At 41.9% G+C, this 288,358-nt stretch overlaps 2 protein-coding genes and 3 long non-coding RNA genes across 13 annotated transcripts; 3 read left to right on the top strand and 2 right to left on the bottom strand.

The window, feature by feature from the left end:
• Positions 1-46,211: 46,211 nt before the first annotated feature.
• Positions 46,212-223,361, top strand: PIP4K2A (phosphatidylinositol-5-phosphate 4-kinase type 2 alpha). 8 transcript variants are annotated; one of them, XM_015146607.3, is made up of 10 exons: positions 46,212-46,610; positions 151,522-151,619; positions 153,368-153,464; positions 169,723-169,875; positions 187,306-187,452; positions 192,884-192,922; positions 208,526-208,639; positions 216,839-217,082; positions 218,768-218,871; positions 221,122-223,361. In XM_015146607.3, the coding sequence occupies exons 1-10, from the start codon at positions 46,467-46,469 to the stop codon at positions 221,200-221,202; spliced, it is 1,221 nt and encodes a 406-aa protein (XP_015002093.1). In that variant the 5' UTR covers positions 46,212-46,466; the 3' UTR covers positions 221,203-223,361. The 8 variants fall into 8 exon arrangements, with proteins under 8 accessions (XP_015002093.1, XP_077802084.1, XP_015002095.1 ...); XM_077945958.1 differs by lacking the exon at positions 221,122-223,361 and adding an exon at positions 219,713-221,115; XM_077945960.1 differs by lacking the exon at positions 46,212-46,610 and adding an exon at positions 46,689-46,848.
• On the bottom strand, positions 71,411-77,051 carry LOC144331086 (uncharacterized). Of its 2 annotated transcripts, none has more exons than XR_013397966.1 (3): positions 76,996-77,051; positions 72,661-72,743; positions 71,411-71,536 (listed from the first exon to the last, which is right to left on the bottom strand). It is a non-coding gene; the product is annotated as an uncharacterized LOC144331086 (long non-coding RNA). The 2 variants fall into 2 exon arrangements; XR_013397965.1 differs by having other exon boundaries at positions 71,423-71,539.
• Positions 99,336-108,374, bottom strand: LOC144331085 (uncharacterized). The gene is made up of 2 exons (XR_013397964.1): positions 106,677-108,374; positions 99,336-103,091 (listed from the first exon to the last, which is right to left on the bottom strand). It is a non-coding gene; the product is annotated as an uncharacterized LOC144331085 (long non-coding RNA).
• Positions 193,932-206,555, top strand: LOC144331036 (uncharacterized). The gene is given in 5 exon segments (XM_077945632.1): positions 193,932-194,071; positions 194,990-195,083; positions 204,072-204,279; positions 204,282-204,603; positions 204,605-206,555. Coding segments are annotated over 5 exon segments (930 nt in total). The 3' UTR covers positions 204,771-206,555.
• LOC144331087 (uncharacterized) lies at positions 208,646-216,136 on the top strand. The gene is made up of 2 exons (XR_013397967.1): positions 208,646-215,911; positions 215,943-216,136. It is a non-coding gene; the product is annotated as an uncharacterized LOC144331087 (long non-coding RNA).
• Positions 223,362-288,358: the final 64,997 nt, after the last annotated feature.

The following is a 288,358-nucleotide window of genomic DNA, read 5'->3' as shown; positions in this document are numbered from 1 at the left end:
ATTAGATAGTGTTTGGCAGGATTGTCAGATTTCTCCTGTCTTGGAAGCCTGAGTTTCTGTTCCTGGCACCCTAGTTGTTTTGCTTGATTCTTGATCCTTAAATCGGGCTCCTCCCTCCTGGATCATTGAACCCTTTCTCAGGCTTATTTATCTGTGTTGTTATTTTGATATACTCTGTGGGTCATTACTGGGAATAACAGAGCGAGTCATAAATGCCAAAACTTAATTAAACAAAGGACCCTAGGTCCTTTCCTTTCCCTGCCTATCACATCCAGTTTATCACCATGTCCTCTCAATTCTACCTCCTAAGTTCATCTTGCCCTCTGGGCTCCACCCACACCATCCCCTCACCTTAGGACCTAATGGCCTCTTCTGGGAATAGCTGCAATAGGGTCTTTTCTAGCCTTCTTCAAGTTTGCTTCCAAAATGGGAAACCCTCTTCCCAGATCAAGGGTATCACACTAAAACAAAACTATGATCATAGCTATCACACTGCATAGGGTATGGACCCCTTCTCTGGTTCCCCATGGCATTCAGAATGAAGTGAAGGCAGCTTGCTATGCACAAAAGGCCTTTCCCCAGTCAGCTTCTTCCCAGTGTCCCAGCACCACCCCAACCTGCCCCACTGCACAACTGCAGCACACCCCACCCCCAGTGCCATCCCACAGGAACCCTTCACTTCCTAGTCACCCTGCCCAATCATTTATGGAATTGTTGTTCTCCTTCAATGCTCATTCTTTTTCTTTTTCTTTTTTTTTTTTAATGGAGTCTCACTCTGTTGCCCAAGCTAGAGTGCAGTGGGGAGCTCTGGGCTCACTGCAACCTCTGCCTCCCAGGTTCAAGTGATTCTCCTGCCTCAGCCTCCCGAGTAGCTGGGATTACAGGTGTGCGCCACCTTGCCTGGCTAATTTTTGTATTTTTAATAGAGACAGGGTCTCACTATGTTGGCCAGGCTGGTCTTGAACTCCTGACCTCAAGCGATCCACCTGCCTCAGCCTCCCAAAGTGCTGGGATTATAGGTGTGAGCCACTGCCCCTGGCCAACACTCATTCTTTTTCTAAAATATATTTTTATTGAGACATAATAGTATGTATTTATGGGAGATGTGGTATTTTGATACAAGCATACAGTGTGTAATGATCAAATCAGGGTTATTGATCACCTCAAATTGATCACTGCATTTTCTCAATTCTACTTCCTAAGTGCATGTGCCATCTGCCCTCTGGGCTCCATCCTCATTATCTTCTTCCTCTTGGTGCCATGGGAAGCCAAATCACCTCAAACATTTATCATTTCTTTGTGTTTGGGAACGTTTCCAATCTCTTCTAGCTATTTTGAAATTTGCAATAAATACTAGTTAACTAGAGTCACCCTACTGTCTTACAGAATGCTGGAACTTACTCCTTCTGTCTAACTGTATTTTTGTACCCGTTAACCTCCCTGTGCCTTGGGACCCTCCTCCCCTTCATCCAGTTATGCTTCATCAGGGGAGCCCACCAGGCCTCCCCAGGATACAAACCCCAGAGCATGGACCACATTGTGAAACTATTGAAAACTGTTCAAACTTGGGTTATGTGCATAGCTGATAAAACCATTAGAAATTCTGAGGTAAGCAAAGATATCACCATCAAAATCTAATCTGAAAGAGATGACATTATTTAAATCCAGTAAAACAATCTAAGGAAGATTTTTAAAGAACAAGAACTTTTTTTTTTTTTTTTTTTTTTTTTTTTTTTTTTTTTTAAGACACAGGGTCTTGCTCTGTTGCTCAGGCTGGAGTACAGTGGTACAATCATGGCTCACTGCAGCCTCCATTTCCTGGGCTCAAGCGATCCTCCCTTCCTCAGCCTCTTGAGTAGTTGGCACTACAGGTGTGCACCACCACACCCAGCTAACTTTTTCTTTTCTTTTCTTTCTTTTTATTTATTTATTTATTTTTTTGAGATGGAGTCTCACTCTGTCGCCAGGCTGGAGTGCAGTGGCACAATCTTGACTCACTGCAACCTTTGCCTCCCGAGTTCAAGCAATTCTCCTGCCTCAGCCTCCCAAGTAGCTGGGACTACAGGTGGACACCACCTACATCCAGCTAATTTTTGTATTTTTAGTAGAGATGGAGTTTCACCATGTTGGCCAGGATGGTCTCGATCTCTTGACCTCGTGATCCGCCCACCTCGGCCTCCCAAAGTGCTTGATTACAGGTGTGAGCCACCACGTCTGGCCCCAGATAATTTTTTAATTTTTTGTAGAGATAGGGTACTGCTATGTTGCTCAGACTTGTCTCAAGCTCCTGAGCTCAAGCAATCCTCCCACCTTGGCCTCCCAAAGCATTGGAATTACAAGCATGAGCCACTGCACTCAGTCAGACTTTTGACTGGAATTCTACTCTCAAAAATACTTTTATGCTCAAGTGGATGGCTCCTATAATATCTTTCCAGCTGCTTCTTTTTCCCAAAAGCGTCTCTCTATTCCCCTAATGACCACAAGATAACTATGTGTAAGAATTTTTTTTAAATCTTGTCCTCAATTAAAACCTGGGTTTTATGTGCAGAGTTAGGCAACAATCACAGCGTTATGTGGCCAAAATGAATTCTGAATGGACAGCCCTGCTCCCTCAGATACCCACACAATCAATCAGATTAAAGGGCACAAGAAGAGAAAAAGTGTGAATTTCAGTTAGGAGGCGTTCTGAGGAAATGTGCGTTTGACAAGCATGGGATGGCATTTTGGTCTCTCCCCCTCTGAAGGGTGTGATTGCAATTCCTCCTCTGTTCTCATCTCTGTCTCTCTATTTAGAGAGAAACAATGAGGAAATGGAAAGATCAAACAAACAGATCTTTGTGAAACAACAAAGCGGTACAGTGGGGTCCTGGGGCTGATGGAGGGATGGAGACTGCCTCTGGTTTGCATTCCTGGCTCAGGGGGTGAAAGAGAGAGGGGACCAGATGTGGCAGCTCACAGGAGTTGGAGGGGGTTTGCTCACCTCCCCCTCTTCATCCCCTAACTCCAGCTGTGGTGGTGAGCTGCTCTTTGAACACAAGAGCGTTCCACTTAATGTATCTTCTGCTGATGTTGCAGTTGGTGCTGACATATGGGGAAGGAGGGAATGATAGGGAGATGAGTCACACAAAGATCTTGTCCTTTAGTTTTCTTTTACAGATTTGGGGTGAGGTCATGCTTGGTGGCTCGCATCTCTAATCCCGGGACTTTGGGAGGCCAAGGCAGGCAGATTGCTTGAGCTCAGGAGTTTGAGACCAGCCTGGGCAACATGGAGAAACCCCATCTGTAAAAAAATTACAAAAAATAGCTGGGTATGGTTGGGGGCACAGCTGTAGCCCCCACTACTTGGGAGGCTGAGATGGAAGGGTCAATTGAGCCCAGGAAGTCGAGGCTGCATTGAGCCGTGTTCACATCACTGCACTCAAGCCTAGGCAATAGAGTGAGACCCTGTCTCAAACAATAAAAAATGGGGGTGAGAGAGAGAGATACCAATGAAGAAATACTACCACAACCAAGGAAAAGATACCTCGATAAATGAGACACTAGAGCCCAACCCTTATCTGAGTCATTCATGCTAAACATCCCATGAGAAGTCACATTTAGAGGGATTAAGAACACACACTCTGAAGCCAGATGGCCCAGCATGGATCCTGACACTCACACCTACCAGCTTTATGATCCTGGGCAAGTTTCTTAACCTCCCTGCGCCTCAGTTTCATTGTCTTTAGAGTGAGAGTGAAATCATACCAACCTCCCAGTATTGCTTTGAGGGTCATATGAGAAAAGATTAACATAAAGCAGTCAGAAGGTTAAGTCTCAATGCATGTTAGCTATTATTATGGTTAAACAAGTTGTAGAATTATTTTGTGCCTTGGTTTTTCTTTTCTCTCTCTTTTTTTTTTTTTTTTTGGAGATGGAGTCTCGCTGTGTTGCCCAGGCTGGAGTGCAGTGGCGCAATCTCGGTTCGCTGCAAGCTCCGCCTCCCGGGTTCACGCCATTCTCCTGCCTCAGCCTCCCAAGTAGCTGGGACTACAGGTCCCTGCCATTACACCTGGCTAATTTATTTGTATTTTTAGTAGAGACGGGGTTGCACTGTGTTAGCCAGGGTGGTCTCGATCTCCTGACCTCGTGATCCACCCGCCTTGGCCTCTCACAGTGCTGAGATTACAGGCTTGAGCCACCTACCCTGGCCGGTTTTTCAATCTACAACATTGAATTTGTTTTTTAAATCAACTCTACAGTCCTTAGAAAAATTAGGAGAGAATTATGGAAAAGCTTAGAAAATATGACTAGCATGTCAACTTGGAAGACTTACTTAGAAAGGCTTTGCTACTTAGTCACCAAAGTATGTAACAAACAAGAAAGAAAGAACCTTGTCAACACTTTCACGCTCTTCTTTTCAAATACATCCCCCTAGAGCTATCATTAATTCTAACTGCTCTACACATGAGCAGGCTGACAGAAAACAATCATCTGACTTGAGAAGATAAAAATGGTGTTTCCCTACCAACCTTCCAAGTTCCTATGAAAACCAAGTCCAGAAGAGGGGCTGGGTTTCTTTATGTTATTTGGGCATGCTGTCTGAATATTCAGAAGTTAGTAATCAGCTAGAACTTGTTAAGTACATACTATGTGCCAAATAATGTGTTAGATATTTTACATTCCTATTGGTAGGACTCTTAGGAGTAAGAACTATTATTATCCTATTTGACAGAAGAGAAGACTCAGGTATTAAAAGGTCAAGTAAGTGGTCAGGTCTGTCTGACTCCAGATCCTGTTAGCGCAATCACTGCATTATGCAGCTACTTTGGATGCTAAGTATACTGAATAATGTTTTTCACCATATACTTGCAACATTTGATGTTAATAATTTTTTTTTGTTTCAGACAGGGTCTCACTCTGTTACCCCAGCTGGAGTGCAGTGGTACCATCACCGCTCACTGTGGCCTCTACCTCCCAGGCTCAAGTGATCCTCCCACCTCAGCCTCTCGAGTAGCTGGGACTACAGGCACATGCCACCACGCCCACCTAGTCTTTTGTATTTTTTGGAGAGAGAAGATCTCGCCATGTTGCCCAGGCTGGTCATGAACTCCTGGGCTCAAGTGATTAGTCTGCCTTGGCCTCCCAAAGTCCTGGGACTGCAGGTATGAGCCACTGTGCCCAGCCCCAACATTAATAATTTTGAAATATTTTTTAATTGCCAAATCCATATTCTAAGAAACATTTCCAGATATACTAAATGTTCTTTCCTGGAAGACCTGTCATTGTGAAATGAAGTTTTCCTACTTTCGGGGATTAAAATGCCTTTCTGAAAAATGAAATAAAAGTGTTGGCAGATTATATATTTTCCCTCTTTTTTTTTTGAGACAGAGTTTTGCTCTTGTTGTCCAGGCTGGAGTGCAATGGCACGATCCCGGCTCACTGCAACCTCCGCCTCCTGGGTTCAAATGATCCTCCTGCCTCAGCCTCCTGAGTAGCTGGGATTAGAGGCATGTGCCACCATGCCTGGCTAATTTTGTATTTTTAGTAGAGGCAGGGTTTCTCCATGTTGGCCAGGCTGGTCTTGAACTCCCGACCTCAGGTGATCCGCCCCCCTCAGCCTCCCAAGGTGCTGGGATTACAGGCGTGAGCCACTGTACCCGGCCCTATAGTCCCTCTTTTTAAAGAACAAAACAAAACTAAAAAAAAAAAAAAAAAAAAGTATGGATCTTGCCAGTTTTTTCTTTTAATTGATGGACTATGAAATTCACACATCTAAGCATGTTACATCATACTTTGCATAATGGTTTAATGTTTGCAAACAGCCATTAGTTGTTGAGACTGGAGATCTCATCTCTGTATCATTGCTGTTTTCTGGAATCACAGGAACACAGTCAGTCATCTTATTAAAATACATGCTTATAATATGATGTGAAAAAACAGCATGAAGAAAAGGTATTTTGAAAGCAATTAGGGAAATTAATTATGGACTGACTCTTACATGATGCCAAGGAATTATTGTGAATTGATTAGGTATGATGATGGTATTGTTGTTACTTTTTAAAGCCCACATTTTTTAGAGATGGAAATTAAGTCAAAGTAAAATTATACATCTGGCACTTGCTTAAAAAATCTTCAGCAAACTGAAAAAAGTAAAAGAAAAGAGAGATGAAGCAAATGTGTCAGTCTTAATAATTTTTTAATCTGAGTGATGGGAAGAATGAATTACAGTCATCCCTCAGTATTCTCAGGGGATTGGTTCCAGGATCAACCCTTGCCGCCACCCCCTCCCCACGGCCCACTCCCCCATGCCAAAATTCACAGATTCTCAAGTCCCTAACATAAAATGGGATAGTATTTGTATATAACCTGAACACATCTTCCCATATAGTTTTAATCATGTGTAGTTACTTATAATACCTAGAACAATGTAAGTGCTATGTAAATAGTTATTATACTGTATTGTTGAGGGAACAGTGACAAGAAAAAAAGTCTGTATGTGCTCAGTTCAGATGCAACCATCCTTTTAGTTTTCTCAAGTATCTTCAACCAGTGGTTGGTTGGATACAGAGGGCCAACTCTACCACATTTGAAATTATAGTACATGAAATTCTTCTTAATAAAGATATATATAATCATATGTAATATTCGAGTCTTGTCATCAACATTTTTTTCCATTATTAACTCTGTGGACTTGAGCAGTTTTCTCTTCTGTAAATGGGGTGAGGATATCTAATTTGCATATTGTTGGGAGATCATACGAGATGCCTGCCCCAAAAGGTGTTCAATCATTGTTGCTACCTTTCTGCCCAACTTTGCTTCTTTTCTCACATGTTGTAAACAAATTCAGAGTTACAAAATGATATTTAGGCAGTAGCTATTCACATTTTTCCAAATGGGTTACCATAGACTTTTTTTTTTTGAGATGGAGTCTCGCTCTGTCGCCCAGGCTGAAGTGCAGTGGCGCAATCTCGGCTCACTGCAAGCTCCGCCTCCCGGGTTCACGCCATTCTCCTGCCTCAGCCTCCTGAGTGGCTGGGATTACAGGTGCCCAACACCACGCCCGGCTAATTTTTTGTACTTTTAGTAGAGACAGGGTTTCGATGGTTAGCCAGGATGGTCTCGATCTCCTGACCTCGTGATCTGCCCGACTTGGCCCATAGACTCTTTAAAAGAACAAATTTCTCTAGTGCACCTAGATGATTCAGTTTATAACCATAAAACACAAAGGCAACTTTTCAGACACAGAATTTGTGTGAAGTGAGATGTAGTTGGAAGAGGAAATGATAGTCATCAGACACAGTGGTTATAAAAGTGTTGCATGGCAATTAAACTTTTAGAAAATTCTGCATCCTTTCAATGTTCTATTTTAAGTTTTCGATAAGAAGTATATTTCACTAATTACCATGTTTATGCAACTAGAATACAGCTTATATAGCATTAGCAAAGTCCTTCGATTTACATCAGGATTCAATTGCTTACATTTCTCAACTTCATACAATTTTACAGAAATCTTTTGAAATTGTGATGCTGAAAAGTCAGCAACTTTTTTTTAGCCAACAAAAAAAATAGGTTTCTCTATTAGTATAAATAATTATGTAGTAATTTTCATGGGCATATTCACTCTTTTTATTGGTATAATGTGGTACAGTTCTTAATGAATAAGAATGAATTATTTCTAAATTACGGAAAGAATCTTTGAAGAGTTTGATGAATCACAGCTGCAAAGAACACTTTTATAAAAATACTAGTCCAGAAGGCAGATTATTCTAGTTCATTCCTCAGATCACCCTAGTCTTGCTTATTGAGTATCAATGTGGTGCTACACAAGGCACTCATTTTTGAAACTTTTGCAGAAGAGCAAATGCATTCACTATGCTTTGCCACATGGTTATTTCAAAATTTCAATTAAGAACAAACATTCATCATTTTCCCTAGCATGTTCCTATGCCCAGACCGTTTGAAAGGGCAGGAGAACAATTTAATAAGTTAAATTCTGTCAAAAATAACCTATCAAGCAGATGACAAAAGGAACCCTTGCTTTGAAGCTTGAAAAAAAAAATTGCATTTCACTATGAAAAATCACCTGTCTTTAGGATCTGTTTCATGTTTCTTCAAACGATTCATGTCAGCCTTCCCCCAGAGCAAGATTTGAGATGAAGTTGTGTAATTTATTGTCATGCTTTAAACATATTATATTTATTTGTCCCTTTGATACCCTTTTTTCTCTTAGGTCCTTGGAAGCAGTGAGATGACTGTGAATTGACTCTTCCTGTGGTTAATGGAAAAAGTGGCAGGATTTGCTGAAGGTGAGGAAGGTAATGAGTACAAAAGAGGAGATGGAATGAAGAAAAAAAAAGGTAATGTTGCAGAATGAAAGTTTTGTTAGTGTAAGAGTTGAAGGATTTTCATTCTGGACCTAAAAGTAGAAGATCAACCCATAGGTAAATATCACAAATACCAATGGGGTGGAGTCTTTGCGTCTAGTGTAACTTCACCACCAAGTCCAACATTCTGTATTGTGCAAGAGAAGGGAGGAGGTTGGGCAAGGTGGCTCACGCCTGTAATCCCAGCACTTTGGGAGGCTGAGGTGGGAAGATCACCTGAGGTCAAAAGTTTGAGACCAGCCTGGCCAACATGGCGAAACCCCGTCTCTACTAAAAATATAAAAATTAGCTGGGTGTGGTGCTGCACACCTGTAATCCCGGCTACTCAAGAGGCTGAGGCAGGAGAATTGCTTGAACCCAGGAGGCGGAGGTTGCAATGAGCCAAAATCATGCCACTGTACTCCAGCCTGGGCAAAAGCAAGACTCTGTCAAAAAAAGAAAAAAAAAAAAAAGAGAGAGAGAGAAGGCAGGAGAAGTTCTTGGATGTCTCTGAGGTGCCATGAACTGCAGTGGGTAGGCCCTTTACATATTTATCTTGTGTCATCCTCATGACAGCTCCATGAAGTAGATGCCCTTTCCCAATATACAGATCAGGAAACTGAGACTCAATGAAATTACAAAATAGATTGCAAGTAACCTTTGCCACAGAGCTGAACTCTAGTCTGTTAATTCTAAAGCTCACAATTCTGCAACGGAAGTCATCATGTGTTAATATGAAAATCCTGTTCTGTCTGTGGCCAGCCTTTTACTCAGTTATGGTCCCAAATCCATCAACAGCGTATCATGGAATGTGATGTGAGAAGGTCCTGTCAATGGAAGTCTTTTAAGCCATAAATGAAAGAAAATCAATAAGGAAATGCATCCGAAATAGGACACAGACAAATATCAACAACTTCGGTGAGAGAGTTTAAATGACACATTGATCATCCAAATTAATGGTTCAAACTTTGTTTGAATTATGGGACCCTTAGAGCTTCTGATGACAGCTATGAAACTAAACATTTATACAACCTTTCAGAGGGCTGAAGAACCACCACTTCAGTTTATTTAAAAATAATATTATTTAAACTCAATATTATTCTTTTTTTTTTTTTTTTTTTTTTTTTGAGACGGAGTCTCGCTCTCTCGCTCTCTCGCCCAGGCTGGAGTGCAGTGGCCGGATCTCAGCTCACTGCAAGCTCCACCTCCCAGGTTTACGCCATTCTCCTGCCTCAGCCTCCCAAGTAGCTGGGGCTACAGGTGCCCGCCACCTCGCCCGGCTAGTTTTTTGTATTTTTTAGCAGAGACGGGGTTTCACCGTATTAGCCAGGATAGTCTCGATCTTCTGACCTCGTGATCCGCCCGTCTCGGCCTCCCAAAGTGCTGGGACTACAGGCTTGAGCCACCGCGCCCGGCCTAAACTCAATATTATTCAAAGTGCGAAATGTATTTAAACATGAAAATGTTTAGGTAGGGTGGGCACCTGTAATCCCAGCACTTTGGGAGACCAAGGTGGGGAGATCACTTGAGGCCAGGAGTTTGAGACCAGCTTGAGTAACATAGTGAGATCCCATCTTTACAAAAATTACTGAAATTAGCCAGATGTGGTGGAGTTCCAACTACTCAGGAGGCTGAGGCAGGAGGATTTCTTGAGACCAGGAATTCAAGGTTACAGTGAGCTATGATCATACCACTGCACTTCAGCTTGGGTGACAGAGCAAGACACTGACTGTTTATTTTTAAAAACAAGTTATGCATATAAATGAGGACTTTTTAGATACCTTTATATACTCTGCAAACATAAATTATCTGAAGCTTGACCACTGTGATGACACAACTTTTTAAATTTTTATTTAATTCATAATGTTTTTAGAGATGAGGTCTTTCTACATTCCCCAGGCTGCCCTCAAGCTCCTGGGATCAAGCCATCCTCCACCTCAGCCTCCCAAGAACCTTAGTCTACAGGTATGCACCACCACACCTGGCTTATGATGACTTAACGTTTGAATGAACTGCTCAATGTCAAGGGTTACTACTAGGGGCCTTGGATCAGAAATCCATTAAACTTCAAGAAACCACATTAGAAGGGAATCATTTAAGAAGGATGATGCTGGCACGTAAAACCAATAGCGGTAGTCTACTCCTCACAGTTCTAGAGGAATAGAACTGAGCGTGAATGCTAATTCAGTCGTTAATTTCATTTTCACCCATTATATAAAGTTACATCCTATTATTTCATGTAAATTGGTGCATGATGGGGCAGGGCAGGCCCAAGGGCCAGAGCCTGAGAGACCCCACAGCCTGGATGCCCCAGCCAGCCTCCTCCTAAAGGGGAAGGAAGTTGTAAGAGGAATAGGATGGTCTCTCACCACCACTTCCCTTCCCCAAAAAAGTGAGAAGCATGGAGAAAGGCACAGGAGAAAAGTGAGGCAGCAGAGGGAGACAACAACACAGCCCGCACAAGAATGAAGGATGAAGGTGGTGGCGAAGCAGGTAAAGCACTTTAACCAGCTTCCCAAGCATGGCGCACTCTTAGGTTAGAAATGCTCTGCAAGACATAGCATGAAAACACACTCCGGGGAAAATGAAACTGGTAAGTTACATTCCTTTACTTGCCTGCCTCCTTATTACTTAGTTTTCCACATTTTTATACAAAATGTTTATTAGTTAATGTTACAGACTCAGCAAGGGGTTTCTATGGTTGGCTCTGCTGCCAATTTGCTCTGAAAACTCAAGAACTTCTCTCTGGCCCGTGGTTGAGTCCAGAGGAGTGGACTAATGAGACTCTTCCAGTTTTCCTAATGTTCTGAGAGTCTGTAATGCAAATGCAGATGGAAAACTGTCTATTGGTACGACACAGGAAACAGGAAACTTCTGCACCCAGTTAAGACGAAGGGTATTCCTCGTCCTCCCTGCCTGAAGTAAAGGGATAAATAGAAGTTTGTCTTCCTGGGAAAAACAAACGGGACGTTTGAATGGATCATTTTTTCCCCTTCTAAACTAGAAATTAAAACCTTGAAACATGGTGAAATATAGACAATTTATCAAAGTAAGCGGTTTATTCCTTGCACTGCCCTAACTCTCTTGCTGCCCCTCTGTGCCAACTTGGGAGCCTCATGTGATATATCCTTTTCTCCAGTTCTCTCTGCCCCCCACAAAAGCGTGGCTACTACTTGGCAAAGCTCAGCATTCCTTGGCTTTTGAATTGCTTCACATCTCAAAATTCTTCCACAACCCAAGCAAACTTGGCAGCTTTTATTTCTTTTAGGTGCTTTAAGAAAAGCAACTTTATTGAGCCTTACACTAAGATACAAATGACTAATAATTCTTGAACATCCCAAAGACATTTGCACTTTTAATAACACCAACAGAGAGAGCGAGATTTTTAATTGGTAGGAAGTTGAGGAAAATAAAATGAAATTTTAAAAGAAAAAAAAATTCTTTTAGTTTGAGAGAGATCTGAATGCGTGGACAGACCAGGTCTCCTGAATTCAGATTCTTACACTGTTTTTGCACAATTTCTTTCCTTCCTCCTGTTCTGAATCCTGGGAAACTAAATGTTCCTTCCTGACCCCTTCCCACTGGCATGACAGCTTTTATGGAAATGACTGAGACTCTAGCAGTTGAGAGAAGGGATAAACATTTGTAATTGTATCGGTTATTTATAAGTCTGTTATTTATAAGTGAAGAATTGTTTATATTGATAAAATTTTTAAAATCCCACAACTAAAATGTGACAAATAAACTGCTTTCTCAAATATCAAGTGAATGTTTAAAAATCAAATCAGGAAATGGAAAACATCTTTCTTTGAACCATTTTGTTCTTACATTGTTTCTGATCTTCTGAAAAGGCCAAAGGGGGAGGGAAAGAAAATACAAAAAGTAAAAGAGACTCTTAATAGCCATTTACTTAAGAACTGACAAGCACATGATTTGGGAGATTACCACAAACTGCAATGTTTTCATGTTCCTTTGAGCTTTTTAAAATGTGATTTTGAAGAAACTAAAACAAGAACTGCAATTTTCCAAAAATTGCTCAATATTGGAGAAATATATATATACATGCACATACATACACACATAAATATGGAAATTATGTGTATATGAATTTATGTATATACACATGTGTATATGCATGTATACATATGTCTATGTGTGTACATAGGTACACACGTACACATAGTTGGATTTTTTCTAAATTCGTATAGTTTATCATCCAACTTACTCACTCATGATAATTGAGAAGATCATTTTGTAGTCCTTTGCATTAGAATATTAGCATTTTTATACTACTGGTCACAGAAGATCAAAAACAGCAAATATGGTTAGCAATGGCCTGAAACTGAAAGTTACAGCTTTCATCCTGTACCATGCAGTTCTGTTAACACCAAAACTTTTAAACTATTATATAAATAACTGCCAAAAGAAATAAAACATTCAATTACTCTCTCTCATGGCTGAATTTGAGATCTGGATTAACAAAGGTCATTTCTATCATACACCATGGCAACAATAACCAAAATACCAAACACGTATTCTTCCAAATATCTAAAATCATCCTAATCTAAACTATTTTAATAGTTTAGATTAAAAGTTTAGATTAATAGTTTAGATTTAAAGACTCCTTAAGGGTCTTCCTTTACTGGCTCAGCAAAAGGTCACCTAGACAGGATACTGTTTAGGTGGTAGAGACTCCATCAAAGACTTGAAAGAAGACTATATAATCTTTCCTTAATAGTCCATTTTTCTTGCAGGGCCTCCTCCTCACTGTTGGAAGCTACCTTAAGGAGATTTAGGAAATTATTAATAGTAGGCAAAAATCAACAAAAGGGGAAAGGGAAATAGAAACATCCCAATGCTTCCCTTTGCCTAGGAAAAGCTGTACTTCTCCAGTGATGTGACCTTCCCCCTGGCATTGGGCCAGATCACCATTTAGTGAATATGCAGTCTTTTCTCTAACAGAGTCATGTGCTCTGAAACTCTGTCTGTCAGTACCAAGAAGATGTATGTTTTCTCTGTACAATTCAGCCACAGGTTGAATCAAGGGAAGAAGGGTTGGGTAGTAGAAAGAGTCTGGAGTCAGATATCACTTCCAGTCCTACTTTTGCCACTCATTAGGTGTGTGGCCAAGGGTACATTTCTGAGCCTCAGTTTTCTCATCTGTGTAATGGGAATAATAGAGCCTGTCTCATAGGTTGTTGGTGTGTTATTTATGTGATGCACCTAGCATGCAGCAGTAAGGGTGGCTGTGGACCTTACTGGCATGGCCGTAATATAATGACCTGAGAGCTCCAATCTACCCTAGCCTGCTCTTTATAATCTGGAAGGATTTTATGGTTTTGTGCATTAAGACTGTTCTTCTGGGTAACGTGTCATATGACAGAATAACTGAGATGCCTTTTATAGGCTCTTCAGACAAGTAGGATTGTAGAATAGAAATGGGACAATGTAATAATTGAGTTTGAACTTTTACCTAATAAGTTAACATTTTTAAACATTAGCAGAACGATTTGGTGGAAAGAGTATGGAATTTGTTCCCTCTTCATTGTCTCCCATTAAGAGCCCCCGGATTAAGCCCAGTTCCTCCACTTATTAACTACGTGGCCTTGACACAAGTTCACTTACATCTTGAAATTTCAGTTTCCTCATACGTAAAAATATCTTAGTCATCTCTCAGGGCTGTTGTGGGCATTAAAATAAGATAATGCACACAAAAGAGCTGTGTAAGCTCTACAGTTCTAGACAAATATGATCGTATTTGTTATGAAGATTAAAGTCATTCAGCAACAATATTCAAACCTTGCTATAGAATGACTAATCACAGTATTTAAGGCAGATCTTTCTCAGAGTTCAAAGATAATTTACATAATGAAATCTCTCACTGGCTTCACTTTAAGGGAACATGGATATGGATAAAGACTAAAGATTATTATATTATATTATATTATATTATATTATATTATATTATATCAGAAGGCTCCAAGCTTTCATGTTTTCCATGCCTTGGGACAGAAGTCTTTTTCATATTTGTACTTTTAAAACAATTAATACAAGCCCAATAATGAACACACTGAATATGACTGTTAGTTAAAATGATTACCTTTTAAAAAATGCTTGCTTTCTTATTTCAAAAAACCTGCATTTATGTTATGTGTGTGACTCTCACTACGAACCTAAAATGTGAAAGGCCTTTTCATGAGTGACATGGTATTTTAGGTTACAACTTATCTTTTTAATATACTGCATATCAATTTATAGAGAAAAATATCAGCTACAGAACTTGTAAGTGTTATCTAAACTATGTTTCATATCTTTTTCCTTCAATAATATGCCACAAATATTTCCATGTCTTCAAAATGACATTTTAAGAGCTTTCTAATATTCTGTTGAGGACATATCCTATTATTTATTCAACCTAGCCTTTATGTGAGATGGTTTTGTCTCCATTTCTTTCTGTTTTGAACAGACATATCAAGAACATTTTTGCAGCTGTATCTTTCTACATATCCCTGATTATTTCCTTGAATAAACTGCTAAAAGGGAAATTAGTCATTCAAGTGGTAAATGAAATAATAAGAATTCTGATAAGTATTGCTAAATTTCCCTTCATATGATGTGCCAACTGATGCTTACACCAGTATTTTGTTAGTACCTATTTCTTCCTATTATTATCTATTAAATATTTATCTAAGGATGCTTTAGAAACATAAACAAAAAAATTAAAGCCTCCATAATCTCACCATGTGATCAACCATTGTTAACATTTTGTTTCGTTTTTCAGAATATTTATAAATATTTATTTTATAATGTGTATTTTTAAAAATTCTTCGGTGAATTATCTTATTACTTTGTAAAAGTACTTACATGAAACATATGTTGCAATTTTATCCTTTAATTTTTGTTCCTGGGATAATTTGGTGTATGTTATGTTTTTATGTTCATTACTCAAATCTATCCTTTTGAGATTTTTGAAGGGAGGGATAAAAGAGATTTGTTAATGGATACAAAATTGCAGCTAGACAGGAGGAATCAGTTCTTGTGGTCTTGCAGCACGTTAGGGTTACTGTAGTTAACAATAGCATATTGCAGTTTCAAAGAGCTAGAAGGACGTTGAATGGTCCCAGTGTAAAGAAATGATAAATATTTGAGATGATGGGTATGTGAATTACCCTGATGTGATCACTATACATTAGATGTAGTGAAATTTCACTGTGTATTCCATAGATATGTACAATGATTATCTGTCAATTAAAAAATAAAATTTTAAAAAGACCTTCACCTGTTGTATCATGCATGAAAAGGCCTTTCACATTTAATAAAATTTTCATTTTTGCTAATCTCTTTTTACATTTAACTCCTTAATCTTTAGGGCAGTGTTATGATCAGACTGACATTTTAGAAAAAGCGCTCTGGCAGCTGTCTAAAGAATATATTGTGGCTGGGCATGGTAGCTATACTTCCAATACTTTTAGGGGCTGAGTTGGCAGGATCGCTGAGGTCAGGAGTTTGAGACCAGCCTGGGCAATATAGCAAACTCCCATCTCTACAAAAATAAAAAATAAAAAATTAGCCACATGTGATAGAACATATCTGTAGTCCCAGCTACTCAGGAGGCTAAGATGGAAGGAACTCTTGCCCCAAGAATTCTAGGCTGCAGTGAGCTATGATTGCAACACTATACTCCAGCTTGGGTGACAGAGCAAGATTCTGTCTCAAAGAAAAAAAAGTATTGGGGTAAAATAAAACTAGAAGCACAACAAATAAGCAAATGAGGAGACTTTAGAAATAAAATAAGAAAGCTATGATGAGGGAATGGGAGGTATCCAATGAGGTGCAATTGTTAAGATTTATTGCCTGTGGATTGGATATATAAACTGAAGAAGAGGTGATTCCTGAGTTTTGATGTATATCATTGTAAAGGAAAGCACAAAAAAGATTGTTTGGATGTATGCCAGAATTCCACTTAAATGAATGACATTCGATCAGGAGATTACAAAGACCAGCACCCATGTTTATTGTTTCTTTAGGATCAAATAACATGCAAAGAAAAGAGCAGTCTGACATTTTTATTTTTATTTTTTGAAATAGGGTCTTACTCTGTTGCCTAGGCTGGAGCTCAGTGGTTCAATCACGGCTAACTGCAGCTTGGATCTTCTGGGCTCAAGTGATCCTTCTGCCTCAGCCTCCCAAGTAGCTAGAACTACAGGTGTGCACCACCACGCTTGGCTAACTTACTTTTTTTTTTTTCCATAGAGACAGAGTCTCCCTGTGTTTCCCAGGCTGGTCTCAAACTCCTAGGCTCAAGGGATCCTCCTGCCTCAGCTTCCCAAAGTGCTGGGATTACAAGCGTGAACCACCATACCCAGCCCAGACCACCATTTGTCAGAAAGAAGTGATGATGTATGTGCCTCACATTTGGAAATAATTGCTAGGAAGAAAAGAATCAAAATCTCAGTAACCATCTCTAAAGGCATTAGGGACTTTGAACCAATAACCTAAACCCTGGTGAGATTCTCTCTTGAAGATATTGCTTCTGAGCCTTTGGACTCCACATACACAGATGACACAAAAATGTATGTTTCCAATCAGACCTCTTCTCTAAGCTCCAGCCCTATCTAACCAACTGTTCATGTGGATATCTTCTTGGGAATCTCAAAGGTATCTCAATGTCAACACTTTAAAATCCAAACTTCTGATTACTCTCCCCAAACTTGATCTTCTTCCATTGTTCTCTAGCTCAATGACTGGTATCATCCACAAAGAAAGAAACCCAACAGTGACCCTTGAAATTTCCCTTGAAACCTGTTGTTCCCAACATCCCATCAATCACAAAAAAATTGCAATCTTACTTCCTAACTATCTGTTGAATCTGTCCAATTCCCTCCACGCCCAGCAACCAAGGGATGCACCATATCACTCCCCAGATCAGCATTCTCATAAGCGATCACAGAGTGACCCTTATAGAGTTGGGCAAGGTTGTGATCCTGTCACCATCCCCATCCTAGTGACATGATTATTGTTTCTTGCCTGGCTACCGTGAGGGACCCTCAACACTCTCCTTGTTTCTCATCTGGCCCCATTGAATCTGTGCTTCATACTTCAAATGAATTTGCAAACCCAAATGTACCTGTGCATGCTTCCTGACTGAGACCCTTGTGAGATATCCCATTGCCCTTAGAATAAAGACTCAAGTCTTTAACATGTTCCATAAAGACTCAAGTCTTTAACATGTTCCATCAGGCTCTGCAATGTCCTGTCCTTATCTACGTAGACCCAGTGCACATCATTTCCCCAAGATGTTTATGATCCATCTACAGGTGTCTTTTGTCAGTCCCAGAAACCTGCCATGCTCCCTGTTCACACAAAGATTCACACATGCAGACCTCTGTCCATAAAGTCTCTGTCTGGTTAATACCTACTCATTTGTATCAGTTACCTATTGCTACTAATAAACACTTCAAAACTCAGTCTCTTCAAACAACAGACACTGATGGTAGCTCACAGATCTGTGGGTCAACTAGATGGGTCAGTGGCTCTGGGCCAGGCTTGGCTGATAGCTGGGCTTGATCATGAGACTGTACTCACCTAGCAGGGCAGCTGCAGCCTGGCTTGTCTTGGATGGCCTGTCTCACATGTCTGGCAGTTAGGTAGCTGTTAGTGAAGATGTCAGGGGCAACTAGACCAACCATGTGTCTCTTTTTATCCAGCAGACTAGACCAGCTTATTCCCACGGATGGCAGTGTTGGGCTTTTTAAGGAGTGAATGGCCTCACACAAAGCTTCTTAAGGTCTACATTCAGAACTGACTGAACATCACTTCTCCTGCATTTTATTGGCTAAAGTAAGTCACGAAGTCAGCCCAAATGAAAAAGGTCATGAAAAAGATTCTCCTGATGGGAAGAGTTACAGACTCACCTTGTAAAGGGACAGAAAGAGTCAGGACAAGTTTTGCAATAAGTCTACCACATTATCTTTCAGATATTGGCTCAAGATAAGATTCCTCAGGGAAGCCTCTCACAAGCTACTTGCCTAGACTGCATTGCCTCATTATGCCCCTTATGGACTCACTCTATGAACCACTTCTTCATGGCACTTGGCACAGTTGGAATGTCATATGTGTTTCTGTGATTATTTGCCTAAGGTCAAATCCTCCCTTCCATACACCTCTTCCCCTAAGACTTAGAGGTCAACTAAAGGCCAATGTCCTCTTTTCCAGTACCTGGTACAGAGTAGGTAGTAATCCATGAATATTTGTTAAAGAATGATTTCACTTCCCATTGTGTTATTTTGATAATATACTTTCTGTTCCCTGATACAATGCTTTAATTAAAAAAAAAAAAAAAAAGAAAGACCTTTTGCTTTTTGGGAGGAGGCAGTGAGAGGATATTGAGTCCTGTGCACAGCAGAAACCCCAAGGGATGAAGTGATTATCATTGCCTCTTTGGGACCTATGGCAAGGGAAAAACTGCATGGGTTGGCCATTGGGGGCTAGAAAGTAGCTTTAGAACTTAAAATACAGAGACTCATGTGGGGTCTTTTCATGAATTGAGACCCACGAAAGCAAAAAAAAAAAAAAAAAAAAGCAGGTTATTGGAAAAAGATAATGGGTTTCACTGTAGATTTGTTGAGTTTGAGGAACATTCATGAATCTAACACTTGGAAAAGAGCTGGAGATTGGACAAGGTATTAGTCTGTTCTCACATTGCTATAAAGAAATACTTGAGACTGGGTAATTTATAAAGAAAAGAGACTTCATTAGTTCACAGTTCCTCAGGCTGTATAGGAAGCATGGTGGCATCTGCTTGGCTTCTGGGGAGGCTTCAGGAAACTTACAATCATGGGAGAAGGCAAAGGGGTAGTTGGCATGTCTCGTGGCTGGAGCAGAGAAAGCGGGGTGGTGGGAGCTGCTACATAGTACACAACTAGATGTCATGAGAACTCACCCCGTGATCCAATCACTTTTCACCAGGTCGTACTTCCAACATTAGGGATCACAATTCGACATGAGATTTGGATGGCGACACAGATCCAAACCCTATGAAATATCTAGAGTTGGGAGTTCACAGTGTATATACTTAAGAGCAATCTCAACCGTAGAAGTAGATGAGAGTGGGCAGAGTAAGAAAAGAAGGCTAAGGACGGAACCTGAAAGAGAATCACATTTAAGAGGCAAGAGGAGCAAGTAGGTCAAGGGGGCAATGAGGAATACTCAGAGAAACGAAAGCAGAAGTAAGAAAGAGCCAGTCTCAGAATTAGAGGAGGGAAGAATTTCAAGAAGGAGGAAGTGACCCCTAACACCAAACGTAGCTAACAGATCAAAAGATAAGACACAAGAAACACTCAATTCAAAATGACATACGCTGTGAGTGTTATGAATTACTTTTCCTCAAAGGATTATTTGTAATGATGTGCATATCTTAAAATTCTTAAATTTAATATGGCGTAAGTTTCAGGAAGGCAATTTATAAGGCTAAAAATCCAGACACAGTGTCCATTTTGTATCTGAATTTCTACTTTGAACGATTTTTAAGCCCCATTCAGATTCCTATCCTCTTCCCACAATGCCATTTGGCCTCTCATTTCTATGCATATGTGGAATTAGTTATTTTGGTAATTTTTACTGCCACTCATATCAATAAAGAATACCAGTATAGATTAAGTCTAATTAATTCCCATATTCTACTTAACTTAAATGAAATGTTAACCCCAATTTTTTTAAAGGCCAGAATGCTAAATAAATGCTCACTATTGAGCTGATCAACTAAAACATGTTTAGAATTAGCTCTGGGTTCTGTCTTTCAGAGAATTATACGTAAAAGCAATCAAAAGGGAGGAAAAATTAAGCAAGAAAATACTGAATGTACCAAATGTTAAGGATGCCTTTATCTTCCTTTATAGTTTTTTTCTTTTTTTTTTTTTTGTTTTTTGAGATAGAGTCTTGCTCTGTTGCCCAGGCTGGAGTGCAGTGGCACAATCCACTAGGCCATAGCCAGTTGCACTGTGAAGGAGTCAAAGGGAACACTCCCTTAGTTGAGGGAAGATGTTACTACATCTAGAGTGATGAAACTTTAGTTTTCATTGTTCTAAAATTACAATGGGAATATGGACGTTTCTCCTTATGGATATTTTGAATATTTTAGAATCTATATATTCCATTTATCTTTTTATGGAGCTTAATTCTGAGAGACACGTGAAAACCTGAATGTTACTGATTTTCAGGGGTTTTTTTTTCCCTTTTTTTCTTTTTTATTATACTTTAAGTTCTAGGGTACATGTGTACAACGTGCAGGTTTGTTACATATGTATACATGTGCCATGTTGGTGTGCTGCACCCATTAACTTGTCATTTTCATTAGGTATATCTCCTAATGCTATCCCTCCCCATTCCTCCCACCCCACAACAGGCCCCGGTATGTGATGTTCCCTTTCCTGTGTCCAAGTGTTCTCACTGTTCAGTTTCCACACCATCATTCTTAGCAAACTGTCGCAAGAACAGAAAACCAAACACCTCAGATTTTCAGTTATTTTAAAGAAAATAAGCATTATCAAGAAAGTTTAAAATGTAAAGTAACAAGAATGTAATTGCAGGGTATCTATCTGTAGCAATCATACATTCTACTTTGAATGCTTTTGCATGTTGAACTCTCATCCTCTATTGACCACTGAGGGCCATGCAACTGTTAAGTAACAATGCGAAATTCCTGGCTATCTCTGCAATTTAGTTGAACAATCATCTAATATTTATGCAGAATCATTAACTTAACTGGACAAGCAGGTTTCACAATGTTACACACTCCGAGTTGAAGAAAATTGTCCACCTTTGCAATCCTAAAACATTCAACATAGCAATGTATAAGTGTAGGCAAACAGCACTGGGTGAATATAAACTTTGAGGATGGACTAATTTTTTTCCCCATTGGGTACTATATTAACAAACAAGGTGCAATATAGTAGCCACTGAATGAGAAGTCAGATTTAGGGTGAGAGGTCACATTGTATTATGTGGGAGTGATTCCAGAAGTGCATGGAACTCAGAGAAAATGAAAACAAAGAGCAAATGCGTAGGTGTCCTGAGTCAGCCATGAGGGTGATTAATAGGGAGCTGCATTAGGAATAGTCCTCACAACCAAACTCCTTTCTTGTCCTTTTGTTTTGTTTAGCACTGGGCAACACTGTCTTTATTTTATTTATTTATTTATTTGAGATGGAGTCTCACTCTGTCACCCAGGCTGGAGTACAGTGGCACCATCTCAGCTCACTGCAACCTCTGCCTTCCGGGTTCAAGCGATTCTCCTCCCTCAGCCTCCCGAGTAGCTGAGATTACAGTTGCCCACCACCACTCCCAGCTAATTTTCCTATTTTTAGTAGAGACGGGGTTTCACCATGTTGGCCAGGCTGGTCTCAAACTCCTGACCTCAAGTTACCTGCCCGCCTCAGCCTCCCAAAGTGCTGGGATTACAGGAGTGAGCTACCATGCCTGGCCGCCTGGCCAACATTGTCTTTTTTTTTTTTTTTTTTTTTTTGAGACAGAGTCTCACTGTGTCACCCAGGTTGGAGTGCCGTGGTGCAATCTCGGCTCACTGCAACCTCTACCTCCTGGGTTCAAGCTATTCCTGCCTCAGCCTCCCAAGTAGCTGGGATTACAGGCGTGTGCCACCACACCTGGCTAATTTTTGTATTTTTAGTAGAGATGGAGTTTCGCCATGTTGGCCAGGATGGTCTCCAACTCCTGACCTCAAGTGATGCACCAGCCTCGCTCTCCCAAAGTGCTGGGGTTACAGACATGAGTCACCGCACCTGGCCGCTTTGCAGATATTCTTATCACCCTCTTAGAGCATTTATGTAGGTGAAGAGGCCCAGGCTAGCCTCCTTTAAGATGAGAGACAATGTGGAGAGAGAAGCCCAGCTAAGAGTCGGCTCTAATAGCCAGACACATGGTGAGGTTCCAGTCAAGCTGCCATGTGACTGCACCTGAATGAGTGGTCCCAGCAGGACCAGTGGAAGAAACCCCCAGCTGGGCCCAGCCCAAAGAGCTGACTCACTGAAATATTATGCAATATATGGTGGCTGTTTTAAGCCACTGGGGTTTGGAACAATTTCTTATGTAGCAGTATATAACTAGTGAATACAACAAAAGTACATTTGAATGGCAAACAGAAAACAAATCCAGTGTTGCTGTTTGCAAGAGTTCCAAAAAAAATAACAATACAGGTAATTTGAAAATAAAGGGACAACAACATGCTAGCCAGAAAGCAATATTAAAACAGAAAATAAATTGAAAAGGTAAACATTTCGAAAATAAAGAAAGATATTTTATATTGGTGAAATGTACATCTTACCAGAAAGGTACAAAAGTCATAGACCTTTATACACGTAATGATGTAGTTTCAAAACATGTTAAGTAAAAATTGTTTTAATATAGAAGGAAATATGATAAAACAACTTGGAAGTAAATAAATTTAAAAACAAGTAAAAAATATAGAGGGTTACAGTTACACAATTAATAAACCTAATTGGAGAGTTATGTTTTAAGAAAATCTGTGCCAAACATGTAGGAAAATGCATTAAGTATTCTTATTTATCTTCATTTTTATGTATTATTCCCAACATAAAAAATACGGAGAATCATATCACAACATATACCTGCCAATGAGATCTTTTTTAAAGGTTAACTTTTTTGCATGTTTATTTAGATCTTTTGGCTTTTAGAGAATAAAATGCTACAGATACAATAATCTCTACTATCACATTTACCTCTGTCACTCTCTGAAGGGCACAACTATTCTTATTAAAATGATGAATTTCCCACCCTGTTTTTATTTATTTTTTTACATATATGTGTTTCTGTAATTAATACATAGGTTGATTTTTGTTGTTGTTTTTTGGAGACAGGATCTCTGTCACCCAGGCTGGGGTATAGTGGTGTCATCTTCGCTGCAGCCTTGAGCTCCTGGGCTCAAGGGATCCTCCTGCTTCAGCCTCCCTAGTAGCTGGGACTAGAGGCCCTCACTCCCATGCCTGGCTAATTTTTAAATTTTTTGTAGAGACTGGGTCTCACTCTGTTTCCCACGCTGATCTCAAACTCCTGGCCTTGTGTGATCCTCATGCTTTGACCTCCCCAAGTACTGGGATTATAGGTATGGGCCATGATGCTTGGCCTTATTATGTGCATTTTTAGGATTTACATTGTGTAGGGGAAGGAGGAAAGAAACCTTTTTCTCTACCCTCTTAGTTTCAGCATCTGGGGCCCAGAAAATGAAACTAACATAGAGCATCTTAACAAAGAACAATAAATTTGTAGAGAAGTGAAAAGACAAAAGGAAAAAGGGTTTAGGTTCTTAGGAGTGGCAAGCTACAGGAAGATAAGTATATAGGGGAAATTAATGAAGGATGAGGACTGTTTTATAAGGTTTGTCATGCAGATTCCTGTCTGGGCTGATACTTAGAGTCTAGAGTCATCTCTGGTGACTAAGACTCCTGGGGATTAAGAGTGGTTCTCTTCCTGATAAGGGAGAGGGAGACACCTTAACAAATGGGAATTTATGTTCTGCTTTAAGTCAGATAGGGGAGGGCAGAGAGCTTTATTTTCTTATGTCTACTGTCTCTTCACTACCTTTGGCTCAAAATAATTCTTATGCCACAATGGCATATTTTCAGCTGGCATATCCTGATCCCCTACAACATAAAATTTTAAATTTACATAAATATGTATCTTTCTGCAATGTTTTTAAAATTCAAAATAAAATAGCCATGCTGTATTCACTTGCAAGCATATGATGAAGTTCATTCATTTTTTTAGCTGCTGTAAAGTATTTAATTCAGTGGTCCCATCTCCTACTACTGACGGCTTAGGTTGCTTCTAATTTTTTGCCATTATGTAAGTCTGCAGTGTGTACCTTTGTATACACTTTTGTGGATGTATGTAAAAGCATTCCCAGAAAACTGGAATTGCTAGGTCATAGGTAATACAAACCTTGAGCTTTGCTAGATATTGCCAAACTGTGCTAAGAAGTGGCACCAATGTTATCACCCTACAATGTAATTACCAATGTATACTCCAATAGTGGCTGAGAGTTCTGATTTCCCTATATCATGACCACCACTTTGTATTGTTAAACTTTTTAAATCTGCGCCAATTTGTGGAAAGTGAAATGGTATGGTTTAGTTTAGAACTGGCCAGGTGAGTAGCTCATGCCTGTAATCCCAGCACTTCCAGAAGCCAAGGCAGAAAGATGGCTTGAGGCCAGGAGTTTGGGACCACCCTGAGTAGCAGTGAGACTCTCTGTAGAAAAACACTTTTTAAAATAAGCCAAGTGTGGTGGCATGCACCTGTAGTCCCAGCTACTTAGGAGGCTGAGGCGGGAGGATCACTTGAGCCCAGGAGTCTGAGACTGCGATGAGCCATGACTATGCTATTGCACTCCAGTCTGGGTGACAGAGTGAAATTCTCACTCAAAAATATAAATAAATACAATAATAGAAACCTAAGTAATAATGGCATTCCCATTGTCATCTGGCATCTAATGTTGCAAATGATAAATACACTATCAGTTTACCTGTCATTCTTTTTTGGCACCTTATTATTCTGTTTTAATATTTTGTCTTTGTCTTTGTCTTTGTCATTGTGCAGCTTACAGTAACATCATTTTGTGTTTTTTGTTGTTGTTTTTGAGACAGGGTCTCCATCTGTCACCCAGTCTGGAGTGCAGGAGTGTGATCATAGCTCACTGTAGTCTTGAACTCCTGGTCTCAAGTGGTGTCCCGATTCAGCCTCCTGTGTAGCTGGGACTATAGTCATGTAACCACACCCAGCTAACTCTTTAAAAAATTATTTTTGTAGAAACAAGTCCAGGTTAGTCTTGCACTCCTGGTCTCAAGCAGTCCCTCTATCTCAGCCTCCCAAAGTGCTGGGATTATAGGTGGTATTGGTTTTTAAATTAATTCTGTTGCAGACTAAGTATCCTTCCTAAATTATATTCTAAATCATTATCTTTTTAAATGCTGTCTCCTGACTTCTGTTTCCAGCAATTTGGTAAACTTGGTGTGCCCATTCAAGTATAGAACCATTTTTAAATGACAGATAAAAATAGGAAAAACATATATACTTCAAAAAATGTTTTGCAGCTTTCTGGAAAGTAAAGGAAAATAACTACAGGCTGAAAAGCACTAGAAATCATGATTTCATAAGCGCTCAAGCCAGCATGTAACCTGAGGGCATCTGCAGATCCCTGATGGCCCCGCATCTGAGAGTCAAGTAGAGGAAAGGGTCAGAACGAGCTGCCCACAAAAGCCAGGATCTTCCACTGACAATGACATCAGAAGTAGGTGAGTAGAAAAGATACCCACTGAAAAAGACTCTGCCCGTTTTGACCTTGGCTTTGGGTAAATGGAGAGGGGCAAAAAGTCTCTTAATCATTTGTAGCCACAAGTCTGCACTCACCCAGCTTGGGAGACAAATCCACAATATTTGTGAGGCACAAAAAGGCCCAAGCTAAAAATCCTCCCTAGAGGAACTTCCTTTAACCATAGGCCTCAAACAACTCCAACATATAAAGTTCCAAAGAACATATTCTCACAATCAAAAATCTCTACACGCAGGAGGAAACAAGCCACAACGAATGAGAGTTATAAAGAAAGATAAAATGTAAATTCAGACACACAAAGAGTACAGAAATCAAATATAGTGCAGAGGAGAATCCTGAAGAGAAGGTAACATTTGGGTAAAGACATGAAGAAGGTGAGAGAGTGAGCCATCCAAGTATCTCAGAAGAGGTGACCTTAGTGGAGAAATCAGAATTCAAAGGGTCTGAGGCAGGAACATGACTGAATGTTCCAGAAACAGCAAGCAATTTGACCTACACTTCTAAAAATATCTTTCTGGATTCTATGTTGAGAATATAGAGGTGAAGGACAAGAGTAAAACCAGGTAAGCCAGATAGATTATGAATTCATGTGAGATATGATGGGTGAATTAGACCAAGGATGTAAGGGATAAAACTGAAATGTAGACAGATTCTTTTTTTTTTTTTTTTTTTTTTTTTTGAGACGGAGTGTTGCTCTGTCGCCCAGGCTGGAGTGCAGTGGCCGCATCTCAGCTCACTGCAAGCTCCGCCTCCCGGGTCTACGCCATTCTCCTGCCTCAGCCTCCCGAGTAGCTGGGACTACAGGCGCCTGCCACCTCGCCCGGCTAGTTTTTTTTGTATATTTTATTAGAGACGGGGTTTCACCGTATTAGCCAGGCTGGTCTCGATCTCCTGACCTTGTGATCCGCCCGTCTCGGCCTCCCAAAGTGCTGGGATTACAGGCTTGAGCCACCGCGCCCGGCCGACAGATTCTTGAAGGTAGGGTAGACAGGATCCGATGATGGATTGAACGTGGTTGAGAAACAGAGAGAGAAATCAAAATCACTTTTCACCTACAATGGGAAAGAAGAAAGATGAAGCATGATTGGGAGAAGGGTAGGGGCTTTTTTTCTGAACAGGTTGTGCTCAGATCACTAAATTGGGAAGTTAAATAGACAGTTGGATATATGAATATGGACTTCAGAAGAGAGGACTTAACTGAAAGTTTCATTTAGGGGCTGACATAAAGATGAAGCTAATGAAAAAAAATCTCACATTCAAGAAGAGCAATGCATCTCTAGAAGAATTAAAAATAGGATCTGGGACATCAGGTTTCAGCTCCAGTACGTACATGGATTGGAACTCATCACTGCCATATACACAATAAGATAAAAAGGTGAAGAAATGGAAAATCAATGACTTTTTTTTTTTAACTCTTCAGAGAATTGATGTTGCAGAGCAAATGGGCACCCTGAAATCCGGAGAGAAAGACAAATACAAATAATCACAGCCAAGATCAGTTTGCCGGGTTTTTGAAAAGGTAAATAAGATTAACAAATCTTTAGCTAGACTAACTAAAAAAGAAAAAGAGAGAAGACTCAAATAAAAAAAAATTACAAATGAAAGAGGAGACATTCCAACTAATATCACAAAAATACAAAGTATCATAAAGAAGAACCATAAACAGTTATACAGCAATAAATTGGATCACCTACAAAAAATGGATAAATTTCTAGACACATACAACTTACCAATCATGAAGAAATACAAAATTTGAACAGCCCGGGCACGGTGGCTCACACCTGTAATCCCAGCACTTTCAGAGGCCAAGGTGGGCATATCACGAGGTCAGGAGGTCGAGACCATCCTAGCTAACACAGTGAAACCCCATCTCTACTAAAAATACAAAAAATTAGCCGGGCATGGTGGCGGGTGCCTGTAGTCCCAGCTACTCAGGAGGCTGAGGCAGGAGAAGGGCGTGAACCCGGAAGGCAGAGCTTGCAGTGAGCAGAGATTGTGCCACTGCACTCCAGCCAGCGTGCCTGGGTGACAGAACAACACTCCGTCTCACAAAACAAACAAACAAACAACAAAAAAAAACCTGAACAGACCAGTAATGAGTAAGGAGATTGAATCGGTGATTAAAAACCTTCCAACGAGTAAAAGCCCAGGACCCATTAGCTTCACTGGTTATTCTACCAAGCATTTACAGGATTAATGCCAATCCTTCTCAAATTCTTCCAAAAAATTCAAGAGGAGGTAATTCTTCCAAACACATTCCATGAGGTCAGCATTACCCTGATATCAAAGCCAGAAAAATACATGACCAAAAAAAAAAACAAAACAAAACAGAGCAATATTCCTAAATGAACATAGATGCAAAAATCTTCAACAAAATACCAGCAAACCAAACTCAACAACACATTAAGAGGATCACACACCATGATCAAGTGGGATTTATCACTGAGATGAAAGGATGGCTCAAAATACATAAATCAATAAATGTGATAAACTGTATTAATAGAATGAAGGATAAAAATAATATCATCTCAATAGATGCAGAAAAAGCATTTGACAAAATTCAACATCATTTCATGATAAAAAAAAAAAAAAGCTTTCAATAAATTAGGTGTAGAGAGAAGGAACCTCAATACCATAAAGGTAATATATATCAAGCCCACAGCTAACACCATATTCAATGATGAAAAGCTGAAAGCTTTTCTTCTAAGATCAAGAACAAGACAAGAGTACTTCTATTCAATGTAGTATTGGAAATCCTAGTCAGAGCAATTAGGCAAGAAAAAGATATAAAAAGCATTCCTATTGAAAAGGAAGAAGTATAATTATCTCTGTTTGCAGATGACATGATCTTATATACAGAAACTGCTAAAGATTCTACCAAAAAGTTGTTAGAATAAGCCAATTCAGCAAAGTTGTAGGATAAAAAAATCAGCATACAAAAATCAATTGTTTCTGTATACTAACAAATAAATAAATAATAAAAAATAAAATAAATAAAAATAAAAAGAGATTTGTAGAGCTAATTAAAAAAAAAACCTAATTATACACTGCCTTCAAGAAACACAGTTAAGATAGAAAGACATAGATAGGTTAAAAGTAAAGCAAAGGAGAAGGATATTCCATGCTAACATTAAGCAAAGAATGTTGGAGCAGCTATATTAATTTCAGACAAAACAGATTGCAGAACAAGGAAAATTATTAGATAAATACATTCACATAATCTGAATAGGCCTATATCTATTAAAGGAATTGAATCAATAATTAACAACCTAGCATTAAAAAAAAAGCAACAGACTCAGATAGTTTCACTGGTGAGTTCTACCCAGCATTTAAGGAAGAAATGATACTAATTCTCTACAAGCTTTTCCAGATAATAGAAGAGAGAATACTTCTTAACTCATTCTATGAGACCAACTCTATCCTAATATCAAAATCATGTAAACACCACAAGAAAGAAAATTTATAGACTAACATCTCTCATTAATATGGTTGCAAAATTCTCAAAAAAATATGTTAGAAAATTGAATTCAACAAAGCATAAAAATAATCATACACCATGACTAAGTGAGTTATTTCAGATATAGGATGGTTCAGCATTCAAAAATCAGTTAACCTAAAGCACCACATCACCAGGCTAAAGAAAAAAAACCATACAATTGTATCAACTGATATAGCAAAAGCATTTGACAAAGTCCAACACCCTTTCACGTCAAAAACTCTCAACAAACTATGAATAGAGGGGAACTTCCTCAATTCCAAAGAAAGCATTTACCAAAAAACCTACAGCTAACATGATACTTACAGCAAAGAGTTTGCCTCTTATTACTCCCATTCAACATCATACTGGAAGTTGTGGCTGGTGCAATTAAAATAATAGTAATAAAAGGAAACACAAGACATATGATTAGGAAGGAAGAAACCAAACAATCTTTGTTCAAGGCTGGGATCTATTTAGGTAGAAAATCCCAAATACAGAACACTATTAATATGTATAAAAGATATTAATTTACAGGAGAATACAATGTAGAAATTTATATCAATAAAATATGAAAAAGTGGTTACTTTCCTAGAAAAATATATTATCAAAATTGACTCAAGAAGGTGGAAAACTGAACCAATAAATAACCATACCCAGACCCCTGAAATAGACACTATACCTTTAATGAACAGATGACTAATGTTTTATTTAAATAATTCCACAAAGAGAAAAAACATATAATGTTTTCCAACTTATCTGTTACCGAAACTGTGTAAGAGTTATTGATAAGAATATCACTATAAACCAGTCTCACTGGTGAACATAGCTACAATAAAATGCTAGCAATGAAACCCAGCAGATTCATAATATATTTTCTCACTGGAAGAAAAGACATAGTCTATTGACAAAAGTGGGAGGGAGAAGCAAAATACTTGAAACTTAACAAGAAATGTGTATTACCTATGTGAAGAGAACTATAAAGCTTTACTGAAGGTCATAAAAGGAAACTTTAAAAAAAAGACAAATGTATTATGTTCAGAGATAAAAAGTTTGAGTGTAGAAATATCTTAATTTAGTCTGTAAATCTAATGCAATCTCAATAAGACAAGTTCATTCTCATGTTCATAAGAACGGAAACATGCTTCTTAAGTACAATTTTAAAAATTTGAAAAAATTGTGCAGGAAATTTCACCAACCAGAGAGCAAAATATGAAAATACGGTGATTTTTGCATGAGGTATTAAAAAAAGAATAGGCCGGCTGTGGTGGCTCAGGCCTGTAATCCCAGCACTCTGGGAGGCCGAAACGGGCAGATCACCTGAGGTCAGGAGTTTGAGACCAGTGTGGCCAACATAGTGAAATCCTATCTCTACTAAAAATACAAAAAAAAAAAACAAAATTAGCTGGCTGTGGTGGCACACGCCTGTGATCCCAGCTACTCTGGAGGCTGAGGCAGGAGAATCGCTTGAACCCAGGAAGCAGAGGTTGCAGTGAGCCGAGATCGCCACTGCACTCTAGCCTGGAGGAAGAGCAAGACTCCGTCTCCAAAATAGATCACTGGAATTGGAGAGTCAATAAATATTCCATCTAAATTAAAATTTAAAGTATCTTAAGTATGATCTTTTACATCAGTCTATAGAGAATAGTCTATTAAATATATGGTGCTGTGATATTACCTCATACCAGGAACGAAAATTAACTCCAGAGCAATTAAAGAGCTACACATAAAAAAGATAAAAGCATAGAAATAGTCAAAGAAAGCAAAATGTTTTTATAATCTTGGAAAAGGGAGATGGACAATTTTGACCTTATTGTAACAGATCTTTAAAATAAATGACCCTTTAACAAAAAAGGCCAGCAGTAGACTGAGATACAACACAGTATATTTTGCAACATATATAACATACAAAGGATTAATATCCAGAACAAAGTCCCACTACATATCAATAAGGAAACAGAAAGACTATAAACAGGCAATTCACAAATTAATAAATACGGTCAATGTAATACATGCTGTGCTGTGCTCCAGTCCTGAAGGATTTATTCCCCCAGCTGCTGAGGGTGTCCATCCTCTCTGGGAATTGCCGTCAGTAGAAGGGACTCACCTTGCCCAAAGGCATGCCTCCTAGGGCTGCCCTCATTCAATGACTGGGGATGCAGGGCTACGCTGGCCTCACCACCATGTTCTAAGTTGGACAACTGGAAAGCACCATTCTAGCTTCAAAGATCACCAAGAAGACAGCTGAGGCCTTAGTTGTGACCGAATGGAAGCCCAATTTCTTCCTCTGCCCAGTCCTGCTTCTTTCTCTCCCAACTTGAGTGTTAATCAAGAGAGCGGCCGGGCGCGGTGGCTCAAGCCTGTAATCCCAGCACTTTGGGAGGCCGAGACGGGCGGATCACGAGGTCAGGAGATCGAGACCATCCTGGCTAACACGGTGAAACCCCGTCTCTACTAAAAAATACAAAAAACTAGCCGGGCGCGGTGGCGGGCGCCTGTAGTCCCAACTACTCGGGAGGCTGAGGCAGGAGAATGGCGTGAACCCGGGAGGCGGAGCGTGCAGTGAGCTGAGATCCGGCCACTGCACTCCAGCCTGGGCGGCAGAGCGAGACTCCGTCTCAAAAAAAAAAAAAAAAAAAAAAAAAAAAAATCAAGAGAGCACTTCCTCATAACTTCCTGTACCCTAATTTCCATCTCTCCGCCCCCTTTCCGGGACCTGACCTGCAACAGTCAGTGGACATTAAAAGATACCTTGCTGGCCAGGGGTGGTGGCTCACACCTGTAATCCTAGCACTTTGGGAGGCCGAGGTGGGCGGATCACGAGGTCAGCAGTTCAAGACCAGCCTGATCAACATAGTAAAACCCTATCTCTACTAAAAATACAAAAATTAGCCAGGTGTGGTGGCACACTCCTGTAGTCCCAGCTACTCGGGAGACTAAGGCAGGAGAATCGCTTGAACCTGGGAGGCAGAGGTTGTGGTGAGCCGAGATCATGCCACTGCACTTCAGCCTGGGCAACAGAGCCAGACTCCATTTCAAAAAAAAAAAAAGATACTCTGCCCCAGTCCTAATAAAATCAAAGGTTCTATTTTGCTTATTAGATTGGCAACATTTTCAATGGCTGATAATATCCACGGTTAGTGAGGGTGAGAGTAAATGATCATTTTCATACACGGTTAGAAAGTAAATTGGTAAATCATTTTGGAAAGCAATTTTCCATAGCCTCTCAGTTCCACCTTTCAGTACCTATCTACAAGAATTACTGATGCATCTGCATTAAAAGATATATATAAAGCAGTTCATTGAAACTTAATTTTTAATAGAGAAAAACTGCAAACAGTACGCGTGCTGTTTTATCATCTGCTCAACATTTCCTGCTTTGGGGAACCACCTCTTTCCATCTTATTATGAGACGGTGGGACTGTTCATCCCAATAGCTCCTTCCTCCATCTGGGTACAATGGTGAGCACAGAACCCAGCCCTGGCAAATCACAGCATCTCATTTCCCTGGACACAGTGATAGGGCCATGGGTGGGCACCTGATCCCAATAGGGCCAATCTTAGAACTGCTGTAGAACTGACAGACGGATACCGGTGCAGAGAAACTTCCTTTGCAGAGTGGTGAAGCCAGGGACTCTCAGTGACTGTCTTCCCTGGAATGTGAAGAAAACGTGTGTGTGATGTGGAAGCAATGCACACAGTGAGGCTGATCAAGAGCTGGGAACATTGATCTTTAAAGCAATCGTCCAGTCTCTAGATCCAGCAATGTCTGACTCTTCCATTTCAATAAGCCAGCAATTTCCCCAATATTACAAAAACTAGTTTAAAACAAATTTCTAAACCTTGCAACCAAAAGAATATTAATGTGATTTGTTGAACATTAGGGGATTAGTTAAATAACTAATATTACCTGTATACTAGAAGTTGGCTTTTTTTTTTTTCTTCAGGAAAGAGCCAAAGAGTAGTTATTTTAGGGTTTGCAGATCATGTGCTCTATCTCAGCTACTCAGCTCTGCTGCTGAGGTGTGAAAGCAGCTATAGACAATACATAAATGAATGAACGTAACTGTGTTTCTGTAAAACTTTATTTACAAAAGCAGACAGGATTTAACCCTCAGGAAATAGTTTGCTGACATGTCCTAGACAATGAAATCATGAAGAAGCTTAAACATCATGTTCTTTATAAATAAAAATGTAATGAAGTAATATTTTGCAACATAAACCCATGGTTTTTGTTTTGCTTTGTTTGAGAAAGGGTCTTGCTCTGTCACCCAGGTTGGAGTACAGTGGTGTTATCATGGCTTACTGCTCACTGCACAGCTCACTGCTCACTGCACAGCTCACTGCTCACTGCACGGCTCACTGCACAGGGTCATCAGGGCTCACTACAGCCTCAACTTCCTGGGCTCAAGTGATCCTTTTGAGTGGCTGGGGCTACAGGTATGTGCCACCATATCTGGCTAATTATTTTATTTTTTCTAGAAACAGGGTCTCTATATGTTGCCCAGGCTGGTCTTGAACTCTTGGCCTCAAGCAGTCTTCCCACCTCACCCTCCCAAAATGTTAGGATTACAGGTGTGAGCCACCAGACACAGTCAACCCATGGGTTTTCATTCTTAGTGACTCCTTTTAAGCTTTCTGCATCAGAACCTCTGCACTTACAGGTACTTTGCCTGGAATATTCTTCCCACAGGTATCTGCATGACCTGCTGCCTTCCAACTTCATGCCATTACCCAAATGTCTCCTCCTCAAGACTTTTGCTGGTCATGCTATCTAAACACCTTCCTTACTTTATGTTTCTCCGTATTTCCCCCATCAAATATACTACACATTTTTTTACTTTGAAAGTTCCATGAGGACAGGTATTTTAATCTGTTTTATTCACTATCACAGTCCTTAAAACAGAGCCTGGCACATAGCAGATGCTCAATAAACATTTGCTAAATGAATGAGTAAAAAGGGTTACATTTATTGGGCACTTACTATGTGCCAGGCACCATTGAAAGTGCTTTCTATTAATCATAATCCTCACAACACCGTTTATAGCAGGTGCCACTATTATTTCTATTATTTGATGTGTCCCTAGGTAGTGACAATCCCAAGGCCTAATGCCACACAGAAAGGCCAAAGAGCAGAAAATATGAACCCAGAATCCTTGGCTTTTCCATCCAGAATGGGTTCTTGAAACTCACAGTGAAGATAAGGTCTTGGAAGACAAGGTTTTTCCTTGCAAGATCTGACCTTTTAAAAATAAAAATGAACAAAAGCTTTCTGATGAATACTTGCATGGTCAGTGGTGCCTTTTAGAAGGAGAGGTGGGGAACACACTGGGTGCAGTGGGGAGAGTTTCTGAGAGTTGGACAGTGGCAGAACTGGCCCTGGTGTGGGCCAGGAGGTGTCCCACATCAGAGCAGACCTAGGCCTTGATTACTAGGTATGTCCCAGGAGGCTGAGCTCCGCTGAGAAGAACCAGAGCAGGACCAGAGCATGGAATGTTACTGGCTGATTGGGGTTCCAGAGGAAGGGCTGAGGGCAGCCCAAAGTCCTCATGATCTCTCAGGGAGGCAGAGGCGGCTGAGAGGGGAGGGTAGACCCACAGGGAACTGAAGTCAAGCTGAGAAGTTTCCAGAGCACAGGGACCTCGAGAGAAGAGACCATGGTGTGATGGAGGTTACCTGGGGGAATCTGAGGCAATCAACAGGCCAACGACACATCCACAAAGCCACAACACATAAGCCTCCTACCCGCATCTCAGATTGCTCCTAGCGAGAGGGGACTTGACTTTCATTAAGTATTTCCCTAATAGCGGCTTAGGAAAACTCAGAATTTGACCAAGTTTATCTAGAAGATAGTTGATCAAGTCCTCTACTGTTCAGCTAGCAACTGAGCTAATAGTGAAATGAAGTACAGGATGGATGAAGAAAATTATAATTTCGTATAGATGAGATTTGTGATAATGAGATTTGTCACTGATATGGAATATCTCGGAGGCACAGTGTTGAGTAAAAAGGCAGCAAGTTGTAGAACAATATGTACGGTATATTTCTGTTTATACAAAAATCTAACATATGGCGAGGGGTGATTCAGCCTGTCGTCCTTGCACCTTGGGAGGCTGAAGTGGGAGGATCCCTTGAGCCAGCCTGGACAAAATAGTGAAACGCTGTCTCTATAAAAAATGAAAATTAGCCAGATGTGGTGGTACATACCAGCTATTCAGGAGGCTGATGTGGGAGAATCACAACCCAGGGGAAAAAATAGTAAACAAAACAAAAAAAGTAAGCATATATTAGTGTACATATATGTGTAAATACATAGAAATGACGTGACCCACTCAGATATAAACAGAGGGGAAGGGACTGGAGGCAAAGTGAAGGGATCTAGGAAATGGAAAACAGGAGTGGAGGAGAGGGAAGAGAGACTTTCCCTTTTTAGTCTATGATGCCATTCTGTGTTGTTTGAGCATTCTTTTCTTTCTTTTTTTTTTTTTTTTAGACAGGGTCTTGCTCTGTCATATAGGCTGGAGTGGCAGTGGCGTGATCACAGCTAACAGCTCACTGCAGCCTCCAACTCCTGGCTCCAGTGATTCTCCCACCTCAGCCTCCTTAGTAGCTGGAACTATAGGCGCATGCCAGCACACCCAGCTAATTTTTAAATTTTTTTGTAGAGACGGGGTCTCATGATGTTGTCCAGGCTGGTCTCCAATTCTTGGCCATAAGTGATCTTCCAAACTCTACCTTTCAAAGTGTTGAGATTACAGGTGTGATCACCGCACCACATGCTACTCGTATGCTTCTTCCTCCCTCTAAGCACTTACAGCCCTATCTCTATTGTCTTGCTATAGAAGGTACCATATTGCATTAAAGATGGTTGGTTTATGGCTTTATCTTCGCTACTTAATTATGCACCCCTCGAGGGCAAGGGACGAGTCTTACTCATCTTTATGCTCAGAATCTTCTAGGACCTCAACACATATGTGATGAATGAATGAGCAAAAATGGTAATAAACTTACCTCTGATTTCAAGTTAGTCCCTGAGTTCTAGTTTATCAAATTTGTAAATACCAGTACTATGACCTACTTAAAATTTGAATTTGAACACTAAAACGTAAAAAGCCTGAGTTAGTAAAGGAAAAACAGGACTCTTCATTGAAAGTTAGTTGTGAAATCAACTCTCTAAGGAGAAGCCATCCCATAGTTAGGTGACAGCACAAACCAGGGGCATGAATATTGTGAATAATCAAGAGTCCCCTATCTTTAAAATTCAGACCTAGAATTTTATGTAACAAGGATTTCATCTGTAACTTCCTTTTATTGCAACACTCAAATGTTAGCTAGTGCTAAAAGTATGGAAGGGTGTTTTTTTGAAACGGTGTTTTTCAGAGTCTAAAAATCCCTCAAGCCCAACTCCATCTCTTCTGAGATTTTATGAGACTTGCGAAACTGACTAGGGCCACGTCTGAGGGTGACAAGATGAGCATCAGATTATTAATTGAAAGTAACCGGCACTTTATATCAGGTACTCAAATCCAAAACTATGAGAACTCAGGAGGCTGAAGCAGGAGAATCGCTTGAATCCAGGAGGCAGAGGTTGCAGTAAGCCAAGATTGCACCATTGTACTCCAACCAGGGCGACAGAGCGAGACTGTCTCAAAAAAAAAAAGAAAAAAGAAAACTCATGGGGTAGAATTTCATGATGTTTGCACAGGTGACAGGAGAGAGGGTTCCATGGGTTTGCAGACTTCTATGTAACTGGGGTAAAACTGGATAGGCTCCCCAAGTTTGGGAGCACGGGTGTGGGTGACAGATGGATCTAGGAATGCCTTTGCAGTGGGGACCTCCTGAGTGATTGTTCTGGGGCTGCTTCTGCAGGCTACAACCACAAATTTTAGGAACTGAGAATGGTGAGGAGGAAGTGGAAACAGCCTGGGTAGCACCAGGAATCTCTCTGGGACCTCTTGTTCCTCTCACCTACCTCAATTCTTCCTCCTGGGTTGACGAACAGGAACCCCACAGGGTTCACCAGCTCATACCCTCAGCGCTCTGGGAAAGCAAGGCCTTAGTCCCTGGCTAACTCTCAAAACTGTTGTTATGTGTCTTCCATTTGGTTCTCGAGGGCAGTGGAGACCCTGGGAACTGCCCCATCCCTGACCACTGGACACAGCAGCGTGAAGAAGACTGTGATCCTTTTCTTACGTTGATCTCCAGTTACATTTTTTTAGATGCTTTTCAAATATGCACATCAATTATTTTTCTAGGTTTTCTTCAGTGTAGCATCAGTACAGTGTATACTATATTTTAGAATTAAAAACTCCATGAAAGCAGACTTCAGGTGAGATTTCCCTCTAGGTGCCTTCCCATTAAGAGCAGTAGGCACATAAATCAAGAGTGCCCCTTGATTGCAGGAACGTGGAAAGCACAAATAAGGCCAGGTGCGGTGGCTCATCCCTGGAGCGCCAACACTTTGGGAGGCTGAGACAAGAGCATCGCTTGAACCCAGGAGTTCAAGGCTGCAGTGAGCTAAAAAAGGCATAAATGAAGGCATGGCTGAGATCTTCCACTATACACTGCTTTAGGCAGAGAAGCTAGTTTGCATTTTCTCCTTGCTTCCTGCTTCTGGACTTTTCCTTTGCCCAGGACAAAAGCCTCAAGCTAAAATCTTCTGATTCCATTGCTTCTTGGCCTTTTGGCTAAAATCAAGTGTAAAATCTTCGAATTCCTCTGGTCTTGGCATTCAGTGTTGGCTTCAGATCTGAAGGTCACACTAATTTGTCTGGACCTTGCTGATCAACAAAGAATAGAACCTTTCCTCGCCTTAGCCATTTAAAAAACTCTCCTATGGGCTGGGAATTCTTATATTTGGAGGCTGCAACCCTTCAGTGTATCAAACATATGAAAATGCATTCACAGTCCACATTTAATTAAACATTTTTGCTGTAAAATACATTAGAAAAGATTTTTATAATTTTGCTCTAAAAATGTTTAGCTGTGACTTTTTTTTTTTTTTTTATAGATTCAGAATCTTAATCCACCCAGACTAGAGTGCTACTGATCACAGTTCACTGCAGCCTCAATCTCCCAGTCTCAAGTGATCTTCCCACCTCAGCCTCTCAAGTAGTTGGGACCACAGGCACACGCCACCATGCCTGGATTTTATATATATATACAAAATATATATATATAAAATATATAATATAAATATATATCTAATATATATAATATAAATATATATAATATAAATATATATATATATATATTTTTTTTTGTAGAGGCAGGGTCTCCCTATGTTGCCCAGGCTGGTCTCTAACCCCTAGGCTCAAGCAATCCTTTAAAGTGCTAGGATTACAGGCATGAGCCATGCCTGGATAATATATATATATATTTTTTTGTAGAGGCAGTGTCTCCCTATGTTGCCCAGGCTGGTCTCTAACTCCAAGGCTCAAGCAATCCTACCACCTCAGCCTCTTAAAGTGCGGGGATTACAGGCATGAGCCACCATGTCCAGCAAAACATTTAATTTTTGATTGAGTGTATACTATCTTTTTTATCAATAATTATGCACACTTGTAACATAAGAAAAGCTAACTCACAAATTGTTTATATATGTAATGACTTTTTAAATACTAAATTCAAATTTAATTAACTTGGCAGTATTATGTTTTGGCAACATTTAGTCAAATGTTATTATTGCTATCACTTTGGTAGTTTTCTTTTGGAATCAAAACTTTTGTTTTCACATCTCAAATTTTTTCTAGGTCCCCGAAAAACTCATAGGGTCTATGCATTGGGAAGACGATGCCCAATAGATAAACAATTTGTAAACTTCCATTTGCATAAGGACTGTTTGTGAACACCGGAGGTTCCCTTTTACCTACATATAGGAAAATGGTCTGTTTACTATAGGCTTAGTTTGCCATTGCCTCAATCATACAGCGACTATTATAAATGGCAAGGAACAAGTGAAAATGCTTGTCTCTTATTGGAATTGGGTTAGTATGTTAAATGACATTATTGTGTTACTTATTTAACTAGGAAAGACAGTTGCATTAAAAACATTATTATAAAAGTAACACATATGCATCTTACAACATTTGGAAAATGCAGAAATACATTTAAAAAATCGTCCATAACCCTAACTGCACCCCTGATATAGCACTGTCAAAAGTATGCTGTGTTTTCTTTCAGTGTTTTACATGCACACACATTTTATAATATAATTTTTACTTTTTCAAGATTTTTAATCTTTATTTTGTAAAGATAGGGCCTCACTATGTTGCCCAGGCTGGTCTTGAACTCCTGGCCTCAAGAGATCCTTCCACCATGGCCCCCTAAAGTGCGGAGATTATAGGTGTGAGCCACCGTGCCTGGCCTATTGTGTAATATTAAAACCATAGCATATATACAATGTGTATCCTATTTTTTCACTTATATTAATATCATGATTATTTTATGTCATTACACTTTCTGTGAAAATATGTTTATTGGATGCATTATATTCCACCATGTGCTCTCCCAATGTTGAAATTTCCATTTCTATAATAAAGAAACCTTTCATATATATGAAGGTATATATGATCAAGATATAATGTCCTTCACACAGCTTCCTGTCTTCCAGTGGGGGAGGCTAGCTCAAGTTCTCATGCTGCTGCTTGGGGAGTGGAGAAGGTGGGGTGGTCTGGGGAATGGTTAGTCTGTGCATTACCCACTTTTTACTCCATATTCTCCCAGTCCAATCTCCCCAAGTCTGGCTAACCAGATAGGTGCCAACTAACTGGTATATTCCTGGAGTGGCTGCCACTGTGCAGGAAGTCCCAGCCAGCTACAGAAGCCAGAAGAATCATCATCAATATTTAAATTGGAGTGGAAAACCCCAACTGGCCGGCGCCAAACCACAGCCAGTCCAGGAAGGGTTTGGATAGGTTAGCCAGACCCCTGGAACTCCCAGACAGCAAGCTGTGCTGCATCATGTCAAAAACTTCTCCCCCCAAAAGTAACTCACATGTCACAGTTGAATTTTTGGAGCCCATTGATTGCATTTGTGGCTTACTTATTGCCTTTTGGTGAGATTTGACAGTTGATGCACTTTCAGAATGGTCTTTCAACATAATACTTTTGCAAGGCAAAGCTCAGGGTGACATTGTAGAAGACTGAATGGAATTGTCTCACATCTTGCTCTGATCTCTTCATGAAGCAAAGAAAGGCACAAAGCTTCCAAATAGCACTAAGTCAAAAAAGCTACCAGTTTCCTTTTCTCAAGGAAGAACTGGAATTGGAATTATTCAATTGATAGTATTTTTTTTTTATTAAAAAGGGTAATATAAAAAAATCAGAGCATCTACCCTATTCAACCTCTACTTTTGGTCTTGTATACCTTAGACAACATAATATTTACACCATACAGTTTTATGATACTAAATAAGGTTGATTACAGTAAATGTAAGCAAAAACAAAACCACAACAGTAAAAAGCATAAACAAGTCAGTATTGTGGGCTGTGCACAGTGGTTCACGCCTGTAATCCCATCACTTTGGGAGGCCAAGGGCAGGGATCACTTGAGACCAAGAGTTCCAGACCAGCCTGGGCAACATAGCGAGACCTTGTCTCTACAAAAAATACAAACATTATCTGGGCATGTGGTGTGCACCTGTAGTTCCAGCTATTAGGGAGGCCGGAGGCAAGAGGATCGCTTGAGCCCAGGAGATTGAGGTTGCCACGAGCCATGATTATGCCACTGTACTCCAGCCTGGGGCACAGAGTGAGACCCTATCTCAGAAATAAATAAATAAATAAATAAATAAATAATAAATCCAAGTCAGTATTGTGAACCTTTTAAATCCTCTTGATATGTCCTTCTTTCTTCTTAGTGAACTTGGCTGCCGGAGCCTTTCTTCCCTTTGTGATGGGTTTGCTGTCTGGATGAGTAACATCCCATCAGGCCAAATGCAAAAGGGTGTGGCTGTTGAGGAGGGCATGGCATTCTTCTTGACTGACACAACCGCATGCTCTTCTTGAAGTCACACTCCCTTGATCTTCCTTCTCCAGCTATGCCTCTCTTCCAGACCTTTGGCAAATGTGGATGGTTTGGGTTCTTCAACCCTCGATAACGTAAGCAGCTTGAACCAGGTGGGCTGAACCAAGAGCAAGCAGGACGTAACTTTGTCTCATTAGCATGCAAACTCCAAAGGAAAACAGTGATTAAACTGCTAGGTGGCTAAATCTACATGTAGTATCTAGCCCTGGAGTTTAAATATTATGTCCAACCTAATTTCCTAACAAAGTATTTCTGAATGGAACCTTGCACAAAACATTTTCTGGCTATGTAAACTTTTCATGTAACTTTGTTATGAGAGATAAAAAATTCGGTTTTCTTTATTCACCAAAATTTCACCACAGGTGCTATGGGAAAGGGAGTATTCAGGGTTCACTGAGAGGCCCTAGAAGCAGGTACACCACGGTCCTTGCCTTCAAAGTTTCTTATTGCCCAAGAAATTACTTATTACATTTCTCTAGATCTCAATTGCCTATCTAATGCATACAATTTGAGAATTGGATTACACATTTTGAGGTCACTTCGTTCTTCTTTCTTTTTCTTTTATTATTTTTAGACAGTCTCACTTTGTTGCTCAGGCTGGAGTGTAGTGGCACAATCATAGCTCACTGTAACCTCAAACTCCTGGGCTCAAGCAATCCTCCTGCCTTGGCCTGCCAAAGCTCTGGGATGACAGGCATGACCTAAGGTCATTTCTGTGACTCTAGAACTCTTGCATCACACACACCCTCCACAGACCACAAAGCTAATGTGAAAGGTTATTGGCAAAATCATTTAATGAGGTAGGAGATGGCTTGAGGCCAGGAGTTCAAGGCTGCAATGAGCTGTGATCTTGCCACTGCACTCCAGCCTGGGTGTCAGAGTGAAACCCTGTCTCAAAAAATTAAATTAAATAAACGAACAAATCATTTAATGATGTATTTGTGAATGGCATTGTGTTAGATGCCATTCAAAACATGTGAAATCACCAGAAATTCTGTCCTTTGAAAGGACAAGTCTCCTTATAACTATCTGCAAGTCTCCTCATAACTACCTAAAAATACCACACCACGCCGCTATCTGTTCCTCACATGGTGCTATTGGCCTCTGCACCCACCCACAGATTGCTGCTTTCCTAAGGAGGAGCCTCTCCTGACAACAGGTATCCATCTCTTCTTCCTCTAGGCTCATTCAGCACTCCGTCATCACTAAATTCAGTTTTTTGGCAGGTGCAGCAAGCCTGTTGTCTTGCATTATTAATATAAAATTAAGTATAATATAGCCATTATGAAACAAATAAATGCTATGGAAGCACTGAGGTGGAAGGATTAATTTGAATTAGGAGGATCAGGAAAGCATCAGGGAAGAGAGAATTTCTGAGTCTAATTGTTTTCAAGGGCAGGATCCAGTAAAGGAGTTTAGGTTGGGTGGTGGTGAAAAGCAATAATTGATGATGATGGCAAGCCTTCAAGCCTGGTCAATGAAAATTTGTTAAATAAAAGAACTTCCAGCTCGGGTAACTGAGTGATATGAATGCCATTTCCAACATAATACAAGAAATAAAGTAACTTGTGGGATGGGGAAAGATGTCAAACTTGGTTTTAAGTTTTTTTTTTTTTTTTGAGATAGGGTCTTGCTCTGTTGCCCAAGCTGGAGTGCAGTGGTGCAGTCACAGCTCACTGCAGCCTCAGTGATCCTCCTGCCTCAGCCTCCCAAGTAGCTGGAACCACAGGGTGCATATCACCACGTGCAGCTAATTTAATTTTTTTTTTTTTTGTAGAGATTAGATCTCACTATTATATCAAGGCTGCTCTTGAACCCCTAGGCTCAAGTGATTCTCCCACCTTGGTGTCCCAAAAGTGCTAGGATTACAGCCATCAGCCACCACGCCCAGATGGTTTTAGACACTTTTAAAAGATGCCTGTGGACAAATAATGTACAAATGTGCAACCAGGCACTTCTCTGAGGTCAGGGGAGAGTTTATGAGTTACTTGCAAGCACGCTACGTTTTCTATTGTGTTGTCTGGTTTACAAAGGGCTTTCATGGCCATTATCTACCGTTGGTTTTGATTCTAACAAACATCCTATAAAGTAGGTAGGGCAGGATTATATTACCAGGTTCAAAATAGTTCCTAAAGTGACATTTGTGTCTGATGATACCTATCGTTAACATAAAGAACCCGAGGCTGGGAGAGGGTAAGTGATGTGCTCAAGTAAGTGGGAGAGCTACAGCTCAGTCCCGTGTTGTCTCACTAAAAATTTAGGTTTTGGGTTTTTTTTTAAACCACTAAGAGTAGTGATGGTTGATGCTGGAGAAGCAGATATCATTTTGGATGAAAGCAAGCAGGAAATTACTATGAGGGGACTTTGGGGGTAAACTTGTGTTTAAAAAACAGTCAAAGAAAGAATAGGAGCAAATGAAGGTGACTACATGACCTCCCCTTAACCCCTGAGGAGACTCAAGATTCTCAAGGGATAATGGCCTGTCATCCTTCATCTCCCTGATAGGACCAAGCAGTCTGCCAAGGGCACAGAAGGTATCTACTATATTTGAGTGGAGTGATAATGACAACAGACAACATACAGCAGGTCCTCAAATAATGTCATTTTGTTCAACGTTGTTTTGTTATAATGTTGATGAGAAAAGAAATGGATTTCGGGCCAGGACCACTGTTTGTATTTACAGGTTCTCCCCGTGTCTGCAAGAGTTTTCTTTGGGTACCCTAGTTTCCTCTCACATCTTAAAGACATTCATGTTCAGTTCATAGGCTTGTCTACATGGTATCAGTAGTTTTCTTTCTTTCTTTCTTTCTTTCTTTTTTTAAGAGATGGGGTCTCCATCTATCACCCAAGCTAGAGTGTAGTGGCATGATCCCAGCTCACTACACCTCCACTGTAGGTGGACTGCCTGGACTCAAGCAATCCACCTACCTCAGCCTCCTGAATAGCTGAGACTACAGGTGTGTACCACCATGTCTGGTTAATTTTTGTATTTATGGTAGAGATGGGATTTCACCATATTACTCAGGCTGGTCTCCAACTCCTGGGTTCAAGCAGTCCACCTGCCTCATGCCTCCCAAAGTGCTGGGACTACAGGCATGAACCACTGCCCCCTTCCTAAATGGTCCCAGTTTAAGTGAGAATAGGGGTATGTGTGTGGGGGTGGGTGTGTCTTGCAATAGAATGGCATTCTATCCAGGGATGGTTCCCACCTTTTGCCCACGCTGAGCTGCTGGGATAGGCTCCCAGTGTCTGTGACCTTGAACTGGAATAAATGAGTTGGAAAAATGAATAAATTCATGAAACAAATGACTCTAAAATAAAAATATGTAAGTGTACATTAATCATAAAAATGCATGACAATAAACAAGATAGGAGAGCACTCAGCTACCATATTTGTGATTGTTTTTGAATCTGATGGTAGCAGCAGGTCCTCCTGACAACTTTTGCTCTGCAAACACTTATTCCTTGATTTAACCCAGCACCACAGCAACCATCGCTCACTGACTCACCAGAAATTTGGCAAACCATTATCTTGTTTTTATCAATCTTTTAAAAATGTAGGTGGGCCAGGTGCAGTGGCTGGTGCCTGTATTCCCAGCACTTTAGGCTGAGGTGGGCAGATCCCTGAAGCCCAGGAGTTCAAGACCAGCCTGGGCAGCACAGTGAAAACCCATCTCTACCAAAAATACAAAGAGTTTATCCAGGCTCGGTGGTGCACACCTGTAGTCCCAACTACTGGGGAGTCTGAGGTGGCAGAATCACCTGAGTCTGGGGAAGTGGAGCCTGCAGTGAGCTGTGATTGCACCACTGCACCCCCAGCCTGAGTGACACAGCGAGACCCTATCTCAAGGGAAAAAATAAAAATAAAAAAGAGGTATAGCTCACATTTATTTTAATGTTTAATATTAGAAGTGTTTTGAGTATTTACTTCGAAGTTCGGTGATGTTTTTGTGACCAGAAAGAAAGCTCTAGGAAGCTTTCTTTTTTATGTCAGCCTATGGCAAATTTGGTTTTGTTATATGGTGTTTTGCTTAAGGTGACAGTTTCCAAGAACCTATTCAGTGAGGACTGGAGGCCTGTGTCAGAGTAAATACATAGCACAGAATGACGACTGCAGGGACGATATGGGGGCAGCAGGGTTTTAGACATACTTGGAATGGCAGCTTCCTGAGGTAGACCAGGTATTCTCAGCATAATAAGGGCTACATTTAGGTGTATCTGGAGGAAGACGGTGAAGATTTCCATGGACGGTCAGTGCACTGGAAAACAGGCAGGGATGGCAAGGACCATAGTGATGGATCGGAAGAAGGTGCACTTTAGGGCATGATTCTCCTGGTTAAGCCAATGGCTCTCAATGAGGGTCCCAGGGTCCTGCCCCGGGCACGGAGTGGGTTGGCAGTGACAGCCCAGCCTATTAGGTGGGAGTCTCCCTCTTGAATGATTCCAGGAGGCCCATATCGAGGGTCTGAAAGGCCAGACCGTTAATGGCACAAAGGTATTAAGTTCATTTCAGGGACTGACCCGGCAACGTGCCCCGGTCCTTCCCCTCGGTGCTGGGAAGCCCTAGTCTCCCTGTAGCATTTCACACCTGGCTGGGTCTCCTGACTCGTGGCGTGGGTGAGCGCGTGAGCCTTCCTCCTTCAGCTGATCGACACCTGGGGGCTCCTCTGCCCAACCTCCTCACTCTGTCCACCCTGTCCTCTCCCTCCTCGGGGAGCGGCAGGGGACGCCCGGCCGGGGTCCCCAGGTTCCCCGCTCGTAACCCGCGGCCTCCTCCGCGGGCCGGGAGCGAACGCCCGGAGCTCGCCCGCGCACAGGCGGCGGTCCGGCTGCAGCGAAGCCGGGGCGGCAAGGCACAGCCTAACGGTCCAGCTGCCGCGCCCCGCGTCCCGCGCCCCGCACCCAGTGCCCCGCCCGCGGCGCCGCAGCCACCTCCCGCCCGCCCGCCCCCTGCGTCATGACGCCGGCGCCCAACGCGGAAGCCGCTCGCGGCGCGCCGGGTCCAGCCGCGGGCTGAGCGCGGAGCCGCGGCGGGCGCGGGATACGGGCCGGGGCGCGAGCCGAGCGCAGCCTGCCGGGCCGAGCGGGCGGAGCGAGCCGAGCGGGGCCGAGCGCGCCGGCAGCGGCGGCGGGCGGAGCGGAGCGCGGCGCGCCGGGGCCGCCGCCGGGGGGATGCGGCTGCCTCCCCGGGCCGGGGTGTAGAGAGGGCGGGTCCCCGGCCTCGGGAGCGCGGCGGTGGAGGGGACATAGGAGGCGGCCATGGCGACCCCTGGCAACCTAGGGTCCTCCGTCCTGGCGAGCAAGACCAAGACCAAGAAGAAGCACTTCGTAGCGCAGAAAGTGAAGCTGTTTCGGGCCAGCGACCCGCTGCTCAGCGTCCTGATGTGGGGAGTAAACCACTCGGTAAGGGCTCGGCTGCGGCGCGCGGTCCCCTTCCTCCTCCTCCTCCTCTTCCTCCTCGTTCCCCTCCTCCTCCGGCTGCAGCTGCTGCGGGGCGGGGAGCCGGAGCCAGCCCCGGCCCTCCGGCTGTTCGCCTGCCTCGGAGCCCCCAGCCCTCCGGGCCGCCCAGGCACCACTTGCGTCCCCTTTAGATCTAGGGCCAGGTGCGGGACGGGGGTCCCGTGTGCATGTGGATCTCACGGTGGGTGCCAGTGCCGCCCCCAGTCCGCCCGCCTGCGGGTCGGTCCCCGCTGCCTGGGAGGTGGGAAGTTTGTGCGGGGCATGGCGCCGCCTCGGCTGTCAGCCCGGGCGGGAGCTGCTGGGGGCCGGGTCCCGGCGACCGCTGCCGGGTGTGGGGGCGGCGCGGCGCCCGCGTCCTCCGCCGGCGGGCAGGTGTACCTGTCGCGGGCTGGGCGCGTGCGAACCTCCCACTGGGACACTGGGGCGAGGATACCGGAGCGCGAGCAGATTTGGGGCAGCAGCTTTAGTGCTTAGGTCCTTTCTTTTTCCTTTAAAGGCAATATTACTGGGCACAAGTCGGCCTTTTGGCAAAGCAGCAGCCGATGTAAATATGGCTCTGGCGTCGGGCGGCATCCCTGCGCTTCTCCCGCATCGCCCTGCCGCTGTGCGGGCTGGAGAGCCCTTGGCGGGGAGTCTTCCTCCCTTCGTCGCCTCCCCCCACTTTGAGGAGTCGGGCAGAAGTCGCCTACTGCAGAAGGGCGGCCGGGGCAGGGACAGCAGGCGGGGGTCCCGGAGGGCGCGGGCGGAGGGGGTCCCGAGTTGGGCGCAGCCGCTGTGGGGGGTGTGGGAAAGGCTAGAGAAGAACGCGTGGAAAGGTTAGCGTCACGCACAGTCGGGGTTGGAGGATGCGCCGCTGCGGGCTATGCGGACTGCGGTTTGAGGGTCTGAAATAGCCTCCTGCTGATCTGACAGCGAGAAACTCCTGCAGTTTTAATCCACTTAGATAGGATCAGGAAACATGATCGGAGCTGTTGGCTCAGCCAGGAAAGTTTAAATGAGCTGTGAATTTTGACCATGACCTTAGTCACTGCAGTCACTTAGCATCTGGGGAAAAGTGTAAGTCCGCTTTCCCTGCTTTTAATTTCGATGGATGTCTATATGTCCTTTTCAGCGTAGTGGAAATGACAGAAAACCATGCTGGCTTTTTGAAAAAAAACACACTCTCAATGTAGTGAAGTTGTTTAAAATGCCTAAAAGCATCGTTTTTGTATTTTTCTTCCCCAAGCTGCGTAGGGGGAAGGGCGAAACAGTATCAGGATCGATCGTGTTTGCATGGTGTGAGTATTTTTGAAGAAGTTGAGAAGTGATTATTTTTATCCAGCTTAATGACTGATTCACTGAAGTTCATTGTAACTTCCTGACAACTTCTTTAGCTATTTGGGACTGTAAGTTGTTACAAGAGCATGCATTACTGCACCAAAAACTCCTCTCTCAAGTTTTATTACAGAAAATGAAATGCAGTTTTTCCTAGGTAATACGTTTACAATGTAGAGTTACGTATAATTTTGTTAAGCTTTTTTATTCTTTACGTTATTAGTTTTTGGGTCCCTTATTACTAGAATAGAAACTTATAATTTAAAAAAGGACGAATACTGTAGTGCTTACTCATATCATATTACTCATGTGCCTTTATCTCCTTTGGAGTTCTGGTGTTTTGGTCAGGAGAATGTTTCTGTCTCGGGGTTTAATTTAGTAAGGTGGTGTCAACAATATGCTGCCGAAAGAGAGTGTGCTTTCTGGGAACTCGTCTGAATTCCAGTTTGCCTTTAAAAATATTGTACTTGTGTATGTTTTACTGTAAAAACTTATGTTGCTACCTTACATTTATGAATTGCTACATTTGTTTTAGAGTTTCTTGCTAATTGGAAATATTTAACTAAAGTGCTTCGTAGTGTATGACTTGTAAATAGTACATTTGGTGTTATTTTTCTTTTGCTCTCAAGAGAAGTTAGCGATTCTAAGTATCCACAACCAGAGGAGTGAAGTTTCCATTTCATATAAATGTAAGCATGTTACTCACTCAACAGATACATATTGGGCACATACAGTGTTAGCTACTATGGGAAGGATTGCTAAAACACCTCTAATATTTTTGTCCAAATATCTTTATTTTGAGGGCTCTGAGTTGACATAAGAAAGGTCTGTTTCACAGCCTTCTTTTTCAAAATGTCTATTTTCTTTAGTATATTATTTTTGAAAAAAGAATGGAGGTGTAATATAAACATGAAATCTAAGCACTTATGCTGTGTATTTCTGGTTTGATTTCATTTTAGGTGACAGTGTCTGATATTAGGTAAATGTGTTACTAAGGTTTTATATGACCTTCTGTGCACCAAAGTTTATAGTATAATGTGAGAATAAATAACGTCAGCAGTCTTAAGAACAAACAAGCATGGTGTTGTATATGAGCATCTTCTGCGTCCTGTGGTAAAACGTTCATTGGATCTGCGCTTTAAATTTTTCTTAAACTCTAACTGTTGACCTTGGGCATGTTAAGGTCAGGTTTTGGCATCAGTGTTTGCACCTGTGAACTGAGGTTGTTTGGATGATTTCCAAGTCTAACTCAAGAGTCTGTGTTTTCAGTCTACTAGGTGCACAGTGTTATACTAGGATTTGTAGAATACTATATATAAAAGTTGTCTTACTATTATAACCTTCCAAATGCAGCAGCATTCAGGGAATTTTCAAGACCTTGACTAGAGGAGAAGGAAATCTATGGTGATTTTAAGAGACTGTGAACTAAGAGTTTGTTATATTGAATGTAGCTGAACTGCACTGCAGTCTATTAAGCCAAAGTCGATTTGATTGAAACATAACAACTTGCAATTAAGGTGAAAATGTTCAAGTCCATTGAGGTGGTAATGAAAATCTTGATTTGGGCAATGTTCATCGTTGGGAGTAAGCCCGCCATTGTGTGGTTAATTTGATATGTTACTGCTTTCTAACTTAAAATACCCATCAGTGAATGGATCAGTGCCAATTTTTAAGTATTTTAAGCAGAGAATATAACTGAATACATAAAGGAAAAGACTGAAGGCAGTTTTGTCTTGTTACATTTAGAATTAAACTAAAAATGATCAAGCAGTAAGCGTCTTAAGATGATATTTTAATAGTATGGGGAGCATGTTGAATGATATGAGCCAAGACTTATTTCAAATAGATATTCTAAAAGATTTTTATCCACAGTGAAATGTGAGCCTTTTAGAAATTAGTATTTTAAAACCTATTTAAATATCCAAAGGAAAACATTATCCATATAGAAAAATCTTAAAGCACATAAAACTTGTTTAAAATATATACTATTTAGAAGTAGCTAAGTATTGATGTTAGAGGCTTTTGGTTTAAAGCTGTAGAAGTTCAAATGAGCTTTGGCAAAAATGTCAGGTATTGAGGGGTTTGGGGGGCCTATCACAGTAGAAGGAAAGGCTGGTTATGGAACCATGTGAAGAGCTGGGTGCTTGAGTGTGTGGATGTGTGAGTGCGTGGGACTTTTCTGTACCCTTTGGCTCAGTTCTCCTTCATAGCTGGCTGGTTCCTCCACAGAGCAGGGAATGAACGGTTCCTGTATTTCATATTTTGTCATTTCTGCTCTCCAAAAAGGGCTTCCTGTCTCTAATTCAGTTATAAAAATACCATGGAAGGATTCCATTTGGGATTGGTCTGGCTTTGGTCATTTGTGGCCATCCCTTGGACTAAACAGTTATAAAAACATGGCAGCGCTTGCCTGTTGGCGTTGGGGAAAGAACAGTCCCAGAGAGGGGAAAGGGCCTGTCAGGCAGTGTCAGGCAGGTCTCTGTCCTAGTAATAGAGCTGGATGGTTCTGGACATCCGTGGGTCCTTACTGTGGGGATCTGTGAGGGCCAGCCTGAGGAACACCGTGTGCTGTGTTGTGTGTGGACTGGAGAATGCATGGTGTCTTTGGTGGAGCATCAGTGGCTTTGATTGTATTCTCCGCAGGCTCTGGTTTTTGGAATAAAGACCATATTATTGGATGCATCATAATTTTTTTTTTTTTTTTTAGGTTCATGGGTTTTTATTTGGGCACTGAAAGAAGATAAGGAAACTAAGTTTTAAAGTGATGTGAGTGACTGTGAAATGACTTTGACTGAATAGGACATAATAAGGCAATTACATTGAAATTAAAATTAGACATTAGATGAAATTCTTGAGTGGAACTCAGCTACCATTCATTCAAGAACTAGTCTCCTCAGACTATTTTTTTGTTCTTTTTAATCTTCAGAGGAAAGAAACACACCAAGCAGACATACAGAAAGTTTATTAGAGAAGTCATTTTATACTCCCTAAAACTTGGGATTATGACCAGAGAACAGAATACATTTTCCTCTCCATTTGTCAGATACTTTAGAGTGAACTCTAAGTATTTATAGTTAGTACTTAGTGTCACTTAGTACTTAGAGTTACTAAACTTCAGTACTCAGAATGATGCCCATGTCAGGTCAATAATTTCTATTTCCAGGGTATCCTGATCTGCTGTGCCTTTAGAAAGGTTGCCGGCAATAATTATAATAAACCACCAAAATCTTCTTTAAGTTGATTAGAAAATGCAGTCAACCAGAGTAATTAATTCTGCCAGCATAGCCTTCGAAATACAAATTTTGGAATTGAAGGGAATTGGTACAATTTGGCAAAAGTGGTTTGTGGTTGGACAGATGAGGTTCAAATGCTAACTTTGGCATTGATGGGCTTGAGCAGGTGATTTAGTCACTTGAGCCTCAATTTTTACATTCTTAAAATGGAGATAATGATTATGATTCACAGGGTTGAGGGTTAAATGAGATACTGTATTTAAGGCTTAGCACTGTAATTAGCACATCATAAGGATTCGGTAAATGATGCCTAAAAGTAATAAAGTTCAAATGCAGTTTGGATGGTGATATATTAAAAGAACCAGATCCCTGTTCCTCAAAATTTACGGTGCATATCAATCACTTGGGGACTTTAAAAAAAAAAAAAAAAGTCTGCTAAATTAGACTCTGCTGCTGGGCAAGTGGCTCATGCCTGTAATCCTAGCCGTGCATTGGGAGGCTGAGGCAGGAGGATCACTTGAGGCCAAGATTTTGAGACCAGCCTGGGCAGCATAGCAAGACCCTGTCTCTACAAAAAAATGTAAAAACTTAGATGGGCATGGTGGCACACACCTGTAGCCCGAATTCCTCAGGAGGCTGAGGTGGGAGGATCATCTGAGTCCAGGAGGTCCAGGCTGCAGGGAGCCATGTTTGTACAGTGTACTCTAGCTTGGGTGACAGATGGAGGCTCCAACTAAATAAGAAACAATACAAATTAAAATGCAGAGTCTAATTCAGCAGATCCAGTGAGGGTGCTGCCTGAGACTGCATTTATCATACTCTCTGGTGGTGCCGATGCTGCAGGTCCATAGGCTACGTAGCAGTGGAAGGAAGAACTTTGCCACTAAGGATCCCTCCCCCCAGCCCCAACTGTATGTGATGAGCCCTTAGAAGAATGGTGGCCCCATGATAGATTAGAAAATTTGGGAGAAGAAATTGTAGGTTGGAAAGGGAGACAAGCAATTTAGATTCAAGAATGTGGAATTGCAGGTGGTGGTGGGTGGATCCTGCAGTGACACTACCATGTGCGATGCTGGAAAGGTGTGATTGGAGCTTGGGAGCCACTAGGGCTGGGATAGACCATTGAGACCTGCGTGTACAGAATTGGTAAGTCACATCTCCACCAGAGGAGCGGGGACACTGGGGACACTTGGCTTTGAGGGAAGGACCGAGGAAGAAGAAACAGGAAGAGGAAACAGAGGTGGGCAGAATTAGATGCTCCCAAGTGCTTGAGAGTCATGGCTGTGCTTGTGCTAAAGTGATTGGGGTTGGGGGCGGGTGTGAAAGCTTAAAGACTTAAGGAGCGAATGAGTGGAAGTAGAGGCAACTCCTCTTTTTTGGAAAGTAAGTAGAAGGAAGGTGAAAGATGCCATTTTGTTAGGAATACCTGGGTAGTTTCCTTGACTCCTCTCTTCGTTTCCTTCTCACTTCTGTCACTCCTAATCAGATTTGTTTCCCTCTTTCCTCGACTGATATTGAAACCCCCTAGCTTATTTCCCTGTATCTGCCTTTATCCTTATTTCTTTTCGTTTTTGTACCAGGGACTCCTATGGCAGTCCAGTGAAGGCCATAGACTCCTTTTCAGAATGAGGCTTTTAAAGGAATAAATGAAAATACAAAGGATATGTCCTACCAAGTTCAAGGATCCCTTTAATTCTATCCATGGACCACTTGGGAGTTCATGGGACCCCATTAAGAACCCTTCCAAGAATAAGATGGGGATAGTGTGGGGGGAGCACGCAGCAGCCAGGAAGAATACTCTGGGGGGAACACGCATGGGCTGAATTGATTACCGCCTTGGTCACAGTGCCTAGTACTTGAGATTCACAGCTGTTCCCTTAGCCACTGAGCTGTGCTGCCTGGGCCAAGCTCAGGAGTCATTCATTGCTTTGAGTTCTTTTATTTTCTTAATTTTAAGAGCTGTTCTTGGATGGACAGAGTATTAGCTGTTAACACGGGAGAAAACTACTTGAAAAACTATATTTCCCTTTATAGAAAGAAACTCATTGTTAATGTTCAGAGCATGTAGGGTGAGAACCAGTACATAATTTGTTTATGAAAAATGTTGTAGGGAGTTTTAAAACAGTAACTTACCTGCAGCTAAGCTTTGCAATTCTAAATGTTTATCGTTTTTCAGCTTCCTGGGCACAGTGATTAAGAGCTGTGGAGTCAGTGTTCAGTTGGCTATGTGACCTTGAACAAGTTATTTTGCCTCTCAGTTCCTTGTTTATAAAAGAAGGTAATAACAGTACCTACTTTGGAAGTTTGTTATATGGATTAAATAAATTTATACCTGTAAGATGCCTAAATAGTGCTGGCACATGGTAAGTTCTTAATATGCTAGCTGTCATTATTACTATTCTTTAAAATAGAGACAGGGTCTTGTTATGTTGGCCAGGCTGGTCTCAAACTTCTGGCCTCAAGCAATCCTCTCACCTCGGCCTCCCGAAGTGCTGGGATTAGAGGCTTGAGCTACCATGCCTATGCTATTTTTTTTTTAATGTTTTAAATGCTAAGATGTAGCAAATTATCAGATTGTATGCTAAATCAGTGGTTACTTTATCCTGTTTCGTAGAACATCACCATTGTACTTGGCATCCTTGTGTATTTTTGAGTTATGAATTATCATTTTAGAGTTATCCTTGTGCCCTTGCTTTACTTTATCTATTTTGTTATGTTCTTTCTTGTATTTTTCACACTTCCACTAGCGATTAGGTTCTTTGAAGTGTCAGAAATCTAATTCACATTCATTAGTTGCAAGTTGTGTCAGCTATTGGCTTGATATTTCACCTTGTCTTTAAATATGGAGACACTGCAAGATGCTTCAGATGCAAAATGAATATATTGTGGACCTTGCCCTCAAATTGTGCATAACTACAGGGGACACAGACACAAAGTAAATATATGTATAAATAACTACAGTGTCTAGAATGCTGGGGGTGGAGGGTATTGAATAGACTGTGCCGAACATTGAGCAAAGGCATGAAGTCGGTGAAGGGTTTAGACAGGAGGCAATTTGGGAGAAGAGCATTTCAGGCAGAGGGGTCAGCTGGTGCAAAGGCCCTGAGGCTGGTGCTTGCTTGGCCTGTTACAGCAACTGCAGGAAAGCTGGCATGGCTGGAGCACAGCAAGAGGCGGGGATATAGTGGTTGGAGATGGGGCCAAGGTGCTAAGCAGGACTGGATCATGATTACTTCTGCCTGGGGGACTTGGAGAAGCCTTGAGAGGAGGTAACAATGCGGAGGACCTTGAAGATTAAATAGAATCTCCCAGCTGCAGAAGATGGGTGATATGGTTCAGCTGTGTCCCCACTCAAATCTAATCTTGAATTGTACCCATAACCCCCAGGTGTTGTAGGTGGATCAGCTGGAGATAATTGAATCATGGAGCCGGTTTTCCCCATCCTATTCTTGTGATAGTGAGTTCTCATGAGACCTGGTGGCTTTAAATAAGGGGCTTCCCCTTCTGCCATGATTGTAAGTTTCTTGAGGTCTCCCCAGCCCTGCAGAACTGAGTCAGTTAAACCTCTTTCCTTTGTAAAGTACCCAGTCTTAGGAATGTCTTCATAGCAGCGTGAGAACAGACTAATACAGTGGGGAAAGGCGTATGCAGCCGAGGGTCTGACAGCCGGCAAAACCAAGCAGCGTGGAGAATGTAAGTAGTTGGCTTTGGCTGTGGCCACAGTGGCAGTACCCAGGAACATGTTACAGATGCAGAGCTTGGGCCTCTGCAGACCTAGTGGAGCAGAATGTACATTTTAACAAGACACAGTGATTGTCAGCATATTTAAGTCTGAGAAACACCCATCAGGGTAAATCTTTGGTTTCAAGCCCTGAGGTTCCTTAGATGTGCCTCAGGGGCTGGTGGGAGGGGACTGAGCAGGTGAGGGAATTTAGTCCTACCTCAGTTTCCTCCAGAACAGCCTTGTTTTTGTCCTCTCTTTTTTTTTTTTTAACTGGGGCACAGAATATAATATGTAAAGGGGTTAAAAAAGATTCTGCAGCCAAGAAAATTGAAAACCACAGAGGAACATAATGGGAATGTCAGGAGATGGTTGAAAGAGTAGTTTGTTTGAAGCCACCTTTGAAGGACCAAGTGGTTGATGTTTGCCAGAGAAAAGTCAGCAGTTCTGACCAGGGTTACTTTAAAATTTGCCACAAATCTCAAATGACACTCGACCCGGAAGAGTTACTGCCTCCTTTAATATGTTCTGTACTCTCTGAAGTCATTTCTTCCTTGTCCCCTCTCCTTCAACTTCCACCTAGTGTCCTGTCCACCCGTCCTCCCTTCAGCATATAACCTCATTTAGAAAGCATTGATTGAACAAATAGAAGCCATCAGCTTTTGCTCTTCCCACCATCCCATTTAAATTTTGGACAGCTGGGTCTGTCAGTCTACAGCCATGCTGGAGGGGCTGCCCTGCCTGGTTTGGTAGCTGCTAGCCACATATGGCAATTTAAATTTCAGCTAATAAAACTTAAAATTCAGTTTCTCATATCAAGTGCTCACTAGCCACATGTGGTTAGTGGTTGCTGGATTGAATAGTGCAGAGAGAGACGATTCCCACCATTGCAGTACCTTCCACTGACATGGCTCACCGCTCTGGGGCCTCCCATCTTGAAAGCAGAATAAACTACAACAACAGAAGCTCTCCTTCACCCTTAGTCTCGCATTGTAGTGTCTTCTCAGGTTTTCTGTTCCTTTTTTTTTTTTTTCCTTGATAAGGTCTTGCTTTTTGGCCTGGGCTGGAGTGCATGGTGCGGTCACAGCTCACTGCTGCCTCAAACTCCTGGTCTCAAGCAGTCCTGCTTCAGATTACCTAAGTGCTGGGATTACAGGTGTTAGCAACCACACCTGCCCTGTTCCTTTTCATAGCAGGAGTGAAAGGCCTTGTGTACAGGTGAGGTCTCCTGTTTCTGTGCAGACACCCTACCCGCCAACCCTCAACTTACTGCCATGGTCTCCTTAACTTACTCCAATCCAGCTTTCACCTGCAGCACACCAAGGAAACTGCTCAACTCAGCATCGCTGGCGGTGCTCACGTTTTTCAATGCAGGGGGCTCCTTTTTTCTGCTGCTTGTCGTCCTTCTGCTTCACTAGCCACTCCTTAGGCACAGGCTCCTCCTCCTTTGCTCTGTCTGGAAACGCTGGAATGCCCCAGGCCTCTGTCCAGGATCATCTTCTACAATTACATTTACTTTACCTACATGGCTTTTTTTTTTTTTTTTTTTTTTTTTTAAACCATTTTACAGTGATGATTGAGAAATGTTTAACTTCAGCTCTAACTTTCCTCTCGGGCTCTGTATTCAGTTTCTCACCGGGTATCTTCACATGAATACCTAATAGACATCTCAGATGTCCCAGGCAGGCCTCTTGATTTCCTCCCTGCACTCTGCCTCATCCCCCGTCATAACCTAAACTGGCCTCTTCCCATCTCAGAAAATGGACCACCAGGAGCTCCAGCTTAAACGTAGGGACTAACCTTGATTATGCTTTTTCTCCCCACTCCTTCCCCACATCCCATTTTCAAGTCCTGAGTCTGCATGCTTGTGTCTGTTTGAATCCTCTTCTCAGGAGCACTGTGGTAGCCTCGTGTTTGGTCTCCCGGCATTCAGTTTTGCAGTTTCAGTCCGCCTTCTCTGCAGCAGTGGCAGAGGAATCTTGCTGAACTGTAGATAAGTTCATGTCATGTCCTTAGTTAAACCTTCCAAAGGCTTTACATTGCATTTAGAATAAAATCCAAACCTTTTCTGACCTGCATGATTTTACTGGCCTGGGCCCCATTTTCCTCCTTGCCCTCATCCCATGACATCCTCTTCATGATTCCTATGTTCCAGCCACCTTGCGCTTTTTCTGTTCCTAAAGGCAAGCTTAGAGCGGCCACAGTTCTTCAGTCTTCATTTTTCTCTTTGTTGGAATGTTTTTCCCTCTTTTATTTATTTTATTTTTTTGAGACAGGGTCTCGCTCTGTTACCCAGGCTGGAGTGCAGTGGCGCGGCCATAGCTCACTGCAGCCTTGAACTACTGGGCTCCAGCGATCCTCTTGTCTCAGCCTCCGGTATAGCTGGGACTACAGGTGTGCACCACCATGCCTGGATAATTTTTAAACATTTTTCTAAGAGATGGGGGTCTCGCTATGTTGCCCAGACTGGTCCTGAACTCCTGGCCTCAAGTAATCCTCCTGCCTCAGCCTCCCAAGGTGCTGAGATTACAGGCATGAATCACCATGCCTAGCCTTCCCTCAGATCTTTGGAAGGTTAGCTACTATTAGTTATTTTAGTCTCTTAGCTAAGGGGCTGCCTTCTCAGGTGGCCTCTCTGACCTCCTGAGCTAAGGGAGCCCCTCCACTATCATACTGTTATTTTCTCTGTGACACTTAACACTATTTGAAACTGAGTTGTGTACATTTTTATTGCTTATCTCCTTCAACTACAACAGGAAATTTCCTGGCAACTGAGACTTTTCTTATTTACTAGCTGTATCCCTACATCTGAAACAGTGTGTTTAGGTAGTAGGCGCTCAGTACATATTGTTGAATGAATGAGGGGGGCTGGGATTCTAAACCATAGACCATTAGTTCTCAGGTGGTGTACCATGAGGCCTCCCATATTCAATTTTCATCAACGTGTAGAGTACTTTTGTTATAATCAAGCGTAGAGCATTTTAGAGCATTTTGCTGAGCGGGTTGTGCAATGCATTAGAGTGGGGGAAAACTTGCTGCAAATTGGTGATAAGAGGTATGGGGTAACTGCAAGCCAGTGCCAAAGAGGTTATGTTTACAGCAGCATGCAAGAACTGTGTCTTGTGAACATGACAGAGAAGGTTCAGAAAGTAAACAGCTCCTCTCAAACAGTGTCAGATGTTGAAGGGGCGCCAAGTGAATTGCGTGAAGACTATGAATGCATTTCTAAGTAATCTAAGATATTATTATGTAGAAGAGTGTGCTGCAGTGCTGTTACTGACTTGTTCTTTTAATGGCTTCAGACATGCTTCTCAAAATACTAGTATGCAGAAGTGTGCCATAAGTTAAAGATTCCATAAACATTGTAAGAATAGTGATAATGTCAATATCTCAGGCCTTTGTGGGTCTTTTTCTATTGTGTATTGTTTCTGCTGGTTCTTCTTCATGGTGCCTTGTTGCCGTTTATCTTTGGTTCATTTTGGCTCTTAGCTGCTCACTTCCCTTGGATAGTTATTCAGGGAGCATTCTTCAAGTCTTAGGATAAAGACGTATCCTTCCAGAGGAATTGTTTGTTTTTGCCACATGTCTAGGGGTACTGGAGACCAAGACCATTTGAAACTAAATTCACAGCTTGGAATTTTTTGGAACTCATGATGATATAAAATTGAGCTGCAGTCCCTGGGGTGGAATGATTTTATTTTTGGTAGACCCATTGTAGCCTTATGGAGAAAAGGTTTCCTATTAGACTTCATACCTTGGGTGGGCCCTAGGCTTTGTCTTCTGTTCCTGTCAACCCATGAGACCATCAAAGCCTTTAGAGCCAAAGTGGCTTCCATGACTAATTACTCTTCCTGCTTCCAGTTTTCACTAAGATCTTGGCAGGCCAACTTCTCTCCTCCCTCTTCCAACTCTTTGATGCCTTCAAGAAGATGTTTAAGAAAATGTTTTATTCAAGACGTTTACTTATTTTCAGTGCAGAGCTGACCTGAATAACCCTATCAGCAGAAATGCAAATCGACCTCAAAGTTTCAAAAGAGGGAAGCCAACAGTAAGTGAGACAGTGAGAAGCCAAAGCATGGTGGCGCTTCTGCGGCCTTCCAGGGATGGATCTGTGAAGGGAGTCAGTGGGACAGGAGGTGGGACTGCAAGAAGGAAGGATGCCATTGCTGTCTTCCAGAGGTGATGGGAACCTGAGCTTGGGCAGGTAACAGACAACCAATAGACATTGTTGCCTTTTTTGTTTCTAAGGATAACCAGGTATAGATGTGGTAGAAGCTGTGGTGTCTAAGTGGCCCATAGCCTAAAAGGTTTGAAGATACTGCTCTAAACAAGCAGACAAAGGATGTGCTTAGAGATATTTCAGGTAGAATCAGCTGGATTTGGTGACTGTGTTAGGTAACAGATAGGAAGGAATCGACAGTGACTCACGTAGGTCAGTTTCTTACCATTCACGCTCTCCATTACATTACTGTTATTTGGAGGCTGTTAGCTCCTGGCGAGGTACCCCGTCCCCCTTGCCACGACTGGGATTGTACACACAGATACTGTGAGACAGCAGAGGATTAATGAACTGCTCTGGGAGAGTTAGTGGTGGGTTCTTGAAATTCTTCAGGAATTGAGTTAGAGTTAGCGTGATGGATGGAGAAGCTGGAGAAAACACGTTACAGGCAGAGTAATGCATACGGAAGCGTAAAGGGTATGTGGCATTTCCAGGGGACTGCCAAACCCTTCTTCAGGTGCCACTGTACTTCTCTCCTTCTGATTTTATGGTTTTATTTGTGTCCATTCTTATGGAGGTGTTCTTATTTACATTACTTTTGTTTGCGTTAGTTTCTCTAGGCTTGGTCATTTAGGCTTAGAAACATATTTGCAAGTTGCTAGACACACTAATTCAGAGCTTAGTTTATTTGTAGTTGTAATAAATAAGCCTTGCTTTTGTTTTTTCAACTTGGACTTTGAGGAAGGTGTTTGGTATTAGTCAACCCGAGAGTGACCTCTATAGCATTCCACATGACCTGCGCAAAGGCTGCAGGTGGTGGGAGCAGGTGGGGGCTGACATCAGTATTGCCACCTGCACACCATAGCAAGGGGCTGCATTAGCGGGAGACAGGCACCCTTTTTGTGAGTCGTCCGCAGAGGAGGCTCATTTTCTGATGTGCACAGAGGTGCCTGTGTGCTAGCAGCTGCCCCGTTTTGCCCTGCTTTTCTTGGATCATGCATCCAAAATTTCTCATGTCATATTCCCAAGCACTGGTGTCTTTGGAGGAGCTTTCAGGTGGTGTTGAGGCTGGACAGAAGACAAGACAGTGGGGTTTAAAAAGTCCCCTTACACATTTGAATCTGCTTTAGAAAATGTACCACTGTGCAGTCTTTGCTGCTGCTACATACATGCTTCTATAATGCAGATGCACTTGTATGAGATTGGCGTATCGGGAATGTGGCATAGGATGTAGGAATTGGTCCGTATGCAGTTTTCCTTGAGTACGCCACTGCCTCCAAGTATCAGCAGCTAGGTGCAAAGTACACTAATACAGTCCAAGGCAGCAAGCCAGACTGGGAAACAGGACTGTATACCTTGCTGTTGCATCCGTTTTCTTCCTCCTGACTCCAGCAGCCGGCTGCTCGATCTTGGAAGTACTCATTTCAGGGTTCTCTCCCATCTTTGGACATTTTCTCCTAGTCTGTGTGACTTAGAAGCCTGGTTACTCCTTATATTCCTTCCCTAGTGATCCTCACCTTTCTATTTCTAAAGTCCATTATATATCTATTAGAAATTACACTAAAATATTGTTTATTTTTCTATTTTTAGGATTTTTATTTTTAAGCATTCTGGTGATAGAGTTTCATAGTCTTTATGTGGTCTGCCTAAAATCTGGATTTTAGTGTGTATGCAGAACTTAGAAATTTTTCAGAAATACATATATTGCATTACAATAAAAGTGTTTGTATTTACAATGTATTTTGAACAACTATATGCCCAGGCTGGAAGTTCCCCAAAGAAAGGTGTAATCATTGTTGTTTTTTGGTTGGTTGTTTGTTTCCAAGGGTAACCAGGTATAGATATGGAAGAAGCTGTGTTGTCTAAGTGGCCCATAGCCTAAAAGTTTTGAAGATACTGCTCTAAACAAGCAGAACATTAATTTCTTTGTCGGCTCTTTGAGTTTTCTTACTAATCCTCCTCTGGCCTGACCATATGTCCCTCCTAAGTTGCGCACGTTCCCAGGTATCTAGTGTGTTAGGATGTCTCCCTGCGCTACTCAGCAGCTACCTTTTTCAGCATTGGCCTTAGCTTGCTTCTGTGTCCAGGAACAGGAACAGAAGTTTTCTTCTCAGCTGTCCCCTGTCTCTCTCAGACCAAGTCCACATGCTCTTACTACATTAGGCCTTGGAGTACATTTCCTGTAGAATCAAAGGGCCAACTTACAAATGAATGTTTGGAACACAACCCATTCATAAATTAGGTTCTGCCTGCACCCAGATGGAAAGTTAAATGCTTTGGCATCAGAAGAACTGTTGGGAAACAGATATTGTTTCTGAAAGTATGATAAATCCATAAGGCACTTGCTTTTTTGGCACATTGCGCCAAAGTAGGAGGACAGGAGCAAATTTTAGGGACATTAAAAAAAAATAGGTTAGGAGAAGCTAATCTTTTTGTCTAATTCACTTTCTCTTGCAGTTCTGGCATCAGATACTCACAAATTTAACACATGCCAATGAATATTTGAGCCAGGAAATAGCCAATAGTGAATATTTTTATTATGTGTTATATAAAGTTTCTTCTTATGCTTATTTAGGTGAATTCGAAATATGATTTCAGTGGAATTTAAGTTCTAATAAGTACAGATATATAGCATATTTTCTGAAAAACTTGAAACACACACACAAATATAAAAAATTACCATAGCCATTCTATGAAGAAGCAACCAGTGTTAATGTTTTAATGTGTTTCTTTCCAATATCTTTTAAAAAAATCTCATTGAGACTATTCTGTCTATATATTTCATCTTACTATGTATTCACAGTGATTTTAACTTTTTGATCACTGCTTAATAATTAGGTTGATACAAAAGTATGGTTCTTGCCATTACTTTCAGTGGCAAAAATTGCTATTACTTTTGCACCAACCTAAATAGTTTAATAAAGTTTAATAGTCCAAACATTGGTCCCAGTATTTTGCCACCATAAATAATGTTGCTGTCAGCATCTCCCTGTATGAAACTTTCTTATTTGGGATGATTTCCTTAAAACAGATTCTCTTTTTGGGGAATTTACTTGGTCAAAGGGTATGAATATTTTAAGGCTCTTAGTACGTGTTGCCAATTTGCTTTCAAAAAGGGTTATACCAGATTATAACCCTAGCAGTGTGGCTAAGAACTGCTTTCCCACATCTTCTGCTTTCAGGCTTCTAAGTTGAACAGCAAAGATTAGAACAAAAAGATATCCTTTTTTTCCATATCCTTTTAACCCACTGAAATCTCTTTATAGGGATTTTCAGCAGTTTGACCAAAGATGTACGCACACGGGCAGTGTGGGAGTATCAGGTCTGAGGTTGGAGGATGGCTCCCACATAGGCTGCCTGGCCCAAGTCTGCCCTCTCAAAAGAGCTGCTTTCAACTGACCCACTTCTCCCAGCTTTTCTTCATCGAACTCTAGGCAGAGAGTGCCTGGATCCCGGAAGCAGGTCACCGTCCACTGTCTATGGTTGGTTAATTTCTGCTGGCCACAGCCCACATGATTTATATTAAACCCAATCCAATAGCATTTAATGGCAGGCAGAGTTCTCCCCATGTGAGTAGACTAGTCAGGAATTTGCAGTTCGTTATTCAGTCTGCCTGCTTAACGTTAGACTCGACCTATGGATGATTCACATGAACCACTTCAGAAAATATAATGTGACATCTTCTAGAGTCCATAATTACAGTATATGGACAGTATATGTGTGTGTGTTTTTAATTAAAAATTTTTTTGAGATGCAGTTTGCTCTGTTACCCAGGCTGGAGTACAGTGGTGTGAATCATAGCTCACTGCAACCTCGAACTCCTGCGTACAAGTGATTCTCCTGCCTCAGCCTCCTGGAATAGCTGGGACTATAGTTGTGTGCCACTGTGCCCAGCTAATTTTTAAAAACAAATTTTCGTAGAGGTGGGGGTCTTGCTATGTTGCCTAGGATAGTCTCAAACTCCTGGGCTCAAGTGATCTTTCTGCCTTGGCCTCCCAAAGTGTTGGGATTTCAGGCATGAGCCACCACACCCAGCCTTGCTTTTTAAATGTTGGATGTTACCATCCCTCTACTGTGGTCCTATAGTTTGGCTTGAAGCTTGATTCTGTGTGCTGACCACTCTGTCCAGCATTATGTAGTAGAAATAATGCCGGTCACTTGTGCTGACCTCACAAACATTCTGAAGCCTGGCAAGAAAGGTATGGAAGCTCAAAGCTTTGCTGCATAACTGTAAGTACTCAGGCTTCTTTCTGTTTAGATAGCAAGACACTCAGAAAGGAAAAGAAATGCAATTTTAATTTTTAACTCTTTTACTTAACATACAAAGTAGACTTTCTTTTTTTTTTTTTTTTTAAGCTGAAGGAAATGAACTCCAGAGAACACTGAAGAAAAGTGAAGGAAAAAAGCAGGGCTCTTAGAAAGAAAGGAAAGGTCATGCTTATAAACTGTAGCCATCTAGATACACTGTTATTTCCACTTTATGTGGATGTATTTTATTGTGACAGTGCTAACTACAGTTGCCAATTTTCAGGAGGCCTAAATTACTGACTATTTTAGATGAATTCAGGCTTTAAAATTAGCCTTGGGATAATATATTTCTTTTAAAATGGAACCTTAATTGATCCTTATTTTTTAAAGCTTGAATTAAGTAGAAAATTAAGGGTCTTTTGTAAAAGATAATATATATTTAACTTGGATGATTACCTAATAGAGAATTATTCCTTGTTCTAGTATTTTAAAATATTAAATGTTTGACACAAAAACAGACCATTCTGAATAGGCTTTGGGAAGTAGGTGACTTTTCAGTATGAATAAACTATATGTAATTTTTCATTAACTTCAAAATAAGAACTTTACAAATTATGGATATAAATTTTTATGCCCTATTTTAAGAAACTACCCTTTTTTTCTTATGTGAAAAATGTCTGCAAGATTGAAAAAAGCTTCCATATAGAGGAATATATTGAATGAAATAAATTGTGTTCCACTTAACCAGAGTGGCCAAAGGCTATTTCAAAACAAATTTATTCCCATTTCTGAACCTTCAGAACAAGAGACCACTTAAGGATTCATTTCAATTTGGTAATTTATAAGAAGATAAGACTCTTCTGATGGCATGTAGAATGGTCCTAAAGTAATTGGCTCAGCTAGAAACACACTTATAACTGTTGGGCATGTCAGCTGAGGAGAGACCCTTATAACCTGTGTTTCCTACAAAAATCAAACAAACAAACAAAAAAAACAGTTCTTTTGTGAAAGTAAAGAAGTTGATGGGCTAAATAAAATATGTTACCATATGTTGAAATATTCCCTAGTTGTTACATACGTTGGCTGAGATTGTTGTGCTGATCTGGCCACATGACTGATAATGTTGAGTGGGAACATAGCCAGTGTGCCTTTAAAATATTATGTCCCTCTGAGGAGGGATTACAGATGATTTTTTGCTTTCTACTTACACCTTTTTATAGGTTTCTTAAAAAAATATTGAGCATGCAGTCTTCTTATAATTAGGGAAAAAACTCAAGACATGTTCTAAGGTGAGATGGGTGGTGGGAAGAAATCTGTATACAGTCAGCCCTCTGTATCCAAGGCTTCTGAATCTTCAGATTCAACCAACCACAGGTCGAAAATATTAAAGGAAAAAAATAAAAAATATATAAGTAAAAGCACCAATACAGTAAAACAGCTACTTACTGTGACCATTACATTGTATTATGTACTTACACATGGACTAGAGATGATATAGAGTATATGGGAGGATGCATGCAGGTTTTACACAAATAATATTTTGTATTAGGGACTTGAGCATCTACGGAGTTGGTATCCTGGGGGGTCCTGGAACCAATACCCCAAAGATACCAAGAGAAGACTGTATATTGAATTCAGTGAGGCAGAAATGACTTGTACATTTTGGTTTGTGAAATAAAATATTCTCTTGATATAGGGGATTTTTTTTCTCTGTGTAGCCATCCTAGGAAATCCCTTGATTAAAAGAAATATTGATTGTACTGGGAGAAACAAATAATAAATAATTCTAAAAGTTGTCACTTTTGTGAGTTTGGGAAAAACAAGGATAAACTGCAGTGATTACCACTAATTTACCTACAGGTATCCCAGTTTTTGCATCTTAGCAGTGAAAAAATCTGAGCATGTGCTCTCAATATACAATTTTTTTTTTTAAAGTTTTCCTCTGTGTACTACTGAATTATTTTGTCTTATATGCAGAAATTTTAACAGGATGCACTGAAAGTAAATATTAATAACTAAAACTTGTTAAAAATTATTGGTGTCATTAAAAATTATCATTAGTGTGTAGTGGATTTTATTTTTTCAAATGAAGTTTGTGTGGATGAGTTTGTATCACTGGTTTTAAAAATGATGAATATTTTATGATAAAGCAGTTTGAAAGTCTGGTCCTATATTCATTTTGCTATTTGGTTTTAATAGCTCAAAAAGTTACCTACAAAGGTATACTGATCCAGTGCATTGTTGGCTGTGCTTATTAACTGGTGATTCTCATTTTCACATTGTCCGCCAGTTAGATAAAAATTTTGATTAAAATTTTTCTGGCAAATTTCTATTTTTGTGGATAGCACTAAGTTCTCATAAAATGTGTTCCAGTTTATATTAAGGATAAAGAGGGTTGAAAATAAAAAACGTTTTACATTTATTGAAAATTTTAAAACAGATGAGAAGTATTTTCTAAGTTGTTTGTACAAAAGATACAAAAGCACATCTCTTTTCAAAATACTTTCTCTGTAGTCTGAGTTTCTCTTCAAAAAAGCGGTTATTTTCTAGCACTTTTCTTAAAACCTCATTTTTACCTTGAAGGGACTGATTAAGGTCATTGAAAAAACATCTGCCAGGTCTTACTGACAGCCACTTGCGATCAGAGTAGGTCAGGAAATTTGGAGCAAATTGTATTTATGTAAGGGAAAAATGTGTTAATCATTCTTAAAACAATTCTTCTATGTGTTTTGCCCACGAGAGAACTGTAACACCTCTGTATGTTACAAAACATTTTGGGGTCATGCCCCACCTCACTACTGAAAGGTTTTGTTTTTTATACTGCATAGATGGTATCCCTACGTGAATAAATTGAACAGATGACAGAGGGGCCCACTGCCACATCCTGAGTTATTTAAGTGGCATGTGACATCTAACCTATGGACCTAAATAAGGGCTGTCAGTGTTGGTAAAAGCTGCATTTCTTAGCTTTTAAGGTAAAATTAAGTGTAAGTAGACATTCTGACAGTTTCTTCTTGCACTCAGTGGATTGTCTTGCTTACCCCTCCCCCATACACATCACTTAGATTTTCAGGTACAGTAACCCTTCAGTATCCCTGGGGCATTGGTACTAGGATCCTGCAGACACCAAAATCCTCAGATTCTCAAGGCCTGCAGTCACCCCTGTGGCACCCAGGGATATGAAAAGGTAGTCCTCCGTATCCACGGGCTCTGCATCCAGCCAGTACTGTATTTTTGAATTGCCTTTGCTTGAATCCGAGGGCTCCGCATACTCAAATAAGGGGTGTAAATGAAGGAGAGAGTGACTCTGGACTTAACACCTTTTTTATCAGGCTCCCTTCATTTCTTGGCTTCCGTTAAAAAAAAATCATAAAACATCAGAACCAGATGGTAGTTGTGATTTTTTTTTTCCCTAATCCGTTCATGTTGTAGATGAGAAAGCTGAGACAGTGAAAGAAACAGTGCTCAGTGATAGAGCGAGGACCAGAATTATGTCTCCCCACTCAGCACCAGGCTGGGTGTGTGTGTTAAGGTCATCTGTGGGTAGTGTGTTGATGACTAAGCTCCCCAGATGGGAACTAGTGGAGATCTGTTGATATCTAACTTCCTAAAAACTAATTTCTCTCTCAGATCTCTCGGCTCTGTTCTTTTGTTTCCCAAACATATGGCCTTGAAATCATCTTCAGTTTTTGTCTTTTTGCTTTCTACTTCTAGACACATGCTTTGTCTAGCTATTACTGAAACGTGAAGAATACTCATAAATAGATTCTCATTTCCTGAGAAATTGCCTTCTAAGTGAATCAAGATGCCATGTAGAATCACTCTCGGACTGTTTTTAGTGATGAAGGTGAAATCCTTGTATGTGTTACTCTCCAAAAGCCTTAAAAGTTTAAACAAGAATGCATAGGTAAAATAAAGCAAAATGCAGTCAGTTAAAAAAAATCATAATCAAGTTGTAAAGACGAGGAGAGAAAAACACATTTAACCATAAAATTTTTCACGGTCCTGGTTAAGGAAACTGACATTGGAACTTGAAACTTAGGTCTGAATTTCTTAGTAACCATGACAAATCTGTGATCTAACTATCCTGGTCTAATGAGAGGACAAATACTGGTTTATTTTCACTCCCTGATTCTAAGGAAAACTTATGACCCCAATCAATTAAAATAGGACTAAAATTAATGGATATGCAGAACTATTTGTTATTGAGTCTCATGAAAGCCATGGCAAAATGGGACACACACCCAGAGTGAGGTAGCCCAGAGGTACGGCTTTCTCCCAGCCCGGCTGTAAACAGAGATCAGCCTTGAATAGATGATTCCTTCAAGAACATTATCCAGTCCAACTCGGTGAAAAATTGAGATCTCTACTGAGTGCCTAAAGGACATGTTTTCTGCATTGTTGACTGAAAGCAGATTCGTATACCATAGTTACCTTTGCATGTAGGTAGTAAAGACCTGGTACCATAGGGTCAAATGAGAACCTGACTTGTGGTCTTGTAGGAAGGGCTGCTCCATCTCTAAGGGAAGGCCATAGGTGGGGCCTAGATATTTCTGAGAAAACATTTGACGGTAGTACTCTATTGAAGCCCTGAATTCTAAGCTACAGAGCAGAAAAGATGATGTCTAGGAAAAGAGACACCAAGTGCCTACCCCTTTCACGGAAGAATCTAGATGCAGCTACTGTAATATATTTATTTAGAATCACATCCCACCCTGCCCTGGTTCTCAAATAATCTAGTGTGGATTTTAGACAATGTTCTATTATCTAAGACAGGGATCCCCAACTCCTGCTCCACGGATGGACCATTAGTGGTCTGTGGCCTGTTAGGAACTGGGCCACACAGCAGGAGGTGAGCAGCGGGCAAAAAATCAAAGCTTCATCTGTATTTACAGCCGCTCCATTACTCACATTACCGCCTGAGCTCTGCCTCCTGTCAAATCAGTGGCAGCATTAGATTCTCATAGGAGCACAAACCCTATTGTGAACTGCATGCGAACGATCTAGGTTACTCACTCCTTATGAGAATCTAATACCTGATGATCTGTCACTGTCTCCCGTCACCCCCAGGTGGGACCATCTAGTTGCAGGAAAACAAGCTCAGGGCTCCCACTGATTCTATATATTATTGAGTTGTATAATTATCTCATTATATATTACAATGTAATAATAGAAATAAACTGCACAATAAGTGTAATAGTCTTGAATCGTCCCAAAACCATCCCCACACCACCCCAGTCCCTGGAAAAATTGTCTTCTACAAAACCAGTCCCTGGTGCCTGAAAGGTTGGGGACTGATGGTCTATAGGATGGTTTTCTATTACACAGTCCAGACTTACAATGACAAGAAATTTAGAATCTCAACTATTGTTCTGTTTCCAGCAGTTCTTCCTATTCGGTAACGATGAGAAACATATTTTTAAGAAGGCTTATTTTTGGGAAGTTAGAACTGTGTTGTTTAAGGTATGCTCCTGAGAGCTGTTTACTCAAACCCTCATGGGTCAAGCTTTACGCTGAGAGCAGGGTTTCCCTTGTAGTCAGGAGTTTATACCTGGAAACAGCAAATGACACAGTGGGAGAACCACCTCACTGTGGAATCGGGTAGGGTGTACATACAGAAATGAATTTTAAATGTTAAAGTATTTCTATTTTACACAAATGATTGTGTGAGGACTTAGATTTTTATGATAAAAAGTAAGGAATAAAATTTGAAAATGCTTAATAAGAACTTCTGGAAAACAAAAGCAAAAACAAGTCTCCTCTGGTATAAAGATGCATATGCAGTGGAAGGAAAGGTACTAGGGTGGCAGTCGAGCATCCTGGGAAGAGGAGAAGGGGCAAGAGTCAGAATAAACATAGGGCTCTATCATGTGTAGGTCTGAAGAAAAGAGGGCTGGCATATGGATGAGCATTTCAGGCCTTTTAACTACAGAGCTGGAGGATAATGCAGGTTCCCAGGAGGTAGGATGACGAGGACAAAGGAGGGCAGGCCTGATCTCTTCAAGGGATGAGCTGTGGGCTGTTCTGAATCGCAGATGCCATCCTGAATTGCATTTGGATAAAATAGGCTGCAGTGGTTCATGCACACAGTTGCTTCCATTTGGCACACATTGTTTGAACCTCAGGCATTTCTTAAGAATACCGAAACCACTCAGTTTTCTTATGTGTAAAATCAGGATACCACCACCTCTTCTGTCTCCCTTAGGGTGTTACATGGGGGACCAAATCCTTTTTTCTACCCTGGAGCAAGTGCCGGGACAAGGGAGGTGGTAGAAATGTTTGCTCAGGTGCCCACAGCCAGTTGATGCCCCACTGCTCTTGTGTTTGTATTGAATCCCTTTGTTAATTTTTTTCTTGTTTTGAGGAAATACATAGGGTGATTTTGCAATCAATGCAGCATTGCATAATAATTAAAGGGCCAGCCTTGGGGCCAGACTATTTCAGATTCTAACCCTCCCATTTGCCTTGCATGATTACTTATCTCAAGCTCAGTTTTCTCCTCTGTAAAATGGTTATTTCTTGCCATGTTATTAAGAGGACAGAATGAGGTAAGCACTGCCCAAGTGTTCTGAGTTCACTCAGTGAATCTTAGGGTTTTTCCTCCTCTTCTTTGGTATTTGAGCTCTTTGAAGAAAAATCCTCTTGAAAGAGGAGATATGTTGGGTTTTTGTCACTCTCTCCCACAAGAGGAGATATAAAAACCTTTCAAAATTTTAGTATTTCAGCTTGTGGAAAACACATTAAGATGGCAAATAATCTTAAATTAGTGGAGTTAATGATTTCCAAGTAGGAGGAACCCTAATAATTTAAATATGCCCTGATGCTGTGTTAACTTACAGAGCGTAGCATAGTGCCTCAGATTTAGGAGCCTACTGACTGGACTCAGCACTTACTAGCTCTGTTACCTTGGGCAAGCACATTAATCTCTCTGTACCTCAGTTTCATTATTTATACAACAGGGCTAGTATTAGCACCTAGATTGTGGGATTGTTCCCCCAACCCCTACTCCAAAATAGAGTATTTTTGAGATTTAAATGAGTTAATATACATTAACCCTTAGAACCATGCCTGGCCCTGTTTGCTGTTATTTATTATTGTTATGATGCTGCTGCTGTAGTGCGAATAAGGCCAAGAGTAATTTAAGTTTTGAGAAATATTTAATTATAATAAAATGTCTTTGGAAAAGCAGTTATAAGGACTTTTTTTTTTCCCACCCCTTCAGGGCTCAAGTGTTTGAAAAGAGTAAGTACATTCCAGCCTTACTCAGTGATGTCCTCACAGGGATTCTGCTTTTGTGCATCAGGCTTTTGTGACATGAAAATGTTGCTAAAGAAAAACTTGAGCAGTTAGTAGAGACATCGCAAGGTGTTACAGCAACAACCATCAATTTGCAGTGATTATGCTATGGTTGGTTGTTCTCATATGCTTCCACTTTCTTTGCAGTAATACCTGTATGCATTATTTACAATTCCAAGTTGAAGCCATCCATTCCTTTACTGCCATGCATCTTGAAATCTGTGTGCAGTCATCCCTCAGTATCTGTGAGGGATTGGTTTCAGGACCACTCCCCATACCAAAACCCTGAAGATGCTCAAGTCCCTGATACAAAATGGCATGATGTTTGCATTTAGATTGTGCACATCCTCCTGCATGCTTTAAATTCCGTCTCTAGATTACTTACAGTACTTAATACAATGTAAATGCTATGTACGTAGTTGCCCTACTGTATTGTTTAGGGAATAATCACATGAAAAAAAGTCTGTCCGTGTTCAGTATAGCTGTAACCATCATAGGCCTAGTTACATTTTCCATCGGATGCGGAACCTGTGAATATGGAGGACCTACTGTATGGGCTTCATCTAGGGGATTAATGACATTTCAGAGCAGTGTTTTTCTGTTTTTTAAAAATATTTTTTGATGTCCATGCCTTTATTGAGTGCTCAGGAGTAAGCTCAGTGTGTGTCACCAGCGTGGAGAAGGGGAAATGCTCCCAAGGAGAAGAGACGGGGTGAGGGGCAGTGTGGGGAATGAGGAGGAGAGGAAGGACAGGGGGACCAGGGCTAGCCCCCCACCCCAGACACCCTAGCTCCTGAAGGGTTCCACCAGGCCACCCTTGTGCTCCTCGAAGAAAAATCTGCTAAGGAAGAAGAAAAAGATGGGTTAGTGTTTTTAATGTGACAGACAAATGAATCTTTAAGTGATTCCTTGCATGAATCTAATTCTTGATGATAGTCAATTATTTGAGATGTGTGCTAAATTATAACAAGCCCAGACCTTTTACCCTTGGCTGTGGGTATGCATATATGTAAGGAACTTAGTGGTAATAGGAACACCCCGTTATCCAGTCTACTAATAAACCACTAATTGTACCAGATAAAAAATACTATGAAATGAAGACCTAAGATTGAAATGTCACAACTTCTATGAGTAAAACATTTCAGCTGGGCACGGTGGCTCATGCCTATAATCTCAGCACTTTGGGAGGCTGAGGTAGCAGGATCACTTTAGCCCAGGAGTTCAAGACCAGCCTAGGCAACATAGCAAGACCCCCGTCTCTACAAAAAATAAAAAAATTAACCAGGCATGGTGGTGAGTGCCTGTAGTCTCAGCTACTCAGGAGGCTGAGGTGGGAGGATCACTTGAGCCCAGGAGGTCAAGGCTGCAGTGAGCCGAGATGGTATCAGTGTCCTCCAGCCTGCAGAGCAAGACCCTGTCGTAAGCAGTTAATCAGTATTTCATGCTTGTAGATACTCTGTGGCTTTCCCACCAGATACTGTCACTACTACCAAAGAACCACATAAGCAAATTCTGTAAATCGTTCTTAACTTTGTGCCGGACACCTGAGAACGTGCACAGGTTTATTAGCTATAGTGCTTCATCTTGAGTCTGTATAGAATCCTGTCCTCTACTGATACTGTACATAAGTCACTCAGTGTTGCCAGTTTTCTTTTTTCTTCATGCTGCTTTCTTACTGTATTCAGAAAAATTTCTTCTTTAAAAACGTTTCAGATTATTGTCACTTTTGGCCCTTTACTCGTCTCTAGTAAAATGTGAACTGAATACATTTTCAAGTAAGATGTTTCAGTTCATGCTACGGGGTCTCCTGTCTGTGTGAAGATCTGACCTGTGGTGTACTTACTCTTCATTTTTTCCCGTATTTCTTTTTCTGAAATTATTTTTATTCTATATATGTGAGGTTTACAACATGATGCTTTGGGATTCACAGAGATTACAGTGACTATAGTGAAGCAAATTCACCTGTCAATGATCTCGCACAAAGTAGGCCCTTTGTATCTGCATGTTCTGCATTTGCAGATCCCACCAACCACAGATCGAAAATACTTGGGAGAAAAAACAAATAATATAACAATGAGAATAATACAGATTTTTTAAAAATGCAGTGTAACTATTCACATAGCGTTTACATTATATTTGGGATTACAGAAATGATTTAGAGTATCCAGAAGGATGTGTGCAGATTGTATGCAAAGCTGCGTCATTTTATATCCGGGCCTTGATCATTGTGGATTTTGGTATCCTGAGGGATTCCTGCAATCAGTTGCCCGCTGATCTCGAAGGACGACGGTAGTTAATTTGTGTGTGTGTTTGCATGTGTATGCGTTTGTGTGTGTGTGTCTGTGTTTGTAACAAGTAACTAAAACCTACTTATTTAACAAAAATTCCCAATACAGTTTTATGAACTCTAGCCCTCATGTTAATACATGAGGTCTACATTAGACCTCTAAACTTGTTCATCCTCTGTGTCTGCTATTTTGTATCTTTTGACCTCTGTCTCTTCATTTCGTCCGTCCTCCCTCCACCTCAGCCCTGATAACTATTGTTTGATTAAATGCATACCTGACCTTTTTAAAAAAAGAGTTCACATATAAAATCATGCAACATTTTTCTCTCTGTGCCTGGCATATTTCACTTAGCTTAATGTCCTCCAGGTCCCTTCATGTTGTGGCAAATGGCAGAATCTCAGGAACGGTTTCTCTTTCATCTGAGGTCGACATTTCCTTCATCCTTTTTTTTTTTTTTTTTTTAATTTGACTTATTCTTGCCTACTTGAATTGCAGATTAGTAGAGTGTCACATAGCATGCAGCATCAGGATATCAGAATATCACATTTAATGTATAAGAACTTAAACCAGTAAAACAAATAAGGTCTCATCTGCTATTTGAGTGAGCATGTATGTGCTAAGTAACCGGCGCGGGAGACAGAGTGCGTACATTCTTCAGCTGCGGAACACCGCTCATAACAGACGGCCCTAAATGCGCTTCTGGCGTCTCCAGACATGAAAAATTCAAATAGTCTGATTTAGCTGCGTCAACATGAGAAATTTAAAATGTTGAAATGTTACCTACTTTGTACCATACTCTGTTCCTAGATTAAAGAAAAAAATAGAGGCTGGGCACGGTGGCTCACACCCGTAATCCCATTCCTTTGGGAGACGGAGGTGGGAGGGTTGCTAGAAGCCAGGAGTTTGAGACCAGCCTGGGCAACAAAAAAGCAAGACATTGTTTCTACAAAAAATTTTTTTAAAAAATAATCAGTTGGTGTATGTCTGTGGTACCAGTACTCAGGAAGCTGAGGTGGAAGGATAACTTAAGCCCAGGAGTTCAAGGCTACAGTGAGCTATGATTGCAACACTGCAATCCAGTTTGAGCGACAGAGTAAAACCCCATCTCTTAATTAAAAAATGAAAATCCAGTAAGAAGAAAATAGAACTTACTTTCTTCAGTTATTGAGTGACTCCTCAACCTAGTGTAACTAACGGGAAGAAAAGTCTTTTTGATGCCTACTGATGTCACTTATCAGAACCCTGAAAGGAATCCAGGGGTTTCAAGTCCCCTCTCTCAGATGATTTGTGGGGTTTAGTTAAGAGGTAATTTGTGGAATTTATTGGGAGATTAGATTTCCTTTAGGAGAGAAGAACAACTATCTAGGAGTTCAAGTTGTCCAAGGATTTAGCCAACTGCCTTTGGGAATAATGAGTTTCCTCTTCCTGAAATTATACGAAATGTGCCGGTTCAGCATGTTTCCAAGTTGTTTTCCACAGTGATAGACAAGATGGATGAACACTCACAAGCAGCGCAGACTCCCGTGGGCACTGTCGGAAGTTTGTAGCAATCTTGACACACCCTCTATTACTCTATCCCTGCCTCACTTACGGTGAATATTGGAATGAGAGGGAAAGGATGGCATGGCATTGAATCTACTCACATTTATATATAAAAAGTAAATTAGAGAACTGTAATTCTTATTAAATTACAAAGAACAAAATAGATAACTGAGTATTGCAATCACCAGTGTGAGTGACTGGAGGTGTTGTCTGCCGACCTCAGGGCCTGCCATTGCTGAGGGGTATGGCACCAGCCAAGTGATAGGACTAGGTAGCTCCCCCCGCCGCCCTCCGTTTCTTCTCTTCTGTTGTCTCTTCTTTTCTTCCTTTTTTTCTGAGACAGTGTCTGTCACCCAGGCTGGAATGCAGTGGCGGGATCATAGCTTACTGCAGCCTCAATCTCTTGGGCTGAAGGGATCCTCCTGCATCAGCCTCAGCCCTGCCGGGTAGCTGAGACTAAAGGCACATGCCACCACGCCCAGCGAATTTTTAAAGTTTTTTTTTTGTTTTTGTTTTTTTTTTTTTTTTACTGATGGGGTGTCGCTTTGTTGATCAAGCCTGTCTTGAACTCCTGGCATCAAGTGATCCTCCTGCCTCAGCCTCCTTAAGAGCTGGGATCACAGGTGCAAGCCACCATGCCTAACCCTTTTCACTTTCTTAACCCTGAGATTTTGATTCTGTCATGACCAAAATTTCATAAGGAAAATTTTCTTAATGATTTGCCTTCTGAAATTTATTAGTATTCTGGTTCATTAGTAGTATGACTTGATGCTAAACATCAAAAACATTGTTTAAGAAAAAGAAAATTAGTTGAAGGGTATACACTGGGACTGTTAAACTCTTAAAAATTATCTGGATACAATCTCATGCTGTGTAATTATAAGTTGTACTTTTTATCTCATAACTTTACCCTCCAATTCAAGCAGAACCATTTTCAGAATCAAAGTCCTGTTGAAAATGTAAACGTTAGACTTCTTGAAAAAATGTATACATGGCAGATCTGCTATGGTTGAAATTAAATAACGAGTGTCACCAGTAATGAGGTTTCTGTCATTGCACAGGTTCCACAGGTGTAAAAATAACCCTTACTAGCCCCCTGTTTTACTAGCTGGACACTTGCCGAAGTGGCCAAGAACACAAAAGTGAAGCAGCTGTGGATGGGACAGCTGCGGACAAGATGTCCATGAGCAGTGCCATAAGGACACACCAAAGCACAACTTCAGATGACTTGGCAGGGCGGTGACATGCTGGGAAGCAGCAGTCATTGGCTGGGCATTTTCCCAGAAGTATTCAAGGAACTCCAGGGTAATTTACAAATGGCCACTTTGCCATATGCCTGAGACATTGGAAAGATTTTTAGTGGGTGGCATCCTGTAGACCAGGGATCTATAGGAGCTTGAGCTGATACTGGACATTGGAGGGTGTGTTAGGCTTTCTGATAGACAAATTATGTTTCACTAATAAAATGTTTCGTTTGAGGTAGGGAATATTTTTAAGAGGACAAGGCAAGCCAATAGGTATATTTTTTAAAATTATGAACATATATTTATAAGAAACAGTATAATGAAACAAACAAGTGCATTACAAAGAATAATGGTAAAACACATTGAGTGTTAGCTTTTGGTGGAAGGAATATAAGCTTAAAAGTTTTTTAAACAACTTTCTTTGGCAAAAGAAGTAGAGGGAGTAGCTATCAAAGGGAAAAATAAGGGATTGAGACAAAGCGTACCTAGTATTAACTGTTAGTACCACAGATACTAATGCTGGTTTTTAATTAAAAAGACCCAATCACTAACGTCTTTGAGATTGCTTAAATTTACATTTTGCTCTCAAGTATTTTTAAGTCATAAAACAGCAAACCAGTGGGGAAAATAAACTGAAAGATGGTTCGCCACAGGCCTGAAACTGAGAGTGAGGAAGTTGTCATACTAGATTGTAATACAAATAAATGTGAGGTAATGCATTTAAGGGAGAAAAAAAAAAGACTACATTATACACACAAAGTAATGGTCTGCAGACTTCTTGTGAGTATTTCAGATAGGAATCATTCAGTTTCTAATGGGTATTTGGCCGTTGTGGTGCTTATTGTAGCCAGGAACGTTCCGGGCAAGGAAGTGCTGGGCGGTTCCAGGAGAGATATAAAGAAAATATTTCAAGATCTTACTTTGAATCGTGTGTGTGTGTGTGTGTGTGTGTGTGTGTGTGTGTGTGTGTGTGTGAACTGCTTGTTAGGAAAGCTACAAGAGAGACTGGGAAAAGCTAAGGGAGGGGCGACCGAAAGAGATACCAAACCATGAGAAGAAATTACAGTCACGAGGGACCCTTCTGTCTCGAAAGATGAAGCTGTGATTAAAAACCATCACAGACATGGGCTCAACAGACTTCTTTATCAAACCCTGCAGAACGGAACACAAGAGAGCAGTTGCTGCTTAAGGGGGAAAGTTAATGGAAGAAGAAAATAACTTACTTTCAACAGTGGAGAAGCAGTTTCACCTTTGTCATCTCACCTGACCTGTACCCAGCACTGAGGAGAAGGGTGGGGACAAGTCATTATTCACATTTGACAGATGAGCAAACACATCAGACTAAGTGACTCGGCCAAGCCCACATTGTCAGCTCTGCGGTCAGGATCAAACCTGGCTTGCGCTCAGGTCCACTTGCGATTGTCCCACCTCTGGGTTGCGAAAACTTGGGGTCCATACCACAGCATGGAAGACTTAGGATCACTGTGAAAAACGGCAAATGCAAATACTGGTAAAGTCTTAGAGAAAAGCCTTGACTCTGTGGCATGAGCAGAACTCGGGAGAGTTGAGTCAGGTGTCTTCAGCTCAGATAGCTGCCCTTGTTAGAGGCTGCTGGTTGAACAGTAATTTATCAATTTGATCCAACATCAAGTTTCTTCATTTTTATTTATATTGTACTATCATGTGTCAGCTGTTTTTTTTTTGTTGTTCTTTTTTTTGGCTTCAGAGATGGCCTCAGCTACGCAAAAATAAAGAAGGATCTGAAAGATCAGTCTTGTTGTAAAGAAGATGGCAGGTGACATGGTAGATGGCCGCACGTGGTTCATTCCCAAGGTCATGGGTAGTGCCAGGATTTTCAGACGCAAATGATGCGTGTGTAAAGATAACTGGACCATCTGTGTCTCTTCAGATGCCTGTTGAGATTACCAAGTGTTCCCAGCAAGGGTTAATGTGGTGTGTGAACCTGACTAACCTCGGGTTCTAGTTCTCCCTGCCTGAATAGAGAGTCTGGGAGCCAAGTTCAGACTGGCTCAGTCTGGAGGAATTCACAAGTGAGGCAGGTTTCATGGAAGAACAGATACTCTGAGGTTTTGGAGGTCCTGTGATGTGCTTGTCAACAGGTTCCTGCTTCTGCCACCCCCACCATCCAGCACCAACCATATGGTTTGTGCTTTGTGTACTTTGTTAGCTAAACTCTTGAATGTCAAATTGATGGCACTTTTTTTGAGGTTCATGGACAGTGTTATTGTCCAATAATTTGTTAGTCACCAATACTTTGTTTTATCAGTAAAATATAGCACTATATTAGCAATAGCATGATCAGAACAGGGTTGTTTCCTAATTTTTAGATTGCTGGCCTTTTCTAGAAAATAAAGGCAAGGTATGCATACTTGAGGTTTGAGGGTTACAGTTGCCTCCTGGCAGAGGAAATGAGTAGGCCCAACAGTTGCTAGGTTAAAAAGAAACAATAGTTGAAGTACTGAGAAAAGTTTAATGAAAAGTAACATTGGCTCTTAAGTAGAACAGTTTGAGGACCTTGAAAAATTCAGTAGCTAAGGGTTGTATGCTGTCTTTACAGGGATGGTGTGTGGATTTGTGGATAAGGTATGCAACAGAGTACTCCTCGTTGGGCATTTTTATATCTTGACTTAACTATAGCACAGGAGTTGGCAGACTATGGCTTGTGGGCCGGATCTGGCCCGCTGTTTGTTTTTGTGTGGCCAAAGGATAGTTTTTATGTATGTACAAAAAAATGGTTTTTTAAAAAAAGTATTTTATAACGTGAAAATTCTATGAAATTCAAATTTCCGTGTCCGTAGATAAGTTTAATTGGAACACAGCCACACTCATTTGTTTGCCAGTTTATAGCTGCTTTTGCACAAACAGCAGAAGTGAGTTGTGCCAGAGACTGTGACCCACAAAGCCTAGAATAATTTACTGTGTAACCCTTTACAGGGAAAGTGTGTCAGTTCCTGCTACAGTAAAATATTACTGGTAGCTGAGATTAGGAGTTTTCACCTTTTTTCCTGTGGTTTTTTTTTAATTTAATTTTTTCATATTTTTAGAAATAGGGTCTTGGTCTGTCACCCATGCTAGAGTGCAGTGGTGCCATCATGGCTGAATGCAGCCTCTATCCCCAGGCTCAAGGCATCCTCCTACCTCAGCCTCTTGAGTAGGTGTGACCACAGGTGCATGCCACCACTCCTGGCTAATTTTTAAAATTTTTTGAAGAGACAAGGTCTCACTATGTTGCCAAGGCTGTCTCAAACTCCTGAACTTAAGCAGTCCTCCTGCCTGGGCCTCTCAAGGTGGTGGGATTACAGGCATGAGCCTCTGTGCCTGGCTGAGAAGCCAAGTCTTAAGAAGCCAGGTGGCCCAGAAGGCCTAGCTGACAGTGTAGGGGAGACAGAGCTCCCCTCTAAGCCCCCTTTAGCTCTTAGTGGGCTCTTCAGCTGGATCTAGAAGCCAAATTGACATTAGGCAGATTAACAAGAGAAAAGTATACAAATTTTCTTAGCGTTACATGTACCTGGGAATCTCTAAAAGAAAGGGAAATCCGAAGGAATTGGCCAAAGCAAGACACTTTTATGCTGAGAGGAATACATTTGAGAAGAAATGACAAGACAAAATCTGTCTGGGGCAGTACATTTCTAAGGGAGTCACTGGGAGGATACGTGAGGAGTATAAAACAGGTGGAAGATAAGGGTTCCTTCCAGAAATTTCCTTATTCAGGTCAGTTGCAGCTTCTAAACCCCAGTCTCTGGGATAAGGGCTATTTTCTCAATTGAATAGGTAAGGGACCCCTCCCAAAGGAATCTTGGTGGCTTGCTACATGCAGGAAGAGCCAGGTCACCTGGCTTGTTGGGGTCAAGTTGGAATCTACAACTCCTTCAGTGTTTTCAGCTCACACTAATCAATATAAAAATCTGGCGTATTTTGGGATGGCATGTCCTTTACTGTTTCAACAGCATCACCACGACCTCAATACATGTGTAGGGTGACCTTGGATCACCAGCCCTCGCCGAGCTGTTGCAGGAACACTATGTTGAGCCTCCTTGAGTTCTTGACCCATGTCATTATGAGCCAATAAAATGTTAGTGGTTTTAAGCCATGAAGTTTTGGGGTGTTTTTTTACGCAGTGTTAACCTAACCGAAAAGGACTAGGGATGTATGCTAGCCTTTTTATTGTCATTCATGACAGAGGGAAAATATCCTCTTATCCAGGATGTTAGTAAAGACTGTAGTTAAATCCTTCTGCCACTGGATGCTTGAGTTCCTGGTACGTGTGGCTCATCTAAAACATTAAATAGCTGTTTTTATGATTGTAAAAACAATGCATGCCTATTGGAGGAGATTTAGAAAAGGATAGAAAATTCTAAAGCACAATATTTAAATTACTCATAATTCTATCTAAAGATAATCACGATTAGTACCAGCCTTTTCTTTAAAAATATATTCTTGTTTTATAAAATTTATTTATAGTACTCTGCTTTATTCATGGAATAAGCAATTAAATGTATTTCAAAAACATAATTTTTAATGACCACAGCAGCCCTTTTAAGTGGATTTAAAAACCCACATAATTCAAAAGTAGTACATGGTCTTCATTTTCTGTTTCCAGGTTTGCTAGAGTATTTTTTTTAAAGGAATCCTTTTTTAAGACAGCTGTATTGAGATGTAATTCACATATGATATAAAGTGTACAATTCAAATACCATTTAGAGTATGCAATTCATTGCTTTTTAGTATATTCACTAAAATATACATTTTTATATACTATTTAAATATGGGGGTTGTATAACCATTCTCACAATCTAATCTTAGAACATTTTCATCCTCTCTAAAAGAAACCCAAACCTTATTTCTCCCCAACCCCTACCCCCAGCCCTAGGCAACCACTAATCTACTTCCTGTCTCTGTAGATTTGTATGTGGGCTTTTGTGACTGGCTTTGTTCACTTAGCATAAGGTTTCTAGGGTTCATCCACGTTGTATCTTGTAACAATACTTAATTCCTTTTTATGGGGGTCAAGTAATACATATTCTGTTGTGTGGATAGACCACATTTTGTTTATCTTTTCACCCATTAATGGACCTTTGGATTGTGTCCATGTTTTGGCTGTTACAAATAATGCTACTATGAACATTTGTGTAGAAGTTTTTGTGTGGATCCATGTTTTTATTTTTCCTGGGTACATACCTAGTAGTGAAATTGTTGTGTTATATGGTAACTCTGTGTTTAATTTTCTGAGGAACTGCCAAAGCAACTGTATAATTTTACATTCTTACTAGCAATGTATGAAGTTTCTAGTTTCACTACATCCATGTCAATACTTGATATTGTCTGTCCTTCTTACAGCCATCCTAGTAGGTATGAAAGAGTGGTATCTCATTGTGGTTTTGATTCACATGTTCCAAAGGACTGATGATACTGAGTATCTTTTCATATGCTTATTGGCCATTTTTATATCTTTTTTTGAGAAATAGCTGTTCAAATATTTTGCCCATTTTTAAATTATTGAATTGTAAGAGTTCTTTATATATTTTGAATAAAAATTACTTGTCAGATTTGCAAATATTTTCTCTCATTTTATTAGTTTTCTTTTCACTTTGATAGTGTTTGTTTGCAGCATTAGGTGTAAATTTTGATGTCAATTAGGTGTAAATTAGGTGTCAATTCCTCTGTTTTGTTGCTTCTGTCGTTGGTGTCACATCCAAGAAATCATTGCCTAACACAAGTCACAAAGATTTTAGAGGATTTTTTAAAATGTTACTTTATTCATTTATTGTACTCTTTATAGCTCATTCTGCCGTATTTTTAAAAGGCAGATCCTTCAAGGACAATACATATGGAACCCATTCTTTTTCACAGGTGTCTAATACTCTAGGTATAAATAGACCTTAATGTATTCAACCATTTCCTATTGATGGACTTAACCTATTTCCAGTTTTTTGGGTTTTGCCGCAAATAAGACTGCAAAACTGTGTACATTTATTATGTTGTCTTTATTCCTACAGGATACATTACCTAGGGCGGAATGGGAAGCTTCCTTCAGAATCTAAGTATCAAGATTTATCTGACATTAGAACTTGAGCTCTCTAGTTAGCTGGCTAGGCAAAAAAGAATAGGAATCTGCTGGAGAAGAGTTTTCATCACAGCAAACTCATTTCATAAAGCTGGGTTGCCTTCACATTCTGTTGCTCTTTCAACAGCTTATTTTTATTTATTTATTTATTTTTATTTTTTACTGTCTTTAAGGAAGTAAAACAGACTTTTTTCCCATAGAACAACAAAGGAAAGAAATGCAGAAAGGTTTGGGAAATAGCTATTAAGAAAAGTATGCCAGTGTTCATTCTCAGTCTTGTATTTGGAGTGTGTGTGTGTGTGTATGTGTGTTCTTTTTATCATGCACTGCTAAGAAGAATTCAGGGACTACCTGAAGACACGCACCCGTGTGGAGCCGTATCTGCTGATGTATGAACCTAATGGGATCACTGAGAAAGTGGAACCCTGCTGGCTCTGCTCTGGTCCCTGGTATCTCATTTCTCTTGTTGAAAGGGGGATTGGCAGGGGTAACACCGTGAAGGCAATTGGGACAAAATAAAGATTTTTTTTTTTAAAGTCCAGCAGTTAAAATTGAACATAATTTTTATATCTTTCATTCCTCATGGTTTAAAAGTAAAAAATGTACAGGAGCTTTAACTGATGTCTGCCCTGTAAAATCTGTGTTACTGTGATTAATGGTCAGCTATTCATTTAGAGGAGCCAAAGTAGCGGATGAGTGTTTTCGTATTTTTAGATTCTTTTTAAGAGCCCTTAGTGGCCTATGATATCGACTCTTCCTTAGACCACACGCAGCCTCCTTTTAGCAAACCTCTGAATTGTTACCGTCATTTAAACTTTGGCTAGAAGCCCACTTTAGGACCTTACTGACTGATTGCGATGCTAAATTATATTTTAGCTGCATCTTAGAAACATTTTCTGATGGTTTGAAGGATCTGTTATTGCTTGCCATGAACTGAGTAAGCTAAGTGAGTAGTTTGTAGGAAACTGACAAGTAGAAGTGGTTTTGAGGACTTTTTTTTTTCTTTTACCTTTTTATTGAGGGAAACTTAAAACATTCCAAAAGTACAGGGAATATGCATGAACCCGTCACTCAACTTCCACACTCATCCTCTCAGAGCTCATTATATTTCATCATTCTGCAGGATCCCGCATGCAGCCACGAGCCACGAACCACGTGTGGCTGCTGAATACTTGCCTTGTGGCTCTCTGAAGGGAGATGTGCCCCAGTGTAAAATGCAACCTGAGACCATGTTCCCGCAGCCTACTCTCCCTCTGGGGGGCGCCTCATAACTAAACAGACTCTCGCCCCAGCCCTATCTCTGTGTAAGCCCCTCCTTTCCTTCCTTTAAAACACTTTTGTAACTTGTCACATTAAGTCTCAGTCTGATTCCCTGTGATAATACAGTCTCCAGGAGGGGTCAGGCCTGTTGTGGAATCGGTGCCCAGAGCCCACCCAGTGAATGAACACACCCCAGTAGGAATTCTCAACCCCAGCTGGACCCAACACCTCCTTTGCCATGTGATGCAAACATGTACATGCAAAACATGTACATTGTAACCTCCTTTAATATCTTGATGTGAAATTCACAGATGATAGCTTTTCAAAAATGAATAGAATGCCCTAGGTATAACTGGAAAGGGAAATATAAGGAAAGTAATTTGCAATAAAATCATGCTTTTTCATCTCCTATGTCTAGATTGGTGGCATAGATAATGCCAGACTAACCTACCAGCAGGTAACAAATAGTTGTAAGCATCTTAGGCAAACAGCATCTCCCAGTATTCAGCTCTTCCCATCCCTCTGAACTAAGCCTTTCTCCCCTGTAGCACTTAGTACCGAGTGACATTCTGTTTTTTAATTGTCAACTTCCTCCTCTGCTAAGAAGCTCCATGAGGGAAAGGAATGCTTTCTCTTTCATTCAGCACTGTATCCTCAGCACCCAGAACAGTGCCTGGACTATAGCAGTTGCCCAGTTAAACAAATGTAACTTTTATTTCTTGTTCTTTGATTCATCAGCAGGAAGAGCCTAGGAAAGGTCTCCCTTATCAGCCCATCACTGAGCCAGATGTTCCCCCTGGTTAGTCTCTTGCCCTTGTTCCTCTCTGCTGGATGAGATGATGTAACAGATGAAGACTCTCCACCTATAACTCTGTCGTGCCACATTCGGATTTTTAGAATGCCCCTCTTGATCTGGCCATATCTACATTACATGCTGTTTTCTTCAAGTAGTGAGACAAGCCGAGAGATGATAGGTTTAAAGATTGGTTACAAATTCTGATGAAGACTGGTCCTTGAAGTCTTCGCGCTGTTACATGGCCCTTTGGGAGCAATAGGTCATCACTGTGAACAGCTTCTGTAGGTACTGGTTTCCATCTGAAGGGAATACATTTTGATGACTTTAGATGAAGTCTTAACTTTATTTGCTGTTTAATGCAAGTCGGTCAAGGGTCTTATTGAGCAGAAGAAACTCAGGAAATGAAAGTACTGTTACTGGGACCACAGTTTTTGAGCCTCTGCTGTCAGTGGAAACAGACGCTTCAAAAACGCTCTCCACTGAGGCTGAGGAAGAGATGAAAAGACAGGAAAGAAGAGACCAAAGACAGGAAAAGGAGCTCCATGTGCCATTATGGAGCACAGGGACAAACAAGTGGCCAGGAAATGGCAACAGTGTGTGTGTTTCCCTGTTAATGGTTGGTGAGAAGTACTAGCCACAGTTTCCAAAGTATTTAAGGAATAGAAAATGTACAAAAAATTATTTGATTTTTTTGTAGATCGGTTTCCTTCTTCCAAGTCGGGAAATGTCAGAAACACTGTGTTGTTCAAGGATGACAGCCAGGAACTAGTCAGGCTTCAGCACCTCCTGGCGTTGCCCCTCTTCTCTGAGCGTTATGTAGAGTGGACATGAGGGCTCATTCATGGAACGTGTCGGGAGAATTATACTACACTGATCATTTAAGGGAACGATTCTGCTTGTTCGGGAGAGTCTTTTCATTACTTATAATGGCTTGTTTATTGACATTTCTTATTTACTGTTTCTCCTCAACAGTTTTTGTTTTGTTTTGTTTTGTTTTCCTGAGACAGAGCCTTGTTCTGTCGCCCAGGCTGGAGTGCAGTGGTGCAATCCTGGCTCACTGTAACTTCCGCCTCCCAGGTTCAAGGGATTCTCCTGCCTCAGCCTCCTGAGTAGCTGGGATTACAGGCACGCACCACCATGCTCGGCTAATTTTTGTATTTTTAGTAGAGATGGCGTTTCACCATGTTGGTCAGTCTGGTCTCGGACTCCTAACCTCGTGATCCACCTGCGTCAGCCTCCCAAAGTGCTGGGATTACAGGCGTGAGCCACCACGCCCGGATTCTCCTCAACAGTGTTCTAAGAGGTAAAGCAAAGGTATCAGGTAATACTTCATTGTAATGGTACCTAGGATAGAAGAATTTCATTTGCTTGCTGCTATCTCCACTCTTACATGAATACAAATATTCCCAATTTTTAGTCAATGTAGTAATCAACATTGAATGAATCATATGTAAATTATAAGAATGAAGGGTCAGAAAGATGTCACATATCAGTGATGACCGTTCTGAGCTATGTTCTCTTAAAGCAATAAAGTAAGTTCTCTTTAATATTTACGTTGGGTATCTTTTAGCTGCCCATGAAAAATATACTTGGACTTTTTTTTTTTTTAAGACAAGATCCTAGAGTCTTGTTTTGTTGCCCAAGCTGGAGTACAATGGCGTGATGATAGCTCAGTGCAGCCTCAAACTCCGGAGCTTAAGCGATCTTCCTGCCTCAGCCTGCTGAGTAGCTGCGATCGTAGGCACACCACCACTCCTGGCTGTTAATTTTTTTTTTGGTAGAGACTGAGTCTTGCAATGTTGCCCAGACTGGTCCTGAAATCTTGGCCTCAAGCATCCTCCCACGTTGGCCTCCCAAAGTGCTGGGATTACAGGCATGAATCACTGTGCCTGGCTGGAAATTTCTTAGTATGACAAAACTCGTTAGTGGTTCAAATATATTTTCGATGCTGTAAAGAATATAAAATTCCATTTTCAGAAAACATTTCTACCTATTGTCAGCTAAAGCTACGAGTTAAAGAACTACACCTAACATAGTGACTGGCATAAAGTAGACATACAATAAGTATTTGCTGAATGTGTAACTGGATGACTGAAATGAACTTGGAGTAGGAGAAACAGCTGGTCTGGTCTTCCGTTTTTTTTTTAATTCCCAAGTCTCTTCTTGCGTTTCTGTGATCACCACAGCATGGTTCTTAGGAGTCAAAGTGTCTGGTATGTATGGAAACAGTGTTTTTGGAGGCAGAATTCACCAAAAGAAGATGATATAAGCCTGAAGGGGTTATTAGAGGAGAACAGTGTTGATATGAAGGCTAATTAATGCTTTGTGAATATCCGCCATGCACAAGACAGTGTCCGCTGGTTGCTGGAAGTCCAGGATGATCAGTCTGTGTCCCTGTGGCTAAACGTTTGGTTGTTAGTTTCCATGAAATAGATATGACACCAAATTAGAAATAGGAGAAAGCAGCAGAAGAAAAGCAAAGGTTCTGTGTATAACCAAAACAATGGGGTTAAAAAAAAGAAAAAACCTCACATTTCTGAAGAAAGTAAGTTAAGTAAGTTGAGCTTTCATTTGGCGAAATGACTTTTTATTTGGCTATAATATTCCTCTGAGATGACTCTGTGAATTCAGTAAAACAAAGCTAAAGAAAAACCTATTCTGTTTGAGGGACCGTATAATTACCCATAGAAATTAGTGCCATCCAGTATATTACCAAAGAAAAAGGATTAAATAGTGTTATGAATAAAAATAGTATCCCTTCTTATTCTCCCTGGGCTAAAATTATAAGGACTGTCAGTCATTTTGTTAGGGTCATATTATTGGCTGTGTTGGGAACAGTGCCTTCTATCTTCCTATTACATAATAGTCCACAATTACATGAATCTTGGAATTTTTTTTTTCCCCTCTGGTGTTGAGGGGCTGCAGGAGGAGAACAGGGAAGTTATGGTTGTTTTGGAATTGTGTTTGGTGTATGTTTAAATTGTATTAGAATAATTTTTATTCCTTTTAAACTTTCTGGTTATCTCATGCTACTTTGAGTTTAATATACCCTCGGCTTGATGCAAGACCCCTGGGCCAGGGCCAGGGAACCTGGTTCTAGTTCTAGGTCTAGCTTTGACTGCTGTGGTCATTTTAATTAATTTGTGCATACATATTTATTGCATTTTCCTGCACTGAGTCCTGGGCATACAAAAATGAATAAAACCCAATTCCTTTCTGTAAGGAATCAGTTCGTTTAGTTGGAGGATCACAGAGATAAGCATAATTATAATAAAGCTTAGATAGAGATGTGTATGGAGTATTTTGTGACGTAAGGGAAGGAACCCAAACCATCCTTGGCGGGAAGTAATGGGAAAGACTTCCTGGAGGGGGTGATGTCTGAATTAGGTAGAAGTCATCACTGTGGGGATTGGGGCTTGGTAGGGCATTCTGGCTAGAGGCAATCAAATAGCAAGGCAGATAGACCCCAGGTGTGTTCAGATCACTCACCAGTTCAGGAGGTGGCCCTGGACAGGGAGACAGGAAATGAGGCTGCAGGAATGAGAGAGATCACTGGATCTCCGTTTCCTTAGCTGGAAGTGAAGCTCTGTTAATACTAGAAGGCTTCGCAGGAACTCATTTTCTGGAAAGCTTTCATATTGCTGCTTGTTGGAGAATGACATGTTAACCTGCTGCTCACCTTTTTAGGATGTTGAGGGCTGGGTGTTAACTGTCTTGAGTTTGGCAATATTTTGAATAAGGACATCCTAAATTAAGGTTGGTGTGACTTGCATGAGTTATCAGATTTGTATCCGTTGGTCTTTTTCTTTGCATCTGTCTGGTTGTCTAGGCCTTTGTGCTTCTCTACCCCTTCTTAATAGGCCCTTCTGGAATTGATCTCCACATCCATCTCCTCTGGACGTAAATGTTCATTTCTGTTTTCTCTGACCCTTTCCCAGCTCCCATGCCCCTTGTGTGCAGATGCGTCACAGATGTGACTGGATTTTCCCTATCCCTGTATGTATTCACAGGTACACCTGTGACATTCAAGTATTGTAATTACAAAAATCGGCATTAGCAAGAAATATGCACATACACTTCAGAAACTGAAGTGGGCGTGTTCTCCAGATTAAATCACTATAGACAAATTTCTTTATCCATTTTTGTAATTCTTTGGAAGTGGTTATGAAGGTGTGAATAGTTCACTGTTCAAGGACAGTGCATTGGATTCTGTTTTTTAATCTCGTCCACCCCCGACAACACCCTCCCCCCGCCCCTGTCCCCCGACTCAGAGCTGTCAGGGCAGCCAGGGGGAACCTTGTTTTCAGAATGCTGATGCTGATATATTATTCATGATGTAGCGGCATTAAATGTGTTAGATGACTGGCCTCGTTTTATTCCTTTAACAATAACTGCATATTGTACTTTGTAATTCTTATTCTATTACAGAAAAAGACCAAAGAGTCTTTGGAGGAAGAACAGTGCTTCAGATTGTGATATACCTTATATTGTTTTTGTAGTTAGAGGCTATATGTAAAATATAGCTGCATATTTTTCTAATAGCTTTGACTTACACTGAAACATTGGTTGCCAAAAACAAATTATTTCACATTAGCAGATATTATATTATTAGTTATTTTAATGATTTATTCCTCTCAGTGGGTGCTAGTCCAGACATTTTTTGTGTTTCTTGGTGGTGATGGGCCTGTCTGCTTCATGAAAGAACCACAAGCTAGAAAAATATTCTTGGAGGAGAGTCCTAGACCACCTGTGTGTGTGTGTGTGTGTGTGTGTGTGTGTGTGTGTGTGTGTGTGTTGTGTGTGCATGTGTGTGTATGTATGTATTTTCCAAGTAAATCAGAAAATTCAGGCAATTAATAGTGAAAACTGCCTTCTCAGTAACCTTTTCTTCAAGTCTTAACATAAATGACATTTCTTCGAGAGGACCCCCTAGATCTGGTTGTACCCCTCTGCCTCCCAGCATCCTGTGTCCTCTTACGATGCCCGTAATGATTCGCACAGCCTCGGAGCTCCATGTGGCCCATGTGGCAGGAACCAGGTGGGCAGTCTTGTTTATCACGGTGCCAGGCATCAGGCTGCTGCCTTCCAGTGGCCCACCCTAGGAGTGTGGTTCTGAGGATGCAGTGAGACGGTTTAGGCAAACTCCTCAGAGCAATGGCTGACCAGAGCAAGTCATTAATAAGTGCCAGCTCTTAGTAAAAATTCATCAGGTGTACTGTCTCCACCCAGAAGAGACTAGTAGTTAAGGTTTACCAGGTCTTTCTTCCCCCTTCTTTCTCTGCGTTGTTATTTACTCATATTTCTTTCTATAATGGTTTATTGCCAAAGGCATTCAATAGTATGTTGAATTAACCATTTCTATAATATTTTAGACTAATATTAGTGTGTGCGTATATATAAATATGTGTAAAGGTATATATATGTGTGCACGTGGGTGTGTGAATTATATGTATATAATATATGTTTGCTTTCCCTGGCTTTGCACTAAGAAACATGAGGATTTACCACAGTATCTCTTGGGTACTCAGTGAAGGGAAAGGCATTCACATCATAGCCAGTAGTTACTGGATGCCCGATGGGATGATGCCAATATGATGACTGCTTCTCTGCTCTGCTCTTCTCTGAGCCAATTTATTCCAGGAACTTTGTGCTCACTGCAGCTGTGACTATACTTGCAAGCAAATTATAGTTTCTAGTGTCACATTTATATTTGCTGTTTTTTAAAAAAAGCTAGAATTATGTTACTGTCCTTAGCAGGAATTTTTAGTGGAAGGAGATAATCAAGTGTTTGTATTGATTAATATCAATTGGTTGTAATACGTGAAAAGTCCACAGTATTTTTAAATATTTCTAGGGTGTGTGGTGAACTGTTTTTGAATACTATGGAGAAATATAAAAGTGAGTTTTTACTAAATTAGCTTTAAAATTATGTAAACAACATATTATGGAAAATGCAGAAGATATGGGTGAGAAAAAATTTTTGAAATTACTGTTAATTGCACTGTTAGTCCCTGGAATATATTTTGATACTCTGTACATATGCAATAAATAATTGCCGAGTAAGAGGACAAATAAATGAACCCATGTCTTTGTAGTGAACACCCCATAGAAGTAAGGTCACAGCTGTTTACATATGGAAGAAGTTTGTCAGTCAGGTAGACCTTAAAGAGTGTGTTTGCTGTCATACTGTTTTGTTTTTGTTTTTTGCCCAGGCTGGAGTACAGTGATGCCATAACAGCTCACTGCAGCCTCAACTTCCTGGCTCAAGCGATCCTCCTCCCTCAGCCTCGCGGATAGCTGGGACTACAGGGGTGCACCCCACGCCTGACTAATTTTTTTAGTTTTTGTAGAGATGGGATTTCACCATGTTGCCCAGGCAGGTCTCAAACTTCTGGGTTCAAGTGATCCTCCTGCATTGGCCTCCCAAAGTTCTGGGATTACAGGCTTGAGCCACAACACCTGGCCTGTCATACTTAGTTGTCAGAGTGAGTTGTAAATTACATGTGGTATGATTAAGACTGCAGTTAACGGAAGCAGTAAGAAACACAATAGGTCATGGTAGCCCGGGACTCTAATTTATGTATGGATCATGCTGAGGTCCCATAATGTCTAGATGAAGTGCTCTGCTTCTAGTGACTGGCCCAGCCTGGCTTTCTGTATTCATGGTCAGCTTGTGAACTGACAGGTCATAGTCATTCATTTTCACTGAGATTCTGCAAATAAACAAATATGCAGACTAGAAATCAGAAAGCCATTCATATTTTTTGCTAGCAAAAGATGTTTGATAAAAAAGTGATTGCACAAAGTCTTCCAAGCTCTACTGCCCCAGTGACTGCACGTGGAACTTGGCAAGTTGCAGACCATCTGTATCCTGCATCCATGGTGTCCTCTGAGTGTGCATGGCCTCTCCAGTGGGCACGTCCACAATAAACCCAGTGTCCATAGCCTCAACTGCTTTACCTACAGGGTTTGTTGTCTTGACTCAGTGGAGAGGACTTAGTGGGGACGAGTGCTGCTTTTCCTTCTTTCTTTCATAGCTTCGTTTTTGCTTCTGACAGTTGTGTTGTTTTGTGTGTGTGTTTTTGTTTTTTTTTTTCATTTATACATAGTCATGTGTTGCTTAATGATAGGGATGTGTTCTGAGAAATGTGTTGTTAGGCGATTATGTCGTTGCGTGAACATCACAGAGTATATTCACATGAACCTAGGTGGTGTTGCCTGCCACACACCTATAATCTTATCGCACCACTGTCGTGTGTAGGTGGTGTCCTTGACTGCAGTGTCGTTATGCGGCTCATAACTCTACATACCTTTCCTCCTTTCCTTTTTTGATCTTCAGTCTCTCCTAATTTCCTTTTTACTCATTCTCTTTGTGAGCCAAAAATCTCCCCTCATTATAGTTGCAAAGCATATGGCTAGTACTGTCACACTTCCCTATCAAAGGATTTCAGAGCTACATTATTTTTGAAGCAAAGTGAAACTTGAATGTAGTGTTCTTAGTCCCCAGAGCTCTTGAAAGCTCCACAGACATGTTCAAATTATCAACTAGCAACAAAGAGTGTTAAAACCAGGAGTGTTTTATTAAAAATGAAATGTATTAAAACAGAAAATTGAGCCAACAGAAGCAAAACATGAAGAAACATTCCCAAAGTTTACTGTTAAAATATCTTATTTGGTACTTTTTCTTTACAAAAACAGCCCAAACCGTGTTTTGCTTGAAGCATCAGGCTTCAAGAGAAGTTAATGTTTCTTATATGAATTCCCATTTGTGTTTAATGTCTACTGTTGCTAGTAGACTGTGTATTGCAAAGGAACTTATTTTCTAGTATTTTCTGCATTGATCCACATGCATAGTATTTCATTTACATGGTGGGTCACATAGAATTTTGCAGACTAGTTCAGAAAACCAACTTCTATTTATAGCATTGAATTTTCAGGAAAATGCATTCTGAGTTCCAAATAATGAGCTTAGAACTTCACTTTTGAAACACAGCCCAATTGTATGTTGGGAGCTGCCTACCCTGTAAGCCAAAGAAGGGTTTTTACTTTGTATGGTATTTAAATATGATCCAGAAGCATCTAGTTCATCTAGCATACCATTAAAAACAAAAACAAAAAAACACTGTGCTACTTAGCCAAGAGAGGTCTTAGTTTTGCTTTGACTTCAGCCCATTGTCTATTTAGTTGGTGATAATCTGTGATGAAAAGGCCTACTGGGAAACATTGAGAGAATCTTTTAAAATTTTAATGCAGGGAATTTTAAAGACCAATTTTAAAAATACTACTTAGGGTTGGGCGCGGTGGCTCACGCCTGTAATCCTAGCACTTTGGGAGGCCGAGGCAGGCGGATCACGAGGTCAGGAGTTCAAGACCAGCCTGGTCAACATAGTGAAACCCCGTCTCTACTAAAAATACAAAAATTAGCGGGAAGTGGTAGCATGCACCTGTTGTCCCAGCTACTCGGGAGGCTGAGGCAGGTGAATTGCTTGAACCTGGGAGGCGGAGGTTACAGTGAGCCAAGACCATGCCATTGCAGTCCAGCCTGGGTGACAGAGTGAGACTCTGTCTTTGTCTCCCTCTCTGTCTCCCTCTCCCTCTCTCCCCCTCCCTCTCTCTCCCTCCCTCTCCCCCCTCCCTCTCCCCCTCCCCCTCCCTCTCTCCCCCCTCCCCCTCCGTCTCTCCCCCTCCCCCTCCCTCTCTCCCCCTCCCCCTCCCTCTCTCCCCCCTCCCTCTCTCCCCCTCCCCCTCCCTCTCTCCCCCTCCCCCTCCCTCTCTCCCCCTCCCCCTCCCTCTCTCCCCCTCCCCCTCCCTCTCTCCCCCCTCCCCCTCCCTCTCTCCCCCCTCCCCCTCCCTCTCCCTACACACACACACACACACACACACACACACAATTACTTAGAAGTTCACTGAAAACTTCAGGATTTTCTGTGGCTAAGAGTCATTTCAATCATGAAAGTATGATTTCTAAAAATTTTTGGAGGAGTTTTAAAATTGTTACAAAGCTTTTTTTCAAAATCCTCTTTTTACAAATATTAGTTTCTGGGAAAAGCTGGAAGACACATTTTCTAGTTAAAAAATAAAGGCAAAGGATTCATTTTCTAAGATAATTTTAATTTTATAACCTCCCAGATTACTGTCTTGGTGTATAAATGTGTATCTCACGGAATGTGACTTGAGAGGCACGTCATTTGTTAGGTGCTAAATTTGTTTTTAGGATTATCAATTTTATAAGTGATCTTCAGTTTGTTGAAGAATGAGTAAAACCACATAGATGTTACTTTCCCACTTTAATCTTTTGGATGAAAACAACACATTCAAAGCCAAAGGACTCAGAGTAAAATCTTAAGGTATTTGCTACCATAATTCTAATTTGGTATTCATAAAAATTATGTAATATTTCAAAACTAACATGCTCTGTTTGAATATACACATCAAAACTCTGTGGTTGCTTTCTTTTTTCCACTTGAGAAACTAAATTAATTTAAGGCTAGTTAGTGGAATGTAATCGAACACTAGTTATTTTAATTTCCTTGCGACTTGATCAAGGTCTTGCTCGTTTAAGCATCATGTGAAACCATTAGTGCCCACTTTCACCTGGCAAAATAAGGGGTTTTACATGATCATGGCAAATATTCTGAATCTGATGAAGAACTTCTGTGCCAGTCAACACATTATTATTTTTACAAAGTTATAGTCTGAGTTGGAAATGTGGGTATTTTTTTCTTTCCATGTTATTTGGTATAGTTATTAATATTAATTGGAAAGTAATTGTTATTAAGCAAGTAGTGAATAGATTCACCTGCCCTTTTTACATGCGCCTCATAGAATGACACTGTCAATGATTAACTTTCTTGCAGAGATGCGGATGTTGGTTGTTCCGATGCTGTATTGGCATATTATTCCTATCAGTATAGGACTATTAAAAACTTTCTACAAATGTAATGGATGGGAAAATGTACGTTTGGGGAGCAAAGGGGTAGTAGGGCTTATCAAATGCAAGTGACTACTTGGTGAACCCTGTTTCAGATGAGGCCTGCAGGGAAAAAAAAAAATGTAGGTGCCGGAAACAGTGCAGGGAGAACTTAAGAAGAACCGCACTTGGGGTTTGTGCAGGCTGAAGAAAGCATTTGATGATAAGCCAGCTGCAGGATGTTGACACAGGGGCTGTGTTAGCCTGGGTGTTTGGAATTGCCTTCTGAGTAGAATTTTAGAGCTGTTCCTTGGTTCTACTTAAGGATTTGATAATATCTTTTGGGATTGATAATTTTTCAAAGCAGGCTTCCTAAATTAATGCCTTCCTGCTGCATAAAAAGCTGTTCCTTTGGGAAGTTGGGAAAAGAGCATTGAAAGGTCATGGTTTCTCCCGTGACTTTTATATGAAGGTATGTTTTTCTCCCCCTGTGGTTTAGATGGCCAACATAAAAACTGGTTGATAATCAGTGAGTTATACAATATATTTTAAAGTCATCATAACTCTCAACACTTCTCAGATCTTATTTTGAAATTCATGGTGGAAGAATTTGTGTAATGTATTCTTTTCTGTTTCCCTATGTAATATTGGTAAAAGTGTTTTTGGGAAATAAGGAGAGTAATGAAAGTAGCATCAAAACTTATTGGAGTTAGAGGAGAATAATCAAAATGTGTTGTATTAGATTTTTTTCCTCAAGATAGGTGGCAAGGCAACCTTTCCTTGGTCAAGTTTATTAGAAACCTATCTCAGACATTGTAGAAAATGTTTTATGTTTATATAGCATTCCTGGAAAGCCATCTGAAAATAGTAATCAAAATTAATATATATGGCCTTTGATCTACAGTCCCACTTCTGATAATCTATCCCATAGAACTAAAAGCACTGGTTAGTAAACTTGTGTGTGTGTACACGTATATATGTATATGTATGTGTCTGTGTGTGTGTGTGTATATATGTATATGTCTATGTATATAAATATATTTATAGCATCATTGTGTATTGCATCTAAACATTGGAAACAGGCCAGGTGCAGTGGTCTCACACCTGTAATCCCAGCACTTTGGGAGGCCGAGGTGGGAGGATTGCTTGAGCCCAGGAGTTTGAGACCAGTGTGGGTGACATAGTGAGACCCCATTACTTTGTTCTAAAAAAGAAAAAAAAGAGCCAGTGGTGGTGGTGCACCTCTGGAGTCTCAACTACTTGGGAGGCTGAGGCAGGAGGATCTCTTGAGCCCAGGAGGTTGAGGCTGCAGTGAGCCATGATGGTGCCACTGTACTCCAGCACAGGTGACAGAGTGAGACCCTGTCTCAAAAGAAACACTGGAAACAAAGTGAATGACAGTCAGTAGTGGAACAGCTGAATAAATTATAGTGCATTCACTCTCTGAAGTAATATAATTAAAAGCGAGCTAGACCAGTTGTGTAGGAGGGATCTGTATGACATAGTTTAGGAAAAGGCAAGTTCAGAGAAATACATGTAATGGGATTTCATATTTTTAAAATGCAAAGCATTTCTCTTGTTGCCTTGGTTGTCACACATACGAACCAAGCTGCCCACCTTGGCTTGCGAAAGTTTGAAAGTCACAGGATGGTTAGAGGGAAGAAAGTAAAGTGATGAAGACAGATATCATAAAGCCAATTTTTCGTTTATGTAAAAATGTATGTGTGTGTGTGTATATGAATGTATTAAATATATGCATAAACATACGTATACAGAAATCAAAATATTGTGGTTATCTTGGGTATTGCTATTAAAATATGTTTTTTTCCTTATTTTTCTCTACTTGAATTTTTTTCAAGGACCCTATGTTTATGTAATGTAAAAGAAAAATAAAACTTTTCATGGAGTGGGGGACAAAAGAACAATGATGTCCAGTTTTCCATTTTGTGTTATTAGTATTCTAATATAAACCCCAAAGTTTTAATGAAATCTGCAAATTCACCCAAATAGAATTCTCACTTTCAAATGTAATATATTTTAAGACCTAGAAGATATTTGTGGCTCTGTGGTAGTACTTCATACCGAAACCATACAGCTAAATGTTTATTTTGTGTTGAAACTCTAAGACATTATTTATTAGCATTAAAAAACAAAAGTAAAACATTTTGAATTGTAGAATTTTTGTTTAAAAGCATGTACATACCAAATAGAAAACAAAGGGCTTAAAGACTAATAGATTTAACCACATAAGAGTGAAAACGTCTTTTATCAATGCTTATCATAAGTAAAATCAAAAGAAAAAATGGAGAAAAATTGGCAAGCATGAAGGCATACTATTGTGTGCGATCAACAAGAAAAAGTAATTCTGTAGAAAATGGAATTTAAAAAAACCATGAAGAGGAAAAACCACAGATAAAAAATATAAATAGCCAGGAAACATGAAAATATGTTCAGTCACAGTAGTAATCCATGTAAATTAAAACAACAGTAACACATTGCTGATGAGAATATAATTTAATAGTCTTTCTGAACAATAGCTTTGTGTGTGTGTGTGTGTGTGTGTGTGTGTGTATATATATATAGAGAGAGAGAGAGAGAGAGAGAGAGCTTTAGGCATACCCCTGACCTTAGTAATTCTTCCTCTAGGAATTTATTTTGATTTAGCTAATCAGGAACATCATTTTAGAAGAATGTATATACAGTAATATTTATCATGCAACTCTGTTTATAATGGCCAAAATGAGGGGAAAATTGTAAATGCACAACAGTGAGATTAAATGGTGGTGTAGTTACACAGTTGAGTCCTATGTCATTACAAATCATGTGACTGTGTATTTATGTGGAATATAAATGAAGAATTAATTTGCAAAATTGTATAGTATACTTTCCACTTTTATAAAAAATATTTATAGAACATTGTAGAGAAAAATGTCTAGAAGAATATATATCAAAAACATTTATAGTCAGTGATTTTTATTTTTTTCTCTTCATATTCTTTTAGATTTCTGATATAAGCCCTAAACTTTTAATGAAATATGCTACCTACATACATTTCTCAGTTTACAAATATAATATATAATTTGTTCTTTCTACAATGAACATGTGTTACTTTTATAATTAGAAAAAAAGTTGAATTGGCTTTGTTCATTTATTAAGAAAAAGCCAAACAACCAACCATGTGAAAATTATACCCAAAAGATTTCTCCAAAGTTAGAGAGGAAGAGGAGGATCAAGGTAGTGAACGTTTATTTAGGCTCTAATTGTGTGCCAGTTCTTCGCTTACATTATTTCAACTAAGCCTTGATTTACCACCTTAGCAAATATATATCAGATAACTCTTCCTATGTTACAGTCACAACAAAGAGTCCTTCATGCAGAAAAAGAAATAGTCTCAAAGACGTGACCTTTGAGATCACACAGCTAGTTAAGTGGAAAGCCAAGAATTTAAATACAGCTGGAATTGTCAGGATCCTCTCAATTTACTGCTGACACTAAGCTCAAATGACTGATGTACCAGAGGTCACCATACTGTCACTAGGAGTGGCAGAACCCAAAAGAATGTGCATCTAATTCCAGATTTTTTGATTCATTAATTGCCTCCTCTCTCTCCTCACCCTGGGGCAGCGTAGGCCAGACCTTGCAGAGCTGCGTGGGGGCTGCGTTGCTGCATTACCCCATGTAGATGTGTGCTTATCTCTCTCAGCCCAGGCTTAGAGTTTGAGTTAGAGTTTTCTAACTTTCCTCTAGCTTGGCCAGGTGATCAGATTTTGTGGGAAGGGACAATTTATATCATAGTCTTTGGGTGTCTTCACCATTGTGGCGGGGGAGTTTTAATTCCTCGCCCCTGTGGTGTCTCTAAATAAACTGTGCTAGTATGATTTCTCCATTTTCAGGTGAGTGCCCGTGAGTTTTTTCAACCATTCAAGCGGTCATCGGGCTAAAGTTTTCTTTTATATTACTTGACTCAGCAAATAAGCTTTTAAGCTAGCTGAAGAGTATCTTTTTTCTCCCAGATAAACAGTGATGTACCCTGCATATTAAAGGGCAAAGCTGAACACTGAAGGCAAGAACCCATAATTATGTGCAAAGTGTTTTTAATCGAATCTATTTGGCATACGCATAAATACCAAATTTTGATGTTGTCCTTTGGAAACCTCACAGCACAACATTTCAGAAATCTTCAGCGTTCAGCAGAATCTCCCTGAAGTGTTACACCCAAACCAGAGAGAAAACTCTTGTAATCTTACAAAAGTTTCTTGATTCTATGAATTATATTTGGGATAAGGGAAAAGGAGTTGAAAGGAGTGTGGGAAGATAGGTGTAAGTGATGGAAGAATGCAGTCTGGTGGAAGAATGGGGATGCCTAGATTAAACAAATGACGTTTGTAAAAATGAAAATGAAGTGGAATAGGAGTGTACAGAATCTGGCAAATAGTAAGTGATGCAAAATCCTATATCAAAAGTAAAGACAGCTTTTCCCCCTCTACTTCCTGCAGTATAAATGGTGGGTATATTTTTGTTTTCTTCTTGTCATTCATTCCTTGCACCCAACTTCTCAGAGTTGGATTTATAATAAATGATCAAGGGTGTTGTTTTGACTGTTAAGAAATTTTAATTTCCCAAATTGTGAGATCCATTTTGGTATCCAACTAAATTTTACAGAATTCCTTTCATGTCACAGTCTTGTTCCTCATGTTTCACAGTGTTTGTCTTTTGCTTTCCCTACTGAGATTTGTTTTCTAATTTTCAGCCTCTTCTCTCTGGTCCTTCATCCTAGAATTTGCATACAGTGTTAGTAACTTCTGGCTCAGAAACTGTGAAAATAAGATACTCATTTACTGATTGATTCATCCAAACAATAATTGGGTACTCACTACATACCAGGTATCAGGGGAATAAAGAGCAATGAAAAGCAAGTCCCTTGTCCTCAAGGAGCTTAGTTTAACTTAAAAGTGTTCTCCTATTTAAGGCGGGTGAGTGATTCACACCTGTAATCCCAGCACTTTAGGAGGCTGAGGCAGGAGAATCATTTGAGGCCAGGAATTTGAGACCAGCCTGGGCAACAAAGTGAGACAGTGTCTCTACAAAAAAAAATTTTTTTAAACTTAGCCTGGCACAGTGGTGCGTGCCTGTAGTCCAGCTACCCAGAAGACTGAGGCAGGAGGATCGCTTGAGCCCAGGAGTTCGAGGCTACAGTGAGCTATGACTGTGCCACTGCACTCCAGCCCGAGCGACAGAACAAGACCTAATCTCTTTAAAAAAAAAAAAAAAAAAAAAAAGCAGCATCCTCACAGATAGGTATAGACTAGTATATCCAAGTCTGAATTGAAAACAAGATGAATTTGGAGGATAAATGTTGCTTTCATGGGAAAACTCCATCTGATCAATTTTGAGGCACTTGGAGTTAAGTGATTTTTGTCACATTGTGCTTTGCGACTGCAAAGATGAATACATGGTCTAAGTTGAAACATTTGACTCTTTAACAATGTGGATTAACTGAAGGGGTGTTCACTTTTTAAAAATCAGCTTTATTTTTATAACCATTTTAATTTCACAGCAAAACTGAGTGGAAAATATGGAGAGGTTCTGTATAAACTCCCTGTCCCCACAAACACACAACTGCCCTCCTGTTGTCCCACACCAGAGTGACTTGTTTGTTACAATTGATGAACCTACATTGACATGTCGTTATCACCAAGCCTGTAAGTGACCTTAGGGTTTGCTCTTGGTGTTATATGTTCTGCGGGTTTTGACAAATGTTTAATGACAGGTATCCACCATTGTAGTTTCATACACACTTTTTTTTTTTTGCTTTAAAGTACTGTACATATTCTTGCGTTCTAGAAGTACAATGTATTTAATTGTTGATGTCATGAGTTAGGAGGCTGTACAGATTATTAAAGAAAAATGTAAGGAAAGGCTATATTTGAAGTTAAGGTTAGGTTCTTGGAAAATATTAGGAAGCTGAATCAAGGTATAAATCTCTCTTACCTTTCAGGAACACATCTCATCTTTTGTGCAAAGTGAGATAGGGCTGTGCTTGGTATTTGTTTAACGGGATCCTGTGAGTCATAAAGCACATGGATCACCTAGATTCTTGCATCTCCTTTCCTGCCTGCCTTTCAGGGAAAAAAAAAAAAATTAGGATTAAGTAAGCGTTTATTTATTTTTTATTTTTTTGAGATGGAGTCTTTGTCACCCAGGCTGGAGTTCAGTGGCATGACCTCAGCTCACTGCAACCTCTGCCTCCTGGGTTCAAGCAATTCTCCTGCCTCAGCCTCCCAAGTAGCTGGGATTACAGGTGCACACTGCCACACCTGGCTGATCTTTTATATTTTAGTAGAAACGGAGTTTGACCATGATGCCCAGGCTGGTCTCGAACTCCTGAGCTCAGGCAGTCCGCCCACCTTGGTCTCCCAAAGTGCTAGGATTACAGGTGTGAGCAACCATGTCCAGCCTCAGTAAGCATTTATAAACACTGACTATGCTCCAGGCACGGTAGCAAGGAGTAGGTGCTGGGGATATAGGGGCAAATGAGACGGTTTCCATTTCTGCCAGAGGCTCACATCTATCTAGCAAGGCAGAAAGTCCTGGAAACAATCATCAAAGTGTGTGGGGGAGGTTAAGGACACAATGTCTGTACCTTGCAGCCAGGAGGGACCCAGAGCTCTGCTTTGCAAGACAAGTGATAAATGATGTTTAAGCTAAATTAAAGGTAGCCAGCCCTGCCTCAGTCTGAAAACAGCCCTAGGAAGAGATCACTAATAGACCTGCCCTTTAGGCTATTAAATCAAAGCATTTTTTTGTTTTGTTTTGTTTGTTTGTTTGTTTGTTTGGTGGGGAGGAGGCAGGGATGGATAGGGGATGGAGTCTTGCTCTGTCGCCCAGGTTAGAGTGCAGTGGCACAATCTTGGCTCACTGCAACTTCCACCTCCCAGGTTCAAGCGAGTCTCCTGCCTCAGCCTCCGGAGTAGCTGGCATTACAGGGGCCCACCACCATGCCCTGCTAATGTTTTTGTATTTTTAGTAGAGACGGGGTTTCGCCATATTGGCCAGGCTGGTCTCAAACTCCTGCTCAGGTGATCCACCCACCTTGGCCTCCCAAAGTGTTAGGATTACAGGCATGAGCCACTGCGCCCGGCCAAATCAAAGCCTTTTGTCTGTAGTCCTCATGGTGCTTGAATCCTTTTGTGGCCAAAAAGACATGTAGTGGTATGTGCTTAGGAAAAGAAAAAAATCACTGTAGACTGGGTAAAGCTAGTTTTTTCCTATGGAATCCAAATGTTAGCCAGAAGGAACCAGGGCTCATTCAGTCCAGCCTCTTCACATTAGGCAGAGGGACCTGAGGCCAGAGGAGTGGTGGTTTGACAAACCAAGGTTACCAGTCCCAGCCTCGGAGCCAAGGCAGACACAAGTTTCTTGGATTCTGGTGGGGGTACGTTCTGCAGCCTTGAGCTGCCCCAAGGGGCCTGGAGATTTGCTTAGGAACCTATGGAGCCCTTATCAGATGTGAAAAGCTCCAGGCTTTGTCATCTGATAGTCATGGAATTAAATATGACCTTGTGACCTCAGGGGAGTTATGTAACTTTTCTCAACTCAGTTTTTTCTTCTATAAAATGGAGACAAAAATTCATATCCACCAGTGGAATTGCTCTGCAGACTTTTTGAGGTCATATATGTAAAACGCCTGTGACATTCCTGGGCTTAGGATAGCTGCTGGAGAGATGTTCTCATTCTCATTCCTATGGGATCTTTTGCTACATAACGACTATATGATCCCAGTGGATTGATGAAATAGATTCGATAAAGATCTAGTCTAAGAAGCTTTACATTTTTTAAAAAAGCACGTATAGAATAGCTTCTGATTGCAGTTCTTGAATTCACTGTCACCCTGTATTTTGTATGTTTGGTAGTTAAGCCTATTATCCTTCCCGCTTTACTTCTTAATTTATTTGTATCAGTTTAACAGGTAGTATTTTAAGTTCTCAGATTCTTAAAGGTATATAAAACATTAATATACCATGGTCCCTTTCTCCTCCAATACATGTACCTCAAGTGTTAGAGATGGTGGTATTTTGCAAAGTATTTCAATTCTTTCTGGTAATAGCCTTGCTTGTTATCCAAGTATTTCTTCTGTTTCAGTTTATGTCATATTCAACACTTTTACTCTCCTTTTGTAACTGTTAACATTTTCTAGTCAACGGTATTTTTCCAAAATGATTTGTATTGTATGACATTTTGATGCCACATATTCAAAGTAGAGCAAACCTTCAAATGTCTAATTCTGAGAAGATCAACAAAGGAAGTTTTTAGGAAACATTTTCCGTGTGGGGTGAGTAAAGTATTCTTGCATTTTATTCATAGCTGATTGCTTAGAAAAAAATTACACGTTTCTTTTCCTGTCTGTACTTCTGGCGCCACATATTTCTGTAGTAGTGATCTCAGTAGGGTTTCGAGCCTGAAAAAAATAGGTCCTACTTTCTGCATCAAGCTAAAAAATGATTTCACAATAGCATTAGTTTATATCCAGAAAAAGAACTACTAGATTTGAAATTTAGCAGTGGCACCCATATTAAAAATTGATGGAGTGTTTAATAACAATGTTCTTAACTACTGTCTCTCATTCCATGCCTGGGCAAAATGGGTTTTAGTTTTTCAAGTGGGCAGGCCAGCTATACTTCCTGCCTTTCCAAGTAGTCACATGGATAAGGACATATTTCCAAAATTCAAGCTATGACATCAAGTCTTTGTTTTATTTGGTGAAGTATGTTCTTTTAGAAGACATTTATATCAAGGCTAAAGACTCTTTGGTTTACCATTGTAAAATCTAAATTGGTTTTAGCCTATTTTTTTTCTTGTCAAAGCAGTCTGTCTTTCTTTGCTTTGGAATAGGGAGTTGAAAGGCATCCTTTTGGAGATCCTTCAGGTGAAGAGAAAAATCCCAGATTGCTCTAGGAAGACCTGTTACTGACCCACAACAGTCAAAAATAAAATTGAAGTTCCTTGAAAAGACAAATATTAGTCCCTTGAATATGGAGTCCCTTTTGATAAGGGCTGATGGAAGACTGGTGTTTTGTTCCAAAACATCATTCATTGTCTTAAGTGCTTTGAGGTGATTCCCAGCTGTCTCCCGTGGATGTCTGGAGGTGAAGGCATCCCATTGCAGAGGGAGGAAGAAGTCCTGCATTGCCAACAGAGTTGTTTTCACCAGCTGTCTGGGGCGGTTGGTACTTCTGAGAATGTTTTGTTCCAATTGGAGGCCTGAGTTCTACAAAGTAAGACACAGATATTTGATGTGTCAATCACATTATTAGATGTTGGAGCAGATACAAAGCAAAATAAAATATGGCCCTAGAGCCAAAGTGTACATTAAATACTGAACACTGCTCTTGGCCCTGTTGGGAACCGGGAGAGGCTTCTTCAAGCTCAGGGAGTTTAGAATCTAATTGGCAAATCATTTAGGACTCTATTTTGAAAGTCAGTTTTGAAAGTGACATAGAGTAACTCAAACTGACATGATCAGAAAGAGAACTTCAAGTATAAAAAAATCCAGGTGTAGTTCTACCTAGAGTCTCATATAGTTTACCATGGCCTGACTCTTTCTTTTTTCTTTGCTTTTGCTTTTTTTTTTTTTGAGTTGGAGTCTGGCTCTTGTTACCCAGGCTGGAGTGCAGTGGCACGATCTGTGCTCACTGCAACCTCTGCCTCCCGGGTTTAAGCTATTCTCCTGCCTCAGCCTCCTGAGTAGCTGGGATTACAGGTACCCGCCACCACACCCAGCAAATTTGTTTACTTTTAGTAGAGATGGGGTTTTGCCATGTTGGCCTCGAACTCCTGACTTCAGGTGATCCACCCGCCTCAGCCTCCCAAAGTGCCGGGATTCCAGGTGTGACTCACTGCACCTTTATTTGCACCCTTGTAGCAGCAAGATGGTCTCGGCATCTCCAGCCTTATTGTGTTCACCACTGCGTCCAGCAAGACAGTGTCTCTTCCCTTAACAGTGGAATGAAAGTCTTAGGCCTGACTGTCCCTGCCCCAAATTGGGTCATATGTCTGTCCCTGAAGCAGTTGCCATGTCCAGGGAAATGGAAAGTGCTTATTTTTTAGGCACAGTTCCCCTCTCTCACTTCTGGAGCTGGACTGGGAATTCGAGAGGGGCCGGTGCCCCAGGTGGGGACACAGGACCCTAACCAGAAGGAGCCGAGTAGATGCAGAGGAGCGGGAACAGCCAGTGTCCCTCACATGGAGACAGAACTCATCCACAAGGAAACAACATGAGATGAAACACTTAGGAGTAATTCTGTATTATTTCATTAAATGTGCCACAGGCGTTGAGAGGAGGATGGCAGCAAGGTCTGGGGTCTTTGAGGCCTTAATGCTCCATGGAGCAGATCGATAGGAACTTTCCCCTTAAGGGTTGGTGGATTCTTGGTTTGATTCCCCCGGGATGCTAATGGGGGAATGCCTGGAGTCAGAATTGATGCCCACTCCAGCGCTTTGTGCCCGTCCAGTGGAACGATGCAACACTACACAACACACCCAGCTCTTAAGGCTGACACAGGAACCCAGAAACTCCATTCTTGCACAAATCACAGATGTACTAAAAAGCCAGGGTATGCTTCAGCAGCAGTCAATAAGTGAATAAGCAAACGAATTGCGGTACAGATGCACGTCGGAATGTTTTCTAGCCATCCAGTCATATTTACACTTTAATAAATAGTCGTTGAACACCTACTGATTAAAATATTTGGAAGAAGTTTTAAATGAGAAAAGCTGAGCTGCAGAATTGTTTACAGGATGAGTTCAGCCATCTGCAAACAACTTAGAACACAAAAGCCTAGAAGGAAATACATCAAAAAGATATGTGGTTGTCTCTGTTCTTCATACTTACCTGTAATTTTAAGACAAATGAAAAAGACCGCACAGCGGTGAACTGGCTAAATCAAGAGACAGCATTTGAAACATGGGGCGTCAGGCTTGTGCAGAGAAGAAACATAAATTATCATGGTTCTGGAAGGCAGGGCAGCAGTCACAAACAGACCTCCACCTCCTGCCGAGGGCTCCAGCTCTGAAGATCTCATCTCATGCACGGCTACATAGACTGGGATCAGTGCCTGTTACACTGGGCTAAGAGCTTCAGCTTTTCTTAAAAATCTTCAGACCTCTGCCTTAGAGATGGTATTTTGCAAAGTGTTTCAGTTGAGTCAAATTGTTATTTTTCCACCCGGTGGTATCCCAGGGCTTCTATTAGTTTACTTTGTGTATGTCCTGTGTCCCCCCTCTTGAGGCACCATTTCCTTTTTACATTTTTGTTTTTAAATTTTAAATTTTCTTTTTTAGAGACAGAGTCTCACTTTGTTGCCCGGGCTGGTCTCAAACTCCTGGCCCCAAGTGGTCCTCCCTCCTTCGCCTTTGAAGGTAGGGATTACAGGTGTGAGCCATCCTCCTGGTGCACCGTTTTTTCAGTCCGCTCATTTCTGCCCCCTGCTTTTTCCTTGAGTAAAGCCCCAGGCCCACTTTTGCCATAGTCTTTTTTGATTTGCTTTAATTTGAACTTTCACAGGTAAAACCTTTCATAGGTTTCAAAGCAGTCTCACACATCTCATTTACTGCCTTGCAATTTAGCTGAATGATGCCATCATCCCTATTAAAATGTGTGAGGGGAGGGCTCAGAGGTGTTAACTGCCCAGAATTATACAACCCCAGTCTCCCGACTCCAGCTTGCAGGGCTTCCCCACCGTGGCCAGCAGCTGGGCCAGACCCTTCCTTGGGAATGTACACTTGACTCCCCGTGAATCACTGTCAAACTCACCTGGCTCTGAAGACATTGTTTCTCAGAGACAGCTTCACTAGCACTGTTCGGTCTTGTTAACCCCTTTCCCTCCTGTTGCCCTTTTGATCCTGAAATCTTAGTCCATATGAAGAATGCCTTTCGCAGATGTCGTTGTTACTAAGATTCTCCGATTTTTAGCTTTGTGTACTTAAGATTTGGGTCATTTGCCCATTCTAAGTATCTATTTTTACACATCTTTTTTTTTCTCCATACATGGTAAATTCTTGGAAAGTGAGAGCCGTGTTTTCCATTTCCTTAATAGTGGATATTTCTGCTAGGGGGGAGTTTAATCTGAGTGAGTGTCCAGCCGACCTTGAGGAAATAAAATAATTCAACCTTGAACATTTTCATAGCATTTTTAAAAATTGAGATTAGGTTTTCCTAATCTCAAATTTTACGGAAACATCTGTTTTTCAAAATTAAGTTGGAAATATTAATGGCCTTGGGCATCTGTGGCCAGCAAAGTCATTTCCATTCCAGAACCCCTCACTGCAGGGTTTCCTTTTGTCCATTTATTAAATCTAAGCCCCGTAGCGAGGAGAGACACTGCGGCACTCACCAAAAAACCACTGTTTATAAAACGCTCGGGCACTTCAGAGACAGCAGCTGTTTTCTCTCGGCATTAACACTGATCTGCAGATTGCCAGTTGTTGAGAATACAGACCTTTCCCAAATCTCCACTAACTTTATTTATTTATTTATTTTGAGATGGAGTCTCACTCTGTCGCCCAGGCTGGAGTGCAGTGGTGCAATCTCGGCTCACTGCAACCTCCGCCTTTTGGATTCCGGCGATTGTCCTGCTTCAGCCTCCAAGTAGTTGGGATTACAGTAGAGACGGGATTTTGCCTTGTCGGCCAGGCTGGTCTCGAACTCCTGGCCTCAAGTGATCTACCCACCTCAGCCTCCGGAAGTGCTGGTATTACAGGGGTGAGCCACCATGCCTAATCCCAAATCTCCACTAACTTTAGGCGTGTAGGATAGACTGAGCAATTATGGAAATCCCAAAGCACCAGGGCCTACCTCCTTTCTTCTGTCTGCTTCCCCGGCCTTCCCAGCATGCATCTGCTGAATTGAATCATTAAGAGAAAGATTAAGATGGGGGGAAGGTGAACCTTTTGTTGCTGACAGTTCACTTTCCCCAGTGAAACTGTCATGAAGACAAAGGGATGTTGAAGTTTTAGAGTAAGTGGCCCAGTGTCTTAGGGGATCCTGCAGTGTGACGCTGGGTAGAAAGAGGCGGAGGAGAAGGAAGGAAGTGGCCTGGCTTGGCTGTCATGCACTGACTTCCTTCATTTCCTTACCTCCCACGTACTGCCCTCTATCTGAGGCAAGAGGGGAGGAGTTTTCCCCTTTCCGTATATTCTTCTTTATTCTTTGAAACTATTCTTCTTCTTAGAGTTGTCTTTGGTGGAGTGGCCCTTAACTTCACGTACAGTATGATTCATACTCCCGGGGATGATCCTTTCTCAAACACTTCTTTCTTTTTTTTTTGAGACATTCTGTTGCCCAGACTAGAGTGCACTGGCACCATCACAGCTCACTGCAACCTCAAACTTATGGGCTCGACCCATCCTCCCACCTCAGCCCCCTGCATAGCTGAGACTGAAGGTGTGTACCACCACTCCCCGCTTATTTTTGTGGTTTTGTAGATATGGGGGTCTCATGTTGCTCAGCCTGGTCTCAAACTACTGGGCTCAAGAGATCCTCAAGCCTCAGCCTCCCAAAGCTCTGGGCTTATAGGCGTGAGCCACCGTGACAGATCCCTCATAAACATTTCAAGCAGCATTGAATCAGAACAAGGAGCAGCGTTTTCAATTGGGAATTCATTGTGTATTTTTCATTGAGAACATATCATTTTTTAACTTATATGTTTATGTAACCTGAGTTGCAAGATGAATTTATCACACAGTGACAGACTTTTAATTTTTGGTTTTAATACACATTTGCGTATTTTAAAAGCAAATGTACCTTCAGCCCGTGAAATAATACGCTAGATAATTACAGGTACTTAAACTTTGACTTCAGTTATGTCTTAGATTTATTATAACTACAGTGTTGATTACTTTGAAGACATTGCTTTGCAGACAGAGATGTCTCTCGAAATGTCACAGTTCAGTGGTTTATTATCAGACAGTTGCTGAAGTGGATAGTTAAAAATTGAGGCCTGACGTGGTGGCACACACTTGTAATCCCTGCACTTTGGGAGGCTGAAGCAGGCGGATCACTTGAGGTCAGGAGTTCAAGACCAGCCTGGGCAACATAGTGAAACCCCATCTCTATTAAAAATACAAAAAAAAAAAAAAGGCATGGTGGTGTGCACCTGTAGTCCCAGCTACTCAGGAGACTGAGGCAGGAGAATCACTTGGCTTGAACCTAGAAGGCGGAGGTTGCAGTGAGCCAAGACCACGCCACTGCACTCCAGTCTGGGTGACAGAGCAAGAGTCTGTCTCAAAAAAAAAAAAAAAAAAAAAAAAAGGTGTGCAGTTTGTCAGTTATTTCATGACTATTAGTGGTTATTCAACACAAATTAAGCACTGTATCAGTTATAGGGTTCAGTTAGATAATACAGAATCTACAGGAGCTGATTTAGATAGCAAGGCATGTACTAGTGAGTATTAATAGTGGCTCAGTCTCTGCAAATGCTGAAAAAGCAGCTCTGGATAGTGCTAGCAGGTGGGGAATCATGATTTTATATCCAGATCACTAGTAGCAAGGAAATCTGAGAAATTAATTTTTAGTTCCCCAGACAAAGCAGTGCAGGAAGTCGTACAAGCAGTGAGCGGTGGCCCATGCATCTGCCCTTGGCACCCTGCAGCCACAACACAGACCTCAGTAGTTATGGCCCTGCTCTCACCGGTTCCACTGCCGGGGAGACAGATGTCAGATACATCATACAAATACCAGTGATGACAACTGCATGAGGCTAAAAGACAGGTCCACAATGCTTAGAAGTAAATAATAAGGGGACAGAGTCTAAACTGGAGGTGGGGTGGACGCCTAGGAAGTCTGGAGGAAGATGCATCTAAGCTGAGAGCTGGCCAGGAGAAGCAGAGTGAGGGAGTGAGAGAATTCCAGGCAGGAGAGCCGCGTGGGAGGCCCCAGGCTTGCTGGGAGAACAGAGCAAAGACCAGGCTGATCGGAGTGAAAGGCCACAGGGCATAGAGTTGGGGACAGGGTGGGTCAGGTAGGGCTTTGAGGTCACCAAAAGGATTTTTCCTAAGAATAATTGGAAGTCATCTTTTGAGGCTGGGAATAGTGGCAGATGAGTGCTTTTAAACAATCACAGCTGCTGCAATTTGGAGAAAGTCTTGGAGGAGGGACAGAGTGAAAGGCAGGAGACCAGTTAAGGGTCTGCTTGGTGGACAGACTTAGTGAGTCCAGATAGCTGGTGGGGCTTAGGAGGTGGAGAGAAACTAGATAGAGATCCACTCACCCAGACTCAGAGCATGGTTTTCTGGCATAATTAACTTTGTGGTAAGACTGCCTTTTTAGCCCTCTGAGTGGAGATGTTAAGAAAGCCATTGGTTGTGGAAGTCTGGAGCTCAGAGGGTGGGTAGGAGCTAGAGCTACAAATCTGGGAACTGTGACCTCCAGATGAGATTTAAAGCTGGGTGGTGAACCAGGTAGGCTTGAGAGAGGCTGTGGCCTGAGGTGGCTCAAGCCAGACCACTTGGACGTGTAGAAGCAGGCTAGAGCAGGAACAGCCAGCCAGTGAACGGTAGGGGGGGAAAAAAAAACCCAAAAAACAGTAGATTTCCAAAAAGAAGAAACTCTCCATCTAGTTTAGGAAGGAATCTTTTTATGTTTGGAGATAGACCATTTCTACAAAGTTTAGAAGTTGATTCAAGTATCCCATTCTGCTAGCAGCTAGGCTGTGCCTGGAGAAGTTAATTTAAAATGAAGAATGAGTTTCTCTCTGTTGAGAACATTAACTGTCTTGCTATACCATGAATGACACCTAAATGAGACTATATATTGAAGCCAGAAGTCCAGCTTGTTTACAATATCACAGTAAAATTGAGCCCAAATATGTCCTCTTGTTTATAGAGTGCTATGTAGAGTGCTCTGATATTTCATGGTGAACTACATAGGGCAGATACTCCTGTTTCCATTTTATAGTTATGAAAACTGAGGCAGCCTGGGCAACATGGCAACAAAAATTAGCTGGGTGTGGTGGTGTGCCCCTGTAGTCCCAGCTACCCCGGAGGCTGAGGCTGGAGGATCCCTTGAGCCCGGGAAGTCGAGGTTGCTGTGAGCTGTGGCCATGCCACTGTATACTGCAGTCTGGGTGACAAAGTGAGACCCAGTCTCAGAAAAAAAGAAAACTGAGTCTAAAGAGTAAGTGATATGACTGTAAAACCTTCATACCTGCTTGTAAATACCTCTGATAGATCAGAGCCAGGTCACCTGGGAAGTCCCTAAGGGAGTGGCCCACAAGGGAGGCCACTTTTGAATCTGGAATAGCCTAGAAGATTTTTGGACACACACTTAGTTTTATTGGTCAAATGTTTGAGCCAAATCCCATGGATGGGTTCTGGGGAGATACACAGCCCCTGTCCCCAAGGAGTTGATGGACTAATGAGGAAGGCAGATAGAACCATGAACTCTGGGTGTTCCTGCCATTCTCTTGCAGGGATACAGGGGACCTTTTGTGACCCGGTGGGGCAGGAGGGTGATTGATACGAATAACCATAAAGGAAATACTGGTGGTGTCGTTTGCTGAAGAATGAATCTACTTATAAAGTATTTTTCCTGGGGCAGGTCCTTCCACCTGCGTGTGCTGTATAATTTAGTGAGGAGGCTGATGTGGGTATGGCCATCCCTCTTACCGAGTAAATCTGTCCCGTTATGTAGCTGTCCACCCCGTTCCTGGTTGTGCCCCTGAGGGAGCATGCCCTGCCTTGGAGGTGACCTAAGTCAGGATGTTCAGGTTAACCATGAGCCTGCGTTTGCTAATGCTTTCAGACTTCTTCCTTGTGTGTGCAAAGTCACCCGCTAGTTACTTTATTAACTCCTGAAGGACAGGGAGCATGTTTTCTTATCCTGCTCTTGGCCCCTTGCACTGTGCCGGGTGCAACATGGCACTTAGGTGGAAAAGAAACAGCCATTTGACGCATGTTTTGGCTCAGGGGTTTTTCTCAAGTTCAACAGTAACTCTACTCACTCAGCCCTTTTATATGGAAGATGATTCATTTGACAGCCAAGTTAATATTTTAAAAGTGTGAACTTAAAACAATTAAGAAACTTTTTGGGAGCTGGAAAATCTATAGTCAAAGGAGAAAGAAACAGATATCATAGACCCATCTGATTGTGGAATACAGGAACATGTTAAATTATTCATAAGTTGCTTGATAACTGGTGAATAAATGTATGATGAAACATTTAGAATTTGGCAAAGCCTTCTAGAGAATCCATTAAATGCATGCAATAGCAAGAAGTTTTGGATACATTTTTATTTTTATAAAGTGGATGACATATAGCTAAACTCAAATTAGAACTATCAGTGAAAATATTCCAGTGCCCAGATTAGTAAATTATTTTTACTAGTGCTTTCTGGCTCTAAAAACTGGTATTTTATGGGAAATCAGAGGGTTAATTCTTGAAAGTATGATATTGATGTCCTAGAATGTGCTTTCTGCCCTCAAGCAAATGGTATGGCTTTGGGCTATGTTTTGATGATCACAAGTATCTCTGAATTGCTTTCTGTTTCAGGAATGTGTATCCTCTCTCGTCTTCATTGGCCAGATTGATCTCTGAAAGACATTGTGGTCTGGCAAAGCCGCTTCTTGCTCATTAAGCTTGGGAGTATGTTTTAAATAGTTATATTCAATTGTTTCCTTGAAGCGTGTGAAGGAAATGTGCCTGTTTCAGACCACAAGAGCCAGGGAATTTTTTGAATGTTTGATTGTGGTTAATCAGTTTTCTGTTCTTCCTGGAGATAAACTGCGTAAGAAAAGGTCACAAGTTTCAGGCCCCCTCCCGCAAAATCAGAGATAGTATAACATGACAGGAAGAGTATTTTCCAAGAAAATACTTGGAAAACGCAGAATGTTCATTATCTGTAACAAGTGTTTAAAGATTTCAAAGACACTCATAAAAATTGAAGAATAATAATGAAAAGAAGCTGTCCCATGGAAGAAATATTCTTCAGATTACTTTTCCTCGTCTTTGATACTGTAATAACTAGAGGGCTATTTAATGTCAGCTAATAAAGGATTCACAGAATAACTACTAAGCCGACTTAAGGAATTAACTCTCCCCACACCACCCTTAACTGAGTTTTTTCGTTGTCTGAATATTTTCTGTATATATTCTCACTTATTATTTGGCACTTTTTTTTTTCTTTTTACTTAGTAGATTTTAAGATACAACCTTTGCAGGAAAGAAGAGAGAAAACTGTATATTTAAACAGACTGAATTGTGTGTTAACTCTGAAAAGACAGAGACTGGAAGGAAGGTAAGTCAGGGCTTGAATATTCCAGGAAGGCTTTGAGGAGGAAGGAAATAAAGTCTGAACAGCCTTGAAGAATGGGTAGACATATAGACATAGAAAGGATTCAGGAAGGTCTTTAGATAACAAAAGTAGAGATCCACTGCCTGAGATGTTGTCGATATTTTATTTTTACCTTCTTTTTTTGGAAGATCTTGTTTCTTTTCACACATTGTTTTTCTTTTGTTTTCCCCAGCTGTCTGCTTCCAGGGCTAATGGTGAGTTTTCCTGCAACTCACTGGAGATTTTGCTGTGTGAAATCCCAAAAGGTCGCTTGCATGTACTTGTTGCCAGTAGCCTGTTTTCATTGGGTCATTTACTGTGGTTTAATATGCCACTTCCTCAGTGGACCTGATGTGAAGAAAGTCCCCACAATCCCGTCTTCTGTGACCTTTCCGAGGCCTTTCCCTTGTTACTTGGAACAAAGATGTGATAGCTGATTGGGAGGAGGGTGTTCCCTGTCACCTATCACACCCATCACTTTGTTTTTCTATATTGTTGAATGCAGATTGAGTTACTGTTGTGGCCTATGTTATTGTTTTCCACGTTGTGTAGATCCCGTGACTCTCCGATGGTGTTTGAGATGGGATGCCTCCGCTGTGAAATCCCAGGAGAGCTTGTTTTTCTCCACCTCGGTCCTTTCACTTTCTTATCTGCTTCCCTGCCTCCTCTGTCCCAAAAGCCTTTCACAAAATAGTAACACATGTGCTTTAAGACAAAGCTTGAAAACACACGCACGTGTGTGCGCGCACACACACACACACACAAAGTATTTAGAAACGATATTGAATTACCTGACAAGACTTAGAATTTGTTTCTTCTACCCTGTACCGTGCTACCAAAAATGGCACGTGGGCACACATATACACTTTTAATAGGCGACTTAGAGCCCATGAAATAATGAGCAGAGTAATAATAATAGTAGTTACGAAGCCTTGCATTTCCTATTCTGCTTTGGCCAGAGAACAATAAAGCCTCATTTAAAAAGCAGCTTTTCATCTTTCTTTGAAAAAACTTTGTAGTAGAAGTAAACAATTCTTTTTTTTTCAATGAGAGAAAACACCCATGGGTCAGCCAGGTTGACAGCCTAGTCAGCTTGCATCCTGTTTTTGTTTTTGTTTTTGTTTTTGTTTCTTTGTCTTGCAGAGTTTTTGCTGAAGGAAGCCTTGGAGTTCTACTTAATATGCATACAATAGAAAGCAGTAATTAAGGAAAAAGATATATCAGGCAACCTATCTTTTTTTTTTTTTTTTTTTTTTTGAGACGGAGTCTGGCTCTGTCACCCAGGCTAGAGTGCAGTGGCCGGATCTCAGCTCACTGCAAGCTCCGCCTCCCGGGTTTACGCCATTCTCCTGCCTCAGCCTCCGGAGTAGCTGGGACTACAGGCGCCCGCCACCTCGCCCGGCTAGTTTTTTTTTTTTATATTTTTTAGTAGAGACGGGGTTTCACCGTGTTAGCCAGGATGGTCTCGATCTCCTGACCTCGTGATCCGCCCGTCTCGGCCTCCCAAAGTGCTGGGATTACAAGCTTGAGCCACCGCGCCCGGCCCAGGCAACCTATCTTAAGAAGGATCTAACTAAATAACCTTTGTCTTTAAGACAGTCCTAACTCTCAGACTCCACCGGTGGGTGCAAACAACAGTGCTCCCCACTGGAGCTCCTGGGGCCCACTTTGACTTGCCTTGGAAAAGGGAAGACAAAGTGTCCTTCCCAAGTTACAAATGCAGGTTGTGTACTGTGGCTTTTACTCTCTGATAACCAGGTTAGCCGCCTAAACAGCTGTTCTCAGCAGAAGTAAGGGTGGTCTTGATATTTTTTTTTCCATTTGTACTAGTCTGCTTCCTGTCTCTCAGAGCGCAAGGCTGTTTGTAAGAAAAATGTGTGAACTGAAAACCACCACTACCGCCTATTAGATGAGTACAAGATAACCAGAAACAAAATACAAAATGAGTCGTCAGAGCTGTTGATAAGCTCCTTGTATGAAAGGAAAGAATAAAAATGCAGCAAAAGGCCAGATAATTATTTTTAAAAGTAAAACTGTAGACAAAAGTCCGAGGAAATCTCAGTCTCCCTTTCTCTATTCCTCTTGTGTCATTCTCCAGCCAACTTTAGGGACAAGCAATGTCTTCATCGAGAGGCACACCTCGTCCCCCGAAGGTGGGTTCTTGGTGACCAAAGTACCTGCCTACAGAAAGCAGAGAAGCCTGTTTTCTTCCTTGTGTCTGTAGGAAAGTTGTCTTTCAGATATAGTCCTCTTTGTTCATCTGTTACTGTGCACTGCCAGGCTGACCCCTTTTCTCAGGCAGGTTGATCATGAAATTAAAAGTGGTTTACCTGAGTTAATTATATTATTAGGCCGGGCACGGTGGCACTCACCTATAATCCCAGCACTTTGGGAGGCCACAATCAGTGGATCTCTTGAGCTCAGGAGTTCCAGACCAGCCTGGGCAACATAGGGAGACCCCATCTCTACAAAAAAATAAAAGAAAAAAAAGTTAGCTGGTGTGGTGGCTCATACCTGTAGTCCCAACTACTCAGGAGGCTGAGGTGGGAGGATCAACTGAGCCCAAGAGGTCCAGGCTGCAACGAGCCCTGAGGTGAGATCTCACCAGCTTGGAGTGCAGACCCTGTCTGAGTCCCTGAGTGAGACCCTGTCTCAGAAAAAGAAGAAAAAAGTACTATCTTCATTTTTTTTTCCAAGACATTTTCCACTTGTTGCTTAACAAAGTTTACAGTGTTCTACTTGTTTTCATTCCTTCAAAACTAATCTTTTTTTTCCTTTTTTTTTTAATTTTTATTTTAAAGAAACAGAGTCTTTCTCTGTTACCCAGAAAAGGAGCACAATGGTGCAATCATATCTCATTGCAACCTGAAACTCCCAGACTCAAGTGATGCTTCCATCTCAGCCTCCCGAGTAGCAAGGACTACAGGTGCCACCACCATGCCTGGCTAATTTTTAAAATTTTTTGTAGAGGCAGGATCTCCCTATGTTGCTCAAGCTGGTCTTAAACTCCTGGGCTCAGGTAATCCCCTCACCTCTGCCTCCCAGAGTGCTGGGATTATGGGCGTGAGCCATCACGACTGGCCCTAATTCATTTTTAATAACTAACCAGATATACTACTGGTGTTATACATAAGCATTAATTTTTTTTTGTTATCGTCACCCATTTTAAAAAAAAATTATGTTTTCAAAATGAGTTGCTTCAACCTAGTGTGGATAATCAAAATTTTAAAAGATCAAAAGTTTGGTGTTTTAAACGTCAGTTCTGACCAGTTATAGTGATTTGGTTCCACCTGATAGTTTAGTATTTCTTTGCCCTCTTAGTAAGTCCCCAGGTGACCAAAGTACCTGCCTACAGAAAGCAGAGAAGCCTGTTTTCTTCCTTGTGTCTGTAGCGGGAAGGGGGTAGGTAGTAAGTCTTAGAAACCAGCGTCTTGTGACTTTACTGATTCTGATGGATTGGGAATTTCTCGGGATATCTGGAAATTAACCGAAGCAGTTCTTTTTTTTCTCCAGTTAAGGGAAGTTGCCATGAGATAAATAATGGTGACTTGGTTGGTTCATTGAATTCATTTATTTATTGAATATTTATGGCCTGCCCACTAATTATCTGGCACAAGTGTAGGTCCTAGAAGATACACACTAGGGAAAAAATAGACACACAGACTAGATCCCTACTCTCCTGTCTTACATTCTAGGAGGGGAGAGAAAATGTTAAAAATGAACACAGTAAGTTGTCATGTCAGGTGCTACCAAGTGCTAGGGAAGGAGATTAGAGTGGTGGGTGTCATCTGGATCGGGTGGTCGGGGAGCCCCGTCTGCTAAGGTGGCATTTGAGCGGAGACTTGAGGTAAGAGACTGGGAAGTGAGGTGGGGACTGAAACCTGACCAACTAGCCGTGGGCAGACCAGACAGGAGCTTAGCCAAGGTGAGGACTTACAGAAGAGTTGGGCAGGGATGTGAAATAATTAGATTAATGTTCTGCATAGGATGCCCTGGGCTGCAAGGTGTGGAACTGATAAGTCAAGACCTCCCAGGAGGCTTTGCCACCATCTGCAGAATCATGCTGATGGCTTTGAAGAGAGAGGCAGTGGTGGTGAGAAGTGGCTGATTTGGGGCATGTTTTGAATAAAGAACCCACAGATTTGCTGAAGACTTGACTGCAGGGTGAGAGGGGAGTGGAGGTCGACTCCGGGAGTTTGGGCCCAAGCTACTCTGTGCGTGGAGGTGCTGCTCTGCGCATGGTGGTCCCACTGGCTGAGAGAGGGAGGGGTGAGCAGGAGCTGGCTGCAGGCCAGGGGAGAATAGGACTTCACATTTGGATGAGTTGTTTGGTTTTGGGGATGTTTGTTAGAGATCCAACTGAGGATGGTGATTAGCGGGAGTTTAGAATTCAGTGGAGAGATGAGGGCTAGAAATGTTTTAAAAAGTGAGAGCCATTGCACTGCACATGGTGGGGCAGGCTGGGTTCTGGGGGATGATAAACACTCCAAGGGAAGGGGAGGTGGCCAGGAGCCTTCCAAGAGGCAGAGGCATGGTGTAATATGATGGTAGGTGCTTCAGAGGGGATGACCACTTCAGGAAGGAGGAGGGAATTGGGGGTCTGGGATTGGTCAGGAGGAGCACAGGGCCCCTACCCCACCTCCTGGTTCTGTGGTTCCTACGCAGAAGAAAAAATACTTGAGTGGGGCTGCAAGGGAAATGTGGTCCTTGGGGACAATCAGAATTTGGCTGGCATGAAAAGATAAAGATTCAGCGAGAGGTTAATTTTTGCTAATGAGAAATTACGACTCCTGGAGAGCCCCATGGAGGGGTTTGGGGGCCTGGGATGGCAAAGGTCCTGGGTCAGGTTAGGCCATCTTTGGAGAGGAATGGAGCTGGTGGCTGGGATTCTTGTAACATCTGAATTAAACAAGGATGGAAGGCCTGGTAGGATTAATCTGCCTTTCTAAGACAGATCTAAGAGTGAGCAAACTTTTTCTGCAAAAAACATAGTAAGTATTTTAAGCACTGTATTTAGGCCATACAGTTTCTGTCAGTGACTCAAACTTCCGTCACAGCACAACCACAGCCATAGATAACACAAAAATCAATGGGCCTGGCTCTGTTCCAATAAAACTTTGTTTACAAAAGCAGCCAGTGGCCAGATTTGCCCATAAGATGTAGTCTGGCAAACTGTAGGCAAGAGAGTTAGTAGTTGGTGAGAGAGGGATGAGGAGATGGGTGGGAAGAGGGGGCCCCAGACTTGGAGTTGGGAAAAGTGGAGCTCCAGGAGCCAAGTCCTCAGTCTGTCCCCATCCTGATGAGGTGTCCATCACCCACAGGGAGAATTAGGTGTTTCCACACCTCCTCCTTGGTGCTGGAACCTTTTGAAAATTGCTTAATGAAAGAGGCAGGTAATCCCAGGTCTCATATTTAGGAGCGTGATGAGCTTTTCCTCATCTCCACAACAGACAGACTAGAGGAAATAGACTTAAGATGTAATCGGAGGTGTTTACATTGACAAAAGAAAACTTCTTGGAAGGAATGAAAATACATGAATTACTATCTGGGAAGATCTGAAGATTTTTGTAGGTTAGAATGAACAAAACCAATTTCCTTCTCTTACCTGGACCACAGAGACTTTGTTGGTCTTTTCCAAGCTCTAGATTTTTTCATGTGAATGTGTCATTGTCTTAACTCTATGAGAGGCAGATCTGTTTTAAATACCGTTTTGATGTGCTATAAATATACCAATCTATTATATATCTGTTGTGTGTGTGTGTTTATAAACAGATCTGTGTGTGTGTATATATACATACACACAGATCTGTTTATAAATACATGTATAAATATACAGACACACATAATCTGTTTATAAATACGCTGTTATAGATACTCCTAATTTAAGAATATATATTTAAAATTTCTCAATTTGCAAGTGGTAAAGTTGTTTCATTATTTATCTTAATAAATTGAATACCTATTAGTGACATTTTGAGTGACAAGGTTGATTTTGCCAGCCTATCCTAGTATTCTTCTTTGCTGGTATGATTTTATTTGCCAAAATAAATTGGTTTGCCTCAAACCACACACTAGGTATTAAATATATTCAAAGCAAAATTCAGTGAAACTTGAAAGTGCTATAGAACTGTGGTTGTAAGTGACAGAAACCCAATTCAGACTAAGCAGAAAGAGAGCTTTGTCTCCAGGATCCGAGGGTGCGTTCTGGAGGCCCGAGCTAGGATGTGGAGCAAGGGATGTGGCTGAGCCCACAGTGCAGCTGAAACCAAGGATGCAGATGCCGCCAGGACCTCTCTTGTTTCTCACCTCTGCTTCCATCTGCATCTCTGCCTCCTCCAGGCCAAATTTTGGTGAACAGTGACTGTGTCCGTTCTTTATATCTCGTCATTAAGTTGTAGGAAGAGGCCTGTGTGAAAGTCCCAAGGTCAGATCCTGGAAAGAAAACTCGTTGGCCTGCTTGGGCTTGGAGCCAGGCCTGGACAGCCCTGAACAGTTCTGGCTGCAGAGCAGGGAACCCTGTGTTGGCTAGAGAATAGGGTCACAGCCATATAGAATCATCACTCCTGTGGTAACGAGGTAATTTGGGGTTCAGGGAAGGGTGAGATGTGGGTGGTGAGCTGGGCATTCAAAAGAGAAGGTAGGCCGGTCATGGTGGCTCATGGCCTATAGTCCTAGCACTTTGGGAGGCTGAGGTGGGAGGATCACGTGAGGCCCAGAGTTTGAGACCAGCCTGGGCTGATCTCAGACCCCGTCTCTACAAAAATGTTTAAAAACCTAGCTGAGTGTGGTTGCACATACCTGTAGTCCCAGCTACTTGGAACACTGAGGTGGGAGGATCACTTGAGCCCATGAGTTCAAGGCTGCAGTGAGCTTTGATTGTGCCACTGCACTCCAGCCTGGGTGACAGAGCAAGACCCCATCTTTAAAAAAAAAAAAAAAAAGAAAAGAAAAAAGAAAAAAGTCAGGTATACGTTAAATAAACATGAAATCTATATAAGAGAACAAAAATTCACTCATGTCAATGTCAGCCCGTTAATATAGATCCATTTACTGAGACAGACTTTGTAGTGGCAGAGAATGGCCTTGTTAAGCCAGGACCCTGTTGTGCAGGCTGTGGGTAGAAGCTAGGAAGTCCCTGGAGTTTCACCCGGCTTTTCCATGAATGACCTTGGCCTCAGTGTCTTCATTTATAAAATGAGGGGGTTAGATTAGGTGGTCTCCAGAGTACCCTCCGAGTCTAAAACTGCTCTGTCTGCGGCATCATATGTCATAGGATATAATAGACTTTACAATAAGATTTAAGATGACAAATTTTAAAAATACTGCTGCTACACAAGCATATATTGCTATTTGTTGAGTTGATAAGGCTTGATCATGTAATTGGAGGCATTAAATTTCTTTTCAAAATGGAATATGAATAAAATTTTATATTTCTCCCAAATCTTTCTCTCGGTTCTTAGAACTGTTTATTATTTTTTTGCCTGTTAATTTCCCACTAAGTCTCGTTGGGCTCCACATCCTTGCTCTATGTTTATGTAGAATATTAAACATCATTCCCTTTCATCTCACTGCAACTGCTTCTCTGTTTCATCTGCACTTTATTTCTACTTTGCATTAGGGAATACAAAACTGAGCCATGTTTAAGCAATGTAGTGTCAATCACCCAGTTTAGATTCCATTTTCCCAGGCGGAGGAGAAGGTAAATAAATTGGATCCAGTGAGAAGCCTGGATATTAGGATGTGCCCTTCATTGTCTCTTTCAGCAGAACTCCACACAGAGGATAGGCAATCCCCTAGGCTCTGCACGGGTCACTGGGCACACCACCCTGCTACACAGCATCAGCATAATCCACTCCCAGAGCCTTTTGTGGGGCAGTGGGTCTTGGCCAGCCTGTTTTCCCCACAGCTGCTGTCCTTAGACCCCTTCATGCTTCACATGCATTAAAAGGGCCTGGTGTTGATAAACAAGCTGAGGCCCCTGTGGGATGAATCTCCCAATTGGGAGGTGCTCTTCTGTGTGCAGAAAGAGCACCTGATTGTTGCCAAGGTTTCTTTTGGTACCAAAATAGTTCCTGGTGCTACCAAGGGAAATACTGTAGGAGTGAATTTCCCAGATGCAATACCCATCATCCTTCTTTGATGATTTATGAGTCCCTGTTAAGTCAAACATTTTCTTTCAATATTCTAAAATTAACAATTTCAAAAATCTAGTGAACTTCATGTAAAGGATTGTGTTTTAATAAAAGTGATCATTCAGAACACCTGTTTAACTCATGGCTTTCAATTCCAGTCAAAGCTCTGTTAATCCTTTGCTTGGGATGTCTTGATTTTTCTTTTTCTTTCTCCTTAAAAAAAAAAAAAAAAAGACAACGCATCCATGCATCCATTGGATTGATATTTGATTCTTGGTAAAACCGCCAGTTTTAATTAAGTTTGAAAATTGAAATCTGGCTGGAAATTGGATGAAATTCAGCATAGTAATTTCCTTCACGTGTTCTTCGTCTTCTGCAGCAGAGACTGTGAATTTATGTGGCTGAAGACGTTATGTGACTTTAATTACACCTGCTTTTGTGAATTAAATACAACTTTTCAGTTTTGATGGTGTTCATAAAATCCCTTCTATGCTTCTTGAAGGGAAGGGATCAGTAAAAGGATATTCAGTTTTAAGCTGTGGCAACTTCCTTTTATTCACTATAGCAAATAAGTTCACTTAGGGATTTTAGTTAGGAAAGCTTGAGGCATTTTGTGTTGTGAAACAAATGTGCTCTAATTTTAAAGAAATTTCAGGGTATTCTGTGAATTGTGCACACTCTATGTTCTGGACAATTTGTATTCTTGAGTGTATTACCCACTTTTTTTCCGCACTAATTTTTACTCTAGCCATCAATTCTTCCACTTTTTTTTCAAGATTTTTAGTTTCTTTGCGCTGGGTACGTAATTCCTCCTTTAGCTCTGAGAAGTTTGATTGACTGAAGCCTTCTTCTCTCATCTCGTCAAAGTCATTCTCCATCCAGCTTTGATCCATTGCTGGCGATGAGCTGCGTTCCTTTGCAGGGGAAGATGCGCTCTTATTTTTTGAATTTCCAGCTTTTCTGCCCTGCTTTTTCCCCATCTTTGTGGTTTTATCTGCCTCTGGTCTTTGATGATGGTGACGTACTGATGGGGTTTTGGTGTGGGTGTCCTTCCTGTTTGTTAGTTTTCCTTCTAACAGTCAGGACCCTCAGCTGTAGGTCTGTTGGAGATTGCTTGAGGTCCACTCCAGACCCTGTTTGCTTGGGTGTCAGCAGCAGAAGCTGCAGAAGATAGAATATTTCTGAACAGCGAGTGTACCTGTCTGATTCTTGCTTTGGAGGCTTCCTCTCAGGGATGTACTCCACCCTGTGAGGTGTGGGGTGTCAGACTGCCCCTAGTGGGGGATGTCTCCCAGTTAGGCTACTCAGGGGTCAGGGACCCACTTGAGCAGGCAGTCTGTCCCTTCTCAGATCTCAACCTCCATGTTGGGAGATCTACTGCTCTCTTCAAAGCTGTCAAACAGTCGTTTCCGCACTAATTTTTAAGTCAATTTGAACCTAAGAAAAGTTGGACATATTTAAAAAAAAAAAAAAAAAAAAAAAAACCTTAATCCTAACTCTTTAATGGAGAAGTTAGAGAACTACATTTGTTTTATGTCTCTAAGTTAATCAAAATGTTAATTCCTTTTTTTGTTTTTTTTTAGCTTTTTTTGATTTCTCAAGTATAAAGTAAATGGGTGTTTCTGGCAAGCTCAGCTGGTGTTTCTCTGAGCACTTTTGTTACATGCATGGTAAACATGCATGGTAAAGGTTGACAATTACCTAAATGTGCTTTTGGTATTCCTTCTTGGCTTCCTTGGGTATGATTGGCTAATTGATGTGCTTTAAATGATTTTTCTGATGTCTTTGATTTGGTGGATGCTCTTTGTTGAGGATTCTTTCTGCCCCATTTCCTAACCCCCACCACATCTTGACCATGAGTCATTGTTTTTCCTATCAGTGTAATCGAATTAATTTGATTTTGTTGAAAGTATGGGCTAGGGCTTCTGGGTGGCCTTGAGAATATGCCTTCCAGTTTTGCTCTCATGGCGCTGTTAGCCAAGCACATGCTCAGGGCAGTGCTAACAAAAACACTGTCAAAAGAAGACTTTAACCAAGTGCTATAAAGATTTTAACCAAGTAAGAATCGCATTAAGATTGTTATATGGGCATAATACTTTTAATCTTACAGAAGAACTGTAATAGATATTCTAAGACACCGTGATTTTTGGACTTTGTCCTTCACTGAACTTCAAGGTTCCACATACTTCAAAAGGCAAAAAATATGTCAATGAATTTCTTTCCATCAAACACACAATAACAATAGAAAAGTGAGTTTTTTTCCTCCCCCTTTAAAAGTTGATCTCTGTTCACTAAGAGAATAGAAATAATTTCCATTTAAGATACTTATTTTGAAAATTACTTAGATGGGATCCAGAGAAAGTAAGGGGAAAAAGAAGAAAGATGAATGGTTCTGTTGGACTCTTCCTGCTCTTTCCTTTTGGTTACATATTTAGTTTGAATAGGAATACTGTAAGACATACTTAAAAAATAATTTAAGTCAGGAAGGCTAATTCTGGAAAGAGGAGAGGAGAATTATTGAGAGAGGCTGTAAATTGAGGTCAGATTAACCAAAGAGTATGGCTATACATGCAGAAACTTAATATGGAGACAGAAGAGATTGTTCAAAGAAAGGAGAGAGTGTGGCAGAGAAGAGTGGAGTTAATTTGCTATGAAACACTTAATTTTTTATAGGGTATTCCTTTTAATCAAAACCCAATGCTTTCTATATTTATTTTCATTATAAATGTTATTCATTCATTATTAGCAAGTACACTCAACCAGGATGATCAAATCTGTTTCAACATGCAAGTTATTATCCAAAATGCAACCTTCCTGGAGCCCCATTGGGGATCATTAGTGCAAATTCCACTGTGTTCTTTGGTCCCAGGGAACTGTTCAGGAGGTAGGTGATGCCAGAATTAGCCGATCAAATTGCAGCACTCAGGATCTCCAAAGATCAGATTTTTCAGAGATAGTATTCACTTATAGATCCATTACGGAACTGTGTTTATACTTATTTTCAGATTATCCATTCAGAATCATTCTGTGACTCAGAAAAGTCTGTTTCAGAGTATACTTGCTGAGATCCTTTTAAGTAAACAAGTACTTTTTACATTGTGCAGCTTGATGGGCATCAAGACTGTTGAATGAACACGTTTTGTGGGATTTTACACTCTTTGTGGCCGAGTTGCTTTGCTTTGGTGGCATGGGTCTGAGTTCTGGTTTCGTCTGGGCAGCATGTTTGCTGCAGTCTTTTGGCTGGTGCACTTTACGCTCCTTGTCTTGCTCTGTGCTGTTTGCCACCTGGATGATTCCATCCAGCCATTGAGCCTCACTGCACAAAGAAGAAAAGAACAAATAACCCGTGTGCGTTAGGGCATGCAAGAGGCCGGCTTTCTTGAGGACAGCAAATCTGTGTATAGTCTGGATAGGCTAAGTTACGCAGCATGAGTTGTAATGGCTGCGCAGGTTTGCATAGTCCAAGACACATCAGCTGAGCAGTAGCAGGTCTAGCTTCTGGTCTTGATGCTAAAAGTAATTTCTTGAGCTATTTTAGTAATAAGTCACTTATTTGGCTTCAGTTTATTAATCTTTTTGTCATCTTTAGGTCCTTTAAGCTCTTAAACTATGGAATCTGGATCTTAGATCATTATGGATGGGATCAACAGATGAGGATATAACGGTTTGAAAAGAGCCATACTGAGAAAGGTGCTTAGTGCCAGAGACCAACCTAGGTTTCAAATCATGGGGCCATTTTCACTCTTCTGTGGGTTTTAAAATATACACTTCCATTCCAAACCTAAAGCTTCCTTGACATTTGCTCTTCCTTGCCACCCTATGTAGACATATATTGCCTCCATCTTTAAAATGCTCTGTTGTACTGTCTATTGCTATTAATATATAAGTGGCCTAAAACAACAAGCCTTTATTTGCCGGGGATTCTGCAATTTAGGCTGGGTTCTGCTGGGCAGTTCTTCTGGTCTCACTCACGTGGCCACAGTCACCTGGGGAACACTGGGGCTGGGGGTGTTGTAACCACCTTCCAGAAGAACAAGCCCAGGGCTCAGTGCTTGTCAGACTTATGCTTATGGTCTTGTTTGCTGATTTCCCAGTGACCAAAGCCAGCTTCGCGGCCCGCACCAGAGTCACTGTGGGAAGGGGCTGCATAAAGGTGTGAACACCTAGAAGTGTGATTCACTGGAGACCGTTAATATGCAGTCGACCACATATTTACACTCTGAGCTTGTGTTTTGAAAGTCTGTACTACGGACTTGAAGGACATGTCCGTATTCCCTGTCCTACGCTGTAAACTTTGAGAAAGTTTTGCTTGACAGTATCTACGCCCCTACAGCAAATGAGGTGAGTGCATAGCAAGTTTTGAGTGGGTGTGGCAGCTCATGCCTGTAATCCTGCCACTTTGGGGAGGCTGAGGCAGGAAGATCGCTTGAGGCCAGACGTTCAAGACCAGCCTAGAGAACATAGTGCGACCCTGTTCCTACAATTTTTTTTTTTTTTTAATTAGCTAGGTGTGGTGGCACACACTTCCAGTCCCAGCTACTCAAGAGGCTGAGATGGGAGGATCCCTTGAGCCTGGGACATTGAGGCGGCAGTGAGCTGTGGTCACACCACTGCACTCCAGCCTGGGTGACAGAATGAGATGCTGTCTTTAAAAACTAAAAATAAATACATTTGAAAAAAAAATCAGTTGCGATGACAGAGGTGGGTGTCTGTACTTCCCTGAGTATGGCCAGGAGAGAACATTTCCTGTTCCCTCTGGTTCTTCTTTCTCCAGTTCCTTTTAAAGACTCCATTTTAGAGTCCTCTTCCTGAAGATTTTCACCATGTTCTTTTTTCTCCTGAATCCCTTTGTGACATTATCAATTCCTATAGCTACACACTTCCTAAAGCTTTAAATAAAATCTCTTTACCGATTACTTCTAAATGTTTTCAGCCTCAGAACCACATTTGAGGCTGCATGTTAAACATCTCCACATGAATAATCTGTGGACATACCAAATAATGCATCTTCTACGTACCCTAAATGGACTTCTCTTTCTGCATTTCCTGTTTTAGGTAATGGCTTCACCACACTTCTAGTCTCAAAGACTTGAAACCTCTTAAGCTTTCTTAGCGCCCGTTGCTTGGTCCTGCATTGTGATTCTGGCCTCCAGTCCTCATCCTTGCTTCAAGTTATGTTCCACACACTGAGCTCCTTAGAGGGTCCTCATCATAGAACCCCCTGGCTCATAACTTTCCATGCTTCCTCGCTGCCCACAGAATTCAGCCTAGCACTGAAGATCCTCATCAGTTTGGGCCCTTGAAGTTCTTCACTGTCATTTTCTGTGTTTAGTGACATGCTCTCTTTGATAAGAATCCAAATCCAAGTGTTTTCCCTCCTTCAGGGTCTGGCTTCAACATTTCCTCCTCCTCAAACTCAGTGGTTAACAGTGTCTTCCCTCTCAATATTATCAAAGCCTTTCATGCTGTTAGCAACTTTTCTTTTTATTTATTGTAGACTTTATTTTTTTTACAGAAGTTTTAGGTTCACAACAAATTGAGAGAACTGTGCAGAGAGTTCCCACAAAGCCCTTCCAGACACACACATTCAGCCTCCCCACCATTGACATCTCAGTCAGTACCACAGCAGGACGGTTGTTACATTTGATGAACCTGCCTTAACATATCATTGTCAACCACAGTTCACAGTTGACATTAGGGTTTTCTCTGTGTTGTACATGGTGTGGGTTTTGGCAAATATATAATGATACGTACCCACCATTATATTAATAGTACCATACAGAATAGTGTCACTGCCCCCCAAATCTGTCATGTTCCACCTGTGCCTCCCTGCCTCCCCCTAAGTCTGCTGCACTTCCCACACTAACCTCACTGTTTCTATTGCTCACCTATGACTCTCTCCACCCCATCGTAGTCTTCTGTTACTATATAGATCTCTAAAAGATGTAGATTACATCTTCAAAATCCCAGTTAAAGTGCAGTCATTATATCTTAAGGAAGACCCAGGTTTCACACAAATTGGAAATTTTGTTTGGGGACACAAGCCACTAAGGTTAGTGGTTACTTAAGATGAAACTTGACAGGGAAGACGTTTTACAGCCTAGTAAAGGTCAATAAGTATTTGGTGATATTAGGGATGATTTTTGCTTTATGTCATAGTTGTGTGTGCTCCCTCCTAAATGGTTTCTCTATAGATTTAAAAAATCTACGCCTCCTAAAACACTTTTCACCTCTGCTACAGAGAGGGAGAGAGAGAAAGAGAGAAGAATTGGACCTTGGACAGAAATACTTAAGTGGATCCTTTTTTAAGGCAGTCTCCATTTCTAATGTGAATAATCACCTCTTAATCGGTTTTCTAAATTTGGACTTTTAAGAGATTGTGTTGTAATAAACAAGCGAGTAAATGCCAAATAGGTTAACAGTAACATATGCAGAATATGGTATAATATTGCTGCAAAGAACTCAACCAAAACGGATACAGCATTCTAAAGTTGTTTGAACAGCCTTGTCAGCAAGTGTCTAAATGTTCCCTCAAATCTATAACATCTAAAGGAAACAAACTTGAAAATATAAACAAGAAGTACTGTAGGAAAGGAAGGTGATACACCAGAGCAAGACATTACAGTTTCCTATAGCAAAAGGTGTGACACATGGTAGTTTTAGATTTGCCAGTGATAATTAAATAAAACAGTCAAGGCCACTTCTGTTCTGTCCCATCCTCTTTGGCTGGGCTCTTTGGTCTGTGCTGTGATTTGTGGACATAGATTTCACAGGTGCTCAGGGTGGCATTGCCTCTCAGCTGCTCTTTGGAATAGCAGCTGCAGGTTCTCTGTTGAGTTCATGTTCATAATGACTCTAAGTCACATAATCATATTTTGATTTAACCACATTTTGTTTCCAATAAAAGTCAGCAAAGATTTATTAAGCGTCTACTCTGGGGCAGCCCTCTGGGGACAGTGATGACAATGACGGTGAAGTGCCTGAGCCAGGCACTGTTGTGGACTCAGTTTGTCCTCACAGCAGCTCCACGCTCCTAACACTGCATCTGAGATGCCTTGAGAAGCCGACACTCACTTTTCTACCTGTGAATTCGCTTGCTTGGCTTCCCCCTTGCTTATGCCCAGTTGCCTCCATACTGGGGCAAAGATCTGAGAAAACAAAACACACGAGTGTTTAGCATTTATTGTTTCCTTGGTGACCAGCTATGTGAAGCATTTTTGGAACATACTGCAGACAGCTCTGGGTGTGGCAAGAAGGAATGACGGTCCAGGTGAGAAGGACTCAGCACCCGCCATGTCTCCAATCCCTTTGACCTGGGTTTCTTGCCCCAAGGTCCCCTCCCCTGCCTGCACCCTTTGCTCCTGGCTCCAAGGAGCACCCCAAAGTTCCAGCCTATCCTGAATGATGAAGATAATTATATTTTTTACCTCTCTTTACTGGTAGCTGGGACAAAGCTGGGATTTTTTTTTTCCATGAAGGTGTTTTTACTGTAGGTGAGTGGGTAAAATAAAAAAGCAGATGATCGCATAGATTTACAGAAAGTGAGTGTGTTCTACAGAGAGGCTGTGTGTTTGTTTAATCTAGCTCCCATCTACCCCGTAAGCAGCTTTCCCTCCGGCTACTTTAAGTAGTTGAGCAGGTTTTTCTTTTTCTTTTAAAAATTTATGTCCCTTTCATTTATGTATGTGTTTATAAAACAAGAGGCCTTCGAGAGCCATGGCCAAGAGCCCAGGTTCTGGAGCTGTGTTGCCCAGATCTGAATCCCCTGCGCCATGCAGAGGTCTCCATGACCTTCAGCCATCACTTAATTCAGCCCCTGTTTTCCTGCTGTAAAGAGGGGGCTGTGTAATAGTTGTGCCCATTTCACAGGGTTAAGATGATTACATGGGAGGCTGTTAAGGGGATTAGCAGATGCCCGATGTATACTAAGCCTTAAATAAATGTTAGCCTTAGTGATGTGTTGTTATGGGCCATTTTTTGAAATGATGAATGTTGAGAATGAAAAGGGGCCATACAAATAGAAAACCAAAGAATACAGAACAAAGTATAAAACTCAACTGCTTTCCACAAGTAAAACATTTTTTTTCTTTTGATTGGAAATTATCCATCAAATTTGATAATGTAAGACAGTCAAGAATATTTTATGTCCTATTTCCCCCTACCTTTTTTCCCCATAATTTTTCTTTCAAAATAACCTCTAGAGATTCTGAGCTGGTTCAGCAGGTCATGGAGTAAAATAAAAAAAATAACAGTGAGGGGGCATTGAACTAGGTGCCAGGTATATGAGTGTACCTGGTGACCTCCACCGGAGGTCATGCTTCTTGCACATGGAATAGAGCAGATGACTTTGCTTTTACCAGTGGGGTGTGGGAGAAATATTCCAATTAATTGTATGTAAGATGCATTATGTGGCATAAAAACGACAAACTGAGCTAACACCAACTTGTCAACTTCAGTAAGGATGGTGCAGATTATTAGGGAGAGCAACAATGTTGTACATACTATACTAAAACTACCATTTTAATGTTTGTTTTTATTTTCATTTTGAAACAATTTTGGTCATATAAAAATGTTGCAAAAATAATACGAAGAACTCCCAAATGGCCTTCACCTGGATGTTAACATCTTATATAACAAATAGTACAGTTATGAATATGAGGAAACTAACACTGATACAAAATGACTGCATGATAATAGAAAGCTCTTATTTACATTTCCGCACTTGTTCCACTTTTGTTTTCTTTCTGGTCCCTGATCACATGATGCATTTGGTTGTCATGTCTTAGTCTCCTTTCTTCTGGACTATTTCCTGTCTTTGTCTATCATGACCTTTACACTTTTCATGAAGACTGGTTGTTTTGTAGAATGGCTGTCAATGAGAGCTTGCTTCCTAATGATTGCATTCATTATGCAGTTTTCACAAGAATACCAGAGCGTTAGTGTTGCGTCCATCTCAGTGCATGTATCAGAAGGCGCGTGATGCCCACTGATCTCATCACTGAAGCTGTTGACTCTAGTCAGTTGGTTATGGTGATGTCAATGTCAGCTCTCTCCACTGTTAAGTCACTGTTGTTTCCCTTTGTTTTTAAGTATGTTGTGGGAGATACTTAGAGATTGTGTAAATATCCTGTTTCTCACCATACTTTTGCTCACCAAATTGAATATTTATTGCTGATTCTTAATGTGTAACAGTTATTACTGTGGTATTTGCAAATTGCTGACTTTTTATTTTCATTATTCTTTCTACATAGTTGAAATTGTACTATAAGGAAGGGTTTCCTATTCTTCCATAGAACATGAACTCATAGATTCTTATTCTATGGCTACTGTATTAGTCTGCTCAGACCCACTACCAAAATGCCATCAGTTGGATGGCTTAAATAACAGATACTTATTATCTCCCAGTTCTGGAAACTGGAAAGTTCAGGATCAGGGTTCTGGCAGGGTTCAGTTTCTGGTGAGGGGTCTCTTTCTGGCCTGCAGATGACTGCCTTCTGCCCCTGTCCTCACATGGTGGGCCTGGGCTGGGGATGGGGGCAGTGAGCTCTCTGGTGTCTGTACTTCAAAGGACATTAATTCCATCATATCAGGGCCCACCCTGATGACCTGATTTAACCTTAAATACCTCCTAAGGGCCCCATCGCCAAACAGAGTCACACTTGAGGTTAGGGCTCCAACATAGGAATTTAGAGGAGACAAAAACATTGAGCCCATGACAATTATAATCTATTATTATCACTATTTACAAAAAGGTTATTAAAAAAATATTTGGAAGAGGGATTATTGCTAAAGCAAAGAAACTCTGTATTGACCATCAATACAAAGTAAAACTGAACGTCGTATCCTATGGTATGTTAGTGTACTGTGTGTGGCCTGTTGTGCTGCTTTCTGGTCAGGGTACGTGACTTGGCTCCTGATCTCGAGAAGCTGTCCTTTTAGTTCCTACCTACCGTCTTGTCCCTGTTTCCATGCTCCTGTCCATTAATATTTACTTTTGTAAGAAGAATAAGAGAGTTGATGTGATGTGTCAAACCTTGCCTGAGTCTGCTGACTTAATTAGGTTGGATGACAGTGGAAGGTGAGAGGACTCAGAACCCAAGTATGTTGTAATAATTGATAGATGGTGAGTCATCCCTGTAATCTGCATATCCTGTCCCAGCTTTAGAGGACTGTTGGGGATTTTGAAACCAAAACTTAACAGAATATTAATTTCGCTGTTGCTGTTTTTGAGTTTGTTACCCTTTGTGGCTCATTCTGAAGTTTTGCTGATAATCATATATTTGCTAATGTCTAAAAACGGAACAGTTGGGTCACTGCTGTAACACAGATAAATACAGCAGTTCTAGAACCTGCTGACTTGGTGGATTCATATCTACAAGGGAAAGCAGTTTTCATTGTAATAATCCCCGTTTCGTATATAAGAAAGATGATTCCTTCTAGTCATATTTTTTAACAGTCATCTAGTAATTCTGTATTTTAACATCTAAGTGGCTGCTTATATTCTGAATAGCTACAAAGCAGAGCACTTGAAATAATCTTTAAAACATCACAATATATAAGAAACACGGTCAGAACTCTCACTTTTAGTGTTCTGTGCCATAGGGCTAGAGGAAAAAAATGTAAACCACATGATTAAACTGTTAGGGTGATCATCAGGAACAGTGTAAGTCATTATTGAAATTAGGTGGAGGAAATGGCATGGTATCATTACCAGCTTCATATCAAACAAAAGGCTGTTTGATACGAAACCCCAGCCTTCCAAATAACTGGGACTACAGGTCCATGCTACCAAATCTGGCTTTTTTTGTTTTTGTTTTTCCATGCCACCAAATCTGGCTTTTTTTTTTTTTTTTTTTTTTTTTTTTTTGGTAATCATGAGGTCTCCCTATGTTGCACAGGCTGGTCTTAAAACTCCTGACCTTAAGCATCTTCCCTCCTTGGCCTTCCCAGCATGCTGGGATTATAAGCATGAGCTATTTCGCCTGGCCTTGGGTGTGCTTTTGGAGTCAGATGGAAACTGCTTAAGAAATACAGAGAGCATATTGTAGCTAGTCCAGTCAACTGAAGACATTTTTGGAGAACATCTAATACTGCTTCCTTTTGTCATCTAGTGAAAGTAAAATATTTTTTTTTCTTAATCTTGTTTTGAAAGGCATAGAAAGGAGGACTCCCCTGCTCACTCCCTCTTTGGAATTGAACACTTATTATCACATGTATGTACATGGGATAATAAAAACAAAAACTGTAGCAAAGACTGGGTAGTCTTTGGTTGGAACAGGAAATACATTTCCTCTAGAGCGTTGAAAAGGGTAAGAGAAAACTAGTGAAACTGATTTAGCTAGTCAACAAATCAGGAAAATGAGATTTCCTAAAGTTCTGATGGGGTTAGCCCTACCTCCTCAGTGGAAATAGTAAACCACCTGGAATTTTACTTTTAGTGTAGGTCATTATTTGTATTTTAAATTTATCTTCAGTCTTGTTTGTATATTACTTTAAAGTCACTCTTGTTTTTTAAATTATAATACAGAACTTTATTTTCTTTAAAAAGGACGACTTATTTTATAATTAGCATAGATTGCTTTCCTAGAAATAAAAATTGTCATTCCGTTCTGGCATCTTCTGCCAATTGCAGTGTGACTCGAGGTATGACTGCAGTTGTCTTAGAATAATCATAGGTCTAGTGAGAGCTTTAGGCTTCCACATTTTTGAAAAGAATGCAAGTATGGTGGACCTTTAACCACATATAAGTGAAATATTAAATGAAGCATGCTTTTAATAGCTATCCTGTCATTTTTAAGGTCTCAATAGTATGTTTAGAGGCAGTGAATTTAAAAGTATTTGTATATTAAAGTTTAATAATCCTTAAGCATTATTAAGTTTCTAGTAAATTGTTCTGTTTGATGGGCTGTCAACAAATCATATGGAAATAGGAGAGAAAATTGTTGTTTTGCATTTTTTTAGTATAGAGAGTTATGTAAACCAAAAACAAAATTCTAAGGTCCCCAAACCGTCTGAACGGACCCCTCCTGTAGGCCAAGGGCATTCCACAGTTAACCTGAAAAACGTGTTCAGGCCATGATGGAAGAGGGGGTTGGACATGCCTCATTCTACCATTTTCCCTTTTGGAATTCAGGAAAAGCCAACCAGCATTAACCTCAACACAGATTTTAAGTCTGATAAGAAGCATTTACAATCTATTCTTTCTGAAGCTTGCTACCTGAAGGCTTCATCTGCATGATGTAACCTTGGTTTCCAAAACCCCTTATCCTAACCCAGACATTCCTTTCTATGGAATAACTCTTTCAACCAATTGCCAATCGGAAAAGTTTTAAATCTACCTATGACCTGGAAGGCCTGCCCTCCCTTGCTTCAAGATGTCCTGCTCTACCAGATCAAACCAATGTGAATCTTAATGTCTCTGGTTGATGCCTCATGTCTCCCTAAAATGTGTGAAATTAGGCTGTGCCCCAACCGCCTTGGGCACATGTTCTTAAGATTTCCTGAAGGCTCTGTCATGAGCCATTGGTCACTCATATGTGTCTCACAATAAACTTCTTCAAATTACAGAGTTTGACTCTTTGTCGACAGTTACTATTTCCTGAGTATACAGCAACACTTTAAAGCATTTAGGGTACCATTTTTTCTGTGATTTTTGAGACTTTTTATAATGACCAAGATTCATGTTATAAAAAGGACTTAAATAATGGATATGAACATTTTTTAAGTTTGAGATGCTGTGCACATTTACAAAAACAACTTCTTCAAAAATTGTTCAGCTGGTGGGATTAGTCTGTGGAGAATATTTTATTGCATTTATTTTGTGCCAGTAAAATCATCTTTTAGTAAGTCATCTTGTGTTTAATTGGTCTGAACTTTGGTAACTTGGTAAACAGAAACTTAATCATTGGCATTGTAGCTTTTGGGTTTCTGAGAGATCAATATGAATATCAGGATTTTTCTTTGCTAGATATAATAGTAAAGTCACTTTAAAAGTTTATAAGCCAAGGAATGAGTTTAAAATTTGGTCAACAACTATTTCTTGTAGTTGGTTCCTGGGAATGGACCAAGTGTGGAAAAATGAATGTATCTAGTCCCCACCCTTAAGGTAGCTGTAATATTGTAGGGAATAATGACAGCCATAGGCCAACTTTTCTCTCATTGGGAAAAATTGTGTTTTATTCTGTTATGACAGCTAATGCTTATATTCTTAGATTCTCCCTAGACTGTCTTTACATAAGAAATTACTAGAGTCCTCAAATAATATCATGGGGATTCTTAAATTTGACAGTAAAAGGCCTTGCACACAGGCAAAGCCCTCGTATAGTGAGATGCCAGCAATGAAAGCACAACGTGTCATATATCCCAGCAGGTTTGTACAAAGCCGCAGCAAGCAGCTTTCCTTATTCTTTTTTTTTTTTTTTAACATACTAGCTTTTGGTTAAACAATGCAGGTGTATTTTCAGTATTTCTTAGATTTCGCATTCTTGATGAGCAGGGAAAGGCAGTGTATTAGAGTTTATGTAAAAGAGATATTTGTGAGAAAATATTAAAGAAACGAATATGCTATTTAAGATCTGCATTATTCACCTAATAACCTTTGAGAGACCTCTTAGGGCAATCTATGTTGTTCCTAGGAATATGTTTGTGATGATGGGTGGTTTGGTGGGAGAGATGTGAGAGTTAAATACTCACAGTCTGCATTTTATCTTGATGAATACTATTAGCCTCAAATGATTCAGAAGAATTTTTAGAGGTTTTCAGGTTTAAAATGTAGTGAGAACTGCCTGGATTAAATCTGGGTAGATTGCATGCTTGATTCATGTTCATAGCATATGGAGAATGAAAATTAATGTTAATTGATCTAATTAGGAATTAGGATTCTCTGACATCTAATTCTCCGGTTTATTTTGTTCATCTATTTTTATAGTTGATGGAATACATAGAATGCGTGGGAGGAGATGGGGAGAAGAGAGAATTATTTATGCAAAACTCATGTGATGGCAAATGCCCTTTTTCCTAAAGTAATGAAAACAACTAGTAGCATTTTTGTTCTCTTGACAGTTTGTGAATAGGAGTATTTGTGGGTAGGAGATACATATTAATTGGCATGACATATTTTTGAAAATGAATCATGAAACCGTGACAGTTGTTTTTTACTAGGTTAAAAGATAGTACTTGTTATTTTTGTTATTTGTAGAGTTCTTAAGTATTTTTTGTGAGTATACATCTAAATATAGATGAAAATATCCTGTTTCCAGCTATGAAAAAGAAATTGAGCTAATGGTTGTTTTATAAACCACACCCTTATACTTTGCATTAAAATATGAAGTAAATTTATATCTATACTGGGAAGTGATTTTCTACACTTCAATGTGATGATGGAAGTATGGGTTTGCTAAAATCTAAAGTAAAAAATCTTTGTAGCAACTTGCTATACTGGGTAGCTCGTCCTTATTCTCCTCAATTTTCAGAAACATTTTGAGGCACAAAAGAAAATTATGTAAGAAATGTAGTGTGGTATGTCTTATAAACAATATCCTCTTGTTCTGAATACAATAGCTTTGAAATATTATTTGCTAAACAATTATTTCTTTAGACAAAACTTGAGTTGCCTTTTGGCTTTTATTTTTTTAAAAACATGCATTTTTAGAAATAGTCTCTTAGGCTAAAGACTATAACTCACTAGGAAAACATGATTAATTCAGTATATGAGAAAAGCTCTGAACTCAAAAGCAAGTTACTCTTTTTTTTAAGCAGAATATATTTTAGAAATTTGGGTAGGAGACATTAACATAGAAGATTGGGATTTATATATAAAAAATGCTGAGTATCCCATGCAATCATCTGATTTATATTCCCAACTTCATAGTTTTTGCAGGCTCCTGGAATGCAGCCTCCCACCAGGCCATGGAAAGAGAATCAGTGGGACCACGCAGGATGGCTATAATGTCATCTCTGTCCATGTGGCACCCACTTCAAGACTCTAGAGTCCAGCTAGAAAGGATTCTGGAGTCCAGCTAGAAAGGACTCTGGAGTCCAGTGTGTAGATGACATTGGTGTAAGCACAAGCCTTTATCAGAAGTCTGAATCTGACTTTTCTTCTTATAACCCAAGAGATAAGAAAGGGCATTTCCCCTCCCTGCTGAGTTATTTAACTTTATTTCTCTTCTGTTCAGTGAGAATAATCTTATTTCAGTATTGCGAAAACCACGTCTATGTGAAAGGTTTTTTGACAGTGTTTAAAACATGATGTTGCTGTGGCTAAGCGCGAATGCTGTGTCGTGGCCCTGCCTCCTGCCTCTGGCCAGCCTGAGTATAAGAGGGTCACTTTCTTTCTCAGCAGTGCCAACTAAATGCCAGGAGCATGTAGAAGAGGAAAGAATTGTATCACAAATATCTGGGGACTGTTTTGTTTTTTTAATGCCAAAGTCCACCGCCAAACATCCTGTTTCCCCATCCCTGGGGTAATAGATGCATAAAGATAGGTTATTTTGAAAACATCTCCCTTAGAACAATAGACTCCAGATTTTTTTGGATCACATAGCTGTGTGTATGTGAAATCAGGGCATACTAATAACATGTATTGTGATGTATACATTATATTCATATATAAGTATTAATGTTCTATACATTTTAATCCATATTTAAGAACTGAAAAAGGTAAGATTAAATATTTTCAGTAATTTTAACAGTACAAAAAATCTTTTGCTCTCCGTTAGAGATTAATTTTTTCATGAAAGCAGTAAAACTAATTTTTGAATTTTCTGAAAATGTTCTTTTAATTGTGATTTTTTTAAAGCCTAGCTCTAAGTTTAGCATATTTTGATTATCTGTTTTAATGGCTTTCATTTCTGAAAAATACACCCCACAAAGATTTGTAAATACAAATGGAAGAATTATATCACTGGCCATTTTTACTAAGTCATACGAAATTATTACCCTCCTTTTCTCAACACATCCCACCAGATACACAAAGGTTTTTAGTTGACTTTCAGATGGTAAAATTTTATTCTGAAACTTATTGGAAGGTTACTGTATTTTTAAACGCTTAACAAATAGATTCAAAAGCCATTAACAAATGGGTTTGAAACTCTCTGGTAAGATTTCTAATACACTAGAATATTCTATTTTCAAGTTCCTAAGTGTGCTGATATAAAAGTTTTCATAGGTGACACAGTTTCGTTGTTTTTGGCAAAAAGATAACAAAACAGTGGAAATATTTCCAAACATCTGTTTGTATAAAACTCTCAAGCCTTTGGTTTCTCTTGAAAAGCAGTTAATGTTGAGTCTCACCTTTACTTTGAAAGGAAGCGTAAAGTGTGCTGATTTTTTTCCCCCTGATAGGTAACATACTACTGAGAAGCACCTTTGACCCCTGCAAAGGTCCATGAATTTGGGACACATGTTTTGTAAGGGAAAAGTGCATGACTCATCTCCTAAATTCCACAACTTTTTTAAAGTGCTTATGTTATTCTTCCCTCTCAACCACACATAGTAGTTCTTTGAATACAGGAAATAAGTTAGCAAATACCCGAAGCAGAGAAATGTTAGAATCATCTTTACTTTGATGCAATTCTAAAGCAAACTTCGTAGGCTGTGTAATTTATTCTAATCCTGAGTCTTCAAATATTGACTGGTATTTCTGTGCCTCTGCCAACAGTATTTGCTGACAAAGGAATTCATTCAAATTTGATGCCATATTGGTTTTTACATGCTTTAAGCCACTTTTGCCTTGGTAGAAATAGCAAGTGCTTCTCCAGTAATATGTGGTTTTTAGTCTTTTGCTAGCAAAGGAACCCAGGAAGAAGCTTCTACATGTTAATCATTAAATTAGCAAAATTTTGCGAAGTACTCAATTTGTAGTGTAGTACTGCACAATGTTAAACATAGTGAAATAAACTAGAATTGTTTGTCTTCAGGTCCTGAGTGCTTAGATTTTACATGACTTGCCCATTTTGATAGCTCTGTAGTATCATTAGCTGGTGTCTCTAGGCACAGTGTACACTTAGGGAAGCTTTATCATGAACAAAAATGAATGGAAGTCCACATTTTAAATGAGGTCTTCCCAGTCATTTTAATTGTTATGAACTATTCTTGTCATATCTAATGAAATCATCGGTGCTTTGACCTCATCATGTGACTGATAGTGAGAACCCTGGGAGCTCAGGGCTCAGTCTTAGGCCTGCCACGTGGCTTCTTGTTAATTGGTCCTTGTGTGTTTAACATTAGCTTCAGCCCATGTGGTTGTTTTTCAGGCATCCTTTTAAGCACTTGCCTGTTTTGTGAGGGTTGATTTCGCTTAGTTAAAGCCAGATGGTATGATCTGTAAATCCACTTACCTGGGCACATATAACCTACAGTCAGTTGCAGTGCATTTGACCTGAGCAATGCATGGATGTCCCCTGCCAACTGCCAACCTCTAAGCTCCTACTGTTCCGCGGGGTACCTCCCTTCCAGTATACAGCTCATGACGCTCACATCGGACTGAGGAGGGCATTCATCAAACAAGCTTTGTAAAGGCAGCCTTTTAGTATACAGTACATAGAGAAGTTGTGCTGTCTTCTCCCTGGGGAGCACACTGCCCTTGTGGAAGACCCTTGCGACCCTTGCCTTAGAGCTGTGGTCTGCTCCTGAGTTAAATGCTTCGTGAGCACTTTGGTTTTTCTCTCCATCATTACCATGAAAATAACTTGTGATCCAGAATTTAAACAGTACAGAGGCTCACCATTACAGGTGAGCTTCACCCCTCACTGCAGACACCCAAACTCGATCTTTGTGCAAACACATGAATGTGTAACTTTTTTAAAAAAAAAAGTCAGTGGTAGCACATTAAACACATCTCTATCTTGCTTTTCTCACTCCGCACTATTTCTTAGAGAACGTTCCATGTTGGTTTACACAGCTATACATAATTATTTGCCCCGGTGTTTGCTAGGTAATATGCTTGTGCTATTGTTTATGAATTTGTCATGTTAGGCATTTTCTATTGAGCTTCTGCCATGGCAGATGATGCTGGCTGTCTCACACCACCTCTTTTCTCCCCTCATCCTTCTTTTTTTTGAAATAATGCATAGTTTTTTTGGTAAAATAATAGCATTACTTTACTATGACTAAGTTATTTTTAGTACTTTGTGAAGTACTAAATTTGGTGATTTAGTATTGCATGATGTTAAATAGCATTGAAAAAAATTATAGATTTGTTTTAGTCTCCTTCATGCTAAAGGCTTTCCTCCCATGTCCGGTCGTTTGTTGCTGTCCATTCAGGTTTTAGAACAAGGTGCTGGAAGACAGACGGCCTGTCCTGGGTATGTGGAGCGACGGTGCCTGTCCACTCATAGTGGGGAAGAGGACAGCCTTTGTGCTGCCGCCCACTGGTGGAATTATTAATATTTCTGGGGCCTTTCCACCAGAATGGGTATCCTCCAGTGTCCCCACGGGGAGTGACCCAGGCCACAGGTGTGATTGCAGCAGAGCAGGGGACAGCGGCAGAGGGCCCAGGCCTCAGAGCACAGATGGTCACTGGCTCCTCCCATGCTCCGTGACACCCAGCCCAGCCCTGTGTGAGATGGGTTTCCCATGCCCGAAGCCTCTTGGGCTGGGGTCTCTGAGGAGTCAGTCCTGTGCCTTCCATGCGATGGGATGGTGTGGTCAGCAACAGGGAGCGCACCATCCGTCTGCCACCTGAACCCCAGCTGTGGAGCCCCTCAGCATCTGGGAGCACACGGCATCAAGTGGCCACTGGCACAGAGGTAGCAACTTTCTCTCCTCTTCTGTCTGCTAACAATCCTCTACTTCTCTTCTGTCTTTCAAAAATTCTTTGACATTTCTCCTTTTCTATTGTCTGCTCTCCAGTGTTCTTGTCATGTTTGTTGGTGGTGGTTTTGTTTTTCCCCCAATCTCTAACTTCCTTTACTGTCATCTTAGCAGAGCCTCTGGAAGGAAAAGAGATAAAAATGCATGGTCAGGTCATCTCTTAATATGGGAATCCGGGAAAGCAGTGTACACGGCAGCATTGTACCCTTCCTCTCATTGTTCCTTCAGGATGGATGCTGGGCACGAAAGCAGGCGGCCCCTCTGTTCTGGTCATGGAAAGAAAAACACAAGTTCTGGTCTAACAGAATTAGGATTTCATTGCTTCCTTCTGGAATCTTAACGTAGTTCGCAACCATGAAGTCTGCTGAACACATCTCAGTGTGAAATGCTGAACTGTACATGTCATCCCCTTCTCCATTGTCTTACAGGTTTTATTAATGATGTGTTTCAGTGATTGATTTTTCTAAATGCATGGCTGTCACTCATTGCTTACTTTTTCAGCAGATGTGGTTATCTGGGGCACCCAGGGACACCTGTATTACATACACGAACTCCTCCCCATCTTCTCCATGGCTAGCCAGACCCTGCTTCCAAAGGGGCATGAGATTTAGGGCTTCTTGCCAGCTTGGCATCGTCCAGCACCTTCTGGAAGCTTTGCCTTCACAGCTCACTTGGGGAACTCTAGTTTTAGAACATCCTTATCCCAGGATGAATGGGCAGAAAGATAACAGGAAGTATTAAATTGTTTTAGCATATTAAATATCTGACTAAAAGGAAAATGTTTATTTGAAACTTTCAAGATCAGTGTCTTCGAGTGCTGTGTAATTGCTAGTGGTCGTGCCATTTGGATGAGTGAAGTTCTTATTTGACATTCATTAAGTATCTGAGTGTCTTCAATTGCAAGTGGCAGAAATTTACCTTCCACTAGCTTAGGGGATTGATTGGTTTCTGTCTCTGGAAAGGATGTGGGGTTAGGCTGGCCTCAAGATCTCCTGGGTCCAGAGATTTAAATGATGTCATCTGCATGTGGCTCTTGTCTGTCTTATCCCGTCTTTTCCGGGCATCAATGGTGATGCTTACTTTACATGGCTGAAGACATGGTTACAGGCAACTGCAGGCATATTAGCTTCATTTAGCATCTCTTCCCTGTCCCTGTGTCAGTTTCAAAGGAAGACCAGGAACCTGCAATGCCTTTGATTAGAATATTGGAGCTGTGGCTTCTTTTCCAACCTTTGTCCCTGCACTGCCACATCTACCTGAACAAAACATTTGAAGAGGTTGTCTGTGTCTTCCAGGAATTAAGTGGATCTCTGGAAAGTTGTTTTGTGATTCATCTGAATTTGTGGGAATGTCTCCCAATTGCAGGCACCAGAGCCCTATGGTGGCTAAAGCCCTGGAATGGGCCAAGTCATCCAGGCAGGAGACTCCAGGGAGTGGCAGGAACTGTGCCCAACTAGAGGGTGCATCCCCATAGCTACTCAGCACCAGATGAATGATGACGGGCCGGGTGCCAGATCTTCCCATTTTTAAAAGAAGCCAGAAATCCAAATTTGAATGTAAATGTTCTCAAGTCTGAAAAGATTGGTAATTAATTCAAGCATTTTCTAAATCACTATCTGGGCCAAAGCACACATCACTTGTGATCTCTCCTCAAACTCGTTTTTTAAAGTATAAAGCAAGATCAAGAGTGCTGGGGCACTCTGCTCAAGGCCAGAGGGTGGTGACGTGGCTGACCAGGGCTCAGTCAGAGGTCTCCTGACTCCCTGAGCCTGGGGCCCTTTTGAATGGACCACGTTGTAAGCTCTTGTTTTCATTGGCAATGTCTTTGTTTGAATTTTTTTAAAAGCCGTATTACCTCTGTACTAGATTATAAATTTTTGGCCTGAACTCAGTAGTTTTATGTCAGATTCTATGGTTCATGGGAGGTAGAATTTTAACATGACTACATTCTTTTGTGTGAAGTTGACAGTGGGCCAGCCAGCAAGGATGTCCATAAGAGTCTGATTGAGCTTGCAGATACCAAGTTGACAGATGGGAGAGTTTGTGTCTATGTTATAAATTAAAGTAAGATTCTAAGCAAGAGTTTAAATATTTCTGATGACATTTTAATTTTAGTCAAGTAGCCATTAATCAAAAGACTGACTTAATGATTCTTGTTCAACAGAAAAATCTGCTGAAGTGAATTCATTTAGGCTTTTGAGTTTATGGACCCTGGAAAGGAGGACCTTTGTGCTTTTATTCTCATTCCTACTCAGCTTTCACATCAGAACAACTTTATTTGGCTTGTCAAAAAAAAAAACATTTATTTTGTAGATATTGGAAGGTAACTCAGATTTCAGAAGAAAGTTTTAATTAAAATATACTTGGACCTTTGATTTTTGTCTTATCTGGAGATAAAGAAACATCAACTTTTAAAAAATGGTCTTAGAAAATGAGTATTGGCTGGGCGTGTTGGCTCGTGCCTGTAATTCCAGCACTTTGTGAGGCCAAGGCGGGTGGATCACCTGAGGTCAGGAGTTCGAGAGCCTGACCAACATGGTGAAACCCCATCTCTACTAAAAATACAAAAACTAGCCGCACATGGTGGCACCCACCTGTAGTCTCAGCTACTCGGGAGGCTGAGAGAGGAGAATTGCTTGAACCCAGGAGGGGGAGGTTACAGTGAGCTGAGATCGCACCATTGCACTCCAGCCTGGGCAACAGAGTGAGACTTTGTCTCAAAAAAAAAAAGTAAAAGAAAATGAATATTGATGAAGCAGCTGTAGAAAATTGACCTCTTGCCTCAAGACAAATAAAAGTACATTTCCCAGACATTTTCAGCTGCATGGTTTTTCCTACCTCTGTAACTGATACTAATTTGCCCTGCCTGTCCCTCTGAAACCTCAGAGCTTTCAAATTGCTATTTGGTTTGCAGGGCAAGTTGTAATGAGAGCCACAGCATTCCAAGTGTGGGCTACATGCCTGAATCATATTAGAACTTCATTTTTTTAAAGTTCTTAATTGTTTCAACCTATATTCATTGTAATATTATAAAAATTATTTCCAAATGAGAGCTGGTGCTCAAGTTGGTGATTTTTTCCCCTAGTACAAAATTAACAACTACACATGAATATCCGATAGTGAAAATCAGATAAAAATGTTTAGGTAATCCCTCATCCTCCCAAGAAGACACTTAGAAAAAAGTAAGAAAAAATGATGCCTTCATGATGGTCTTTGTGCTAAGTATGTTCTGGTTGCTACCAATACACATCAAAAATACGAACTTTGGTGTATAAATAGTGGTAGTTTCCCCATTTTTCAAACAAATTGGACGCAACTTCCAAGTATTCTGAAGGAGGGGTCGTAGGTATTGCACCTAATGTGGGTAATTCTGTGCCAGCCAGGCAGCCTACTGCTGTGTTCATGAGCATGGTTCTAAAATCGAAGCTGTAATGTCTCTGCGTCTCAGCTCCCAACCAAGCCCTCTGCACCTCTCTAGAAATAAATTGTGCGCAGATAGCTCTGGAGAAGAGCATGGTGTGGAGGGGATTGTGCAACGTGATGGCCTTTTCTAGGTGACGTTATGGAAAATATTTTCTTAGCAGTGCACCTGAGGTCATTTTTTATACCTTTGTGGAGAACAAGCGAAAGTTCTAATCACAACTGCAGGGCCCTTCTGTTTGCCGGACAGGGACATAACAGTTAGAACTTCCAGCCATGAGTTACTTCAGTAGCTCTGGATACCCTCAACTCTTATCTCCTAATAGTCCTAATTTTAGTTCTCTGTTCATTCACTTCTTAAAGCGAATGAACCTCAGGGCAGAAATTGTTCAAAGTCATTTGTTTGGTGGAAGGAATCCTTATGTGCTTTATCAGCCACAGAGTCACAAAGGAATTTTGTTTGCTTAGGATGAGTCCGGTAAGTGGAAAGTATCTATTTTCAGATACTGATAGGAAGGGATGTGGGGAAAGAGAGGAGAGGTTTTTATCTGTAGTGGTGAACTCGTATCACATTTTAGGTCATGAAGCTAGCGAGCATCCATTTGTAGAAGCCAGAAGCAATTGCAACACTTGCAAAGTCTAGGGAATCTGGTATGACATATTTATTGTTTGATTTCCCTATGAAATTAATTAAAGTTAAAATAGTATCCAGAATAATCATATCAAGTTATGCATTACACTTCTTACTGCTGGGCCCTCACTGATCTTGAACGCTTTGTGCTTACCTCGCTCTGGTTACTTTTATTATTGAATTATGTTTTAAAGTAGGCCCTCACATTTCAGTGGTAGAAACGTATTTTGGGAGATAAAGTGAGCCCTTTTTCAATCTGTGTCTTGAGATTTTTGAGAAGGGATGCACGGGCCTTTCAAGATAATTCCTACACCACTGAACATCTCCTGTCTCCCCCAGTGCTCATGCTGCCATGAAATAGTTCCCCCTCCAGGCCCCCTGCCACCTCTGCCAGCCTTTATACCCGACAGGGGCTCCACACGAGGGGTGCTTCCTGTTTCATCTCAATATGTCATAATTTGTAGGGAATTGTCTTCATTATAATCAGATTAAGTATCTCAGTGTCTCCTCTACATGTGAGAGGCTTTTTTGGTTCTTTTTGCGTATTCTTGGCTGAATGAAAACCAATTACTAATTATGTATTAGTCTGAGAACATAGTGTTTAGGGTGAATATATCTGAATTAATTAAGTGTCATTAATAATGCCTCTCAGAATTTATGAGCATATTCTTTGCTTGACTTAAAAATGATATAAATTAGTGAGGTTTATTTTTTAAATGTCACACTGTGAGATGGCTTTGTGGGGACACCTTTCTATGCCTTAATTTCAGAACTGCTATCAGCTGGGTCTCACTTATTTATTCCTTGTCCAGTAGCAATTTAGCATTCCCGTTTCTGCAGCTTAATTGCAACCTCTCTTTTCCTGCCAGCGTGAATTTAGCCTTACATCTACAGGAGTGATGCTCATTGCAGTCAGCCAATCTCACGCAAAAAAACAAACCTGTGTTTCGCAGTGTTGGAGGGAACTTCCATGTGATGTAAATTTCAATGCCTTGCTCAGGAGAGGAATTGAGGTACCTTTTCTGAGTTGGGCTGTATGGTAATTTAAAAGGAAAGGCCCACATAAATGTTACTGTGTTTTGTGTTAATTTTATTTTTCATGAAGGAAACTGAGACAATTGGCTTTAATAAATAATTGCCTTAGAAATAGATTTTACATCCTTCAAGGATACAGTGTATGATTGATTAAGATTTAATGGAGCTTTGAGGAGTATTTTCCCTTTTTTAAAATGACAAGAAATGTTAGATGACAACTTTTCAGTTACACAGTTCTTTCCAGATTTCCACTGTGCTATTGAAACCACAGCTGTTATAATTGTAGTAGCCCATGGTACATATTTAGTTAACTGTGTATTTCATCATCTATCCTAAACATGTACTTAATTATTATTTTTTTTTTAAATAAGGAGTCTTTTAGAAGTTTTTTTAACACAATGAAGACTTAAATTTCAGGCAGATATCTTATGAAGTTGCTGGGAATCTTATCTCACAGGCTGTTAGGAATTTGAAAGTATCTTGGGCTCAGCCAATCCAGCTCCCTAAATTTTATATTCCAGGTAACTCGTGTGAGTTATGTTGGCAGAAGAAGATTTAAGATTGGGCTGAGTTCCAGGTACAGCTCTACTGTTTAATAGCTTGGACCTTTTCTAATCTCACTAAGCCTCAATTTCCTTATCTGTATAATGGGCATGATAATAGCACCTCTACCCCCTTGGGTTGTAAAGATCAGGTAAGATACTGTGTCTGGAGTGCCTCACGTGGATCTTGGCACGTGTGCCCCTAGCATGAACCATAAGGTTAGTGCCAACTATGGCAGTGAGTTAGGGCAAAGCTGAGCCAAGACTGAGGAGCTCTCCTCGGCTTCCTCCCTCCCCTTGCCACATGCCAGCTCCCCCTCTGCCCTCACCCCTGCCCCCACTCTTGAGTCATACCATAATCAGGGACATTTTGGCGCTCTGCACCAGCCCTCTCCACCCCCTTTGACCCTGTTTCTATTGATGTGGACAACAAAGCTGCTTTATTTTTATGTCATCTGTGGAGCCCCAGCATGGGCAGCTTTGCTGCCCAAAGGCCGAGCAACAAGGCAGTGCAGACCCACACCTGCGATTTGGGGGTGACTGGCACGGCATAAACAGGAACAAGAAGTCCCTCCCAGGACGCCTGGGGCCCCAGCCTCCAGCCGCTCTGTGTGGGGTGGGGAATTTCTAATACACTTGTTTTACAGGCCTGCAAGTGTGGCCGGCAGCACAAAGAACTATCCTGTGTTTGCCAAAGCGGATTGACAACCATTAAGTATTTCACAAGGATAAAGTGATATTGCTCTTTTGCTGTGAGAATTTTATTGAATATTTGCAACCCGAAGGAACCTTAAATGTGGCCTCTATGTGATAGTATAACGGGTGCTTTCACTTTGTTCAGCTAACCTAAGAAAATTTTAATAAACTCAAAAATCACTTTCATCTTCATGAATTAAAAACTGTTTGGATTTCACAGTGTATGCTTATTCCTATAAAGGGTGTATGATTCTTTCCTTCAAAATAGTAATGGTTAACACAAATCTTTTTGTTTCCTTTATGAATATTATGTAACATATAGATAGAACTGTGTGTGTGTGTGTGTGTGTGTGTGTGTTCCCAATGTAAGTATCTTAGAAAAGTGTCAATTCTTTGTTTAAAAAATATTGATGAAAGGACAGATACGGTGGTTCATGCCTGTGATTCCAACACTGTGAGAGGCTGAGGCAAGAGGATCTGTTGAGCCCAGGAATTTGGGACCAGCCCAGGCAACATAGCAAGACCTTGTCACCACAAAAAAATTTTTTTAATTAGCCATGCATGGTGGTGTACGCCTGTAGTCCCAGCTCTCAGAGGACTGAGGCCGGAGGACCGTTTGAGCGTGGGAGCTCAAGACTGCAGTTGGCCATGATCATGCCCCTGCACTCCAGCCTGGGCAACCCTATCTTTTAAAAAAATCCTGATAATAAGTGTAAAATAATGATGATAAACCACTGTTAGTTATCAATTTTAGGGTAGATCATATAGAATGGTTGGTCTAGGTAGAATGCCAAACTAATAATTTAAAGTTTTGTGAAACTGGAGACTTTAAAACCCAATAATCTTTATTTTAAAGTCTGAAAGTTTACAGCCCAGAGCCCTATATAAAATATTGAAGTTAACAAATAGGATTAACTCAGCCTTCTTCAAACTGAGAGCTCATTGCCATGACCTGCATTTGCACCAGAATTTGAATTTGAACTGGAGATAAGCAATATATTTTAGTTTGGGTAAGAGCAAAGTAACCAGCTAAAGGAGAGAGTTTTTCAGGAAGTTAAGTGTCTTTTCAGTTATTAAGCAGCTCTGCAAGTAATCCATTTCAGTAAAACTGATGAATGATCACTAAGCCTCATATACAACAAAGTAAAACGTGCTGTATAAAAAATAATATAGGGGCTTATGGGTACACTATTGAAAAACTAGTTTACTAATTAAAAGCTTCTCTTTTAAGTAGTAGATCCTCTGTTTTGTGAAGTGTTTGTTTACAAGTCATTAAATCTAGCTACCACCTACCTGACCAAGAAGTTTTTTGGGGGGAATCTGGAGGGGAAATAAGGCCAAAAGTAATGTTACGCAAGTGTAAAGAATGAAAGGCCACCTGGAAGAAAGATAAAGCAGCCATAAAGTAGCTGTCAGATCTAACTCAGTATCCTGCCCCACTACTCAATTATGAAGGTATAGATACTGCTCTGCCAGGACATACTACAATCTGCAAAATGAGAGGTTAGACTATATGATCTCCGAAATTCTCTTTTAATTTCAGCATCTTATGATTCCACGTAAACCAAGGTATAAGTGTAACTATCTTTGATTTTTCTTCTTGTCTCATTTCTTGTCTTCTTTGATAATGAGGACCAAATATTCTCTACCTCTTGGGGTAGTCTGGTTTTGGAAGATGGGGAATAGCTAAAGGTTTGTGTTTCTCTGACATTTAAATGACACAGTAGTCAGAACTCTCCGTCCCTCAAGGGCCATGTAGGGCTGCACTCCTTCCAAGAAGCCCATCACCCACACCTGTGAGCACGGGCTCCTGCTCTGTGCTTCTGTGGCACTTGTTGTCTGGGTTCAGCATTTCTTCTGTGCTGCTTGGTATTTTACTACATGGTGAAGGTCCTGCTCCATCGACTACAGTAGAAAACTCCTTACGATCAGCGATCTTGTTTTGTACTGACTTTCTGTTTCCAAGTGATCGTCCTGGAACTCCTTTCCCCTTTATGTCACACTCAACCAGCAAACACCTCCATCCGGAAGGACCCCTGTCATCCCCTGTCTCTGCACCGGCACCCTGGGGTCGAGCTCTGCCAGAATGAGGAATGTCACTCCACAAGTTCGCTCTGTTCCTGTATGTGAACCATCACAAACTGTGGATGATGCTCAGTTCTGCCTGGAAGCCCAGCCTGCTGTCTCTCTTTAAACTTGTCCATCCACATTCTTCAGTCCCTTTTTTAAGCTCCCTGTGTTCTCTTTAACCTTTGAAGTCCTCAGCCTGCCTCTCACTCTCAGCAGGTGTCCATGGCCCTACTTCCCAGAGAAAATAGGAGCCAGTGGATGGGAGCCCTGTGTCTTCCCTCTGTCAGTTCTGCCACCTCGCCATGACACCTGTCTCTTTTCCCTCCTGTAAATAGGAAAGTTGCTTCCCTCCTCAGAGCCTCTCCTTCCTGCATGCTTGGATCCCATCCCCTCCCACCTTCTTGAGAAGTGCTACTGAATGTCCCTTCTCTCTCAGGTCCTCCCTCTGTCCCCCATCCCTCTTCATCTCGCTCCTGTCCTTCCGTGCCAGGCTCCTTAGAAATAGCCATGTGCAGTGCCGGCATTTCCTTACCTCAGCTTAGCTCAGTCTGGGTTCCATTGCTACACTCCACCGAAACAATTCTGCCAGGGTTGCCAAGGACCTCCCGTGCTGTTCAATCTGGCTGACATTTCCCAGTCCCTGCCTTCTCAAAAGTGTCATATTCATCCCATAGCATGTTTGATCCCCCTTTTCCCTTCACTCCCATTGGGTGGCCCTGTGCTTTTTCACTTCCTGCCTCAGTAGCAGTTTTCCCCTTTCTCATCCTCTTCTCCAGGCTGTGAAACGTTCCTGTTCTTGAAGACTGCTTCTCCGCCCTCCTCCCTCTCATGCCGTCCCCTCCCCAGGTTACCTCATCCACTCCTCTGGGGAGCTAATGTCTGATGCACGGATACACACATTTTTATCTCCTGCCCCTGCTGCCCCTGGGAACTTCAGACCCACCTGTCCACGGCCTACCTGACATTGACACTTAGATGTCCCAAGAGCGCATGAAATTTAACAAGCTCAAAACTGAACTCTTCTCTTAAAATGCATTGTGCCAGTCAGTGGACTCACCAGCTACCCCGGCATGCATGCAGCACTCCCTCCATCTTTCCCTACATTTCTAGTCTGTCATCAAGCCCCGCAGATTTCAGCACTTGAGCATGCTGGAGTGTCTGCTTCCTTCATCTGTGCTGCCTCCGCCGCCCTCTGCTGAGCTGCTGTCCTCTGTGTGGTGCAATTCTACAGTAGCCACTTCCCGGTGCTCCTGAGCATGCTCTTCATCCCTTTCATGCCATGCGCCTTGTCTGTTTCTGTACTGTTTGCCCATTAACAGTGCCCCCTCGTCTCCAGGACTCGCCTTCTTCCTGGAAGCCCTGTCCACCTGCCCTCTCCTTTCTCCACGAGCCGTTGCTCCCTAGGGAAGCCTCGCATGCCTCCCCCACCTGGCCTGGGCCTTTTCCATACTTGCTTATGGTCCGATGTGCTTCTCCCTCCTGACTCTGTCATTGTTGGAGTTCTACACTTGGGGCAGTTCTTCAGTTAATGTGTCTGCCCCTCTGGACCATAAGCCCCAAGAGGGCAAAGACTGGTGTCCGAGCTGTGCCCAGCACTGAGTGGACTCTTAAAGGTTGTGCTGACGCGAGGATGGGTGGGGAAGGAAAATCAATAAGGAAAATTCTCAGTTTACTCATTCCATGTTGACTGAAGTTTTCGTATTTTCTCCACAAAACATGTTCCAGAGCAGGTACCAAAAAGCAAAAGGATGCAGAAAGTTTCTGGTTTCCTGCTTCCTTTCTGAGAAGACTCTGTTAAGCGATACTGATTTAAGCAGCCTCAAGAGGCATCAAAGCTTTGGAGGATCCGCTGAATGCATCACGTGCATTTAAATAATCAGTGTCCGGTCCCACCTCCATGTTGGGTTTTGCTTTCTCTTGTTCCACAACATATCGAAGTGCTGATTGAGTTGGCATCCAGCTTCATTCGCATTGTGTTTGTTATCACAGGACTTGGATTTCCATTATGATTTTCTTTTTCTGTTATTTTTCAAACTTTGATATTCCTCTGATAGCATAAAGATATATAAACTTTAATTTTTCACAGATATACTCTGGAAATGACTTAGTATCATAAGATGCTTGGGGAAAGTGAACTGGAGAAGCTATATGATGTTAGATTCCTGTTTTCTTTCAGTGGGTTTGAGAAGCTAGCTGTCAGCTGTCACTATCATTCCTCTGTTGTGTTTGCCTTTGCTCTCTGGCCACCATTCCTTTCTTTTTGCATTTGGCCTTCTTTAGTTTAACTACAGCATATCTAGTTGTGCTTTGAATATTCTTACTTATATATTGCTTTGAATAGTCTGCTTTTTTTTGTTTTTTATTTAACAGACATGGCTCCACTCTGTCACCCAGGCTGGAGTGCAGTGGTACAATCACTGCTCACTGCAGCCTCGAAATCCTGGATTCAAGTGATCTTCCTTCCTCACCCCCGCAAGTAGCTGGGACTACAGTTGCACACCCCCACGCCCAGCTAATTTTTGTTATTTTTTTTATTTTTTAGAGACAAAGTCTAGCTGGTCTCAAAATCCTGGGCTCAAGCAGTCCGCCTGCCTCAGCCTCCCAAATTGTTGGGATTACATATATGAGTCACTGTGCCCAACTGTATCTACAGATTTATAACTGTCGTTAGTTGTGGAAAAATCTGAATCATCATTATTTTTTCAAATATAATCATCTTTTGTTTGGCTTAAAAAATTATCTATCTGATCATCTTAGTAACTAAAGTCTTGAGAATATTAATCAGTCGTTGCTATCTCTGTGAGCTCATGTTTGATTGATCTCCATCTGTGGGAAGCCTGGTGGCCTGGCAGGGGGTGCTCTCCTCCAGAGATCATTTGCATTTACTTCTGCCAGGTGTTGGGGCCACTTTCAAAGGCTTCCTTCAAGGATCTCAGGTTAATGTTGAAGCCTTTGGTTGAGCTCCCAGCTTTCCTTTGGCCCAAATAAGTGTTGAAACTGGCAGTTATCCTCAGGGAGTCCCTCCTTTCAGGCTTGCTTAATGGTCCCCACACTCCATGTGGGTTAAACTCACTTTAGGGGAAGAAAGGTCTCTTGGAGATTCCCTCTACTGTCTGTGAACCCAGCAATGTGATTTCAAAAAACAAAAAAAAAACCTCTGCTCTATCAAGCAGCTCATTCTTTTGTTGTTTGCTTGTTTTTGTAACTGAGAATCCTTCAGCGAGCCTGCCTTCTATCCTACTGGAAGCATAAATCTTTGACATGGTTTTTATTGCTAGCAACAAGGAAAGTCAACATGCAAAAATAGTTAACCAAGAGAAAGTTAAGGTTTTTCAAAATCATGTGTCCAAAGCCATCCCTGTCATTCACTGGAACTTGATCTTACCCTTTGTCCTTTGGAAGCACATCTTTGCTTTTGTTCTTGACTCATGTCCAACCCACCTCCTTCTCTTGCAGTCCTGGGGCCACATGTCTTCCTCCTTCCCTGAATGGAGGTTCTTCTTTTGGTTAATTCATGCCCCACCCCAGTCTTTATTTTTAAACTTAGTTCCTGTAAGGGAAGTAAAGAGCACACAGATGAGTGTTGTTCTTGGAGTTCAATATATAAATCATGTCCATTAATCCAACAAATATTTACATGAAAAATTTAAAAGCTTTCTTTCTCAGGTTACATTTTCTTTACAGAGGGAAGTTGTCCTGGACATGTGACCAAAGGGGCTTGGGGATGAGTTTCTGGAGGGAAGGTAGGGAGAGTGGATGGGCAAGAAGCAGGGACAGGCGGCATGAGGATTGAATCTCCTTCACCACTGCCATCCGATGGCCGCCATGGACCCAGCATCAGACAGACGCAAGAAGTGGGAATAAGGAAGGCAGGAAGAGAGATTATGATGGCAGAGGGAAGGAGGATGGGTGGGTGGGTGGGAAGAGAACTTCCTGTGTCCACCATGTTTTTTTTCCCCAAGGTACACATTCAAGTCAAGTCCTCCTCACCTGGATAGTAATAACCCATGCTATTTATTTTATATTTTTCTAGATCAATGAACTGAGCCATGTTCAAATCCCTGTTATGTTGATGCCAGATGACTTCAAAGCCTATTCAAAAATAAAGGTGGACAATCACCTTTTTAACAAGTAAGTGCAAGTATGACCTTTCATAAGACTAGCATGGCTGCTAGGAGTACAAGTTTTGTGAATTTCTGTAATCACATAATTTTTCAATGGGTGGGAGTAAAGTTTTGCTGATGAAGTTAATCCTGTGATAAACATAACCATCTGTCATTTTTAGAGAAGCAACAGCAGGCTCTCTGGGATAATATCCTTTGCCATATGGCATATTGTTCTCTATGAATATCTTATACGTTGAAAGTGATATTCTCATTATAATTCAAATTTTTCAAGCTGTAAATTGCTTGGATTTTTTATCAGTTATGAACCTCTGCTCTTGTACACAGAACTTTGAAAATGATGATTTATGAACAGCAATGACTCCATCATAGAACAATAAAGACCGAAGGTACATTTTCATAAGGCACAATTAGATGCGATGTTGGGCATTGAGAACATTTCTCCTTCATTTGAATGTCGTTTTAGACATCATTATGAAGCACCTATTATATGTTAGGTGGTCCATTGAGAGCTGGAAATGCAATGATATAGAAGACCTGGCCCTGCCCTCAAGGGGCTCAGAGTACGAAAACTGACACATATACAAACTGCTATAGTTCAGTGTGCAAAGTATGATAAGGGAGGGGTGTGTGCATATGTATAATTTATATGCGTGTCTGGTTCCGTGGGAACAAAAAGAGGGAAACAGTTCTGAATGATTAGGGTGAACCTCAAATCACTCCCATGTGAGGATCATTATGAAATTTTTTTTGAGACAGGATCTTGCTCTGTTGCTCAGGCTGGTGTGCAGTGGCGAAATTATATCTCACTGCAGTCTCAAATTCCTGGGCTCTCGCAGTCCTCCTTCCTGAGCCTTCTGAGTAGCTGGGACTACAGGTACAGGTTACCATGCCCAGCTGATTTTTTAAAAAACTTTTTGTGAAGACAGGGGTCTTCACTGCAGTCTCAAATTCCTGGGCTCAAGCAATCCTCCTTCCTGAGCCTTCCAAGTAGCTGGGACTACAGGTGCAGGTTACCATGCCCAGCTGATGTTTTAAAAAACTTTTTGTAAAGACAGGGGTCTCACTATGTTCCCCAAACTGGCCTCAAACTCCCGGTCTCAAGCAATCCTTCCACCTCAGTCTCCCAAAGTGCTGGGACTACAAATGAGCGGTGTAAGCCACCGTGCCAGACTGATTACGAAATTTCTTCAGGGATCCATTGTCCTTATGTGAAGCTGATGTGTTAGTTTTTCTCATAACAGTGTTTAGAGGCTGACTTTGAGGGAATTTTCTGTATGCAAATTTAGAATGTGGCATTTATATAAAATAAGCCTTTTAGGGGGGTGAGGGAGTGGCCCTGCTTTCCTCGGCAGTAGCTGAGAGGGAACCTGGGGGCCGTGCTGGTGGCTTGCTCCGCTACCTCTTCCTAACTCACTGTCCTGCCACTGTGCTTTTCCTTCACTGCTCCTCCTGCCTGGCCCCTTCCTTCCCCACCTCTTGTTTTTTGAGGAATGGCTGCAGTGTGTGGCCAGGATTTAAAGAGGTCACATAGTCCAAGCGTGCCTGTGACAAAGAAGACAGACAGACAGCCGTCTAGCCCCCCATGTCTCCTGGATCTTCCTGCGGGTTGTACCTGGTTCTAGGAAACACATCTGTCCCTTTAATAGACAGTGAACTCCAAACCTTTCTTTAGTTACATGTGGAACTCAGTGGTGACAGATGCAAGTCTGATTGACTGTCTCTGAGCTTTATTCCACGCTGTGACTGTTTCAGAGAAAACATGCCGAGCCATTTCAAGTTTAAGGAATACTGCCCGATGGTCTTCCGTAACCTGCGGGAGAGGTTTGGAATTGATGATCAAGATTTCCAGGTGAGTTGCTTTTGTAACATTTGCTTCCAGTAGGAAATGGGTTTTGCCATGGCTTTTGCTCTATAAATTAGGATCTATTATTTTTGTCAATAAAAGTAATTATATAATAGTAGTTTTCATTTTGTGTAATAAGTTGTTAATGTTCATGCTGAAGTAAAGTGTTCTTCTGATTGGGGACCTCTATACATATGATATTGGTATAAAAGTCAGTAGGAAAATATATTACTGTTCTTTGGAAGGAGACTGAGCATGTGAGGGTTTTATAGAATACTCTCATTTCCAGGTGGAAAGGTTCTGCTAGCAGAGCCGCCTGTTAATTTCTGCTGTCAGACATGTCAGTAGCCTGTGTGAGTATGCATGTTTTCTATCTTTGTAGAGGCTACTTAGGACTCTCAGGAATCTTTATCTTGCTGATTTGCTGCTTTTCAAGTTGGTCAGACTCTTGCCACAGCATTTTTGTCAAAGGGCACCCTTTGTGCACTGCAGTGCTGGACTGTGGAATGACCATAGCACTGTGGTCAGCACCAGGAATCCAGCATCCTGGGCATGTCCTGTGGTACATCTTCCTCTTCATCTTGGTTCCCACCACGTAAAAATGTGTACTGCTGCTCTCCTCCCCACTCTGGCCTGATCCTTCATTCTAACTTTTGAACATCTGTTTTAACTCTTTAAATAACTGTTGAGCCATGATCATTTTTTTCTGAGAAAGGATTTGACATTGGTTACCCAAGTTTCATATAGCGAGCCAGATTCGTAAATGGCTAAGGATTTTTTTTAAAAGCGGAAATCTAAGGGACAGGTTGAACATCCCCATCAGAAAATCTGAAATCCAAAATGCTTCAAAATCGGATATTTTCTGATCAACATGATGCCACAAGTGGAAAATTCCACAGTTAAGTGCTCAACACAGCATTCGTTTCATGTACACAATTATTTAAAATATTGTATAAAATTACCTTCAGGCTATGTGTATAAGGTGTATATGAAATAGATAAATTTTGTGTTTAGATTTGGGTCCCATCCCCTAGATATCTCATTATCTATGCAGATATTCTGAAATCTGAAAAAATCTGAAATACGACCGGCTCCAGGCATTTCAGATAAGGGATGCTCAACATGTACTGACTTAAGTCCCTTCAAATCTAGTCCTAATTTGCCCTCAGTTTAAGATCTGAATTCATCCTGCATTAAGTGACATATTGCCACCCTGGGTGACTACAAATTGAATACTGATACAGCTTACCCTGTGTTTTCCTCCGAAGAATAGGGTCCCTGAGGCAAACTGAGATAGTTAGCACACTTTCTTAAAGATCTGTGCTCCCACTGCCCTCTCTGTACCATTGCCGAAAATTTCCAGGAATTTCTCACATGTTTGCTGAGGCATGAGAGAGGCTGCCATGTTTGGAGAAAGCAGTGCTGACCAGGCTGCCAGTGACACTGTCTCACGATAGCCTGAGGTTGTGGTTTGCATGGAGGTCCAGACCCTGAGCTTGAGGCTCTGTGTACACAGAAGAGCTGAGGGCTGGCTAGTGGGACAGGAAGGATGTGGTTGCTCATTTGCTATTAAAACTGCATGGGAGCCAACACTCATGTTAGGGCATTTCCTTTCTTTTCTTGAGACAATGTCTTGCTCTGTCGCCTAGGCTGGAGTACAGTTGTGTGATCATAACTCACTGCAGTCTCAAACTGCTGGGCTCAAGTGATCCTCCCACCTCAGCCTCCAGAGTAGCTAGGACTCCAGGTGTGCACCACCATGCCCAGCTAAATTTTTTTTTTTTTTTTTTTTGTAGAGATGGAGTCTCACTATGTTACCCAGGCTGCTCTCCAACTCCTGGCCTCAAGCCATCCTCACAGAGCAGGAGCCAGTGCACCTGGCCTTGGGGCTTAATTTTTAAGAGAGAACTTAGATCACAATTATGGACTTGAAGTTTACTGCTGTAAAAATAATTAGCTTTTCACAGATAATTATTAGAATAGTAAAAAGCATTTCTCTGAAATTAAAATTAATAATTCTGTATCATTTTAGAATCATTACTAAATTTAAAGAGGCCACATGAAAATGAACTAGGTGCTTTTTTTTTTTAAAGGAATTAACAGCAGATACCTTCAGTGTCTTAAGAAAATCTCCTCTGCCTTAAGAAAAGCTGAATACCAGTGTATTCCTCCTTCTGTCCACATCCTTTTTTTGTTTGGCTGGGTGTTGCTTTAATAAAACAATTTCACTGGCATTTCACAGAAACTGACTTTTGAGGGCCCATGCATCTTATCTTGTTAGATATCTCAAAGCATTATTGAAATGAAGTCTTTCTATTTCTTGTCATAATCAACTCTGTCAAATGAGATCCAAAATGAACCCATTATGTTCTGAGTTCTGCACTGCAGCAAAGAAAAGTCATTTTTAAAATTTCCTCAAATGACCAATTTAGTTGCTGAAATGCAAAGACATGAAGTGGTTTTTCTTCCCTTTTTTTCACCCTACAAAGAAAACTACGTAAGTTGATATTGAAGTCAGTGCAAATTGCTGAGTACAGACTTTGAAGGGAAATTAGGCAAGTGGAGGATGATTCACAAGTAACTAATTGGCAAGTCCGTTAAACTCTTCACATGAGAGCTCCCTGTTGGGGAGAGTGGTGTGAGTGTGATTAATCATTCGAACACTCCTCCTTTCCTTAGCTCTGCCTGCTGCTTTTGGCATTTAAATTGCTGCTTTCTCTTTGGCAACTGTATTTCTATTTTTAAAAAAACTGTATGCTCCCCTCTATAAAAAAAGAAGAAGAAGAAGAAAAGTGTGTATTCAGTCACTTCAGTACTCCAGAGGTATACTTTTCTTCCCTCCTCAGTCCTGTATTTCTTTCCCAGTGTCTGTACCTCCTAAAATTCTTCAGCAGGGTCAGAGACCCTGAGTTCCAACTGAAAACAGGATCATAAATCTGGGGCTGTATCCCAGTCTATCGCTACTTGGCTTGGAAGAAAGGAGGGCAGTTGTGACAGCTCTGGCTCCAGGGTCACCTTGCAGGCCCCTGCGTACTGCAGGGATTCAGGCAGAAGACGGGCAGGGGCCAGGACCTGGGGCTCCAGCTGCCTGGCACATTGTTACTGCCCAGACAGTTCAATCCTCATGCCCCGTCCAAGTAACAGGTATCATTTGGCACATGTGACACCAAATGACTAAAAACAACCTTGTTTTCCTCTCCCAGAACTTGCTAATGTGCCTTTGCTGAGTAGAGTCTCCCACCGGCCGCCTCTGTCACTCCTGGGTACTGGTTACTGAAGACTGCATACATCAGAAAAAACCAGCTCTTTTTCTGAGCTTATCAGTGTGAGCTGCTTTTTGAAGTACTCTTTCCCAACTGACTTGGAAAGTAGGATCAGTGACCTAGGCTCTCATGGTGTTTTGGAGGACACTGGATAGCAAAAGGAGACCAGGCATTGCCTGCTGTGTTTATTTTTCCAAACTGCTTGCATTTTGGACCAGCGGCTCTAAATCAATGTGGTGATCAGGGGCTCTATCATCTGGTTTATTTCATATTCAGACCTTTCCATTCAGCCGAGTGGGTAAATGGTCCCGACTTGTCTTGTTTGTGTGACCACCTTTTTGCTACACCTGAAAAAAGTAGGTATTGGTCCGCGGAGATCGCTCTGTTTGAAGTAGAACATAGTTAAGTAACCTATGCAATTGACCGCTACTGGTGAACTTAAACTTCTTAAAAAGTTTTTAAGATAAATGAAAAGGATAATGAAATGAAAAATGAAAACATTCCTGCTTTCTCAGTAAACATTTGTATCTTTCCTCTGGTTTTGATTTCTGGAATATCTTTAAAAATGAGTTTTCCTTGTTGTTAAAGACAAATTCAAAGAACAGTTCTAGAATATTCATTGTTAATAGCAGTACCATGTAACATATATATGTAAACCTCTGTGTGTGTGTGTGTGTGTGTGTGTGTGTGCTCATGCACGTGTGTAACCAGTGCTTCTAGATTCAGAACGTTTTCCAATTCATTAGGGCATTTTTAAATTGCATGATTGGTTTGTAATATGCTCAGGGTTGATTCAGTGTTGAATCAGGGTTCTGATCATTGTTTGACCAGCATGATATCCATCGTCATACTTTAAAGGTATGTTTCAGGATGAATGCTGCCTGGGAGGCCTCTTCTGTGACTATAGCTGCAGTTCTATGTCTACCATTACCTCTGCATCCTTAATCCCTGATCACCCTTAGGTCTGGGATTTCATGCATAATTATCAAATCAAAGTATTTATTTGTACCTACCACACGTCAGGCTCTGTGCTAGACGTTTTAGGGAATGCGGAGAGAAGAAAGAAAGGTGAAGCATCACTTTATTTAAAAACGATTATGTACCAGATTCTATATTAGATGCTAACGAGATTTGCAGAAACCCAGCATCTTGATTTGTAGTGTTCTTCATGAAAATCTGCACCCCTCTTTCCAGTCTCTTATGCTTATTTGATTGTCTCTTATGCTCAGACCCAGAGAGACTGGAAACAGAGGGTACAGATTTTCATGAAGAACATTAAACAGCCCTGGGAAGTCAAATAGAGGCTTCAGTTACATTTAGTAGCTGCCAGAGAGGGTTGCCTCCCAGAAACCAAAAAGTTATGCAGGAGGGAGCTGATGCTGTTAAACCTAAATAGACCACACATTTGAAAGTGAGGCCTCTTGTTCACTGTGGAGGATAATATCAGGTTTACTTTTCCCCTACTGTGTCTCCTGAATTAGAATCCCTCATTATTCACATCTGATGCCCTTTCTTCTTTGTGTTTGTAACAGAGAATTCTAATTTTAAAATAATTAATTTTAAGAGCTAACATTTTAAACTTTTGATGTTCTTATTTCAAGTTTAGAAATAAAATTCTAAAGTCTTAAGACCTTCAGTGTATACTAAATTTGAAGTGGGGTAGCAGGAATTCTGCCTTAATCTCTAGAATATCAAGTCTACCCTTTGAAACTTTCACTGGTAGATTTCTCACTTTGACTTTAAACTGCCTGAGGGCAGGAGCAGTGTTTGTGTTTCCTGGCCGCCTGTCCCCGGTTTAGCACAATGCTCAGCTCAGCAGACACTTAAGAAATGTTTGCAGTCGGGGCAGCGGCCACACGTGTAATCCCAGCTACTCAGCTGGCCAATGCAGGAGGATCTCTTGAGCCCAGGAGTTCGAGACCAGCCTGGACAACATAGTGAGACACCATCTCTAAAAATATGAAAAATAAATAAGTAAATACTTCCACTTAGTTGTAGAAGAAAGTGAGTGAGGGCTAATGGAGACTTTGAAGAGAATTTAACCCTCTGGGCCCAAGCAGACGACAGGAGAGCCTATGAAATGTGAAGGTATTTGGATGGTAGCAGAATGGTGGGAAATAAAGCTGTTAAAATAGCCAGAGACACAAAGACACCAGGGACACTGGGCCGATTCTGCTGCCAGTGAGCAGCCCTGTGGGTTTTGCTCGGGGGAATGGCGATGTCGTGAAATCTGTGTTGTCTTTTCTTTTTTCTTTTTCTTTCTTCTTCTTTTTTTTTTTTTTTTTTTTTGAGACAGAGTTTCACTCTGTCGCCCGGGCTGGAGTACAGTGGCACAGTCTCGGCTTACTGCAGCCTCCCAACTCCTGGGCTCAATCGATCCTGCCACTTCAACCCCCTGAGTACCTGGGACTACAGGTAAGTGCCACTATGCCCAGCTAATTTTTGGTTTTTTTTTTTGTTTGTTTGTTTGTTTTTTTTTGGTAGACACAGGGTTTTGCCATTGTTGCCCAGGCTGGTCTCGAACTCCTGGGCTCAAGCGATCCACCCACCTTAGCCTCTCAAAGTACTGGGATTACAGGTGTGAGCCACTGCACCCAGCCAAGGTCTGTATTTTCTAAAGATAACTACGTTGTAATTTATAGAATGCATAGAAGGGAGATAAGAAAATCAGGAGGCTGTGAAATCCCAGTGAGCCAAGCCTCTGTCACCCACTGTGCGAAGCACGGAGCAGCATCAGAAGACAGTGAGAGAAGTCAGCTCACAGCTTCGGTGGCCAGTGGCAAAGGACAAGAGCCACCGACGCATTGGGACCTGAGAGGCTGAGAGAGCAGGGATGCGGGTCCCGGAGGGAGGGAAGTTGGGGGTTGCAGGTGGATAGAAAGGAAGATACAGTTGAGTTTTTGACCTGTTGACTGGCCCTGGTGGTGGGATACCCGGTGAGGCTTGTGGCCTGCATTGGGCATCCTGGCTCACAACTCTGGATGAGGTCAGGAGCAGAGGTCCAGCTGTGGGAGGATTGGCACAGACGTGCTTGTGGGACTCCTCCTTGGTCCAACTCTTAACCCTCAAACTACGCCATCACCCCCGTGCTTTCTCCTCGAATGCCCAGGCACTCTCATTCCTTCGTCACCAGTTGTTGCCTGGTGGGTTTGCTCCGTTTGTCCTCACAGGTTGGCTGCCCTGGAAGGAAACTCCCACTCAAAGATGCACCGAGGCTGAGACCCAAGGGAGGCCCCTCTCTGATTGGACAACCTCTTGATAGACTGGGGGAAGCTCCCTCACAGCCCATCAGGGTCATCAGGCATTTCTTGCACTGTTTCAGGTCCTTTTTATGAGCTGCGCAAATGACTGTTCCTACCACCACCTGCCCCCACCTGGGACCCCAGGCTTCCTGTTAGCCTGTGTTTCCTGCCTCAGACCTGCTTTGGGTTTTGCCTTGTGGCTTTTGACAGACAGCTGACAGCCAGTCATCCTTGCCACTGGGTGCTTCTCTCCAGGTTAAACGCTGTGTTTACCGTGAGCCCTAGGGACAGGTCCCTGGTATTTTAATCACCGTCAAACAGCAACCTGAGGTTTTAAAAGATGATCTCATGGCACTCTGTGAAGTTTCTGCAACTCTGCTGCTTTCTCTGTTGGTCATTGCCTTTCATTTTTATATTCTTTTTTTCTGATAAGTTGTTTCATTATTAATAAGTGTTAAATTGCACTGTGTCTTGCTCCCTTCTATAGTGAAAGCTATTCTTCGCTTGAGATCACAGCTTAGACTTTCTTTGAAATTCCCCAGGAGCTTAACACAGGGCTTTGAACACAGTGGGCATTTAATAAATCCTTGATGATGATGTTCAAGTTCACACGTTGGTCTTTAACTCTCTGGCGAGGTCAGAGGACCATCTGTGCTCGCTCACATATGTCAACCGCAGACCCAGAAAGCAGCCTTCTCCAGGCAAGTTGTTCCTGTCTCCTGGGCTGTGTGATTCGAGGCATGTAATCGTAATCCTGAGCTGTCAGCAGGGCAGTGATTGGTTTCCAGGTTTCAAGTCCATGAAACAGGTAGCCAGGTTGAGGAAAAGAATATTTCCAGGAAGTTAGAAGACCTGGTTGAGTCTTGGATCTTCAGTGACTGATGCTGTGACCGTGAGACACTCACTCACCCCAGGTGGGTCTCAGTTTCCTCATCCGTAATATGAGGAGTGGGACACAGTGCTCTCTGAGGCGCCCTAGCTGTCAGGTCTCTGAATCTATTACTGTGCCACCATGAGGAGATGGCTATCATGTGAGTTCTTCTGCACGGCATTGACATGTTCCCATATACGAGGGTGGCTTTACACATTTGCGCATGGCAAAGTTTAAATGGCCCCTCCTTCAACTAAAAATGAAGACTTTTCATACATAATTTTTAGCAGAATGTATACAAACGACTATCAAAATGGAAAAAAAAAACAAAAATTATACAAGACTTACATGAGTAGTTCAAGAGAATTAAATATGCAAAATGCTTGGTTGTTGAAAAAATACAGGGAAAAGTAACTTATTAAATGAGGACACTTTTATGAGAGAGAGAAAAGATTGGCGGTAAGAATGAGCTAATTAAATTGGCATTTATGTTTCCTTCCCCCTTCTGGGGGCTCCACTAATCCTGGATCTCTGACTGCGGAAATAAACATCTGCAACGCAGACGTTTAGAGGAAGGGGGAAAGGACAGCATCATTAATCCTTTTCTTAAGGGAAAGGACAATAAATTTCCAGTTATAAATATAAAAAGGCATTAAAGAGGGAGCTTCATCTCTCATTACCTTCCTTTATTTGCTGTAGAGAGGACCGAGGTAGCACCAGAGCCTCAAACACAGCTTTTGAGGTTTGAGCTAGGATAGTGTAAGATAGGAAAGGTATTTATTTGGCTATGGGAAAAGTACATTTATTCACCAAGTTGCACAATAGGCAAAAATGAAGTAAATTGTCATCCTCTTACCTGCCCTGCACCACACAGCTTTGCCATAGAACTTGAATGTTTGTCCAACTGTTCGTTTTTATCTAGCTCCCTGACTATGCTAGGAACAAACTTAGAAGCAACATTTATTGGCTGTGATGTGTCCACTGCAATTGTGTATGCGTGCTGGCCTGAGTAGAGAGCACTTGCCAGGTCACCTCACTCATCCAGAGACAGCCCAGGGGCTGCGGCTGGCATAGTGCGTCACCTCAAGGTGGATGACCGTGTCTAGGGTGCTTGCAAGATCAGTGTTGGGACCAATCACAAATACCTGTGTACTGTATGGTTACATCCGTGTGAAATGTCCAGAATGGGCAGATATATAGACACAAAGATCAGAGGCCTCTCTAGGCTGGGGGATAGGGGAAGGAATGGGAGTGATTGCAGATAGGTTCAGCGTTTGTTTTTGGAGTCATGAAAATACTCTAAAAATGATTGTGATCATGGTTGCATGATTTGGTGAAAACATTAAAAACTATTGAATTGTATACTTTAAATAGGTGAGTCATATGGTATGTGAGCCATATCTCAACGAAGAAGAATGCTCAGAGTTTGAAACTAGCTTAATTTATTCAATAAGAGACATTTTTTCCCAAAAGGTTGAAACCAGTCTAATTTATTCAATAAGAGACAGGTTTTCCCAAAGTTGATTTTGGCTGTTCTTCTTTTGGGGTGGGTTATGGTATCAGTATTTTTATTTAGAACAGGTGACTTTAAATCATTTCATAATTTATAATATGAAACTATCAAATGTATAGAAGAAAAGGAATAACCAATGAAGAAAGTGAATTTTTGCAGTTTGTGCATGTTTATTAGATTTTTTCCCATAAACTAATAGTAAATCATTGTCCATTTCCTAAGTCTCTACAAACTGACAGCAGAATAATAATTAGAAGAATGAGCAGGAAGCTTAGAGACCATTAAGTCCAGCTGTCTTTCTTTGCAGATAATCAGATAACAGAGTAAGGGATGTGGGAAGGGTGAGTTGGAGGGAGGACTCAAAGCCCTGACTTCAGCCCATTGCTGTTGAGATGGATCACCCTAACACTCTGAGGCTGCTTCCTGGGTCCATTCTGTTTTGCCGTCATCTATGTCCTTTGCCCACCTCTGGTTTGAGAGGTCACAGGGAAGTGAGCAGGGGCCAGCAATAGAAGGAAGACCTTGTGGGCTGGGAATTTTCAATCTGAAACTTTCTTGTGAAATTTTAAATTCTCCTTTTAACATGTAAGTTACTATTGAAGCCTTTAGGAAATAACTTATTGTCACTTTTGTTAGTGACTGATAGGTGCAGAATCCCCAATTTTGTCTGTTTGTTTTTATTTTTTAACAGAGTCTCTATCAACTAGGCTGGAGTGCAGTGGTGCAGTCATGGCTCACTGCAGCCTTGAACTCCTCAGCTCAAGTGATCCTCCAACCTCAGCCTTCCTTGTAGCTAGAACAACAGGCACACACCACCATATCCGGCTAATTTTTTAATACTATGTAGACACAGAGTCTTACTATGTTGCCCAGGCTGGTCCCAAACTCCTGGCCTCAAGTGATCCTCCCACCTCGGTCTCCCAAAGTGCTAGGATTACAGGCATAAGCCACTGCGCCCAGCCCCCAGTTTTGAATTTAAATAAATTGCAGACCATATAACTCTCCAAGTGTGTCCATGACAAGGAATTTGTTTCTTAATGAGAGGAGATCTCTCCAAAGCCTGGGTGGATTTCATTGGGTAATTTTATCTGGCTGCTTTCTCATGAAGACAGGTAGATAAGGGTAAATGTTCCAGAAAGTGAATATTTTACTTTGGAGATGAAGAGGACTAAACCAACCCTCTAAAGGGTGTTTTTAAGGCCTTAGATAGGATCAGCTTCATCTCAGATTTGTCCTTTTAAATTAGGTGATTGAGAGGACAAATAATTTTTCTAAATGGTGCCTTCTGTTAGGCCTTCTTTTTCCCATGTAGAGCTGGTCTTAACTTGTAAATTTCATCTTAATTTCTTTTTTTCCTGTTCTCTTTTTTTTTTTTAATCCCCCCAGCTTAGTAATATTCAGAGTGCATATAGAGTATAAAGTAACCCAGAATTCAGCACTCCCAGTATAAAAGATTGCTCCTTTCAGCTTTGACATTGTTTGTGAAGAAAATCCATGCAGTTTTAAGCAGAAAGAGTGGATGGGACATTTCTTATAAAGGCAGAAACCAGTGACAGGAGGAAAACAAGAACCTCCAACAATTCTCAGACCACATAAACTAATTTAAATAGACATGATGCAGTGTGCCACATGGTCAGAAATGTGAAGAATTCTTAGGGTTGACATCGTCACCAGTCAACAGGACTCATAGGAAATGCTAAGTGCCGGTCCTCCTTCAGCCCTGTGTTACACTGTGTGAGTGCCTGACTCTGGGTCCAGGGCTCAGCAGCACAGTCCTCCTGTCCCAAATGCTTATTCCACAGACTCATCTGTCTCAGCTCCTGCCGGGAGAGAAGACAGCTCCTACTCTTCCTACTCAGTTAATGTAAAGTAATGAACAGTCCTAGAATGAGTCCAGATAGCTTTGTACACTTGTTAATAAAAGTGTAAATAACAGACTCTGGACTGCATTAGCACTGTGGCTGTTATTGATGATATTTTCTACACACTTTACTTGGCAAAACCGAAAACCTAAAGACAGGTTTGGTTTTGTGCCAGCTGGCTCACACTCTAAATTGGCATTAGAAGGTGTTTGTCACTATGGAAAAATTGACTGTCCCTTCATAATGCCCACCATACTCTAGAGCCCAGGTGAAGAAACAGCATGGCAGGGGGAGATGGAGGCTCTGGGTGGGGCCCCTGCAGGGCCCTCCGTGCTCACCAGCCCACCTGATGTTGGAGAACTGAGTTGGGCAAGTCATTTCTGCTGTCTGGGTCTGTTTTATCTGTACATTGAGTGGTTTGGAGTCATCTCCAAGGTTGCTTCCAACTCTAATGCTCTTTGAGATTTATTTAAACATGGAGGGACCCCTTGAAGGCACCTGAAGGTCACTCCCAAGCTCTCTTTCCATCAAGGGCCTCCCAGCTTGTCCAAGCATCCAACATCATGCTGTGATTCCTTTTTCGTTTGCGACAAAACAAAGCACACTGAGGAGTTTCTTACTCAGTGTCGGTAGATACAGTGTTCGAGGCAGCACAGTGACTGTGTTGAAGATATAAGGCCTCCTCCGCTGAGCTCATGTTCTCGTTCTGGCTGATGTTGTCCTGAATACATCTGGAATCTGTGAAGTGTTATTTTCACTGCATCTTCTCTTTCTTCTCGGCCTGAGTGTCCTAAACCATCATTAGGCCCCTGCCGAGGTGATGGTTATACTGTCCTCTGATCGGACTCTTTCTTGGGACAGGTGTCCTGAGTCACCTTCTGAGGCCCATGTTTTACAGCAGTTCCTAGAGCGAGTCATGTCTTTGAGTAAACCTTTTTTTTTTTTTTTTTTTTTTTTTGAGACGGAGTTTTGCTCTTGTTGCCTAGGCTGGAGTGCAATGGCACCATCTCGGCTCACCGCAGCCTCTGCCTCCCAGGTTCAAGTGATTCTCCTGCCTCAGCCTCCTGAGTAGCTGGGATTATAGGCATGCGCCACCATATCTGGATAATTTTGTAGTTTTAGTAGAGACGGGGTTTCGCCATGCTGGTCAGGCTAGTCTTGAACTCCATGTTGGTCAGGCGAGTCTCAAACTCCTGACCTCAGGTGATCTACCTGCCTTGGCCTCCCAAAGTGCTGGGATTACAGGTGTGAGCCACTACACCCGGCTGAGTAAATCCATTTTTAGAGTCCTAAAAGATCCAAGGTAGAGATCTCATTCAGCCCATTCTCTCCCCGGGCTTATTCTCTATCACTTTATAGAACCGGAAACTGAGGCTCAAAGAGACTAAATGCTATCTACAAGAACTGATGAATGTTCTAGATCCCAAACCAGGGCCCTCACCATTACACAGTACTGCCTTTATTTTTTATTTTTATTTTTTTTTTTTTTGAGACAGAGGCTCACTGTGCCACTTAGGTTGGAGTGCAGTGGTATGATCTCGGCTCACTGCAATCTCTGCCTCCCAGGTTCAAACAATTCTCATGCCTCAGCCTCCCGAGTAGCTGTAATTACAGGCATGCACCACCACCTCTGGCTGATGTTTGTATTTTTAGTGGAGACGGGGTTTCACCATATTGCCCAGGCTGGTCTTGAATTTGTGGTCTCAAGTGATCCACCCACCTCGGCCCCCAAAGTGCTGAGACTACAGGCATGAGCCACCGTGCCCTGCCTGTACTGCTTTTAAAAACACACATCTGCTTCATGCCTTGGAATAGGGCAAGAAAGTAAATAATAATAGTAAAAATACATAAACAGTTTTACTTTATTATAAAGGCTACAAAAAGTCTATGATTATAATGACAGAAGTACAGTCTTGTCTTTGTAAATCACCCTTTTTGGTTAGTTCAGAGAAAACTTTAGATAGGAATCTTAGGCATATTGCTTGGCTCCATTGTATACTAGTTTCTTTATCTTCAGGTGGGAAAAATGGACCTGGCTTTTCCTCTCTCACTGGAATATTGTGAAAATAAATGTGAAATAATGAGTTGGATTTTTCCAGGCCTTAGAATCATTCCAAGGATCAGGTGTTTTGTGTAGAATTGCATTAACTCTTTTGATTTCCTGCTTATCGGATAAGGCTTTTAATACATTTGATTTATGTATTTTTATATTCATGGTGATATGAAAGGTACATTCTGTGTTTTGATACAGTGTTCCTAACTTCATTGGTTATTTGATATTCATGAACCTTAAAAATACTCAGATAGTGTGGGTTGGGGCTACTCATGTGATTATTAAAATGGTGATTTGAGACAGAATCAAGATTCGAATTTTTAAGGTTTTATATACCAGGATGAAGATATGGCTGATATCCTAATCCAATGTCTGCATATGTTATTATAACAATGCCTTTGAAACTGAAAGAAAGGCAAAAAACTGGGGAAGAGTAGTATCTGAGCTAAGGAGTTCCTACATTATTTGCTTTTACATTTCCAGCCCTTTATAAACCCATACATTGGGCTGAGCATGGTGGCTCATCCCTGTAATCCCAGCTCTTTGGGAGGCCAAGGCAGGCAGATAGATCACTTGACGCCAGGAGTTCGAGATCACCCTCGCCAGCATGGCAAAACCCTGTCTCTACTAAAAATACAAAAATTAGCTGGGCGTGGTGTCACACGCCTATAATCCCAGCTACTCAGGAGGCAGAGGCATGAGAATCACTTGAGTCCAGGAGATCAAGGCTGCAGTGAGCCAAGATCGCACCACTGTACTCCGGCCTGGGCAACACAGTGAGACCCTGCCTCAAAAAATAAAAATAAAAAATCCCGTACATTGTATTGGTACTTGTACATAGTATTATTAAACCCTTCTTTAATTAATTAGTAAAGTAAATGCCATGGATTATTATTATGAACTAGAAAGTTTCCCATTTTAATCGAACTAGAGGTGTAGAGAATATAATGGGAAAGGCATGAGTGCCGGTAAGTCTGTAATTATAATGTACTTAATACACTAGACTGTACATGCTGCGTGCCGGCAAAACACAGCATAAACACCATTCTGTAGACCTTGGTTCTCACGTGTGGTCTACAGACCCACTCAAGCAGCAGCATCTACTTCTGAAAATGCCCCACCCCTGACCTGCTGGATCAGAATCTGCATTTTCACACGATCCCTGGGTGATTCAGTTGCTTGTTGAGTTTGAGATGCACTGACTATGCAGCTTTCAATTTTATTTCACCCCATTGGCCCATGAGAGAATGTTATACTGTCCTATCTAATGTGCATAAGGAAACGATCTACGAAACTGAGGCTGCTGGAATTCCATCCTGTGCTGAATACAGTTCTCCTTTACTATTCCCCATCCCCCCAAAAGTTGTTTTACACGTATTGTCAGTTTGACAGAGTTTAAGGTCTGTTCCATTTGGTCTGCTCCACCTGGCTTTCATAAACTTGATTGTTCCCACTTTGATTTTATGCCTGAAGATAATTTGCAGTCTTACAGTTCCTAGAGTTCTTGTTTTATTTGGAAGAAATGCCCTTTTGCAAATTAGTGATTGCAAGAAAAAAGTAAGACCATTAACAAAGAGCAAGAATTGCTTTTTGGGGGCTAGCATTTAAAACCCCACCAGGGGAAATTCGCTTTGATTCTCTTCCTTTTTGTTCTAAGTGGGAAGTAGTATAAAGGAGATCTTGTTCATGTTTTAGGAAAAAAACACTGTAATTAAGAAGGGAACTCTTGTTAATATAGCCATTTTCATCCTGAAAGTCATTTTTATCATTCTCAGGCTATCTAATAAATTTCAGTTGTCTTAAGAATAATTGAACACTGCCAAGTCTTGCTATTTAAAGTCACTGGGGATTATGTAGATTTTTTTTCCTTCTCTCAAGTTTTCTAATAAGCTAAGGAAAGCAGATTCAGTTACTTGGTGGCCTTGACTCTGCATCTGGCAGGTGCGCCTGCTTGCCTTCAGGCCAAGGTGTGCGATTGCAGAATGTGTGATCCACTGCAGGGGATGCCAGGGTGGTGAGGTGAGAATCCTGGAAGCTGAAGATTTGCTCATGGGCCACTTTTCTCTTCAGGCCAGGTAGGGCCTGTGTGAACCTCTGCACTGCTGCAATCTGATTCTACCTCAAGTGGTTCAGTCCTGTTGATTTCATCTAGAAAGGAAGGAAAGGATAAAGAGACTGGAATATACTAGACAGAAAGGCACTCTTTCTTTTGCAAATCCATGGGCAGAGCTAGCTATCACCTGCCTCTCTGAAGATATCCATGTTCCCTTAACCTAACAGCATTTGGCCACTGAGGCCTTTGAATGCCCACTCTAGAGAGGAAGTTAAAAGGAGAAAGCATGTTTGCCTTTGAATCCCACACAGGCCATCCCTAGGCCCAGCCCGCACTGAGAGGCCTCCTTCACCATGGAGTATAAGAGCATGAAGTCCAGCGTTGGACAATCCTGGGCTCAAATCCCCGCCCTGTCACTTACTAACCATGTGTGGGGTTTGCTAGACCCCATGGCCTGGACAGCCATTGTCAGGAGATTGGGACAAGGAGGAGGCTTCTTGGAGGATGTAAGAAAGAGGAGATCTGAACAGAAGTCACATGGGAGGAGAAGGGTAGACCTGCCTAGCCAGTGTCACTAGCATGAACCAGATCCTGGAGTGAATGATGTCAGAAGAGCCCCTACTCAGAGCCCCTCTGTGTCCACCCTCCAGGATATCAGTAGTTCTCAAAAATGGCGGTAGGGAGTGGAGGATGGACCGAATTCAAATTGCCTAAGGAGGAGCTGTTTTAGAAGACACTCTCCCAGGCTCCTGCCCTCTCCTCCTGGGGCACACAGGTAGCATAGTCTGCAAGTTAAGTACTTTACTAGTTGAGTAGTTTACTAGTTGAGAGTTTGGGTTCTAAGCCAGCCACACTGGAGTCAGAATTCTAGCTCTTCCCTTGCTAGCTATGTGCCCTTTGCCCAGATACTAAGCCTCTCTTATCCCCATCTCCTCATCTGTAAAATAATGATGATAGCAATTGTAACAATTGCATGGGAATGTTATCAGAATTGGGGGAAATAATCTGTGCAAAATGCTTGGCATGATACCTGTCATGTAAGGAAATGCTCAGTGACTGTAAAATTTTCTTTTATGACTGGAACCTAATTTTATTCAGGAGAAAACTTTGAGATCTTGTCCAACTCTGAAAAGAACTAAGTGATTAAAGTTACTTTGATTATAATTGTAGACATTAGTCTGCTTTAAGGATATTAGAATCATAGTACAATTCAAGCTGTTTTCATTTCATCTGAAAGGCTTGCAATGTGAGTTATGCCTGTAAAAATGTCATCCTACTTATCAATTTATCCCAGACACAAATGTTTTTGAAAACTTCCAATGATGACAAATTCTCTGGGAATCAGAAAGCCACACCTTTAACTAGTTATCTTCCCCCCTTCCTTCCCCTCTTACCCCACCCGGGAAGAATTCCCTGACCAGGAGTGCACCCCTCCCCAACGACTCCCAGGCCCGCAGTGGAGCTCGTTTTCACACTTCCTACGACAAAAGATACATCATCAAGACCATTACCAGTGAAGACGTGGCCGAAATGCACAACATCCTGAAGAAATACCACCAGGTAATTTTTCTTGATATTTACTTGAAACTCCAAGAAGGTTAATATGCATAGCGATTTCTCACCAAGGCCAAAGATTTAAATATATAGTTAGAGAACAAGAAGAACACATTTCACATAAAAATCTCCTCTAACCCGGTGTTCTAAAATTACAGTGGCCAGATTCCTGGCAGTTAATGTTTAGGCATGCTTATGCTATAAAGGTCATTCATTATTTATATAACACTTTTAACCTAAATACTCTTGTATAATAGATTCAGTTATCACTGCTCTGATTTTGAAATCTTTCAGCTTAAGATTTGGCAACTTGGCAGAAGTTTTTGCCTGTGCCAGAGATTGGGTGTTGACCTCTGAGTTTGTATCCATTTACACCTCCAAATCCCATTTTGCTGTCAGTGGTTCTTCTGTCCTGGCCCCAGCAGGGCCCACCCCATTCCAATCTGCTACGTAGCAAGCTCTCTGATTTTAGAAGGTGAGTGTTGGTCTGCTTCTTGCCCGCTTTTCATCCCCGAGCATAATTCCATTGTAATCACTGGAGGTAAAATCTTGTAATCACTGGAGGTAAAATCGACCATCCTTGGAAGCAGCAATCTGTCTCTCATGGAGTAAATTCCAGCACAAGCTTCCCTGGTATAGCACATGTTCCCAAGGCCCAGCCCACACTGTAAGAGGCCTCCTTCACCATGGAGTATAAGAGCGTGAAGTCCAGCGTTGGACAATCCTGGGCTCAAATCCCAGCCTTGTCACTTACTAACCATGTGACTTCTGGACTTGGTTGTTTTTTTAGAGACAGGGTCTTGCTCTGCTGCCAGGTTGAAGTGCAGTGGCGTGATCACAGCTCACTGCAGCCTCAACCTCTGGGCTCAAGCAATCCTCCCACCCCGGCCTCCCAAGTAGCTGGGACCACAGGTATGCACCACCATGCCTGGCTAATTTTTTTAAATTGTGTTTTTATAGAGGTGGAGTTTTGCTATGTTGCCCAGTCTGGTCTTGAACTCTTGGGCTCAAGCATTTCTCCCATCTTGGCCTCCCAAAGTGCGAAGGTTACAGGTGTGAGTCTCCACACCCTGCCTGGATTTTGAAGCCACAGTTTCTTTGTTTATATAGTCAGGATAATAATAACACCTAATATGGATTCTAAAGATTAAATAGGAAAATGCATGTCATGTACTTAGCACAGTGTCTGTCACACACTAGATACTCAATGTATGATGGTGGCCATAGCATCAATATTATCAAGATAACATCTATGGTATAAAAATGACATAACAACTAAGTCACTTTGAGAAATTGTAGTCATACGATATGAACATGTCTGCTGTTGCAACATCCCAGGAATCATCTTCAGAACTGGTGTTTAAAACACATACACACGTTGATGCTTTTAGGATCTTAGTCAGCTTGAGCTGTCATAAAAAAGCGTAGACTGGGTGGCTTAAATGACAGGAATTTATTTCTTACAGTTATGAAGATTGAAGTCTGAGATCAGGGTGCCAGTATGGTCGGGTTCTTCCTCATTTGCCGACGGCCAGCTTCTCACTGTATCCTCACCTGTGTTGGCAGGAGTAGGGTGATGGGGACAGGATCAAAAGCCCTCTTCTGTCACTTCTAATAAGGGCACTGATCCCATAATGAGGACTTTAACCTCGTGACCTAATTACCTCTCCAAGGCCCCACCTCCTAATACCATCACTTGGGGATTAGGGTTTCACCATGAGCATTTTGGGGGACACAAACTTTCCATTCATAGCAGAGTCACACTGTGTTTTTAATTTAAACAGTTCCCAATCCCCCAAAGGTAAAAATTGGCTGTCACAAAGGGTATTCAAAATAAAGTGCCACAGGCCCTGACTATATTAATAAAACGATTCTCAGGTGTAAACAATCACACTTACTAAGCATCTGCTTTGAAGGCAGCACTGGCCTGGACTTGTGAGTTCCTAGATGTCTGTTTAAACATCCCTTCCAAAGCATTACTTTGGGGTCATGCATGATGCTCTAATATCATGGATTCTTTCTTGGCAGTTGCTTATTCTTCCAATCTTTGCAAGTATGATCAATTACATTTTGCTTGCAGTGAAGTCTATAAAGATCTTTGAGCTATATTCTGTTTTTGAAATGTGGTACTGCCTCTAGTTTGTCTTCTAAAATCAGTCAGTCTCTAAATTCATTTCGTATCTAATAAATCTTTTATAATATCTATTCCTTTTGAAATTTGTTCTACACTGCTTATGTTACTGCCTCTTATTCTAAAGGAAATTTTAAAGTGTCAGGACGGTACCTGTGAGGGGGAAGACATTGAGGCTCTGTTATCTAAATGAATTGAATTACAGGTTGCAGCTTTTAACTCTTCACCTTTTAAACAGTCTACTTTTTCATTTTTTCTCCTCTGGAAATTGATGTTGTACTTATGCATTCTTTTTATACTTTCTTTCAGTTGTCTCAGAACATTCAAAGCAAAGTGATATCTCATGACTGATGAGAACATATTGTTCTGATAGATGGCTAGGATACCATGCTAATAAAATGTGACACACAATTGAAGTATCAACTTCTTGATGACAACTTTGAGTTTAGCATCCTTTGACTTTACAAAAATCACAATTTGTAATGTTTTCTCTGGGGTAGTTATTGTAACCTAACATAGGGATTTGACACATCCCCAGTGTTAAAATAAGTGTGGGATCAAAATAAGTCTATTGACACCTCCCAGGGGCTTTAACAGTGTAAAGACTTCCTTTTGTTCCACTGCTACAAAATTGTTATCTTCTTGGTGTGTTCTTTATTCAGAAAAGTCTCCTTTATCCAACATGTATATTTTTTCTTTTTATAAACAGAATATTTTAAATATAATTTGTAGGGTCTTAATGATTGAGAATCACATTATTAATGTAAATTATTTAGAAGGCACTAAGTTGAAGTCAGGAGACATAGATCCTCACCTGTTAGGAACTGCCTCTTGGGTGATCTCTGAACTCAGCTTCTGCACCTGCATTTCATTCATTCATTCATTCATTTATTCATGTATTCACTCTTGACCTTATTCTAGAAAGGATTTAAGGTGGCCTTCAAAGAAGTTGGAAATACAGGCTAGAATAAATGAAAAAAAGAAAAGGAGGAGGCAGAAAGATAAAGGCACGAAATGGAGCCTGGAATAAGCACAGACATTCACGCCAAGATGACCAGCATGCTTGACACTTTGAGTCTGTTGCCAGGGAGAAATGTAAGTAGTCTTGGTACTACGATCCAGCAGGGTTGACTCTAAGGAGTTCCCCACAGAGCAGACACAAGACACCTGACCTGATAAAACAACATCCTTGCCACAGGCTGAGAAACATACAAGAATATCAGAGAACTTAAAGAAAAAAAAAAAGGTCCATATAGGCTGCTAATTATCAATATAGGCCATGTGTAAATATAGCCACGGTTGCAGCACCATTTGTTTTTGTTTCTGGTTTTGCTAATTTGTCCACTTTTAAATTCCATTTAAACAAAAACAAATTAAGGACAAGGAAATGTGTGGGTGACACAAATGTTGACCATTGAAGATGAACATGCCACTTGTATACAGCTCAGCAAAATCTCACGTAGAAGAGGTTTTTAAAACTACAGCAGCAGTGAAGAGTAACAGTGTTAATTCCGTAATCAGAGAATGCCACAGAAACCTCATAAAACGTTCATCATTCACACAGTTTATTTGATGCTGATCTATTCAGGGTGACCCCTGCTCGGCTCACTGAGGGCAGGGCTGGGACCCTGCTCAGGTTGGCAGGTGTTCATGAAGGAAGATCTGGTCTGCCGAGTCAAACATCACACCCGCAGCAGTTAGCAGAGGCCACACCAACGTGTGGTTTACATTTAGTAAATGCTGTTCTACAGAGAAAGGCCACAATGCACACCGGCTGCCTAGCCCTCTCCCAGTCTGGCTTCTATTTGAATGTTTTTCAGGCTGTTCTTGTATGCCACTTCCAAACAAGATTTTGATGAATATTACTGGGTGTGGGCTCAGCCTGGCATACCCTCGTGTGATTCCATGTGACCGGGCACAGGCCTCTCACTGGTAAACCCAGAGAGGCCTGTCAAGCTTTGCATTTCTCTCCCTGTGGTTTGAGATGCTCAGAGGTATTTGAGGTGTATGTCAGGCCTTCATTCCTACTTTATGTGGGCCTAGAGTACTTTTAGGGTTTGTATCTAAGAAACTTTCTGTCTCCTGCTTCAGTAGTGGTCGTCAGTTCTTCTGTTTCTTCTTGCTTGTTGTTGCTCTTACCTTGGAATTCTCTGGGCTTCTGAACCTTCCAAATCTAGACAAGGAATGCAAATTGTTCAATTGCATATCAGTTGATGAGAGGCTCTCATAGAGGGTTTCTCCCGTGGAGTGAATTGCGTGGACTTTCTGACAACTTTGGTTACCCAACAGCCTTTTTTTTTTCTTTTCCTTTGTTGTTTTCTGTTTTAATGAAATGTAGCCACAGTTGCAATTATATTCTGGAGGGTTAAAATTGCCCCAAGGCCAGCCTCTGGAGAAGTAGAACATTGCTAGTTATTTGAATGTTTGAGTAAATTCTTCCTGGGATTAATTTTCTGACACACTGACCTTCCCAGCTATCTGGTGTGGCAGGTGGTTCAAGAGCAAGGACTTGGAGCCAGCCAGCCACCTTCCGGTCCCAGCCATGCCCCTGGCCAATGGCATGACCTTGGGCAAGTTACCTACACTCTTGATACCTCTTGGTCTATAATATTTGGATAATAGTACCCCCTTCATTTGGGTGTTGTGCTAATTAGGTGAATTCATATTTATAACATGCTCAGAGCAGTGTCTGTTGTATAAGAAGTGCTAAATGGGCTGGGCGTGGTGGCTCACATCTGTAATCCCAGCACTTTGGGAGGCCGAGGTGGGTGAATCACCTGAGGTCAGGAGTTCAAGACCAGCCTGACCAATATGGTAAAACCTCATCTCTACTAAAAATACAAAAACATTAGCCAGGTGTGGTGACGCGTGCCTGTTGTCCTAGCTACTCGGGAGGCTGAGGCATGAGAATCACTTGAACTCAGGAGGTGGAGGTTGCAGTGAGCTAAGATTGCGCCAGTGTACTCCAGCCTGGGCAACAGAGTGAGACTCCGTTTCAAAAAAAAAAGAAAGAAAGAAAAAGAAGTACTAAATGAGTGACTGAATAAGATTTTTAATTAAATACCGTTCTTGTATTTAATTTCCCACACCTCCGTGTTGAAATCATTCTAATGTGGCATTCGGTCCTTAACAGTTTTAATCCACTAGGGGGCCTGGTTTCTGGTAGGCTATGGCACTGAGGCAGAATTATGAAGATTTCAGCCGTAAGGAGTTAGATTTTTTCCCCCAAGTTCCAGTATCTTGCTCTATTCTTCATTTCCTGCCCAAATTGTACCGTAATTTTCACTCTGTGCAAAGAAAGGAAAGCATCATCTCTCAGACCAATGGAGAATTCACGTTAAGCACAGCAAACTTTCATAAATTTCATTTACTTCATTTTATTTTCTCTTACTTGTAGTTGGGAAAGTAATGTTTCGCTGTAAATATCCTTTTCATATTTCTGTTAGGCTATAAGAAACTCAGGTCCTATAAATGATGATTATCAGCTGATTAGCTAAACAATGTTAGAGCATTCAAAAAGGAAAAAAAAAAGGCAAAGAACCCACTTGAATATCTTTTTTTCTTAAATTGACTGACTTTTCCCCCCCACTGATCTGAATTCATTGGGAGCTTTGGTATCATGTAGCTTCAACTTGAATTAAAATTTCAAAGTATTGACTGGACACAGTGGCTCATGCCTGTAACCCCAGTGCTTTGGGAGGCTGAGGTGGATAGATCACTTGAGGCCAGAAGTTCAAGACCAGCCTAACCAACACACTGAAATCCGGTCTCTACTAAAACTACAAAAAATTAGCTGGGGTTGGTGGTGTATGCCTCTAGTCCCAGCTGCTCAGGAGGCTGAGGCATGAGAATCCCTTGAACTTGGGAGGCAGAGGTTGCAGTGAGCCAAGGTGGCATCACTGCATTCCGGCCTGGGTGAGATTCTGTCTCAAAAAAAAAAAAAATTGAGAGGCATTGTCGGTAACATACCTCCCAGAAGTTGTATAGAACTTACATTGTAACCCAAGGGAGGTTGCAGTGTAGGTGATCAAGAAATACCTTATCAAATTATTATTGAGTGTTTTAATAGCTTTTGAAATGGAGCATTTTAATTTACTTTTTTATTTCAAAGTGACTGAATCGATAAATGGGTGAAATTGTTAAAAATGACTTAAATTCCTTTCTTATCCTTTTATTTGGGGAAACAATTAATACCTTTAGTTGAATCCAGAAGGTTTGCCTCCAAATCTGAATTCCCTGTTAAATAGGCTAATTAGCACCTCAAATTTCAAGGATCTGAGGGTGAGCATGTGACTTCCTTGAAATCTCCTGATAGTACATCTGCTTAAGGTCAGGGACGTTGGTGTTACTATTCAAAGGATGAGGCTTCAGTAGAACAAAACTGAGAAAATAGGGACCATAAAAGCTAAAAGCAAAAAAGAGTGGAGAGGGTTGTAGCACCAAAAGAGAAAAGGTTCTACGTTGCATTAGTGCTTCTTAGACTTTCATCAGGGCTCTGACTGGATGGGTCTGGAGGGGCCTCCTTGGATATCCAATATCTACTTGGATATTCTCAGTGCTGTGTAAGTATCAGATTATGAGACTAAACACAAGCTCCCAATAGACCCTCTGCTGCCATTGGAAGCTGCGGACACGTCTTGCTTCTGTTTTAGAAACGGGTGAAAGTATTTGTCATCTTGGGAGTTCCTGTGGCCCAACGAGTGCCCCGAAGCTTGCTGACAGGGGCGTTTGTAGCCCTCTGTTCCCAACGTCCTCAGCCATTTGCTCCTAGTTTCACAGGGAGCTGCCCAGCTCACTCCCCAGCAAGCTTTTCCTGCGGCACTTCTTCCCCAGGGCCTGGAAGTTCCGCGGTCCTTTTCTCTTTCAGCCTCACCTCTCTCCTTCTGTTTCTCCAACAAGTATATCTTTAATGTGCTCATTCTGGCTTCCCCATCTTTAACTTTTCTTTCCCATTTTCCATCTCCAAACATCTCTGCCCAATTCTGGGTAAATTCTTCAAAGTATATCATCCAGTCCTAAGTCTTTCTTCAACTGTTCTAATCCTTTTTTTTTTTTTTAATTTCAACAATTATCTTTTGTATTCTAGAAGTTTTCCAGAAGATTTTTCAAAATCTGACAGTTCATTCCTGATAGTTTATTGTTTTATGCTCATCTGTGAAATTGCATCCTTTGTTTCTTTAGATGTTTTTGCGCATAACTGTTCAAAACTTACTCCTGAGAGTCCCCACCTCTGTAATTCCTGGGGGCCTGAATTTGTCTCAGTCTGCCAACTGTCACACACAGTGACTTGCCCAACCAGATGCTGACACAGTTTGGGGTCAAGATGTTGATCAGGATCAAAACTTATGTAGGGAAGAGGAAAGAAGTGAGATTGGGCAGAGGGAGAAGTCAGACTGCCTTGCTGGCCCAGTCAAGCCTCGGCTAACCTCGTGGGGCACTAGAGGCTCCTGTGTTGGGCCAAAATGACAGGCTGCCCTCGGAAGGCAGACCTAGAAGGAGCTGCCCTTGCAGGCCTTCTGTGGACCGCACACCTTCAGCTGGGCAGCACGGCCTTCCCTGGAGGGAATCTGGGCATCCCATCTCTGTGGCTACACTTGCTTTTTAGTGTCCGAGAGTCTTGCTGAACTCATAGCTTCATCTTCACCTCTGCAATGCTTGGGAAGGCCTCTGCCCCTAATTTAGGGAGGCTCTTTTTCAGAGAGTTTTGTTTCTGCAAAAGAGGAGGGTAGGGATTCCCAGCCCTGGACTCTGTCTGCACCCTTCAAGGGTTTTGCTAGGAGTGGGAGCCCCTGGGCCCACTCCCCCACCATGCTGGTGTCCTCAGTGTCCCTGCACCCATGTGCTTCTGACAGGCTCTGTCTGGCACCTCCAACACTTTGGCTTGGATTCCAGCTCCTCACATGCTCCCTGGACACACCTGCTCTCGGGTGCACCTGCTCAAATGCTCAGTACCCCCAGCCCCAGGCATAGGCCGCTCAGGCCCCAGCTCCCAATTGTGTGTGGGGTACAGGGGCCATTCTGGAACCTTCCTGCGTTTGATACCAGCTAAGCTTCCTGTCTGGGATGGGGCTGTCCAGGAGGCCTTGGGCTTGTCAGAGCTCCCTGCCAGCAGTCATGTGTGGAGCAGCCATTCTGTGCTTTTTGTAACAAATGGCATATGTACATATAATAACGCACTTTATTGTATTTTTTACAAAGTTATTTCATTTTTAATGATGATGTTATTTATGGGTCTTTATTATGGTGTGTCACTAATTGAATTAGGCACATCCATGTGTGCACTTAGGCATTTCTGCATATCTCAGTACGAAGAATTTGTGTAAATACTACAGAAGAATGCTTGTTCCTTTTAAGCTTGATTTTTATCAAGCTTAATTAAGAAAAGCAGTAAAGTTTTATTTGTTATATTATTTGTTACATTTGCTTAAATGTAGTCCTTGGTTTTTTTGTTTTTTTTTTTTTTTTTTTTTTTACTTCAAGACGATTTGAAATCAAAATAAATTATATTAACTGACGCTTACAGACCATTATCCCCGAATATACCAAGACATCCACTCAAAGTTGTGTCATTTGTTTACTTATTTGGCCATTGTACACCAGAGCAATCCATAATTTCAGGCTGCCTGGACTTCTTTCTTTTCTTCCCTTCCCTTCATTTTCCTTCCCTTCCCTTCATTTTCCTTCCCTTCCTTTCCCTTTCCTTTTCTTTCATGTGAAATATGTTGTAGGAATAATCTATAAACATAGCCTGTGGTACAATAAGGATTACAGATAATTTAACCTTTCAAAAACATTAAATGAAACAAGACTTTACATTGAAGTACTAATTGGATGCTATATTAAATTGTCACTTCAAGCTTTTTTAAAAAAATGAGTGAAACACGATAATAACGGCAATTCCCGAAAGCCAGAGCCCAGGTTCACACTATCATGCGGAGTTATAAATATTTATCTGTTGCAGTACATCACTTAGAACCCTCTCTGCTGCAACCTTCAGTCAACTGTGAATCTCTTAATGGCATTTCATTCTCCATGAGAAGAGCAACAGATCGGGGCTTCATAACCCTTGTTATTCTCGGTGAGTGCCTAAGAGCAAAGGAAACCTAGGTCTGGTGGCTGTTAACATTTTATGTTTTTGAAAGCCTAATTCCACGACTCTAATTTATCATTGCATTACGTTTCTAACAAGCCCACAGTAGTACAGGAAAAAGTTCTGAGGGAGAATTAGGAAGGGAGAAACTTGACCTTTGTTGATGACATCATTTATAAGTAGATTTTTTTTTTTTGAGACAGGGTCTTGCTCTGTAGCCCAAGCTGGAGTACAGTGGTGCAAACACGGTTCCCTGCACCCTCAGCCTCCCAGCCTCAAGTGATCCTCCTGCCTCAGCCTCCCAAGTAGCTGGGAATACAGGCATGTGCCACCACACCTGGCTCATTTCTTTTGTTTTTTTTGTAGAGATGGGGCTTTGCCATGTTGCCTAGGCTGGTCTCAAACTCCTGGACTCAAGCGATCCTCCTGCCTCGACCTCCCAAAGTGCTGGGATTACAAGCATGAGCCACCATGCCCAGCTGTAAGCAAATTGTTTTTTAAAAAAAGACAGAAAAAAGTGAAAACTGTTAGTGTTGGAAATGCATGTTACAGATGAAAAAATTAAAAAATAAAGCCATCATATAGGAAAGTTTCTGAGAGCACTCTTAGAATTAGCAGAAGCTATTATGAGGTAAGTAATGAAGGGAAGTGACAAGAGGTGCCCAGCTATGACAGTGCAGAAGTGAACAGTACTTAATAAAAGGAGTATTTCAATTTTTTTTTTTTAAGAGATAGATCTCCCTGTGTTGCCCTGGCTCGTCTTGAACTCCTGAGCTGAAGCACCCCTCCTGCCTCAGCCTCCCAAGTAGCTAGGCAAAAACAATATTGTAAAATGCAAGCATAGGTAACGTAGTGAATTTAACACTGAGAATAGGAAAGCTGACCCCAAGAATAAGTGTGATTGACTTAGCTACATATGGCAAGTGTAAGAAGAATTGGTGATAATCAGGTTCACTTTTATAAAGTTTGAGAGCAGATTTTCAGCACCTATGCATGTGGAAGCTCAGTGCCATGGCTGCATCGCAGACATCTAGAAACCTCCGCTTCAGGTGCCAGGCAGAGCTGCTGTTTGATGTGAGCAGAGGGCTTAGCTACAGGCGACCTGCAGAGTCAGACAGGTGGAAATGACAGGTGAGCATTGTGCCACCAGGAGGAATGCCTCAGGGGAAAAGCCCTATTCGAGGAACTGCTGAAAGGAACAGTCTTCGGTATTGTGTACATGCTGCCTGTGCTCTCCCAGGAGAATAAGCCCACTTATCTGGTGTGTGCTCTTAATTTCTGAGCCACACAGGGACGGCCAGCGTTGTTCAGTGTTTGGTCCATTTGCGGCCTCATCTGCCTTGGGACTTCAAAGTGGCTACAGACAGGAGTTGGCACTCATCCATTCTACAGAGGAGCCTTCCGGGCCATTAGAGCACTGCACCTGTCGAGTCTGTAAAGCGAGACATTACCATCACAGAAAGGGACAACTGTGTTGATGATGTCCTTTTGCCAGTGGGGAAGGATTGCCTTGTAGCCACATCTAGACCATGGGTGCTCGTGGAAGTCTCCCTCCTTCACCCCTTCCTGCCTCTGCCCTCTCCACCCCTCACCCCTTCCTGCCTCTGCCCTCCACCCCTCACCCCTTCCTGCCTCTGCCCTCTCCACCCCTCACCCCTTCCTGCCTCTGCCCTCCACCCCTCACCCCTTCCTGCCTCTGCCCTCTCCACCCTCACCCCAGGGCCTTAGCTGCATCTTGGCCCTGCTTGAGTCATCAGCAGGTCCTGTTTTCCTTATCTCCACATTCATCAGAATGGGATGTCTTTTTTTTTTCTTTTTTCTTTTTTTTTCTCAGGCAGTCTCATTCTGTTATCTAGGCTGGAGTGCAGTGGCGCAGTCTAGGCTCACTGCAGCCTCTCCCTCCTGGGTTCAAGTGATTCTCCTGCCTCAGCCTCCTGAGTAGCTAGGATTACAGGCACCTGCCACCATGCCTGTCTAATTTTTATATTTTTAGTAAAGATGGGATTTCACCATGTTGGCCAGGCCGGTCTCGAACTCCTGACCTCAAGTGATCCACTTGCCCCTGCCTCCCAAAGTGCTGGGATTACATGCATGAGCCACCATGCCCGGCCAGAATGGGGCATCTTAAAGGCAGCAAGCTCCTCTGTTGTTGGTATGGGAGCATCACGTCTAAGCCGTGTTATGCCCAAAGATCCCCTCCCCTCCAAGGGTGAGGATAGAGAGGAGCTGGAGGGGAAGGAGGCAGACGTCCTCTAATTGCTGTGCATGTGATTCTGTGGTTTAAAGAGGACACCATTTATCAACTTCATCAGTGCATACAAACTTTGGGAAGTTAAGATAATTTTAAGTGTGAATTCTGTATAAATCATCGGATGTGATTCTTTACTCTTATTCAGTGACAGATTGATATCAGTAGGGTTATGATTCTGTTCTACCCCCTTCCTCAAAGTTCTATTTCTCCCATGATGCTAGAGAATGAGGATACATCGCGTCGTACAGTTTGCATGTGCAGTAAGAGCCCTAGAACAGATAAACCGTGACCATTTCTGAATTCTCCCCCAAGTTAACCATGTGACTGCCTTTTTTTTTTAAGATTAGCATCCTTAAACAGTTACTTTGTAGTACCCTCTTTTCATCCTTTCATGCCCGACATATGCCTGCTTTTTTCCTACTTCTTGTGTAAAGTTCTTCACTTGTCATGGCCATCATGAGAAAAATCTAGGGCTTCCCTTTCATCATAAATGACAGGTTTTTTTCTGCCTTCAAAATCTAGAATTTTCATATTTACAGCACCTGGAGGTAAGGGTCATGGTGTTAATTATAGAGAGCAGAGAGAGTAGGCATCTGTAGGAAACACCTTGGGTTTTTAAAATTATTTGCTGCATTTATTTATTCAACAGTTGTATATGAAATGTTTTTTACACATGAGGTCCTGCTAAGGGCAGTGCTTGCCATCTTCGTGGAGCTTACATTCGTGGAGCAGAAAGCCATATTACATGAATCCTATATGGATGTGCAACTCAAAGATCATGGACTGGGAATCATAAGTTTGGGAGTTACCGAGACACAGATAGAAGTGAAAACGAAAGGTGTGGATCAGGTAGCCTGTACGCAGTGAAGCAGAGAAGACGAGAGGACATCTAGGTCAGGGCCCTGACAGTTTGCATGTAGAGGAGGAAGAATTGGCCAAAGAGCAGGAAAGGTGGGACAGAGTAGGAAAAGGACTGCCAGGAAAACATAGCGTCTCAGAAGCCAAGGGAGGAAGCCCTGGACAAGAGCGCTGTTTGCTCATCGGATTCAAGAGAGAGAAAGGCGGAGAAGCATCTGTCGAATTTAACCACTCAAGGGTCATTGAGATCTCAGGGGGAGCAGTTGCTCTGAAGGGATAGGAAAGTAAAATCCAGAGCAGGATGAGCTGCAGAATGGATGGGAGTTACAGAGCAATAGAGAATAAGCATAGACAACTCTGCCAAGAAGCCAGTCAGGAGAGAGACCAGAGATGGAGAAAGACATGCAGTCAAAGAATGGTTTGTGTTTCTTTTTACTTTTTATTGTAAAAATGTTCAAACAGACAGAAAATTGGTAGCATATACCCATCACTTGGATTGAACAATTATTAACATTTTATTTTGCATCATTTTATTTTTGCAGAAGTGTTTCAAAAGTAAATCACAGACACATTTCCTCTGTAAATACTTTGATATGCTTCTCTGAAACATAAGGACTTCTCGGTATAAGATAATTGCTGATAAATTCCTTACTATCACCAAATACCTAGTTAGTGGCATAATCAGGTGTCCCCAGTTGCCCTCAAAGTGTGCGTTCAAGCCAGGATCCAGGCAGTGCCAGACCATGCATCTCTGCAATTGAGGGGGTGTTTTGTGTTTTGTTTTTGTTGCTTTCCTGAGAGAAACTTTAGCACATTTAAGCGCTGTTGAGAAGCTGCTAGTGGAGGGAGAGAGGTTGAGGATCCTGGACTGAGGGGGAGGATGCCCAGGAACCTGACAAGACTGCTCCCAGTGTGACTGGAGAGACTGCTCTTCCAAGGGGATCCGCCGTGCAAGCACTGAGTGTCTTCACCTGTTTGTGTTGCCGTGAGGAATACCTGAGGCTGGGTGATATATAAGGAAAAGAGGTTTATTTGGCTTGCAATTCTGCAGGCTGTACAAGAAGCATAGCGTCAGCATCTGTCTCGAGTGAGACCCTCAGGAAGCTTCTACTCATGTTGGAAGGCAGTGGGGAGCTGGCATGGCTTGGTGAGAGGTGGGGAAGGAGACTGGAAAGCCCTTTTCTGTAAGCAGTTCTCCCCATGGCACCAAACCCTTCATGAGGGACCCACCCCCATGACCCACTCACCTCCCACCAGGCCCCACCTCCAACATTGGGGATCACATCGCAGCGTGAGGTTTGGAGGGGACGTATATTCAAACTGTATCACTGGGAGATGGGGCTACCGGAAGACAAGCCATTCCCCTCCCATGGCACCCTTTTCCACCTGAAGTAGGATAACTTGCACACAGACAAGAACCAGGCGTCTCCACTCCGCAATGCAAAGTCAGCACCCTCATGGTACCAGGCATGTGATGGATGCTCAGTACGTATTTTAAGTGAATGTATGAATACATCTTTTTTTTTTTTTTTTTTTTTGAGACAGGAGTTTGCTCTGTCACCCAGGCTGGAGTGCAGTGGTGCGATCTCGGCTCACTACAGCCTCTGCCTCCCAAGTTCAAACGATCCTTCTGCCTCACCCAGCCTCCTGCATAACTGGGACTACAGGCATGCACCACCACACCTGGCTAATTTTTGTATTTTTAGCAGAGACAAGGTTTCGCTGTGTTGGCCAGGCTGGTCTCAAACTCCTGACTTCAAGCTATCTGCCCACCTTGGCCTCCCAAGGTGCTGGGATTACAGGTGTGAGCCACCATACTCGACCTCTATGAATGAATACTGAGAGTGATGAGGGGGTTTTGAGGTTTGATGAAAATGGAAAAGGTTCATAAGGTAGATAACACTTTATACTACTTTTTATGTGCCAGACTCTGTTCTAAAAACTTTATAATTAACTCATTTAATCATTAAGTACTATTATTACCTCCCAGTTTCCAAATGCAGACCAAGAGGTTGAATAACTATCCCAAGGTCACACAGGTAAGGAACACGGAGCTGGATCGGGGGGCTCCTAGCTGTGCATCGTGACTGAGGCTCGTGAGACCCCGGCTAACGCTGTCGCTGTGAATCCACAGTCTCCCTGGTTCAGGGCTGCCCTCCAGCAGCTGCTGTGTGTAGGAATCCTTGGAGTTAGGCCCACTGGTGTTATGAATTTGTGCTCAGCTTTCTCTGGGTCAACTGGGAGAATCCACCAGGATTCTCATTCAGGCCTCTTTGTGTCAACATCTGCCTACAACAGCGCGTCGTGCTAGAGAACAGAGGTCCATAGCCCAGGCATTCACAGACCCAGTGAAATGTTCCTCCACTGAAAATGCAACAGTGTGCCCCTTTCCCAGTGCTTCCCCCCAGAAATTGAGTTAATGGGTATAATTTTCTCTGCTGCAAAATTTTAACCCATTAATGCTTTCTAAACCTTTGATACCACCTGCAGCTTGGCAATACTGCAATCTAATAAACTTTGGTATGACTTGTGGGTTGGTACATATTTATATCCTCAGGAGTTTTAGGTATTCATCAAGGAGCCCCATAGGTGAGCCGTACGTTTGAGAACAACTGCGTGTAGACTTGGTGATAAAGTAAACAGACTTTTTTTTTTTTTTTTTTTTAAAGATGGAGTCTCACTCTGTCACCCAGGCTGGAGTACAGTGGCACGATCTCGGCTCCACCTCCTGGGTTCAAGTGATTCTTCTGCCTCAGCCTCCCGAGTAGCTGGGATTACAGGTGTGCACCACACCTGGCTAATTGTTGTATTTTTAGTAGAGATGGGGTTTCACCATCTTGGCCAGGCTGATTTTGAACTCCTGACCTCGTGATCCACCCACCTTAGCCTCTGAAAGTGCTGGGATTACAGGCGTAAGCCACCGCACCTGGCAAAGTAGACAGATTTGATCTTTTTTCAGTGTAGTAATTTAGCTAATCTTTAAGGTAGGGAAAGTATAGAATGTAATCTGTATGGGTGTTTTTTCCTAAGAGGGGGCAACTAGTCAATGATTTGCTGTATAATATTCAAAAGATTTATTTACCATATTTGTAGCATTGGTTCTTTTCCACTATGAGACATAGCCGTCTGTGGCTCTGTACAGCAACTTGAATCAGAGAGACATGGCAGGATTCTGTAAATGTAGTCCATCATGAGAGCGCAGCGAGGGGTTGAGCATCCAAACCAAAACCGGTGTGTGCCCCGGGGCAGGGACTGTCTTGTGGGCCTCAAAAATAACTGCCTCAGAGTAGACCCCACCCAGTACATGTCTGTATGTCAGTTTGGAGCACAAAACAGGTGTAACATTAAAATTTCTTAACAGTTTTGAATGAAAATAATCATTATCATCTTCAGTGTAGTGTAGTACACAGCATCGTGTGAAGTATTTTGACATACTCTTTTCTGTAACCCTCAAAACAACCTTCAAGGTAGGAATTAGGCTCTTTTTTTGGAAAATGAAGCTAAAATGTGGAGTGATTTGGTAACTTGCCCAAGATCTCACAGCTCATAAATGGAGGCACCAGGACACACACACACGCCTTTCTGGCTCACAAACCTACGTTCTCTCTACTGCACATGGAGACTGGACTTCCTCAGTCTGCATGTTTGAAGGCCCATCCAGCCACCTTTCTACAGAGGCCAAGAACTCCTTTTTATTTCTCTAGATCAGATGTGAGAAATTTTCTTTTCATGCAATGGCTGTTTACTACCTGTTTTGCATTAGCAAAACTCAATTTACTATATTTTGAAAGGAAAGAGAAAATGTTTCACTCATCTAATTTCAAATAACAAGGTGAAACTCTCCTCAGGAATTACGTGAGATTAAAATATATAGCTCAGTTATTGTCAACAAGAAAAAAGAAAGGGAAGACGCAGCTTTAAAACTTGCCAAAACTCTAGATGGCAAAAATCAGAGTCAGGTACCAATGCTGTTTATCTTTAATGATCAAAACTGAAGACTTTCATTCTTAAGGTGGTTTAAGTATTATCAGAATTGATTATTAACAGTATTTACAACTAAAATGTTTGAAAGGACATTCTAATTACTTTTGTATTTTTTATAAAATTCTCATTTAAAAAAAAAAGAAAATGAAAAATTCAAGCAGTATAGAAAAAAAGATCAGAATTCCCTCCAACTGCATCATCAGCATCTCTGAATATGCCCAACATGTATGGTGCTTACAATAATGGAATCTCACCATTTATGCTGTTTATTATCCTGGAGATTTCACACATGTGTCAATGGACATAGAGCTTTTTTGAAATATTCCTTCCCCATGATTTTAAAGGAAGGAAAACCTAAGCCTCCTTTGGGAAGTGCAGAGGGACCCCTGTTTTGTGAAAATCTGCTCTCGGGGAGCAGTGGCTCCATCTTGTGGCCCTCTAGAATGTGGTCATGAGAAACAGCCAAGGTCGTGTTGTGTTTTTGCAACTCTGCTCGGAAATGGTGTCAACCCTGGGCTTGTCCAGTTAACTTGGTGGAAACCAGCGGGAACCAGGCAGTCCCCATCTGCCGGCAGAGCAGGAGTGAGGGTGCTGTGGTCACAGGGGTTGCCCCTTCTGCCCTGCTCTCATGGGAAGCTTAGCTCAGCCCTCCCAGCTTCTAACACTGGGGTCTCCACAATTTCCTCTTTAATCTCGACTTCAACAATGTTAGAGAAGCTGATTTTAGCGGCCAGGTCGCTCTGCCTCAGTCCTGTAGTCAGGGCTTTGGGGTAGAAGGCAAAGGTGCTAGGTGGAGTGTAATATCCCTTGAAAGGAATTTGAGAAAGACAGTCACATGTCCTCTTGCCTTACACTATCATATCCAAGGTTTGACCTTACAAATTCCATTTGGAATGTTGGAAAAAAATTGTTTGGAGATAAAATTGAATTTTCTTTTCTGTGTAGATATGGTGAACAGAGATGTGATTGGTAAGCAGTACAAATGTGGCCATTTTCCGTAAATAGGACCCTAATGACTGGAGGTTTTCACTTTGTATAAACACCATAGGTGTATGTATTTTACATCTAAGGAAGCAATCTTTTGATTGGATTTTTTTTCCTTTTTTTTTCTCTCCTATGCAGTACATAGTGGAATGTCATGGGATCACCCTTCTTCCCCAATTCTTGGGCATGTACCGGCTTAATGTTGATGGAGTTGAAATATATGTGATAGTTACAAGAAATGTGTTCAGCCACCGTTTGTCTGTATATAGGAAATACGACTTAAAGGTGAGATTGATTTTATGAATTTTTGTGAGGTAACTCAAGCTTACTCTTCTACATTGTAAATGTTGTCATTGATCATCAAAAATGCTTTGGAGCCACTCAGCACTTAAAGCTACCAGACAAGTAGCAGTGTATTCCTTCCTCTGAGGCAATAAGTGCTTGCCGGCCTCACCAAAAAACACTGGCACATGTTAAAGATATCGCATCTACTTAAATATTCAAGTACATACCAGGCATTGTTCTAGGTGCTGGAAATAACGGTATGAATAAACCAAACTTGCACTCAGGGAGCTGACATTCTGGTGGCTAAAGACAGGTGGTAAGTAAAAGTAATAAGGTAGTCATAGAGCATACCCAGAAGTGGTAAGTGCTATAGACAGAATTGAAAGAAGGGGGGAGTTTTAAATAGGACTGTCAGGGAAGGTTCCCCTGAGAAAGATGACATTGGAGCAGACTTGAAGGAGATGAGGAAATGAGCTGAGGAAGAATGTTGCTGGTAGAGGGAACTGTAAGTATAGAGACCATTTCAAAGGCTTGGAGAGAAAGGGGGTCCCCTGGAAATTCTGAGAGTAGAGTGACATAATCTGGCTTCTGGTATCACCAACTCAGGGGAGAATGTTCAAATTAGGGGCTGAAAAACTGACTTGCCTGAATGCCAAATCCTACTTGAAGGGCTCTTTTTTTTTTTTTTTTTTTTTTTTTTTTTTGAGACAGAGTCTTCCTCTGTTGCCCAGTCTGGAGTGCAGTGGCACAATCTTGGCTCATGGCAACCTCTGCCCCACTGACTCAAGCAATCCTCCCACCTCAGCCTCCCAAGTAACTGGGACCACAGGCATGCACCACCATGCTCAGCTAATTTTTTGTATTTTTGGGTGGAGACAGGATTTTACCATGTTGCCCAGGCTGGTCTTAAACTCCTGAACTCAAGCAGTCCACCCACCTTGGCCTCCCAAAGTGCTGGGATTATAGGCATGAGCCACGGCGCCTGGCTGGGCCAATTTTATAAATACATTTTTATTGGAATACCGCCATGCCCATTGTTTCTGTGTTGTCTGTTGCTACTTTTGTACTGTAATGGCAGAGTTGGGTAGTTACCACGGAGACCATTTGGGACCACAAAGCCTAAAACATTTACCCTCTGACTCTTTGCAGAAAAAGTTTGCCAAACTCTGGTCTCTGACATTTGGTTCTCAAGTTTTTTGGTCTCAACGCTTTCACACTCTTAAAAGAGGACCCTCAAAAGCGTTTGCAGATGTGAGTTGTGTCTGTGGATATTTACAGTATTAAAAATTAATATAAGAAATATTAGAATATTTAGTTTATTTAAAAATGAGCAAACCATTACATGTTAACATTTTTATGAAAAATAACTATTTTCCAAAAGCAAAAACATTAATGAGACAAGTAGCATTATTTTACATTTTTGCAAATCTCCATAATATCTTGACTTAATGTGAGACAGTTGGAATGTCATATCTGATTCCACTGTCAGTCTGTGCGGTGTTATGCCGCTGAAGTATGTGAAGAAAATCTGAACTCACACAATAATGAAGTTTGGAAAGTTGTTAAAGCATGTTTAACAACTTTTTTGGATAATTGTAGATATTCTTCGTTGATACTATACCATAGCTTGACAAGAGGTAATTTCTCAAAGCTTAGTTACATTATGAAATCTGAAATCACATCAGTGAACTTTCTGAACTCTTCATCAAAATCCATTGGTCTGTTTGCATGCATTGTTCTGAATGTGTGACTTTGTCAAGGCATGCACTTGCCATTTGGAACATATTGGTTCACTGAGTTATGTGCCTCTTCCAAATATTGACACATTTCATTATGCAGTATCAAGCAGTCATAACACTGTCACCACCAATGTCATCAGAAAAGTCTTTTACATATTGGGAAGCTGTCAGACCCAGGGTGGGGAATATAAGTTTTTTAAAAATGGGTTTTTTACTTGGAATCTCACATTTTGTCACTGGCCACAAGCCCTGTCAGTTTTCTGTGAAATGACCGCATGTGGCAAGCACCCCAGCATACAGGCGAGCCTAGCAGCTTCATTCATTTTGTAGCAAACATCAGTCACATGCCCAGATCTGAATAAACATAGACTGTCATTGTTTTTTCAAGTAAAAGTGTTGTTTCATGAAAAAGGTGGCTAGTTCAGCTCATAACTCAAACCATCACGAAAACAGTTAAGAAACCATTCCTTCTTTATAAACAGAAGTGCTTTATGTATACTTCCCGCACAGAATACTGGAAAGACGTGTATTCCTGGGTCTAGATTTGATACATTTAATTTTATGCTTTCATGTGTTTACTAGATGCCTGCTTGTAGGAGACACCATCTTAGCCAGAGGTTCAGCAACTCGTACACAGCTCACAAGTCGTAAAACCAGGATGTGTGGCTTCAGTGGTTTCTGAAATGACGCTGGGTTTCTTTGATGATGATGGTTTTTTTTCATTGGTGTGTTTTTTTAAATCACAGATGCTACTAATACCCATTGGTGCCACTGTTTGACTTACGCTAAACTGCTAGCAGTTCTTCCCACCATTGTTTTTGCAGTATTTATACACATATCAAGATGGTGAAAAAGGCAAATAATGTCTCAGTACTATTATAAAAATAGTTTTGACTTTGTGTAGTTTTGGTTTCGGGACCCCAGGGTCTGAACCATACTTTCAGAAATGCTAGTCTAAGTGAAGGAAATGGTCTAGTTTCCTAACCTCTTGTCCTGGTCTTGTCTCCTAACCTCTGAAGTCCCCACACACTGGATCTACTTCCCAAATACACCCTTGTCCTGTCCTGCCTCAAAGTCTTAGCCCAAACAAGCCATTTTGTGCCCCCGGAATTCCCCCTGGGGAAGTCCCAGCCGCCCTCCAGGGCCCTCGCCAGCACCAGCTCTTTCGTGAAGCCTTGGTGGTACTACTCAGGGCGCACAGGACTCTGTCTGACTTTCCCGGAGAAGAAAGCCAGAGTGACCTCTGAAGTCACATGTTATTCTTTTATGACTTGTTGACCTTGTGTAAGTTGCTGAACCTCTATGACCCTCTGTCTCTTCATCTATTAAAACAGGGATAATTTTACCTACATTTGCAGGGATGTTTTGAGGATTACATAAGATACATATGTGTCGTGTCCAGCATGAGGCATGGCATATGGGAGGTAATGAATCTTGGTTGCCTCATTCATTCTCCTGATGTGTAAGTGCCTCAAGGGCAAGTGTTTTATTCTACTTAACTGTGTGTTTTTGTTTTTGTTTTTGTTTTTTAATCCCCCTGCAATGCCTAAGAGAGCGCCTCGGACAAGTAGGCATCTGGTAAACATATCTTGGAGTAAATTATACTTGGAGATTGAATCTTCTAATTTTAATTTGCCTTGCTTTTCACAATTTCGTCTCCCTTTCTGGCTTGTGGCATAGATAAACTCTGTTCTTGCCAGTGCTCTCAGTTGTGATGGAACCTGTACATCTGGCATCATTTCATGGCTTAAACTCTTGGCCTTCCTTTTCTATTTTTGTTATAATTTTTTTATTGTGAATTAATTTAAACTTGGATGAGTTTTGTGTTTTGTTGTTCCCAAGCTAATGATCAACATTTACATACAGATGAAGCTTCCCTGAGAATCAGAAGCAGGGTGGATGCTATTGTAGGAGGGAGTACACACACACACACACACACCCAACAACTTGGTTAAGAATTCAAAGCAGAATAGTTTCTTCCTGTACCCAGCAGCATAGGCAGTGCTCAAGTATTACAAATGTCCCAATGTTAAAAAAGTATTTGGGAACACTCTTTGTTAAAAATCAGTGTGTAAAGGTAGCTACTTGTGATCCATATTCAGGAATCCCTAAAGGAAGGAAAGTAGACCATGGCGAGTAACAGTTGCTGGGCATGGCTGTGCAGAGGGGCTCGAGCTGTGGTCATAGAATGGGTTCTCAGGTTTGCCTTCATGAATGGTTCACATTATCCATCTCCATCTGATGGGTTAGCTTTGGGCTGCTCTGACTCGCCCCAAGAAACATTAACATTTTCCTGGGCCAGCAGCAGCGTCCCTTGGATCTTCCAGTCCTGAGGACACTGAGCACCAGGGGGATGGAAGATCGGCCCTGGGGAGACCCCCCAGCCTGGTCTTGGCTCTCTTCCCCAATGTGAGGAGTCTCTTCCGTTCAAGTTTCCGTATCTGTGAATTGCAGGAAGCACACATCCTAGTCAGTGCCTGAGCTGCTCGATGAAAGCCAGTAATCAAAACTTTTGATTTCTTTGCAGGTGGCCAATCTAAAAGCCACTTTCACTTTTCCAAAGTCAACTGTAAGTTCATTTAATGAATGGCTAACCCAGGTAACCCAGAGCAATAGATGTCTATTCATCAGGTGGTCGAGAAGCAAGTGGCTTAGCTGACCTCATGGTAGTTAGGGGTGTCCAGTGCAGGAGGGGAAGGGAGCCCAGGAAACTGGCCTGTGATTCATCTCCAGCCATTTATGTAGTAAACACAGGACATCTGCTGTGTACGAGACACTGTGGTTGTCATCCATACTTAGGAATTCACCGGACCATTTGTTTCCCACCTTTTCTTTTGAATTAAAATCTTCCACAAGCCATGGGAAGTTTCTCTGCTTGGACTCTACCCCTAAAGCCTCCCCGTCAGCCTCTGAGGTGGACTCAGGTCATCCTACACAACCCAGAGTTCTAAGGCAGAGTTTTGAACACCACTACAGTAGAGCACAAACTGCTGAGATCAAGGGCCATGTTTTCCTCCACTTTGTACCTCTGCACTCAGCATAGGGCCTGGCACAAAAGAGGTACAAATAACTGTGTGTCTTTGAAGGAAACTCCAAAGTAAATGGGGTCAGAGAGTGGCTGTGGAGGACTGATGTATAGCACGTAAGGAAAGAGTGTTCATCAGTAACTCTTAAGACGGGAGAAAACAATGAGTGTTGCAGAAAAACGTCAGCAGGCGAGGATGTGCCCACATCTGGAAGACGTAATGCAGGGAAAGAGGCACTTAACGCCCTGAGGTCCCACCACAGCCAGCTAGTGGGACTCTTCTTTAAGATAACAAGACTATTTCTGGCAGTTGATACAAGGAAGAAAGTGTGGGGCTGATCCAGTGTTGAGTAAATTATTGCTCAAGTAAGTGGTAGTCAGGTTTTCTAACTTCTAGCAGCTGGACAAGAACCACAGACACACAGGTGAGCATGATAGAGTCAGGGCTGGAGACGCGGCCAGTGGCCAAGAATACCTGCAGAGAGGGGGCATAGGCCGGACAGAGAGCCACGGTCAGGGAGGGGTGAGAAGCCCATTCCAGGTGGGCTGCGAAGCAGAGCAGGTGCTGAGCTGGCTCTTTGCTCCGCCCAGAGCCATTTTCATATTTTCCACGTGTGAAACCCAGTGCCTCCCATGTGCATGTTTTTATTATTTCTTTGTGTTTCAGGGCTCTACAGTGGCTAGAGAAGCTAGTGACAAAGAAAAGGTAAGTACCTTGCTGTATGTCTCCCCGAGTCCTGGGGGCATGATCACACACTCCCAAGTACCTTTACTCTTTCCTTCTAGTCTCCTACCCCTGCCATTGCGATTCTTCCTGTTCCCTTCTGCTGCCACCAGCGAGAAACACTTTATTGACCCAATGAGAGTTCTACTTCATTTCTCTTCATCAAATTGTTGAATAGTGAAATAGTTATTTGTTGCAAGCATGATTGGAAGGAACATTCCACATGGAACTTGCTCTTGAAAAACACAGCCACCATTGCAGTAAACTTACAATCTAAAATGGCACTGACAGCTGAGAGCGCGTTCCTGTGGGTCAGGGAACCAGGACCTAACACCGTTTCACGAATATCAAACCGAATGTGACCCTGAATATGCTTCTTTGCATCTCTGAGTCTGCTTTCTCACCTGTAGAATGTTGGCTTGGATGAGCCTTAAACTCCTTTCCAACTATTAAGACATGATTCAAGTATTTTTTGCCTAAAAAAATAAGGATAAGAAGACTGCATCTCTTTTTCTCTTTTCCTTTTTCTCTTTTCCTGGCTTATTGGACCTTAGGTAGTATTTGAGCCACATTTAGTTTACTGTGCAAGATTATAGACAGAGTCAACTTCAAGGATTGGTTTGAGTAGGAATTTAGAAAGTAGCTTCCTGGATGTAAACCTAAACTAACCCAAGTCAACACATGCTTATGTAAAGGTTACATGTGTATTCTTAATTATGCCTGCCTGTCACCTTGGGAAATGCCTTTTTCTTAACTATTCCATTTGAAAACAGAGCTCAAGGTTATTGTTTCTTTTAGAATGATAGCAGTTTTGAGTTAAATTTTACAGATTTGCAAATCTGCTTTTGTTTATTCATTCAGAGGTGTCTGTGAATATTTTTGTGGCTACTATCCTAGCTTCAGGAGCTAAAATAACAAGACACACAGACAGATCTAGCAGGGGATGCAGACCTTAAATAGGAAATGATGTTATCATGGGGTGAACACTCGGATGGGACACTCAGAGAGCTGCAGAGCACGTAGCAGGGGCCTCTGGCTCAGGCTGGGCAGGGTCAAGGAAGCGCTTCCTGGACCAGGTGATGTCCGGAAACCTGAAGGATCAATAGGAGTTAGTCAGAGGAAGGGCAGCAGGTGCGAGGGCATGAGAGTCAGGGTGGGGAGCATTTGGTGCATTTGCTGCAGGGAGAGAGGAGGCCGCGGAGGGAAGGAAGCCAGACCTGTCAGAGAGACTGATGAAGTAGCCCGGAGAAGATGGCTGGCCTGAGCTGGGATGTGGTGGAAGGGGGTGAATTACAGGGAAGACGAATATACAGAACTGAGGGACTGAGTGCCAGAGGTGCCAGGGAGTGTGCATAGAGGAAAGGGGGTTAAGGAAGACCCCTTAGTTACTGGTTTAGGCAGTTGGGTAGGCAGGTGTTCATTCCACTCCTTAAAATAGCAAACAAGAGCAGGAGGAGGAGTTTGAAATGTCAGTGTGGCGTCAGAACAGATATCCAGTCGGCACAAGAGGCTGCACAGGGGCTTTCAGCTGAAAAAAGAGTGTGGGAATCCTCCCTGGAAGGACGGTCGCAGAGACAGGGAAGTGGGTGAGGTCACCCAGGAGGAATGTGTGGAGAAGAGAAGCATGTCTAGAACAAGCCCAGCAGAGCCAGGAGACACTGGGTCACTCACTCAGATATTGAATGTCTGTGACGAGCACACACTCTGCCAAGCATTTTAAGAAATGCCTCGTGGAACAAGGCTGTTGTAGTCCCCATCCTCGTGAAACTTTCACTCTAGTCATCTCCCAGGAACCAGAGGAAAGGAACTTCCCAGCATTAGATGCTTTCGCGAGGCCAGGTAGGGATAAGAATAGAGAGTTGTCCAGGGACGTATCCACAGGGAAATCACTGGGGACCTGGTCAGTGAGGGTGGGTGGGGACCAAAGCCAGATTGCAGCAGGTGAGGAGAGAAGGAAATGGTGGAGGCTTCTTTGGCCATTTGCCCTTTTACTGTACATCAGTAAATGCACATTTTGAGATTTCAACGTTCGTGTAAACCCCTTCTAAGGCACCGGCTTTGGCCAGAAGAGGCAGAAACAGTGACTGTCGACTTCCATGCTGCCATGAGTGAATGTTTCTTCCAGGTACTGAAGACTGAGCAGGTATTTCAGTTTTAGCCCATGAGAAGCTCAGAGGCTAAATCTGATTGAGGTTTTCTCCTTGGAGGAAATACCAGAGGTGTACAGAGCCACACATGCTCTTCAGCATCGTACGACAGGCCAGCCCCTGAGTCACATGATGCCCCATGTTGGTGGCTCTATTTTTACTTTCTTCCAAAGTTCCTTGGGACTGCCACTAGCAGGATTTTTTCCTTCATTCATTTTGATTTCTTCAGGTTCAGTCAGCAAGGGCTTGGTCTGCTCTGACGTAAACACTGCCAACAAGGACAGTTACAGCTAATGGTGTGGTTGCTGCTGAAGCCTAAATCATAAAACAAGGGCACACAGAAAGGAAAGAAAACCGCATGTGTTTGACTTCCTATAGTTGTAACGGTCCTTGCGAAGCAGGACATTCACTTCCTATCTTCCTTTCCACTGTTCCACCTATAGGACTTAACACGCTTTCCAGAAACCCATGGCATGAACCAGAGTTCACTGCCCTCCTCACCAAAAAATGGTTAGCCCCTTTATTGGTGTAGCTTTCTATGAAAAGAGAATAATAGAATTTGTTTGAACGAGAACTCATCTTTCTAGGACTCTGCTAGCATGTTTTTATCCTGTATCTAATATGAACATGTAGCCATCATTCCTTGAAACATCTCCCTAGGAGGTAGGCTTAGAGACAGTCACAACTGGCACTGGTTGAGTATAGACTATATGCCAGACCACTTTAAATTGTACATGAATTATGTCATGTCATCCTTACAGTCACCGGATGAGATTGGTGCTGTCATTACTTCCTTTGAGTGGATGAAGTTGCGTAACTGACAGGTTTAGTAACTTCATCCAGGGTCCTACAGTTAGGAAGTGACAGTGCCAGGGTTTGAGCTTGGGGTCACCGGCACCAGAGCACGTATTTCTAACCACTATGCCACACTGCCTTGTAAATGTTTAGGAGTTCATGTCTCTCCTTTCCTTTAACGGCATATCAAAAAGTCATGTTAATCCCATTAATTGTGAAAATGAGGAAAAAGTTACTGCGTTGACAAAAACATTGTTTCAGAGTTAAATATGGCGCTGAAACAGTGGATTCTAAAACTTGATTTTTTTTCTAAAGTAGTAAAATAAATTATTTGGTTTCATACTATGTTAGCAAAACAATTTGTATTTCCTCTATTTGAAGAGCTTGAGCATTTGTGCTCATACTTTCAGATGTACGTATTTGTAAAACTTGTACATGCAATGCAGTCTTTATCACTGTGTCTTACACTGTGCAAACATGAGAATTGTCTGCACAGTTGCCCTGAGGAAGAATCAATGCCCTAGCCTTCTTTTTGGGGTTGAGGTGTCTAATAACTCTTATTCCGGAAGACAGAGGCTGCATAAAGCCACCCCACCCACCTTTCTGTATTAGAAATGCTCACTTGGGAAGGGAGAGAGGAAATAGCTTGAAGATGTGGAATGTCATTGGTAAATGATGGAGAGTGTACCTGCCTTGACAGCAGGGTGGAGATCAAAATGTACCTTCATTCACACACAGTAAAAGGGCAAATGGCCAAAGAAACATCCACCATTTCCTTTTCTTCTCCTCACTTCATCACCTGCTGAAATCTGGCTCCCACCCACCCTCACCGACCACGTCCCCAGCGATTTCCCTGGGGATACATCCCCCAGACAAGGGAGGGAGGAGGCATTTGAAATGTCAGGGTGGCGTCAGAACAGAGAGATCCACTAGGCACAAGAGGCTGCACAGGGGGTCTCAGCTGAAAACAAAGGGCTCGGGAATCCTCCCTGGAAGGACGGTCGCAGAGACAGGGAAGTGGGTGAGGTCACCCAGGAGCAGCGTGTGGAAAAGAGAAGCGTGTCTAGAACGAGCCCAGGGGAAAGTCGTCATTCGTGACTTGGTAGAGATCATGCCTCTCTCAGATACGGCAGTGTTTTGTATAATCTAGAAACGTTTATTAAACTGAAATAGATCAAATCAAATGTATTAATAGAGCCAAACTCTTAAAAACATTTTTAACTTTAAAAAACCTCTTTGCTTTCCCTTTTCTGCCAACTTTTGGGTTTTTTCCATGATCAGTTCGGAGTTTTCACTCTTCCACAAAGCATACCATTCATTGCGTTCACAAATCATAAAAATGCTCCTTTTTATGATCAGACGTTGGGGGAAAAAATGCTATCAAAACAATCTACTGGTTCCTCTGGTTTGAAATATTTGGGGAAGGCTAAAAATACTTATTTTCTACATTTTAGCCTTTTATAAATGAAATGATTTGCAAGAATATTATTTTCATTGCTATTATATATAACTATATTCCTTTCCAAATGACCGTTATGGTACAAAGAACAATCTTTCTAGAGGACTGGACCTGCTGGCTCACACCTATAATCCCAACACTTTGGGAGACTGAGGCTAGAGGGATAGCCTGAGCTCAGGAGTTCAAGACCACCCTGGGAAACATAGCGAGACCCCCAACTCTACAAACAATACAAAAATTAGCTGGATATGGTGGTGCACACTTGTGGCCCCAGCTACGCGGGAGGATTGCTTGAACTCAGGATGTCGATCACGGCTGCAGTGAGCCGTGTTCACACCACTGCATTCCAGTCTGAGTGACAGCAAGACCCTGTCTCAAAAAAAAAATCTGCAGAGAGAATCTCTGGTGACATAGCTTAATTAGTAATCTCAATTCTTATTCTTCCCAGGTTTTCTTTCATGAGTCATTATAACTGTTTTAATTTTCCATACTTTTAACTTGTTGATGACAAGTTTTGAAACTGTCATTTCAAATATTTAGCGATATAGGTGCAGACAAGTCCCATCCCTTAGATTTTAGCTTGACATGTAATTAGTGTGATTTGTATTAGCATAATCATGAAGATGGAACTGAAGGAAATAAGTTATATTCTAACAATGGAATCACTTTCATGGCAACAAGTCTCAGAACATGCATGTACAAATGTCTTGAGGTTTTTTTTTTAAGAGCAGAACAGTGCTTTAAAAAAAAATAACCATTGTCAAATTCTGACAGCTGCTATGACTTGTTTTATTCTTTAATTCTTTCCTTTTTAATGGAAGGGCATCTCCCATTCATGGCTCCAGCAGTTTCGCCTCCTCTAAATGAGACAGAGAAATGCGAACCTCCCTGGTGGTCGATCTTTTCACAGCTGCGCTGCAATTCCAGTGTGACATCAAATTAGTAATTATAGCCGAGCAGGCTGCTTTTTACAAATGACAGTCTTAGCATGCTGCCTGCTAGCGAGCGACTCAGCAGGGGACCTAGGGAAGTAAAAGAAAACATAACTGGACTCACTTGATTTCTGGGGGGTTTGACCTGACTCTTTAAAAAGCCCATGTTCTTGAGAGAGAGAGTCCTGGGGATTTACACAAATATGCATTTTGTTCATCATCCTGCACAGTTCTTCTCAAAAGTCATGTCTGATTTTATTAGGTAAAGTAAAGCGTGTGTAATGGAGCCGTAGGGTCACAATAAGAAGATTCCTTTTAACATACAGCCTTCTCTCTGAAACCCATTTGAAAGAAAACAGCTGCCCTGCAATTGGCATTTGTGTAACTATATTGGCAATAATCATTGTTGACACTTTGATAATGGGCTACAAAAAGCCGCCTTGTCGATTCTCAGGCACTGTGAATTGCACCAGCAATTAAGTGACTGTCACCGTCTCCGACATTTTACCTATTACCAACTGAGGGTTCGAGAGGATTAATCATTAATACCCTTACATCTAAAAATGCTTTTCGAAACCAGTGTTCAGCATTTCTTTTGTGGTCTTTAAATTGTAACAGATTATAATTAATTACTACCTCTATCTGGTCATCTGGGCTGCCGTTGAAGCGAGGTGGCCAGGGTGGCGGGCTCCCCAAACGTGACACAAAAGCACAGCAGTGTATCCTTCTGGAAATCTTTATTTGCCGCTCAGCTAAGAAGTGCCTCCTTTTCCACTGTGGGCGGATCATCGGTTAAAGGGGGGTTGTCAAGCTTTTTAGGCCCTCAATTCAGCTAATGCTTTAACCGCCTTCTGTAAAATTCCTTTTCTTCCGAGATGGAAGGGAATCATTCCCCTTTGCCAGCCAGTGTTAGTTATGGACACCAATCCTACTACCCAAAGTGCAGGGGAAAGTTGCCCATTAGGGCAGAAGCAGGGCTTCTTTCTCAGACCTTAAAGGCAGCACCACTAACATCCACCTTCTGGACCAGAGACAGTTTATAAAAGGGAGATTTGGGTGAAGGACTCCAAACAGAGGGTTAGGGGAGCTGAGTCCCAGCCCTGGGGGCACAGGACTGCATTAATGGGGTTTGAGTATAGGTCATCTGACTTTGTCCTCATTTGTAAAATTAAAGGATTTGCCTGCATCATTGGTCCTCATGCTTTAGTGTTGGTGAGAATCTCTTGTTTCAAATGAAGCTTTCCTGGATCTTCCTTCAGAGATGTGGTTCAGCAGTTGGCCCCACTTGGAGAAGTCCTGGCCTGACCATGACTAACATCATCTCTGTTGCAGATATATGTAGATTAAGGTGATTGCTATGATTGATAGGGAAAAAAATGTTCTGTTCAGCAGATACAGATAAGAACCCCCTATGTAAACCGTGAGGGGTGTTCTGGGAATGAAGTTTTAAAGCTTCATTTAGAATTTTTCTTAACTGGTAAGCATGGCACGTGACAAAAAGAGGATCACATGCAGTGACTCTTGTGAACACTTTGCAGATTTTCACTCAGATGACAGCATTAAAGTCCTCAGGGCTTTATGACTTATGGCTTATGGTGCTGTATCAGCTCTCATTTGCCTCAGATTAATTTTTATGTCACTGGAATGAAATCAACTCAGAGTATCCCAAGCACACGTGGAGCAGTGCTGTTAGATATGGGAATGTTTTTAAGCTAACAACTCTTAGTTGGTTCTAGAAAAAGTTGGGGTGGAGAGAAGACTTCTAAAATTTAGCATGTGGTCTGAATTTAAGCCAGGCTGCTACAGATGTATAATTCTTAATTAAATAGTGATCTTTAATATGTTAGTTTAACATATTAGAATTAAACCAGAAATCTAGAGGAGTCAGCAAACTCCTTGAGTGTTCAGCCTTTGACATTTCTTAAGATTATCACCATAGACATCTGCGCACCAGAATCTTCTGTTAAAACTGGAACAAACCCATCCTGTAGGTCCTATTTGGTAGGTCTTGTATGCAGTTCAGCTGTCATATCCCAGTTTGCAGAGGAAGACCAAACCGTCACCTTTGACATCACCACATAGAGTTGTGGTCATAAAATATGACAGTATTAAAAAAGGAATAAATTTCACCTTTTACATATTAGCCTGAGGGAAAATTGCCAACAGCTAGGTTTTGCCAGCCCTAACAGTTGTAACTTACAAAATTACAATAGCGCTTCTCCAGTTTTGCGCGGCTTGCTTACAGCACTGTTTCACAAGTATGTTGAGGTATATTTTCTTTCCACATTCATACATAAACAGATTCAAAATAAAAATTATAAAATGGTCACATCTGGATATTAGTCACAGATGTGCACATTCTCACTGTTTTCACTGTGAAAATTAGAAGTTATTAATGACCTCTTAGATCATTTCTCAAACCATGAACTTGTATAGACATTCTGCTTATGTAGTTAAAGAAGGTTGGTATATGTACTATTTGTGCAAAACCACCCTTTTTCTTTGCTACTTCTGTATGAACTTTCTCCGTATCCACTAATTTGCCTTTTCATGTATCAAATTTGTGGCTTCGATGTTCCGAGAAGCAGAACTGATTTTATTATAAATCCCTAGCATCTCTTATTACCCCAAAATTGATACCACATATGATGTTATTCCATCAAATTATTTTTTATCCTAGCTCTAACATAAGGATTACCTAAAATTCCTCCCCTTATAGAAATACTTGTGCATTATGTTTTCAGTTCCACAGATTCTGATTTTTATGAAGATTTTTGCAAGCACAGCGAAAGGGGTTTTATTTTTTGCAAGTTTATTTTCATTTGGGTGAGCTTGGAATAACAAGTAAATCAGGAACACAAGCAGTTCTAATATAAAACAATAATTGCTACGTATTTTTTATGTTGAGCATTCAGCTCTGAGTGTCACAGTAACAGCGCATCAAAAGGACACCCGGCAGCAGTCTTTGACATTGAGGCTTACAATTAGACTTAAAAAATAAATAAATAGGTTGTCAAATGAGCATATCGAACAAAAAATTCATTTCATTCTGAAATACGAGTCCTTTAATCACAGAGTACTATGGTATGTATTATCCCTTGCATTAAAACCTAGTGCCAAAATCCTGTTTGCATTAGACACTCAAGTGTGACTGGCTGCATTTCTTCTTCCCAGTAAGGTTTCCATCCAGACTGAAATGAAAATTTGGCTCTATATTATAAAGATTCTTGCTCTGTGCGTTTTAGGTTCATGTATTTTCTATTTCCAGTTATTAATGGCCATTTACCCCGTACAGTTCTCTCTTCTTGTATAATTAAAGTTTAGAATGATCATTCAAAATCCAATGATACTTTAGTTTGAAACATAACTTTAAACAGAACTCAAATTATAGTTTGAAATCTGTGATTTTTAAAAATTTTTGTCATCTAAAAGATAGTTTTTTTAAAAATCTCACTAAAATAAAATTTCATATAACTTCTGGCTTTACTAAACCTTAAAATACCCAATATTGCTAAACTCCGTATGAATGACAGCATTTATACATGAAATCACGGAACCTAATGAAATAAGCACATATATACATACACAAATGAGTTAATTCCCACTTGAAACAAATAAGCATTTAAATCCTTTTGGTAAACACATTGTTTTGGTTTTGGTTTTGGAGATTCTGCAAAGGTTCTTAGTCATTTGGAATTTTTAAGCATAGAAGTAGTAAATAAGTAATATTAAGCAGGAATTTTTTAGGTGTTGCTTTTTAGCTCCTTTTTAGCAGTTCTGGGAAGCAAACAGTGCTGCATCTCCTTTGCTCTCGTGGAATTCTGTAATTTCTATACCACAGGTCTCTGCTAAAAGGCGGCCTGTGTTTAGAAATTCTAAAAATGAGGGCTCTAAACTTGGTAACTGTCCTGATACGTTTTCCCTTTTTTAATCCCAACCCTGTGGCCAAATCTGTCCTTAGAGATCATTTATATCTTTTATTGAACCCTAGGGAACAAGTAATTCTGTCGAGAGGCTTTTATACACTGAAAGCCTTACGCATGTGTTGGTTATCTTCAGGCTGTGACTCAGCCAAGTGTGCATCTCACTTCTCACCTTCATGTTGTGTCTTAATGACACACAAACTATTTTTGACCATGACCTGTATTATCACACAGTGTGTTTCTTACTGTTGACTTACAGTAGACTTGCTGAGGCCTGTGATGCTGTGCTTTAAAAGCCAAAAACTTTTCAAAATGAGGAAGAAATGTCTGTAATAAATGTATTATATATACACAAATGTTTATAATAAATTTTCTTTTTACAACTCATAGCAAGCTAAATGTTCCCAGTGAGTTCACTGCTCCCTAGGAGTGAGTTCACTCTTCCCTAGTATTTTGGTTATATTTTCTGGCTACTAAGATTTCAGCTTGTGGATTTTTGCTTTAGGTCAGCAAAAGAGCATGCACTAAATTACCCACTATTATAATGTGCTCACTAAGAAGAACTAACCCATGGAAAATTAAGGTAAGACAAAAGTCAGCAAATTGCTGTCTTTGGCCAGATATGTAAAATCATTACATCTTATTTCATATATTGAATAAATATCATCAATTGCAGATTATTTCTTCAGGAATTTAACCAGTCCAATTTTTATTGTAAGATAGGATCATTTTACTCTCATTTGGGTTTCAGTTTTAAAAAAGGTCTTTTCAGTGAGGTTTCTTACTAGGAATAGCTTTTGCAGGTGATCACAGAGGTTTTTCTAGCCAGGAGAATTCACAATTGAGGTTTGCAAAGCAGAGTAGGGAACTAGAGCCACCAAGGCAGGGAGGTCAGCCTCGGGCCGTGTCACCTTTGATGCATCCTGTCTCATGTACCCTGTGTGTTCCACGTGTGTCCTGTGTAGTGAAATGAAATATTAACCTTGCACTCATGTATGGTATGTTTGTCTGCAGTGCGCAGTAACCAAAGTGTCTTCCAAATTTGAAGGCAGTATGTAGATAATTCATGTGACATGTTTGTAACTAGCAGATAAAACCTAAAAACCAAGGAAATTTTAAATATCGTTTAAATCAAGCTTATCCAACCTGCAGCTCACGGGCTGCGTGGGACCAGGACAGCTTTGAATGCGGCCCAATACAAATCCATAAACTTTCTTAAAACGTGAGTTTTTTTGTGATTTTTTTTTTTTTTAGGCTCATCAGCTCTCATTAGTGTTCATTGATTTTATGTGTGGCCCAAGACGATTCTTCCAGTGTGGCCCAGGGAAGCCAAAAGATTGGACACCCCAGGTTTAGATTACTGACATCATAAATTGGTTTTTTGTTTAATCATCTGGGTATCAACTAGAAGATATCCTAAGTTTAAAGACCCTATTTTATTAGAAAGTTGGGAAAGAAGAAACAAACATAGCAAGTTGTTATTGCCAGGCACTATGTGCTTTGTGTCATTTGATTTACACACTAACCCTATTACGTAGGTGCAGTATTATTAATTTCCCGTTATATAATTAAGGAAACTGAGGTTTGGGCAGATAAAGCAACTGGCCCAGAACATCACAGCTAGTATTAAAATGTTAAATATGCCAATATAGTTTTTAAAAGAAAAATCTTGCTCTGGATTGATCAGCGATGAGCTTTTTCTAGATCCATAAGCCATACTTGAGAACGTGACTAGCATGTAACAACGTTTGTGTATAACACACTGTGGCAGGCACCATTTTGGCCTTTTTACATGTGTGAACTCATGCAATCCTCACAACCCTATGTTTGCAGATCCCCTTTTAAAGATGGAAAACCAAACCACAGAGAGGTTAGGTAACTTGCCAGAGTCACATAGCTAATAATTGGAGTTGCAGAGCTACAACCCAGGCAGCCTGGATCCAGTGTGTTCTCATAACCACGGGCTTCATTCTTTCTCCTACATGGAAACCTGAGCCATGCCAAATCGACCTGGGGTCGGGCATCACCCCACATGACAGCGAAGGGCTCATTTTATCCGAACGGGAAGCAGGACAGCCAGGCTGCAGGGGAACAGTGTCCCTCTGCTGATGCCTGTGGCTGTGTTTGTGCATTTACACATCACATTAGCGGAGATGAATGCCAGTTGGAATCCAACCCACCACAGCAGATTACCTCATGCAAGAGAGAAAACAGTCCTGCCTATGCTAGCCTGGCTCTGCGCTGGCCTGTATTGACTCACGGGGCCTCAGCTGGCCAGGGCCTTGGGGCAGCTCTGGGGCCCCCCACTCGGGCAGGAGTCCCAGCTCAGGACTGGACACACGGAGGAGGATGGGGTGGGGAAGAGTAGTTCCCTCCCATACCCTCGACCCCTCCCAGCAAGTACAGAGTCGTACAGCAATCGCCCCGCCTTACTTAGAGGCTCTGATCTCCACAAAACTGGCCAGGGCTGAATTCAGAACAAATAAGGACTCGGCCTGCCGCCACTTCAGAAAGGTTGCTGACCGCTGGCTGGAAGCCGGCCTGGGAGAGTCCACAGCTAAGAAGCATTTCTGAGCTGTCTTTAGTTAACCCTGGGGGTTTCCTCCACCCTCTGGCTGTTTCTGCACTGAACTAGAAAAGATATCAAAGACACTCATTAAAGAACCAGACCCAGTGACTACAAGCTTGGAAAACTCGAAGTGCAAATAATCCAGTGTTTAAAAGCAAAGGGTAGAATCTGTTGCTACATTAAGCTGTCGCTGCCCACAGTTAATTTTCTGCTGCTCTGCAGACGTCATCTTTGTAGGCAGTTTTACACCAAGAGTTTATTAAGTTCATTAAATCATAGTATAGTTTTCCACATTTAAAAAGATGTTTCTAATATGAGCACTGCTCATTATCAGAGGGATATATTGAAATTTCTTTTAAAAAGCTAAGCAGTAAGATTTTCTTGAGAGTGAATCATTGTCAGGTGACTTAACCTTTGTTATCTTTTTGTAGTTGTTGTTTGTTTTTGTTTTTGAGATAGAGTCTTCCTATGTCACCCAGGCCAGAGTGCAGTGGCGCAATCATGGCTCTCTGCAACCTTGATCTCCCAGACTCAGGCGATTCTCCTACCTCAGCCTCCCAAGTAGCTGGGATGACAGGCACACGCCACCATGCCTGTCTCATATGTTTCATTACTTTTTTGTAGAGATGGAGTCTCACTATGTTAGCCAGACTGGTCTTGAACTTCTGGACTCCAGTGAACCTCCTGTCTCAGACTCCCAGCATGCTGAGATTGCAGGTGCGAGCTGCCATGCCTAGCCTATCTTGTTCTTAATAAAAACAGTTAAACTTTTGTTAAAGAAAAAAAAAAAAAAAGCCTTTCACCCTGTAATAGCCATTTTAAATCCGTGCGCTTTGTTACATGCCCACAGTGATGGTGATGGGGGTGGTGACGGTGATTACAAGCACCACTCACTATTTGAATCTGTCACATGGTTTCTGGTTGAGTTCTCAGCACAACTCTACCTCAGCAGAATGGCTGAAGTTTTCTCAGCTCATCACTCCGCAAACTGGGAGACCTTAGTTAAATTGCATAACCTCAGTTTCCTTGAACGTAAAACGCGAATAAGAATAATAGTTAAGGTTGTTGCAAAGACTAAAGGTAGATGACAGATGTGAATAAAATGGCACACACGAAGTGCTAAGCAGGGTGCCTAAGACGGCTGCAAGTGGCAGCGGCGCTGTTTTCCCCCTTCTGCATCTATGGAAACAGGCTGGAGAGGTCCGGGAACCTGGCCCCTGGCCCCTGGCAAGCAAGGGGTGGAACCAGGATTGCAACCTCAGGATTCATGACCCCAAAACCTTCATGCCCTGAGCACTCTGTCTTGCAGCAAGCATTTGGAAGGTTGATATCTATAGACTAGTGTTAGATTCCATGCTGGCAGCTGCCCTGCCGGGACCCGCCTTTGCCTCTTGATCCTTTCAATAAGCCCTTAAGTCTTTTAGCCAATCTGGGTGCCCTTTTTTGAACTTGATCCAATCTAAATACGTCCCTAGTGCCTGTGAAATTCACAAGTCAGCTTAGTCACAGAGTACAGGGTGTCCAGAGTTTTATGAGGCAGGATTATACTTTCCCTGTCACATGAGGTAATTCTGCTGGGGTGAACCTGAAGTGGCATTCATCTTCATTAATGTGACTTGTGTTACAAACACACATCCAGCGTGTAATTTACTGCCTTGTCTGGGGTCTGTCATCTCTGCCTTCAGATTTCTCACATTTATACAAGACCAGAAAAAACACCCTCTACCCTTCTTTTCTTACACATATAAAATGAGTTGTGGAATTGAGGCAGATAATCCTTAACACCCCCACCCACACACCTCCCATCGCCAACACATAATGACACAGAAAAATGCCCAAGGTGTCTGCTTGGAAAATTACGATCCTTCTCCATCTCCTGTTTTTGTGTGTAGGTCTGGCTTCAACCCTTTTTTCTAACGTGCTTACAATTTTCTATTTTGGGCAGTGTTTGTCTTCTCATTGCCCTCTGAGTTTTGTTAAACCTCAGAACCTTGCATTTCATTCTTGGTGAAACTTCATTATGTTTACAGTTCTAATAGGAGAGAAACCTTGTAATCTAGTGTGATGAGCTCAAACATTTAATATTGCGCAGTCTTCACATTCGAGGTTTGTGGGAGTGAGGGGTGCGTGTATTGCCTTATTTTAAAATTATTAATGACAGACTTAGGGGGTTAGTCTAGCAGGCGCATCGTAAAATTTTGTGAAGAATGGCATTGCGTTTTCATGTCTTAAAAGACTCAACTCAGCATAAAAGTGTTTGAAATTATATTATCCTCCCCCGGAATGTTAGTATTTATCTTTACATCTCACGTACACATCCTGCTTTATTTTCTACCTACTCGCTTTCATATCATTCTCCCGTACGAGATTACAAACTCCTTTACAGCAGAAATTGTGGCCATTCATGTTTGTGTCTTTGTACTTGACTCACTCAGTAACTGCTTATTGAATCTAATCTTGACATTTCTGGGCCTTGCTGTACCTGCTTTGTAAGGATAATTCTATTTGGCTTATAAAGATTGTGGTTTTATCTAATTCAAAGTTGCAAAACTGTTAAAACTTTCTCAAAGTTAGTAGCCAAAGTGACTCATTTAGAAATGCATAGTTTATTTACATATGTGTGGGTGTAAATAGGTGTGACTATGTTTACATGCATGTCTATACTTTATAAATAAGAGGGGAAGTGAGCAGTTCGAGCATGTGAAAGGTTCAGGAGATGGACCCAGGGAGCGTTCTTTCGTTGCTCTGAATAAGGAGGGAGGAGGAACGGTGCCGGAGCCAGGAAGGAAAGCATGTTGTTTCCTTGGATTATTTTGTTTTCATTTGGTTCACACCTACGGAAAAGAGGACCCTTCCAGATTCATCAACATACAGGGAAAGGCAGTGCATGACATTGGATTCTTTCTGCTGAAATAAACAAGCTATGGTTAGCTGAAAGGGGTGGGAGATTTGGAGCTCGTACTGAATGCAGGTTGTACAAAGTTAAATAGAATAATCCACAGTTTTGAAACTATATGCCTATATTCTGTTTGCTGCAATACAAGCTACAGTGTTTTCTGCTCATGACCCATGTTTTAATAGTCGCCCATTGCTTTGTGTTGGTTGGTATAAGTGCAGTTTACTTGTTAGCTCACCCTTTTGTTCATTTGTAAAAGGCAGAACTCTCATCTTAATACGTTTATGTTAAGAGAAGACCTTTTTTCTTTGATACTGTCCAAATGAGAAGAGAATTTCCTTCTTGGAGTGGTGAACAGGAAGGCTGGGAAGGGCAGATGGCTAACCTCGGACCACATGTTCTCTGTGGTGCAGAAAGTAGATATGATTATGGATGGGGCTGTTCTGAGACAAGATATGTTATTTGTAATGTGAGCCAAGCAACGGCTACCCAAAGGTGGGAGGAGGGATGGAGTTGTTCCTGGGAAAATATTCCAAGAATACAAATTCTATACCTAGAAAACTTCTTGTAAGAAAGTGAATCTAAGAAAGCAGTCAGGTTCGTTCCTCTGAAAAACATGAAATGTGTTACAAAAAGCCTTATAATATGGAGTCTGCCTGACCCCCACCCCACTGCTCCGGGGAATGCGTCCAGAGGTTGCAGCTCACTGGCGCCCCCCGGTGGTAATCAAGTTTTCTCCTATTTTATTGTTTGGGTAAGACCCCTGTGGTGGTGAACGGGGCAAACCTCAATGTCCGGGGTTGGAAGATGTTTGTGGTTTTTTTAGGTTTTATTCAAGCTTCTTTGTCATTCTTTTTCTCATAGGCCAAAGAACTGCCAACTCTGAAAGATAATGATTTCATTAATGAAGGCCAAAAGATTTATATTGATGACAACAACAAGAAGGTCTTCCTGGAAAAACTAAAGAAGGATGTTGAGGTAAGAACAGTCAGTGTAGAGGCCATACTAATTGTATAAATATCAGCCCTGTTGGTTTTTAGAAGCTTTTTAAACCATCTATTTAAATCTGCAATCAAGGCAAAAACCTATATACTCTAAAGTCAGACACCAAAGTGTCTCGTGTTACATGATCTGGTTTAAAGCAAACACATGCCAGTTCAGCAGCCCTCTCATTTAGGCACCAAACACAAGCAAGCACCTGCTGTCATGTGCTGGGAATCCCCGGCCCCAGGCCCCTGTATTCTGTATTGGAATGGCCCATGAAGACTGACCTGCCCACACCAGCCAGTTTGGGAGGGGCCAGGGGAGTACTAGACTCTGTGTCAACCAGCAGAGCATCTCAAAAACAAATGTTCAGTCACTATTAGAGTCTTGGCACTTTCCCCTCTAAAACACATGTCAGTGCTGGTAAACATAGCCTGGATCACTTAATGCTTTCTTATCTCCACCAGTCACCACGAACCATGTCATGAGGCCCCAGTGAGGCCCCTTACACATCGTGGGACTAGCCCAGAGGCAGCTTGGGACAGTAGGTCATAGGGGACAGTGAAGAGACATAAAACAGTGTCCAAGGGGCTTTAGTCCATAATGATGGAGTTTTGCTTTAAAACACTGTTCTAAACATTTAAAATGTACCTTTTCCTGTCATTTAGTTTATGATAAAGGCATTGCAGCTTTTCCATTGGATTTGCTCATTTAAGTCTTTTATAAATAAATCCAGGGAAAAAGATTATTTTCTTGGACTTCGTTGAGTTACAAAACAATGCAGTGGGAATTAGAATTTAGGCAGCTACTAAACTAAGGTTTTCTTAGCTCTTGCTTTCATTCATTTATGTACACTTCCCGGCACACCAGTACAGGGCTGCTACTTAGAGGCTTTGTGGGAAGATTGGCTTTTTCATGTCATTAAACAAAAAAAAAAAAAAGAAAAGAAAGAAAATGACTAAAGCCAAAGAGAATGACTGTCATACATTTGTATTTCCCATGAAGGCAGAAGCAGTATAATTTCTTTTTACTCTTCTAACAGTTCTTTTTATTACAAGAAACTCAGACTAAGTTATTAATACTTAATATTTTTAGACCATAAATAAGTTTAATAAATTTTTTTACATTATTTTAACCTTTATGGTATACACACTTGGATTAGAACCTATATGTTCGTTATTTGTGAAGGGTATAAGCATCTACTTTTTTGTTGCCATTGTTTTTAGAGACAAGGTCTTGCTGTGTTGGCCAGGCTAGAGTGCAGTGGCATGAGCATAGCTCACTGCAGCCTTGAACTCCCAGCTCAGGCAATCCTCCCACCTCAGCCGCCATAGTAACTGGGACTCCAGGCGTGCACCACAGTGCCTGGCTAATTTTTGAATTTTTTTTTTTGGTAGAAACAGGGTCTCGCTATGTTGCGCAGGCTGGTCTTGAACTCCTGGCCTCAAGCAATCCTCTCACCTCAGCCTCCCAAAGTGCTGGGATTACAGGCATGAGCCACTGTGCTTAGCCTATAAGCATCTACTTCAAACAGACATACAAGTGTTTGGTTTTCTCTTGTAACATTTTCCTCCAGTCTTTCATTAAGGAATGTTTTGTTTTCCTCAGTTGTCAGTGGTTATTAATAAAATGTATTAGTTAAGCATTTCCCCCTTGCTTTGGGATCTGTTTGATCCAACTGATAAGTGTCCTTAGTAAATATACTCTTTTGGGTTTTTATTGATTAATCAGCAAATCTTTGATACTGACAAGAATATTGTTTTAGCGATTATGGTAAGTAGCCATTAGGCTTATCTGTGACCTATCAAAAATTTTTTTTTTCCGTTGGCAGTATATCACTATGATATTTAGACTCCAGAAATAATGTAACTCAAGCAGTTTAAATTTATAGTTGAATTACAGAAGGATCCTCTTAGCTCTTTTGTTGTCTCTAATAATACCATTGATTAGAGGACTCATAGCCTAATCCCATACATGGCTCAAGCACTTAGCTGTTTCATTGAAATGGAGGCAGGTATAAAACATTCTTTCATTTAAAAATATTCTCAATAGCTGATAAGTGCCTTTAGTTTTGAAATTAATGCAGAACCATCATTAAATTTTTAAGCAGGTAATTATGGTGAAGTAGCTTGACATCTGATCTTGATAATGAGGCTAGAATTTAATTGAGTTTCCTTTTTTCTTCAGTTCCATGCTTTCTAATTTAGCTAACTGACCCGCTGGAGTTTCATTACAGTTTTGTTGTTGTTGTTACTCTTTTTCCTTAATGCCTCAAGTAGGAGATCTGAGTGTATTACAGCTCAAAAAATCTAGATTTTAGGAAAACTAGTTTTCATATGAGATTCTAGTTGCTGTTTTTCTATCATTGAAGCCCGTTCTGTTCCTGTGCCATGCTGGGTACTTGCATCCACATAGCTTTGCACGTAACTAAACACATGTGAGTCTTTGCGCGCATGCGTACACACACACAAATTGGTGTATGAGGAGTGACAAGCACTTTTTCCTTCTGCCTTGTGTTTTGTCAACTCTGATCACGGCCCTCAAGAATCAGCCCTGGTCTCTCCTCTCATTGACTCACATGATGCAAAACTGCTGTCCCTCTGTGGCATCCAGGAGTACCCATCGCAGGGCACTTCAGCTGTCCGAGGTTTATAGCCCCCCATCCATGGAGATGGGTAAGAGGGGATAGGGTGGTGGGAGTAGTGGGATGGGCGGCACCATTTATGGAGCACATCAAGCCCAAGTCCTTCCCATGCAGTCAGTGTCACTTGTCATTCTCAAAACAGCCCCTTGACAGTGGTCCTGCCCCTACCCTAGTTTGATGAATGAGAAAGCCGAGCCCAGAGACGGTATGTAATTTGCTCAAAGGCACAAAGCTTCTAAATTCAGACTGGGGCATCAGGCCCTCAGAAGGCACAGTACTTAACTACTTTGACATAAACACAAGTTAAAAATACTTGTGAGAGCACAGTGGAGGCTTTGTTTTCTGATAATTGCTCCAAAGGAGTATTATTATAATTTTTAACAAGTGGTAAGATACAACTGTTAAACAGGGTTGACTGGCATTTTAATTCTACTTCACAGATATGTTGGGAGATGGTGATGTGGTAGAACACAGTGTGTTAGTATAAATAAATCAACTGGAAACCATTGTGAGGATAATCTTAGACTCACAAAGATCTTGAGGAAGATTCTAGGTCAAAGATTTGTCACAGCAAGGAATCAATTATTAAGGAATTAGATGAGAAGCGATATTCTGGAGGGAAAAAAGAGGCAGATCTGAGGTCTAGCAGGTGGTTTGTGAGAAGCTGGAAAGGAAGAAAAGCAGGGGACCTAAAGACTGAAAAATCTTCACACTTTGAAATCTTCTGTTCTTAAAAAATAAAGAACAAATATATTGTGTTCTTGCAGTGAGCCGGAAGCTGACCCCACAGTGCAGCCCACACTCCCTTTCTGTCTTCTCTTTCCATCCACAAGCTTCCAGCCCACAGTTTTCTCTAACAAAAATCTCGGATTTATTGCCACACTTCATTCACTGTACCTCAGATCAGATTTAAAATAAAATTTGAGGCCAGGTGTGGTTGCTCATGCCTGTAATCCCAGCACTTTGGGAGGCTGAGGCAGGAGGATCGATTAAGCCCAGGAGTTTGAGACCAGCCTGGGCAACAGGCTTTTTGTAGAGACCCCATGTCTACAAACAGTTGTAAAAATTAGCCAGATATGGTGGTTCATGCTTGTGGTCCTAGCTACTAGGGAAGCTGAAGCAGGAGGATCCCTTGAGTCCAAGAGTTTGAGGCTTCAGTGAGCCATGATCACACCACTGCACTCCAGCCTGGGTGACAGAACCAGACCCTGTCTCAAAAAGAAATTTAAGATGTGAAGATCAGAGCTCATGAATTAACGGACTTTTCCATATGGTTCTTTTTCCCCCGGTCCACAAACTGAAACCTGTTTAAATTTGAAATCTTGATATTAAGAAGACTTCTACCATAATCAAAACAACATTGACAGTTATAAATCACAGCTTCCGTTATTTTGTGCAAGGCACCATATTCTTTCTCTCAGCTTCATTATCTTAATTCTTCCCCACCCCTGTGAGGTGAGTGGCATTGTCCCATTTTAAAGTCGGAATGACTGAAGATCCAGGAGGCAAACTCGTCAAGCGTGGAGCTAGCGAGAGGCCGAATCAGACTTGCTCTTTGCTTCTTGAATGGGCCTCCCTTGTCAGCATGGCCTGTCCTTTTCACCACTGTGCCATACTTGGTTTTTCCCATTTCCACCTCAGTCTCAGAGATTTGAAAACATGAATAATAATCCCAGCACTTTGGAAGGCCAAGGCAGGGGAATCACTTGAGGCCAGGTGTTCAGACCATCCTGGACAACATAGCAAGATTCTGTCTCCACACACACACACAAAAATTAACTGGGCATGGTGGTGCACCTCTGTAATCCAGCTCCTCAGGAGGCTGAGGCGGGAGGATCCCTTGAGCCCAGGAGTTCAAGGCTACAGTGATCTGTGATCACACCACTGTACTCCAGCCTGGGCAACAGAGCAAGATCCCATCTCTTAAACAAAAAGAAAACATGTGCAATACCCATTGCGACTGCAATTTCCTCAGTCTTCTTGGGTGCCTTAGAACAGCTTCTTACCTAAAGATACAGTTTTCATCACTGAGCTTCTTACCTAGAGATACATTTTTCATCACTGATGGTTTTTGGGTTGTGCTAGGAGTTGACTGCACCTTTATTTCTTCCTCACTGGAAGATGAGAATAAGCAGTCTGACCACAGGCCTGAGGCCCAGGAAAATTACTCTGGGCTGCCCAGTGTGGCGAGGAGCCCAGATGGGGTGCCAGGGGAGGCTGAGCCCTGAAGGCTCACCATGGTGAGTGCGGCTTTTCAATCCCAGTTGTCCCCTTCCCTCCCTGCCCTTTGGCAAATTAATCGCAGACAGCCCCGACTTCTGTAACTAAAACACACTTGAAGGTCAGCCCGTAGACCTTCCTCTTAAGGGAAGCGTATTAAATGGTCGCCTTGCGCTTCCTTCCGAGAGATGTTGCCTCATGCAGCCTCAGAAAGGTTTTCTGTTGTTGCTTTGTTGTTTGTATTTGCCTTTAGTAGTTATTTCCTGGTGGAAGCAGGTTGGGGACAGTTAGGGAGAGCTGGGGGGACAGATAGGGATAAAGTAGCAGGCAGCCTATTCTCTTGTCCAACAAGTGCCGCATACTTTCCTGAGCCCTCTGCCTGCTGGGAGTCGGGAATGCAGTGAAAGCCAAAACTTTAGAGCCCCTTTTGAGAGGCTGCCTTGCTTGGGAAAGAGAGAAGTTTTCAAATACTCCAGCAAAGTGAATGTGCAACGAGGCCATGTGCCTCTGGGGAGGGAGTGTACGGTGCCCTAAACACCCAGACTCCGGGGCTGTGCTGCTCTGTGTGGTGCCCTGCCGCTAGGCCTGAAGGCACAGGAGGAAGTACCTGCCCACAGGGAAGAAGCCCAGGAAGCGGGCAGAGCAGGGCTCAAGTGGGCTCCAGATGTGGATGGGGCCAAGCTATCCAGGCCTTCTGGACCATGTGAGTTTTGTTTGTGCCCCGTGAGAAACGTGGCACTATGGAAATGTCTTAAGCAGAACAGGATGTGATCAGGTTCACATTTTGAAAACTTGTGCCCTTTGCAGAGGACTGGAGGGGAGGTTGAGGCACCAGTCAGCCTTTGCCACTTCACAGGGACCTTCCAAGCACCCAGAGGGAGCAGGGATGGACAGGAGGGGGGGCCTCTTCCCTGTCACTGCTCAAGCTGAGCAAGGCCTGGCCTGGCTCCAGAGAGGCTTCCAGGTGTAGGGAGGGAGGCCAGGGAAGCCGTAGATCCAGGGAGCAGAGCCAGGCACCATGCTAGGCTTGGGAGGGGCAGCGGAGGTGGCGAAGGAGACCCTGGCCTAGTCCTCCAGGAGCCCAGAGGCCTTGGAACAACAGGGCAGGGAGAAGTGGGCCCACCATGAGTGCCCCCCACACACACCCCTCAAGCGTTGGAGAAGACTGGGTACTTACGCTGCAGTATTTTCCAAATAGGCTTCTGAAACCCCAGGCCCGCAGGGCATTCTGACAGGGACGGGGAAGCAGGTTCCATGATCACAGCGGTGCCAGGCGTGCTGCTGCTGACCACCTAACCGGTAGTCCAGAGACCCACAGCGCCGAGTCACGTGTGGAGGGCCTCCTCCGATGCCAGCTGATTTTAACTCATTACCTTCCTCCTAGGGTTGCGAAAGGAGAGGGGAAAGCTGCTTTCAGGCAGCCTCCAGAAGTAGCTGATACAGAGCAGAGAGTGCGGGCTCAGAACGGGCCCTGAATTCACCCCTCCTTGGATTTGAATCCTTGCACTCTCGTCCAGCTGCTGAATCTGGCTGCTGTCTCACACGGAGAGCCTGCCCCCTGCCTTGGATCTTGTCACCTGTCTCTATACCCTGGAGTGCCCAGTTCTCTTCCAATCCACAGGCCCATATACAGCGGAGCTGTACCCGAGACCCAGCTCCCTGGCTGGCTTCACCGCGCTGGTGGAGGACTCAAGTGAGCCTTCCACCACTGCAGATTTCTCCCCACAGCCTGGCAGCTGCCGAGATTCTAGAGCAGGATGCTGGAAAGGAATCTGGCAGAGGGAGGTGCAAGTGGAAAGTTGGTTCTCATGTTTACTGTAATGGGGGAGTTTGGGGAAAGGCCAGGGGGATGAGCGGTGGCTTCCTCTCCTCTCTGGGCCCCAGAAAGCTGAACGCAGGAGCCCCATGCTGTTTCCACGAGGGGTTTGCCTCTCTTTTTAAACAAACAGGTTTCTCCCACTTTGCTTAAATATTTGAGTGTAAGATTTGTATAATTTCTATTTTCTGAGCTCGGAACAAATGGGGAAGATGTAGCTGGCCCCGGGGGATTCCTGGTGGGAAGGCTGCAAAGTGGGAGCTCTGGCCAGTTTGCGGGGCTGAGCGGGATGCTGGCTGATGGAGAATTGCAGGCACTGGGAACCAGCTGGAGAGTGGGACAGACCTGTGCCCAGGGGTCCTCTCCTCATCTGTAAGGAATCAGGGCTTCTCATTCAGTTTCGAGACAAAACTCCTTCCCAGCAGGCTGAGGAGAAATGGCTCTGCGGGGCTCAACAAATTGATTTCATTTTTAGCCAGAACTTCAAGACCTGTGATTTTCTCTGCTTGCCCTTTGCATGAGGACATTTGCTTCCTAAATTCTATCAGCGTAGCCCAGAGGCTGCTCAGCCACTCTGCATTCCCTAGTGAGGTGGCGCTGAGTCCTTCCAGAGCCAGGACCGTGAACCTTCTTGGACCCCGAGCCCAAGGTCACAGTGGAACAGGACCCTGTGCAGAGCCAGCCAGCCACGGGGCCAGGGGAGCCAGTTGGGTCCAGCCCACAGATGGGCTGCCACTGTTTTCAGTCAGCATAACCGTCCACATTTTATGGCATTATTGGAACGTTGTGCTGAAGGTCTCAAATCAGAAAAGGGAAACAAAAAGAAATCGTGATCTGAAAAGTCAAAAAAGAACTGGGCAGACAGGAGTAGCCAAACACACAGAGCTGGGTCTTGCCCCCACATTATGTTGTAGCCGCGGCTGGAGGAGGAGAGGGAGGACAGGAATCCTGGGTGTGTGGGGCCTGGTGGAAAGCACCTTGTTGACCCGGACAGGACTGCATTGCTCACCAGAGGTGGACACAGTGCCTTTGCTTTTACTTATTTGCAACAGCGTAACGATCGCTTCCGCAGCCGCAGAGTGTGCTGAATTCCAAGGTGCTTTCCCGAACCACAGCAAGAGACTCCGCTGGAAGCTACTTGGGAGGTGCCTGGGTTTCCCCCTTAGCCTGTCTTAATTGTTGGAAGGAACTTGCTCTCCCTCCCAGTCTCTCTCTGCATCTCTCACTGGTCATGCTTCCTGCTCTCTGGTGAAACCCAGCCACCCTGTGATAGATCCACGCCTCTCCGCCTCCAGTGTGGCATTCCAGGGAAAATGGCCCGAGCTCTGAGCCAGCCTGAAGTGTGAGGCTCCACTCCGGAGTGTAAGAACATCCATAAAGGAGGCACCGGGCGCCTCTGCTGCCCCACTCCGCAGCCTTCCCTCTGGGTGTCACCCGAGCTTGTCTCCTTTTTTTAAACGTTGACTTTTATGTTTAAGGTGTGGCTGACTGACCCTGTCTCCTCTGTCCCCAGTTTCTGGCCCAGCTGAAGCTCATGGACTATAGTCTGCTGGTGGGAATTCACGATGTGGAGAGAGCTGAACAGGAGGAAGTGGAGTGTGAGGAGAACGACGGGGAGGAGGAGGGTGAGAGCGACGGCACCCACCCGGTGGGGACCCCCCCAGATAGCCCCGGGAATACACTGAACAGCTCACCACCCCTGGCTCCCGGGGAGTTCGATCCGAACATCGACGTCTATGGAATTAAGTGCCATGAAAGTAAGTTTGATTACTGTGGACCCTTTTTCATGTGAAGTGGTTTGACTTTGGCCTTGTCATCTACCAGGAATCACTACCCCAGTTATGAGGGTGCTGTCCGGCAGCACTCATCCTCCAAACTCCAAAGAAATGGATTTGAGGACAAGAATATGTTAAAGGTAACCGTGATCTCAGTGATGAAACATAAGGCAATTGGACCTTTGAATTCTGTGATGTTGAGGGAAACAGCAAAACCACAAACTATACTATACATATACAACACACCTGTACATATGCACATACACACTGGCATACAACACATGTTCATATGCACCCATACACAAACACCAGAAATGCTTTAAAATACTAATACATTTTTGCTTAGTTATCTTTTTTATCTAAGTCAAAAGCATCATGAATCTAAGGAACACACATGTGGTCCTCTGTGACCCTTAGGTTGTCCTCTTGTCATCACCACCAGCGCGCTCCCTCTCAGGGATGTGAAGGGTGTGTGAAGCTGGGCCGTGTGTGTGGGGTGGGAATCTGATTTGCTGCCTAGACTGGCTCTGCCGTCCTCCCCAGTTGGCAGGCCTGTGGCCTCTTCCCTAGAGTCAGATAAATCTTAATCCACCGTATCCAGGTGATTGGGTGCACCAGTTATTTGAATATTACATCCTACCTTAGCAACTGATCCATGACAAAACCAAAATATTTTCGTGATAGGATAAAAACAGTTTCTTGTTTTTTGAATAATAAAAACTGTGGCTCATCGGTTTTTTTTTTTATCTCAAATGGCATATCAGCTGAGGATGTGAGTTCTGTTTTGTTCTGTTTCTGTTTTGCTCACCAAAATGTTTTCTTCAACACAGAAAATTAGTCAAATGTACTTTTCTTACTGTTCATATCTTTGGAAATGGATAGAAAATAGACATTGTAGCTGGGCGCAGTGACTCACACCTGTAATCCCAGCACTCTGGGAGGCCACGGCAGGCAGATCACCTGTGGTCAGGAGTTTGAGACCAGCCTGACCTACATGGAGAAACCTCGTCTCTACTAAAAATACAAAATTAGCCGGACATAGTGGTGCATGCCTGTAATCCCAGCTACTCGGGAGGCTGAGGCAGGAGAATCACTTGAACTCAGGAGGCAGAGGTTGCTGTGAGCCGAGATCGTGCCATTGCACTCCAGCCTGGGCAACAAGAGCAAAACTCGGTCTCAAAAAAAGAAAAAAGAAAATAGACATTGGAGTAGATGTATGCCTTTATCCAGTTCTGATACTGTATCCAATGAGAATTATGAACAGTACATCAAATGGTAGAAAAGCATTAATGCACATAATTAGTTCTACTTGTTTTATAGGGTATTTTTAAATAGCATATTTCTTCACACCAAAGCAATACACAATCATTAAAGAAAATGCAAATTAATAATAAAAAAAGACTCCGTTCCACCGTTGGCTCTCCACTGTTGCTATGATGTTTTTAGTTGTTATTGTTTTTAAATTGGAGGGGGACTGGGTCAGAGAGGCAAGCTGTCCGTTTAGTCAGGATATGCAGGAGTGGTATGGAGTTTGTCTGTGGACTCCTTCCATCCGCCTTCCGCTGAATCCCCTCCTTCCAGCCTCACTTCTCCCTCCCTCCCTCAGCAGCGATGCTGGCCCTGGTGGTGTCACATGTCCCACAGTCATTGCTCTCCTGTCTCTGCAGACTCGCCTAGGAAGGAGGTGTACTTCATGGCAATTATTGACATCCTTACTCATTATGATGCAAAAAAGAAAGCTGCCCATGCTGCAAAAACTGTTAAACATGGCGTGAGTATCTCCATTTTGTTTCCTCGTCTCCCTCTCCTGACTCCTCTGTGTGGCCTGTAACTCAGGGATCACTCCTTTCTGCCACTGAGCTGCTTTCTACTGAGCCATTCAAAGCCCTTTAGTGACACTTGTTCCCTGGGGGCAAGTCATGTTCTGAGCATAAGACGCAGAATCCGCAAATGCTCACTGCTCACCCCTGCTCTTACCACAGCTCCCTGTGGCTTGCAGCGAGTCACTTAAACACGAACATCTCTTCTTTTTACACGTGGGGGACACTGACAGGCATGCGCATCACTAGGATGTCATACAAATTATTTTTGTTTGAAAAATGTTCCAGAGACAAAAGTGCGCAAGAATATAATGCAGTGTTTTAATATGAAATGTTCAAACCTGAAGCATGATTGTCTGCTTAAGACACTTCCAAAGTATACAGGATTCTATTTTTCTCACAGTGAGTTGTATTTTTCCACTACAGAAATCTTTTGAGTGCAAGATCAAAGTTGCATAATATTAATTACTCACCTTTAATGTGCTTGATGGGAATTTTCACTGCTCTAGCCATATGTTAAGCTATTGAATCCCCCATGAGAAGCCTATGAAAGAGATACTAGTGTACCTGCTTTTGTTAGTTGGAGAAACTGAGGAAGACAGCTTCAGGAGTAACTTGCCAGGGCCTCATACTAGGAAATGGTAGGGATGGGATTCCTCCCGAGGACCAGCCCCCGCTGCTCTGTGTTCATGCTCATCTCCTTACCTTGCCTGCAGACCCCTCCTGCCTGGCCGAACTTTACAGCTCGCCGAGTTCTTGCTTGTATTGCAGGATGCCATCTTTGTTTTGCAGAGGTCCTGAAAGCCATAGAGCCCACCCCACACAGATGAATGTCTGCCCTGGTTTGTTGGCCCTGGAAGGAGAGGTGCTTCCCACAGACTGTGTAGAGCTAACCAAGATTCGCCAGAACCAAAACCTCACTTGAAACCTCTTCTTTTCTATTTTAAAACAGAAATCAGCCTAACACCGTATTCTATTTGCCAAAGAAGTATTTCAGTCACCTTGTCAATAGCTATGGTATTCCTGCTGTATGCAGAGCACGTCAGTAAGCAAGGGTGCCTGGTGGCTTCCACCCAACAGAAACTTTTGAGTGCCCTTTTTAAACAAATGTCTGTACCAGGTGCACTACCCCATTCCCTCATTCTGAGGCCAGTTCAGGAGGCTGAGGGAAGGGTCTTCAGAAGGTGGAGTGTATCCTAGCCAATATGGTTCCACATTCATCCCCCTATAAGCCACCAGTTTGCCTCCATAGTGTGACACATGGCATAAAATCACAGGTAGTTTACAAGAAGAAAATATTACTCTCAGCAAAGGAACGCTGTGTTAAGCTGCTGTTGGGGACCATTCCCTGCCTTGGAGCCTGGGCTTCTCCATGCAGCCCAGGCCTGGAAATATTACAAGTTCCCCCGTGAACATGGGTGTCTGAAAACAGCACCTGCTCACTTAGCAAAACTCTGATCTTGCCCTTTGCAGCCCAGGAAACTGGCCAGTGGCTCCCTTGAGTGTGCTGGCCTGCACCTTGCATCTCATAATGGAAAAATCCCCCACTGGGCTTCTGCAAGGGGCCAGGCTTGCTGGCTCTCTGCAGGGGGAACAGTGGCACCCCGTGTGCTGCTGCAGAGGGAAGCCATCACCTGGTTATGGTGCAGGGAATGGGCTGGGGGCGGCTGTCCCGGAACCTGTGGCTGCTGCGGTTGCCCCTCATGTCTGAGCACTGAGCTGGACGCCTCTGTCCGAAACCAAGGGGGTCCTGGAGAAATAATGTGGCTTTAAGTCATTGTCATTAAGGTTTCCCTTTCGCCAAATGTTGATGTCATTCTCAAGGTGGCTCCCGTCTGCCTTCTTGAAACGTATAATGTATCGTTTCCGTGGCTTCTGAACAGTTCCACTGTTTGATAGTAGCATCCCAAACGTGGCCCATTTGATTTTTTTGTGAGTTGCAACAGCCCCGGTGTGTATGGTAGCATCTGGTGCTCCTGTCGCCCTTTGTCTCATTTGCAAACACAGATTCCTAAGAACCTTGATTATTCAACCACAAGCGCCAAGATATTTTGAGTGATGTTTTTCAGAGCAGAGACTGCATGGGTTTGAAACTTACTTGCTGTATAGTCAGCTGCCGTTGGAAATAGCTGTAGATATTGAGTAATAATTTGGGGAAATCAAATATTATATCAGTATTTCCTTTCTTAAAAACTGCCCAGGCTGGCGCGGAGATCTCCACCGTGAACCCAGAACAGTATTCAAAGCGCTTTTTGGACTTTATTGGCCACATCTTGACGTAACCTCCTGCGCTGCCTCGGACGGACATGAACATGAGATGGACAGAGGTGGCTTCAGTGTAAGAAAAATGAAAACCAAACTCAGTGAAGTACTCATCTTGCAGGAAGCAAACCTCCTTGTTTACATCTTCAGGCCAAGATGACTGATTTGGGGGCTACTCGCTTTACAGCTACCTGATTTTCCCAGCATCGTTCTAGCTATTTCTGACTTTGTGTATATGTGTGGGGGGTGTGAGTGTGTGCGCATTTTAAAAGTCATAAATTAAAACAGATCCACTTTGGTCAGAATGTGTCCCAACAAAGACCCTTTGATTCCAGCTATGGCCGAATGAATGAGTGAACAAGTGAACACACGTGTTGGGGAGGGGAGAAGGAAGTGCATGTCAGGCACCCGTGTTGGCATCACGCGACAAACTGTGGATCAGTTTTGTTTTTTGTTTTTTGTTTTTTTTTTTTGAGTTGAAAGATGTGAGACAGTATTCAGAATAATGAAGATAATAATGATTATTATAATAATGATGATTCCAAGGAAAAAACCTACAGCGAATGTTCCACTTCTACCCCGCACGCAAACACTCCCTAACACTGGTAACCTGAGCCCCCAGCACTGGACGGAAGAATGCTGGCGTCTCCGTGTGTACTGGTTCAGGGTTCTGGCCCCAGCCTTGTCAGGACCCCCTGGTGTTCAGAGCCCCCACCCCTCCAACAAGCAGCTGATGCCCCAGTGATTCTCTATACATTTTTCACCTCGGCCAATATGTCCAGGAAAACTGCTTACTTCTCTTTTCTTGCCTGGAGCATTCATTGTTACACCCTTACTTTGCAATATAGGAATTAATGCTACAAAATAAAGTAAAGCTTACCTGAAAAGTGCATAGTTTGGGGCAATGGTATCTACATCTCCCACTGTGGGAAACCAGCAAAGCATCAAAACTCCGAATTCTCTGTTACCGAATGCAGATCTGAATTATAAGATGTTTATGTTTGACTATTGTTTCAACAGTGGGATTTTGTTATGAATTATCCCTTTAACTGAAACCCTCAGTTTTACTGTTTACATTATTAGGAAAACAGGGATATCTTTTGAATCTAAAAATTTGATGTACAGCGTGTGATTTTTGAAGTTTACATGTAAAGTCACTTAACAGTGTAGGTGAAATAATGTTTGTCATATTTTGAGACATCCTGAAGTCATGTTTTTATGTGTTTTATTCAAAGTACACGGTAGACAGTCTTTCACAATAAAAGGAAAAGGTTTTTTTTTTTTCCTCCAAATGTACATTTATCAACCTAATGATTTTTTTTAAAAAGAGATTTCACCCCAGTCTGGTTTATGTAAGTTCATTGCCCTAAACTGTGCTGTTTTTAATCAAGTTATAGATTTCCAACCTAGATCATGTATCTACCAACTCTCCTGCATTTTCCAAAAGGCGTTGAGCTTAAATATTAATCTTGCTTAGAGTAGGTTATCCACTTATATGCTGCGCTACGGCCGTGCCTTTGAAACTCCTTGTTTAAAACATGATATGATTTTTGTGGGCAGTTTCAGAAAAGAAAAAAAAAATCTACCCTTTAATTCTTACTTGCAACTCAACACATCTCCCTGCCGTACTGCCTTTTCCAGGAACTTTACTTCAGGGCTCTCCCGATTGCAGCTGTGCCCAGTGTATGTGGATCTAGTTCAGTCTTTGGAAGCTAGCGGTCATGCCCTCCCCGTACTGTCTACTGATTCTACATAGATTTGTTATCCTCAGCAGACAATGTTAACACCACTGTAACAGTGTACAAATTCGTATTTTATGTATTTAAAGTAATCCATACTGTGATTTGGTTTTTCCCTGGACTGTTCATTCTGGCATCAGATGAGTTTTTGTGTTCTGAAGTCCTGTTGTGGTTGACCCGAGACTACAGCCGTGAGACCCTGAAGTAAAGATAAGGTACACATACATTATTGGAGTAACTATTTCCTTGGGGCCAATCTGTATATGCTTTTAGAAGTTTACAGAATGCTTTTATTTTTGTCTATAACAGTCTGTCATTTATTTCTGTTGATAAACTATTTGGACAGAGTGAGGACGTTTGCCCTGTTATCTCCTAGTGCTAACAATACACTCCAGTCATGAGCCGGGCTTTACAAATAAAGCACTTTTGATGACTCACAAGATGAATCCTTTGTTCCTCTGTCCCAATTGTGTCTGTTCCAAACACATTTTAAATACTCGGTCCTGACAGTGTCTTTAGCTAATCCTTGAGGAAATAAAAATGGAATTGTATCTTTTTAGTTTCTAGAGCCTTGCCTTCCGTTTGGGAATTGCCAGTAATAACAGAGTTTCACAACACAATTGACTTTGCTGCAAGATGAACAAGTAGAGGAAAAGAATCTCTTCCATGATATCCTATAAAGTCATATGTTTTGTTTTTAGGTTTCATACACCTTAGTTCTATGTGTGTCAGCATTTTTTTGAAACTTCCTTGGGATACCATTGATGGATAGGAGACTTACGGCATTCCACTTGGTGCCAGGTTCACACAGACAGTTTGTCTACAGCACTTGCTTTGATAACTCATTTTTCTTCTAATGCAACTGATGCCAACCCCCGGGCCATGGACTGGTACCGGTCCATGGCCTGTTAGAAACCTGGCTGCACAGCAGGAGGTGAAGCTGGCCCGCATTACCGCCTATGTTCCACCTCTTTCAGATTAGCAGCAGCATTAGATTCTCATAGGAGCGCTGAACCCTATAGTGAACAGCACACGCGAGGAATCTAGGTTGAGCACTCCTTATGTGAATCTAACTAATGTCTGATGACCTGAGGTGGAACAGTTTCTTTCCAAAACCATCTCCCCAGCCCCCTGCCAGTCCATGGAAAAACTGTCTTCCACAAAACCAGCCCCTAGCGCCAAAAAGATTGGGGAACACTGTATTGGAGAATAATTTGAGCATAATGCACTTTTCACATTGCTTGTGTGCCCTTTGGTCTGCAAGGAACATTAGGTGAACTGAACTGAGCTGTGTAGGGAAACACAACACACCCACACTTCAGATATCTCCAGCACCTCACTTCACTGCACGTGATTTGTTACACTCATTCGTATCTGGAGTTACACATTTCCACCTGACATCAGATCACCTGTCTCCTCTTTACAATAACCCAAGAGCCACCATCCTTCTGATGCCCGCAGCCACAGGTGTGCCTTACATCCTTTTCAAGGTAACTTGCCCTATTTTAGTATTTTATATATTTCCTGACAAGTTAGCGTTTTTATAATTGTGCTACTGTTTTTATTAGATTTCTTTCTCTTTTCAGTGTGTGACTCATTACATTTTGGGATGTTGTGGCCCTAGTCCCATTTTTCCCAGAAGTTCTGTGATTTCCATTGTGCAGCTTTGCCTAACCGTGATTTCTAGGAACATACATGTGGCATTATTGTAGAATTGACTGGTCAGCAGGGAGCTTTAATTCAATGTTCTTTGTGGACTGTTTGCATGTGGACATTGATTTTCCCTTCATTTTGGTTAAGTTCCAGATTAGAATCCACAATAGTTCCAGAAGGTTATTTCTAATTCATAGAAGGGTAAAGTTGGTATGAAGCATTAATCCTGAGTGCAACACTTTTAAAAACAGTGGTTAAGAGTTAAGTGCAAGAGATTACAAACTATATGTTGTGAAATGGTGATGTATATAGTGTGCAAATGCACTCAGGCCGAGAACATAGACTCAGGACCACTGTGCACAACCTTTCTTGGAATTTTTAAATAGCACAAAGTCAGCGATTGTAGTGACTATTGTACATGTGCATCTTTCCTTGAGTTCTGAAAATAACTGTCCCCCATTCCTTCCTATAATATATTAAAAGCATAAAAATAAAAATTAATATAGATTGCTATATTAAAAACAGAGAAGTCCTTCTTCCTAAAGGGCAGAAACTCTGCCTTGTCTTTTGAATTCCTATGCTAGGCTGGGCACACTGGCTCACACCTGTCGGGGGAATCACTTGAGGCCAGGAGTTTGAGACCAACCTGGGCAACCTAGAGAGACCCTGTTGCTAAAAAAAAAAATAAGAATTAAAACTTTAAAAAATTAGCCAGGTGTGGTGGTGCATACCTGTAGTTCCAGCTACTCAGGAGGCTGAGGCAGGAGGATCTAATTGAGCCTAGGAGTTTGAGGCTGCAGTGAGCTATGATCACACCACTGCACTCCAGCCTGGGTGAACTTGTCTCAAAAAATTAGATAGATAGATAGATAGATAGATAGATAGATAGATAGATAGATAGATAGATAGATAGATAGATTAGATTAGATAGATAGATAATAGATTGATAGATAGATAGATAAGATAGATAGATAGGAATTCTCTATCTTATCTATCTAATAGAGTCACCTGCATCGCCTCACGGAGCCTCTGGCCAGCCTGCCTTCACTCCATGTTTTCATTATTCGGAGCTGGTATCTTTATAAACAGTTAGCAAATTGAAGGGGCACTCATAGTAAAGTAGCCCAGAAGATCAATGAAGTGACCTGGGAAAATTACAGTTGTTAATTTAATCTAGAGTGGTCACTGAAAATTATTTCATAGGCTGGGCTTGGTGGCTCACGCCTGTAATCCCAGCACTTTGGGAGCCAAGGTGGGTGGATCACGTGAGGTCAGGAGTTTGAGACCAGCCTGGCCAACATGGCGAAACCCTGTCTCTACTAAAAAATACAAAAATTAGCTGGGCACGGTGGCAGGCACCTGTAATCCCAGCTATTCAGGAGGCTGAGGCAGGAGAAAAGCTTGAACCTGGGAGACAGAGGTTGCAGTGAGCCGAGATTGCACCATTGTACTCCAGCCTGGGAAACAGAGCAAGACACTGTCTCAGAAAAAGAAAAGAAAAAGAAAATTATTTCATAAAAGAAATTCCTGAGGAGTAAAGTACCTCTTTTTCTCAACTGAATGCCCTTCAGAATTTTGTCCTAGTTCTGCTTTTGCAGTTCTGTGAAAATCCTGCCAAAGGGCAATTAAATGCCCTAATCTGTGATTGTCTCACTCTTAAACACTGTTTAATTTCATAAGAGAGGGGACAAAAGATTACAATTTTCCAGAATCTACTGCAATAGATCTTTGTGTTTTATAGAATGTTTTGTAGAACTTGTTGCTGGAAGAGATGTTACAGATGAGGAAACCTTGGCCCAGAGAAGCTAAGTGACTTCCTTCAAGGTCAGACAGTGGTCAGTGACAAAGCCAAGCTTAGAACTCAGCTCTCTGCCCCAGCTTTCAAGAGTGGAAGTTGAATACATGTGCTATGGACCTGGGACCTCACCATTTCCCTAATGATGATTAATCTGTATTATCCCATTTTTCCTAATTCTTTCTCTTACTCCAACAGTTTTTTGGGTTTTCAACTGTCTCTTGATTTTTTAAATCAAGGAGTCTCACTGGAGAATATAAAATATTTGTAGGCCTATTGAATGGCAGTCTGTGGACATGGAACTTGAAAATCTGTCATGAATAGACTTCCTGGGTGCTTCCAAATGGCCAGATTTAGAAAACCACTGTCTTAAGTAGTGAAGCTCTCCCAATGATGACTAAGGGTTTTTTTTGTTTTGTTTTGTTTTGAGATGGGCATTTGCTCTTGCCCAGGCTGGAGTGCAGTGGCCTGAACATCGTGGCCTGCATCCTTGAACTCCTGGGCTCAAGTGATCCTCCCTCCTCAGCCTTTGGAGTAGCTAGGACTACAGGAGCATGCCACCATGCCCAGCTAAGTTTTTAAAATTTTTTTGTAGATATGGAGTCTCGCTACATCCCCCGTCCCTGTCTCCCTCCCACTCTGTCTCCCCCTTTTTCTATAGTCTCTCCTAATATATGAACAAGTTAACTTCTCATTGATTAGAGCAGTAGTTAGAAAATTATAGTCATATGGCCAAATCTAACCCAGAACATGATTTTTGTCGTAAATAAGGTTTTATTGAAGCACAGCTACACCCATTGATTTAATGTTTTCTATGGCTGCTTTCAAGCCACAGTGACAGACATCATGGCCCACAAAACATTTACCATCCAGCCCTTTACAGCAAAGGATTACTGACCCCTGAAACAGCCTCATTTTAGTATTACAGTCTAATTTCTGCAAAGCCATGGGCTTGAGCTACAGTTCCTTCACGTTTTTCCTTAGCTGTGATATAAAACAAAGTTTGAGAAACATTTCAAGATGTGCCAACAAAATCGAATATTAAAAACTTGGTGGGATCTGGCAAGATGGCCAAATAGGAACAGCTCCGACCTGCAGCTCCTAGCAAGACCAATGCAGAAGGCAATGATTTCTGCATTTCCAACTGAGGTACCCAGTTCATCTCATTGAGACTGGTGAGGCAATGGGTGCAGCCCACGGAGGGTGAACAGAAGCAGTGTGAGGCATCGCCTCACCCGGGAAGTGCAAGGAGCTGGGGGAACTCCCTCCTCCAGCCAAAAAAAGCCGTGAGGGACTGTGCTACCCAGCCTGGATACTATGCTTTTCCCATGGTGTTTGCAATCTGCAGATCAGGAGGTTCCCTCATGTACCTACACCAACAGGGCCCTGAGCTTCAAGCACAAAACTGGGCAGCTCTTTGGGTAGACACCAAGCTAGCTGCAGGAGTTTTTTTTTTTTTCATACCCCAGTGGCGCTTGGAACCCTCATGAGACAGAACCGTTTGCTGCCCTGGAAAGGGGGCTGAAGACAGGGAGCCAAGTGGTGTCACTCAGTGGGTCCCATTGCCATGGAGCCCAGCAAGCTAAGAACCACTGGCTTGAAATTCTCACCGCCAGCACAGCAGTCTGAAGTCAGCCTGGGACAGTCGAGCTTGGTGCAGGGAGGGGTGTCCACCATTACTGAGGCTTGAGTAGGCAACTTTCCCCTGACAGTGCTAAGGAAGCAAGGCAGTTTGGACTTGGCAGAATTCACCACAGCATGGCAAAGCGGCTACAGCCAGACTGCCTCTCTAGCTTCCTCCTCACTGGGCAGAGCATCTCTGAAAGAAAGGCAGTAGCCACAGTCAGGGGCTTACAGAGGAAACTCCGATCTCCCTGAGACAGAGCACCTTGGGGAAGGAGCAGCTATGCGCACACTTTCAGCAGACCTAAACGTTCCTGCCTGCTGGCTCTGAAGAGAGCAGCAGATCTCCCAACACAGCTCTTGAGCTCTGCTAAGGGACAGACTGCCTCCTCAAATGGGTCCCTGACCCCTATGCCTGCTGACTGGGAAAGACCTCCCAACAGTGGTCAACAGACACCTCATACAGGAGAGCTCTGGCTGGCATCAGGCCAGTGCCCCTTTGGGACTAAGCTTCCAGAGGAAGGAGCAGGCAGCAATCTTTGCTGTTTTGTAGCCACAACTGGAGATACCCAGGTAAACAGGGTCTGGAGTGGACCTCCAGCAAAATGTGCAACTTGAAGAAGAGGGGCCTGACTTTTAGAAGAAAAACTAACAGAAAGCAACAGCATCAACAAAAGTCCCACACACAAAAATCCCATCCAAAGGTCATCAGCCTCAAAGATCAAAGGTAGATAAATCCATGAAGGTGAGGAAAAACCAGCACATAAATGCCGAAAATTCCAAAACCAGAATGCCTCTTCTCCAAATGACTGTAACTCCTCTCCAGCAAGGGCACAAAACTGGATGGAGAATGAGATTGACAAATTGACAGAAGTAGGCTTCCGAAGGTGAGTAATAACAAACTCCTCTGAGCTAAAGGAGCAAATTCCATAAAGAGTCAAGACCCGTTGGTGTGCTGTATTCAGGAGACCCATCTCATGTGCAAAGACACACATAGGCTCAAAATAAAGGGATGGAGGAATATTTACCAAAAAACGGAAAGCAAAATAAAGCAGGGGTTGCAATCCTAGTCTCTTATAAAAAAGACTTGCAATCCTTGTTTCTTATAAAACAGACTTTAAACCGACAAACATCAAAAAAGAAAGAGCAAGATGGCCGAATAGGAACAGCTCCAGTCTCCAGCTCCCAGCGCGAGCAACACAGAAGACAGGTGATTTCTGCATTTTCAACTGAGGTACTGGGTTCATCTCACTAAGGAGTGCCAGACAATCAGTGCTGGTCAGCTGCTGCAGCCCGACCAGCAAGAGCTGAAGCAGGGCGAGGCATCGCCTCACCTGGGAAGCGCAAGGGGGAAGGGAATCCCTTTTCCTAGCCAGGGGAACTGAGACACACAACACCTGGAAAATCGGGTAACTCCCACCCCAATACCGCGCTTTACCAAGGGTCTTAGCAAATGGGCACACCAGGAGATTATATCCCACACCTGGCTAGGAGGGTCCCATGCCCACGGAGCCTCCCTCATTACTAGCACAGCAGTCTGAGATCTAACGGCAAGGCAGCAGCCAGGCTGGGGGAGGGCCGCCCGCCATTGCTGAGGCTTAAGTAGGTTAACAAAGCTGCTGGGAAGCTCGAACTGGGTGGCGCTCACAGCAGCTCAATGAGGCCTGCCTGTCTCTGTAGACTCCACCTCTGCTGACAGGGCACAGCTAAACAACAACAAAAAAAAAAACAACAAAAAAGCACCAGACACCTCTGCAGATGCAAACGACTCTGTCTGACAGCTTTGAAGAGAGCAGTGGATCTCCCAACATGGAGGCTGAGATCTGAGAACGGACAGACTGCCTGCTCAAGTGGGTCCCTGACCCCTGAGTAACCTAACTGGGAGACATTCCCCACTAGGGGCAGACCAACACCCACACCTCACATGGTGGAGTACACCCCTGAGAGGAAGCTTCCAAAGCAAGAATCAGACAGGTACACTTGCTGTTCAGCAATATTCTATCTTCTGCAGCCTCTGCTACTGATACCCAGGCAAACAGGGTCTGGAGTGGACCTCAAGCAATCTCCAACAGACCTACAGCTGAGGGTCCTGACTGTTAGAAGGAAAACTAACAAACAGGAAGGACACCCACACCAAAACCCCATCAGTACGTCACCATCATCAAAGACCAGAGACAGATAAACCCACAAAGATGGGAAAAAGCAGGGCAGAAAAGCTGGAAATTCAAAAAATAAGAGCGCATCTCTCCCTCCAAAGGAACGTAGCTCATCGCCAGCAATGGATCAAAGCTGGACAGAGAATGACTTTGACGAGATGAGAGAAGAAGGCTTCAGTCCATCAAATTTCTCAGAGCTAAAGGAGGAATTACGTACCCAGCGCAAAGAAACTAAAAAGCTTGAAAAAAGAGTGGAAGAATTGATAACTAGAATAATTAATGCAGAGAAGGCCATAAACGAACTGACAGAGATGAAAACCGTGACACAAGAAACACGTGACAAATGCACAAGCTTTAGTAACTGACTCAATCAACTGGAAGAAAGAGAATCAGCGATTGAGGATCAAATGAATGAAATGAAGCGAGAAGAGAAATCTAAAGAAAAAAGAAGAAAAAGAAATGAACAAAGCCTGCAAGAAGTATGGGATTATGTAAAAAGACCAAATCTACGTCTGATTGGGATGCCTGAAAGTGAGGGGAAAAATGGAACCAAGTTGGAAAACACTCTTCAGGATATCATCCAGGAGAACTTCCCCAACCTAGTAGGGCAGGCCAACATTCAAATTCAGGAAATACAGAGAACGCCACAAAGATACTCCCCGAGAAGAGCAACCCCAAGACACATAATTGCCAGATTCACCAAAGTTGAAATGAAAGAAAAAATCTTAAGGGCAGCCAGAGAGAAAGGTCGGGTTACCCACAAAGGGAAGCCCATCAGACTAACAGCAGATCTCTCAGCAGAAACTCTACACGCCAGAAGAGAGTGGGGGCCAATATTCAACATTCTTAAAGAAAAGAATTTTAAACCCAGAATTTCATATCCAGCCAAACTAAGTTTCATAAGTGAAGGAGAAATAAAATCCTTTACAGATAAGCAAATGCTTAGAGATTTTGTCACCACCAGGCCTGCCTTACAAGAGATCCTGAAGGAAGCACTAAACATGGAAAGGAACAACCGGTACCAGCCATTGCAAAAACATGCCAAAATGTAAAGACCATCAAGGCTAGGAAGAAACTGTATCAACTAACGAGCAAAATAACCAGTTAATATCATAATGGCAGGATCAAGTTCACACATAACAATATTAACCTTAAATGTAAATGGACTAAATGGTCCAATTAAAAGACACAGACTGGCAAACTGGATAAAGTGTCAAGACCCATCAGTTTGCTGTATTCAGGAGATCCATCTCACATGCAAAGACATACATAGGCTCAAAATAAAGGGATGGAGGAAGATCTACAAAGCAAATGGAGAACAAAAAAAAGCAGGGGTTGCAATACTAGTCTCTGATAAAACTGACTTTAAACCATCAAAGATCAAAAGAGACAAAGAAGGCCATTACATAATAGTAAAGGGATCAATTCAACAGGAAGAGCTAACTATCCTAAATATATATGCATCCAATACAGGAGCACCCAGATTCATAAAGCAAGTCCTTAGAGACTTACAAAGAGACTTAGACTCCCATACAATAATGGGAGACTTCAACACCCCACTGTCAACATTAGACAGATCAACAAGACAGAAAGTTAACAAGGATATCCAGGAATTGAACTCATCTCTGCAGCAAGCACACCTAATAGACATCTACAGAACTCTCCACCCCCAATCAACAGAATATACATTCTTCTCAGCACATCACACTTATTCCAAAATTGACCACATAATTGGAAGTAAAGCACTCCTCAGCAAATGTAAAAGAACAGAAATTATAACAAACTGTCTCTCAGACCACAGTGCAATCAAACTAGAACTCAGGACTAAGAAACTCAATCAAAACCACTCAACTACGTGGAAACTGAATAACCTGCTCCTGAATGACTACTGGGTACATAACGAAATGAAGGCAGAAATAAAGATGTTCCTTGAAACCAATGAGAACAAAGATACAACATACCAGAATATCTGGGACACATTTAAAGCAGTGTGTAGAGGGAAATTTATAGCACTAAATGCCCACAAGAGAAAGCAAGAAAGATCTAAAATTGACACTCTAACATCATAATTAAAAGAACTACAGAAGCAAGAGCAAACACATTCAAAAGCTAGCAGAAGGCAAGAAATAACTAAGATCAGAGCAGAACTGAAGGAGATAGAGACACAAAAAACCCTCCAAAAAAATCAATGAATCCAGGAGTTGGTTTTTTGAAAAGATCAACAAAATTGATAGACCGCTAGCAAGACAAAGAAGAAAAGAGAGAAGAATCAAATAGACACAATAAAAAATGACAAAGGGGATATCACCAGCGACCCCACAGAAATACAAACTACCATCAGAGAATACTATAAACACCTCTATGCAAATAAACTAGAAAATCTAGAAGAAATGGATAATTTCCTGGACACTTACACTCTCCCAAAACTAAACCAGGAAGAAACTGAATCCCTGAATAGACCAATAGCAGGCTCTGAAATTGAGGCAATAATTATTAGCCTACCAACCAAAAAAAGTCCAGGACCAGATGGATTCACAGCTCAATTCTACCAGAGGTACAAGGAGGAGCTGGTACTATTCCTTCTGAAACTATTGCAATCAATAGAAAAAGAGGGAATCCTCCCTAACTCATTTTATGAGGCCAACATCATCCTGATACCAAAGCCTGGCAGAGACACAACAAAAAAAGAGAATTTTAGACCAATATCCCTGATGAACATTGATGCAAAAATCCTCAATAAAATACTGGCAAACCGGATCCAGCAGCACATCAAAAAGCTTATCCACCATGATCAAGTGGGCTTCATCCCTGGGATGCAAGGCTGGTTCAACATATGCAAATCAATAAACGTAATCCAGCATATAAACAGAACCAAAGACAAAAAACCACATGATTATCTCAATAGATGCAGAAAAGGCCTTTGACAAAATTCAACAGCCCTTCATGCTAAAAACACTCAATAAATTCGGTATTGATGGAACGTATCTCAAAATAATAAGAGCTATTTATGACAAACCCACAGCCAATATCATACTGAATGGGCAAAAACTGGAAAAATTGTCTTTGAAAACTGGCACAAGACAGGGATGCCCTCTCTCACCACTCCTATTCAACATAGTGTTGGAAGTTCTGGCTAGGGCAATCAGGCAAGAGAAAAAATCAAGGGTATTCAGTTAGGAAAAGAAGAAGTCAAATTGTCCTTGTTTGCAGATGACATGATTGTATATTTAGAAAACCCCATTGTCTCAGCCCAAAATCTCCTTAAGCTGATAAGCAACTTCAGCAAAGTCTCAGGATACAAAATTAATGTGCAAAAATCACAAGCATTCTTATACACCAGTAACAGACAAACAGAGAGCCAAATCATGAATGAACTTCCATTCACAATTGCTTCAAAGAGAATAAAATACCTAGGAATCCAACTTACAAGAGATGTAAAGGACCTCTTCAAGGAGAACCACAAACCACTGCTCAGTGAAATAAAAGAGGACACAAACAAATGGAAGAATATACCATGCTCATGGATAGGAAGAATCAATATCTTGAAAATGGCCATACTGCCCAAGGTAATTTATAGATTCAATGCCATCCCCATCAAGCTACCAATGACTTTCTTCACAGAATTGGAAAAAACTGTTTTAAAGTTCATATGGAACCAAAAAAGAACCCGCATTGCCAAGACAATCCTAAGTCAAAAAGAACACAGCTGGAGGCATCACACTACCTGACTTCAAACTATACTACAAGGCTACGGTAACCAAAACAGCATGGTACTGGTACCAAAACAGAGATATAGACCAATGGAACAGAACAGAGTCCTCAGAAATAATACCACACATCTACAGCCATCTGATCTTTGACAAACCTGAGAAAAACAAGAAATGGGGAAAGGATTCCCTGTTTAATAAATGGTGCTGGGAAAATTGGCTAGCCATAAGTACAAAGCTGAAACTGGATCCTTTCCTTACTCCTTATACAAAAATTAATTCAAGATGGATTAGAGACTTAAATGTTAGACCTAATACCATAAAAACCCTAGAAGAAAACCTAGGTAATACCATTCAGGACATAGGCATGGGCAAGGACTTCATGTCTAAAACACCAAAAGCAACGGCAACAAAAGCCAAAATTGACAAATGGGATCTAATTAAACTAAAGAGCTTCTGCACAGCAAAAGAAACTACCATCAGAGTGAACAGGCAACCTACAGAATGGGAGAAAATGTTTGCAATCTACTCATCAGACAAAGGGCTAATATCCAGAACCTACAAAGAACTCAAACAAATTTACAAGAAAAAAACGAACAACCCCATCAAAAAGTGGGCAAAGGATATGAACAGACATTTCTCAAAAGAAGACATTCATACAGCCAACAGACACATGAAAAAATGCTCATCATCACTGGCCATCAGAGAAATGCAAATCAAAACCACAATGAGATACCATCTCACACCAGTTAGAATGGCAATCATTAAAAAGTCAGGAAACAACAGGTGCTGGAGAGGATGTGGAAAAATAGGAACACTTTTACACTGTTGGTGGGATTGTAAACTAGTTCAACCATTATGGAAAACAGTATGGCGATTCCTCAAGGATCTAGAGCTAGAAGTACCATATGACCCAGCCATCCCATCACTGGGTATATACCCAAAGGATTATAAATCATGCTGCTATAAAGACACACGCATACATATGTTTACTGCGGCACTATTCACAATAGCAAAGACTTGGAATCAACTCAAATGTCCATCAGTGACAGATTGGATTAAGAAAATGTGGCACATATACACCATGGAATACTATACAGCCATAAAAAAGGATGAGTTTGTGTCCTTTGTAGGGACATGGATGCAGCTGGAAACCATCATTCTCAGCAAACTATCGCAAGAACAGAAAACCAAACACCACATGTTCTCACTCATAGGTGGGAATTGAACAATGAGATCACTTGGACTCGGGAAGGGGAACATCACACACCGGAGCCTATCATGGGGAGGGGGAGGGGGGAGGGATTGCATTGGGAGTTATACTTGATGTAAATGACGAGTTGATGGGTGTAGCACAACAACATGGCACAAGTATACATATGTAACAAACCTGCACGTTATGCACATGTACCCTAGAACTTAAAGTATAATAATAATAATAATAATTTAAAAAGACAAAGAAGGACATTACATAATGGTAAAGGGATCAATGCAACAAAAGCTAACTATCCTAAATATATATGTACCCCCCCCCCAATACAGGAGCACCCAGAATCATAAAACAAGTTCACCTATGGGTTGTGTTTTTCTGGTGGAGTCTTGACTAAAACAGCCTCTCAGATGTTCCAGATTATTTCTAATAACAAGAGGAAGAAGAACCTCTAGAAGGATGGAGTAAAGGCCTCTAAGCTCTTCCTCAGGAGGCTTAAATGCTGCTGCTCCTGCCACCATCCTGTCTCTAGTGCCGTCTGAAATGTTCCAGCACATTTTTTAAGTACTCAACACTGATGGGCAATGGAAAATAGCTTTTGCCATCATTCCCATTAAGGTTGAAGGGTGAAGATATGCTCTTGTATTACAGACAATTAGTAGAAACTGTCCTTGAGAAAGCCTAGATTTTGGACTTACTAAATAACAACTTTAAATCAGCCATTATAAATACATTCAAAGAACTAGGAAACTATGCCTAAAGAGTTAAAGGGGCCAGACACTGTGGCTCACGCCTGTAATCCCTATACTGTGAGAGGCCAAGGCAGGCAGATCACTTGAGGTCAGGGGTTCAAGGCCAACATGGTGAAACCTTGTCTCTCTAAAATTAAAAAAAAAAAAAATAGCTGGGCGTGGTGGTGGGTGCCCATATTCCCAGGTACTCGAGATGCTGAGGGAGGAGAATTGCTTGAACCCGGAAGATGGCGGTTGCAGTGAGCCGAGATCGCGCCACTGCATACCAGCCTGGGCAATAGAGTGAACTCCATCTCAAAAAAAAAATAAACAGTTAAATGAAAGTAGGAAAATTATATAAGAAATGGAGAATTTCAATACAGAAATAAAAGATTATTTAAAAGAATCCATAGAAATTCAGGAGGTGAAAAGTATAATAACTGGAGTGAAAAAATTACTACAAGGGTACAACGGCAAATATGAACTGGCAGAAGAAAGCAAGCAAACTTAAAGGTCCACGAGATTATCCAGTCTAAGGAAAAAAAGAAAAAAATGAAGAAAAATGGGCAGTCTTAGAGACTGATGGGATATCAAACATGCCACTGTATAAATAACGAGAGTTCCAGAGGAAGAGGGGAGAGAGAAAGGAACAGAAGAAATATGTGAAGAAATAATGGCCAAGGAAATTTTAAGAAATTTACAGGTAGAAATTAAACAACATTTCCTGAAAAACCAGTGGGTTAAAGAAGAAATCACAAGGGAAATTCTAAGATACTTTGAAGTGAATGAAAACAAAAACACACATGCCAAAACTTCTTGGATGCAGCCAAAATCATGCCTACAGGAAAATTTTTTCAACTCTAAGAAACTATATTGAAAACTAAAAAAATCTCAAAGCCTTTATTCATAAACAGCCTGATGATCTTAATAGATGCAGGAAAAGCATCGGACAAAATCCTTTCATAAAACATTCAACAAATTACGAATAAAGGGCAACTCCCTTAACCTCCATGGACATCTATGAAAAACTCACAGCCAGCATTGCACTTAATCCTGAAAGACTGAATATTTTCCTCCTGAGATCAGGAACAAAACAAGGATACCCACTCTTGCCACCTCTGCTCAGCATTCGTCTTAATTAGTTTGGACTGCTATAACAAATTACCATAGACTGGTGGCTTAAACAACAAACATTTATTTCTCACATTTCTGGAGACAGGAAGTCTGAGATTGGGTGCCAGCATGGTCAAGATCTTGATGGGTGCCCTTTCCTGTAGAGAAAGTAAGACTTTCTCTAGTTGCAGATGACATGATCTTGCATATAAAAAATCTTAAGGAATCCACCAGAAGAGACTAATAGGGCTAACAAGTTCAGTAAGATTGCAGGGTACAAGATCAATAAACAAAAAGGAATTTTATTTCTATGCTAGCAATGAATGATCTGAAAATTAAATAAAGACAATTCTATTTATAATAACATGGATAAAGTTTTTAAATCTGGAAATAAACCCAGCCAAAAAATGCAGAACTTGTAGACTGAAAGCAATAAAACATCATTAAAAGAAATTAAAGAAGACCTATTAAGTTGAAAGATATCCCATATTTATGGAAAGCATAAGATCATTAAGAAGCAATACTCCTGATTTAATCCAGTTTCTATCTAAATCCCTGCAGGCTGCTTTGCAGAAATTAACAAAGTGATCCAAAAATTGTATGGAAACACAAGGGACCCAGAATAGCCAAAACAATCTTGAAAAGTGCAAAGTTGAAGGATTCACACTTTTAGATTTCAAAGTTACAGAAATATAGCAATCAAAAGTGTGGACAGAATATACATATAGATCAGAGAAATAGAATACAGATTTCAGAAACAAAACCTTACATTTATGGTCAATTGATTTTTTTCATGAGGGTGCCAAGACAATTCAGTGGGTGAAAGAATAGTCTTTTCCACAAATGATGCTAGGACAACTATATATCCACATGCAAAAGAATGAAATAGGACCCCTACCTCACATCATATATGAAAAGTTAATTCATAGTACTTCAAAGACTTAAATGAAAGAACTAAAACTACAATTCAGAAGAAAACATAGGCATAGGCTATGGCTGGGATGACTATAATGAAAAAGCAAGTGTTGAAGATGTGGAGGAACTTAGAACCTTCATATACTGCCTGTGAGTGTAAAAAATGGCACACCTACTTTGGAAAACAGTCTGAGAGTTCCTTGAATGGTTAAATATAGGTTACCATATGACTTGGGAATTTCAGCTCTAGGAGCATACCCAAGAGAAGGGCTGCATTCTTTCTGGAAGCACTGGTGGGGAATTTGTTCTCTTTCCTTTTCCAGGTACAGATTGTCTGCATTGTTTGGGTATTTGGTTTCATTCTTTGTCTTCAAAGCCAGCAATATAGCATCTTTCTCTGGCTCTGCTTCCATCATATGTGCTTGATTAAATTAGATACTGGACTATCTAGTTAGTATGTTTTTTCTAGTTTGCATGGCTCTGAAAGAAAGGCAGAAACTATCTAGTTAGTATGTTTTTTCTAGTTTGTATGGCTCTGAAAGAAAGCCCCAGTCAGGGGCTTACAGATGAAACTCCCATCTCCCTGGCACAGAGCACCTGAGGGAAGGAGTGGCTGTGAGCCCAGCATCAACAGTCTTAAAATTTCCTGCCTGCTGACTCTGAAGAGAGCAGATCTCCCAGCGCAGCTCTTGAGTTCGGCTAACAGACAGACTACCTCTTCAAGTGGGTCCCTGACCCATATGCCTGCTGACTGAGAGAGACCTCCCAACAGGGGTCAACAGATACCTCATACAGGAGAGCTCTGGCTGGCATCAGGCCAGTGCCCCTCTGCAACTAAGCTTCCAGAGGAAGGAGCAGGCAGTGATCTTTGCAGCCTCCACTGGTGATACCCAGGTGAAGAGGGTCTGGAGTGAACCTCCAGCAAAATGCAGCAACTTGCAGAAGAGGGGCCTGACTTTTAGAAGTAACACTAACAGAAAGCAACAACATCAACAAAAGAGCCACACAAAACCCCATCCAAAAGTCATAAGCCTCAAAGATTAAAGGTAGATAAATGCACGAAGATGAGGAAAAACCAGCACATAAATGCTGAAAATTGCAAAAACAAGAATGCCTCTTCTCCTCCAAATGATCACAACTCCTCTCCAGCAAGGGCACAAATCTGGACAGAGAATGAGATTGATAAACTGACAGAAGTAGGCTTCAAAAGGTGAGTAATAACAAACTCCTCTGAGCTAAAGGAGCATGTTCTAACCCATTGCAAATAAGCTAAGAACCTTGATAAAATGTTACTGGAACTGCTAAGTAGAAAAACCAGTTTAGGGAAGAACATAAATGACCTGATGGAGCTGAAAAACACAGCACAAGAACTTCATGAAGCATACACAAGTATCAATAGCCAAATACAGTGGAAAAAAGTATATTGGAGATTGAAGATCAACTTACTGAAATAAAGCATGAAGACAAGATTAGAGAAAAAAGATTGGAAAGGAATGAACAAAACCTCCAAGAAATATGGGACTATGTGAAAAGACCAAACCTACAATCAATTGGTGTACCCAAAAGTGATAGGGAGAATGGAACCAAGTTGGAAAACACACTTCAGGATATCCAGGAGAACTTCTCCAACATAGGAAGACAGGCCAACATTCAAATTCAGGGAATACAGAGAACACCCCTAAGATACTCTTCGAGAAGAGCAAGCCCAAGACACATGATCATCAGATTCTCCAAGGTTGAAATGAAGGAAAAATGTTAAGGGCAGCCAGAGAGAAAGCTCAAGTTACCTACAAAGGGAAGCCCATCACACTAACAGCAGATCTCTCTGCAGAAACCCAGCAAGCCAGAAGAGAGTGGGGGCCAATATTCAACATTCTTAAAGAAAAGAATTTTCAACCCAGAATTTCATATCCAGCCAAACTGAGCTTCATAAGTGAAGGAAAAATAAAATCCTCTCCAGACAAGACAAGCAAATGCTGAGGGATCTTTGTCACCACCAGGCCTGTCTTACAAGAGCTCCTGAAGGAAGCACTAAGTATGGAAAGGAAATACTGGTACCAGCCTCTGCAAAAACATGCCAAATTTTAAAGACCATAGAAGCTATGAAGAAACTGCATCAACTAATGTGCAAAAAACCAGCTAGCATCATGATGACAGGATCAAATTCAAACATAACAATATTAACTTTAAATGTAAATGAGCTAAATGCCCCAATTAAAAGACAGACTGGCAAATTGAATAAAGAGTCAAGACCCATCTGTGTGCTGTATTCAGGAGACCCATCTCACATGCAGACACACACATAGGCTCAAAATAAAGGGATGGAGGAATATTCACCAAGCAAATGGAAAGAAAATCAGAACAAAACACAACAAAATAGGCGTTTTAATCCTTATTTCTTATAAAACAGACTTTAAACCAACAAAAATCAAAAAAGACAAAGAAGGACATTATATAATGGTAAAGGGATCAATGCAACAAAAGCTAACTATCCTAAATATATATGCACCCAATACAGGAGCACCCAGATTCATAAAACAAGTTATTCGAGACCTACAAAGATATTTAGACTCTCACACAATAATAGTGGGAGATATTTACACCCCACTGTCAATATTAGACAGATCAATGAGACAGAAAATTAACAAGGATATTCAGGACTTGAACTCAGCTCTGGACCAAGTGGACCTAACATACATCTACAGAACTGTCCACCCCAAATCAACAGAATATACTTCTTCTCAGAGCCACATAGTACTTATTCTAAAATCGACCACATAATTGGAAGTAAAACACTCCTCTGCAAATGCAAAAGAACAGAAATCATAACAAACTGTCTCTCAGACCACAGTGCAACCAAATTAGAACTCAGGATTAAGAAACGCACTCAAAAGCACACAACTACCTGGAAATTGAACAACCAGCTCCTGAATGACTACTGGGTACATAACGAAATTAAGGCAGAAATAAAGTTCTTTGAAACCAATGAGAACAAAGAGACAATGTACCAGAACCTCTGGAACACAGATAAAGCAGTGTTAAGAGGGAAATTTATAGCACTAAATGCCCACATCAGAAAGCTGGAAAGACCTAAAATTGACACCCTAACATCACAATTAAAAGAACTAGAGAAGCAAGAGCAAACAAATTCAAAAGCTAGCAGAAGACGAGAAATAACTAAGATCAGAGCAGAACTGAAGGAGATAGACACACAAAAAAAAAACCCTTCAAAAAAAGCAATGAACCAGGAGCTGGTTTTTTGAAAAGGTTAACAAAATAGATAGACCACTAGGCAGACTAATAAAGAAGAAGAGAGAAAAGAATGAAATAGATGCAATAAAAAATGATAAAGGGGATATCACCACTGAGCCCGCAGAAATACAAACTACCTTCAGGGAATACTATAAACACCTCTGCGCAAATAAACTAGAAAATCTAGAAGAAATGGATATTTTCCTGGACACATATACCCTCCGAAGACTAAACCAGGAAGAAGTCAAATCCCTGAATAGACCAATAACAGGTTCTGAAATTGAGGCAGTAATTAATAGCCTACCAACCAAAAACAGTCCAGGACCAGATGGATTCACAGCCGAATTCTACCAGGGGTACAAAGAGGAGCTGGTACCATTCCTTCTGAAACTATTCCAAACAATAGAAAAAGAAAGACTCCTCCCTAACTCGTTTTATGAGGCCAGCATCATCCTGATTCCAAAACCTGGCAGAGACACAACAAAAAAAGATAATTTCAGGCCAATATCCCTGATGAATATCAATGCAAAAATCCTCAGTAAAATACTGGCAAACCAAATCCAGCAGCACGTCGAACAGCTTATCCACCATGATCAAGTTGGCTTCATCCCCAGGATGCAAGGCTGGTTCAACGTACACAAATCAATAAATGTAATCCATCACATAAACAGAACCAATGACAAAAACCACATGATTATCTCAACAGACACAGAAAAGGCCTCCAATAAAATTTAACATCCATTTATAACATGTAAGGAAAGGGTCCAGTGTCTGTTTTCTGTTTCCCTTATACATCCCTTCATGCTAAAAACTCAATAAACTAGGTATTGATAGAACATATTTCAAAATAATAAATTCTTATTTATGATGAACCCACAGCCAATACCATACTGAACTGGCAAAAGCTGGTAGCATTCCCTTTAAAAACTGGCACAAGACAAGGGTGCTCTCTCTCACCACTCCTATTCAACATAGTATTGGAAGTTCTGGCCAAGGCAATCAGGCAAGAGAAAGAAATAAAGGGTATTCAGGTAGGAAGAGAAGAAGTCAAATTGTCTTTGTGTGCAGACAACGTGATTGTATATTTAGAAAACCCCATCATCTCAGCCCCAGAACTCCTTAAGCTGATAAGCAACTTCAGCAACATGTCAGGATACAAAATCAATGTGTAAAAATCACAAGCATTCCTATACACCAATAGACAAGCAGAGCCAAATCATGAGTGAACTCCCATTCACAATTGCTACAAAGAGAATAAAATACCTAGGAATATAACTTACAAGGGATGCAAAGGACCTCTTCAAGGAGAACCACAAACCACTGCTCAAGGAAATAAGAAAGGACACAAACAAATGGAAAAACATTCCATGCTCATGGATAGGAAGACCCAATATCATGAAAATGGCCATTCTGCCCAAAGTAATTTATAGATTCAATGCTATTTCCATCAAGCCACCATTGTCTTTCTTTGCAGTTAGAAAAAACTACTTTAAACTTTATATGGAGCCAAAAAGGAACCTGTATAGACAAGACAATCCTAAGCAAAAAGAACAAACCCAGAAGCATCACACTATCTGGCTTCAAACTATACTACAAGGCTACAGTAACCAAAATAGCATGGTACTGGTACCAAAACACCACACATCTACAACCATCAGATCTTTGATAAACCTGACAAAAACAAGCAATGGGGAAAGGATTCCCTATTTAATAAATGGTTCTGGGAAAACTGGCTAGCCATATGCAGAAAACTAAAACTGGACCCCTTCCTTACACCTTATACAAAAATTAACTCAAGATGGATTAAAGACTTAAATTTAACATCCAAAACCATAAAAACCATAGAAGAAAACCTAGGCAATGCCATTCAGGACATAGGCATGGGCAAAGACCTCATGACTAAAACACCCAAAGCAATTGCAACAAAAGATAAAACTGACAAATGGGATCTAATCAAGTTAAAGAGCTTCTGCTCAGCAAAATAAACTATCATCTGAGTGAACTGGCAACCTACAGAATGGGAGAAAATCTATGCAAGTTACCGATCTGATGAAGGTCTAATATCCAGAATCTACAAGGAACTTAAACAAATTTACAAGAAAAAAAAAAAACAACTCCATCAAAAAGTGGACAAAGGATATGAACAGATACCTCTCAAAAGAAGACATTTATGTGGCCAACAAACATATGAAAAAAATCTCATCATCACTGGTCATTAGAGAGATGCAAATAAAAACCACAATGAGATACCATCTCATGCCAGTCAAAATGGTGATTATTAAAAAGTCAGGAAACAATAGATGCTGTTGAGGCTGTGGGAAAATAGAAAAGCTTTTACACTGTTGGTGGGAGTGTAAATTAGTTCAACCATTGTGGAAGACAGTGTGGTGATTCCTCAAGGATCTAGAACCAGAAATACCATTTGACCCAGCAATCCCATTACTGGGTATATACCCAAAGGCTTATAAATTATTCTATTATAAAGACACATGCGCATGTATGTTTATTGCAGCACTGTTTACAATAGCAAAGAATTGGAACCAACCCAAATGCCCATCAGTGATAGACTAGATAGAGAAAATGTCTTATATACATTATGGAATACTATGCAGCCATAAAAAAGAATGAGTTCATGTCCTTTGCAGGGACATGGATGAAGCTGGAAGCCATCATTTTCAGTAAAGTAACACAGGAACAGAAAACCAAACACTACATGTTCTCACTCATAAGTGGGAGTTGAACATTGAGAACACATGGACACAAGAGGGGAACATCTCACACCAGGGCCTGTCAGGGGCAGTGGGAGGCAAGGGGAGGGAGAGCATTAGGAAAAATACCTAATGCATGTAGGGCTTAAAACCTAGATGATGCAGCAAACAACCATGGCACATGTATACCTATGTAACAAACCTGCACGTTCAGCAAATGTCCCAGAACTTTTAAAAAATATCCTAGATGGCATATTCTTTTGATAGAAATAAGACTGTTTCATATACATTGAAAATTGTTGTTTAGCCAGGTACAGTTGCTGAAGCCTGTAATTTCAGCACTTTGGGAAGCCAAAGCGGAAGGATCACTTGAGCCCAGGAGTTTGAGACCAGCCTGTGCAACATAATGAGATCCCACCTCTACAAATATTTTTTAAGTTAGCCAAGTGTGTTAGTGCATGCCTATGGTCCTAGCTACTCAGGAGGCTGAGGTGAGCGGATTGCTTGAGCCCAGGAGCTTGAGGCTGCTATGAACTGTGATCGCATCACTACACTCCAGCCTGGGCAACAGAGCAAGACCCCGTTTCCTCCCATCGTGCCCCTGACCCCACAGCCATCCCCACACCACGCCCCCCCCAACAAAAAAAAGAAAAGAAAATATGTCACCACCTTCCTCAGTTATCTTGGCTAGATCTCTGGTAACTCACTGCAGCTTCTCCATCAGCATTGTTGCCTCACCTTGCACTTTTGTGTTTTGGAGATAGCTGCTTCCCTTAAACCTCATGAATCAATCCCTACTAGCTTCCAACTTTTCTTCTGCAGCTTCCTCACCTCTGTCAGCCTTCATAGAGTTGAAGAGAGTTAGAACCTTGCTCTAGATTAGGCTTTGGCTTGAGGGAATTTTGTGTCTGGTTTGATCTAACAAGATAGAGAGAAGGAGAGAGAGAGAGAGAAAGGAGGAGGAGGAGGAGGAGGAGGAGGGGAAGGAAGGAAGGAAGGAAGGAAGGAAGGAAGGAAGGAAGGGAGGGAGGGAGGGAGGGAGGGAGGGAGGAGAGGGGAGGAGAGGAGAGGAGAGGGAGGGAGGAGAGGAGAGGGAGGGAGGAGAGGAGAGGAGAGGAGAGGGAGATGGACAGGGAGGGAGAGGGAGAGGGCGGAAGAGGGAGGGAGGAATGGCTAGTTGGAACAGTTAGAACACGCACAACATTTTCTTAATCTCATCATTTTACATGGGTGGTTTGTGATGCCCCCAAACAATTACAATAGTAATATCAAAGATCACTGATCACAGATCACCACAACAAATCTATTAATAATTTAAAAGTTTGAAATATTTCAAGAATTCCCAAAATATGACACGGAGACATGAAGTAAGCACATGCTGTTGGGAAAATGGTGCTGATAGACTTGCTCAACTCAGGCTTACACATCTTTCAATTTGTAAAAAAATGCAGTATCTGCAAAGCTCAATCAAGTGAAGCACAATCAAATGAGATATGCCTGCATTTCCCTTTTAACCCAAGAGCTGTCTAATAGGAGGGGTTTTTTTTTAATTTTAAATCTCCAGGTAGAAGTGCCTTTTTGGTTTTTAATATCTAGCTTTACTGTGTTGTGTTTAGAAACTGAGTAATATTTCAACTTTTTGGAACTTACCGATATTCTCTTTGTGTCCTCACATATGAGCACTTTTCAGGAATGTTCATGTATACTTTAAAAAGATAGAGATGATATTCTCTATCATCACAGAGTGATGCTCAATACATATCACAAAAGATAAGAGGGGGAAATTAAGGATCCTGCAGAAAAAAAGTGACAATGCCTCTTATATCAATATCTTATTGATTATGCTGTAGATCTTTTATATCTTTACTTAATTTTGCCCATCTGAACTGTCCCAACAGGACCTATATTGTACTGAGAATGGTTTCTTGTTCTCTTGTTGTTTCTGTTTCTCCTTGAATCTCCTATAGTTTGTTTTACATAGGTAATTGGTGTGTGACTTGTTGCATATATATTCATAATTGCTACATCATCATCTTAAAATGTGACTTTTAGTGTTATAAAATTCTTTTGTCTCATGTAATGGTTTTTCACTTAAAAATTCTACTTTATCCGCTAACAGAATCTCAATCTTCTTTATTTTTTCCCTTTGCCTGGTAAATCTTCCACCTTTATTTTCTGATTTTTGAATAACTACATCTTAGATGAGTCTCTTGTATACACCATAGAGTTGTGCACATTTGAACAGACAAATTAAATCCATTCATTTATTTTTGTGCCTGATAAGTGTGGTCTTAATCCTCTTATATGCTTTGTTACACTTTCTATGTGTGATGTGTTAAATTTATTGTGTTTCTTTCTACATTAGATGTGTTCTCTTTGCCTACATTTTCTTGGAGTATTTAGGAAGGTTTGCATTTTTATTCTTTTGGTTACCTTAATGTCAGTATTTTTGTAATGTCCTAATTCTCTCTTTTTATCACTTAATCTCTTACTATCTTCTAATAGGTATCCTTTGACATCCATTATGTCTATAGCAATCAATAATCATATGCTACTTTCCCCTGTCTCTCCCTCCTCTTCCCATTGAGTCTTATTCTACTTTTCTGGAACATCAAAATAAGCCTACTAGACAAGGAACTGATTTCATTAACAACTATGGATTTTTATATCCATAATCCCATCCTTATTTTAGCTTTGGCACTACAATTAAATATAGGGAATGCTCACCCTGAGTCCTTTTGCCAAAGTTTTCTCGATCATCTTTTATTTGGATGCAGCTCATCCACTAGTACAGGAGTGGGCAAGCTTTTTCAATAGCTGAACTGATAGTAAATATTTCAGGCTTTGCGGAAATCTTTTGAAATTTCTTAGCTCTGCTACTGTAGTGCGAAAACAGACGTAGACATTACATCAATGAATTGGTGTGGATATGTGCCATTGAAATTTTATTTACATAAATAGGCAGCAGGCCAGTTTGAGGACCACTATTCTACTAGGTTTCTTAGGAAGAGCACTTGTCTCCTGTATTACCCAAGTTCTCGCACATTTAGAACTGTTTTTCTACAGCCTTGATACTTGAAGGAAAACTGGCTGAATAATTTTTCTAGTTTATATTTTCTTTCCTTAAGTTTCTTGAGAATCCTATTGCACTGTTACATTAAAAATTATCTCGTGTTTTTGCTTGCAGGCCCTGAAGATGTCTTCTTTATCTTTAAAGTCTAATTATGTTATTGGGTCTGGTATGCAGGTTCCAGTGAGCCCATCCTCCTGATATTCATGCCTTTGTTTAATTATCTTTCCTCAAGTGTGGGCTGCAGCATTGACTCACTTCTAAAAAAATAGAATATGACAAAAATGAGATGTCACTTCCAAAATTAGGTTACAAAAACACTCTGGCTTCCCTAGTCTTCACCCTCGCTTGCTCTCTTGCTTGAACACTTTGATGACATCCATTTGTTATGCTGTGAGCTAACATATGTTGAAGCCTACTAGACAAGGAACTGATAACATTCACAAGAGGAGTTTTGAAGCAACAATATAAAGTCCTCCCTCAATTGAGCCTTCAAGTGAGGCCACAGCCCTGACTGATAAGTTAGCTGCAGCTTCACAAGAGACCTTTAGGCAGAGGCACCTAGCTAAGCGCTCCTGGATTCTTTACCCATAGAAACTGAGTTGATAACTGTTTGCTATTTTAAGCTGCTAAATTTGGGGGTAATTTGTTACATGGTTGTATCTACACAATGATAGATAATACAATCATTATCTACACAGTTGTAGATAACAATTATACAAGGATTCTCAAAGTTGATCATCCCAGGTTAATTTTGAGGGTACCCAATTGGTCCTTTCTTTCTGGTGGTAAAATACATATAACAGAAAATTTACCACCTCAACCCTCTTTAATTGTACAGCTCAGTCGTGTTACAAACATTCACACTGTTGCACAACCAGTCTCCAGAACCCTTTTCTTCTTGCAAACATGAAATTCAGTACTCATTAAACAACTCCCATTTTTCCCCTTCCCCCGAGAACCTGGCAACCACCATTTTACTTGCTGTCTCTACGAAATTAGCTACTCTTAAGTATTTCATATAAGTGGAATCATACAGTATTTGTCTTTTTGTGACTGGCTAATTTCACTTAACATAATGTCATCAGGCTTCATCCATGTTATAGCATGTGTCAGAATTTCATTTTTTAAGGCTGAAAAATATTTCATTATATGTAGACACATTTTGTTTAGACATTCACCTATCTTTAGCTATTGTAAATAATACTATTACAAACCAATTGGCCTTTCTTCCTTCTTTTCTTCTCTCCTATCCTCTCTTTTCTATTTTGAGCCTGTCTGGAGTGCAGTGATCCCATCATAGCTTACTGCAGCCTCAAACTCCTGAAGTGATCCTCCCACCTCAGCCTCGTAAGTAGTTAGGACTAGAGACAAACACCACTGTGCCTGGTTAATTTTTTTTTTTTTAATTTTTCTGTAGAGATGGGGTCTTGCTATGTTGCCCTGGATGTTCTCAAACCCCTGGCCTCAAGGGATCTTCCCACCTCAGACTCCCAAAGTGCTGGGATTGAAGGCATGAGACACCTCATCCAGCCTGATTGGTCTTTTTAATTGGTACATGCCAGGAGGCAGTGGGGGTGTCTTTCTTTACCTCATTTTCTGTCTCTTGGGTTTTTTCCTGGTTTTTAATATCTTTTATTGAAATGTAATTTGAATTTATTCTTCCTTGGGCACCTTGCAATTGAATCTTTGTTTCTAATATGATTTTACAGTTTTATTTTTTTTCCTGAGTTTAATATTCCCTTGAATATTGAGTGAAAAGAGATATTATCATTTTTTTCCTGCAGGATCCTTTATTTCGCCCCCCTTTACTGCCACATCTCCAAGAAGTACTTTCCCTATCCTATATTGCTGAGACTTCCCCAGAAGCAGTATTTCCTTCCTGCACACTTTCAAGCCACTTTCCTCTAGCCAGTGCTATGAATTAGTAAGCCTTGGCTTCGATTCAGTATTTTGCATTGGACTTTCTCTTTCTGGAGGTGACATTTTTCTGTTCTCTGCATCCCTCTACTCTTTTTTATTGGGTCTCTTAAGTTTCCTCTCTCCTGCTTTCCTACCCACAGGCTTGCAGTGGAGGATGGACAGCAGGAGTTTTTTTGGGGTTTTTTGTTTTGTTTTGTTTTGTTTTTGTGGGACAGAGTCTGGCTCAGTCGCCCAGACTGGAGTGCACTGGTGCGATCTCAGCTCACTGCAAGCTCCGCCTCCCAGGTTTACGCCATTCTCCTGCCTCAGCCTCCCAAGTAGCTGGGACTACAGGCACCCACCACTACGCCCGGCTAAATTTTTTGTATTTTTAGTAGAGAGGGGGTTTCACCGTGTTAGCCAGGATGGTCTCGATCTCCTGACCTCGTGATCTGCCCGTCTCGGCCTCCCAAAGTGCCGGGATTACAAGTGTGAGTCACCATGCCTGGCCAAGATTTGTTGTTGTTGTTGTTGTTGTTGTGAGACAGGGTCTCTCTGTGTCACCCAGGCTAGGCTGCAGTGGCATCATCATAGCTCACTGGAGCCTCGACTCCCTGGGCTCCAGTTATCCTCCCACCTCAGTCTCCTGAGTAGCTGGGGCTATAGGAATACACTACCATGCCTGGCTAATTTTTTAATTATTTGTGGAGATGAGGTCTTGCTATGTTTCCCAGGCTGGTCTTGAACTCCTGGGCTCAAGTGATCTTCCTGCGTCTGCCTCCCAAAGTTCTGGGATTACAGGTGTGAGCCACTGCACCCAGCCAGGAGCTCTGTTGAAATTTGGTTTTCTTTTTGCTTCAAAGAGACAAAGTCTCACTCTGTACCCCAGGCTGGGGTACTGTGGTGCTGTCATAGCTCACTGCAGCCTTGAACTCCTCTCCAGTTTTCAACTAAGCATCAACTCCTATTTGTAAATCTCCTGCCCATCTCCCTCCTCAAAGGCCCCTATGTTTAGCCAACTGGCTATTCCACCTCTTCACTTGGATGTTTCAAAGGCCGTTACTCCCAAAACTCTGCAATCCCAAGCTAATTCATGCTATTATCTCTCCCAAATCTTGGATTCCTCCAGTTTTTCCTACTTTATCCCATTCATTTAGGTATATAAGCGAAAATCGTGGGAGCCATTCCTCTCCAACCTCAATTACATCATGCTTCCCCAAAGTTCAAGATTCTCACATCCCCCTAATTCTCCTCCTAAAGAGCCCTCAAATCCACCACTTGCCCTGTGTCCACTGCCTTGTTTAAGCAACTGGAGTACATTCAGTTACTCAAGCCAGAAACCGGGGAATATTTATTACCCATTTCTTTCCCTCACTATCACATTCAACCTATCATCAAGTCCTGCTGGCTTGTCTTTCAAAATATCTCATTCTATCAACTTCTATTTCCACTACTACCAGGCTGGCCCAGACCACCGTTACCTCCCCGAGTGTCCTCTTGCTTAAAGGTATATTCTGCTCTTCTGACAAGGTAAATCAAACACACCAGTCACATCTTTAAAGACCCTTCCATGGCTTCCCATAGTACAAGGATAAAATCCACACTCCCCACATGACTTGCCTGGCCTTGCTTAAATCATCTTGCCCCTGCCTATTTCTTAGATTTTATCTCCCCCTCACCTAGTAGCGCCCTCGGTGCTCCAACTATACCTGATTTACTGCTATTTCTCAAACAAGCCTAGTTCTTTCCAAACTAGGATGTTTCTCTTTGCTCTTCTCAAATATGGGAATCTCCTTCTTGGAAGTTTTTATGTCACTCATTCCTTCTCATACTGAACAGCCTGTGAAACGGAGGTTGTTCCATTATTCTTTATCATAATACTCTCTTTATTTCCATTATGATCCATCTCATGGTCTGTAATGTTTTTCATGTGTGTTGGTTTGCTTACTTATTTTTTGTTTTCTGTAAATTCCCTGCTATCAGGTGGAAGCGTAGGTGCTACGGGAAGCGTAGGTGCTACATCTAGGCAAGGTATTTATGCCACTTCTTGAGGAGACAGAAAGCTGCCAAGAGGAAGTGGTGCTATTTTGCCTGAGATCTAACGGATCCTATTCCGGAAAAGGGTGTGCAGTGGCTCATAAAAAGGGACTTTTTGGGAAGACAGAACAGTAGACAGAGTTTTGAGAAAGCACAGCACTTTCACAAGGTTTCCTGTGACTGACATGTAAATTTGAAGGCCGGGCACAGTGGCTCATGCACATAATCTCAGCACTTTGGGAGGCCAAGGTGGGAGAATTGCTTAAGCCCAGGAGTTTGAGACCAGCCTGGGCAACATAGCAAGACTCTGTCTCTATAAAAAAATTTAAGGCCGGGCGCGGTGGCTCAAGCCTGTAATCCCAGCACTTTGGGAGGCCGAGACGGGCGGATCACGAGGTCAGGAGATCGAGACCATCCTGGCTAACCCCATGAAACCCCGTCTCTACTAAAAAAAATACAAAAAACTAGCCGGGCGAGGTGGCGGGCGCCTGCAGTCCCAGCTACTCGGGAGGCTGAGGCAGGAGAATGGCATAAACCCAGGAGGCAGAGCTTGCAGTGAGCTGAGATCCGGCCACTGCACTCCAGCCTGGGTGACAGAGCGAGACTCTGTCTCAAAAAAAAAAAAAAAAAAAAATTAAAAAAAATTAAAAAAAAAAAAATTTTTAAATATTTTTTTAAAAGGGGATTTCCGGCAAGATGTCTGAACAGGAAGAGCTCCGGTCTGCAGCTCCCAGCTGATCGATGCAGAAGATGGGGGATTTCTGCATTTCCAACTGAGGTACCTGGTTCATCTCATTGGGACTGGTTGGACAGTGGGTGCAGCCCGTGGAGGGTGAGCTGAAGCAGGGCAGGGCATCACCTCACCTGGGAAGCACAAGGGGTCGGGGGATTTCCCCTTCCTAGCCAAAGGAAGCTGTGTGAGACTGTACCGAGAGGAACGGTACACTCCGGCCCAGATACTGCACTTTTCCCATGGTCTTCGCAACTGGCAAACCAGGAGATTCCCTCCGGTGTCTGGCTTGGTGGGTCCCATGCCCACAGAGCCCAGCAAGCTAAGATCCATTGGCTTGAAATTCTCGCTGCTAGCGCAGCAGTCTGAGATCGACCTGGGACGCTGGAACTTGGTGGGGGGAGGGGCGTCCACCATTGCTGAGGCTTGAGAAGGTGATTTTATGCTCACAATGTAAACAAAGCCACAGGGAAGTTCGAACTGGGCAGAGTCCACCACAGCTCAGCAAGGCCAACTCCCTCTCTACATTCCACCTCTGTGGGCAGGGCACCTCTGAACAAAAGGCAGCAGCCCCAGTTACAGACTTATAGATCAATCCCCTATCTCCCTGGGACAGAGCACCTGGGGGAAGGGGCAGCTGTGGGCACAGCTTCAGCAGACTTAAACGTCCATGCCTGACAGCTCTGAAGAGAGTAATGGTTCTCCCAGCACAGCATTCAAGCTCTGACAATGGATAGACTACCTCCTCAAGTGGGTCCCTGACCCCCGTGTAGCCTGACCGGGAGACACCTCCCAGTAGGGGCTGCCAGACACCTCATACAGGAGAATTCTGGCTGGTATCTGGCAGGTGCCCCTCTGGGACAAAGCTTCCAGAGGAAGGATCAGGCAGCAATATTTGCTGTTCTGCTGCCTCCACTGGTGATACCCAGGCAAACCTGGGTCTGGAGTGGACCTCCAGCAAACTCCAACAGACCTGCAGCTGAGGGGCCTGTTAGAAGGAAAACTAACAAAGAGAAAGGAATAGCATCAACAAAAAGGATGTCCACACCAAAACCCCATCCGTAGGTCACCAACATCAAAGACCAAAGGTAGATAAAACCACAGAGATGGGGAAAAACCAGCACAGAAAGGCTGAAAATTCCAAAAACCAGAACGCCTCTTCTCCTCCAAAGGATCACAACTCCTCGCCAGCAAGGGAACAAAACTGGACAGAGAATGAGTTTGACGAATTGACAGAAGTAGGCTTCAGAAGGTGGGTGAGAACAAACTCTTCCGAGCTAAAGGAGCATGTTCTAATCCAATGCAAGGAAGCTAAGAACCTTGAAAAAAGGTTAGACTAATTGCTAACTAGAATAACCAGTGTAGACGAGAACATAAATGACCTGATGGAGCTGAAAAATGCAGCATGAGAACTTCATGAAGCATACACAAGCTTCAATAGCCAAATCAATCAAGTGGAAAAAAGGATATCAGTGATTGAAGATCAACTTAATGAAATAAAGCAAGAAAACAAGATTAGAGAAAAAAGAGTGAAAAGAAACAAACAAAGCCTCCAAGAAATATGGGACTATGTGAAAAGAACAAATCTACATTTGATTGGTGCACCTGAAAGTGACAGGAGAATGGAACCACGTTGGAAAACACTCCTCAGAATATTATCCAGGAAAACTTCCCCAACATAGCAAGGCAGGCTAACATTCAAATTCAGGAAATACAGAGAACACCAATAAGATATTCCTTGAAAAGAGCAACCCAAAGACACATAATCATCAGATTCACCAAGGTTCAAATGAAGGAAAAAATGCTAAGGGCAGCCAGAGAGAAAGGTCGGGTTACCCACAAAGGGAAGCCCATCAGACTAACAGCGGATCTCTCGGCAGAAACCCTACAAGCCAGAACAGAGTAGGGGCCAATATTCAACATTCTTAAAGAATTTTCAACCCAGAATTTCCTATCCTGCCAAACTAAGCTTCATAAGTGAAGGAGAAATAAAATCCTTTACAGACAAGCAAATGCTGAGAGATTTTATCACCATCAGGCACGCTTTACAAGAGCTCCTGAAGGAAGCGCTAAACATGGAAAGGAACAACTGGTACAAGCCACTGCAAAAACATGCCAAATTGTAAAGACCATAAACACTATAAAGAAACTGCATCAACTAACGGGCAAAATAACCAGCTAACATCATAATGACAGGATCAAATTCCCATGTAACAATATTAACCTTAAATGTAAATGGGCTAAGTACCCCAAATTAAAAGACACAGACTGGCAAATTGGATAGAGTCAAGACCCATTGGTGTGCTGTATTCAGGAGACCCATCTCATGTGCAAAGACACACACAGGCTCAAAATAAAGGGATGGAGGAAGATCTACCAAGCAAATGGAAAACAAAAAAAAAAAGCAGGGGTTACAATCCTAGTCTCTGATAAAGAAGACTTTAAACCAACAAAGATCAAAAGAGACAAAGAAGGGCATTACAAAATGGTAAAGGGATCAATGCAACAAGAAGCACTAACTATCCTAAATATATATGCACCCAATTGAGGAGCACCCAGATTTGTAAAGCAAGTTCTTAGAGACCTACAGAGAGACTTAGACTCCCACACAATAATAGTGGGAGACTTTAACACCCCACTGTCAATATTAGACAGATCAACAAGACAGAAAATAAACAAGTGTAACCAGGACTTGAACTCAGCTCTGGACCAAGCAGACCTAATAGACATCTATAGAACTCTCCACACCAAATCAACAGAATATACATTCTTTGCAGTACCACATCACACTTATTCTAAAATTGGCCACATAATTGGAAGTAAAACACTCCTCAGCAAATGTAAAAGAACAGAAATCACAACCAACTGTCTCTCAGACGACAGTGCAATCAAATTAGAACTCAGGATTAAGAAACTCACTCAAAACTGCACAGCTACATGGAAACCTACTCCTGAATGAACAGCCTACTCCTGAATGACTACTGGGTAAATAACAAAATGAAGGCAGAAGTAAAGATGTTCTTTAAAACCAATGAGAAAAAGGACACAACATACCAGAATCTCTGGGACACGTTTAAATCAGTGTGTAGAGGGAAATTTATAGCACTAAATGCCCACAAGAGAAAGCAGAAAACATCTAAAATTGACACCCTAACATCACAAAGAACTAGAGAAGCAAGAGCAAACAAATTCAAAAGCTAGCAGAAGACAAGAAATAACTAAGATCAGAGTAGACCTGAAGCAGATAGAGACACAAAAAACCCTGCAAAAAATCAGTGAATCCAGGAGCTGGTTTTTTGAAAAGATTAACAAAATAGATGAACCGCTAGCAAGACTAATAAAGATGAAAAGAGAGAAGAATCAAATAGATGCAATAAAAATGATAAAGGGGATATCACCACTGAGCCCACAGAAATACAAACTACCATCAGAAAACACTATAAACACCTCTACACAAATAAACTAGAAAATCTAGAAGAAATGGATAAATTCCTGGACACAGATACCCTCCCAAGACTAAACCAGGAAGAAGTCGAATCTCTGAATAGACCAATAGTAGGCTCTGAAATTGAAGCAATAATTAATAGCCTACCAACCAAAAAAAGCCCAGGACCAGATGGATTCACAGCCGAATTCTACCAGGGGTACAAAGACGAGCTAGTGCCATTCCTTCCGAAACTATTCCAAACAATAGAAAAAGAAGGACTCCTCCCTAACTCATTTTATGAGTTCAGCATCATCCTGATTCCAAAACCTGGCAGACACACAACATAAAAAGAAAATTTTAGGTCAACATCTCTGATGAACATCGATGTGAAAATCCTCAGTAAAATACTGGCAAACTGAATCCAGCAGCACATCAAAAAGCTTATCCACCATGATCAAGTCAGCTTCATCCCTGGGATGCAAGGCTGGTTCAACATACACAAATCAATAAACATAATCCATCACATAAACTGAACCAATGACAAAAACCACATTATCTCAATAGATGCAGAAAAGGCCTTTGACAAAATTCAACAGCCCTTCATGCTAAAAGCTCTCAATAAACTAGGTAGTGATGAAACATATCTCAAAATAATAAGAGCTATTTATGACAAATCCACAGCCAATATCATACTGAATGGGCAAAAACTGGAAGCATTCCCTTCAAAAATGGGCACAAGACAAGGATGCACTCTCTCACCACTCCTATTCAACATAGTATTGGAATTTCTGGCCAGGGCAGTCAGGCAAGAGAAAGAAATAAAGCATATTCAATTAGGAAAAGAGGAAGTCAAATCGTCTCTGTTTGCAGATGACATGATTGTATATTTAGAAAACCCCACCGTCTCAGCCCCAAATCTCCTTAAGCTGATAAACAACTTCAACAAAGTCTCAGGATAAAAAATCAATGTGCAAAAATCACAAGCATTCTATACACCAATAACAGACAGAGAGCCAAATCATGAGTGAACTCCCATTCACAACTGCTACAAAGAGAATAAAATACCTAGGAATACAATTCACAAGGGATGTGAAGGACCTCTTCATGGAAAACTACAAACCACTGCTCAAGGAAATAAAAGAGGACACAAACAAATGCAAGAACATTCCATGCTCATGGATAGGAAGAATCAATATTGTGAAAATGGTCATATGGCCCAAAGTAATTTATAGATTCAATGCTATCCCCATCAAGGTACCACAGACTTTCTTCACAGAATTGGAAAAAATTATTTTAAATTTCATATAGAACCAAAAAAGAGCTTACATAGTCAAGACAATCCTAAGCATAAAGAACAAAGCTGGAGGTTTCATGCTACCTGACTTGAAACTATACTACAAGGCTACAGTAACCAAAACAGCATGGTACTGGTAGCAAAACAGAGATATAGACCAATGGAACAGAACAGAGGCCTCAGAAATAACACCACACATCTACAACCATCTGATCTTTGACAAACCTGACAAAAACAAGCAATGGGGAAGGGATTCCCTATTTAATAAATGGTGCTGGGAAAACTGGCTAGCCATATGCAGAAAGCTGAAAGATCCCTTCTTTACACCTTATACAAAAATTAACTCAAGATGGATTAAAGACTTAAATGTAAAACCCAAAACCACAAACACCCTAGAAAAAATCCTAGGCAATACCATTCAGGACATAGGCATGGGCAAGGTCTTCATGACTAAAACAGCAATAGCAATGGCAACAAAAGCCAAAATAGACAAATGGTATCTAATTAAACTAAAGAGCTTCTGCACAGCAAAAGAAACTATCAGAGTAAACAGGCAACCTACAGAATCGGAGAAAAGTTTTGCAATCTACCCATCTGACAAAGGGCTAATATCCAGAATCTACAAAGAACTTAAACAAATTTACAAGGAAAAAACAACCCCATCAAAAAGTGGGTGAAGGATATGAACAGACACTTCTCAAAAGAAGACATTTATGCAGCCAACAAACTTATGAAAAAATGTTCATCATCACTGGTCATTAGAGAAATGCAAATCAAAACCACAATGAGATACCATCTCACACCAGTTAGAATGGCGATCATTAAAAAGTCAGGGAAACAACAGGTGCTGGAGAGGATGTGGAGAAGCAGGAATGCTTTTACACTGTTTGTATGAGTGTAAATTAGTTCAACCATTGTGGATGACAGTGTAGCAACTCCTCAAGGATCTAGAACTAGAAATATCATTTGACCCAGCAATCCTGTTACTGAGTATATACCCAAAGGATTATAAATCATTCTACTATAAAGACACATGTACATGCATGTTTATTGCAGCACTGTTCACAATAGCAAATTCTTGGAACCCACCCAAATGCCCAACAATGATAGACTGGATAAAGAAAATGTGGCACATATACACCACGGAATACTATGCAGCCATAAAAAAGGATGAGTTCATGGCCTTTGCAGGGACATGGATGAAAATGGAAACCATCATTTTCAGCAAAGTAACACAGGAACAGAAAACCAAACACTACATGTTTTCACTCATAAGTGAGAGTTGAACAATGAGAACACATAGACACAGGGAGGGGACCATCACACACTGGGGCCTGTCAGGGGGTGGGGGGTTGGGGGACGGATAGAATTAGGAGAAATACCTAATGTAAATGACAAGTTGATGGGTGTAACAAACCTGCATGTTGTGCACATGTACCCCAGAACTTAAAGTATAATAAAAAATAAAAATAAAATAAATAAAATAAAAATTTAAAAATTAGCCAGGAGGCTGAGGCAGGATACTCACTGGAGCCCAGGAGGTTGAGGCTGCAGTGAGCCCTGTGCCACTGCACTCCAGCCTGGACAACCGAGCAGGACCCTGTGTAATTAAAAAAAAAAAAATGTTGAAGGCCAAGAGTATTAGAAGGCTGAACATGATGAAGCAGCATACACTGGATCATGTCTGCAAATGATGGTACTCAGTTTACTCCCTTGACATGGCAGTTCCTCTGATAGGAATATATCTGACATACACACTCAAACACATGTGAAATAATGTCTGCACATTCACTGAAGCGCTGTTTGTAATAGTAAATGTGGAAAGCAACTTCCATGTCTGGTAGAAGAGGACTGTTAAATAAATGAGATGTTATCCAAGAAAGGGACAACCACACAGTCCTTAAAAAGAATGGGGATGGGCCGGGTGCACTGGCTCACGCCTGTAATCCCAGCACTTTGGAAGGCCGAGGCGGGCAGATTGCTTGAGGTCAGGAGTTCATGACCAACCTAGCTAACATGGTGAAACCCCATCTCTACTAAAAATGCCAAAAATTAGCCAAGCATCGTGGCACATGCCCGTAGACCCAGCTACTCAGGAGGCTAAGGCAGGAGAATCACTTGAACCCAGAAGGCAGAGGTTGCAGTGAGCCGAGATTGCACCACTGCACTCAAGCCTGGGCCTCAAAACAAGACTCCGTATTGGACAATTAAAAAAAGAAAAAAAAAATGTGAGGATGCAAATTTTAGTGTTACATGTTAGAATGATGTATCCAAAATTAACCAAAAAGTGAGGGTAAAAAAAAAAAAAAAAAAAAAAAACCATGGTGCCAAAGTGTATAGAGGACAAGTCCATGTGTGCTTCAGACATATACATAGACATACAGACTGTAGATACAGAGAGTATCTGGGGGAGAAAACACAGGAAACCAGTTTCAGTGATTGCCCCCGGGGAGGGGAAGGAAACAGGTGGGAAGGAGACTTCCTCTCCACTATGTATCCTTTTGTACCTTTTGCATGTTATTTACCTAGTTCAGAATACAAATTAAATCACAACTCTTTAAAAAAGTGATGATATTGAAATCACGGGAAAGACCTTTGACTTTTAAAATGTTATTTGTCATCACTTGGAGCACTCACTATCTCCTTTGTTCTGGGAATTTCTTTCCATCAAAATAAGGAAGACAGTGAGGTTCAATGGTCCAGGGAGCCTGGAAGTTTCCTGGACTGCCCATCTCTAGAGGCTGCATTCCCTCCAAGGTGTGATTTCTCGGAGCCTGCTCTGTGATGGGGGAAATGGCCAACTGTTGATGCTTCAAAGGACTCTCAAAAAGAAGAGAGGACAGGAAGATGTCCACAAAGCAGGCCAAACCCGTGATTAACTCTCGTTCCTTCTGGTGGTTTTGCTCCTGGAAATCTCTGCCTGTGTGTTAAGCAGAGAGAACAATGAGTTAATTCTCACTCCCACCTTCTCAGCACCCTGAAGCAGATCCCATAAATCTGGCAACACCCGGGTGATGATTGGTTGATTGGCTGGACATTCCCATGGCTGAATTGAATCATGAGCGTCAGTGATGGTACCAGATGTCGACTCACCTCCTCATTATTCTTTGAGCAAATGTCCACTCAGCACTTACAACTTTACTTGCACAAAAGAGGATGTTGAATCTCCCCCACTTGACTCTTCTTTCTCATTTTTATTTTCTCACTTATTTTCATTTATTTGTTATTCCCCAACCATAATTCTCACAGGGGCAAAAACAATCGAGACGTGTGAATCAGATGTCAACAGCAGCCCCGATGTTAGTGCTGGGAGCAGCTCTAACAGACAGCAGAGGAAGCGAGCAGGCTGCGTGGGCAGGCTGGGTTGGGCCATCAGAGTAGGTGTCCCAGACGCCCATAAACCAGGGCTGCCAGAGTCAATGCTGCCAAGAAACAAGATCTCTAGATGAACAGACGGGGCAGACTTCCAAGACTTGATTATACAGAATTTATGTCATAATCTCATTGAGCAAACTTTTATTGGGTTCCTACTATGGGTTAAGCCTTGTGAAAGCCGCTGCCATTGTAAAAAGTCAACGAACTATGGCAGTTTACAGGCTAGCTTGGAAGACAACTGCAACACCATGCCAGCACGGGAGGACTGGGGGCACCCTCTCACTAAGGGTCTGGGCCTCTGGCCTCTGCTTGCTGCCTATAGATAGATATGTGTCTTACCAACATACTCCAGATTCCAAGTGCAAAGCCTCATGTCTGTCCGTGTATATCCCATAGTAAGGAAAGCACAGACTTTAAATTCCTTTAAACCTGAAGTTGAATCCCAGCCCTTGCAGCATGACCCTGGGAAGGCTTCAGAGATTCAGTTTCCACATTACATGGTTGTTTTAGTGATTACCTGAGATAGCTTATATTATGCACTAGTTTTAGGACATAGCACATCCATTCAGGACTGTGGGTATTCATAAGGTTTTCCTATTAGACGGAATAATGGAATCCATGTTCATACAACCAACTGCCTTATAGACGGGTATGATATCACAGATGCTATAGAGTTATAGATACGTCAGTGCTCTGTCTTTATGCCTCATTTTTGTTCCTTCCTATTTATGAACCATATTTTCAGAACCTTGTCCTTCCCTCTCATTCTTTCTTTTAAACTTCCTTTCTTCTATCTCATATGATGTTTCAGAGCAAGGTCAGCCATTTCTACTCTAATGTCAGCCCAAGGTCAATGTTTGGATATTATGATTTGATTTGTATGTAAGACAAAGTTAGGTTCCAAGGTTCGTCACTAAGTAGAATCCGATCGTACCATAGAGGGAGTAATGTCTTTTCAGCAGTAACAGAAAGCAACATACTGATGAGAAGATTATAACTTTATGGAACCAATGGAATTCCTCAGGAAGCCTGGGCTCTGACAAAAAGGAAGAGAAAACAGGGCAGGCAAGGCATTCTAGCTGACTGTTCAGCCTCCCGCCAGCTTTCCAACAGGAGTTTCTCCCAGGCAGATCGTGTTAGAGACTCTCACCTCCAGTGACAGAAAAACAGCTTCCCAGGACCTGATGTACACATTGCTGATGGGTTTTCTGTCAGAATGAGAGTTTTATCTGAAGCTGTCTTAACAACACCCAAGATACGGTTTTCTTCATTCTCATGTTGCCTCATCATCTAACATCTAGCCACTTGCTCAATATCTTCCTAAAACTTTTTCTGGGTATTGGCTTCCACTCTGATTTTTCTCTAAAGGTAAAATGTGTGCAGATCCTCTGTTGGAGTGTTCTTTTGAAGACCTATTATACAACTCAGGAAAAATAAACTGTGTTCAAATAGGAATTCAAGGAAACCATGTTGATGGGCCTGCTCTATCTTAGGGAGAAACAGACATGAGGGGTAGGAAGAATTCTTGTGTGAACATCCAGCTTCTTGGATGTTGTGAATAAATTATCCTTAGATATTTCACTAAATTATAAAAGTCAAATAATACAAATTTCCTGGTCATGATGTAGCACACCTGTAGTCCCAGCTACTTGGGAGGCTGATGCAGGAGGATCCCTTGAGCTCAAGAGTTTTGAGTCCAGCCTGGGCAACATAGTGAGATCCCATCTCTAAAAAACCAACCAACCAAAAAAAAAAAAACTTCCTAAAAATATTTTTGAGAAGCAATGAAGAAGTTTAAAAGGCATAAGAAAAAAGGATGTTTATCCCATTAAACTATAAAGCAAAAGTTACAAAGAAAAAACTCAAAACACAAATTCCAAAACCTCCATTTTATTGTTTGTGGCTTAAATCTTCTCACTTACAGAAGGTCCCTTTCCCACAGAGCCCTGGCAGACCCCCAAGGAGAATCCCACTTAGCAAAGGCTAAACCCATCCACAAAGGTCGACGCCGGTGTCCATGCCCGCAACATGCAAAATACTCTTGCCAAAATTTCAAGTATAAAGAACAGCATGTTTCATCATCTAAAAATAAAAATTAAAATGTAAATAAAAGAAATTACTAGTCCTCCAGAATCAAAGTTTTCTGAAAACAAGAGTTCGCAGAATACTTTTGCTAAGCTGCGTGGTGATAAATGACACCCAGGCACTGCAGTGTCCTCAGGGCTTTATGACTCACCAAAGAGCCACATAAATCATGGTTGGCTTGGTCTGTGTGGCGTGAATGTTATTAAGGCCTTTGAACACTTTTTTTTGACATTAAGTAGTTCGTTTAGGGCATATTAATCAACTTAATCAGAAGTCCCCACTTCCCAATCATGGGGGAAGAGAAGAGAATCTACAAGAAAAAGCAGTGACTGACCTTTCTTTGAGGCCACAAAACCTTTCACTCTGTCTGTCCAGTCATCCATCTATGCAGCAAATCTTTATTAGTGTCTGCCCTAGGTACTGGGAGCTCTGAGATACTTGCAATTCCTCTATTCATCCAACACCTCCCCTGACCCATCCATCCTTTGCTTCTCCTCTGTTTAGAATCACCTTCTTGTCTGGTTATTTGTGACCAAAACCATGAAATAAAGGCAGGCCCTGTTTCCCCAAACTTCTCACAGGTGTGCAAATTTACTGTTAAATGCTTAGGTGTGCAAATTTACTATTAAATGCTTAAGACAAGACATTTGCTCAAATGCCCAACTTCCCATGAGTAATATTAGAGGTTTTAATGAAACAGAGTATTCCTTTATGCCCTGCTTCTAAAAAGTCAGGTTTTTATGGTGATGTTATGCTCTAAACCAAAAGTAGACATCACCTCATTTGACTGTCACGTGGGTTTCACATATTCACCCTGCAAGACGGAATTCTCAATCCGGTGCTAAGACCCTCTTCCTGACCAGAGCTGCTTAGAAGTTCCAACATCTATCAAGTGTTCTTTCAAAAATGAATGTACCAGAGAATCTCATTTTCCCTTCATAATTCCTCAAATTAGGAAAAAAGATTTATTATGCATGAAATCTGAAATAATAGGATTACTTCCTAAGCAATTACATCCTTAATCATTTTAACCCAAAGGATGGGAAACCCAGCCAAAAATGCCTCTTTTACATAGAAGGATATTTTAGCAAAGAGATATCTTAACTTCTTTTGATGGTCCACTTCAGGTGAGCTTTAAAACAGCCGTTTATCTGTAGACCATGAGGGCACACTGCGTAAACGTTCACACAGCTGCAGACCTTGTCTTTACTTTTGTTTGTTTTGTTTTTTGACTTAAAGTGTCCCAACCCTCCTCTAACAGTGGCCAGTGCTTTCTTCCTTTCAATGACATCACTACTTTTAATTTGCTTCTTTTGAAATCCCAGACTCCTAAAAAGTGTACCCCATTTATCTGTGCTCACTTTGCCAGTGACTCCGAGTTACTTGTCAGTACACACTAACTTGCCTTTTTGTCTTTAAGGTTAGTCTTTTTCTCCCTGCCTCTTAATATATTTTGCCTCGGAAAAACTGATCAGGTTACTTTAGGGGCATTTTTAAAATGTAAAGTGTTATCATGGGGCAAATAAATAACTAAGATGAGGCCGGGCATGGTGGCTCACACCTGTAACCCCAGCACTTTGGGAGACCAAGGCGGGCGGATCATCTAAGGTCAGGAGTTCAAGACCCAGCTTGGCCAACATGGTGAAAGACCACCTCTACTAAGAAATACAAAACAAACAAACAAACAAAAAATTAGCCAGGCATGGTGGTGGGTGCCTGTAATCCCAGCTATTCAGGATGCCGAGGCAGGAGAATCACTTGAACCCAGGAGGCAGAGGTTGCAATGAGCCAAGATCTCACCACTGCACTCCAGCCTGGGCAACAGAGTGAGGCTCCATCTCCAAATAATTAAATAACCAAGATTGGAGTCTGAAAAGAGCACTTAAATGATACTTAGACTCATTGTTAAAGGCCTCATGATGCCGGCTTACCGGATGGCTAGGGATAGTAGTAGTTTGCTTGGCAAGGCAACACCATCCCATCAGGGAAATTACCTTCTTGTGCTTTCTCTATTTAGTTGCAACAGGACCATCTTGCCAATAAGCAGTAACTGTTGACTTCATCAATAATGATTTTTACTGACATGCTTTTCTCTGAATCTGGCCTCCTCCATGGCAGTGGGGCTTAAAGTAATCCAAATATTGTTCTGTAGGAATCAGTCTCTTCCAGCTTTTTTGGGAAACCCTTAATAAAGGCTCATAATGCTCCTGGGAGAGGTGGTTTCCCTCTCCAAACAGAGCAAATGAGACACACAAAGGTAACGCATTTCTCCAACGTCACACTAGGATCCTCTAGCTACGGTGAAGGCAAGAATTGTACCTAATTCTCAGTTTTTAAATCTTGCTAGGAGAACATGTTCCCTCCCTTTAGGCCAGTAAGTCGTATTAACCCAAGAATTGATGTTGCTATTCCAATCTAATAATAAAGGTCACTTCCAGTAATGGGAAAAGGACACATTTGCATATATCACTCACAGCCCATTGTCCTGAGAACAGAGCCTGGAGCCAAACAAAGCCTTCCTCACTCAGTAGAATCACGGGAGCCTTCAAAATTCTTATCTATCTCGATGGTCCTGAATATGTAGCCCATGTCACAATATAAAAATATGACTGTCAGCTCTAGACAGGCTGGTTTTAGTCTAAATGCCACAGGAAGGATGTGTGTGTGTGTGTGTACATGTGTGTTTCACCAAAGCTATTTACTACAGACAGTCATTTTTTTCGTATAGTCCTCTCTGTAATTCCGAATTTTAAGAGGGAGAGAGGAAACGAGATGACTTGTGTTGGCATAAATATGTGTGAAAAGTGCCAAGGTACATACTGATTATTGTGAGCTGCAGGGTTGCATGTGGTTTTGTTTTTTAACAGCTTATCCCTGTTGACAGAAAGAAACTCCTGACAGATGAGCAGATAAATGTCACTGAAAAACACCACAAACTTCTGTCTCCCTTCAGCTCTCGCAGTAATGAATTGAAGCATCTGCATCCTTTGCCCTGAAGCCTGGGAACACTGGACACTGAATTCATTCATCTTCCCTCCCCGCTTCCCTCACTCTGCATCTTTTGTAACATCTATTTCCTAACAGTTTCCAGGCCCGGTGTTAAACTTCAGATCTGGGAAAAAACTGGATTGGCTTCTGGCACTGGAAACTTTTCTCCATGAAGCCTTTTTATATGGTTTTGGCAGGCACATATAATACCAGTGGAGAGAGAAATCCCGCTGGTGAGAGAAAATAAAAACCTTAACATAACTGTAATGGCCCTGAGTGGTGGTTTACATGTTATGCTTGCTCAAGATTTATGTTAAAGTCAACCTTGCAAAAGAGGCTTTTTAAAAAGTCTATCAAGCTGCCAAAGTTTAAACAGCTCTTTCTTTACTATCCAGTGACAGTCGATTTTAACAACTTAAATGACCTGGGACAAACGCATTTCTCAGCATTCAATCTCACCCTGTAGTCTTTCAGTTACTTCACCAATGTCTGAGAACTTTTATCCCTCTCTCCCCTCTTTTCTCTCTTCTTTTTCTATATTTCTCTCTCCAAAATGTGAGAGAGATATAAGGGAAATGAAACTAATTAATCCAAAGTCACTGAAGTCAGTATTTTTTAAAGATATGGAGTCTCACTCTGTCACCCAGGTGACAGTGGTGCAATCATAGCTCACTGCAGCCTCAGACTCCTGGGTTCAAGCAATCCTCCTGCCTCAGCCTCCCAATGAAATTAATGTTTTAATTTGTGTATCTTTTTAATTAGAGATAGGGTCTTATTCTGTCACCCAGACTGGAGTACAGTGGAGTGATCAAAGCTCACTGCACCTCAAACTCCTGGGCTCAAATGATCCTCCTGCCTCAGCCTCCAGAGTAACTGGGACTATAGATGCACACCACCATACCTGGCTAAATTTTTTTTTTAATTTGTAGAGATGGGATCTTGCTATATTGCCCAGGCTGGTCTTGAACTCCTGGCCTCAAGTGATCCTCCCAGCTGGGCCTCCCAAAGAGCTGGGATTACAGGTGTGAGCCACGGCGCCTGGCAGAAATTGATACTTAATTTGAGGATTACATTCAGAATTATTCTTTCATGGCCCCAAAGTTTTTCCCAGACATCTGTGCCAGACCTGACTGTTGTCACTGATCACTGTGGCACCACTAAGTGCCAGGTGGTTTCTTCCTGAGCTTGCTGGTTGTCACTATTCCACACACATGCCTCCCCAAGTCAGCTCCCACAGCCAGGCCAGTGTGCCCCTAGGGGCAGGGTCTCTGCCCAACAGCCCTTGGCACCCCTGGCTCCCTCCATGGAACCTACTCCCCCACGCAGGACTTCTTCCATGTGGAAAGAGGAAATGCCTCTGCATATGTGTAACTAAGCAAAATGGAAACACCGTCTGCCTGTAACTAAGCGATACTGATGTCTCCCCGAGCTGGCTGATCAATTCCCCTGGCAGCTTACAGTTTTTCAATCACTGCCTCTGACAATTCCTGACAAAAAGATGTTTCCATTCATGAGCTCCTTTGTGTGGCTTAAATATACATGGCTGAAATGAGGATTGTGTCTCTAATAAGAAGCCAGTCTAACAACACACAAGAAGTGTTTTTTTTCTTTTTTTTCCTTTTTTCTTTTTCCTTTTAAACATATTCAACCTGTAGAGGCCACCTGCCTCCAAGAAGGAGCTGAGGCAGCGGAACCAGGTGGGCAGGTAATGAGTTTTCATGCTGATGTGGTACCTCAGATGCCCAGTAAGTGACAAGGGGCAAAGCCTGTGGGTGGAAATGAGAAAGGGCAGAGTTCAAAAACCACCTTCAAGGAGGAAGGAGGTTGGCCAGCTGTTTTCCATTCCAAGTAAAGACAGGAGAGAAAAATAGGCTGGGGCAGTGAAGCGGAGAGGGAGAAGAAAGACTTTCTGGTCCATTCGAGTCCTGGTCTGAGGCTGCACCCCCGCCCTTGAGAACCTCACCAGGACATTAAACAGTCCCCACCGCAAGGACCAGACAGAGGCCCCTCTGGCCAAGGATTCTGTGTAGGGACTCTGGAGCCATGTATAGCCTATGAATCCTTTCAAGTTTATTTGAATTTATAGTGTTTTATATTGGCTCTAATAGTTTAAACGCAAAGGGCAATGCTGGGAATGCCCATCAAAATTTTAAAAACTCAGTGCTGCCCCGGCCACAGCTGCAGGCTGTGTCCACTGTCTAAGTCTGCAGCAAAGCCCACCTGGCCTTTGTGGGGGTCTTTGCAGAATGTTCTGCATACAGGACCCTCAGGTAGGGTGTTTCTACTGTGAGATGTGAAGTGACTCTTCCCTGGGAATATGGCCAGTTCTGAAAGGCAGTTTGTGTCTTTTGAAAATAGATAAAAATGCAAAAGTTGGCCAGCCACAGTGGCTCATACCTGTAATCCCAGCCCTTTGGGAGGCCAAGGTGGGAGGATTTCTTGAGGACAGGAGTTTGAAAACAGCTTGGGCAACGTAGCAAGATCCTGTTTCTATGAAAATAAAAAAAATTAGCCAGGCGTGGTGGCACATGCCTGTAGCCCAGCTACTTGGGAGGCTGAGGCAGGAGGACAGCTTGAGCTCTGGTGTTCTAGACTAGAGTGAGCCATGACCATGCCACTACACTCCAGCTATGATCATGCCACTGCACTCCAGCCTGGGCAACAGAGTGGACCCTGTCTCAAAAAAAAATTTAAAAAAAAAAAAGGCAATGGTGTAGAAGGCACGACTTGTCTTTTCCATTAAAATGACCCACTTTCACCCCATTCAGCCCCCATGCCAAGTCCCAGGGGGCTTGTACCACTTCTACCAAAAGAAGCTGTGAACCACTAAGTAGAACTTTGCACAAATTATCCCCTCAAGGGTCCGCTGACCTGCATACATACAGTAGTCTTGGATGGTCATACTCATAATTTTACAAGATGCCTAGTGACAGTCATGGTTCCCAGGTACCTAGGAACTGCCAGATATCTAGCAAATTCTAAATCATATGCCAGTGTTCATTTTTCTTATCTGATGGATATCGAGTATGGTGAAATAAAACTAGACTTGCCACACCATAGCTTTGCTCCATCGGTGGTGGGGCCAGGGTAGAAAGAAAGCCACCCAACCTGAGAGGCCGCATGGCAGCTGTGAGCATCCGGAGGAAACATTCTTGTAGAGTGATGAACAGGACAGTTGCTAAAGGTGTGACCCATTTCCGGGGGGTCTAGGGGCACAGATAGCTGACACTGGCTAGCTCAGATGTCTAAGATGGCTTCTGAGCTGGCTCAGGCTCCCTGCCCTTTCTCACATTTAGTTATGGACATCTTTTTCTAAAATATTGAGCTCATCATTAAAAATAGGTGAATGGCTCTGCCCCCACCTGCCCCCCAGCCCCCTGGCCTGTAAGGCAGAATTCAGTGTCCTCCCTCAAACATTCTAGAGCCTCCCCAAGTTGGTCACAGGCCCCTCTAATAAACATGCCACAGTTCTCCAACAGGGACCCTCTGCTGTAACCATGCTCTCGCCTAAACTAGTGATTAACATCACCTTTCAGTTCCATGAGCATGAACTCTGCCACCAGGAAAATCTTTCCCCCATCTCTCCATCCATGCAGCTGCTGCCATTCCTTCAGCATCCTCTCCAATCACACCTCCTCCCTACAGCTTTTACTGATCATTTTCCCCTCATTCCCTCTTCCCTGGAGTCTTCCACAGACCCTCGGAACCTCGGCAGAGCATTCGCACACAGTGAGTGATATCCACCTTTAAATGAGCAAAGGGCTTTGGTGGATGCAGAGTGCATAAAGCCAAAACTTCAGTCCTGCTAAGGCCTGCTCAGTGTTGCTGGTTCCTAGTCTGCGGCTGGATGGATCATCGGCTTTTCTGCAAATGAAGGCCGGAGCATCCATGGAGAGATCTGCACACATCCATTATTTGAAGAATGGTGGAGTGCACATTTTAATAGGAAATGAGTCCCATCAATTAGAAGACACCTTAAAGTTGTGAGATTCATGTGTTTTTCTTTTTTTTTTTTTTGAGACAGGGTCTCACTCTGTCACCCAGGTTAGAGTGCAGTGGTGCAATCTCAGCTCACTGCAGCCTTGACCTCCTGGGCTCAAGCAGTCCTCCCACCTCAGCCTCCCAAGTAGCTGGGACCACAGGTGTGCACCACTACACTTGGCTAGTTTTGTTAGTTTTTGTAGAGATGTGGTACTGGGATTCAAATACGTGGAAACTTCCTGCCTCTCCCCACTCCTGCCACTGAACTTGGAGTTGAGAGGTGAAGACAGGCAAAGACAGCAACAGCCACACTATAAGCATGGGTGTGCACAGTACTGCTGGTGCCCGCTCTAGGGTGCCAGTGCAGCTTGAGAAGGGCAGGGGCCTCACACAGGAAGGCTGGTGACTTGAAAGTGAGCACTCACCCGTGAGACTGGAGAGGAGGGGCCACCTGAAGAAAAGGGCAATATGCTTACAGGTGGGCTTCAGGGCCTCGTGTAATTCACCAGAGTGGCTAAAATTAAAAGATGGACCATACCAGCTGTTGATGAGGATATGAAACAACCAGAACTCTCGAGCACTAGTGGAGGGACTGTACAATGCTGCAGTCACCATGGAAACCAGTTTGCAACAGTCTTCTAAAGTTAAACATATACTTCTATACAATACAGGAATGGTGTTTACCTGAGGGGAATTAAAACACGTGCTTACTGCTGGGCTCAGTGGCTCACGCCTGTAATCCCACCACTTTGGGAGGCTAAGGCCAGAGGATCGCTTGAGACCAACAGTTTGAGACCAGCCTGGAAAACATAGTAAGACCTCATCTCTACAAAAATATTTAAAAATTAGCTGGACGTGGTGGCCTACGCCTGTAGTCTCAGCCACTTGGGAGGCTGAGGTAAGGGGATCGCTCGAGCCCGGATGTTCCAGGCTGCAATGAGCTATAATCAGGCCACTGCATTCCAGTTTGGACAACAGAATGAGGCCCTGCCTCTTTAAAAAAAAAAAAAAATGCTCACAGAGACAAGTACATGAATGTTCCTGGCAGCTTTATTCAGAATATGAAAAACTGGAAAATAACACAAATGTCCAGCAACTGGTGAAAGGATAGACTAATTGTGATTATGTACCCACAATGAAATACTCATCAGCCAAAAAAATAAACAAAAAAAGAACAAACATCTGATATACACATCATGAATAAATATCAAAAGCTTTATAGATGAGAAGAAGCCAGACTACTACATACTCTATGATTCATTTATGTGAAATTCTAAAACAAAAAAAAATTTTAAATGACAAAAGTACAGCAACAGTAAGTAGACCAATACTTTCCAGGGGCTGGAAACAAGGGGAGGGGACAGAAATGAAAGGGTGTGAGCAAATTGTTCTAGATCCTGATCACGGTGGCAGAGGCTCCACGGATAAATCCATTTGTCAACATTCACTGAACTATACTTGGGACATCAGTGCATTTTATTGTGTGTAAATTGTACCTCAATAAAGTTGATTACAAAAAGGAAAAAAAAAAAGGCTTGTGCATCTGCTAAGGGGATGGACTTTATCCAGAAGGTGCAGGGAGTCAACGCAGTCAACCTCAGCAGGGGAGTGACAAAGGGAGATTTGTGCTTTAGAAAGATGCTCTGGCAGTGGCAGAGGATGGCTTAGAGACTGCCCCACAGAAGGCAGTTAGGATCACGCTGCCCTTCCTTTAACTGAGATACTGTCTGACCTCCAAGGGCACAGTGGGAGAATTTGCATGCATGGCCTCCCCGAAACTGAATGCTGCTGCCTGACAGCTCCTCTGCCTGCTGGCCTTCTGGGGAACACACCTGGAGACAATGACGAAGGTGTATCCCAACTTCCGAGCATCTGGGGTGCCGGCAACCGATGCATTGTGGGGACACATTCATTTATTTTTATGCTCCTCACCTGTTATCAGGGAAAAGCATTCTATGCCCATGCCCAAGCACAGAAGCTTGAGGGCATGGTCTGCTTGGAGATCATTTCTGAAAGCCAGAGGGGGTTTAGAGGGGACACGATGTGGCTGGTATCTCCTCCTTCATCACCTCCTTGCAATCTCCAAGAAGGGCAAATGGATTCAGCTACACACAAATCCTTGTTTTTAGCCATGGGGATACTATGTTTCCGAAACTCTCTCCAAGCTTTGGAATAGGATGCAACTGAAACACACACACACACACACACACACACACACACACACACAGACACACACACACGTGCCTTTACCTAGGGAAGGGAAAATACCAGCACACGCCCCATCACCCGTCATGTCTTACTGGGTAATTCCTACTAATTAAATACTCAGGATAACTGTCAGCTAGATTTACTTTTCATGACAATGATCGCATTGTTTGATGAAAATCTTGAGCTATTTGGAATGATTGTGATTTACACTCATCTGTCTGCTGGTAGGGGTTCAGGCAGAGAGCAGGCAGGCACATACCTCCCTCAGCTATGACGGCAGAGGTGGTGCCTGCCAGCCATAGTGCTTAGGAGATATGGCTTTGAGTAGAGCAGTTATACAATAAATCCTTCCTCTTTTGCACCTAGTTGAATAAATCTTTGGATCACTGCTTTTCCATAATACAAATACACAGGTATCTGAGGGGCAATGCTAAATTGTGCCTTTAAAATTCAGTAAGAAGGCACTAAGATTTCTGCATTCATTGTTCATCACAGCTTTGGGAATAAATGGACTTCCAAGAATTTGCAATCAAGCCTAGTGGGTTTTTCAGAATTTTGTAGCCAAACCTACCACGCTTCACAGAATTTATAGCTGCAGTTTAGCTACCAGGCAGGGACTTTGCTCTGGGGATACTGTACTAAATAAAAGTACTTAATGCCCTCATGTAATGAGTTCTTATTTTATGTGGCTTTGGCCTCCATTTTGAATAGAAGTTTAACTTTATCAGACCAGAAGCAAGGCTCAGTCACCCTTGACAGTTTCCAGTTCTACTCCACACCCAAATGGTTTAAGCCAATGGCCAGAGATAAACACTTAGAAGCATCTCTCCCGCCTAGCAGGCTGGGCTCCCTACTTTCCCGACACTTCCTTTCAACTACCCATTCAGACATTTGCCAGTGAACTTAAAGTGACCCATGCCCTATTCCTTTATACAGATGCTTCTTGACTTACGATGGGGCTATGTCCCAATAAGCCCATCATAAGTTGAAAATCCCCTAAGTATACACCTAACCTACAGAACATCATAGCTCAGCCTAGCCTATCTTCATCACACTCAAAACACTTACATTAGCCCAGAGTTGGGGAAAATCACCTAACACAAGACCTATTTTATAATAAGCATTGAATGTCTCATGTAATTTATTGAACACGGTACTGAAAGTGAAAAACAGAATGGCTGTATGGGTCCTTGAAGTAGTTTCTACTGAATGCACATGGCTTTTGCACCACAGTAAAGTCCAGAAACTGGAAGTCAAACCACCACAGGCCAGGTACTTTCTGCACTGCTGGTTGCAGCATGCTGTTCATGCCTCTGCCTGACCCTTCATTCCTGCCACTGCTGACCCAGGGACAGAGGACTGCCCTCCCAGCTCATTGCACTCTCGTTGCCTAGAATCTGTAGGTAAAAACCTTTTAATTTGTTCCCTACCGTGGTGGTGTATTGAATTTGTGCCTTCCATCTGAAGGACCAGGGGCTGCCCCAGGCTAAGTTTTCCCCTTGGGTGCCAGGGAGAACACAGGTCAGGCTCCCAGGACCACAGCCATGGTCAGACAAGGGCATCTGCCAGTATAAACAAATTTCCCATATAAGGGACCACTGGTCACAGGTAGACATTAAGCCATCCTCCCGGTAAAAGAAGAATGCCGTGAAAGGCACATGTTAACCATCCCGATTCAGCTCCCCTTCATTTACTGTTAGGATAGCGTTGCTAGCTGCCCTGGCACTGGAACTTCAGTTTAGCTGGATCTCAAAACACCTAATCTCTGGGACATTTCTTATTGGAGAAGAGGACTGAGCTATCTACACCATTGCATGGGCTCATGAATGGTCGGCCCCTGGTTGCATCAGTTAGTTTTGCTTATCTGAATGGCTCTGGCATTCCTAATGGCAGTTGCGGTTTGCATATTTCTATTTCATATTTCTGTAGCAATATTTCTATTTCAAATTTCTATAGCAATATTTCTATTTCTTTCTCCAGCAACTAATTTGTATAAGGTTTTAGCCTATGAAATATTGCTCCATGAACAGAAGGTTAAAATGAGTTGGTTTTTTCAATAACAAACTCAATGGACATTTTGAAAACAGCTAGGCACAGACCTCTATAATAGTTCCTCTCACAAGATGTATTTATCTTTCCTGCTCAACCTCTGTAAACTCCGATGCAGTGGCAGAATATGTGATCTTAGTGTCTTCATTTATTAACGCATTCACTAGACATTTGGCGGGACTATATTAGTTAAGGTCACCTAGGTTCCAGTAACAAATAGACCCAAGACTTATTATGATGCCAACACTCTAGAATGTAGTTCTTACTCAAGTTGTGGTCCCTGGTGGGTGTCCCTAGCTGCAAGGTGGCCTTCCTCAATGTGATAGCTAGAGACCGAGGCTCCTTTCATGTGTGGCTCCATTATCTTCTACTCCTAAGTATCTGCAGCAAGCTGGTGGAGGAGATGGAGGAGGCACACCTACTTCTTAAAGGCCTTGGCCCCAAGATGCCACACACCTGCTCACATTGTCTCTGTGAGGACCAGTCACATGAGGACTTTGTACCTGGTGACAAAGGGGGCCAGGCAATGTAGCTTATGTTTGCACACTGCTTCCTAGCTATAAGTCTGTCCTACGGAGGGAGAGCTGTCCTACGGCTTTGGCAGACAGCTAAGCATCTCTGTCACAAGGCCAGCTACTTTCTTGATTGATACACAGCTTTCTTCCAAAACAGGTTGCAGGGGCCTGAAAGCTACTCTAAGCCTGGCACCATATTGGCTGCTGGAAAGCATTGCTGTAGTGAGATGATAATGCCCAGTTCTGGGGTTGCATGAAGGAAGGAAGGTGGAAGTCACCTTAAATAGGAAGGAAGTGGTCCTTGTGGCTTATATGACACATACACCACAAGGCAGTGTTCCTACCTCACGGCATCTAAACCGGATCTAGGCATTAGCAGGGTTTACTAAGTATGTCTAGATGGTAAGACAGGGATCATGTTTTTACCTCATAACACCTTATGTTTTCCAAATTATAATAGACATGTTTTAGTTTCATAATCAGAGAAAACATCTTTTTTAAAGCAAAAGTATTATCAACAAATAAAACTAGCATCTAATTTACAAAAGAACTTGAAGAAATAAGACGAGCCCCTTAACTCTGCACCTAGATAGTGTGGTTCTAGAAAATCACTCTTTGGCCCTCTGTAATGGTGCCATGCAGCAGCACCTGTGACACTCCGGTTGCTTTGTAGTCAGCAGGCAACTGGCCCCATGCATGTTGTTTCAGCCCACTGGCTCTCTGCTGGCATGCTGCCCCTTGGAAGCTGGAGGTTTGACAATCACAGTCATGTGGGTAATGAGATCAGAGAGAGAGAATAAAGATCCAGAGACAAAAGGCTGCATCTCTGCAAACTGAGTGTCAGGGCAAACCAAAGAGACAAGGCGGATATGGGTGTGTACAAAGGTCAGAGGTAGTGATTGAGAGATGAGCTAATGCCAGACAACTGTCCCACCTAAGTACAGAGAACCAACCCAAAAGTCACTACAGAGCTGAAGGTCAAAGCCAGGTTTGCAACCAGAGCAATGGTAGACTCCAGACACAAGAAGATTTTGAGTTGGGAAAATGCTTCCTCAAGCATGAAACCTTGTATGATCTTCCTTTTAGAAAAAGATGAAATATTTCCTGCAGTACAACTGGATGCAGGAGGCAGATCGTGACATCCAACCAATCACGTAGATAGATCCATTCATTTAACTACTATTTACTGAGCACCTATGGCAGGATGGAGACTGTCAGGTGCTACAGACGCAGAATAAGACAGCCAAGGCCTTGTCTTCGTGAAACTTGAATTATGTTAGACTTTGTATGCTACCTTGGAAAAAGTAGCTCATTTGCAAAAATTTTGAGCATATTTGAATAGTCCATTTAGCAGCAGAAGTGCCATTATTTGTACAGTAATCTAAGTTGTACCAGGTGGTATAGCTGAAAAATAACTCAACCCATGGGATGTTCTACTGGAACACTAGATAAGCAACATGGAGGCTGCTGCTTGAACTTTCCATTCCAGTCCCCCTCCCCTGCAATTCAGCCTTTCTGTTGGTACATGAACTGGAACTCCCTAAAGAGTTAACTCATCAGATAACGACACAATGCTAAGAACTCTCTAGATGTTGATGTAATCGTCAGCTCTTCTCATTTGGCTCTGCTATAATAGTTGTATGTCAGTGATGACTGTGCTCTCAGGCTGACCTTAGAAGTAGGCGAGAATCAATATCACAGGCTGGGTGTGGTGGCTCACTCCTGTAATCTCAACACTTTGGGAGGCTAAGGCTAGAGGATTGCTTAAGGCCAGGAGTTCAAGGTCAGCCTGGGCATCATAGTGAGACCCTTCCTCTGACAAAAATAAAATTAGCTAAGCATGGTGGCACACACTTGTGGTCCCAGCCACTTGGGCCCAGGAATTTGAGGCTATGGTGAGCTATGATTGCATCACTACACTCCAACCTGGGCAACAGAGTAAGATCCCATCTCTCAAATAAATAAATAAATTTTATATATATATATATATAATGTGCATTCACACACATTTACACATGATCATCAGTGCTTGTAGCTAAATCTGGGAGGTTTTGTTTTTTTAAGAGAAGTGATACTTTAATCCTTGAGTTTCAGGTGTTTTTACTAGATTAGGTAACACTTTCCTTCTGTGGGGGGTTTAAAGTACTATGTACTCTCCCCTTCCTGGAACCAACCATAGTTGCAATTTTACATTAACGTATGTGGTTATTCTATTACTGTCTCTTTCACCTAATAGACTATAAGAGTCAGAAAGAAGCACCATGACTGCTTTGTCTCACATTTCATGCCCTGAACCTAATATAGGGCCCAGGACATGGTACAAAACTTTGTGAAAGGCCAAATATGGTGGCTCATGCCTGTCATCTCAGAACTTTGAAGGCCAAGGCAGGAAGGTCGCTTGTGCCCAGGAGTTCGAGATCAGCCTGGGCAAGATGGCAAGACCCCATCTCTACAAGAAAATTAAAAAAAAAAAATTAGCCAACCGTGGTGGCCTGTACCTGCAGTCCCAATAAATGTTTGTCATCAGACAGATGGGTCATGAACAGGTTCCTTTATTCCATTTAGCATTTCTTTCCATCAGCATACTGTTTTCTTTACCTCATCATTGTTCTTTAGGCTTCTCAGAATACCTTGGCATATTTTTAGTATGGCAATTCTTACTTCCCCATTATATTGAACAAATAGTGATATACTTAGCAGACAGGGCCAGATCTGGGAAGTCTTGATGATAAAGAAACAAGTTGGGTCTGCCCTATCTGACTCATAATGTGTTTCCCAAGAGAAAAACCCTATACTACATGGAATGATGCAATTGGAGTAGATTTTCAAATGTATTTTTACTTCCCATAAAAGACTCCCATGACAAGTACTCCTTTTCATAGTTGGAATCCACACAGCTTCCAAAATACCCTCAAAATTGAAAGGAAACTTCTGTACAGTCAAGTACCTTTTTTTTTTTTTTGAGATTTCATGATGCACTCTCTTCCAGTCTTCTGAGACCGGCCCAGGAATGAATGCTGTGTATCAGAGCAGTCTGTTTCCAAAATGACCCCTGGTTTCTCTGACAGGCTCTGTCATCTGGCCATCAGTTACAAGTTTGATGAGGACATTAAACTACAACTTTCCATGCTTCCTTGCCATTTGGAATTTGACAGTGAATTTGCTAATTTATTTTCCATATAAAACACTTACTTGGTCTTTATGAGTCTTTACATGAACTTCATCTCTTTTGGGCTGGATTCTTTGAGGGATTAACAAACTGACAGTGATGTTTGATAGAGCTTTTCCACCTGCCAAGGTCTTGTTATTTGCAGATAACTCAACATACCCTGAAACTATTCAGCCCTTTTCACCTCTGTGATTCCTCAAAAGTTGTAAGTGGTGTTCCTACGTTTAGCAAATATGTATTATAAAGGTACCATGTAGGAGGGTGCAGTGGCTCACACCTGTAATCCCAACATTTTCAGAGGCCAAGGCAAGAGGACTGCCTGAGGCCAGGAGTTCGAGACCAGCCTGGGCAACACAGTGAGAAAAATTTTTTAATTTAAAAATTTGCTGGGCACTGTGGTGCATCCCTGTAGTCCCAGCTACCTGGGAGGCTGAGGCAGGAGGCTCGCTTGAGCCCAGGAGTTGGAGGCTACAGTGAGCTATGATGGCGCAACTGTACTCCCACCTGAGCAACAGAGAGTGACCCTGGCTCTAAAAAGAAAGAAAGAACCACGTGAAAAGCACCAGGAAGGATACAAAGGAGGCCTTGCCCTCTTTCTCAAGAGGAAAATGTTAAACAATGTGCAGCGAAAGGTGTCAGTGGCTGTGCTTAGAAGTTCATGGAAGGAGACAGCAGCATCACCTGCGTGATCAGGGAGGACTTCTTAGAGGAGGGTTAGCTTTACCTGAGCCATGGGAAGATGCAAGGTATTACAGACCAGTAAGGACTGCTGATCAGAGGCCTGGAACAATACATTTACAACAATTTAAAAATAAGGAGTGATGGCTTTATAAATAAACAGGCAACAACAGGGTTATCGATAATGCAATCTAGTCGGGCACAGTGGCTCATGCCTGTAATCCCAGCACTCTGGGAGTCTGAGGTGGGAGGACTGGTTGAGCCCAGGAGTTTGAGACCAGCCCGGGTAACATGGCAAAACCCTGTCTCTACAAAAAAAAAAAAAAAAATTAAAAATTAGCTGGGTGGGGTGACTCACACCTGTGGCCCCAGCTACTTGAAAGGCTGAGGTGGGAGGATCACTTGAGCCCAGGATGTTGAGGCTGCCATGAGCTGTGTTCATGTAACTGCACTCCAGCCTGAGTGACAGAGCAAGACCCTGTCTCAAAACAAAAAATAATACAATCTATGAAATAGATAAACAGCCACAATCAAGCTAACAATAAAGGCTATAAAGTGACTTCACTTCACACCTTTCATGATTTCTCCAGATCCAACCATCTTATCTTTATTCCATTCTTAAAATTATCTCAAAGGATAACTTGTCAGGGACCTAAGGTGATTCCAGGCCATACTTGGATTTAAGCCAGGTGGGGCCAACCCCAGCTGTACTGTTACGGTTTCAAAGAGATAAACCATGTAAGGCTCAGCTTCCTGATGTCTGAAATAAAGATCATAATGCCTACCTGAACAGATGGTTCAGAAGATTAAATAAAATTATGTGTGAAGAATCCTTAGCACAGAGCCCAACATGTGTTATGAACCCAAATAAATGCCAGCTATTATTGCATGGTTTGATTCCTCTGGTTTAGTAAGCACAGAATGACGGGCAGATGTTCCTTCCAGTGGGGGCATGTGACAGGCACACAATAAATGTGTACTGAATTAATTACTGAATTAATTAAGCAAAGGTCCTTTCACTTCATTTAAGAGCCACTGTCTATTAAATCAATATGGCATCCGTTTGATAGTCCAGTGACACTTGAGCTGTATCATTTTGAAGAAAGTCTGTGACAGAAAAATCTCTTCCCTACTTGACCTCAGAGATGATGAGCAAATAGTTCTGGTCCTTTACAAAAATTGCAAAGAACCGTGGATGGAGTCTTCCATAAATGAGAGGAGCTAAAGTGTAATCAGGAGACTGTAAGAACTATTTTGTACAGCAAATAATGGGTACTGAATTCAAACTTGAAGAATTATGAGTTATCTCTCTTTTTCCTCCAATAAGGGTTTTTCTGGGATAGCAGGAGTCCAGGAGTTTGAGACCAGCCTCGGCAACAGGACAAGACCCCACCTCTACAAAGAATCAAAACATTAGCTGGGCATGGTGGCATGCACCTATAGTCCCCGCTGCTTGGGAGGCTGAGGCAGGAAGACTGCTTGAGCCCGAGACGTTGAGGCTGCAGGGAGCTATGTTTGCAGCCACTGGAACAATAATTTGTAGGGAAAAAATAAAGGGGAGTTCAAGTAGGAAGAAGGCCAGGTGACTCTTTAAACATGTGAACAATGTTTGTTTCAAATAAATCTGCTTAGCAAAAAGATTCACCACCCATCAGAGAACACAGTTTTCTAACTCCTCTTTCTCAAAAAAGTACCTATAAACTGGTTTTATACATGAATGTTGAGATTTTAAGGAGATATTTCATGCCCTGGGCATACAGCCAGCTTGTTGGCATATTTCAGGAAGAAAAGTATCTGGAAATATGTCATAATTGGAGAAGGAAGGCCAAATGATGACTTGGTCATCCAGTGCAGCAGATCAGAATATGCCAGAGAGAGAACCCTGGCAGGAAAGCTGCCTCAGGATGGATTTCTTGGTATTCTGGACACCACATGGATTAAATTAACTTCATGGTTCAAGGATATCCTGTTTTCTGAAGCTACTGTGCTTTGAACAACTTCGTAGCATCTGTTGGAAGCAAAATATAATCTGTGGCAACTCATTTATATTTTCAGAACTTTGCCTTCAAAGTCCTGGGGAAGCTCCTCTGATGTTCTAAGAATATGTAACCCATTTTTGGTAGCAGAGCTTTGGCAAAAGTTGATGGTCTCTTAGAGAAACAAGGGACTCCTTCCCGGCACTGAGAAGGAAAAGTGGCAACGCTAACCGTGGCCATTGAGACAACAGGGCTGTGACCAGGTGCAGTGGCTCACGCATGTCATGCCAGAACTTTGGGAGGTTGAGGCAGTAGGATCACTTGAGTCCAAGAAGTCTGCAACTAGCCTGGGCAATATGGCAGCACCCTGTCTCTACAAAGTATTCTACCTCTACAAAAATAAAAATGAAAATTTTGGGGGAAAAAAAAACAGGAAACAAAAAGACAACAGACCCATAATTGCCAGGCCCCTCACACAGAGTTGGCACTATTCTGTAAACATTTTATTTTCTTGACTTCTTTTTATCATTTGATTTTTCCTCTGCATATTTGCAGCAAAGAGATTTCCAAGACAGTCAAAGTCATATATTCTCCTATATTAAAAAGGAAAAACTGAGGGATTGTCTAACTCAATGCAAAGTTCTAATTCACCAGGGCTGGACACTTTACAAAACAGGAGTGTGTGAGTGTGAGTGTGTGTGTGTGTGTGTGTGTGTGTGTGTATAATAAGGAGGAGGGGAAGCTTCGCAGGAGAGAGCAACACTTTTTAATCATGACATTCTCTCAACTAATGGGTGTGTTCCTGGTCCTTAAAGGTAGACAGATTAAAACAAGAACAAAAACAAAAAAGGTGGGGTGAGGTAGCTCACCCTGTAATCCCAGCACTTTGGGAAACCAAGGTGAGCATATTGCTTGAGTCCAGGAGTTTGAGACCAGCCTGGGTGGCATGGCAAAACCCTGTCTCTAAAAAAAATACAAAAATTAGCCAGGCATGGTGGAGCATGCCTGTAGTCCCAGCCACTAGGGAGGCTGAAGGCTGAGGCAGGAAGATCATGAGCCCAGGAGACGGAGGTTGCAGTGAGCTGTGATCATGCCACTGCAATCCAGCCTGGGTGACAGAGTGAAACCCCATGGCTACCCCCTCCATAAAAACCTCCATGGGTGGATTGTAAAAGATTCAGTACGCATGTGTGTGTGTGTGTGTGTGTACATGTGCATGCACATGCATGGGGAAAATGCACAACTTTAGGGCATGTGGTCAGATACTGCACCTTAAATTAGAAAAAAAATAACTGATATAAATGGTATTTCCACCTCAGAAAATCTTTTTATAACTAGAGCAGAACAATCATGCGTAGTCCCCCAGAGGCTGTCGGCAAGACTACCTAGAAAAATCCAGAAAATGTTTTCTTTTCAATTTTGGGAAAGTACCAGGAAAAAAAAAAAAGTGAAAACTAAATCTGAGTTAACAACAAAATCTATCATTTCAGGTCACTCATGTGGACTTGAATGAAATATTATTTCTATTCTTTACTTGGAAATGTTTTTACAACTAAAAAGCATAAAATCAGAGATGCCCATGTCAATTTCTGTTAAAAATATATATAACTATTTTTAATGAAAAACATAAAGGCTGCATAAGTCTACTTTAGTTACTTGATTTTATTTAAGTATCTCTTACTTCAATGATAGAAAATGGCAGAAATGTATTCTCTTCTTGAGCTTGACTTGTTAGAGTTAAGGTAGTTTACTCCCTACTTCATACTCATCAACTTCAATTAGCTTTCATAAATAAACTGTATAATCAAAGTACCACTGAGTTATCTGGCAAGACTGCAAAAATTGGTCATTTAAATTATTAAACTATTTTTTAAATGTAGTCTACCAAAACTTACAAGGCCAATCAGAGAGTAGGACAGTATTTTAACCAGATATGAAAGACAAGATTATGTATAGGATATAAAGAGATCATCCAAATTCATGAGAAAAATATTGTCACCAGTAGATAAATTGGCAAAGTGTATTAATTACAATTCACAGGTAAGAGGAAGGACAAATTAGCAAGCATCTAATAAATATGTCTTCATTTGTAATCAAAGAAATATGCATTTAAAACAACCCCAAGAAGCAATTTTTTATCTGCCCATGTAGCATCTTTTTAAAGAAATCACACATCTGATGTTATCAAGGTTAAGGTAAAACTGGTTTTCTTGTTCAGTGCTAACAGAATTATACACTATTGCAATCCCTACAGAAGGCAAAATGGCAGTACATAAACCATATGCATTTGTAAAGAAGAAATAAATACTCAATCACTTTGCTGGCTAATCATTTACATCTACTTAATTCAAAGTAATTCCATCTTAGACTAGCACTTTAGACGTTGACTCATTCTGGCATAGGTACGTATTAGACCATTCAGAAGAAGCAAAAAGAAAATGCTGGAGTTAATTTAACCAGATATGGAAGTATAAAACATTTTTTGGAATTAGAATATAACTTCTTAATGTAATTGGCTTTTTAAAAAATTTTACTAACAACCAAATGCACTAAAACAAGGACACAAATATACATTTTAGGAAATAAATATTCTGAGAACATTTCTAGCTAATTAACCAATTGGCCTGGATTTCAGTTTCTTGATCAGTAAAAGGGAGCTGATATCTCTAACTCAGGGCTGTCTGGGAAATAAGTAAGGAAATGTAGGTAAAGCACCAAGCTCAGTGCCTAGCACTCAAAAAACTGGTTTTTCTTCTGCAATCTCACCTGCCCATTTTCTAAGAAAGGATAATATGTTTTCTCTCTCTCTTTTAATATAAGAAGAATAAATGAAATGATATGTATGGAAAAAGTACTTTGAAAAGTAAAGAAGCACTCTAAAAACAGAGTATCATTACTAAAAAATAGGTTTAGAGGACTAAGGGAAACACACATGTGCCAAAAAACCATTGTGAACTATTGGGATATCTTTAACAACTGCTGAAAACCAGATGATAGCTGGAGAGTCAAACAGTTCTCTATGAAAATCTTTAATTGCCATTGATTTAAAAAACTATTCATATATTAATCTAGTCGCTCTCATTCTCTTGCTCTCTCATTTCCAATGCTTGTACTTTTGGTTTCATTTCATTCACATCTACTCTCTCAGGTTTATTTCAGTTAGTTTTTATTCCTGTTCATTTCCTCTGATTTAAAAGATAAATTAAAAAGCAGTGATATGACAAGCCATAATGAAGGGTGGGACAAAAAGAAAAGATCAGTAATAGTATTTTTAGTTAAAAAATTTACTATTTGTTGATCGTGAATTTTTGTGTTAATTTTGATTTTTTAAAAAAACATTGCATTAAAATATTTATCCAGGCCAGATGTGGTGGCTCATGCCTGTTATCCCAGCACTTTGGGAAGCCAAGGCAGGAAGATCGCTTGAGCTCAGGAGTTCAAGACCAGCCTGGGCAAAGTGGTGAAACCCTATCTCTACCAAAAAAAAAAAAAAAGTAGCCATGGGCAGTGGTGTGCCACTGTAGTCCCAAGCTACTTGGGAAGCTGAAGTGGGAGGATCACCTGAGCCCAGGAGGCAGACTGTGCAGCTGTGATTGTGCCACTGCACTCAGCCTGCACAACACAGTGAGACCCTGTCTCAAATAAAATAAAATATTTTGATCACTGAGAAATATTTGGCAGCCCATTAAATCTTGTGCCCAAGGCCAATGTCTTATTCACCTCACCCTAGTACCAGCCCTGTGAAAAGGGGAAGAGGTCAGAAAGCTGGAAATGCTCCTAATAGAGCTAATGGAAACTGACACCACAGTGAAGGGTCTATACACACAGGAACCTGGCTCCAGTCTTCCATGCATCAAGTAACCTACATGTGACTGTTCTTTCTATGTTGCCGAACACATACATCTCCTTTCTGGAGAAACTGCTCTGACAGTCTGGATTTGGTCTCCTGTCTGAACGTCACCCGAAAGGGATAAAGGAGTGTTAAGTCAGAAGAGTCAGGAAAGCAGCTCTGAGCCATGCTTCCAGTTGGCTCCTGGATAGCAGGGTTTCCAAACTCTGATTGGGGGTGGGGAGAGGGAGGGCAGACAGGAAAAGAACGATTTAGGAAAAATGAGTTGCAATGTGAGCCACCAGTACAAGCTGAAAGAAGGTGAAACCCCCTATAGGAAAGTGTCTGGGCAGGACTGCCCTCCTCCTTTTGATCCTGAGGTTGATGAGTTTGCATTTTCCTCCTTCAGAAGGCACAGTGAATCACTAGCTTCTATCTGGGGGCAGGCTGGCCTAACCTGGGATCTTTTTAACAAGGGAAACAGCCTTTCATTCTGCAATTAGAGACAAAGCCCCAAGTGCAAAGAGGAAACACCTAAAATGAGAGGCCATGAGTGAATTTTCTTTGTAGACTGCAAATGCATGTAATTCATGTAAAAGGCACTATTGTTACCGACCTAAGAAGACACATCTAGCCGGGCGCGGTGGCTCAAGCCTGTAATCCCAGCACTTTGGGAGGCCGAGACAGGCGGATCACGAGGTCAGGAGATCGAGACCATCCTGGCTAACACGGTGAAACCCCATCTCTACTAAAAAATACAAAAAAAAAAAAACTAGCCGGGCGAGGTGGCGGGCGCCTGTAGTCCCAGCTACTCGGGAGGCTGAGGCAGGACAATGGCGTGAACCCGGGAGGCGGAGCTTGCAGTGAGCCGAGATCCGGTCACTGCACTCCAGCCTGGGCGAGTCAAACGGCTAGCAGCAGGAGTTTTCTAATGCATGGCAGCCTAGCCAGACTCTGTCCAGGGCATTGCTGACTGACAGCTGTGTGGGACAGTAGGTTACAGGAGGAACTAAGGACAACAAGTCATCCCATTTTTAATACTTGCCACCTTCCTCCAGGCACGGCCACAGGCATCTCAGCTTATTCAGAGGAGAGGAGGAAAAAAATAACTTGAAATGTGTTCCCTTAAAGACAGTAAAGACTAGGTGGGGCACGGTGGCTCACACCTGTAATCCCAGCACTTTGGGAAGCAGAGGTGGGAGGATCACTAGAGCTCAGGAGTTTGGCACCAGCCTGGGTAACATGACAAAACCCCATCTCTACCGAAAACAAAACAAAAAAGAAAAAACAAAAAACAGCCGAGCCTTGTGGCCCAGTTACTTGGAGGCTGAGATGGGAGGATCACTTGAGCCCAGGAGGCGGAGGTTGCAGTGAGCCGAGATCAAACCAAGATAATAAAGACTTACTTTCCAAATGAAGCCACTTGGCATTAATGACTACAACTTTGGTGAAGCCGGCTTTACCTATTTGGTTGATGGCTTGTGCGTGCCAATTCACAGGTGAACAGAATTTAGTCAAACCCCGACTCTGCTACTTACCAGCATTGTTACAGAACATCTCTATGCCTCAGTTCCCTCACCTGTAAAATGGGTACACTCAGAGTACTCACCCCATATAGGGTTGTGGTGAAGATGAAAAGAGGTAATAGGTGCTCAGAGTGCCCTGTACACAGTGGGTGCTCATAAATGTCCACTATCATTATCAACCAGACTCACTGCTTTGGTGAATGGCAATTGAGCACTAATTTTCACACATTTATAAGTAGTCAACAAAAATCTTTACGCCCCGCAAAAGCTCATTAGACCCAGGCCTACCCATCAAAGGACACCATCTTTTCTATAATACCTACCTAGTTCTTTCCAATATTTTCTATGCCACCAAGCTTAGGACATGAGCAGCTCTAAGTACCAAATATGAAAATCCAAGCAAAAGAGAGAAAGACTGTATCCAGTTATTGTAGATCTCAGTCTCATTTTCACAAGCTCTAACCAGGTGTGAAGTGTAGATGAGCGTTGGTTTTTATGAGCATGAGTGACAGGTGTGTCTGGGTGTCTATGTTATATAAAATCCAGTAGGTTGTATAGGTGTGAGATTGCTGAATATCTAGGGTTGATAAATAGCACATCCCGCAGCTTCTGAGGGCAAATAAAACTGTCCCAGCCCAGGCCTGCACTGCTAATTAAGGGCAATTGCCCAGGCCTGTGTCCAATCAGGGGCAGTGGAGGGAAGAGGAGAAACAGGATCTATGGCCACCACGGGGGTGGGTGTTGGGGACTCCTCCTGCTGCTGCTGTTATCTATCTTTGTGAAGGGGGGGCTTCCAGCTTATGCATGTCACATCCTCCGCTGGACACCTTTGTCCTGTGGAAAGGTCTAGCTCCCACATGTGCCTTTGGTTCTGTGGCCTGGACTGCACCTGGTTTCTTGTCAGGCACTGTATTAGTCTGTTCTCACACTGCTATAAAGAAATGCCTGCGAAGGGGTAATGTATAAAGGAAAGAGGCTTAATTGACTCACCACTCTGGATGGCTAGAGAGGCCTCAGGAAACTTACAATCATGGTGGAAGGTGAAGAGGAAGTAGGCACCTTCTTCAAAAGGTAGCAGGAGAGAGAAATGGGAGCGGAAATGAGAGAGGAAAAACTGCCCCTTTTAAAACCATTAGATCTCGTGAGAACTCCCTCACTATAACGAGAACAGCATGGAGGAAACCACCCTCATGATCCATTCACTTTCTTCCCTTGACATATGGGGATTACAGGTCCCTCCCTGGACACAGGGGGATTATAATTCGAGATGCAATTTGGGTAGGGACACAGAGCCAAACCATATCGGGCACCCCCTGGTCCTTCTGCCGCTGAGAGCTGTGTTTTGTGCGCCTCCTGCCAAACACAGCAAAACACAGTGAAGATGCAATATGAATTCCAGGACAAAACCATCTCGCCAAAAAACGATTATAGCTCAGTGTCTCCTGTTGACTCTACGGTGATGGTGATGGGTGTGGTAGCTAAAGCCCCAAGACAGACACAGAAGACCCCCATTCTCTGTATATGGCCTAAGCCTAACTGCTTAACCTCTCTCGGCCTCAGTTTCTTCACCTTTAAATGCAGATAATAAGGATCTGTCATAAGGAACCAGCAAAGATTATGTCAGATCTAAAGTCCCATAACAACAAAGGGTGTTTCATTGTGATTTCTGCAGCAGCTCCAGCCGTTGGGGGAAAATCACTCAGCAAAGCTCTTGTTTGGTCCAGTTCTCTGTGGCACCTCGAGGCAAGACTCAGCCAGCTGGTGACAGACACAGCAGCTTTCTGGGCCCTGTTCTAGTATTGCATCATCTGGGGAGGAGCAGGGTGAGGCTGAGCTAGCAGAATTCAAAAACAGCTTTCAGACTTTTACCGCCAGAGAAGACCAGGGATTGTATGTAGCGTTTCCGAGAGACAAGTTGGTATGTGACTTTGATCTTTATCAAGCTAAAAAGGGCAATATAAAATACAAAAATGGCAGATTCATAAGTGTGTATATGTGGGTGAGTGTAAGAGAGAGAAGAGAGACAGAGAAAGTTGGGTGGGCGGGGGGAGGGAGAGGGGGGGAGAGAGAGCGCACACAGGATTGTCATTAGCAAAGAACAATTTTTAAACGCCTATCCCAGCCTTGTGCAACCCTTCTTGGTTGAGATGAAAGAGCTTCCGAGACATTCCAAGAAATACTCCCACTAGCAGATTTCCAGATGCCATCTTGTGCTCCAAAGGGACAGGAGGCCTTTGTGACTGCCTGGCTCCCACCACTGCCTGCCTCTCACACCACAGCAGAAAGAAAAGTGGGACAGAACACACTTTACTCCATGCAGCTCGAAGCCTGATTCTAAATGAAGTGGCTTAGCTCAACGGCCCGTTAGAGAAGGTCAACCCCACATGGTCTTCATGTAGCTCTGGGTCCTTTAGAACTTACTGAATCACTGCTGGGTGCAGGTATAAGTAAAACCCATACCTGCCCAAGTGCCCACTGCTGCCATCCTATCGTCTTGCTGCTCCTGCCCTCAGTGACCTCCTCCTCCCAGACGACCAACTCCTGCCCATCAGGCAGCCTCCTTTCCCACCCAGGTGACCTGAGTGCTAGACTTGGGGTTGGACTGGGGAAGAAAAGGGAAGATGCAAACCAGAGTGGTTTTATGAGAGTAGCACTGACCTTCCACCTGCCCACCAAAATGGGTGTCCCCAGCTCTGGGCCTCAGTTAACTATTTGCTGCCAGAGCCTTGTGCCTATGTTAATTACACAGGAAACTTTGATTTAGCAAAAAAGCTGACCTTGCCTGGAATGACCTTCAGAAACTGCCCACAAGAGCTACAGTCTTGAAGCAGCTCAGGTGGATTTCTTGTTTCTCATGTCAGTGGAAGGTTAGCAATCATGAACCTCTGTGACCATCACAGTCTGATCACTGACAATTTCAGGTTGTGGAACACTTAGTGTCTTTTAATTGGGTCTGCATTCTAAATTGAAATATAATTAAAGCTAATTTAACTTCTTTGGGTGCTTTACCTGGATCCTTATTTTGCAATTTGAACTTTCCTCTTGTAATTTAAGTGGAAATGTATCAAGTAAACAGACAGTTATGTATTTAAATGACCATCATAATCCCCAGGGAGTAGACAGCACCTCTCTACCTTGGGCAGCGCTTTGCCGGCACACAAGTCTCAAACTGCAGTAAGAAGGTAAGACATAATTAGGCAGCGCCTCTCGGCCTACAGTGGTGCCTTAGGAGTCTGTGAGACCAGGTCTGCGCATGGAAAGCCCGGCCTTCTCAGGCGGCGACAGGTGTGTCCTCCGAACGGGCTCCTGGCCGCCTCCACCAGCTTTCCCGGGCTTAACGCGGCTGGGCTCCCCCAAGGCCTCCCCTTCCTGACGGCTCCACGCCTGGGGGACGAGAAACGGCCTCCCCGGGGCGTCGCAAGCCCCTGGGACAAGAAAAGGAGCCTAAGTTGAGGGAGACCTGAGCAGTGGACGTAGCCAGCGTCAGCCTGGGCGTCCCCGGAGTCGCGGCGACACCTCGGCTCCCCACCACCGCCCCAGCTCTCAGCTTTGTCATCGCGTCTCCAGAGAGGGCGGTGGATGACGAGAAACTGCAGCAGTGCACGACACCCGGGCCTCCAGACCACCCCGGGGAGAGCGCGCTGAGTTCCTTGCAGTCGGGCACCCCTACTCGGCCGCGCGCAGCCCCTTAGGGGCACAAGATGAGCCCCTGGGGAGGGAGCAGGCTGCAGGGGC

Source organism: Macaca mulatta, chromosome 9, assembly GCF_049350105.2.
Source record: "Macaca mulatta isolate MMU2019108-1 chromosome 9, T2T-MMU8v2.0, whole genome shotgun sequence".
In the NCBI taxonomy this organism is placed as follows: domain Eukaryota; kingdom Metazoa; phylum Chordata; class Mammalia; order Primates; family Cercopithecidae; genus Macaca; species Macaca mulatta.
Note: the sequence above shows the minus strand (reverse complement) of the source record. Positions and strands in the feature narration are given on the sequence as shown.

Bases quoted from the DNA above. Each gene is read 5' to 3' on its own strand.
- PIP4K2A (XM_015146607.3), top strand. From the start codon at position 46,467: ATGGCGACCCCTGGCAACCTAGGGTCCTCCGTCCTGGCGAGCAAGACC. The intron at 153,465-169,722 runs GTGAGTTGCTTT...CCACCCGGGAAG, and splicing joins TTGATGATCAAGATTTCCAG to AATTCCCTGACCAGGAGTGC. The intron at 187,453-192,883 runs GTGAGATTGATT...TTTGTGTTTCAG, and splicing joins ATAGGAAATACGACTTAAAG to GGCTCTACAGTGGCTAGAGA.